The following is a 265,933-nucleotide window of genomic DNA, read 5'->3' as shown; positions in this document are numbered from 1 at the left end:
TTCAACCTGACAATGATTCAAATGTAAGCCACAACAAATTTTATAAGTGAAACGCTGTAATGACGGGCATTTCTATCTAAAGAAACTTGTATCTTTTTTTTAAATTGAAATTTCTTTATTTTTTTTTATTTAATAATCGAAAAATAATGTGATGAGTTCTCATCATCGAAATTTATTCAACCGTAACAATTCACTAGCTCTCGGAGAAAGGACCCCCCTATTTACATGTATATTTTTGTGTTGTGTGTTTTTTTAGTTAATATTTTTGAATGTTTTACATTATGTTTACTGATTTAATGCGTTTAGTTTAAACATATTTTATTTGCATAAACACAAATTGGATGAGACACAAGTCAAACAGACTTATGAAGTCTTCTCCATTTAACATATTTAACAATACAATATATAAGAGCATGCATACCGTATGATTACATATTATTTCAACATTTGTATAAATTGGACAGAAAAATTAAGTGGCACAAAAGCAGTAGAGAGAGAAAAAAATAAAATAATAGAACACAAAAAACAAGGAAAGAAATTAATAAAAAAACAAAAAACAAAAACAAAAACAAAAAACAAATAAGCAAAAACAAATAAAACGTGACCAAAAAAAAAACCAAGCTGAACTGAATTTAGATGATGATGTGTGTGTGGTCATGTTTTACTATCTAAACAATTAGGAATCTTTTCGACCCTCTAATAAACTCAAACACATGTTTAAAGATATTTTCATTTTGCTCCTAAGTAAGTAGACTACTACCCGAGGTTAATAGTTCTATATTTAATGGACAGTTATTTGGGAGCCAGCTAAGATTTTCTAAAAGCTTACTTCATATTTCTGAATATAATATACATTAAAAAAAGAAATGATGCGAATCTTCGCGATACACACCGCAGCGGCAAGGAGGATCAGAAATAATATTAACTCTAGACAGATCATAATTTAGGAAGGAAGCAGAACATCGAAGTTGAGTAAGCACAATGTTGAGTTTACGACTTCCAAACTCATATTGTTTCGGCATGTATATATTACTATTGGGATTTAAGTTTTTTAGTTTCGTTTTAAATTTTCCTATTGTTTCTGCTTCACGGGTTGAAGTATCAAGGTTATTCCATAGACGTATAATTTAATGCGTTCTTGCTCTTGTCCATAATATACTACAGTGGCAGTAGTGTATATGTGATGCTATTCTATTTTTATTTTTCACAGTGAAAATTAGGAATAGAGATGCATCATATATAAACAAATTTTATTGTAAAATCGTATGGATAAGAGCAAGAACGCATTAAATTGGTTAAAAATATTTACTTTAAAAAGATAAAACACACAAAAATTTTTTTTTTTATAGAAAATGGGTGTCCATTCTTCAAGCGCCCGTGTAACAATTGATTGAATAGTTTTCTTTGTAAATGTAATAATTGGTTAAGTCATTAATTATCTGGACAGATAAATCTCTTAGACTTCGTATTTGGTTTGAATTTCCGACTGTTTTATTTTGAGCGCCACCGGTGAGTCTAATGTAGACGAAACGCGCGTATGGCGCTCAGAATTATAAGCCTGGTATCTTCAAGGAGTTTTTACAACTACTTGGTTAATGCCACTGATGGTGGACGTTTCGTCCAGGATGATATCAGCAGCCCAGTAGTCAGAACTTTTTTATTTGTTGACATTAAATATCATATTGATATGTTTATTTTCTGTGTATACAATGTATAATTATTCGAAACAAAAGGTTTTTCTTACCTCCAGGTATAGATTACCATGGTCGTATTTGTCAAAATATTTCTGATTTTCGGTTTTCAAAGCTATACGATTTCGTATTTGATTTGGTCTTCCAACTGTTTTAGTTTGAGCGCCGCTGATGAGTATTGTGTAGACGAAACAGGCGTCTGCTGCCCAATATTATAAGCTTGGTATCTTTGATGGGTTTTACTAGGCCAGTTGGTTTTGTATTAAAATACTTATCTGCACCTCGTCAATTGCATTTTTGTTTTCCCTCCCTCCCTTATCCCTCAGAGAATGACTTATATCATAAGATCGAGATTCGTTCTGGTTGACTATTTTTTTGCTAAAGCTTATAGTCTTTGGAAATAAAATAAATCTTGGACCATGCTCTCGATCTGCACGTAAATTCGTATGATATGTTTTCCAAGTATTTGTTAGTTTAATTCATGCATTAAAGAAGAAAGTGTGTAAAACTGAGATGTCTAGGCAATTTTCGATTTTCTAGGGCCACAACTTCTCAAAAAAATCTCTCATCCGAAACGAAACTCACAATGGATTTGTAACATCTTACATGCAATATGACTATAAACTAAACAACAAAACAATAGATATCTAGAAGCATAACCAAATATCTAATTAATCGTTGAGTTATGCATTATGGGAAAAAGGTGTTGAAATTTCAAACTTTCCATGCAATTTTCTACTTTCAAAGGCCACAAATTCTGCAAAAATCTTCCAGAAATTTTAAATTACTAAAGGCCACAACTACTGTGAAAAACTCGCCCAGGCAATACGAAAACCCAAAGCCAATCTGTATAACTTCTTGTAATATGACTTTATATCAAATATCAAATTAATAGATAAAAGCATTACAGAAAAAAAACTTCCATAAATACTGAACACGCTCAAACGAAGCTGAAAACACAAACTCGGTCCTGAACTTCTTGTGGTAGGACTATATATTATCTATAAAACCAGTAATTATAGATGCATTACATGTAATAGAAAAAGTCCGTAAAACTTACCGCACGGACATGCTGCCGTGCAGATGGACGGACTCACTAATTGCCTAACTGACGGATGGACAGAAAGCAAACCTACGTGCAAGCCTCTAGACTTTGCCAGTAAGGGACTAAATAAGCCTGAATATACTGGATATCTCATGGCTTCAAGGTTCTGGTAGGTTGCTATTTGATGCTGATGAAAATATTACTATAAATAATGAAGACATAAGTGCGTCTTTATCAGGTGAATCTGCCTATTTGTCAAAAAAAAGTATTACAGACAAAAAAGCTATAGATCTTTTATATGTTAATTGTTGTGGCCTAAAACATAGACTACAATATCCAGAATTTGAAAGTTTGATCCGAAAACATGATGTCGTTTGCTTTGTTGAATCAAAAACTGACGATATGGATGATATTCATTTATCTGGTTACACATTAAAATTCAAAAATAGACGTAAAATATCAAGAGTTAAATCAGGTGGCATTGTAATCGGGTATAGAGAAAATCTGAATAACTCTATAGAAGTGATTGAAACAAATAGTAAATTTGTTCTATGGTGTAAAATTTCTAAATTTTTAAATAACGAGGATATACTTTTCGGAGTGGTCTATATCCCACCAGAATATACATCATATTCTTCCCCTGATGCATTCAATGAAATTGAAAATGAATACTTGGAATTTTCTACAACATTTGAACATATTTTTATTATTGGTGATTTTAACGCACGTACCTCAAATGAGAAAGATTATGTATTTATTGATGAAAAAGATATTAGTATTGATTTGGAAGGTGTACCTATAAATGATGTATGTAACTTAGAATTGTATAATATACCCAGAGATCGTATTAGTATGGATAAAGGGAAAACACGTTACGGTAATAATCTGCTTGACTTATGTAAATGTAACAACTTATTAATTATGAATGGTAGACTGGGAAATGATAAGACTGGGAAATTTACCTGCAGAAATGCTAGTGTTGTAGACTATTGTTTGAGTAATATTAACGTTTTAGAAAAACTTATTGATTTTGATGTACTAGAATTTTCACACTTGTATTCAGATGTTCATTGTCCATTGTATTTACGCTTAGAAAGCAACTCATTGATCACAGTTTGTAATGAACAGAACAGTCCTAATGATCAGTCAAGACAAAAGATTAATAAATGGGATCATAAAATGGTACCTAAATTTAGAGCTAATATAAATGTTGATAGATTAGACAGGTTGTTACGTAATTTGAAAAATGTGAATTTAGAAAAAGTTGATGATAAAAATGTCAACGCATTTGTAAATGAGATTAGATTAGTTGTTTTAGAGTCTGCTAAGACAACGTTTGGAACACGAACTGATAAACCAAAAAAGCGAGCCCCTAAAAAGAAGGGAGACAAGCCATGGTTTAATTATGACTGCAAATTTGCGAGGCAAAACTTTAGAAAGCTTAAGCGCAGGCTCAAATTTTCACCTTCGCTTTTATTATATAACGAAGTTAAAGATGCTGAGAGAAAATATAAAAAAGTTATGGACCAAGCCATAAAAACTCATAAACGTGATATGACTAAAAAATTAAAAAACCTCAGATCTCAAAATTCAAAAGAGTATTGGAATATTTTAAATAAGCGGGAACACACGAAACAACCGGACATAAATTTTGATAATTTACTAAATTTTTTCAGAGATCTAAATTCAGGCACCCCCGATCCTATTGAGTTACCAAATGTAGACCAATATGCTTTAAATGATTTAAATGGTACACTTAATGGTCCAATTACAAAGGACGATATTATGAATTGTATTAAGAAACTAAAAAGTAACAAAGCCTGTGGCGACGATATGATTATAAATGAATATATTAAATCTTCTAGTGATTTTTTAATTGATGTATATGTTGAATTGTTTAACTTAGTTTTTAGAACTGGGATTGTACCAGAATCTTGGGTAATTGGCACGATCAAACCATTTTATAAGAATAAGGGAAACAAATTTGATCCAAAAAACTATAGACCTATCACAATTGTCAGTTGTGTTGGGAAATTATTCACTTCGATTTTATGTCATAGATTATCAAATTTTTCCGATGAATTTTTATTAATAAATGAAAATCAGTTTGGATTTAGAAGTGGATATTCAACAGTCGATTGTATATTTATACTGCACTCTTTCTTTGAAATTTTGAAATTAAAAAAGAAAAAAATGTTTTGTGCATTTGTGGATTTTGAAAAAGCGTTTGACACAGTCAGAAGAGACGCTTTATGGTATAAGATGTTATTGAATAACATAAATGGTCATATGTATAACATAATTCATAAGATGTATGAAAATATTAAGTCATGTTTATCTTATAATGGCAATATATCAGATTATTTTTCATGCAATATTGGCCTACGTCAAGGGGAAAACTTATCTCCTTTTCTTTTCTCACTTTTCTTAAATGATTTGGAAAACTTTTTTATCAACGAGAACTTGATTGGTTTGAACACTATTGAAGATGCACTCGAAGAAAAATTAGATATTTATGTAAAACTGTTTGCAATCCTCTATGCAGATGATACTGTGCTAATGGCGGAATCGGCCAAAAATCTTCAATTATTGCTAGATAAATTCCACTCATATTGTGATGTCTGGAAAATGAAAGTTAATGTAGAAAAGACAAAAATTGTAATTTTTAGTAATGGAAGGCAACCCAAAAATCTGAGTTTTACATATGATAACTCTGTTATAGATATCGTTCAAGAATTCAACTATCTTGGGATCTATTTCTCACGAAATGGCACATTTAAACACTGTAGAAAACACTTGGCAGAAAAAGCTACAAAGGCAATGTATGAGGTGATCAAAAAGGGGAGAAAACATGGGTTATCTATTAGTTGTCAATTAGATTTATTTGACAAATTAGTGAAACCGGTCTTATTGTACGGTTGTGAAATTTGGGGGTTTGGGAATAACGACATTCTGGAGAGAGTTCAATTAAAATTCTGTAAGCTTCTTCTGCACCTAAAGTCTTCTACCCCAAATTGTGTAATATATGGTGAACTTGGACGATATCCCATCAATTTAGATATTAAAGTCCGTATGGTATCATTTTGGGTGAAATTAGTATGTGGTAAACCGACTAAATTATCAGCGACCATTTATAAACTACTGTTTAAGCTGTCAAATGAAAACGATGTAAAGTTTAGTTGGTTAAACCATGTTGAATCCATTTTTAATGAAACGGGATTATCTTTTGTGTGGTTATCTCAAACATGTATTAGTGACATTTGGTTAAAGAATGCAATCAGAACATCACTCCAAGATCAGTTTCAACAAACATGGTTTTCAAATGTGCAAGCATGTTCGAAGACATTAAATTATCGAATTTTTAAGGATACTTTTGGGTTTGAGAACTATTTTGATATTTTAGAATTTCGTGATATTTATACTTTATGCAAATTTAGAACCATCAACCATAAATTACCCATTGAGATAGGGAGATGGACAAATATTCAGAGAGATAGAAGAAATTGTAAAATATGTAACTCTAAAGATCTTGGAGATGAGTATCATTATATTATGATGTGCACAGAGATGTCAGTAAAAAGAAACGAATGTATTGATAAAAAATATGTAAATCGTCCAAATATAATCATGTTTAAGAAAATTATGAATTTAAATATAAAATCTAAATTGAGAAAGCTGTGTACTTTCATTAGATTTATAAATTGCCATGTGTGCCCTCCTGGCTAAATACTATCAGTATAATTGTAAATAGTGTACATATTTTGCTCTGTGTATTCATGTATTTATGTCTGTATTATTGATGTCATGTAGTGTCTGTATACCATTGTAATTGCAAAGGTTTGACAGAATAAAGATATATATATATAAATAGATATAGGAAGGTGTGGTATGAGTGCCAATGAGACAACTCTCCATCCAAGTTACAATTTATAAAAGTAAACCATTATAGGTCAAGGTACGGCCTTCAACACGGAGCATTGGCTTACACCGAACAGCAAGCTATAAAGGGCCCCAAAAAATTACTAGTGTAAAACCATTCAAACGGAAAAACCAACGGTCTAATCTATATAAAAACGAGAAATGAGAAACGAGAAACACGTATGAACTACATAAACCGACAACTACTGTAATCAGATTCCTGACTTAGGACAGGTGCAAACATTAGCAGCGGGATTAAACGTTTTAATGGTACCAAACCTTCTCCCTTTTCTGAAACAATAGTATAACATCACAACATAGAAAACACACTATAAAATATCAATTGGAAGGCTTAACTCAATCAAAAAACGTAAATTAACACACAATGAACGAATAAATTTGACCTGTGACACCTGAATGCAAATACACAGTTAATAAAAAATTACAAGGGATAAATAATTAAAGACAAAAGTAAATAAACAGGTTTAAACAAAGTTAAAGTATGATATCACTGTGAAATTTCAAACAATTTTTAGAAAATCATCACTTTTGAAGAAACCTGCGTCATATTATACACAGGTAAATGAAAATAATTTTGTTGTTAAGTATACTTCTTCTTCTGTGTGTATAAAATCTTCCGTTTAGGAATACCAAGAAATTTCTTTAATATCAAATTGACAATAAAACTAATCTAACACTTGGTACATATGGGGTGAATATCAACAATAAAAATATACAATTAGTGCTAGATAAAACTTCCTGTACAGGTCCAAGAACATCATCTAAGGAAAAATGAAATAATTTTGATGTCAATAGTACGAAGAAGTGAAAACTTGTAGTAAATTAAATACCAAATTATCAAAGCTGGTATATAGACAAGATCCATGTTAACATGAAACAACAAAAAAGCATTACAAATAGTATCAACAGGTCAAATTAAAAAGAAAGTACGATTTGAGAGTACTCGCAGTTACTGACAGCTAGTTAAAAGCCAAAACAATAAATAATAAAAAATCATGCATCAGAGACTAAAATCAACTAAAATACATCCCAGGGATTTAGTATTTTAACGTCATGAACAGTCAAAGAAGACATGACTTGTGCAATGCCAAAAATAAATGTATCGACAGGTAGTAGGATAGTTAGGAGTGACTTCTTTATAGATAAAAATGAACTTGTGTGTGTCTCTATACATCCCGTTTGAAAAGAAAATACAAATTTAGTTATGTTTTAATTTGCTGATCATGACAAAATCGATATTAGTGCCAAGGTAAACTATATTCAGAGATCTAATTACAACCTAGGTACGATAACCCTTACTAATAAGTTTGTTTAAAGGTTCGATGAGTTTACACGGATCACATAATGATTTCCGCGGTTTAAGTACAATATTACCATAAAATTTAGGATGTGAAATACCATTTTTAATAAGTTTTCTACAGGTACAGCCAAATTTAATAATCAAATCTTTGTATCTATGAAAGAATTTAGTAAAAGTTTTAAGTAATTTATGCGGGTAACGAAATCCCTGACTTAATAATTTACCAGTGATGCATTGATTACGTTCGTTAAAATCTATGACATCACTACACACACGGGCATACCGAACGAGTTGGGATATATAAACACCGTATGATGGAGCCAAAGGCACATCGCCGTCTGAAAAAGGAAAATTAACAATAGGGAATGAAAAATCGTGTCTTTTGTCGAAATTTTAGTATGGAGTTTCCCTTTAGAAATTGAAATGTCTAAATCTAGAAAAGGACAACTGCTGCTGTTTATGTTAAATTTAGTTAAAGTAAGTTCTTTTGGGTAAATTTCGGTAGTATATTTAGAGAACTCTGGATTATTTAACGAAAAAATATCATCCAGATAACGGTAGGTATTGTTGAATGTATCAACCAAATGTAACAATGATGTGTCTCTACTGAGTTTGGTAACATCTAGAATTTGTTTATAAAATTAGAAGTTAAGCTTTTCCATTTCACATTCTTTATTCAACAGTTCAGTCAATGTTTTACAGAAAATACTGCTTCTTCTTAAATTGTGGACGGTGAATTTAATTTAGTGTGTTTTAGTCATCTGCACATGATCGATATAATTTAAAGGATTGTTCGAGGGCTTATCTGTCGATTATGGCATGGTATTGGTTGCAAAAATTTGATATTTTTCATTTAAGTGCAATATTTCTTATTTAATTGGTATATTTCTTCATTTAAATGTAATATTTTTTTATTTGAATGGTATATTTTTTCATTTAAATGCAATATTTTTTATTCAAATGGTATAATTTTTCATTCAAATGGTATAATTTTTCATTCAAATGGTATAATTTTTCATTCAAATGCAATAGTTTTTATTCAATTGGTATAAAATGTCATTTGAATGCAATATTTTTTATTCAATTGGTATAGTAATTTTTTATTTATATGCAATAATTGCATTATGGGAAATTCTGTGACGTCATAAGGTCAAATTTGCAACAACCTTTGTGATTGGTCGGAAATTGTTTGGATTTTTCCCCTTTCTTTCTAAACATGGGTGACCAAGAATTAAAAAACGCGTCAGAATATCGCCCCTCTAACTAAATCTAACGTTCGTGCGAGTCCTGCACTGGCTGTTAAAATCTTGTGGTCATAACTAGTATTTCTATTGCAAAATTTCGATGGTCAAAACGTTCGGTCCACTTTTCAAAAACCGTTTCATTGTATATGGATTTATATGCAAGTATATCGGTTTTTTTTAAATAGACTAGACACCGTTGGTTTTCCCGTTTAAATGGTTTTACACCACTAATATTTTGGGGGCCCTTTATAGCTTGCTGTTCGGTTTGAGCCATCTTCTTATATCTATATACAACGTAAACCAGACGTTTCTCAGACTGTTTTCTTTTTTTAATAAATACTTTGCCGCGTGTTGTGTACTTATTGATAACTCAGTCTGGGAGAACAAGATTTATTTCAGTACCAGTTGTAATTAGATTTGAGCAAACTTCCAGTAATTGCAAATACTCTTATGTCGGTGCTTTGTGTCTATTGTCTTAATGTTAGTTTTTTTGTGTGTCTCGTACCGATCTTTTGAGTTAATTTGCTGATTTGTGCAGGTTGTTATTTTATTGTACTGTTACACCACTGTCCCAGCTTAGGGATTGGTTGCTCACAAACATGTTGTTGTACTGTTACACCGCTGTCCCAGATTAGGGGAGGATTGGGATCCCGCTAACATGTTTAACCCCGCCACATTCTGTATGTATGTGCTTGTCCCAAGTCAGGAGCCTGTAATTCAGTGGTTGCCGTTTGTTGCTTTGTTATACATATTTGTGCTTCGTTCATTTTTTTCGTACATTAATTCGGCCGTTAGTTTTCTCGATTGAGTTGTTTTACATTTTTGATTTCGGGGCCTTTTATATCTGACTATGCGGTGTAGGCTTTGCTTATTGTCGAAGGCCGTACGGTGACTTATACATGTAGCTGTTGATTTCTGTGTCATTTGATCTCTTGTGGAGAGTTGTCTCATTTGCAATCATACCACATCTTCGTTTTTATATCCACCCTGCCATATTCTTTATTTGCCTGTCCCAGGGATGGAGCCTGTAGTTTAGTGGTTGTCGTTGGTTCCTGTCTCGACTCATATTTGATATTTTGTAAATTGTTTTGTTATGTATAATTAGGCTGTTAGTTTTTTCGTTTGAATTGTTCACGCTTTTCATGTCGGGCCTTTTATAGACGACTTTACAGTATCAGGTTTTTGTCATTGTTGAAGGCCTTACGATTGTCTACAAAAAGCATTTGTCTACATGACGGCAAAAAGCTCTACAGAGCTTATGTTTGTAGTATTTCATGTAACCCGACTTAAAAAAAAATTCTTATCTTATCTTATCTTATCTTATCTATAATTGCTTACATCCACTTCATATTTGAACTCCGGTGGTTAGTTGCCTTATTAGCAATCATATTCCATCTCTTCATTTTTATATTATATACGTGACTTCTAAACTCGTGTTTTCCTGAACAAGCATAAAATAATTTTCAATGAGCAACAAACAATCAATCAATTTAAACTTGTGTTAAATAATAGGAAAACCATTTGATATTTATTTATTTGTTGGGGTTGGGGACAGAAGGATTTCATATATGAATATGGTTGCCTGGTAAGAGCTGAAAAATAGGCATGATTAGCGACAGATTAAAATGAATAATAATGCCCTCTCTTCCCTTCCCCATCCTTCATCTATAAATTTAAACTGACCACCACGGAATAGCCCAATAGTGTTGAAAGTAGCGTTAAACACCAATCAATCAAAATCCCTTCCCTAGAATACCAAATAATCGTCCCTTAAGGGACGACATCAAAAGTTCAATGTAGGATAAAAAACTTGATTCACATAGTTTTTTCACTGATCCCCCACCCCCCTCTTAACTTAATTTTGGAAAAATTGATTGACCAATATGGATATATGTAAAATCGATTTTGGATAACCAAAACTTGCAGCAATTTTAACCCCCCCCCCCACAACCCCCAAACTATTTGATTTAAGTTTTTTATCCTACATTGATCTTTTGATGTTATTGTCCGTGTAGTTCTTTTATTTATCCAGCTTATCGTCCTACAGGGATGTCCTACTAAGGCTGTCATACCATAAAAACGTTTATAAAACAGCTCACATTCTAATATATCTGCATTCATAAATCTATTAATTTCATTTAGACTAAACGACGCCATGTTTGTTATGTGCCTCTGTCGTCAACCTATCAAAAAAGAAGAGGTGGAAGGGAGCCAGAAGATCTTCCCAATGCAAAAAAAAACAGAAATGGACTTCTTCTGGCTCACTTCCGAAGAACAAAAAAAAAAAAAAACGCGCCCCATTGATATGTTTTCAAAACGCCTTGCCCCTACCCTTTTTTCCAAAAAATGGCATTATTAAATATATAAACATATATATAATCATCAAAATTAAAATGCTATTGTATTTTTATAAGACCTACTTTATTACATGACCTGGGACTAATGACATCTATCTATAAGTCCTAGCATACATTAATTATTATAATATGAATATGTTTCTTGTTTTAATAACCACATATGATGCTATGCATGAGTCACCATTTATCAGGACATGAATTGGGTTTACATAGAGAGGATAAGGGACGATTTCAGAAAATCAATGAAGAATAAAAAACTTAATTAAAATAGTTTTTTTTTTTGGGGGGGGGCAAAATTGCTGCAAGTTTTGTTTAATTAACATCGATTTTATATATATCCTTATTGGTCAATCAATTTTTCCCAAATTAAGTTAAGAAAAGGGGGGGGGGGGGGGGGGGGGTGGGGTGGTGGTAGGGGGTCAGTGAAAAAAACTATATGAATTAAGTTTTTTTTATCCTACATTGAACTTTTGATGTCGTCCCTAATGTGCAAAAAAATAGATAAGGGGCGGGACCAAACCTATAGATAACATAATAAAGAAATGATGAAATATACAGAATACGTTGATTGACTATTGGTTGCCTTATGTCCAGTGGCAAATATGTCACGCATGTTTAGGACAAATATAATAGAGATCAAAGGATAAAGAATAGAGTGAAATGGTAAAAACTAAAAGATATAGAATTATAGAAACGATCTTTGATCTGAAACCCCTATCCTCACACACACACCATAACCATTACTGCCAATGCCAATACTCGCATATATACATCTCTATACAAATATCTAAATTTGAACCTACTCCCGAATCCTAAATGAAAAATGATTTGCAGCATAAGACATGAGAGCACATATTATAGATAGTATTAAATATGAAGTTCACGCCTCATATAGTGAAGTCCTATATCATAGGACTATTGTTGTAACATGGGTTAGTAACTGGTTCCAATTTATCCTGAATTGTCTTTATTAAAGAATTAGTTCCGGAGTATAACAGCTTATGTCTCTACTTGTGGGTTTCTGGTTCTGCTGTCGTAACTAGGTGATTTTTTTCTACATGTAGTAGAAAAGAGGGGGCTTAGTCCAAATAATTGTAACGTCCTGGATGCTTTTTATTCTTTTTTCATGTGTGCCTTCCTGCAACGTCTCTGCGGATCAAGAAAAGTAAAAAATGATATAGCACTAAAGAACGTCATGATTACATGTATCTGGACTTAGAAGGGGGAGGGGGGCTAGCTATGTATTTTTTTTTATTTCAATGTGTAGACTGTAGGAGAGTTTCTTCAGAAAAGGTTTTCATTGGAGGTGTTTTTGCCATGCACGTAGGCATCTGTTTCTATCCATGAACAAAAGTTGTGTGTCAAATTATTTATTATTACTTGTCACTCGCATTTTTTGCTCGTCCTGGCCATTATTGGCATTAACAGCCAGTGCACGAACTCGCACAAACGCCAAATTTAGTTAGAGGGGCGATATTCTGACGCGTTTTTTAATTCTTGGTCACCCATGTTTAGAAAGAAAGGGGAGAAATCCAAACAATTACCGACCAATCACAAACGTTGTTGCAAATTTGACCTTATGACGTCAAAGAATTTCCCATAATGCAATTATTGCATATAAATAAAAAACTACTATACCCATTGAATAAAAAATATTGCATTCAAATGACATTTTATACCAATTGAATAAAAAATATTGCATTTGAACGAAAATTATACCATTTGAATGAAAAATTATACCATTTGAATATACCATTTGAATGAAAAATTATACCATCTGAATAAAAAATATTGCATTTAAATGAAAAAATATACCATTCAAATAAAAAAATATTGCATTTAAATGAAGAAATATACCAATTAAATAAGAAATATTGCATTTAAATGAAAAATATCAAATTTTTGCACCCAATACCATGCCATAGTCGATATTTTGTTATAGGACAAATAAGTCAAAGGTTTTATTTAATGTGGTATGCATGGGAATATAAACAATATCGACAATGTCGACTCTATATCGGCTCGATATCGATGATGACTTAAGCTGATCAAATAAAAATAAAACTTATCAAGGTGATCACATTAAGACCGAATAACCATCGATAACGATATCATTAACAGACGAACCAGGAGAAACTAAATTGTCTATATAGATAAATGTAGCAGAAAGAAAATTGGAACATAATTTGTCGGTACTCGTCGTCGATATCGTCGATATCGTCGATATCGACAACAGTATTAGATAAACATAAAGTAATCTCATTGAAGGAACAAATCAGTTGAGGAAACTTTTAAACTTTTTATTGGAAATCGTACAACATTTCCGTATTTTCACATCGCTAAATTGAAAAACTGAATGAAGATCGTAAACTAAACTATATGAAATTTAACCCCACTACACTCTGTATGTGCCTGTCCCAAGTCAGGAGCCTGTAATTCAGTTGTTGCCGTTTGTTGCTGTATATCATATAAGTATTTCGTTAATTGGTTTTCAAAGCAGGCCTTTAGTTTTCTCGTTTGAATTGTTTTACATTTGTCATTTCGGGGCCTATTATAGCTGACTATGCGGTAATGGTTTTGCTTATTGTTGAAGGCCGTGCGATGACCTATAGTTGTTAACTTCTATGTCATTAGGTATCTGGTGGAGAGTTGTCTCATTTGCAATTATACCATATCTTCTTATTTTTATAGAGAACATCACGAAGATTTTTTTAAATGTTGATATCGTCTACCGACAGCTTAAACAGATAAACACGGAGAAACTAAATTGTCTTTATGGACTAGTGTATAAGATTAATATGTCAGGTCATTAAAGATTGCATATTTTGGCGTTAATATTGATTCACTTATAGGGTCTTTGCATCGGCACTAAACACATTTATTTAAAAACCAGTTGTTGGCATGACACGGGTTATGTTCTTCTCATATATGTTATGATGGTATGATACTAAACCCCTAACGGGAAGGATTGTGCCTGATATTCATATGATGAAGACATAATCTTTCAATCAGTTTAATTGAAGTCTGGAGCTGGCATGTCAGTTAACTGCTAGTAGTCTGTTGTTATTTATGTATTATTGTCATTTTGTTAATTTTCTTTGGTTACATCTTCTGACATCAGACTCGGACTTCTCTTGAACTGAATTTTAATGTGCGTATTGTTATGCGTTTACTTTTCTACATTGGCTAGAGGTATAGGGGGAGGGTTGAGATCTCATAAACATGTTTAACCCCGCCGCATTTTTGCACCTGTCCCAAGTCAGGAGCCTCTAGCCTTTGTTAGTCTTGTATTATTTTTAATTTTAGTTTCTTGTGTACAATTTGGAGTTTAGTATGGCGTTCATTATCACTGAACTAGTATATATATTTGTTTAGGGGCCAGCTGAAGGACGCCTCCGGGTGCGGGAATTTCTCACTGCATTGAAGACCTGTTGGTGACCTTCTGCTGTTGTCTGTTCTATGGTCGGATTGTTGTCTCTTTGACACATTCCCCATTTCCATTCTCAATTTTATTTGAACATATAAACAGTTTAACCAGAAGAAACGCGTTGCAGGTATAAAATTTGCTGACGACATCGAATCGATATCGAACACGATTTGCCGTTCAAAGTAGTTGACAATCAGTTATATGTAATGATATCAAATGTAAATACAAGCTAGGATTCTCTTAGTAGGATTTCAAAACACTTTTGCATAAATACATATTTAGCAAAGCAGACCTTTTTATTCTGAACTTCCAGTGAGTTCGAAGTATTATTGGAAGCCACCGACTCAGCATAATATCAGACGCGGACCAAGGATTCGATGTCGGGGTAGGTGTAGGACAAAGAAGACCATATTTTGACAAAAATTTGGTTGTAATTTTACAAAATTCTTTTTTAAAAAATTTTTAATGGGGAGTGCGCGAACCCGTCTGAATATATTCAAGATTTAGAAAATAATATTTTGTAAGGAAATTCTAGTATCATTCAGGAGCGAAGGAGCAAGGAACAAGATGCATGTTTTCCATCCCTTCAAGTTTGTCAATTTTTTTTTATTGTAAATTAAAACAAATAATCGTTTGGTAAGAGCATGTCAGTCTTATATTATTTTTCATCAAAGTATCAAGAAGCATATTTCTTGTGACCCCCCCTCCCCCAGATTAAACATTTTAAAAACTTTAACTTCCGTAAAAATAGACTATAACCATAAGAAAAAATAATATACGATCATATACAATATAAAAATAAGGAGATGTGGTAATATTCATTACACAGGTAACAGATAACTCAATATCCAATACATAAAATGCATGGCCTTATGTTTGTGTTTAAAACAGATATCGGAATATTTGACATTGGAACAACGCAGAACAAAAATATTCAGATCATAGATATAAGAAGATGTGGTATGAGTGCCAATGAGACAACTCTCCATCCTACTTTCACTTTCAGATTTCGCGCTAGTTTACGTCATAGATATATATCTATTTATATCTGAAAGCGCACATGCTTATGATTTGAAAACAACAGAGAAGCCGCTAGTGAGACGGTGTGCCAGACGTGTTTTGTCTATTGGATAGCGTGGAATATGGCTAAAAGACTGCAAAATCTTGTTGGTGACACAGTGATTAGACTGTCAGGTGATAATGTAGAAGAAATAAGGGTTGAGTCATTATGTGGAAAAGACTCTGTTATTGGGATATATTTTTCTGCACATTGGTGTCCGCCGTGTAGAGGTTTTACACCAAAACTTATTGAATTCTATAATAACGAAAAACAGAAAAGGAATTCTACTAAGTTTGAAATTATTTTTGTGAGTTGGGATAGAGATGAAGCAAGTTTTAAGGAATATTTTGCTACAATGCCATGGTTGGCTTTACCTTATGACCCAGACAAAAAACACAAGGTAAGTTTACCTGTATTATGTGATAGGTATAAATGATTAAAATTCTAAGTAGCAATTTATAATGTTAGATTGCACCCCATCCTGCAAGCAAAATGGAGATAGTTTTGATACACTATATATTACATATACATTCAATTATTAATTTTATTTTATTGGAAAGAGCAGAAGAGGCATGATCCAAATACAGACATTTTTAACAATTAAATCTAATACAACCTAAATATCTGTAAAAACAAGTTTTATTAGTTTACTTATATATATATGGAATATATATATTCTTTTTTGATAATTAAATCAAATACATTTGATAACAGACACAGTGAATATACTAATACAATCCAGTAAGAAAATAGAGACATATATGGGTCACATATACATGTTTTATTTTGTACATATACTAAATACAGAATATTTACATGGTCCAGTCAGCCTAAAATTAAATAAATCCAAGCATCCAAGTAAATAATGGATAATGGATTATATATGATATATGATATATATATGCAATCTATTTTAGAGGGTTGAAAGGACCTTTCTTGCGAATTTGGGATTGTGCCTAATTTAATTCTAGGCTCTATTCAAGCACAATATTTTATTTTTCAACAGCAGTGGAATTAAATAATTCTTAGCTGCATACATGTATGTCATGTGTGTCAATTTTGTATGTCATGTATGTCATGTATGTATTGTGAAAATAATGAAGTAATGTCATGAATGTTCATGTATGTAAGCACAAAATATCATTTTATACCAAGAGAAAAATGAAATGTTTTGGTTAAAATATTGAAATCAAAATTTTTCACCATAAGATATGAAAAATCCTTTTAGGCCATCCCTTAATGATATGGATGTTTTAAAATGTTAGCTTGTAAAATGAGCAATTAAGTACTGTAAACAATGGAGATGATGTAAAATGAGCAATTAAGTACTGTAAACAATGGAGATGATGTAAAAAACAAACCAATATAGGAGCTAAACTCCACCTTTTTATCAAATAATATTAATATGAAAAGTTAAAGCATTTGAAGTCTACCTTTTATTATTTGGGGGAAGAGGGGAGGGGAGGTGTTATGAATCCTGCGCTTGATACATGTTGACTACTTGATACCAGAACATGGAATCAAATGTTTAGTGTCCTGATATTTGAACTTTTGTAAGTCTGAACAATACATTATATTTAAGTTTGAAAAATTCCTAACACAATGTATCTTTTAGTTGGTATGTTTTTTCATAAACTATTGACCACTGGGATGTTAAGCAACCTACAATCAATCAATCATCATAAACTATCGAATAGAAAATTGATCAAAATCACAAATAATGTTGGAAAACAGGGAAAATGAAGAAAACATGTGCCTACATAGTATCAGAATCAAATACATCTACCCAAGCACAGATTTTTAGAGTATTCTTGACTGTATTCTTTTTATGAATGCCATTTAGAATTTCAGGAAAGAATCACTGTTAGAGAGAATAATTTTATAGGGCATAGTATTTATGTGTTCTGAATACAGCTGTAGCAGCAAGGTACAGCTAAGTCAGTAAAAAGTAACAAGATTTGTATTTTTTACTTTTGAAAGGTCAATACTTTCCTGTTAAAAATAGCTTCTCTTAATAAATACATAAAATGTAGCTGTTTCTCAATTTGTGTATGTGCATGTTTTTATTTATTAGAGACACAGTGAGACAGATTGTTGTAATGTGTATAGGGCACTTTATGTACAAATGTACAAGGTTGTTGAGTAAAAAAAAGTCAACTAATTTGCAATCAATCTTTTGCCTTTTGTAAAATAGATGAGCGCTGATTTAAAAATATTGAAATACAAAAGAATTAGTATATTTTTGTACCCTCACATGACCTTAATATAGACCTAACAGAATATATGTTATTTTACATTAAAGAGGATACAGTTCTGATAGACTTGATGTGATGACACATTTGAATGAAGTTACCTCCCTTGATTATTAATTAGTACATGTAACTGTGCATCTGTGAGTTACATATCATGGAGATCATCAATAAAACTTTCATTAGTCAAGTTGTATTTATGTAACAAATGTTTGCAGCAATCAAAGTTACGAATTTGATGTGTGATAAATGCAGCTGTTTTTGATAGGGATACATATTTAATGAGTAGAAAATTTTTGCTTTTCTTGAAATTTTATGAACTTTTGTTTTGTAAGTTGGGAAAAGGCAGATGTACACACCATCAAACTTAATGAATTCTACACGATAAATGAACTGACAAACCAGTATACCCCAGTTAACATGACTCACAGATAAGAACATTTTACAAGTTTACTTAAAGATTTGGGTCCAAACAAAATTTGACACTCAGGACAGAAGTTGTTGATGATTTTAAACCAATCACGATCAATAAAAGATATCTTGATTTTTTAATGATGGTTTATATTTAAAGGAACTATAAGAAAAAAACCTGTCTGTTGAGGGTTACTATATCTACAATGAAATATCTAATGTTAAGGTCTACCAATTTCACTAAGATTTGTGGTCAAGTAGCAATAAACATGTAATGGTTTCATCAAGAATTATAGTTGAAAATAAAATTATTTTACTGTCTACTGATTTTCTTTTTTAAAACTAGTGTACCTTTAAACATGTCAAAGAGACATTTTTGTTATATTTTATTGTGTATGGTTATTTTTTTTTAAATATTAGGAATAATTGGTACATGTAGGTGAGAAAGTGAATAATTATAATATAATGTTGATGCATGCAACTCATGTGTTCAGATGTACATGTTCAGTGTGAGCCAAGGCTCCGTGTTGAAGGCCGTACTTTGACCTATAATTGTTAAACTTTTTATACATTGTGACCTGGATGGAAAGTTGTCTCATTGGCATGCATACCACATCTTCTTATTTATAATGTATGTTATTGTACTTAGAACTTAAAAATACCATGTCAAAGTTCTAGAGTTGTATCTACTGGCTCTGAGTTACATTTTGTACAAAGCCATAAACAAATGTTCAATGGCATTTCTAAACATGGTATAAACAATAGAATCCATTAGTTTGATGGAATATAAAATAACAGGAAAAGGAACAGAGCACTATGCAGGATGATGTGCATACAACATGCATAGTACTTTATTGATTGGCATTTTTTAATTAGAAATAGTTGCATAATGGATTGCTTATTTTTTTACCTTGATGCATGAAATGATGCACACTGTAATTTTTAACAATGCTGAACAAATACCAATTTCATCAGCTCTCTGTTTAGCAGAGAAAAGACCTTCAGGGTTTTTGTTTGATTTTATAATTGTGCAATAATGATTTTGTGAAATTTGAGAGCACATTGCATGTATTTATGTTACACTATAAAACTTTTGATGTTTTATTGAATACATTTGTAAAAGAGTATAATTGGAAGATAATCAAATAAGGTTGAGTTTTTGAATGTATTTATTGTACTGTAATATAATTAGTTCCATTTCTGCAAAACGGAATTTATTTTGTTTCCATGAGAGATTTTAAAGAAATGAAATTTTCAGCTTTAAAATTCATATAATTTTATCTTATTTTTACATTATTTGATGAATAAATACATTGAAATATGAGAAGAAACTGTTAGTGTATGTATTTAAATGAAATTGTATGAGTTGTTTGCATAATTTGTTTTAATCCAAGTATTTAATGTATTCAAAAACTTAGCTTGAAAAAGAAATTTAATGGTATTTTAATATTTGTAATTTGAAGTCTAAAAGATGTAAGATCTTTACTACAATTATAACTTGTTTGAAATCAGAAGTTGCAAAGTTTAACAGTTGTACATGTAGTTAATATTTATGACTAATGACATTTTAAAAGGTACTGATTCACACTTAACTGAAAATTAAATAATTTCTTAGTGGTGTCTTAAAAAAGTGAAATGTCAGTACTTAAATAATATGGGCGCATTGCATTTGCCCCAATTTTTACAAAATCCAATCTTTCATTTGCGCCACAAGGTTATATTTCAATTGCACCAAAAAATAAAAACTATATTTCCGCCATTTTACAGGTAATATATAACGGAAAAGTTTAAAATATTCATTGCTACATCGTCAATAAGTCTTTTTTTTTAGTGTATTCCTCCTGGGTAACTAAGTAAGTTCATCCTCATTTCTAATATAAAACTGAGAGTCACTTAGGTTTAAAACTATACAGTGTTCACATGTTTGAGGTGTCAAGATGGACATTGTCAATTCTGAGACAATAAGGCCGTTTGTTTTCTCAATTGGATTGTTTCATATTTTTCATGTCGGGGCTGTTTATAGCCGACTATACGGTATGGGTTTTTCTCATTTTTGAAGACCGTACGGTTGCCTATAATTGCTTTCATCCACTTCATTTGAACTTTGGTGGATAATTGTCTCATTGGCAATCATACCACATCTCCTTATTTTTATATAGAGGAAATAAGTTTACTTTTTTTATGACCACACATATAGGTTATCCAGTGTACATGATTACATCCAAGCCATTGCTTACAAGTCTTGTGTCGGAACAAACATTTGGTTTTACTCCAGTGTATAGTGCTTTCTTTTAGGTTTTATATCTCGTTAATTTATAACATAACAGTAACATTATTATGAAAAGTCTCTTATTAGGAACGTACTAGTGTATAGTGCTTTCATTATGGTTACGGTGACTGATTTAGGAGGAATATGTGTTATAAAATTCTTATCAAAAGTCTCTTTTGAATAAAACTACATTTTAAACTATTTACCTGTATTATTGGCGCAATTGAATTGTTTTATTTTGGCGCAAATGAAATATGGTTTGTGGCGCAAATGAAATGCCAATTGGCGCAAAAGCAAAGCACCAAATAATATACAATAATGGCCCATAGAAAAGGTGAATATCCAAAATTGTCAACACTAAAAGGTTATTTCACTGAGGGCACAATTGTTTTATTATACCGAACTAACAGTGGAAAGGCCTTTTGAACCATTGAAAAAACACTTATCTTACTGTTACAGCAAACACAAGTTAACGTTTGAAATTAAATTTGTGTCTTAGAATTTCTCATATGTCCAACAAAGGTAGAATCTTTTTGTAAATTATTGATGGCCCTGAAAAGGACTGTTTAAAGGAAATATATCCTTGGTACTAGATGCATTTCCAAGCCTTGTTTCCTCATCACTTGATGGGCTGCCTGTAACATGAATGTTGCCATTTTTTTACTTACGTCTGTGAGGTCATTTTCATGGTAGATAACTCGTGTACAAATCAAGAAAATCAAAAGGTTATTCATCATTGGGTGTAAAATTTTAGGGTTATTTGTTCCTTGCATTTAAAGGAAAATTAACTGAATTATTCCATGTCACATGAGAACGTGTTACCCAATAGAATTGTTTATGATATATGTAGGTATAATAATATAAAATATATTGGTTGATACCACTCAATCACCGGATGTTGACCTTAAATATTAACTTAGATATTAACCTGAAATCATCAGCGGTTTTTGGTGGGGTTAGTATTTTGGAATTAGCCATACTTAACTTTTTATTTCAATTTTGTATAAACCTTCATTTTCAGAAGGTCAAGAAGAGGATAATCTTACTTTATCCTTATCTTATATTCATGTGCTCTGTATTTTCTTAATTGAATGATTCAATTACTGCATTAAAAATATATAGATCTTTCTGTTGCTGCCTCATTGATTAAAACCAAACATCTCCTTTTATTTGTACAAATGTATTGACCATTGTATCTGGGATATAGAATAATTGCAAGATGAACACATCTGTCAAGTAGAGGTTATCTGACCTTGACCTGATTTTCATAGTTCACTGATCAATATCAATTTTTTTTGACATATATGTCAGTTTATCATTTACAATAAATAATAAGAGAACTAACTATATTTGGTCTGAGATAATCTTAAGACAGCATGACTGTTTGACATGGTTCATCTGACCTTGACATTATTTTCATACATTTGATCCTTGAAATGATTGTGGTCTGACAGGGTTCTTCTGACCTTGATCTCATTTTCATGGTTCACTGATCAATTTTAAGTTTTTGTGATTGGCTCAAGCACAGTTTCTTAGATATTATAAATAATAGGTCTAGTTTATTTCACATATAGGATGATTTACAGGTCTGTAATTTATGTCAGACATGCACCTTATTGTACTGGGTACCTTATTTTTTATACATGTAGTTTATAGGTCAGTGTTGTTGTTGTGATAAGGTAATTTTTCTCACTTACTTAACATTGCATAAAGAAAAAGGTCAGTTACATTTGGTCTGTAGAAGGATTGTAAGTTGTACACTGTACTTGTCTCTCTGGCAGGGTTTATCTGATGTTGACCTCATTATTATGGTTCATCTGATGTTGACCTCATTATTATGGTTCATCTGATGTTGACCTCATTATTATGGTTCATCTGATGTTGACCTCATTATTATGGTTCATCTGATGTTGACCTCATTATTATGGTTCATCTGATGTTGACCTCATTATTATGGTTCATCTGATGTTGACCTCATTATTATGGTTTATCTGATGTTGACCTCATTATTATGGTTCATCTGATGTTGACCTCATTATTATGATTCATCTAATGTCGTTATCGTGTTTTATCTGATGTTAAGATCATTATCATGGTTCATTGATCTTTAAAGTTAAGTTTTCATGATTAAGTAATTTTTATGAATTATTATGAGTAATAGGTCAACAACCCTTGGGTTATAGAATGACTGTGAAAAGTACATCTCAATGTCTGTCTGACATGGTTCATTTGACCTTGACTTCATTTCCACCTAGTTAAGTTTTCAGTTAAGATTATGTAAAGTGGTTCATTTAACTTCTTGATAAATGCACATTATCATGCACACATTGCACTGAAATAGTGCAAATGAATGAAAATAATCATCTAAAAATAATTACATGTATCTCATCATTTTTATTTAACATGGAATTCTCTGTGGTTCTAAAATTCAGTGCAAAATTATGATGCCATCAAATATTTCTGCAATTTTCTTTATTAATCATATCATATTATAATTAAGTTTGAATATTGATAATTTTTACTTTGATGTTTTGTAACAAATCAATGATAATTTGATAACAATTTGATTAAGGCAAGTAGAAAATAAACGATTGATTGCTCTGTTGAATTAGCTGCAATTAAAAGACAATACCAAGTTTTATTACGATAAATTCATGGAACTTTCAAAAGAGGGGACATTTATGGAAATACATAATTGAAAAATGAAATTATCAACCACCTTGAACTGTTTCCTGGATCCTATTTAATGTTTTATGCATTTCCTGCTTGGATAGTAATTCTAGTTTGAACAGATATTGGCCTGTTGTAATGCATTCTGTATTACCTGATTTATATCATACTTTTCCTTGTTGAATGTCAAAAGATAGCATTGCATTTTTTCACAACTTACCTATAGTGGTGGGATTTAATGCTACATGTAGCTGCTTATCTATTATTGGCTACTATATGTGGTGACCTAAAGATGTCGTTTGGTAGCTGTTGTTGTTAGGTAGCTGGCTTGTAAATGTTTACCTGGCCTTACATCTTCTTAAATCAGCTCACCTGGTTTATTGTCTTTTGTCTTTCCTTTAACATTTGAGAATAAGAGTTAGGAATAGACTATTTTGCAATTACTGATTTGATTCTGTTATTACACACTTTTAACACAAGTTGTTTCCCTTTGCCAATTGTAAACTGGTTCAATACCTATGGTCCTGTTCGCAGGACAAGATGGGCTGCTGCCCATGCAAGGTATAATAAGTTGAAATAGATATATTGACCTTTTAACTAATTTTCAATGGAAAATAGCTAGCGATATCAAAACCTTCAAGCTTAAAAAAAGATTAAATGTAAAAAAATCTTCAAGATTAAACATAATGCTTCTGCCGCTAGCTCTTAACTGTCTACGCAAATGTATATCCTTCCCTCGTCCCTCCTATGGGAAACAACAAAAAAAATGATCCCTTATTACAGGGTCAATCACCAAAATTGGTAAATAGAAAATTTGTATGATGAAAAACTAAAATCCTTTACACATTGTCATAAACCCAAAATTAAATTGCACATCTATTTGATCTAGTTATGAATCTTCTGTATACTAGTGACATGTGGATGTAAAACTTCAAGGTACATGTATTAATAAATGTATTAGTTTAGAGAACTTATGGCTTAATCACTGACATAAAAGATCTGATTCATCTGTATTATGTATGGCCTTAATCACAAAAGTAGAAAACTTATAGAGAATTTCCTCTTAGTATTACGTATACCATCATGTTTAAAACATATTTGAAATCTCAAGCATTTCCCTTAACCTCAGTCATGTAAATTATAAAGAATCTGACTCTCCATTTTTTGTACATCAGGGAGTTAATTCACATCTAGCATTATTGCATTAATAGACGTAAATCATATTTTGACTGTCATACTTATCTGCATGTAAATATTATAAAGCTGTATGGAATACATATGTTTGACTTTATTTGTTTGGGTACTCAGTAGAAACATTTAAAAGCTTTACAGTGTGTCATCTGATTTAATGTCAAAACATTGATTGAGCCTTTCTCTTATTGACTAAGCTGAATCTTTGAGATAAAAGCTCAAGAGTATACTTCATGATGTAATAATATAATTTTATATTAGATCATTTTACTTGATGGACATATAATTGACATGCAATATCAAGGAATTCCTTCAAGGACAATATTATTAATCCTCTTACAACTTGTGACTTTGTTATATCACAGTTCAAGACCATCCAGATGATAGATTGGTTGATTGATTGATGGACGTGTAATATCCAGTGGCAAATATTACAATCAAAGTCATTCCTGATAATAACATGTGATTTGTCATAAATATATAAACCCTGCTTTGTACTGGACCAACATACTGAGTCATATTTTTGATTTAGTAGCTCACATTTAGATAACAGATTACTGAAACATGTACCACATCTTTTTTTTTTATATAAATACCCTTTATAGCTTAACCCAGACACTCATTTCTGACTCTGAGCTGACAAGTTTTTGCACTTTTCTCTTAAATCTTGTGTGGTAAACAAAGGAAAGAAAATTATTTTTAATTTGTTTTAACATGATCTCAAGACATAAAAGGTTACATGCAAGCAAAATTTGTAAAGGTAAAGCACTCCACCTAAAAATAAAACAATAATTAACAATATCCTATCAAAGAATTCTTACAGTGAAAGAAAGCAAGTTAAAAGTACTTAGTATGCCAAAATTAAATCATGCCAAATTACACTCTCAATATTGGTGGATAAACTTCAGATTAAATTTAATACAGCAGCAATAAAGACACGATCATGTGGAATGCCAAGAACACACCTACAGAATTTAAATGCTAAAACAAAGGGAACATTTTAGTCTTGCTTCATCGATCTAAAAAATGATTTCAATGGCATTACCTAAACTTATTAGTTTTATCAATAATGTTATAGTAAAAGGCTAGGTTTGAAGTATTACTTTTACTTACATTCATTTATCCTGCAATCAGCCAACTATTGTACAAACAGGTACACAAATAAATTTTATATTTTCCGACAATGTACATATATTGTATATTTATGTATTTTTTTTCAGGGTAAACTGACAAAAAAATTCAGAGTTCAAGGAATTCCAAAATTAGTTCTGTTAGATGGAGAAAATGGGAAAACTATAACAGTTGATGGTTATACATGTTTAACAGATAATCCCAATGGAGAGGGATTTCCATGGAGACGAAAAAAGGTCACAGAGGTCATCAAAGGACCAATAATAACCAGTAATAAAACAGAAGTAGAAGCTTTAGAAGCTCTGAAAGGGAAATATGTTGGGCTATACTTTTCTGCACATTGGGTAAGTATTTTATTTTAACAATTTAAAATGAAACATGTGCATACTAATATTCCCTATAAATTGACCTTATATATCATATATACTGTAAATTCAGAAATTATTGCGATGTTTTTATTATTGCGAAAAATGCGACAGGGTTATAATCGCAAAAATTTAAACTTGCATTTTGAAATTTTTTATATGAATTAAACAGAATTTTTCTCAATATCGCAAAAATTTAAATCACATTTTAGTCTAAAATGACAAAATCGCAATAATAAATGCACGCAATAATTTCTAAATTTACAGTATGTAACAGAATTTTTCTCCATGGAAGCTAAAGACTATTGTTTTGTTTAAAATATAGAATAGTAGCAGCACATCTTATTGTATTTGATTGTTAATGATTTACTATAGAATGAATAGATTTCAATGAAACTTTATACAATGTTGTTTTGGTCTGACAAGTTTTCTGTTGTTATCCTGTAAATACAAAATTTTAAATGTCAGACTAAACATATTTATCCAAAACATACTATAAAGGCCTAGTTTTCTTAGTGTACATCGACATGCATCAATTACTAACAGCAGTTGTACAAAAGTAATTCTTTTGTGAAGTCATTTAGAATAATACAAAAAACTAACAGAACACATTGTTTGAGGTAGAAAATATGAAAACAATGTGAAGCTATACAGACATTACAGAACATTCTGTTTACATTGTAGTTTCATAGAGCACTTGGAGAAAATTAAGAGGCTCTTACTGTAATAAACATAGCTATTTCATGACAGATGACTTGATTTGCTGACAGATGAGAATGTTCTCTGGGAAATCATATATCCAAAACTTGATAGTAAAAATGTTATGTGTTTGCAAGTTGGTGTTAGTTGGCGGTGATTTGATTGTTAAAAAACCAATGGTGTTTTTGAGGTAATTTGAAGTCTGTTGGTTTTTTGGTAAAATTGGTGTCATTTGTAACACAAGTTGATTCATTGAAAATGTATGGGGATGTTGCTGGTAATTTTGGTAACAGTTGACAAAAGATGTTTTATTGAAAAGTTGGTTGTGTTTACTGCGGTGATTTTTGTCATGAGCATGCTTGAAATATTTGCCAATGGGCATTGAACAGCCAACAATCAATCAATCAACTTTGGTGATTTGATTGTAATTCTTTGTTGGAAGAACAACAATCGAATCACCATAGTTGATTATTTAAAAAAGCAAGATTACCACCTTCGATCCTTCTATCAATGGTACAGTAAGAGCTATAGTCTGATCTACTGGCTAACATAACCAATGAAGAGCGTCTACTTACATTTATCTACAACAGCTTAGAGAAACACTGTTTATCTATCTGAATATTTTACTAGCATAACCAATGAAGGGTAGTTACTTATCTGTACCATGCCCTAAGGAAGCACTGCTTATCTGACTTAATATTCCACTAGCATAACCAATAAAGGGTAGTTACTTATCTATACCATGGCCTAGGGAAGCACTGCTTATCAGACTGAATATTCCACTAGCATAACCAATGAAGGGTAGTTACTTATCTATACCATGGCCTAGGGAAGCACTGCTTATCTGACTGAATATTCCACTAGCATAACCAATGAATGGTAGTTACTTATCTTTACCATGGCCCTAGGGAAGCACTGCTTATCTGACTGAATATTCCACTAGCATGACCAATGAAGGGTAGTTACTTATCTATACCATGGCCTAGGGAAGCACTGCTTATCTGACTGAATATTCCACCAGCATACCAAATGAAGGGTAGTTACTTATCTATACCATGGCCTAGGGAAGCACTGCTTATCTGACTGAATATTCCACCAGCATACCAAATGAAGGGTAGTTACTTATCTATACCATGGCCCTAGGGAAGCACTGCTTATCTGACTGAATATTCCACCAGCATACCAAATGAAGGGTAGTTACTTATCTATACCATGGCCCTAGGGAAGCACTGCTTATCTGAATGAATATTCCACCAGCATACCAAATGAAGGGTAGTTACTTATCTATACCATGGCCCTAGGGAAGCACTGCTTATCTGAATGAATATTCCACCAGCATACCAAATGAAGGGTAGTTACTTATCTATACCATGGCCTAGGGAAGCACTGCTTATCTGACTGAATATTCCACCAGCATACCAAATGAAGGGTAGTTACTTATCTATACCATGGCCCTAGGGAAGCACTGCTTATCTGACTGAATATTCCACCAGCATACCAAATGAAGGGTAGTTACTTATCTATACCATGGCCGTAGGGAAGCACTGCTTATCTGAATGAATATTCCACCAGCATACCAAATGAAGGGTAGTTACTTATCTATACCATGGCCCTAGGGAAGCACTGCTTATCTGAATGAATATTCCACCAGCATACCAAATGAAGGGTAGTTACTTATCTATACCATGGCCCTAGGGAAGCACTGCTTATCTGAATGAATATTCCACCAGCATACCAAATGAAGGGTAGTTACTTATCTATACCATGGCCCTAGGGAAGCACTGCTTATCTGACTGAATATTTTACTAGCATAACCAATGAGGGGTAAGTACTTTTCTCTACCATGGCCTAGGGAAGCACTGCTTAAAGTTGGGGATGTGAAACCTTATTCATTACAATTAAAGAACTTTTTAACAATTAGCATTGCGGAATTGGTACTTAAAAATGTGAGTGTGTATGTGTGGGGGGTCTGGGTTGAAGTTAGAAATTACATAACTGATCATGAGGTCGCTTGCAGGTGCTGAGGCTTTCACTTGTGAAAACAATATATTTGAAAAAGGCTTTGTTATTAGCCCTGTATAACTTTCATTTTATGATTTGTAATTCATAGCAAGAAAGAAATGGTTCAATTTTCAAGACATTAATTCAGGAAAAAAAATGTCTGGAATCATAATAGTATTTCTGCATAGGTGCAGGGATGTCTGTTTTTTTGCATTGAATGGTGAACAATAGAACAGAGGATTGAGGATCTAGTTTTGATTAAGATATTTATCCCTGCAGGTGATTACATTCACCAGGCGCTATCACTGACTCTAGATAAACATGCTTTTATTTACAGTGTGTTAATGATTAAAATGTCTGTTTATATAATTATCTGCAAAATTGCATCTTGTAAGAAAAATTTTCACCTTAAAATTCGATCACATTCAGTTTGTTGAGATGTTGTTGCGTAAGAGTTTGTAGATTTATGGCGTAATCTGGAAAGATGCTTGTGCTTCTAAGTAATTAACTTTCTGTATTTTATGAAACTTTTATCAGCATGCATTTCTACATTATCTTTGATATTCTGCTTCTTCTCTAAATAAAATTAAAAAGTTCAATAAAAGTTATATCTGTGCATGAGAAAATGTGCAGAATTTTTGGTGTCTGTTTTTTCTGATCAAAGTAGGGTAATAAATCTAAAGTTGGAGTTTGTTATGTAAAATCAGTAACAAAACTGTTTATTCTTGATGGACTTTTTTTGTGTCCACATAAATCAAATGAGCTGCTATAAAATATTATTGTTTATCCTCCTATTCTTAATTGTCTTTTATAGCTTTATGTTGAAGGAGCATTCAAATTTCAATAAAATGTCTAAAATGAAAGATTTTGTAAATTCTGTTACAGTTATTTTGTGCTGATATTTGGATTTCTTGACAGGCTTACACCTGCTGTACAGTTGTTTTATACTTATATTAGGATTTCTTGACTGGCTTACACTTGCCAAGCAATTTTTAAAGTACTCATACACATGCATTAAGATTGTGAACAAGGAAATGGTACAAAAGTGCTTAAATGAATTATAAAATTAGAATAATAAGTATGAATAAAAGGAGACATGGGATATAGGCCAATGAGACACCAACTCAAGGACAAAAATAATCTTAAAATACACATCTCATATCTAACAAACAAAGAAATAATAAACCAAGAAATAATGCCATTTCCCCAAGCTTTATTAGTAAACAACTGTTAAATATTATATAAAAGTTCATCTGTCAATAAGGAAAAAAAATTCTTCTTCCATTGAAAAAAATTATTTATTTTCGGAAGGTCATGTAACTCCTATTATCAATCTTTGTGTAACCATACTGTTGAATATAACTATTCAATATGTGCATTTTCAAAGGATGTTTGTGTAATATGACATAATATAGCGGCTGGTAGAACTTTCATAGCTCTACCGTGTTGTAGACACTGTTTTTGAACATGTGTGTGTGGGGAATACAACAGAAGAGTATATAATTGTAAACATCTAAAACAAAACTGTAATTGTTACATCTGTCGAAAGTTAAAAAACTAAATTCTGTTTATTTTTTTTGTGTTTTTAAAAAAAAAGTAACATAAAATTGAATATGAATCATTAGAGCTAACACAACTAAAAACTATATCTAATTTCATGTCTACATATTTTTTTGACAGATAGCTAGTTTTGTTAGACAGCTAGTCACCAATTAATTAATTAATGCTGTCAGTAAAGTCACCTTAGGTTTTTACCAGGTTAGCGATTCAGGCTCTTGGGAGCTTCATGTTAAAGATCATGACTATTTTAACACAGTCAAGGTTCCTTTATGGAGTTATGGCCCTTCCTATCAGTAAAACCTGTATAGTATTAGAGGTTTGGTCTCTTATGTATAATTAAAAACATTGATTGATTGTTTGGTCCTTGCTTAATGTCCAGTGGCAATTAATTTCACGATGGACAAGAAACTATTAACTATATATCCAATAGGTAGATTATGCAAGGTGTGCCAACAGGGATGAAGGGCAAAAATTTGGACTCCCACTAGAAAATAATGGTATGTTGGACTAATCAGAAATTTGGCCTTGTAACAGGTCACATACAGACCCCTCAAAGGGTTGTTGCTAGGGTTCTTCAACATGCAAAGAGCATGGCACTCTCTTAACACAAGATATTAGATCTAAGGTACCCATTCTAAAGTGGCTGCTAATTTATACATCCCTGACAACCCACTTGGGTAAGGATTTTACTGCCAGTCCAAAGAAGGTGACCATATTTCTATACTCCAGTCACCCTTTGGGCTTTGATTAAAAGGAGATGTTGGGTATACGTCAATAAGACATTAACCCAACAACACAAATAACTCAAAGGCATCTAAGTGTATTGCACAGAAAAAGAGGAAAACACAAAATATGTTATGTAATCTATTTTTACCAAGAGTTATTTATATGAAAGATAATAAAATAATTGAGTAGAGCTTAAAATAAGTGGTTTGGTTGGGTACTGATAGTAGGTATGAATTTTCATGAATAAAGAAGTATTACATTTTCCTTGATATTTTACTGTGCGGTTTTGCCAAATCTGCATAAAAGCTTATAGAGAATTTGTACTTCATTGAACATTGAAATTCATGGTTTACATATACCCACGAAACCACGATAATTGGTATCCGAAGAATAATGATGAATTCACAATTACAAGAAGCAGTATTTTCACATTCTGGCCAGGAACTATATTCTGGAATGTTACTGGTTTGATGAACAGTGTTGTTATACATCTTTATGAGAAAAGCTAGACTTATGATAACCAACATTGACTATGAACAAGACTATAGTCTAACAGGATATGAATTATTCAGAGTTATGAAAGAGAGATATAATCTATTTTGTCATGCTATTAAGTAGTTATCAGAATAAACAGCGGACAAATCACTCAGAATATGATTGCTGCGACATGTGAATTTTCTCATTATAATGTTTTTGCTTTCATTAACGAAAGGTGCTCACTAATTTGCCATATTTTTTATGTACATTTATATAAAACATGAATTAAGCCTGGATTTGTTGATTGACTAGAGATCTAACACGTGGCAGACATATCATTTCATTCTTGTTTGTCTATTATATATACCTAACTAATGTGGGGCAAATTATCTTGATTACCTTTTTAAATATAGTTACTAGATCTTTATTGGTAATTAAGTATGTTTGCTTCATACTTTTTAACTGCCTTAATGGTCTTGTGTTTGGGAGGCCATGGTTTGAGGTTAAAGCTGGGTTTGTAAACAGGTGGCAATTAGGCAGTGGTGTCAACTTATATTTTTTCCGACTATCAGAAGTTCCCCAGAACAAATATTCTATACCCTTTATTCCGTTAGGAACAAAGGCTGTAAATTGTAATATATCTGTTCCAGTGGAAATAATATTACAGAATATTTCTTCCATTTGAAACTTATATTATGAAGGAACTTCTATTTCATGACAGTGAGATATCTAGTGACAGAAAAATACCATTGTCGTTTCAAACACTGAAAAATGGATCTTTTCAATGTTTGTCTGGTTCTCTGCAAGAGTGCTATTGATAAGTTTGCAAGAAATGCTTCTGGTAAATAGTAATAATGAAAACAAATCAAAATAAAAACAAAATATCCATATAATTATGTAATAATGTTATCATTTCCAACTAACTTGGATACATTTTCTACCTGAATGGACATAACTTATAAATGATTAAAGTCGCAGAAAGGCAATATTTTTATCTTGAATAACTATTAGCAGGTCTGCTTACTCCAAAACTTTATTAGAAAATTGGAACAATTTGTATCATGCTATGGACTATGATGAACATTCTGAGAATTGGTTGATGGAAAAAGCTTTGGATATTGTATATACATGATATTTATTCCATATTTTAAAAAATATTATGAAAATGCAACAAGGGTTTAAACATCTGAAATATCAAGAGGATGTAGTAATTTATAATGAAGATTCTAATGTTATTTTATCATGGTTACTGATGTAAACAAATTTGATTTTGTCATCTAACATGAATCAATTGAGAGTTTCTTTTCTATATTTCTCTACTCACCACTTTCCCACTGTAGGAGAGCGAGAAGCTTTTTGTATAGCTTATATGATATATCTTCTTGCAGGCAATTACTTCATGAACTAGCATGTGTAATTTTATGCAGGTTGTTGACAGAAAAAAGTTTAACTAGAATGGTGATTTTAAAAGGTCAGACTAGAAGAAAGAACTAATAATTTAAATTTTTTTGCCCAATAAAAATGAAAATGCTATGGACAGTAAAAATTCTATTTTATGGAGCCTTTCCACATTCCCATAGAAAGAATTATACAGAGTGTTTGGGATTCTTTCAATATCATAAATTAGATTTTAAAATCTTCATTCTTCTATGCAGTTGAAAATGATGATTTATTTAAGATAAGTTAATTTGTCAACAGTCCCTGTACTGATCTGTCTATGATAAATGATAATAACAAAACGTAATGTTTCCAGTTAATAGAGTTACATTCATGATTTGATAATTAATGCACATGCATCATTACTTATTGTTTGTTCTGTCTCGAAATCTCCATTTTCTGTGAGCCAAACAAAACATATCCCAGACTGTGGTTCAGGGGAAACATATGCTTTCACCAATTAAATTGTTACAAACGATATGCTGTTAATTATAAATGTAATTAAACAACAGCTTTAATTATGGAAGAGAGAATTCCATAAATCATTTCAATCAAAATATTATATGTCCCCATGACAACAAACGTCTGCTTTTCAGGGAAAAATTTGCATCTTACACCCAATCAAAGAAATTATTTATGTTATGCATGATAAGTGATATATCATCTGATGAAGAGAGGTACTTTTTTTCTGTAATCATTATTAGCATACACCTGATAGGAAAGCTGCAGGCATTGTTTAAACAAGTATATATTAGGTTGCTGTGAGCATTTAAATTAGCATACACCTGAGTGCTGGCTTTTACTGAGATCAAATATTATAATGCAGGTGTTTGAAAGGATTGTTTGTTGATATTATCTCCCATTCAAAAATAAAATTAAGATTGTTTGATGTTGCCTACCTATCCACCTAAAAAGCAGCCAACCCCAAAACATTTTATGACACAAATCGTTTCAAATTTTATTTAAAAAATTTATTTCTTGCTCTCATGTTGTTTTCTTGTCTAAAACATGTAACTTATGTTGTTGCCCCCTCAAAAAATCTACCTACCTACCCAACCCCACAAAGCACAGGTAGGCAACATCAAACGAGGAATTTGTTAAGAGTGGCCTAACCTGTGGATTCTTTTATTTTCATTGGTACCCGTTTCCCGGGACTGACTGAGTGTTGGAGAAATTAAATTGTTGCTTTCAAAGATACTTAATTTTGGGGTTTTGTCATTTGAACCAATCAAGGTAACTAAGAATTGCATTTTGTCTTGTATCTTGTATTTGAAATTTTTGTTTCACTTTACCCATGATTTTTGCCCTGTCTATCACAAAAGTTCGTGTATTCCAAATCTCCTATAGTTAACATACAGACAGATCAAAACTTGATAGAATTACAATGAGCCCATATGTAGTTGTTTATTTTCCTATTTAGATTTTGATCAGATTGCTTTTTGCATCAACTTTTGTATTGTGGGGGGTAAGGATGGTGTGGGGGGATAGGAGATTTTGTACCAAAATATGACTTGACTTCTTGTCAGATGGAGTTATTGCCCTTAAATGACAATGTTTAACCAATTTTAGCATTCCTTCTTATATGATTTTTTTGAAAACTGTTGTAGTAGACATGGAAATCTTAATGGCAAAAATGTGGAGGGAGTCTAGATTTACCTAAACATGTAAAAACTTTATCACTCAAAGTCGTCAGATAATTCTAGTAGCACTTACTGTGTGTTCATTTATTTTTGTGGGTACCAATTTTCCTAGATTGAGGAAAACTTGTATTTCTGTGGATTTTTGATTTCATGGTGCCAAAGATAAATGCATACATGCTTTAAAGAAAATGTGTACTTCCTTGAACCTAAGAAATTCATGGTTAATCTATACCAACGAGATCCATGATAATTGGTCTCCCATGAAAAATAATGAGTCCACAGTACTTGGCCTTTTTATGATGACTTTTATATAAACTTTTGTTGTTTTGAGAACAATTATGAACAGGGATCCAGGAGATTTGATAAACAATAGCTAAATAAGTGGTAATTACTAAAGCTAGTTTCTTCGGGTACAGCCTCGAGTTACATAATATCACAATAAAATTGTAGACTTGAGCACTGGAAAACTTAAAAGAGATCATCATCTTTATGAAAAAATGATTTCATGAGCTCTAAAACAGACATAAATATTGCTGAAGGTGTAAAGATATGATTATTAATTACTTTTGAAAGAGATTGCAAAATCAAAGGAATTCCTGTGAACAACAAAATAATTGTACATAATATTTATAGCTGAAACTCTCAGTGCATCTCTTTATTAAAATAACATTACTTTCACAACAGTGAAGAAATACAACTATTTCTTACATTATTCTTCAAATAATAGGAAATTAACAAGTATATTCCAGAGTGTTTGTTTCATTGCTAGCCAATCCAATGTGTTTGACTTTTTCAAGTAGTAACTTGTGTTAGTTTTAAGTTATGAAATAAACATTTTTATGTCATGCAAGGATTTGAAGAGTTTTATTTAAAACTGTTTAGCCAGCAATATTTTTGGAATTGCAAATACACAGAGAAGGTACTATAATGAGTGAAGCTTTAATCTTTTGTGGATGCTATTTCATAGTTTTCAAGGACATAAATCTTACCCAAACTTTCAACAAGGTCATTGTTATTGGCCCTGCAAACAAAGATGTTTTAGGGGTGTATATAGGAATAGTTTCTTTTCTGGTTATTTCCCATTTTATGTCTTTATGTTTTTATCCCTTTTTATACATATGAGTCAAAAGGTTGTGTATTAAGAAGTCTCACAGCTGATACCTTATTTGAAATTTTTGACTACATCTTTCTACTTCTTGCTTGAAGCCTTCTGTCCGAACACATTTTATGCCTATGACACAAGATTATGAGGTATGTGACACAAGATTATGTGGTATACTCAACCCAATAGTTACAATTTATTGCTATTGAAATGAAATTGTCTTTCGTATGGCCACTTGCTTAGATCCAGTAGTCATTTTAAGGCCACATATTATATAAATGTGTTGGAAAGGACCAGTATATTTGGTCAAATGGTTGAAGCATTATTTTTGGTTTTGTCACTGGTAGCATACCCACTTGAGTGCTGGAGGTTGTTAGATCCCAAGCCAGGTTAAGTCAAAGCTTTCTTCTTCATTTCTGTCCTACTTATATGAATTTAGAAATAGTATAAAATGTTTGCATGCTCTTATATTTTGTATTATTATATATTATGTTACTGGACTTAAAACAAAAATCCATCCATTCATCAAATCATTGAATAGCAATGCTTCAATAAGGGTAGCACTTTGTGAAATTACATTTCCATTTATAAACATTTTACATGAGTTTAATCAAAAGTCATAACAGGAAAATCAAGGTCAGACCATGAGAGCAATATTCTTCAATGGTTAAAGTCTGTTTAAGACTTCAAAAAATGTTATGTAATCATACATTGCCCATGTTGTTATCTGCCTTCTTATAGATATCACTCCTACAATTATTACATATAATACAAAGTTGTTACAGTGTTAATGAAAAGGCTTGGTTACAATACCAATTGGCTAAAATGTGTTTCCAGGTTGCAGTATGTCAATTCATATCTTCAAACAGATCAACTGGGGAAAATTGTTATCTGTTGCTAGTAAAAGATTGTTAGCTAATGTTTAATCAGTTGCACTAATATAAACAAATATTCTTACAATCCTATTCAAGTGATTTTCTTTTTTAATGTTAAGGTTAGAATTATATTGATCAACTAGATATTATGTAGGAACACAAGTTTTATAAAAAAAATATGACTCATGTAGCTCCTCATGTATATAAGCAGTTATACATCCTTGACTTGTTTTAGCATCCCTGATGAGAGTTAATCCAGAAAAATACTTTGGATGCATCAAATTTATAAACTGTTATTTGCATTTTCTAGCACTGTGTCAATATGGCTGCTGATGGACTAACTAGTCACTAAGTGGATTTGACTTTTCTTTTTAGTTCCTTTTGTTCATTTAGCTACACATGTATTCAAATAGTTTTATATCCTTTGCTTTCAAACTTTTGGGTATGAGCTTTCCAGATGAAGAAACGCACTTTGGATGCACCAAATTTATATACTGTAAATTCTGAAATTATTGCGATGTTTTTATTATTGCCAAAATTGGGACAGGGTTATAATCATAATAATTTAAACTCGCATTTTGATTTTTTTATATGAATTAAACAGGGTTTTTCTCAATATTGCAAAAATTAAAATCGCATTTTAGTCTAAAATGACAAAATCGCAATAATAAATGCACGCCATTATTTCTGAATTTACAGTAGTGTTATTTTCATTGTATATGAAAAATTTCATAAAAATGACAGTTTGTATGTACTAATTAGTTCTAAACATTGTTTTATGGTGAACAATAAAACATTGCTTTTTTCTCACAAAAAGATATTTTATAATTATAACTAGAATCTTGTTTCTATGGGAATTACTGAAGTACTGATATCAAAGGGAGATAACTCATTAGCTAAATCAATGACAGAATATTGAATATTAAGCACAAATTTTCACCAGTTGATCAGTTTAAAGCAATGAAATCAATAGGTGAAAAAACAGATTTTGGCCTATTGGTATATTGAAGGACAAGCCTTTGGAATAAGCCCAGTAAATGACCAGAAACCAAGTTCATCTATAATTGGTTGGTCAAGATAACAACCTATAAGTAACTGAAATCATGTCCAGCTGTATGGATCGAAGTTTTATTTTAGGTTCAATGAGAACATATCCTGTTTGGTGATCTGGCTTCAAAGTTGAAAAACTGTGTACAACATAAAGGTTACATAGAGGACAACTTTGGACCAATATTTACAGGATCTATGTAGTATGCATACTGACCGTGCAAAAACCTCATGGATAGTCAAGGTTGTTAAAAAAAAACTTCGTCGTACTATGCATATGCATATAAGTCACATGAAATTTCTGGTCTTGGGAATGATTTTTAGAGTCATTAGTCTAGCTGAAACAATAAAAATATTTAAGACTGTATAGGGGTACTGAAATAACTTTGCTTATAACTGTTTTATTGTATACACATTTTTTTTGTCAGAAACCAGTTAGAAGAATGGTTTATGTTTTTATAGTTGATATGATAAATTCATCAATGATTATTTCACAGACAATTATCACCCCTAGATCACTTATCATTCTCTCCTTAATGGAAAATTTATCTGTAAAACTGAGATTTAGTTGGAACGTTTTACTTTGTGATTAATTTGTTATTATTGTTAGATTATGTTGTGCCTACATATCCCCTTGTGATTAAATTCTTATTATTCTAAGATTCTTAGTAAAATGTGTTTTCATTATAGTATAGATCATAATCATAGACTGATAGAGTAGTTTTCCTTGTATAACTCAGATTTAAGATAAATGAGACTAGTAAGTTATGTTTATTTTTCTGAAAGCAATTGTCTTTATGATTACATCCTTGTATCTATTCATGGCATTGTTCATTTTTTACATCCTTAATGTAGATGTTCACTTTTAGCTCACCTGATCACTCAAAAGGTCATGTGAGCTGTCATATTGCTTTAATTCCATTCTCTTTTTTTTTTTAAATATTCTTTCCTGAAATCATAGCATAGATTTGGATCAAATGTCACTTGAATTAGCTTATGCTGGTCTACTTAAGGTTTTGTAGTTTCTGTCTCCTTTGTTATTTGAAGTGTTTACCTAAATATATAGAGAAGTGATACTTATCATTCTGTGCAATACTTGATATTAAGTTTCATAAGAAAGTTTTTTTTTCAAAAGTAGCGTTTCTTTAAGATTGACAAGATTTTTATACAACATTAAAATGTTACCATGGTTACGACTTTTTATTTTTATATGTATTTTTATTATATTTTTTTAGTGTCCACCATGTAAAGCCTTTACACCAGAGTTGATAAGAATTTATGAGATGTTAAAGTCAAATGGAAAGAATATGGAGTTCGTGTTCGTCAGTTCAGACAGAAGCCAGGATTCGTTTGATGTGTTTTTTGATTCCATGCCATGGATGGCGATTCCGTTTGGGGATTCAAGGACAGAAGCACTTAAAGGCCTTTTCGGCATAGATGGTAACACAAAATATATTTCTCAGGAAGCATGTTTCCAGAGTGTTGACAAGTTTTCTGATGTTTTAATGTCATAACAGACTGTCCAGAATAGTTTTTCATGCAAACGTAGAATATCTTTCAACACTTTTTGCTGATATTTAGCAGCTTTATATTGTATCATTCCTGTTGAAAACACATCAGTTTAGTGCTACATACTGTTGATTCATTTAATTTCATTTGTACCAATTTCATGAATTGAAAATAAATTGTATTTTCATTGATACACAATGTACTTGATTTCCTGGTTTGCATTCAAGCCTAAGAGATATTTATATTCCTTCGATCATTTGAATATTGGTTGATCTTTATGTACAAAACCAACATAAATTGGTACCCAAAGAATAATAAAGAATTCACAGTTCCTCTTTCTCTAGTAACATCATTTCATCACTATGTGAAAAAGCAATCTTGATTAAAACCTGAAACCATATTTGTAATTAGAAACTCCCACATCAGAGTCCTTTTACATCCCAACAAAGATCACTTGACTTTGGTCAGGTATTTTCTTATTTCTCATTTCTTGTTACAAATTATGTTGATTGAAATAACCTTTTCCCTTTAGGACTCAGAACATTACAGTCATGACAGTTATTAAGTATAGGGTTTGGACAGGAATAAGTTTGGAAACTCCTATGGTCAAGAAATGACAGTACATTTGCTTGATAAATTTACTTTCCAAAGTTTTCTGTTGAAAATTGATGCTTGAAAAAATGTAACAATTGAAAAATCTGAAAAACTGTTTCCTGTATTTATTAAAATTTTGCATCTGCATGCTATAATATTACACAATCCTATTTGATGAAAGACTATACTGATAAAATTTCCAGATTAAAATCTTGAAATCTTGGAACATTAAATGAAGGAAGAAATTTAGATAAATCATCATTTATAAATCTTAAATTTAGATAGCATGCGTTAATGAATGGATACATTTTATAACCAAGATTATGTAATTTGCAAATATCTATTACATCAAGTTCACAGGACCTGAAAATAATATCAACTTTTTACACATTCATTTTAAAGTACATGTATACATTTCTATGTTGAATCCTTTGATTTGAGATATTACCAACAAAGTACAGAAACTGATATTTTCCCCTAACGTGAAAAATTAAACCTTCCCCTAATAGGTCAGAATTTCAATTAATAATAGTGTTTAAACTACTTTAACTAGTTGTAATACTGTAATATTTAGTATCTTGAATAACAAATATATGTTGGAAAAGATTTTGTATAACCTGTTCTTTAACCATTGTATTTTGACCTCACTACCATGGAAAGTAGGACCCCCTGCTCTTATATACTAAAGTTTTAAATTATAATAGTGTTTAAACTTCTTTAACTAGTTACAATGCTTCAATAAGTATCTTGATTGAAAAGATATGTTGGAGAAGATTTTATGTCCCTTTTTTTTAACCATGGTATTTTGACCTCCATACAATGGAAAATTGAACTCCTGTCCTTAAAATTCAGATTTTCAATTTGTAATAGTATTTTAACTTTTTCAATTAGTTATAATGCTGCAATAAGTATCTTGAAAGAAAAATATATGTTGGAAAAGATTTTATAATAATTTTTATTAACCAGGCTACTCTACATAGAAAATTGACCCCCCCCCCCCCCCCTGTGATAGGTCAAAATTTCAAATAATCATACTGTTTAAACTCTTTTACAAATGTAACTAGTTATGATGTTTGTTATTAGTATTTTGATATGAATATATGTTGGAAAGGTTTTTGATGAATTTTCTTAACCATGGTTTTTTCAACACCCTTCTATGGAAATTAGCATGATTCTGAGAGATTGGATTCTGAGTTTCTGAACAAAGATAGCAAAGCCAAAAGCTTAAAACTAGTTTTTTAATACCATTGCTGCCACCAGTTGTTGTAAATGTCTTTCTCAATAAATGCAAATTAGTCCAAATGGGTTTACATGGGTGTTCATAATAAAGTGTGTGTTTGTTCCAGACCATATGAGTATTTGGACCATACGTGTACAGTCCGGACCATATGCGTATACTCGTATGGTCTGACCATACGCGTACGGTTGGACCGTATGAGTATTGGGGTCTAGTAGAGCTGGACCATACATGTATTTGGACCATATGGGTTAATTTTAGACAAACATTTATCTTTAATTGAGTTTTACAAATTAACAATATTACAATTAGAGGAATAAAAGTGAATAAGTGAACATTCAATCAATTGAAATCTAAATCCTGTTTTGGCACTCTCGTCCTGGGTGGAACTTGTTGCCATAAGGAACGTCAGATTTTTTACATTTACATGTTTTGTTCATGCATATTACTTTGCATTTGCATCTCTTGCTAGCAACGGAAAAGCTTGCTTGTTTTGCGTCAGCATGAATTGAAATTCCTTGTTTTCCAATGTGCAGTTTCAATTTTGCATGTCAAAAGTTCTATATCACCCATATCATAACAGGAGTTTAATATGCCAAATTCACATAAAAGTTTGTACAAACTTGCATCTTTACCAATTATATCATCAATCCTACATAATTCAATTTCATGTACATGTATTACTGACATGCTAAATACAGGAGATTAACAGATTAAATTTACGTGACTTTTTATGCTCCACCTAGGGGCATTATGTTTTTCGGTCTGTGCATCCGTTCGTTCATCGGTTTGTCCATCCGTTAGTTCGTCCATCTGTCCCGCATCAGGTTAAAGATTTTGGTCAAGTTAGTTTTTGATGAAGTTGAAGTCCATTCAGCTTGAAACTTAGTACACATGTTCCCTATGATTTGATCTTTCTAATTTTAATGCCAAGTTAGAGTTTTGACCCCAATTATACGTTCCACTGAACATAGAAAATGATAGTGCGAGTACGAATTTCCATCTGTCATATGTCCATTGTCCTTGACCTCATTTCATAATCCTGTGACTGCTTGAAAAATAATTATATTTTTTTTGTCATGTGAATTTCTCACTTATTATGAGTAATAGAATAACTATATTTGGTATATGGGTTCCTTGCAAAGTCTACATGAATGTCAGACAGGGTTCACCTGACCTCGACCTCATTTCGTAGAACAGTGATCAAGGTTAAAGTTGCGTGATTAAGTCAGTTTCTCAGATACTATAAGCAGTAGGTCAATAATATGTGGTGTATAGAATGATTGTAAGGGGTACATGTCAGTCTGGCAGGTTTCATCTGACCTTGACCTCAATTTCATGGTTCACTGGTCAATGTATAGTTTTTGTGTTATGGTCTGTTTTTCAAGCGCTATAAGCAAATCAGGTCAACTATATTTGTTGTATGACATGATTGTAAGGTGAACATGTTGTTCTAGCTGGTATCATCTGATCTTGACCTCATTTTTTTAATGGTTCATTGGTCAATGTTACGTTTGGTGTTTTGGTCTGTTTTTCAAGTACTATAAGCAATAGGTCAGCTATATTTGGTGTATGGAATGATTGTAAGGTGTACATGTTGGTCCAGCCAAAATAATCTGACCTTGACCTCATTTTTATGGTCCATTGGTCAATATTATTGTTTTATGATTTGGTCTGTTTTTCAAATACTAATAGCAATAGGTCAGCTTTATTTGGTGTATGGAATAATAGTCAGGTGTATATGTCTATCTGGCAGGTATCATCTGACCTTGACCTCATCTTCATGGTCCATTGGTCAATGTTATGTTTTTTGTGTTTTGGTCTGTTTTTCAGTTACCTTAAGGTTGATGGGGTGTCTAAATTAAAATCCATAGAATTTTTTAATAATTTGTCAAAATGTAATTTATATCATGCTTTTTCCAAAAATATAATAAAAAGTATGGGTCATGGGGCTTTTTTTACACTACAGGTTGTGCAAAATTGTCAGATTTTGTATAGATTATGTATGGAAAACCCAATTTTGTGTGATAAAAAGAAAACTGCACCATAGAATTTTAAGATAAAATAGGAGAAGATAGCTCTAATAATATGCTTTCAGATAAGAAAAAGAAAAAATGGGGTCACTGGACTCGTTTTCTTGCTACGTAATAAAATAGGTATATTCACAACACATTCTATTTTAAAAATTACTTTATCTGAGTTATCTCCCCTTATGAGGCAAAGTTGAAAAAAAATGAATCAAGCTAAAATATTTTGTTTTTTGTAAAATACAGCGCCGTAAATATGATAAAACACATAATTTTTTATTTTAGCATGAAAAGTCTCACACATGAATTACATACTACTCTAGAAATTTGCACATTTAATTAAAGATCTAGACCGATTGTTATCTGCTATTTCAAAATCCAAAATGGAGGAAGACACCCTAGCTATCGTAAGCAATAGGTCAACTATATTTGGTGTATGGAATAATTGTAAGGTATACATGTCTATCTCACAGGATTTATTTGACCTTTACCTCATAGTCACAGATCTTAGAAATGTTAAGATTTTCTGATACTTTTAGTAAAAGCTTTAACTTTAAGACTTTCAACATAAAATCAATGGTCAGTAAAGCAGGTGAGACATTTCAGCGTGTGAACTCTTGTTTGCTGAATATGTACTTTCACAACACTTCCTATTGATTTTATGTTCAATATGTTAACCATCAAGGTCACAAATCCTAAAACCAGATTCAAATCATTGCAGAACAGTCTGAACTGCAGAACTCTGGAAGTGATTTGGAATTGGAACAAGACTGATGAATTTTGATTTTATTAATATTTTACAGGTATACTTATTTTGATGATGATAACTTTGTTACACGTATACCTTAATTAATGATGATTATTTTGTTAGAAGACATATTTTGTAACTGGTACACCTAGTTTAATGATGATCATTTTGTTACAGGTATACCTAGTTTAGTGATGATAGATGATAAAGGGGAGATAATTAACTTAAATGGGAGGGCAGCTGTTGTAGAAGATATTGAAGCAAAGGTATTTAGTGTGTGATATTTTTTCATATATTATTTATTGATAGGTAATAAAATTTTATAAATAGCTGTGTCCATAAACCCAACCCATCAAAACTTGCTACTACTACCAACCTTGACTTTAGTTAAACCACAACTGTCGTCTGTATATTATTTCTATTAAGACAAATTGCTGTAGTGTATAAGAAGGGTTGTAAAGGGGGGATACATGCACGGGAATAATGTTAAATAAGAATGAATTTCTACAATAAACATAACACAGAAAATGACAGTATTTAAAATGTTTTTTTCTTCCTGCATATGTTAATTCTTGCGTTTCAGTTCTCAACTGGCAACCTTTATCATATTCAAAAAATAGCAAGCATTTAAGAAGCTCCTTGAATTTTACTTGAAATAAAAGAACAGAGTTCTAATGTCCCCTGTGTTGCACATATTTTATTTATCTAAGAGCAGTAACTTTTTTTTTGTTCTTGAAAACTTTATACAAATATCTTTGAGAAATGAAGGCTTGAGAGAAAATACAATGAAACTTCCAACATGATTAATATTTTCAAGGGGCATAACTCTTAAAAATATTTGATCCGCACTGATTTTCGAACTTGTCTAAGACATTGCTTAAACAGTCTTACATCTAAACCCTTCAGAGTGAAAATTTCATATCTTTTCTCAATTATAATACAGTCTTACATCTAAACCCTTCAGAGTGAAATTTCATATCTCTTCTCAATTATAAAATGGTTAACTAGAGCTGTAAATCTGTCATCTCATGCTGATAAAGTGACATAATATTACCTAAGGATGTACACCTCTGAGGAGCCAAAAATTGCTAGAATTAAACTTTTTTTCTTAACCTGATTTTTGGGTTTATATGACTGTAAAAAAATAATTGGTGAAGAAAAAATCTTATGGTGGTGCACTTCTTTTTTTGCTACGGCCCTTTAAAAGTACCCAATTTTGATGATTTTCCCACTTTTCATCAATTTTTACCTATTTTTGGGCTATTATCGTGAAAAAAATCACAGTTCCACAATTAAACTTTTTTTCATACTTTCAATAAAGATGAAGTGGACCAATCTGAATAAATTTAACTAAAGAAAACTATAGGTAGGTGTTAATATAAGAAAGTTTTATCATATTTTGATGCTTTTTTGTGTCAAATTTACCATGCTGTCAATTTTGTAAATTTGTGATTTTAACAAAATGCCTATTATTTCAACTTTTTTGTTATATATGATTGAAAAAATACATATCTAAGAAATTTGAAAAGAAAAAAATGATATGGGATGTACATGATTCTGGTAAAATCATTTTTTGTACCCCTCACCTATTTTCTCAAAATTTTGGCTAAAAAGACTGACTTGATTGGTCGTAAAATTTGAAAAATTGATTACTCAAAAACTACTCATTGTAAATACACAATTTTTCACAGGGTTAAGTTTAATTATAACATTTTTAAAATTCATTGATATTTTCCACTTGTATCACATGTTTTGGAAATAATTCCAGAACGAGATTTCAACGAGACTGAAACGTCAGAAGAATACATCCTTAACAAACAGATGTTTAAAACAAAATAACTGAGTTTGTTAACAGTAGAGATGATAATACACAATATGTCTGAGTTTTCTGATATTACCACTCCAGGACAGGAACATTGAATTTAATTGAAATTTTGTTTATTTTAACATTTTTATAACTAATCATGGAAATTAAATATTAAAAAGGATGAAGGAAAGTTTGTGATGTCATATTTCCCTACACATTAAAAAAAAATGAAATTTTTATTTGTCTTCTTATGATTTTTAATTTGTATTACATGTTTAAATTTGTAATTAACTAAATATTCACATTTGTATTTACTATTAATTCATTCATTCAACAATTGCCACCTATTATCAAGAAAACAAAACATGAGGGTATTCATTTACTAACAAACTTTTAATTGAAGTGACAAATTTATTTGAATATTTTGTCTTTTCTAAGTGGTATGGCTGAAAAACTGATTTTCAATCCTACATCATTTTGATGTGATTTCTTGGGCATAGATATAGGACTGTATATAAACCTTTGATATAAATTTGATAAAAATCTGGCAAAAATTGTACACGTGAGAGCGCTTACAATGCAATTTTCCATACAATTAATACTTCCAAGTGGCATAACTCTTTTAAAAATATTTGAGTGGCACTGATTTTCAAAGTTGTCCGAGACATTGCTGATAAAAACATCTGATATCAATTTGATAAAATTCTGGTAAGTATTGTACACATGAGAGTGCCAACAATGCAATTTTCCATATAATTAATATTACCAAGGGACATAACTCTTTTAAAAATAATTGATCAGCACTGATTTTCGAACTTGTCTGAGGCATTGCTGATATAAACCTATAATGTATTTTTTATAAATATCTGGCAAGAATTGTACACGTGAGAGTGCTAACAAGGCCGGACGGAAGGACAGACGGACAGACGGACTGTATTTCTTTGTCCCCATAAAATTAAATTTACTGATCAGGTTGAACAGTGCCCTGTCTAGCTCGAATGAATGTCAAATACACAAATGCAAACATGTTCATCGTTAAAAAAATTACAGCGAAAATCTGGCATGAAAATACTCATTTTCTAACCCCTATTAGTTTACCATATGAATTTTATACACATCTATACGATTTATTGTTTTATAAATACTCTTACTATTGATTAAGTTATCTCACACATTGCATTCCTAGCAACAGTTTTTACAACTATTTGACATAAGTACTTTTTAATGCTTTTTATTTATTTAATAGAGGATTGCCAACATACCACCAAGTTTGTAATGATTCTTCTCAACAAAGAAGTAATAGTTATAAAGTAAAGTTATTTATGTTGAAAAATTATTTTTTTTATTAACTTTCATTAAAGAAAAAAGAAGGAAGTAGAGAAAACGTGAACTGTGGAATAATTTTTACAGACATAACATGTGATATTAGATAGCCGAGAGTTTTAGGTTATTTAATGGATTCTATAAGTGATGTATCATATTGGATAATTGAGAGTTTTAAGTCCTTAAATAGGTTCCGTAAATAGCAGACAGAATTAATTGATCAATTTCAGAAAAACTCATAACCACTTAAAAAATAAATTAATAAAAATGCATACGCCATATTCTCTATTGTGAAACATAGTAAATTTGTTTTACTTCAATAAGAAATAAATTGAAGCAATAAATTCATATTTATTTTTGTCTGGTTAAAATCTAAAAAATAGACTTTAAATAGAAATCCTATTTGTAGTACAAAGAAATAATATGGAAATGATTGTGAAGTTATCAATACACAAATGTGATAAACAATATAAAAAAAAGGGAAAAATAGGGTAAAAGTATGCTGATTTTGTTTTCTCTCATTTACTCCACCCCCCCCCCCCCCCTCCCCCTTCCAAAAGAAAAAAAAAACAAACAAAAAGCAAACAAAAAAACCTAAGCACATTAACAAATTATAAACAAATTTTCTCCAGTTTTCAATAAAACTTGATGTTTAAGTGGTCTATTTGATACTTATACAGTGTATTGACTCTGTCTGTGAAATTATTCCTTAAAGGGATCTACCACACTTCTGGGATAAGTAACTTCACATGCAAAGGATATATTTCCATTAAATTCATCCAAAAGGGGCTTGCCTCAAAGGTAAGTTGAGTCAGTTGACACATGTAATAGCAAAACATAAGGAATAGTAGAAAGAGGCACTAGCAATAATCAATTTCCTGAGGAAGGACATTAAGCTCTATAGATTGTGTCAGCTCACTTTGAGGGGAACTGCTTTTCAATGAGTTTAATGCAGATATATCCTTGCAGGCGGTGTAATACCTAGGAGCTTAACACTGAAATGTTCCTGACATACAAGCATTTATTTTTGTGATAAGATTTTATGTGAAATACGTTACTGGACATTATCACCTCAATATTTTTTTAACATTTTGTTTAGACTGCATGTATTGATCAATTTTAGTGACTTGAAGTACCCTTTCAGTTCAAATGCAGATGTTCAATTCTGTTGTTCAAGACAAGAATAGATTTGGTTTAAAAAAATTTGGCATCCATTTGTGTGAGAATATTGCATGGTATTGATGGAATAGAAAACTTCCCCTATTAAACAAATAAATTTGAAATTGATAGGGAACAGTTATATCATGATCCATGGTCACTGTTGTTTAGTTGAATATTTTCCCATTGAAAATTTCTTTTCATGCACAAGTACAGTAATGGAAGCCACCAAATTTGGTTAAATTATTGCATTTTAGAAAGAAAGCTACAATAGGACAAAAAAGCTATCATTTAGTCTTGACAAGATCTATCAGTGAGCTAAAAGAAGAAAATTATTTTTATTCTGTTTCTTTGCATTGTAGGATTATATTATCATTGATGTGTACCACAAATCCTCTTTTAGAATAAATCTAATGAAAACACTGGCGGAACAATACTTCATCTGAACCATTCCTTTTTTTTTTTTAGAGTTATTGATAAACTCAAAATTTCATTTAATTTTTTGTTTTAAATACATCATCCTGGAATATGCATGAAATAATTACCACTGAACGTTAAAGCAAGCAAAAATTAATCAATATTTTATACAAATAAAAGAATTCATTCTATTCTAATTTTCAAAAGCAAAAATAAGAAACAAAACCAAGAAAATCAGGAATGCTGTATTGTTATCAGAAAATAAGATCTGGTTTAACAAAAAAATTAATGAAAATAACATGAATGTAAAAATTATTCGATTATCGCATCGCAAAAATAGAAAAACTGTGACAAAGTATTTAGATTTCATGTTTCCAGGCTTTGTCAGATAACCTGAAAGTGTATTTGCTTTGAACTTTCAGTTTTTGCTTTGTTTTCTAACTAAAATCATATCAATCTCTTAACAAGATTTTTCTTTCGATGGTGAGTTTTTTTAGGATATGTAATGACAGAAAGTAATACTGGCAGAATTTCAAATCAAATAGGGAATGGAAACAGGGAATATGTCTAAAAAAATAACCGCCGGCCAAAGAGCAGAAATAGCCTGAGGGCACCAATGGGTCTTCAACGCAGCAAGAAAATCACACACCCAGAGGCGAGCTTCAGCTGGGCCCTGAACAATAATGTATACTAATTCAGCGAGAATGGATGCCACACTAAACTCCGAAACATATTTATATAAATGAACTAAAATTAAAAAAACACACAAGACTAACGAAGGCTAGAGGTTCCTGACTTGGGACAGAAAATGTGGCGGGGTTAAACATGTTTTGTGAGATCTCAACCCTCCTCCTATAACTTTAACCAATGTGGAATAAACATACACACAGCAATAGTATGAGTAAATTTAGATGTGTGGTATAAGTCAATTATGAGATATTGTCATCACAAAAAAAAACAAGAAGATATTTAACTGTAATTCAATTTCATGGGGTCTCAACATTGGATTTTGGGTACAGACGTGCAGCTAGTATTTTGAATACTCCCACCATTCATATATTGAAATCTTGTGGACATCACAACCCATAAATATATTTAATTACAAAGTCATTACCCATTCATAAATATATATTTCTCAGTTATCACATATACAATTTATGACATTTTAATTTGATTTAAAAGGATGAAATAGCATATATATACAGATATTTAATTGAAAGATGAAAATTACTGACCCATTGACATTTCATGTGGTGTAATTGCAACCCTTTGATATATTTGACACATAAAAAGGGCCCATTTCGGGATCTGTATTCCTTCATATTGGAAGTAACCCCCTAAGTCCAATTCATTTTCATGGATACTTTTTTTTAGAATTTATTTTTTTCTTGCAGTCTTTTCTGTGATATTCATTTTACAATTTTATGTTGATGTTTCATAGAATAGGAGATATAATTTTTTCTTTTTCACAACAGTTTATAGTCAGGATTATGTTCAAGTGAGAAAAGTCACTTAACTAAATCACTCATGCCTAATGATATGTTTACAAAGAACAGTATTACAAATAAAATGTATAAGCTATAAAATTTGCTGGGGAATTCCCAGACTCATATCCTCACTCTTGAAATCAATAACAAAAACTAACTGCTTCTTTCCATAAATAGATTGAAAATTAGACTTTATGAATTAAGTATAATAACAGTACTTTCTCAGTTGTTGTAGTACAGTAATACTATCTGATTGCAGGATTTTCCATGGTACCCAAAGCCTCTGAATGAATTAACTGGTTCAGCATCAGTCATGTTGAATGAGTCAGCTTGTTTAGTATTGTTTACAGGTAGGTAACTGGTTCAGCATCAGTCATGTTGAATGAGTCAGCTTTTTAGTGCTGTTTACAGGTAGGTAACTGGTTCAGCTTCAGTCATGTTGAAGGAGTCAGCTTGTTTAGTGCTGTTTACAGGTAGGTAATTGGTTCAGCTGGTTCAGCCTCAGTCATGTTGAATGAGTCAGCTTGTTTAGTACTGTTTACAGATAGGTAACTGGTTCAGCTTCAGTCATGTTGAATGAGTCAGCTTTTTAGTGCTGTTTACAGGTAGGTAACTGGTTCGGCTTCAGTCATGTTGAAGGAGTCAGCTTGTTTAGTGCTGTTTACAGGTAGGTAATTGGTTCAGCTGGTTCAGCCTCAGTCATGTTGAATGAGTCAGCTTGTTTAGTACTGTTTACAGGTAGGTAACTGGTTCAGCTTCAGTAATGTTGAAGGAGTCAGCTTGTTTAGTGCTGTTTACAGGTAGGTAATTGGTTCAGCCTGTTCAGCCTCAGTCATGTTGAATGAGTCAGCTTGTTTAGTACTGTTTACAGGTAGGTAACTGGTTCAGCTTCATTCATGTTGAAGGAGTCAGCTTGTTTAGTGCTGTTTACAGGTAGGTAACTGGTTCAGCTTCAGCCATGTTGAATGAGTCAGCTTGTTTAGTGCTTTTTACAGGTAGGTAACTGGTTCAGCTTCAGTCATGTTGAATGAGTCAGCTTGTTTAGTGCTGTTTACAGGTAGGTAACTGGTTCAGCTTCAGTCATGTTGAATGAGTCAGCTTGTTTAGTGCTGTTTACAGGTAGGTAACTGGTTCAGCTTCAGTCATGTTGAATGAGTCAGCTTGTTTAGTGCTGTTTACAGGTAGGTAACTGGTTCAGCTTCAGTCATGTTGAATGAGCCAGCTTGTTTAGTGCTGTTTACAGGTAGGTAATCAATCAGGGTTTATGTGCATGGAAAAAATAAAATGAATGATTTACCAATGATTTGAATATAATGTTTAGGCATAAATGTTGCATTTTAACCTATTTGCACAAAAGACAGCGAATGACAACCATCCAGCGCAAAAACATCTGAAATACATTGTGCAAATGTTCATAATAGTTCTACCACTCTATTAAATTATTGTAAAAAAACAGGCAGCTGTTGGAAATGTGAAAAAAGCTTCTGAAATTTCTATCAAATGCTTTAGTGCAGAAATTAAATTTATAATCATTAATATGAAAAAAAAGAGATGTGGTATGATTGCCATTGAGCAAAATTTCCACCAAAGGGCAAAGGATTATGATGTTAACATCTACAGGTGAAGGAATGTCCTTCAACAATGAGCAAAACATATGCCATATGGTAAGATATTGATTAAGGCTCTGAATGACATTATGTGTAACATTTCAGAAGAGAAAAACCAACAGCCTGATTTAAACCTATAAGGTTAAATAAAAAACAAATATAGCATTTTATATATTTGAGAATATTGTTTTTAAAGAAATTAGGAAAGTAGAAACTCTGAATTCATTATTATTCGTGATATACCAATTTTTTGTGGATTTTGTGGGTATAGGTAAATCACGAATTTAAATGTACAAAGAAGTGTACACCTTTAGTTATAGGCTTGAATAAATACTTTGGTAAAACAACGAAATAAAATATAATTGAAAATAAAACATTTCCGGACTCCACAAAAATTGGTTTCCATGAAAATAACTGAATCCACAGTATATAATTTGATTTGATTGTATTACAGAAGGAGAAGATAGTGATATAGATATGGCTATAGATGTACTGAGTGAGTTAGCTCAGGAAGAGAGTGAGAAAGGAGAAGATCAAGAATTGTTTTTCTTTTTTGGCGCTGATGTATGTATTATACTAAAATAAAGGGAATAAAAATAAAAATAAGTGGATGTGGTATGATTGCTAGTGAGACAACTTTCAACCAGAGACCAAATGATGTAGAATTTAGCAACTTTAGGTCACTGATGGCCAGCATGCACTTCAGGATATGATTTCACCAAATTTTGTGGTAATTACAAACTTTTATGAATGATGAAGATTCCTATTCAGTATGAATTTTAAAGTCACTAGGTATAAGATCAAGGTCATAGCTTCTTAAAATAGACTGAAATTTGTGGAGGAAAGGCGAAGGGTTCTCAGATTATGTACTAAGATAAGGTTAGTAAATGTGTGCTTTATTTTTAATACATATATGAGACTAGATATATATTGTATTTTTTAGGATGATATATGTTATAGTGTACGAGATTTTGCCAGTTTAGATGACCAGTGCCCATTACTTGTGATATTTGACTTTCCAGAACAGAAAATATATGTATGTAAAGAGACAGACATTACTAAGGACATTGCACGAGCGTTTGTCAAAAGTTATTTTAATGAAACTTTGGAATCCCGACCATTGAAGCCATCAGTATAAATTGTTATCTTTAAAGTGGCAATTTTGTAATGCAGATGTCATCATAAATACTTCTAGGAAGTTGTATTTTTTATTCAGCCTAGTGGAACTGTTGGATAATTTGTCCATTTGAGAAATATCTCAATTTTTGATTTAACTAATGGAACTGTGAGACTTTATCATCTGATCTGGATATACTTGCTGTTATTTGAACTCGGCAAAGTAAATTGAAATATCAAGATTTAACTTTTATGATGAAAATCCAGAGTAGATTTACAATGAAAACTGATATATCAAGAGTTTATTATCAATTGATAATCAAAATATTCAGAGATGATTTGTACAATGTACTGAAATATTCAGAGTTGATTTATAATGTAAATTAAAAAATCCAAAGTTGATTTATAATGAACATTGATATATCTGGAATTGATTTATTTTGTTAATCAAAATATCCAGAGTTGATATATATAATTTACATTAGAATATCCAGAGTTGATTTATAATGTACATTGAAATATCCAGAGTTGATTTATAATGTACATTGAAATATTCAGAGTTGCTTTATAATGTAAATGGAAATATCCGGAGTTGATTTACATTGTTAATAAAAATATCTAGAGTTGATTTGTATAATTTTCATTAATATATTCAGAGTTGATTTATAATCAAGGGTCCGGAAACGGTCATATTTGCCAGTCATGACCTAAACTGAAAGCTATTTGTACTAAATGACAGACTGGGATTTAGGACAATTTTATTTTTTTTACAGAAATAATTCCAGTCATCTTACTTGAGATCAGATTTCTTAATCGCCATTTTGCACTTATTTTTGTTTTGTAATCCCTTTCCTGTAATAAGACTGCCACTCCAGTATAGTATGATAATCCTGACGGCCCTCCTAATAACAATATTAATGCCTCCAGGAAATATTGACTTATGATCGCTATTCACTTATTACTTGTGTTTTTAATTCATACCTGACAGTGATCGCAAGCTCAGAACTAATATTAGAAAGAAATTAAATTTCCATGACAACTTTCTTCACTATTTAATTACTTTTCAGCAAAGACAATCTTCAATTCTGATTTAAGTAATTTTCCACAAGTCAAACTTGTGCTTTATATACAATGTAATACGCATGTGTGAAATTGTCTTCACCAGATTAGACACTTAATCGTAAAATGCAAAATGATTTTGCTAAATAAAACGAGTGCAACTTTTATCTGTTATAATCAAACACTTTCTAAGGTAATAAAATTATAAATCTGGTGATTTCCAGTCAATTTGATAAACAGAACGAATCCCGGAAATGAATCCGGAATTACTCGTACTCCAGTATTGCTGTGAAACTTCTGGTTTAAATTTCTTCTTCTAAATCGAAAGGACACTAGCGATGTCTGAGAAATTTACCATTTTGAGTCATTAAAATCATTTCAATTCTAAACTGTTGTTTTTTTTTTTTTTTTAAAAACAGTAACAAAAGTCATGAAGTAAATGTGATGAAACAGTCAATACAAGTTAGTTGATGCTATGAAAATAAAGTGTAAATAATTTTTGATAGTTTGAAAAAACACAGAAATGGTGTGAAAAATTCCGGATCCTTGTTTATAATGTATATTGAAATATCCAGAGTTGATTTATAATAGACATTGAAATATCAAGTTAATTTTTATAATATAAATTTAAATATCCAGTAGTTTTGAAAAGAAATTTGTAATGAAATTGATACTTCCTGCTGTATTTTAAGTTTAATTCTGCTTTTGTATCACTGCTGTTATATATTTTTCTTGTTTTTAAATAATTCAGAAGAACATTTTTGGGTTTGGATCCCTAAAAAACTGTATGTTCAATTACAAAACAGTATATTCAATTACAAAAAATGGGTTTTGAAGCATTTATTTGCATAGAATACATTTTTGAACTTTTAAAGTTGATAAGATTTTATATTCTCAGTACTGTGAGAGGAGTTTTATGAAGATATTGAATTTTTGTTATTAAGAAACATGTCTTTATGGTTACCATTATATTTCATTCATTGTTTATAAAATGGTGTAGTAAATTAAAATGATTTCATATTCTGTGAAAATATAGTGGTAGATTCCTCTAAAATTGATTGTGTAGAAATCATTGGTTGAGGGTATTAGATTTGTGATTTTACACTTTGTACTTACAAAATCAATGAAAATGTGCATATCAATGTTTTTATTTTAAAATTTATGATTTGATAAACCCCAAATCCACTTGATATGGAACCTTACAATAAGGTGAAATTACTGAAAGAGAGAGCAGTATAATTTAATGGGTTTTTTAAGTGCAGTTAATTATAAAGATTAATTTAAGGTTTTCAACATCATTATAGTTTTTTGTGCATTTTATAGTATTGATATTATTGTAAAAATTCCAGGATGACAACCCTCTGCTTATTAAAGCTGGGATGTATGATAATATGTTAAAATATGTCCTTCCTACCTCATTTCCCACCTATAATTCCTACTAAACCGAATACCTAACCCTTAAGGGAGGTTAATCCTACACAGCTACTTTAAAAGTACAAGCCTTCTTTGAGATGCATATAAACTGCAAGGGCTCTGTCTTAAAGGCAGTACTTTGACCTATAATTGTTAACTATTTATACATTGTGACTTGGATGGTGAGTTGTCTGTGGACTCATACCACATCTTCTTATTTATATGTACATCTGTTGAGATGCATATGAGCTGACTGCATCTGTTAAGATGTATATAATACGTACATTTTTCATATAAACTGTATATTTTTAAAGATATATATGAATTGTGTATGTACATCTTTACATATATATAGTATATATACATTTTCACTGATGTACAGTCAATATACATCTCAAGGGATGTACATTTTATATACAGCTTAACTGGGAAACAGTCTTGGTGCATCTTACTAAATGTACATCAAGATCGCTTGTACTAAAGTAGCTGTATACAAAACAACAAAAGTTTAAAGCTATGCAAAATGAAAGCATTTCATTAACACAGACTAAATATGTCAAAGCGTACATCATCTTTAGTTATACAATTGAATTTTTTTGGGAACATATTGGGATTTGGAAACTTGTTCAGCTGAGAATTTTATATGTAGTTAACTATGTACCAAATGAAAATTTAAAACATTAAATGGTATGATAAATATTTAAAAAAAAGTTTAGGTACCCTTTAAACAGTGAATTTCAATTCCTTTCCTCATCTATTAATTTGTCTGTCACACTTTTAGTATTGAGAACATACTCCACATGATTAGAGTAGCTTGGTATAAAGTCTGCAGGACGGATTGTATAAAAGTAATCTGGTGATATTCAGTCATGATCAACTTATTAGTTGCCATAAAACACTGGTAAAATTATAAATAATTATTAACAGATGTTATCACAGTTCATTGTTACTTTATTCCTACACATACTTACTGGCTGAGAGGTGTAGGTCGCTGGCCACATTTACTTGAACAGGTCACTTCAGCCTATCATTTTAGGTGCTACTAAACAGCCATGGTTTTTGGTTGATTTACATGTCCACCCACTTCATCCTATCACTATTACGGTTGGGAGCTTTTAATAGCTGTCAGAGCAGTCTAGGAACTGATAGTTGGCTGCATTATCACATACAGATCACTTCAACCTAACACTACTGATGTAGGAGCTATAAATAGCCATACATTTTGGTGGCTGAGTAGTTGAGTATTTGATCCCATTTATATGATCAGACTCTCCAGCCTGTAACTATGACAGTAAAAGTTACAACCATGAGTTAGGAGTCTAAGTAGTTAATGTACAGACACTTCAGCCTATCGCTATTAATATAAACTTGACTGTTAAAATCAAGTCAACAGATCATTACTATCATAGAAGTTCAAGTCTTGCTCTGATCATTTAAAAAAATGGCAAACAGCATCCAGTATCAATGTTTGTCAGTGACTCTTAATAGATCTGTGGTTTACCTTACACATACTGACTTGCTCCACCTATGATATTTACCATGGAGTAGGTTGTTTTATCATACAAAGAAACATTATATAATTGGATCTTATTAAGAATCATTTGAGCGGCATTGGATAGAAATCGACCTTGTGCAAGTGCATGTATACATGTACATGTATAAGACTTTGCTTGATTTTGGAACATTCAAATATGAAATAAGATAAATTTTGGTCTGTTTTGTTTGGTTTTTATATCAACTCAATTTTTAATCAGTTACAGTCTTTGCATAGAGAATTTTTCAACCCGAAATAAGTTAACAGGTGTATTAATATTGATTTGCATAAGTCGAGTTCTATCTGATGCAGCTCATTTATTGTTACTTGATTTTATCTATGATTTATTTAAATGATAATAATTGGATTACTGAAGGAAATGATTGCACTCATTTTGTATGGACTGATAATGTTTTTATCATATTGACTGATGTGATAACTTAAATATAGTTAATTTTGTGTCATTTATGGTGCAGCAATTATAGTCTGACTCGGTTAAATGTTGTATAATTGCTGAGATGGAATTTAGGCTAAAGTAGAACTTTATTTCCTGTCACGTCAAGATGCTATAACAACAAAAAGATTCCCGGCTGGTATGTGTACGAAAAAGATATATTTTAAAACCCGATACATATAAATTATAGTTAGGAATATTTCCTTGAAAAAAACTTGAGTTTTCTGAGTTAATTCAACCCAACAGAATACCTTTAACAGTTCTCTAAGTGTTTTGATAAATTGTAAATGGACATAAAAAATATATCATTTGATTAAGACAATGATTTAGAACATGACAATATATGTGATTTATTTGTGATTAAGAATATTATAGATATGTGTTGTTGTCTATGCAATTATTTTTGTATGATGAATTGCCACAATTCATTCTTTTATTTATAGATTTAAACTGATTGTGCTTTTAATTCATATCATTAAATGATTGGATTTGTTAAGTTGTCTTTTTATCATTCTCATGCGTGAAATGTTTATTATATTTATATATAGAATAACAAGTACAAACCTGTTGAGTTAGCCGATATATTTTTGCAGAACTTTAACTTGAAAATGGACGAATGAAGCACCAAAAGCCAACAGATTTATCTCATTTTTGTGCCAAAAATATACTGTGATATAAAAATAAGGAGATGTTGTATGATTGCCAATGAGACAACTATCCACCCAAGTTCAAATGAGGTGGATGTAACCAATTATAGGCAACCATACGGCCTTCAACAATGATTGATTGATTTGATTTTTGGTGTTTTAATGCCACTTTTAAGCACCTCATTTGGTCTATTTTGTGGCAGCCAGTTTTTATTGGTGGAGGAAGCCAGAGTGCCCGCAGAAAACCACGACCTTCGATAGGAAAACTGACAATCCTAGTCAATTAAAATTGGAGTTGAGTGCACCCGCACGAGCAGGGTTCAAACTCACAACCTCAGTGTTGACCGGCTAGTGATTACAGTAGTAACTACTTAGACCACTCGGCCACCGAGGCCCCTCCTTCAACAATGAGAAAAACCAATACTGTAAAAAGCGCCAACATGAAAAATATGAAACATTCAATTAAGAAAAACTAACGGCCGAATTTATAACAAAACAGTTTACGAAAAACAAATATGACAGACATGAAACGACGACAAACAAATATGACAGACATGAAACGACGAAAAACAAATATGACAGACATGAAACGACGAAAAAACAAATATGACAGGCATGAAACGACGAAAAACAAATATGACAGACATGAAACGACGAAAAACAAATATGACAGACATGAAACGACGACAACCATGTGATGTTGATTTTTATTGGATATAGTCTAGCAGGAATTCACATAAAAAAAATATTCTACTGAGCAAAACCAGGATGACGCATTTGATCTTTTCATTACTTCTGTACCAAAGAGATATACAGTACAAAATAATACAGATCAAACACAACTGATGCTGAGAATCAGCATATCTTACTTGATAGTGATGACAAAAAACAGCATATCCATACGTTTTGCTTTTTCTATGTGTTTGTTTATTCCACATTGGCTAGAGGTATAGAGAAAGGGCTGAGATCTCACAAAACATGTTTAACCCCACTGTATTTTTGCACCTGTCCCAAGTTAGGAACCTCTAGCCTTTGTTAGTCATGTTTGTTTTTTAATTTTGGTTCATTTGTATGTGTTGGAGTTAAGTGTGGTGTCCATTTCGCTGAACTAGTATCCATTGTTGATAGACTAGCTGAAGCCCATCTCTGGGTGTGGGTTTTTTCATGGCATTGTTGACCCATTGTTGACCTTGGGCTGATTCTGCTCTTTGGTCGGGTTGATGTCTCTTTGACACATTTCCGGTTTCCATTCTCTATTCTATTTAATTATTACATTAAACGATTTCTTTACAAATGTTTTATTCAAATAGCTGTTTGATCATCTTTGATGCTCCCTTTTCATGTATGAAAAGAATATAAATGTGACTAATTGTAGCAAATATCAGCTCTAGATCTACAAGCATTGGAAAAAAGTGTGACATATACCATTTTCATAAAATTTTCTAAATCGAGGGGCCATAACTCAACAGAAAAACCGTCCAATCAGATCCAAACACAAACTTAATCAGCAGGTCATCATTATACACTTATGTACAGAACCAAAAATCAAATCAAAATATCAAGGTACAATGAAAAAAGTCTGGACAACTGACTGATGCTAGAACAGACATGGGTAACACTATATGCCCCACATACTCAGTCAACCAATGGCTATGGTAGCCATTTTTGTTATGTCAGTGTGAGCATATCTGCTTTCCATAAAGCTCCAAATAAAATTTAGAATGGAAATGGGGAATGTGTTAAAGAGACAACAACCCGACCATAGATCAGACAACAGCCGAAGGCCACCAATGGGTCTTCAATGCAGCGAGAAACTCCCGCACCCGGAGGCGTCCTTCAGCTGGCCCCTAAACAAATATGTATACTAGTTCAGTGATAATGGACGTCATACTAAACTCCAAATTATACACAAGAAACTAAAATTAAAAATGATACAAGACTAACAAAGGCCAGAGGCTCCTGACTTGGGACAGGCGCAAAAATGAGGCGGGGTTAAACATGTTTTTTTGAGATCTCAACCCTCCCCCTATACCTCTAGCCAATGTAGAAAAAACAAACGTACAACAGTACGCACAGTAAAACTCAGTTCAAGAGAAGTCCGAGTCCGATGTCAGAATAGGAAACAAAAGAAAATAAACAAAATGACAATAATACATAAATAACAACAGACTACTAGCAGTTACTGACATGCCAGCTCCAGACCTCAATTAAACTGATTGAAAGATTATGTCTTCATCATATGAATATCAGGCACAATCCCTCCTGTTAGGGGTTTAGTATTATACCGTCATAAAATATATGAGAAAAACATAACCCGTGTCATGCCAACAACTGGTTTTAGAATAAATATGTTTAATTCCGATGCAAAGACCCTATAAGTGAATCAATATTAAAGCCAAAATATGCAATCTTTAATGACCTGACAACAGTATCGTAACTATATCCCTTCTTAATAAGTCTGTTTAAAGGTTTTGTTAGCTTTTGAGGTGAATACTGACATTTTTGTGCTTTGTAAAGAATATTACCATAAAAGATTGGATGTGAAATACCCGAACGTATAAGATGTCTGCATGTTGAGTTATATTTACGAATGATGTCCTTATACCGATGATAAAATTTAGTAAATGTTTTGACTAGTTTATGATATCGAAAACCCTGGTGTAATAATTTTTCAGTAATACATAAATTTCTTTCGCTAAAATCTAATACGTTGTTACATACACGAGCGAATCGTACAAGTTGAGATATATAAACACCATAAGATGGTGACAACGGAATGTCACCATCTAAAAATGGATAATTAACGATAGGAAATGAAAAATCATCTCTTTTATCATAAATTTTTGTATTAAGCTTCCCGTTAATGATATAGATATCAAGATTGAGGAAAGGACAGTGGTCATTGTTAGTATTAGCTTTATTTAAAGTAAGTTCAACAGGATAAATTTCTTTAGTATACATACTGAAGTCGTCATTATTGAGAGCCAATATATCATCCAAATATCTAAAAGTATTGTTTAATTTTTGTATCAGATGTTGTTTCGATGGGTCTTTGCTGATTTTAGTCATAAATTGTAACTCATAACAATACAAAAACAGGTCCGCAATAAGTGGTGCACAGTTAGTCCCCATTGGAATTCCGACAACTTGACGATATACGGAATCTCCAAAGCGAACAAAAATGTTATCAAGTAAAAATTCAAGGGCAGATATAGTATCAAAGCATGTCCAATTGACATAGCTATTTTGTTTGTTGCTACTGAAAAATGACCTAAAAGAGTTTGAGCATATGTATTCACATTCCGACTTTTTAAATGCCCATTTAATTAGGTGTGTGAATTTTTTCTTAATAAGAATATGAGGCAAAGTGGTATATAGGGTAGAAAAATCAAAACTTTGAACAGATTCAAAATCACCAATATATGCATGCAATTTATCAAGTACTTCCAACGAGTTTTTGACACTCCAAAAGTAGTTAATTCCACTATTTTCAAAGGCCTTATTTGAACAATTTATTATCAGGTTTTTGATTGTACCAAGTGTACTAGTAAGTAGAATAGACAATTTAGTAGTGGAACAATGACTTGAAGACGAAATAAATCTATATTTGTAAGGTGATTTGTGTAGCTTCGGAAGCCAGTACATAGTTGGGACTTTCATTGTATTTGGTTCTGCTTGTAAAGAAGTAGCTAATAGTTTATGTTTGTTACAGATATCGTTTTCTGAAAATGAAGTCAGTTGGAATGTTGGTGAATTCGAATACCAAACTATACTTCACAAAGTACCGGTATTCTTTTGAAGATTATTACAAGCAAAGAAAATTTCAACTCAAATGTACCTTTTTGCCATGTTTATTGATTTTTATAAAATCACAAATTTGTTGATATATGTATATAAAAAAAAAGATGTACAAAAATTAAATAACCTTCTGAAAATTATAAAATATGATTCAGTACAACCTAGTTTGCAACAAACATTAATTAAAGTTACATGTAATAAATGCATTTGAAATATCCTATCACCATCAGTACGATAAAATTAGATCAATAACATTTATAATAGTATCGACTAAATATGAGTTCCATTTTGTTTTCCAAAAATTATGCAGTTTCAGAATATTCTGAATTCTGGGTAATGTTTTCAAAAGTGTACTCCAAAATGTTGTAATTAGCTTACACTGTCCTAAACAATGGGAATTCCACCAATGATGCGACGTTATTTTAATTTTGAGGTACAAACAATGAAATTACCAACAACCCTTTAGATTCTAAAATGGCAAATTAAAGACAGTTCGACTCCATAAAAATCTTGTACGGTTAATAATTTTATAAAATATAAAAGTTTTGTTAAACTTCAAAAACTATCACCTTTTCAATGTGTATTATTTGTTGTTAAAACAAATGTATATTTATTTCTCTAATTCTTCGTCAATTTATCCCTTTCTGCAACCATTGTATAAAAAAAATTTAATCAACGTGTGGTTCGTTTGATCTCAGTTCTTCATTGGTTAAAATCCGATTATGACGTCGAATTTTCTTGCTTTCCTCTGAATTTCCTATTGTGACGGCATGAAAAAAGGCGACCATGCCTGATGACGTCACATAGAAAGAACACATCTTTTTGCAGATCATTCGAAAAGAAGGAATAAATTTGCCTGCGTATTGTTTGAAAATCATTAGAGAAACAGATTCCACCACCAAATCTCGTGTGATACGATATTTATCCACTCTCGTCAGTTAAATTTTACATATTTAAAACGCTCGGCGAGCCTCGCGTTTTAAATTTTAAAATTTAACTGTCTCGAGAGGATAAATATCGTATCACACTCGATGCAGTGGTAGAATCTATATATATAGAATTACAGAGAATATACCCATTTTAAAATGTGACTTGAAAGAAAAACCTTACAGTTCAGTGGGAAACATAACGAGCACAACAAGGGGAAGCACTCTTGTTAAACATATAACAATAGCATATCAAAATAAATCTCTAATGAACAAACAAATGTGTAAATGGTTTTGTAATGGACGGCCAATTGATTAAATATCAGGATATTGAGTGAATATGCACTGGTCATTTAAAACCCTGTGTTTTTCAGATATTTTTTTAATCAGGTAAAAATCCATGAAAAATAGGCTTAAAAAATATATTTTTCATTCTTATGAAAACAATGCAGTTATTTCTAAATTGATATGTGTTCCTTGCTTATACATAATTCAAACAATTCTTTAGTGGATTGATAGAAACATTCTACTCATATCACAATTTTCATAAAAAAAAAATTCATCATAAACATATTAGAAATACAGTTCTGTTTTATTCAGTTTTGCAGTGTATAAATGCATAGTTTCATATTTGAGTATAAACTATCAAGACAAGAATATTTGTCCATAGGACACTATACCCAATTCACACTTTTACATTTCCATTTAAAAGGACCATGAAATTTGGATTAAAACTCTTAGTTTGGCATATAGTTCACTCCATAATGAACATGTGAAATAAGTTTCAAATTGATGTTATCATAAACTACCTTGAATCAAAACTTTAACCTGAAAAAGCCACAAACAAACAGACAGCCACCCAGACTAATAAAAACAAGAGGCTCTCAAGAGCCTGAATCGCTCACCTGTAATTTTTTTGCTTACATCTTTCATCAATGATTATTTTTGCTTTTCAATATATATTAATGAATGACTTAAAACTTCCATTGAAATGTTCTTTGTATCTGTCATACTTTCTTCAAAATCAAAGAAATGCATTTTACCCCTATGTTTCATTTTAGCCATAGTGGCTATGTTTCTTGACGTACAAGAAAATAAAATACAAAATTTATACTAGATACTCTGAAACTCATTCAGCCCAAGTTTGGCTGAAATTGATTCAGCAGTTTCAAAGGAGAAGATTTTTTAAAGTAAGCAAACTAAATGAACAAATTGTGAAAAATTGATTTTAAAGGGCAATAACTCCTTAAGGGGACAATTGACAATTTTGGTCATCGAACTTATTTGTAGATCTTACTTTGCTTACATTCTGTTTACAGTTTATCCTTATCATTAATAATATTCAAGATAATAACCAAAATCTGCAAAATTTCCTTAAAATTACCAATTAAGTGGCAGCAATCCAACAATTGGTTGTTAGATTCATCTGAAAATTTCAGGGCTGACAGAGCTTGGCCTAATAAACATTTTTACCTGCATCAGATTATCTCTTAATGCTTTGGTTTTTGAGATATAAGCCAAAAATTGCATTTTACCCCTACATTCTATTTTTAGCCATGGCGGCCATGTTTATTTACAAAACAGAAAATAAAACACAAGCTTTATTCTAGATACCCTTAGAATGATTCAGCTTAAGTTTGGTTGGAATTGGTTCAATAGTTTTTAGAGGAGAACATTTTTTAAAGTTAGAAAACATGATAAACAAATTGTGTAAAATTGTCCTTAAAGGGCAATAACTCCTTAAGGGGTCAATTGACAATTTTGATCATCAAACTTATTTGTAGATCTTACCTTGCTGAACATTTTTGCTGTTCACAGTTTATCTTTATCATTAATAATATTCAAGATAATAACCAAAAACTGAAAAATTTCCTTAAAATTACCAATTTAGTGGCAGCAACCCAACAATGGGTTATCAGATTCAACTGAAAATTTCAGGGCTGATAGAACTTCACCTAATGAACACTTTAACCCCAGTCAGATTTGCTCTAAATGCTTTGGTTTTTGAGATATGTCAAAAACTGCATTTTACCCCTATGTTCTATTTTTCGGCATGGCGGCCATGTTATATGACAAAACAGTAAATAAAACACAAACTTTATTCTAGATACCCTAAGCATCATTCAGCTTAAGTTTGGTAGGAATTGGTTCAGTAGTTTCAGAGGAGAAGATGTTTGAAATAGTTTACACCAGACGGATGACGACGGACGCCAAGTGATGGCAAAAGCTCACTGTTCCTTTGGAACGGTGAGCTAATAATACTACTCTTCTATTGTATGTGGAAATAAAAATTTTAAATCCTAGAAAAATGTCCTTTTTCATGTTTATGCTAAATAAATCATGTATGATATGTGGACGAAACACATCCCTGTTAAACTAGCTTATATTCAGCTGTAATTATATATTATTAGTAGATTGTTTCAATCTTGTTTAGTTTAGCTGATAACAAATATTAATAGCAACTTGACTGTTTCACCATTTCTATATGTACTTGTATTGGGGTTTCATCGGTTACCTCCCCTGTTTTATTGAACTTTTTAGCCAAAACAAAATGTCCAATAATGGGAATGCAGAAAAGACCTTTAATTTCAAATTAAAATTTATGAAAATAAAATGCCCTTTTCAGTATTAAATTTGCTATCAAATTTGGCTTTATGTAAAATGGTAACTTGTGATTCTTGCTTTTAATATAAAATATCTTGATGTCATTACTGTCAATGAATTATTAAATTTTTGGTTTTGTTTTAGGTTGCTGAAATTTTTAATATATATAGACATGTATTTGAGTTGTATTTAATTTGTACAAGTAAATACATTCAAAACAAGTTCATTTAAATTCAGTTTCGAAGTAAAATTCACACAACATTAACATTAGTTCTATGTAAATTCAAATTCTGCATTTATTTCACACATTTATTGTACCAGTTTGAATTCAGACTTATTACAGATGAAATTTTTAGGGTAAACATTTTCTTTAGTGCCCGACAGATAAATAAGAATTTTGGATACAAGTTCATTTCAGGAAAAAAAAAAGAAGCAAAGAATGTTCCAGTGGGGTGAACTATCTTTTGAGAAAATTTCATGTCATACTTGTATGAAAATCTGAGAACAAAATTGCTATAAATATAACACAATTATAGCCTCTATCTGCAGTTTTCAGTCTACCGTTGAAAATACAGTTGAACATGTGACTCTTTCTGAACAAATCAAATTAGTTAGATTATACAAAATAATAATATAATGACATATAAAGTCTTTAACATTTGTATATATACAGAGGAATACATCAATATTCTTAAAATTGTTGTATACTGATGTTAAATTGAACACATGCACCTAAGTCCTTGACTATAGTTTTCTTTCTTTGGCAGATTAACAAAATAAAAAAAATACTTCTTTTTTTGTCATACCAATAATATGACATAAAATGCAAAGAGGAAAATGCATGACGAAGACCCTGGAAAACGATTATCATTTTGATATCTGCTAAATACCAATGTTATATATTCATACCCCTCTAACAAGAAATTTTTTTGCATGCACACGTATAAAAAATTGCGGTTTTTATCCGACGCAATCATAGGTTTGAACATTGTTTTCAATTTAGACTTGTATATATATATATATATATATATATATATATATATATTAAATGATGGATCATATAAATATGATACAGTACACTACAAAATATAATATATAACCAGTCTAAAAGGGTACAACATCACCAAAAAATGACAATAAGCGAACAAATGTAATATACATACATTATTGGATCCTTAGACTTTTTTATACTGTAAATTCAGAATTTAATGTGTCTATTTATTATTGCAAACCACTGATAACTGGTAACAATGTGAGATCTAATTAATGTGATTGCAAATATTTTTCGAAAGTAAATCACTACCGAAATTATGAATGCACGTTTTATCATTGTGAACCTGATACTGTTGTATTTTTCACATTAATAAAAAGCATTGCAGTAATTTCTGAATTTACAGAAGTTACCAGAACTATCAATTAAAGTAAATCAAAATTTTAAAAATTCTACAAATTATTTAATACCATAATATGATTTCTATGTCAAAAATTATAAAATTGAGAAATATCAATAAAATTACTAAACAACTACCCAGTGTAAAAAATGCAAATTGAGAGATTCTATATCTCATAGTAATTATGACTAGTTAAAAATGGCAATTATAAACTAATTTGCACTACAGATACCATGGTACCATGTATAGTCAAAGCTTTCCTATTAAGTTAAAGACTGATATACAAATTAGAGTCAATCCATTGAAAATACTGATTCATGAAGAAAATCCATGACTTTAAGTAGACATTTAAAACTAAAAACCTATCGACCAAAAACAGTGATTGAAGATGACTAATGTAATCCAATTCCCATCAGTTAAATTGAAGAGAATCAAACCTCTATAACAAAAACAAGATCAAATGTTTATAAGTGGACACAATAATACACATACTTATTTAATGTTGACCAATATATTCAAGAAACCAAAAATAAATTCTTAACAAACAATTTAACAAAGACCAAATAAGGAATCTACCAATTAAAAATATATGTACACTGTTTGGCATTTTTCAATTAATTAAGTTAATCCTTTACAGGACATTTAATTTAGATGAACTTTATATTCCAGGCTAAAGACACTGTCTAGATAATTTTCAAAAATATGTTATGGAATAATAAGTTAAAACATTAGTTTTAGTGCATTTAATATAATTTCCTGGTGTAAAATCAGTGTTTCCTTTGCATTCACCACAACCATTTATTTTATATATCTTAATACATTAATACAGAAACCATTTATCTATTAACCCTTTTTCTTGAAAAAATCAGTTATAACTGAAGAGTTTTTAAACTGATAGCTGTTGGAAAATGGATCAGGTAAATCTATGGTAAATCTGGAGTTAAGTTTCCTTAGGTAGCTCTCTCACCAAAGCATTTATGATTTCAACATTTAACATTTGTTTAGAAAGCTTCTGCAAAAATGTAAACAAATTTGATAATTTGCAAGTAAAATGTTAACAAATGATTGAACATGTTATCTATAACAGACATTTATATGCCAAAAATATAGAATATAAGATTCTGGTGTTAACTGCAGTTGATATCTGCCTAATGTTATTGATGGCACATGGAAGACAGGGTTTTTACATATCACAGCATTTTCCTAAAGGATTCTTCTTGTTTCTTCTTTCAAATACATTTTCATTGTCAACTTCTGAAAAGAAAGAAATAATAAATAAATGAAACAAAACATTGAATAGTCCATCAAGCAATTACATTTTCAAAATCAATGAACGTATAACAGCACATATTTAAAGTTAGCTTGTCATGTAATCCTGGCCTGACTAAACCCTCTCCTATTGAATCTATGTTAAGGTGATCTCCCTTTGCTGGAAGATAATAAATATATATGTAAGACATTTTTAAGATATAAGTTTTCGGCAAAAAGGAAGTAAAACAATGAAGGAACTGAAAACGTGGCACACAATACGGCATTACCAGATGAAGCTTGGTGCGATATATGAAGAAGCAAGGACTTGTAGTCCCTTAGAACTAGAGGCTCTAAAGAGCCTGTGTCGCTCACCTTGGTCTATGTGCATATTAAACAAAGGACACAGATGGATTCATGACAAAATTGTGTTTTGGTGATGGTGATGTGTTTGTAGATCTTACTTTACTGAACATTCTTGCTGCTTACAATTATCTCTATCTATAATGAACTTGGCCCAGTAGTTACAGTGGAAAATATTTTGTAAATTGTAAAAAATTGACTATAAAGGGCAATAACTCCTTAAGGGGTCAATTGACAATTTTGGTCATGCTGACTTATTTGTAGATCTTACTTTGCTGTACATTATTGCTGTTTACAGTTTATCTCTATCTATAATGAAAGAACCTTAGTGAGCGCGCTCACATACCCCACGTCCCCACATTGTCAGTGGAGAAATAAAATAAGTGTAAGAAAAAAAAATTGTATCAGAAAAAAAAATTGAATCATAATTTCCTGTCAATATGCACATCTACATAGTATGTCCTTATTATCTACACAGTTTCATGAAATTCTGTTGTGTGGTTTGAGAGGAGTTGCGATGACAAAAGGTTGCAGTAGTATATTGGGCAAATAAGTTCAAAGGGGCGTAACTGCTGGAAAAAAAATTGAATCGTAATTTCCTGTTGATATGCACATCTACGTAGTATGTCCTTATTATCTGAAAAGGTTTCATGAAATTCTGTTGTGTGGTTTGAGAGGAGTTGCGATGACAAAAGGTTGCAGTAGTATATTGGGCAAATAAGTTCAAAGGGACTTAACTCCTGGAAAAAAAATTGAATCGTAATTTCCTGTCGATATGCACAACTACATAGTATGTCCTTATTATCTGAAAAGGTTTCATGAAATTCTGTTGTGTGGTTTGAGAGGAGTTGCGATGACAAACTGTTGCAGTAGTACATTAAAGTAAATTAGTTCAAAGGGGCGTAACTCCTAGAAAAAGAATTGAATCGTAATTTCCTGTCGATATGCACAACTACATAGTATGTCCATATTATCTAAAAAGGTTCCGTGAAATTCTGTTGTGTGGTTTGAGAGGAGTTGTGATGACAAGAAACAGGACTGACAGACTGACGGACTGACGGACTGAAGGACAAACAGACGGACGAATGGATGGACGGACGGACGGGTCAAAAACATTATTCCCTCCGCAGCTCGTTGCGTGGGGTATAATAATATTCAAGATAATAACCAAAAGCTGCAAAATTTTCTTAAAATAACCAATTCAGGGGCAGCAACCCAACAACGTGTTGCCTGATTGGTCTGAAAATTTCAGGGCAGATAGATCTTGACCTAATAAACAATTTTATCCTTGTCAAATTTGCTCTAAATGCTTTAGTTTCAGAGATATGAGCCAATAACTGCATTTTACCCTATGTACTATTTTTTAGCTATGTTGGCCATCTTGGTTCGCGGGCGGGGTCATCGGACACATTTTTTAAACTAGATACCCTAATGATGATTGTGGAAAAGTTGGATTAAATTTGTCTTAGTAGTTTCAGAGGAGAAGATTTTGGTAAAAGATTACAAAAATTTACAAAAAATGGTTAAAAATTGATTATAAAGGGCAATAACTCCTTAAGGGGTCAACTGACCATTTTAGTCAAATTGACTTATTTGTAGATCTTACTTTGCTGAACATTATTGTTGTTTACAGTTTATCTCTACCTATAATAATATTCAAGATAATAACCAAAAACGGCAAAATTTCCTTAAAATTACCAATTCAGGGGCAGCAACCCAACAACGGGTTGTCAGATTCATCTGAAAATTTCAGGGCAGATAGATCTTGACCTGATAAACAATTTTACCCCTATGTCAGATTTGCTATAAATGCTTTGGTTTCAGAGATATAAGCCAAAAGCTACATTTTACCCCTATGTTCTATTTTTAGCCATGGCGGCCATCTTGGTTGGTTGGCCGGGTCACCTGACACATTTTTCAAACTAGATACCCCAATGATGATTGTGACCAAGTTTGGTCAAATTTGGCCCAGTAGTTTCAGAGGAGAAGATTTTTGTAAAAGTTTACGGACGACAGACGCAGGACACAGGACGACGGACGCCAAGTGATCAGAAAAGCTCACTTGGCCCTTTGGGCCAGGTGAGCTAAAAATGAAATAAAAAATGTCTTTTTGTTTTTACTTATTCAATTGTTTCAGTTACAATTTTTTCCTATGGCTTTTATCCGAGAGAGTAATTTTCCAATCGATCTTAGCCTTATTTAGGTCATTTAAAGTTGACAAAATTGTTTATTCTCGGATACAAGAGATTTTAGAAAATTTAGATTTCTCTTCATTTTCTTTCATCTCACTCTTTCTTTTCAAAAGAAAATACAAGATTAAAGACTCCAATTGAGTAGTTTTTAGGTGATCACCAACGGAAGTCTTAATCCCCATTTTAAACACATCCAAGCGCATCAGTGTAAATCACCATTAATTGTTTTTGTAAACATTTTAAATACTTTTTCATGAACATTAACAATGTATCACTAATTATTTATAAAATTTTTATAAAAGATAATCTTAGGTTAACACTCGTGGGAATAGCATGTCATAAATCAATACAGTGGTCAGTGACCGGAAATTTAATTACACGTGTATTGTCAGATTAACTCTTCAATCCATTTAAATCCCGGAGGTCATGTTTTGACATATGTGTATTAGTACGAGATAAATAATGAATTTTGAATGCTTTTGTTAACCTTGGGACCGTAAATTTAGTTCGACTCAACCGAAATTTCGACTCATCCAATTTCGACTCATTAGGAGTCGAAATACATACATTTATATGGAACAAAGTTCGGGACCACTTAAAACTTCGACTCATCCGAAATTTCGAGTCAACCGAGTTCGAGAAAACGAGAGTTAACTGTATCAGTTTCTAAAATCTGGTTATAGACTGGACAATTACATGGACATTAACAGACATCAAGATTAATCCAGTAGTTTCCTCAACATGGTTGTGACAACGCATAAATCAGAGACGATAAATAAAACGTTAATGTATTTATCCGATGCTTGATTTTGATCTCTTAAACCTCAGTGATTACCCCAGTATATCATATGGTTTTTGTTATATTTAAAACCTTCCAATACTTACTGATTAAATCATTACCAATCTGTTTGGTAGGTCCAGCACCAGTAGTATCTATCTCTCGTAAAATAGCAGCTTCAAATGTTAATGCTACTGCTCGGAAGAAAAACTCTTTCACATTCTCACCTAAGTAAATAAAAGCTTCCAATTTATTCATTTGTATTTTTTTGTCATTTTATTTTTGATAATTCCCCAAAATAATTCCTAAAAAATGTTGAAAAGATAATAATTTCATTAAATGTTCTTTTTAATACATGTACATTGTACTTTGTTTCTTGGTTAAGTATCAAGTCTAAACTAGTACGTTAAATGCACGTGTCTGTGAGGCAATGAATGATAAATTTTATAACTCAAGGGAAAACTAATTGCAAATCTATTGCATGTAAATACCTGTTTTGGATGAAACAGCCCAAAACTCAGCCCCTAATGAATTAGCTATTTCTACTGCATTCTGTTCAATTGATTCCAAAGCAGCTGGCGACTAGAAAAAAAGAAACATTTATTTCGGTGAATGATTTTCATATTCAACAGAAATTAATTTTTACTATATCATGCTGTGTATTCTAAAATAATAGAACACACAGCAACATTTTGGGTCTGTGACTGAATTAATTTAGTACGTTTATTTTTGGCCTATATTTCTAGTTTTCTTATTGTCATCTGATGAAGTCACACAATAAATTATGTCAACATTTTTCTCTGTTTCTAAAGCTTTCTGTCTGAACCTGTCCTTGTTTTCCTTCTTGATTTCTTGGCACACTTTTACAGATGGATAGATGTCAGACTGGAGCAGAAATCACTTGTCCTTTTGGAGAAGATCGAACCCAAATTTTGTCTTTAGTTTTATTGGGTTACATGTTTGTCACTTGTTACCCCCTTTCTTTCGAATGAAAATGTTGAGATATTGCAATGGGTATGTCTGTCCATATAATTAATAATTCCTTGTTCATTGTAGTGTACCTTCAGCAGTAGCAGGGTTATATATTAATCACTGTGTATATCTGCCTTCATCTATTATTTGCAACTCTCCTAAGCTTCAAATAATTCTTACCATGTAACACATGATGGACCTATTTTGTTTTCAAATTATGTGTTTATCATTGTTAGACTTTTCGGTTTTTTAGTGTGTCTTGGTACCTTCCTACACTCTTGGACATAAATAACTGTTCAATATTGTGGGCAAAGGTTATAAACTAAAATCTCCTTGATAAAAGACGGCAAATTGAAAATAATTCATTCAAAACTGATAAAAGCAATTACTTGATTTAATCTTGAAGATGGAGAAGCTACAAAACAAAAAACAGGTCTCCTTATTTAGTATTATAGATATTGAGTCTTTAAGCTATAAATTTTTCACAGTTTTGTAGGTACATGTATGGTAAAAATAGTGAAAATTAGTTCCCTATCAATATAAACACTTTTACAATAGTATTTTGCCCATTTCATAAAGATATAAATTGAGTATAGATTATGTTTCCAATAGGACCAAACATCACATTGTTTCTTGTTTCTGTTAAGTGGAACAAGTACATATGGACAATATAGATGTCTTACTACTAAATCTTTCTTTGTACCAACAACAAATTTGATGGGATCAGAAGAATTCCCAGCAGCATCATCCATCCAGCGTGCTACATTGGATAATGAAGATTCATCTGACAAATCAAATACAACTATTGTCACTGAAATTATAAAACAAGTCAAAGATCAAAATAGAGAAAAGAAATATCATAACAAAGTGAAAATTATCTGTAGTGTAAACAATTTATCTTTGAACTTTGTTGGTCATTGATTGTTAAAATTATAAGGAACTTGAATATTTTACTTCTGACTTAACACCTGATTGTTAAAATTATTGGTATGAGCTGTGTGTAATTTTAATATTTTTTTCTTAGAAAGTGATTTCTAATATCTCCATTTACTTGTACTTTTAACTGGTTGTAATATCACAAATTTCAGTATAACCATATCATCTTTAAAGCTAGTATTTAAATTAACAATGTTTTTGTGTAATAGTAACCGATTGGTAAAATTATTAGTAATTTCAACATTTTATCATCAATTTTTTTTTTACAAAACATATCAAGTACTTTATTTTGTTGTTTGTTTCAAAAGTAGCATGAAAACAGGCATAATAAGTAATAATAAATTCACAGTATCAAAATGTTTCTGAGGATCCTCATTAAATGCTCAGATGGCAGCCAGATTTTATTGGTGGTGGAAGCCGGAATACCAAGAGAGAAAAACTGAGCTTTAGCAGGAAAATTGGCAATCCTAACCAATGAAAAATTGGAGTGGAAGACACCTGGCCATGACAGGGCTTCTTGATCACAACCTTAGAGTAATCACTGCAGATGAACTACTTAGACTACTCGGCTATCAACGCCCAGTAAAAAGGGAATTGATGACAACATCCCTATCTTGTATCATCTTTTACAATACCTACCATTAGCACCCCTATAATAAGATGCTGCTATACATTTAAATCGTTCTTGTCCTGCTGTGTCCCATCTAAAATAAAAGAATTGTAAATATTTAAGTTATTAAATTATTAAATCAAATTTTTTGAAGTGTAAGTTTTACAAATGTAAAATTCAAGTAAACAAATATAAAATCATCAGTACTAAAACCTATCCATTTCAATGTCTTTTCTCAATATGTAATTTTAGATTAAAGATTTGTACCTTTAAGCCTAAAAAAATTATATGCAAGAACACATGGCTAGGTAAAGTATTTATCATTAACTATTTCAAAAAGTTTAGTGCCTTGATAATGCGAACAGGTTAAAAAACATTGGGAAGCTGGTAAAGGTTACTTCTGGCTTGTTTTATATACCATACTATATGTTTATATACCATACTATATGTTTTTATACCATACTATATGTTTATATACCATACTATATGTTTATATACCATATTATATGAAACAAATTATAGGCTAAATAGCAAACATGATTTTTTTTCATCTTACACACAGTTTACTGTAATTCAGAAATTATTATTTTGCTCTCTTGATTGAAATTTTCCTTGAAAGGTTCACACTTCTATTTATACATACTTACATTTGTAAAGTGAAAGGTACATTTAACAGACTAAATTTTTCTACTTCAAAATCTACACCTATAGTGGCTTTGTAATCTCTGTCAAATACATCATGGCAAAATCTGAAATATAGAAATTTTCCATTCTATGTTTTAAATTTAGTTATTTTGGTCACTTCGTCTTCATGAATATTTCATTATAATGATATGATATACTAGTAGATAAAGTCCAAGGAAATATTTGATTAATTACCTTAGAAAGCAAAGGATTGGGTATGATTTTAACCACCCCTTTATGATCTGAGGTAGTTCAACTTTAACTGACTTACAAACCATAAAATATCCCTGCAAAAAAATTCTTCTATTATTCCATTTTCATGTTACAGCTTACTCGACGTTGTGGTTTTTCCCCTTTACTCACAGCTAGCTTGTTCAACTATATATTTACAGCAAACCTGACATGAACAATGCAGTTTTCTTACTGGATAATGTTCTTTCAACTTAAAACATATTTAAAAATACTCAAAAATATATAAAACATGTAATTAGCCACTTCAATAAGATTAAGTTTATCTAGTACTATTTAGGGCATTGTTAGTTATTGAAATCATAAACTGTTGACCCAGAGATATGTCTCGCCTGTCTGCATAAAATTCAGATAAGGACAATCTGATGGACAGCAACATTGCTAATTAATTCAAAGTCCCTGGACTAACTAGTGGGTAGGGCCTCGAAATGGTTGACAAACTGAGATGTACAGACAGCAATGTAACTTTATAGAAAATATTGTCTATTGTAAGTAGTTCCTATCAAACTAACATAATCAGAAAACTTAACATTGAAAATTGCTTATTAATTCAAAGTCACTGGACCATGACTTAGGGGGCAGGGCCTCGATATAGTCGTCAAACTGATATGTACTGATAGTAATGCAACTTCATACTAAATATCAATGATCTATCACAAGTAGTTCCTATCAAACTAACTTACGCAGAAAACTTAATAATTGTTGATGCCGGAATCAGAGCCGTCGTCATCGCCGGAAAAGCAATCCCTGTCTTGCTTTCCGCAAATTCGTCACAGGCGTGACAAAAACAGCTCAGGTGAATATTTTTTTTAAACCTAAGTCAATTTAGTGTTTATGGCAGGTCTTTGATAGTCTGTTAAATTTATTAATAACTTGTCTAGACTCTGAAGTGCTTTAATGTTAGACATACTGTGGATTCATTTATTTTCGTGGGTACCAATTTTCGTGGATTGCGGAAACCTTGCATATTTCGTGGATATGTGATTTCGTGGTTCTGCAAAAGTCTGGATACAACTTTATAGAAATTTGTATTTCGTTGAACATTTAAATTCGTGGTTCACCTGTACCCACGAAAATTGGTATCCAACGAATAATAATGAATTAACAGTATTTAATAGATAGACACTTGACTGTTGTTAAAGATCCTATGTTTACCTCTTGATTTCTTTTAGTTTTTGTTTCATTTGGTTACTAGGTTATTGATGCATACTCCATCCTTTTATTTATTTTAAGAAATTTCTGACAGTACTTTTTTCAGGTCCATGTGATTTCTATTCTCCCAAAAATTCATATTATGAATCTTGCTATCCATACTTTTATCTTTGAGGATAACTTTTGAAATTTAAAATGCATTAAATCTGTCATTTGAAACAAACAAGGTGTTTAGACTCTTGAATACTGATTTATACCTGTTCACTAGGCTAGTCTTTCCTACTGACACGTCCCCAACTAACACAGCTTTACAAATTTTTAACCTGCAAATAAGTGAAAATAATTTACATATATTCTTTCAAACTGAGACATACAACATAATGACCTATAATCGTTAACTTTTACGTCATTTGGTCTGGTGGAGAGTTGTCTCATTAGCAATCATACCACATCTCTTTCCTTATTTTCATATAAATAAATTTGTCGATGTTGTTAGCGGGAAATGAATCTGATTTTAAAATGTCTTGATAAACAGACAAATAATGAGATGATATTTGATATATTTCCCCCATTGTTTTTAATCATGTAGATTAATCATACAGAAAATATACAAGTTCAGAGTAATTCTTAGTCAATAATTTTAATAGAGTGAGTGACCTTTGTGACCTCTACAATAATTGTGATCATGACATAATTACCCAACTCTGCCTGTCTTGTTATCAGTACATGCAGCCTTGACCTTAGGGTGAAAGTTCATCTTCTGATAAGGTGTAGCATCTGGATGGAAAGCCTGAAAGGGAAGCAATACAAAATATATATATATATATATATATATATAAAACAGATTACTACTAAATTGAATGTTAACAATCAAACATCTGAACAGTACAAAGTCATTACTTTTCTCATTCAATTTTACAGCATAAAAACAGAAATACAGATGTACATATAGTTTCTACCACTTCAATGAGATATAATATTTTTCTCTTTCAAATTTGAAGTGTGGCAATTATAATATTTAAAAAAAATTCATAAAATTTATAATGAATGATAATAATATATTCCAAGTTATTCAGTAATACTGTTTGTTCTCTTGACATTTGTATGTTAAATATGACAAAATATTGATTTCCTTTCACTCTTTTATATGTGAATGTGCATAAATATGTATTATTATTGTTCAACCATCAAAAGTTATCTATTAATGATAGAGGTTGTTTTAATTGTAAAGATAATACAATTGAAGATGAGAAACATGAAATTTTGAGTTGTCCATTATATGCAGATTTACATGCTGTTTTGTCTAGTTATGCTAATTCTTTTTGTCATGATTTGTATAGTATGTCAGGTGACAATAAATTTGTAATTTTATCTAGGGATGAAAATGTTTATGCTTACCCTGCCAAGATCTGCTATGATATTTTGTTGAAAATAAAATATTTATCATTCTTAAAATGTATATTTTTATCATGTTTTATGTTTATTAGTCTCTCATAACTCTTTTTAGAGTGGCTCTTGTTTTATATGTAAATTTATAATTTGTAAATGTTTTGTAAGAGGTGAGACTTAAATAAAAGATACTTATAAAATTTTGTGATGATAAAAGAAAAGACATACCTGTGGGAATTTTGTAACGATTCTATCCTTTGCCACATTTTGTGACATCATTGTCCTTGTTGCAGACATGGTTATTTTCAACTTTAATCAAAGCTTTTTATACTGTATGTTCATCTGAAAAGCCAAATTAACATGTTAAAAGACAGCTTCTTACCCACCCTGATGGGTAATAGAGAGAAAATACGGACATAGAGGTCTCTAAACACAACAGCCTCAATGGAGCTTTTGTTAGTTGAAGCCATATTGGTGTATAAGCGGAAATAAATTTATCGATTTCCTTTAATGATTAACTATCAGACACCATATAAATAGAGTGCCACTATCAATCAATCAATCATTACATAGATATAAAGGCACTGTTATGGATAGGGATTTTATCAAATATACCATTGTGTCATATTTATTGGTAAGAAATAAAGATATGTATATAAGGTTGCTAATTTAATTCCTATTTGTAATAAAATTATCACTTCTAGACTCAGCTAATAGAATCTTGATCGTGTTGATAGTGCAACTGCCTCATTTCAATCAATAACCTCAGTTATAAACTTTATTACTGGATCACTGAGGCTGATTGTCTAAGGAAGCAAGTCGATTCGTACCACGTCAACTCGTACCACTAAAAGTCATCTTGGTCATACCATTGCAAACTCGTACCACCGCAAACTTGGACCATTAAAAATTCGTAAAGGTTCCGCGGAACCCGGTGTCCCGCCTACTTTTGCTGTTAATCGCAGGCTCAACAAAAATGAGGAAAAAAACTAATAAAAATATTCCTCTCTATACTATCTTTTGATTGTAAGTAGCTTCTGTGCAAGTCTGGTAAAAATCCAGGATAGTTTATGAATCTTATAAATGTTTTAAAAACTTAAACTGCAGACTGTATGTAATGTTAACTGGAAGAAAAACTAAGTCCATTTATAAGTAAAATACGGAAAAAATGGAACAAAATTTTAACAAAATTTCCTTCTAGATTCTAGCTTTTGATCATAAACAAGCCTCTGTCCTAGTTTGGTAGATATCCAGGATATTTTAAGAAAGCTTTTAAAATTTTTAAAAACTTTAACCACAGAGTGAATGTAAAGTTAACTGGCAGAAAAGCTAAGTCCATTTATAAGTAAAATACGGAAAAAAAGGATTTTTTTTTTACAAAATTTACTTCTGGATACTATCTTATGATCATAAACAAGCTTCTTTCCAAGTTTGGTAGAAATCCAGGATAGTTTAAGAAAGCTATTAAAATTTCAAAAACTTTAACCACAGAGTGAATGTAATGTTTCCTGGCAGAAAAACTAAGTCCATTTATAAGTAAAATACGGAAAAAATGGATTTTTTTTTTTTTACAAAATTTACTTTTGAATATTATCTTATGATCATAAACAAGCTTCTGTCCAAGTTTGTTAGAAATCCAGGACAGTTTCAGAAAGTTATTAAAATTTCAAAAACTTTAACCACAGAGTGAATATTTGTGGACGCCTCCGATGCCGACGGAATGTAGGATCGCTATGTCTCGCTTTTTTCGACAAAAGTTGAAGGCTTTACAAAAATATACAATATATATGCATTGTTTTTGCAAATCTTTATAAAATATTAGTTGATTTTCCTGAATTTTTTTGAATTTTAGATTGAAAAAATCTAAAATATACGATATACGAATGTTTTATTAATTGCTTTTGCAAATCTTTATAAAAAACTTTTTTTTAAATTTCTTAAAGGAGCATTAGCTACGAGATATAAAAAATAAAATGCTGCACCGAGTGCAGCCTGATACGACCGCAGAGGTTGAACCCTGAACAGTTGGTGCAAGTTTGGACACAATATTCTGTCGTGATACTGTCTGAATTTGGATTGTGATAAACATTTTGACATAATATAGGTTTCTGACACAAACTAAATGTGGTCAAAGATCTTAAGAATTTGAAATGGGTATTAATTTACCTAGTATGGTCTGATATCCAAAATCTAACAACATGGTTAGATTCAGCATATAAAAAAAACACCTAAAATTTTGGACCCTTTAAACCTTAATATGGACTTATTGGAAAACAGGGCCCAAAATAAAAAATCTAAATGCACAATAAGATTCAGTATATCATAGAGCCGCTATAATTTATTTTTTGATGAAATCAAACAAAGTTTAATTTTGGACCCTTTGGACCTCAATGTAGACTAATTTAAAAATGGGGCCCAATATCCAAAATAGTAATACAAGATTAGAACCCCAAAAATTAAAGACTTTTAATTAATCCCACTGAAGTTAGTTAAAAGATTTGTATTTATTTTCAAGATTTCTTGCTATTCCACAATACTGTGCTATTGTGCAATACTGTGCTGTTGCACAATACTTATATAATAATTTACACATCCTGTTTAGTGTGTATCTACTGCCATATCAGTATTTGTTGCTTATATAAATCAGAAATAATCAATGTAAAAAAGGAAATTTTTTGTCCCCCCCAAGATTTTTTTTTGAAAAATCTTGAAGAAAAAAGTATGACCCCCCTCCCAAAAAAAATTGAAAAATAAAATTTTGAAGAAAAAAAATATGAACCCCCCCCAAAAAAAATTTGAAACCCACTTTTATGCCCCTAATTCCTGAACGTTTGGGGCAATTACCCCAAAACTCAATCCCAGCCTTTCCTTTCTTGTATGGACACTTGTGGTACAATTTCAGAGAGATCCATACACTTACACACTAGTTATTGTCCAGAAATTAGAAAAATGCTTGTTTTTGGCCCCTAATTCCTAAACTGTTGGTACCATAACCCCCTTAATCAATCCCAACCTTCCTTTTGTGGTATTGAACCTTCTGGGAAAATTTCATAGAGATCCATTCACTTAAACTAAAGTTATTGTCCGGAAACCAAATGTGTCTTCAGACGACGACGACATCATAGCATTATAGGAACTCAAATTTTTTGCAGTTGTATAAAAATTAGAATATGATTTTTTTTGTTCAATCATTAATGAAAGTGAAATGATAATTCGCTTTTAGCAGCCAGTTTAGTTCAATTTTGTCAAAATAAGCTAAGAAACATCGCTGATGAATTATTCATTTGTAAGTGAATAATTCGTCCTCATTGAATCCGTATTCATGTGACTTTCAATTTAATCCATTAGCTAGAGATTGGTTATTCATGTATTAGTCGTGTTCATCCATTAAAAGGAAAAGAATGTCAAAATTGAAAGTGAAACAAAAGTAAACAATTTCGTTGACTGATTCGATCCCCAAAAAATCATTCTTATACAGGTAAAAACGATGATTAACTTATTTTTTCAACCTATAACATGAAATCAAACAGACCTAGAAAAGTCCAATTACACGAGGTCGCTACCTATTTATGTTTATGTTTATATCCGATTATGTGACCGTCTGCAGTCTTAGGAGGTCATCTCGATGGTTAATTAGATGGCGTCTAGATTAAAATACACACAAAATGTTGATATATAGTATTGAGTCTATGCATTGTTAATTGTTTATTTCAGACTTATTGTAATTTGGATATAAGTTTTAGTATGTTATAAATCAAATATGAGAATTTGAGTCAATTCGGTGAACATGAATTTGACAGCTAATGCCCTTTTAATTACTAGTATCATAGACTTGTATTGCATTTTGTATCATTACTTTATATACTTACCATTCTAATTAATAAATTAAATTCCTTTGATTGTGTGATTATACCTGTAGTCATCAATCAACTTGTTTAATCCAATTATTGAATTATGATTGGTGTTATATAATTTATTTAAGTTTTAACGTGTAACACATGCAAAGTTTATGGTAGGTGATCAAAATAGTGTTTTCCTTTTTTTTGTAAGTCATTTATCCATCTTATGATTATACATGTACATAACCATATCCAAATGACTGATCATTTAACCATAGGGGAATTTTCACCAGGACAAAACCCTGTGTGTTGTATAAAAAATCATTTCATTCCTTCATTTTGTGGTGAGGAAAAGGGAATAGACTGATGTTTATTAATTTCATTATAGAATAACCAGTTTTATCATTAATTGTCATTTGGAACAATTCTAATAATAAGCCTGGCTTCTCTTAGACAAGAATGATCACAATTTAGTTGTGGTCCTATTAATGGGTCTTATCTGGTTATTTTTGTATCTGATGCACAAATGATAAGCTGATTTGGTATTTTCGTCGTTTAAGTTATCAATTATTACATCTTTAATTAAATAATACTTCAAAATGATAAAAGAAAGTTACCTGAAGATAGCATTTCTTTGCTAATTGCTTACATTGAAATGGACTTCATTTATAAAATTTCTAACATCTAAGGACCAAAATCGGATATCTTTTCGTATAACAGTTACTTTTTCAATAGAAAATATGCTAAGAATGAATTGTTTTCATTTGGTAAAGAGGTATTTATTGTCAAGCCCTCAATCATGAGCCAATGATGAAGGGTATTTCAAAAGTTACAGATGGTTTTTAACAGGGTAGCACCTGTCTCATATTAAGGTATGTAGGTTTTTTTCAGAGACAAGTGCCTGTGTGTTGCTCAAAACAAACTCCAGTCAAGGGAATTACTGAAATAAGTGATTTATAAATCACTCATTTAAGTAGCAAAAATTAGAAATTCTGTGATTTTGTAGTTTTACCAAAATTTTAATCATACATGTACAGGTTTAGATTATATCTAATTATTAGTAAAATTGAAACAAATGAACCTTTTGCTTCTTTTAAGTAGCAAGGTTTATGCCTTTGATGCAATCATTCATCTGTTAATTCTATATTTGTTGAAAAAAATGCTATAATGAAGGCTTTACATAATGAACTGACATGACCGCTCATCCTATAAACATAGATGTTGGTTCTGATAATTTTAGCAACATAATTAGTCCCTGGATCATTTGTATTATATATTTAAAGCTACAATAAAATTGAATTATTTAGTCTAGTGATTTATTTGTACTACTTAAATAGGTAATTATTATAGAAAGACAACTCTTACTTCCAGCATTTCTGGAAAAATGTTACTTGAATCAGTGATTTAAGAAATCACTCATTTAAGTAATTCCCCTGACTGATGGACACTGCCATGTTATAAGTCATATGATTTTCTGCAAATTTGTATAACTGATTACCAAAAAGAATAATGAGGCAGTCTGCACAAAAATCTTTTCCAGCTACTAGTCTGAAGACCAATATTCTGACATTTTTCTTATGTGTTTCAACAAATTTTGCAAATACTTACTAGTCCGAATACAACTTTTTATGTCATAGTCTAGTCTAGTCTGTAGCATTAAACTATTGACTAAAGGTGCAGACTTATGAGGACAAACATTTAAATTTTTTTCCTTTCGAGGGAGTCTAGAGCTTAAACAACATACTATTTTATGGCAAACAAAATGAGTTCTCTGGGTAAACTCAACTCAGATCAATCAAGCAGATTTGTGTACATGTATCTGTACAAAGATTAGTAATAAACTGACTTTGTAAATTCATTGTTTTTAGGTATAAATTATTATGTTTTAATCACTAAAAATTATGTTGGGAATTTTTTTTTTTACAATAAATGTTTATATAGGGACAAAGTCCCGAATTACAGTAAGAAAATAAAAAAATTGAAGAAAAAAAAAAAAAAAAAAAACTTATGAACTTAAAATCAGTAACTTTTTTTGTCTAACTTTTTTAGTTCCCCGCATTTGCACATAAATCTCTTTCTTTCTTCCGGTCTCGTTTGTCACGAGACTTTGAGAAAAATATATACTGTTTCCTGCAAATTTGTTGTTTTTGATTACCGAAAGAATACTGCCAGTTAAACAATTAAAATAAATTCCTTACATTTTAAAATGAGTCTGGAGCTTATTCAACATAAGATTTTATAGCAAACAAAATGTGTTCTCTTGACATGTAAGAAACTTACCTGATCTGACAGATCAACTTCAGATTTCAGTATCTGATAAGAATAACAAGCCGACTTGGTATCTTCATTGTTTAAAGATATAAATTATAACAATTTTATTTTAAAAATTCTTTGATATGAAACATAAACTGTTAACACAGAGATATGTCTCGCCTATTTGTTATTTTAATAATGCATATGTTGAAATTAAAATAGCAATACTTTAACATGTAAGTTATGCAAATATTCAAAGTCAATGAACCATGACTGAAGGTACAGGGCTAAACAATGGAAATCAGATGTGCCAATGCTAATACAACTGCATACCAAGTACCATTGACTTATCATAAGTCATTCCCTTTAAACAAATCTAAACACAACCAATAACTTGTAAACTATGTAAAAGTTTCAAAGTCAATGAACCATAATGAGGGGGTGGGGTTATATAATTTTCATTGAAATGAAACTTGCAAATGCCAATACATTTGCATACAAAATATCATTGGCTTAACATTAGTGGTTCACCTTAAACGGACCTAATCACAAACTAATACATATGTAAACTAAGCAAAAGTTTCAAAGTCAATAGACCATGACTGATGGGGCGGAGCCAAATATTCTCCATGGAAATGAGATGTGCTAATGCTTATACAACTGCAATTAACATTGGCGTACCACTAACGGTCCCCCTTAAACTAACCTAATCACAAACTTATACATAAAAACTAAGCAAAAGTTTCAGAGTCAATAGACCATGACCAAGGGGGCCAGACTAAACAATCTCCATGGAAATGAGATATGCCAATGCTTATACAACTGCATACCAAATATCATTGACCTACCACTTGTGGTTCATCATAAACTGACATAATCACAAACTAATACATGTAAACTAAGCAAAGTTTAGAAGTAAATAGACCATGACTGAGGGGGCAGGGCCAAATAATCTCCATGGTAATGGGATGTGCCAATGCTGATACAACTGCATACCAAATATCATTGACCTACCACTAGTGGTTCACCATAAACTAGACCTAATCACAAACTAATACATTGTTGACGCCGACGCCGGAAACAGCATACCTATGTTTCGCTTTTTGACAACGTCAAGGCGAGACAAAAAAACCTTTACCTGAATGGTGATAGCGTTTCTTTGTTTACATTAAAAATGATGTCACAACTAAAATCCCTAACAACAGGACCAACATCGGAAACGTTTCAGTATTACCGTTTCTGTTTCAACAGATTCTGAAGTTAAAATATGGTTGAATTCCGAAAATAAATTATAGGGACTTCGTCCTCTTTCAAAGGTAACACCTGCCTCATATTAACTTTAAATATGTAAATCTGCTGTTAATGGGATATCGTCAAGTATTCTAAAGGTTTGCTGACTTCGACCCCTTTCACAGGTAACACATGCCTCATATTACATTTTTGTTAAGCTGTGAACCATTTGACATTTTGAAAGTGAAAGAAAAGGAATAGACGTTGTAGCTGTTTGAATGAGCGTTTACTTTGAGGTCAGCAATTTGAAAATAGAATTTCCGGGTTTTCTCACCACGAAATGAATTAAGCTTGTGTGTTCTTAAAGCGTCCTATTTGACCCTGTATAATTTGTTCATGTAGATTGTCTTCTGATTCAGTCTTTAAATTTCCGGAAGTGCAACTATGTACGCGAAAATTTTGCAATGTTTCTAGACGTTTCTTGCTCAACAATAAAAAGTCCAAAATATTCCGAACGAAAGGAAATATATTTTAATTGGCGCTTGCGCAAATGCGATATTGACCACGTGGGAACATCGTTACTTCCTTTTTAAGTTCAATATGGCACCCAAAGACAAGAAGAAGGGTGATAGTGAGCAAGAATATAGTTTTAATGATGAATAATAAAAGCTATAGCATTTACATATTTTCAGCTGACATATCATTTACATTTCTAATAGCTTACACGCATAATAAACGAAATCATCGACTCATAAATCGTGAAATACGAATCAAAATAGATGCAATAAAAGGGGGAATCTCGTACACGTGCTTATGGCTATGCATTTTTTCGACATCTGTAGGTTTGGACCAAAATCAATAATTTTCAATTTTCTCTATGGTAATTATTATGTCAAAGTGATTGAATGACAACTTTATTTCTGTATTTCAAGAGTACCAAAAAGTATTGTAGTCATTCAAACGGGTTTCAGACTTCATTAATTGCTAATTTTTAGGTTAACAGTAACAACTTTTGTCATTACCAGTAAATTACTATGGGAATAAATGACCTTCAACTATGAGGGTGTGGGGTTATGATTATTTCCTTAAAATATTTTGATCCCTATAATTTTAATAAAAAAATAATTTTTAAATTGCTTATAATCTGAAGACGTGAAGTGTATTTCTGATTGAGAGTTTTGCCTCTAATGTTCTTGAGAACATATTAGTGCATTGCAAGACAGAAAAAAAAGACAAATTGATGCTTGCATGGTAAATTTTTTTTAGAATAAAAGCTTGATAAATATACAAAATGAGCTACAATGTAATGTACTTCTAATTGGGGTTTATGCATTGGTGAATTTTTGGGGCAAAAATTGTAATCCATCAAATTGAATAATTAATTGATACACATGCATTAAATTTGTATAAAGCACTGTCACTGCAGATTATGCAATCATTTCTTTATTGAAAATAACATCTTTTTGTGCTACTAATTGTTCGTATAAAATTTAGAAAAAGTTTGATCTTTCATCTTAATCGTGTTTTGTAATTTCTAAATAAATGTACATGTAATGATAGTGTCATCATTGTGTATATAGAAAAAAATCAATCATGTTGCTTATCATATGACAAGATTGCAGTTCCTAGCATTAACTTAATCAAGTCCACCTTAAATGCAGGTTAAGAGGTGTTTTGAGACAACATGGTTTATTATGCAATATCCAGATTTTATTCTGCATGTTTGAGTGATTGAACATGTATTTTTCTTGGAAGACACTCACTTCATCATGTATAATAAAATATTTGAACTAACCTTTTATTTAATTGTAGAACCAAAAAAAGAGGGCAAAAAGGATGCCCCAGCTAAAGTGGCCCCAGCAGGCAAATCAAAGGCTAAGGATAAAGCCATGAAAACCAGAAAGAATGTGGTGAAGGGTATTCATTCAAAACGTAGTAGGAAAATTAGGACATCAGTACATTTCTACAGACCTAAGACACTGTCACTTCCTAGACAGCCAAAATATCCAAGGACGAGTATACCTAGGACTGATAGGTATTGTTCAATTTTACCATCTTAATATTTTTTAACGTTATAAAAATAAGGTTTATTTTTATGCCCTGCCTTCAAATGAAGACAAATGGAGGAGTAACGTGTACGCTTAATACAACATCAACTTTTCTTGCCACCTGATTATAAACCTGTAACCATCTCATTAATTGTTTTGTCTTTTGAAATTTAGTGCTGGTATTTGGCCAGTAGTGCCAGTGGTATAGTGAATAGAAATTTAAAGTGCTGAAGATGTATGTGTTAGGAGTACTTATGTTGTTCTCCGACTCATTGACCTCTGACTCTTCATCCTCCTTTGCTGAACAATTATTTTTCAGACTAAAGTTAAAAATCCAACTTTAAATAAATATTTTGGAGTGCTTAAAATTAATATGTATTAAACTGGCATGGTTCATGTCTGTCATATTTGTTTTTCGTAAATTATTTTGTTTTGAATTAGGCTGTTAGTTTTCTCAATTGAATTATTTCATATTTTTCATATCGTGCCCTTGCATAGCGACTATACGGTATGGGTTATTCTCATTGATGAAGGCTGTACAGTTGCCTTTAATTGCTAACATCCACTTTATTTGAACTTTAGTGGATAGTTGTCTCATTTGCAACCATACCACATCTTATTTTTATATATGCACATTTAAAAAAATTCAAAGCAAACATTTATTTATAGAATGTCAGCTTACCTTAGTTACCTGGTTGACAAAACCATACAAAATTGAAATAGGAATAAAACATAAGGTAGTTTATTGTTCCTATGCTTTGATTTTCAGAATACTATACGACAGGTAATTTTGTAGAAGATGTCTTCAAAAGATTAACTCACTTTTGCTTGTCTATAAAAGCTTGCTGTTAAGCATATATATCTGAAGCCTTAAATGTTGAATTAAGTGACTTTTGAGAAGACGTTAAAAGACATTTCCCTATTATATGCTTTCCACTTAGATTAATTTTCAACTGCTTATTTGATACCTTATCAAACATTTTCCTTCCAAATTTGGGGGGAAGGGGGGAATAGCAACTTTTAAGAAAGAAAGAAATGCAGTAACTGCACTAGAACCCAAGTCAAGTGTTTCATGCTGTGAAAAACATACCTTGTCCTTGCTTAGAATTCTTTCAGTATAATCATGTCTAAAATTTAGGATTTATCGAAAGTGCTTGTCAGCACTGAAGGGTAAAGATTTACTTTCATTTTGCAATTTATATTGAATTGCATTTTGCTAGACAAGTTAAACATTTGATTTGGAGTTATCTTCATTTGTTTATGATTGTACATTTGTGGTTGAACCTATTTTTATAACAGATTAATACACCATGCATTACTTATGTAATTTTTAATAAAAAAATGTTTTCTTGACAAGTATGGGAATTTAAATACACATTAAAATAATATGTACGACATTGACTGGATAGGATCCAAAGAATGATCATTTCAGTGCACTATTTTGTTTGAACTAGCAAAGGTAGTGATCAACCTTGGAAAATATAGATATCAAGTCAATACCATAGGATTTTTATTGCATTTGATGTAATCTTTACCCCAAAAAAATAGATAAAAATTTATTGTGTTGTTTAAAACTTTACATTTAAAACACACCTCAGTAGTAGAACATAATATCACTTCTGTTTTGGGAAAATGTTAAGTCTTACATGTAATTGTTAAATAATAATGTTTTTGGCAAATTTGCAATGAACAGGTACTGATTCTTGGGAAAGGTTTCATCCTTCGCAATATTTGAAGTAGGCATGAAAACCACAAAAATTTGAATTTCATAGGCAGAATTGAAAAATAAATTGGATCTGACATACTGTATATGTAAAGGGAAATTTAATAGACAATAGTAAGAAACTAAAAAAAAAAAGGAAAATGTATAGTCTATTACAGCTCTTTTCATAATGCTAGCAAGACAAAGATTTGTTTGGCTTGCTTGCTTTGTTTGTATCAATGTTTGCTCAAGCATTGTAAATAAGATTGACATCTGAAAACAACATAAAAAGGCAGATATAAACTTGTATACATTATATTTAAATTTGATTGGACATTGTCAAATAATCAAATTTACCTATGCACAGGTTTAACTCCGCCCTTATATTGTTTGCAGATGTCAATCTTAATTACAATGCTTGAGCAAACATTTATACAAACAAAGCAAGCAAGGCAAACAAACTTTGTCTTGCTAGCATTATGAAAAGAGCTGTAAATAATTTATTGTGTGTGATTACAAAATTTGTTATATGAACCACATAATAAGTGTATTTTGTTTTAATAGATTAGACAAATACAGAATTGTGAAATTTCCACTGACCACTGAGTCTGCCATGAAAAAGATTGAAGACAACAATACACTGGTCTTCATTGTTGACAAACGAGCAAACAAACCACAGATTAAACTAGCAGTGAAAAAATTATATGATATTGATGTAGCTAAAGTTAACACATTGATCAGGTGGGTAATGTATTTAAACATTGATCAGGTGGGTAATGTATTTAAGGCTTGTGGTCACCAAAGTAGCTTTTACCTGTCAAACTTTGTTTTCACACAGTAGCCCTAGTTGTTCTGAAGTAAAAACAAAGCAGTCACTGATATTCCTTTAATGCAAGAAGGCCGCTATTGGATAGATTTCTTACTAAGAGCTTTTGCAGACAAGTCCAGAGACTTGCAATTTTTGTCCAAGGCAAGTCCAAAGAGAGACCATTTTTGCAAAGGCGAGTCAAATAGTGAGAATAAAACAATGTTCTTGCTATAATTTATCATTTAAGTCTCCAATACATGAGTAGGGCTAAATGAAACAAACTGTAGTGAAATTTGATATGTTAAATATGGTTGAATATTGGCCATTATTGACAATGGGCATAGACTGCCGTATTAGGGATACAGACTCTTATAAAGCATGTACAGTCGAACTGGGTTGTGTCGAAAACTTGGATGAGTCAAAGTAATTTCTCGGTCCTGGTAAAATTCCAGTTTGATCAATGCATAATTACCTCTGATGAGTCGAACTCAGTTGATTCGAATACTCGGTTAAGTCAAGTAAATTTTATAGTCCCGTCGAAGTAAAATTAATGTAAATTGACCCCGATGTCTCGAAGTTCAAAAGTAAGAATTTTCAAAAGATGCAGACCTAATGATAAAAAATCAATTCGGATGTATTTCTTATGTAACCTTATCATTTTCAAAAGAGATTAAAGCTGAGTAAACATACTTGTTTGTATAACAGTTAAAATTACATGTTTATAGTGACCGATAATTAACACCTTTGTTGATCGTTCAAGCGGAATGTTAGTGTGTTGAACATTTTTCACCCGAGATAAAAACGAATCGAATTTAAATGACCCAAGCCGAGATTAAATGAATCTTTAGATTTAAAACTCATTAATTACAATACATAAAAGGATTAGGACAATTATAATAAATTCATGATAATTTAATGTAAAGCAGACGACCTCATCAGAGACCATTCAGAACTTATTTCGTACCGCGAGTGATTTCATAATTTATAGTGACTGACCTTTGTAAATATTTGTGTAGATTATTGATTATTTTTGTGCATGATTTGTATCTGTACTTTTGTGTTTAATTACTACGAAGGACCAAAAATGGAGATTGAATACACAATCCTAAAGTGTCATATCGAAAAAAGGCACACTGTTCATTGTATCTAGTTTACATAAATCTCATACCGTATTTCATGCATTCAAAATTTATGACGGCACACTTGACCTCGGATGAGTTGAATACTTTGGTCCGGTCCCTTTGACTTCGACACAACAAGGTTCGACTGTAGTTCCATTAGTTAGCTTTAGGTTATTAAGTTGGTGCACCATGTCTGAAATTGGATATATTATACATTGTACATGTATTACTGGAGAAAACCACAAATAAACTAATGCATAATATGTTCCTGTAAACAAAAATAAGGAAGAATACAGACGGCAAATAGTTTTGTAGCGAAATGTTAATGATGTTTATGTAGGCAAAGAAACAAGATCCCAAATGAAGATATACATGATTAATTTTTTATTCATCATTCAAATCTTGCCATTTCTCGGTTAGGCTTAGAAAGGTTAATTTTTATGCCTCTGATTCAGAAGTTGTGTGATACCAGATATATGTATGAAGTTAATAAAACCATTTGAATTACAACTGAACATGACTTACCTATTAAAGGAATAATTCACAAATCTTAACCTCAACATAATATGGCAATCATATATAGCAAATGTTTTAACAAACACATTTTTGTTAAGGGTTATCTCATTGGAACATAGATGGTATACAGGGAAGGCACTGACAAAATGGGGTAGCCACCTATAGAAGCAAATTTATAATTCACCTGCATTTTCACTGTATTTGACACCCATCAATAGTTTTGGAAGTTGCCTTCTGTGTTTTCAATGTATGCTTCTAAATATGCATTGATTGTTTCCTTTTCATATTGTGTTACAGTCTAATATAATGGTATTACCCTTGTTGGTGATGCTGTGACTACAGGTAATTGTCTTATAATCTTATTCAAGGAATAGCTTTCCATCTTGGTCCAAGGCAGTTAAAAGGTAAAGAAAAATACTGAATCTAAACCTAGAAAACACACTATAAAATGACGTTAAACCATACAACACACAGAAAACACACTATTAAATGACGTTAAACCATACAACACACAATCTCACAGAATTTAATAATAAATTAGATGATTTCTATTGTAGACCCGATGGAGAAAAGAAAGCTTACGTCAGACTGGCCCCAGATTATGATGCATTGGATGTTGCCAACAAGGTAAGAAGCTAATAAGTTCTGAATTATTGTAAAAATGTTTGTTGAATCTTTCTTAGTTCAAATAAAAGGCAACATACACTCAATTACATAAAAATGAAAGGATTTATACATTTTAAGTTGTTTGCATCTTGTCACTTGCTCAGAATTATTTCAACAATGATCTGCAAATCGAACATTTCACATAATTTATTATCTAAATAGAGCCATGGTGTTTACAAGGAAAAAAAATTGTGTTTTCATCAATATTCACTGATAAAAGAATATGAAAACAAATTCCCATCATCCATTGATGTCTCTGTGCTATACATCAGAAAAAGATTTCATGTGGATTAAGTATCATTGAGATAATCTAACGAAGCCAGGTGTCAAAAATAAGGTTTCTAGAAACCATTATACGGTCCTCAGTGTTGAACAAGACCCAGCATGATGTGGCAATAGATATTGTGTAGCCCACATCTTAAAGTGAATGAATTCCGTCATGCCCACTGAATAGAATATCAGTAAATGTATAACATTTAAAATTAAGATTTTTTTTTTTAACATTCTACCTGATTATTATATGAAATGTGAACAAATTTTTATACGACCGCAAAAAAATTTTTGTGGTCGTATATTGGTATGACGTTGGCGTCGTCGTCGTCCGGCGTCGTCGTCTTCGTCGTCGTCGTCCGAAGACACATTGGTTTTCGCACTCTAACTTTAGTTTAAGTGAATGGATCTTTATGAAATTTTACCACAAGGTTCAATACCACAAAAGGAAGGTTGGGATTGATTTTGGGGGTTATGGTAATAACAGTAAAGGAATTAGGGGCCAAAAAGGGGCCAAAAATAAGCATTTTTGTAACTTCCAGACATAACTTGTGTGTTAGTGTATGGATCTCTCTGACATTGTACCACAAGGTTCCATATCACTAAAGGAATGCTGGGATTGATTTTGGGGGTAATTGCCTCCAAATTTTAGGAATTAGGGGCCAAAAAAGGGGCAAAAAACAAGCATTTTTCTAGTTTCATGACAATAACTTGTGTGTAAGTGTATGGATCTTTCTGAAATTGTACTACAAGGTTCCATATCACAAAGGGAAAGCTGGGTTTGAGTTTGGGGGTAATTGCCCTAAACGTTTAGGAATTTGGGGCCAAAAAGGGGCCAAAAAACACATTTTTTTCTAGTTTCCAGACAATAACTTGTGTTCAAGTGTATGGATCTCTCTGAAATTGTACTGCAAGGTACCATACCACAAAGGGAAGACTGGGATTGAGTTTGGGGGTGATGAATCATAATGGGGGTTCAAAAAATTTTGGGGGGGGATTTATTTTTTTTTCCTTTTTTTAGCTCACCTGGCCCGAAGGGCCAAGTGAGCTTTTCTCATCACTTGGCGTCCGTCGTCCGGCGTCGTCCGTCGTAGGCGTTAACTTTTTACATTTTGAACTTCTTCTAGAGAACCACTGAATGGAATGAAACCAAACATGGCATGAATGTTCCTTATGAGGTGCTGACCAAGTGTTGTTACTTTGTAGCCGATCCATCATCCAAGATGGCCGCCAGCGGGGGACTAAGTTTAACATAGGACCCTATGGGAAATGCATACAAATGACTTCTTTTAGAGAACCACTGAATGGAATAAAACATAACATGGCATGAATGTCCCTTATGAGGTGCTCACCAAGTGTTGTTACTTTGTAGCCGATCCATCATCCAAGATGGCCGCCAGCGGGGGACTTAGTTTAACATAGGACCCTATGGGAAATGCATACAAATGACTTCTTTTAGAGAACCACTGAATGGAATAAAACCAAACATGGCATGAATGTTCCTTATGAGGTGTTGACCATGTGATGTTACTTTGTAGCCGATCCATCATCTAAGATGGCTGCCATCGGGGAACTTAGTTTAACATAGGACCCTATGGGAAATACATACAAATGTCTTCTTTTAGAGAACCACTGAATGGAATGAAACCAAACATGGCATGAATGTTCCTTATGAGGTGCTGACCAAGTGTTGTTACTTTGTAGCCGATCCATCATCCAAGATGGCCGCCAGCGGGGGACTTAGTTTAACATAGGACCCTATGGGAAATACATAAAAATGTCTTCTTTTAGAGAACCACTGAATGGAATGGAACCAAACATGGCATGAATGTTCCGTATGAGATGCTGACCAAGTGTTGTTACTTTGCAGTCGGTCCATCATCCAAGATGGCCCCCAGCGGGGGACTTAGTTTTACATAGGACCCTATGGGAAATACATACAAATGTCTTCTTTTAGAGAACCACTGAATGGAATGAAACCAAACATGGCATGAATGTTCCTTATGAGGTTCTGACCAAGTGTTGTTACTTTGTAGCCGATCCATCATCCAAGATGGCCGCCAGCGGGGGACTTAGTTGAACATAGGACCCTATGGGAAATACATACAAATGTCTTCTTTTAGTGAACCACTGAATGGAATGAAACCAAACATGGCATGAATCTTCCTTATGAGATGCTGACCAAGTGTTGTTACTTTGTAGCTGATCCATCATCCAAGATGGCCCCCAGCGGGGGACTTAGTTTTACATAGGACCCTTTGGGAAATACATAAAAATGTCTTCTTTTAGAGAACCAATAAATGGAATGGAACCAAACATGGCATGAATGTTCCTTATGAGATGTTGACCAAGTGTTGTTACTTTGTAGCCGATCCATCATCCAAGATGGCCGACAGCGGGGGACTTAGTTTAACATAGGACCCTATGGGAAATACATACAATTGTCTTCTTTTAGAGAACCACTGAATGGAATTGAACCAAACATGGCATGAATGTTCCTTATGAGTTGCTGACCAAGTGTTGTTACTTTGCAGTCGATCCATCATCCAAGATAGCCGCTAGGGGGGGGGGGGGGCTTAGTTTAACATAGGACCCTATGGGAAATACATACAAATGTCTTCTTTTAGAGTACCACTGAATGGAATGAAACCAAAACCAAACATGGCATGAATGTTCCTTATGAAGTGCTGACCAAGTGTTGCTACTTTGTTGCCGATTTACTGTTCAAGATGGCCACCAGGATATTTTATTAAATAACGGGACCAATATTAATCAAAATTTGGCCTCAATCATTATTTGGGTATCTGTTATGATTTTTATCTATCTTTACATGATTTCTAAAACCAAAGTAGAGTCAGGTGAGCGACACAGGCTCTTGAGAGCCTCTAGTTTCTTTTTTTCCTTTTTCGTTTCTTTTAAAATTTTCCATTTTAAGTTGGTTATTTCTGATTTATATTTAAAATCAAATAATAATGATATGGTAGGAGATACACACCAAACAGGATGTGTAAATTATTATATAATAAGTATTGTGCAATAGCAAGAAATTTTCAATTGCACAGTATTGCACAATAGCAAGAAATCTTCAATTGCACAGTATTGCGCAATAGCAAGAAATCTTCAATTGCACAGTATTGCGCAATAGCAAGAAATATCCAATAGCACAATATTGCGCAATAGCAAGAAATTGTCAATTGTACAGTATTGCGCAATAGCAAGAAATATTTAATAGCACAGGATTGTGCAAAAGAAGATACTTCCTATAAATTGCTTATTTCTTGACCAATTTCAATGGGGTTTTATTCTTGATTTCATGGGGTTCTTTAATATGCTGAATCTAACCGTGTATTTAGTTTTTGGATTTTAAGCCCTGTTTTTAAATTGGTCCACATTGAGGTCCAAAGGTTCCAAAATTAAACTTTGTTTGATTTCATCAAAAATTGAATTATTGGGGTTCTTTGATATGCCGAATCTAACTGTGTATTTAGATTCTTAAATTTTGGTTCCGTTTTCAAATTGGTCTACATTAAGGTCCAAAGGGTCCAAAATTAAACTTAGTTTGATTTTAACAAAAATTGAATTCTTAGGGTTCTTTGATATGCTGAATCTAAACATGTATTTAGATTTTTGATTATGGGCCCAGTTTTCAAGTTGGTCCAAATCGGGGTCCAAAATTAAACTTTGTTTGATTTCAACAAAAATTGAATATATGGGGTTCTTTGATATGCTGAATCTAACCATGTATTTAGATTTTTGATTTTTGGGCCCCGTTATCAACTTTGTCCACATTGAGGTCAAAAGGGTCCAAAATTAAACTTTGTTTGATTTCATCAAAAATTGAATTATTGGGGTTCTTTGATAAGTCGAATCTAACCGTGTATTTAGATTCTTAATTTTTGGTTCCGTTTTCAAATTGGTCTACATTAAGGTCCAAAGGGTCCAAAATTAAACTTAGTTTGATTTTAACAAAAATTGAATTCTTAGGGTTCTTTGATATGCTGAATCTAAACATGTATTTAGATTTTTGATTATGGGCCCAGTTTTCAAGTTGGTCCAAATCGGGGTCCAAAATTAAACTTTGTTTGATTTCAACAAAAATTGAATATATGGGGTTCTTTGATATGCTGAATCTAACCATGTATTTAGATTTTTGATTTTTGGGCCCCGTTATCAACTTTGTCCACATTGAGGTCAAAAGGGTCCAAAATCAAACTTTGTTTGATTTCATCAAAAATTGAATTCTTGGGGTTCTTTGATATGCTGAATCTAACCATGTATTTAGATTTTGGATATTGGACCATAATAGGTGAATGTCCAATTTAAAATTTTTAAGTTCTTAGACCACATTCAATCTGTGTTAGAAACCTATGCTGTGTCAAATATTTAATCACAATCCAAATCCAAAGCTGTATCAAGCTTGAATGTTGTGTCCATACTTCCCCCAACTGTTCAGGGTTCGACCTCTGCGGTCGTATCAAGCTGCGCCCTGCGGAGCATTTTATTACTAATTGCCCAGGGCTGTTTCAAAATTTATCCGGTAGGGGAATAGAAGGTAACTAAATTAATTAAACAGATGGGGTTTCATTTTCCTCACGATTTGTAAGAATTAATATAACTAAAATGAAAATTTTATCTGTGGTAGTGTATTTAATACTGGAACAGCCCTTACATATACTTGTGCTTTAATATATTTTCTTTCTTTTTCAGATTGGTATCATCTAAAAAGGACCTCATTTTATTTGGGACTGAAATAAAAAAAACAATCTGTATTTTTGTGTATGTTGTATTATGATACATTTGTCCTTGTTTATACTCCTGCAAACATTTTAAGAGTGCATATAAATTGCCATGTCTGTCTGTCCTTCAATTTATAATGGTGTCATATCTTGTGAGTTACTTAGTACATGGATACATCATACCTCGCACAGTTGTAGCATGTCTTGGCAGTGACTCCATGGCCATATCTTGAAGGCCAAGGTCACAAAATACACATATTAAAATGGTATACAAATATTAAAGGAGATGTGGTATACTTGCCTTTGACACAACTATCCATCAGAGTGTGATGTTTATGGTAATAAATGTATGATATAGGACATCCAGGTTTGCTAGCAATTTGTTGGTCGCTTAACATCCAGTGGCAAATATTTCATGCATGTTCAGGACGAGAACAAACGCAATAAAAACAAAAGGTAGGTCCTGTATTAAAGGCCATTTGGGATGAAGGTTAGGGTAAACTAGATTGCCACTGTAAAATAAGTATATATTGGATAGGGATAGTTATTTTGCCTTCCAAAGGCCATCTATGTACCACTAAAGAGTTGTTTGACATTAAGGTTTGCTCCATCTATGTACCACTAAAGAGTTGTTGGACATTCAGGTTTGCTAGCCATGGGTTTTGTAAAGGATGTATACGACAACCATCACTCTGCAGTTGTATCAAGCTCCGCCCCACAGAGCATTTAATTAAAGAATGGACATGAATACGAGATTACTTATTGCGATTTCAGGACGAGGTGCACACAGATATATGCATCAGATATCACAATGCAAGTTATTATTGTGATACTCGCCCAGTCACATTATTACAGTATACAACACCCAAGTTTGCTGGGCATGAATCATATGTATGGTGTACTTGATGGCAATACAAATGATATAGGATATTCAGTATTTTGTAACAGGTGCATTGTGATTGTGGATATAGAACATTTAGGTTTTCTGGTCATTAATTTTGTATGGCAATAAGTGATTGATCAAGGACACCCAGCCTTTCTAGCAATGAATTTTGTAAGGAGTACATTATGGGAATAAATATCTGCTACAGAAGACATGCAGTATAAAAATAAGATGTATGATTGCCAATGAAACAACTCTCCACCAGAAACCAAATGACAAAGGTTAGCAACTAGAGGTCACAGTACGGCAGTCAACAATGAGCAAAACCAATATGGCATAGCAAGCTGTAAAAGGCCCCAAAATGACAAATGTAAAACAGTTCAAAAAAAAACTTGCTGCCTGATTTATGTACAAAACAAACTAAAAACAATTATGATATACTGCAACAAAAATGACAATAACAGACTCTAAACTTTGGACCTGCACATACAGAGTGTGGCTGGATTTGCTAGCCATGAATATTGTGAAGGGCACAATATGGTTATAAATATATAATATAGGACATCCTGGTTTGCTAGCCATGAATTTTATAAAGGGTACAACATGGTAATACATATCTGATATAGAACATCCCGGTTTTCTAGCCATGAATTTTATAAAGGGTGCAACATGGTAATACATATCTGATATAGAACATCCAGGTTTGCAAGCCATGAACTTCATAAAGGGTGCAACATGGCAATACATATCTGATATAGAACATCCAGGTTTGCAAGCCATGAACTTTATAAAGGGTACATTATGGTAATACATATCTGATATAGAACATCCCGGTTTGCAAGCCATGAACTTCATAAAGGGTGCAACATGGTAATACATATCTGATATAGAACATCCAGGTTTGCAAGCCATGAACTTCAGAAAGGGTGCAACATGGTAATACATATCTGATATAGAACATCCCGGTTTGCTAGCCAAAAACTTTATAAAGGGTACATTATGGTAATACATATCTGATATAGAACATCCCGGTTTGCTAGCCATGAACTTTATAAAGGGTACATTATGGTAATACATATCTGATATAGAACATCCCGGTTTGCAAGCCATGAACTTCATAAAGGGTACATTATGGTAATACATATCTGATATAGAACATCCCGCTTTTCTAGCCATGAATTTTATAAAGGGTACATTATGGTAATACATATCTGATATAGAACATCCCGGTTTGCAAGCCATGAACTTTATAAAGGGTACATTATGGTAATACATATCTGATATAGAACATCCCGGTTTGCAAGCCATGAACTTCATAAAGGGTACATTATGGTAATACATATCTGATATAGAACATCCTGCTTTACTAGCCATGAATTTTATAAAGGGTACATTATGGTAATACATATCTGATATAGAACATCCCGGTTTGCAAGCCATGAACTTTATAAAGGGTACATTATGGTAATACATATCTGATATAGAACATCCCGGTTTGCAAGCCATGAACTTCATAAAGGGTGCAACATGGTAATACATATCTGATATAGAACATCCAGGTTTGCAAGCCATGAACTTCAGAAAGGGTGCAACATGGTAATACATATCTGATATAGAACATCCCGGTTTGCTAGCCAAAAACTTTATAAAGGGTACATTATGGTAATACATATCTGATATAGAACATCCCGGTTTGCTAGCCATGAACTTTATAAAGGGTACATTATGGTAATACATATCTGATATAGAACATCCCGGTTTGCTAGCCATGAACTTTATAAAGGGTACATTATGGTAATACATATCTGATATAGAACATCCTGGTTTGCTAGCCATGAACTTTATAAAGGGTACATTATGGTAATACATATCTGATATAGAACATCCCGGTTTGCAAGCCATGAACTTATAAAGGGTACATTAAGGTAATACATATCTGATATAGAACATCCTGTTTCCTAGCCATGAACTTTATAAAGGGTACATTATGGTAATACATATCTGATATAGAACATCCCGCTTTTTTAGCCATGAATTTTATAAAGGGTACATTATGGTAATACATATCTGATATAGAACATCCCGCTTTTCTAGCCATGAATTTTATAAAGGGTACATTATGGTAATGAGAAGTACCAATGCTCATACAGCTGACTATCCATTGACTTCCTCCCCTTTACTGACCTAATCACAAACTTTAATTTGTTAACTATTAAAAAATTCCAAAGTCAATGAACCATGACCAATGGGACGGGGCCATATAATCGCCATGGAAATGAGATGTGCTATTACTAATTACAACTAAATACCAAATGTCATTGACTTACTATTAGAGGTTCCCCAAAAACTGACCTAATCACACTTTAATATGTAAACTATGCAAAAGTTTCAAAGTCAATAGACCATGCATGACTGAGGATGGCTGGGCCAATTAATCTGCATGGATATGAGATGTGCTCATGCAGGTGAACTTAATCATACTGTACTATACATTGACTGACATTAGTGGTTCCCCTCAAACACACCTATTCACACACACTAACATTTAAAATAAGCAAAAGGTTCAAGTCAATAGCCCATGACTGAGGGTATGGGCCAAGTTATCTTCATTGAAATGAGATGTGCCAATGCTAATACAATAGTTTCCAAATATCATTGACTTACCATGAGTTGTTTCCCTTAAGCTGACCTGATCACAAAGTTTAACAAATTGATGAGGCAGACAGAAACAGAACACCTCACTAAGTCTCGCCTAAGCCACTTCGTCGAGGTAACACAAGTCTGTAATATGAAGATCTTACTACAAGTATCACATAAACTAAACATCATTGTTCTATGAAAATGAAGTCACTGTAAGATGAACCATGCCAGACCGACATGTACACCTGACAATCATTCCCTTCACCAAATATTGTGATCCTATCACTAATAGTACCTGAGGCACAGAATAAACCACAAATCTTAATATTGACCAATGAACCATGGAAATGAGGTCAAGGTCATATGAACCTTGCCAGACAGACATGTACACCTTACAATCATTCCATACACCGAATAAAGTTGACCAAATGCTTATAGTATCTGAGATATGGACTTGACCATTAACTTTAACCCTGATCACAGATCCATAAGATGAGGTTGAGGTAAGGTGAACCCTACCTGACGAATATGTAGATGTTGCAAGGAAGCCATATACAAAATATAGTTATCCTATTACTCTTAATTAATATTACACCTGACAAAAAAACTAATTAATTTTCAAGCAGTCACTTAAGGGGACGACCATTTGATATTCTGGGGGGGGGGGGGGGCCAGGAGGATTTGTTTTGGATCGGTTATTTATTTTTGTAACCTAAGAGGACAGATTATCTATTTTCTGCACTATTGAAGCAAGATTTTTCATTTTCATTAAAGCAAGGGACTGATTATTTATTTTCACAACTATATTTATAATATTCGAAAACATACAATTTTTAAATTATTTGTTTATTATAAATAATTCATGTATAGTCAAGTCATTATGTACCATTTAATCAGAATTAATTATTATCCTCTGCAGAAATGAATCTTCTATATTCCCCAATGCATATACATGTATTGCATACATACACAGTATTAAAGTTTGGTTGTAACTAAGGCTCTTTTAAAAGTATTGGCACACATGTTTTGCCGAGCAGAACGAGGTAAAAAAATTTTTGTAGGGTTTTTGAACAGCTGAAGGCCCAAGAAGCTATAGAACAAATGATGCAAAATCATGCCTTCTGGGTGTTCCCCAGACCCTTTCTTAAACTGAAAATGCAAGTTCTGTTTTAATAATTTTATGACAATATTTTGGTCTCAAAGCAAAATCACGTTATAGATTCAGTGTTAGACTTAAGTTTCTAGGGACAACATCAAAAGACAAATATGCATGATAAAGCAAAAATGTAATTCACATAGTTAAGTCTGTGGCTGCTGTGTTTTTTTAAACTCATGATCAAGTTAATAATAAAATTACTAAATTACAAAATGAATGCAACACTAACAGAATACAGAAGGGCAATCAATGAACAAAAGACAAATAAATAAGAAACATTGATCCCGAAAAATCAGGGGCTACATCTGAGGGAGAACAGAACTTGCTTCTTGCAAGGCACTCACGGTGAACACAATTTGATATGGAGACAAGCGTTTGGTTTTGAAATTTCCTACATGAGGCATTTGTCTCAATGTAGTTACGGCCCTGATTTAATAAAAGTGAGGTAAGTGTTCCTGAGACAATTAACCTCAAGTTAAATGAAACCAATTTTCTGACATTTCAAGTATATTTAAATAATATTTATACTTTTATTATTAAAAGATATGGGAAGTGTTTCCCGATTTTTTTTTTGGAAAAAAGATGAATTTATGAAGAATCTGGTGCCATCTCATACTTTCGATTAGACCTGCTGAGTTATTTATTTTCAATACATTGCAAGTCAGGTAATTTATTTTCAAACTACCACAGAACAAACCATTTATTTTTGTGATTATCAAGGCTGAGTTATTTATTTTCAAAATCCTCCTGGCCCCCCCCCCCCCAGAATATCAAATGGTCGTCCCCTAACCATGAAAATGAGGTCAAGGACAATGGACATATATGACAGATGGAAACATAAGGTATCTGTATATAAGGTATGAAGAAGGTATGAAGCATCCTGTCTTCTACCTTCTGAAATAAAAAGCTAAATACAAATAGATTATAATGCAGCCAGATTGTAATCCCTATGTCTCGCATTCTGAGACTTTCTTTGCAGGCGAGACAAAAATTGTACAAAAAATATTCTTGCATAACTAAGCTTGATGTCCTGTTACATAAAACCAGTGATTTATGTACTTGTTTTCAAATTAACTATTAAAATCAGTGAAAGATACATCTTTTCCCAGAATGTTGTATTTTGACTTTGATGTTATAACCTTCCCTGTATCAGTATTATATGCCCTTATTAATAGGGATTGTCATAGAATTTTTTTTTTTGTCTCATCTACTAATACTGATGAATCAGTTGAAGTTTGAACCCAATTGGAACAGCAGTTTCAGAGTTTTAAGTTTTTAAAAAAAATATTTTCCTATGGACAATAGATACCAAGCAACAAGAAGGCTAACATGATCCTGTGATTCAGGTTGTTTAAAAACAAATCAAGTAAGTTTTTTTCAAATATTTTTATTTTGTACATGATATTTTATCACAGATGAATTGCACTTGACATTTTTAGCATAAATACACATATCTCATAACTCATTCCTCAAGTACCTGTCATACCAGTCAGACTATCAAATAAAACAGTATGCAATGAAGGTCTGTTGTTGTTTTCTTAAAGTTGAATGTTTGATTGTTGTTTGTTTAACATTTTCTTAAGTGAAATGAAATGTATTCTGCTGATTCATGTTATTAAAAGCAGTTAACTTATGAGGTTGAACATGAAAGAACATTTTTCAGAGGCAGATCCAGCCTTACAGTCAAAAACATTTCCAGCATGATTATCGTACTCAGATTCAAAAATCAACCAATCAAAATGCTGGATTTCGTGTTTCAAGCACAAGTTTTATGACAGAGATCCCATGAATTTTTAAATATTGTGCCTGAAGTGACCCCAAAGAAAAATAAAGGTGGGCACTCGGAGTCAAAAATAAAAAAGAACTATTAAAAGAACACAATTTTTTGGCTATAAAGGAAGAGAAAATTCAGGTTGCACTGGCTGTCAAAAAATAAAACTACAAAATTTTTTTTTTTGCCAGATGGGTGAGCCCCCCTCTCTGTTTTTCCTTTGATTTTAACGCATTTAAATTTTAGATGGTGAGCCCCTCTCTGTTTTTCCTTTGATTTTAATGCATTTAGATTTTAAAACTTGACAGTGCTTAGGTTGAATAAGTCACATAAGTTAAACATCATTTAAATTCTGATAATAATATGCAACAAACTTTGGTTTTGCATTAAATTAATCAAAATTAAAGAATTTTCTGATCATATTAGTAACTAGTTGTGTTTCATTCTGGTTATAATGGTCAAATATTGTATACATAACATACACAGAGTAGAGCAACAAATATGGTAACAATAATTCTAAATCTGTTTTGATAACCTGTACAAACTAATTCTATCTTTTAACAATAAGCTTTACAGATTTACAAAGGAACAGATTAACCCTCTTGCAAAAAATTATACTGTATCACAACAATTGCCATAACTTGTACATAGCCATTTTTTTTTCAAATTTTCAAATGTGTTATTAAATCCATATTGATGCTAAAATACAGCAAGATACTGGAAATTGTAGACAATTCAGGCTTGAGAAAAATCCAATGTTTACATGTTGTATGATAAAAAGGTCAGCTTCATTGAAAACAGTAGGCATGAATTGATATTAAATTAAAAAGTAGACATTTTAACATAGCATTACAAAAAATTCTACTGATTAAAAATATGATGACGACTAATGTTCTGTGTACAAAATTAATAATACTATTTACATTTTCAAAGCTCTAAAGACAGGAAAATAATAAAATTATACCATTAAAGTTTCTGATATTTTGATATCACAATATAATAATTGGACTGTTTTGGCACGTATTTTAAAAACAAATTATCAAAAATCATATTTATTATGTTTCAAAATGTATGATAGTGAATAATGCAACAGCTTAATTTAAGCTATAAAGCATGAATTGCAATCAACAATTTAGAATACAAATAACTGTCAATAGAAAATCAATATTTCTAGTGCATTTTCTGAAAATGCGATAATGATAGTCTACAATTAATTAATTTCCTGCTTATTTATCTACTACACAGTTGCATTAATGTGAACAATGACAGATATTGGAAAATATCTTTTTATTGCATCTTTGTACAATGGTTGATTATTGGATCAGTAAAATATTCATAAGCAAGAAATAGACAAAGAGTCTGTAAAGAATTCCATTGTGATTTATAATTAGATTTAGTCTGTAAAATGTGTAAAGAATAAAAGCAATTGTTCTAATACTTAAATACTAAGTAATTATTATGCTCTCAGTGTAATACCAGAACTTTCACCTTCATCCTAACAAGTTTCACCTTTCACCTGACGTCTTTGTTTTAAAATATAGAAATTTAACAATTTACAACAAGCAATTACTATTCCAATGCTCCCTTATTACAACAAATATAAATAAACAATAAAAAACAAGGTAAAATTAACAATTATCTATCTTTTTTCCTTCCTCGTCTAGATATGGGTGATGGTGTATTACCAGAAGCACCAACTATTACTTTACCGTCTTGTATTTCTTCTTGTGATATTTCTGTAGCACTAGATAATTTTTGTTGAGCTTCTAAGTAAAACATGACATCTCGTAACTGTTCTCTCAACTCATTTATTTCCTGTAATATAATTACAATTAAATCAGTCATAAACATATGTGCTTTAATTAGTGATTTTTCTCAATAAAGAAGACACTATCTATAAATATGAATAAAGGAAAATGTGGATAATCTGCCACTAAGGCAGCAAACTGATTTTAGAAAAAAAAATTATTGGTACAATACCCTTTCATTTCACTTTAGCTTAACCCTAACTGTCAATGTATACGTACAAATGTATGTTTGTTCATAAAGATGATTTATGTCATATTTTTTTGTATTTGCAGATCATATCTATGGTCTACCTATGTAATGCACAGGTATTATGAGATATGTCTATTCTGTTTTTAAAAGTGATGTTTGCTTGATTTACTGTTAATTTATTTATTAATTTTTTTCTTAATAGCGACGTCCAGAAAAGTGACCCAAGTCATGCTGAACTAACCTATCAGACTTACTTATAATGCATTTATAATTGGAGATGGAAGATACTTTGCCAATCCATCATGGAACATAAAAAAATACATTTGATTAAATTCTATTCTGGTACATGGGATATAATCTACTTTGAAAATCTTCCATAGCCACAACAAATTTACTATAATTCAGACACTAACGTTATGTATAAATAAGGTTATGTCATATGACATCTCAAATAAGCCATTTTTAACCAGTGATATATTTAAGAATTGAAGGCTTCTTTTTGTAAATTTATTGGGGTGTAAAAGTGTTGACTGAAGTACATTTTGTATGAAGTGCTGAAGCGCAATTCAATATTTATAATTACATTTTTATGCAAGGATCACGAAATCTATCAAATGCAAGTTTTTCTTTATTAACCTGTGCACTTTATTGTGGAAGCTCGAAATTTTGAAATGAAGGTTAATTTCAGAATGTCGCAAGATTGCTGTTAGCCAATCAAAATAAAGTATTATAAAAAAACATACATGTAATGTAATTATTTAGTTTTAAAGAATTTTGTTATAATCATAAATATCATTTCCTTAAGTAAATTTTTTTTTTTTGCATATGCTGAAAGTTAAAAATAGCAGACATACATTTTTGTTTCCTTTCATTCATTTTTTTTTGAACATCTTTTTAAACATCTTTTAAATGTCTCAATTCTAAAACTCACAGGTTATTAATGCAGACCCCACTATAATTTTTTGCCAAAAAAATGAACAGTAATATATCTGATGTTCTTCAATTAAAACGGAACATTTAGATAACATTATAATATAAATATTTGTTTTTAACTGCAAATTTGTACCTTTTCCTTTGTACATGTTAGATCTTTGACTTGAGATTCTAGATTCTGAACTTTTTTCTGCCACACTTGTTGGTTTTCCAGTAAACATTTATTCATCTGTTTTTCCTCTTGTAACTCTGATAAAACTTTTGTAAGCCTTGAATGCAGCTAAAGGAGAAAACAGAAATATTTGAATACATTACAAAATTCTGCTGTTAATAATAACTGCTACATATGCTAATTGAATCAAGGACCACATAAAAAAAGCTGTAAGCTCATATAAGAGTGCGTATGTGTATTTTGTGTAGTAATCAGATGCTTATTTTTTGACATGAAGGAAAATAACTAACTTTTTTGTATTCATGAGGAAAGAATTCATATTTTGAATACATGTAGTTAAAAATCTTGTGTACATGATATAAATATTTATTGATTATCCATGCTTCTTCAAACAAGAGGGAGTTTCTCTGCCATAATCTCATCAAAGGGCGATAGCCCTCAGATGAGATGTAGCCTAGAAACATCCCTGAGTTTGTCAGACCACTGATAATTGATTTATTGTTATTATCCTAGGCAACACCAATGACGTAGGCTTAGAAATCATATATATTCTCTTTCTACATGGCTGAGAAAAATCGAGTTACATGATATGGAAAATTATCATACAGAAAGATCAAAGAAAAATTTGCCATAAGAGTGAATAAACTGTTATCACAGAGATATGTCTCGCCTTTTTGTTATTTTGATAATGCAAATGTTGAAATTAAAATAGCAATACTTTAACATGTAAGTTATGCAAATATTCAAAGTCGATGAACCATGACTGAAGGTACATGGCTAAACAATCTCCATGGAATGAGATGTGCCAATGCTAATACAACTGCACACCAAATAGCATTGACTTATCATAAGTTGTTCCCTTTAAACAAACCTAAACACAAACATTAACTTGTAAACTATGTAAAAGTTTCAAAGTCAATGAACCATGATCAGGGGTGGTGCTATATAATCTCCATGGAAACGATACTTGCAAATACCAATAAATTTGCATACCGAATATCATTGACTTAACATTAGCAGTTCATCTTAAACTGATCTAATCACAAACTAATACATGTAAACTAAGCAAAAGTTTCAAAGTAAATAGACCATGACTGAGGGGGCGGGGCCAAATATTCTCCATGGAAATGAGATGTGCTAATGCTTATACAACTGAACACCAATTAACATTGGCCTACCACTAATGGTTCCCCTTGAACTGACCTAATCACAAACTAATACATGTTAACTTAGCAAAATTTTCAAAGTCTTTAGACCATGACTAAGGGGGCGGAGCCAAATAATCTCCATGGAAATGAGATATGCCCATGCTTATACAACTGCATACCAAATATCATTGACCTACCACTAGTGGTTCCCCATAAATTGACCTAATCACAAACTAATACATGTAAACTATGAAAAGTTTCAAAGTCAATAGACCTTGACTGAGGGGGCGGGGCCAAATAATCTCCATGGTAATGAGATGTGCCAATGCTAATACAACTGCATACCAAATATCATTGACCTACCACTAGTGGTTCACCATGAACTAGACCTAATCACAAACTAATACATTGTTGACACCGCCGCCGCCGGAAACAGCATACCTATGTCTCGCTTTTTGACTCCGTCAAGGCGAGACAAAAACTACAGTATTATCAAGAATTATTATTAAATCGGCAACATTGACTTGAACAATCACTCTGATAACTTGGGCAAGCCTATAGTAATGCAGCATTTTTGACCTATGGGCCGATTTTGAAGAAAGATGTCCAATAATAAGTCAAGAAAATGCTGTTCCACTGCCTTATAAAGAGGTGATAATAAAGTGCCACATATACCAAAGATTACTTCTTACAGATCTCATTTAAATAAAAGTACATGAACACTGTTTTGAAAATTCTGATTAGAACACTAAGTAAATTAGTTCTATTCTATACATTTATACAATGTCATGGTAGCCCTTTTTGTTGGTAGAAGATATTTGGAATACCTAGGATAATGTAACGATTTAACAAAAATATCCTTAATATGCTGGAATGATCTGTTACAGATTAGAAAATACATTATACACGATTTGTACCTGCAAATTCTCCAACTAATATACATGACTTAACATGAAATGAAAACCAAGTTTTCAAGACAAAAATGCTGAAATCAAGCATTTTGCCTCACTCAGAGGGTGACAAAAAATCTCTTTCAAGTTATTTAAAGCTTATGAAGTGTAACCATATCACAATGCTTAGACATCTTAAAAAATCTTTGTCTATAGTTAGAAACAAGTAAAAATATAATTTGACCTACATGATTACATTTCTTGTCCATGCTGTGTTTATCTTTTTCTGTTTCCCGAAGTTTTAATTGTATATCCTCATTAACTTCCCTTTCCTTCTGTAATCTGTGATCTAACTCTTGTGCCTGTAAAATTTATATTAAATAAAATCTTCATTAAAAATTTAAACAAGAAATGAGCTGTCAAATTGAAAGCAAACCAGGTTTTCTGTATTTTGAAGGTAACCATTGGTGGTCAGTAGGAATGAAATTGATGTATGATGGTTTCAGGCTTGTTTGATCTGCAATGTTCTGGGCCTATTTTCCATTCTATCAAGGACCATAGCTCCTGAATGGTAAAAGTAAAAATTGTCAATATTAAACTTGACCTACATTTTGTCTACAGTAACAAAATATTTAAATTTGAAAAGCATTGGCGTAATAGTTCATAAGTTATTGCACAGAAAGGAAATGGTGCTATTTTTCAAATCCATCAAGGACCATAACTCCTGAACACCAAAAGTGAAAATAGTCAATATTGAACTTGATCTCTATTTTGTCATGAGTAACAACATATCAAAAATTGAAAAAAAAATTGCTGCTGGTTAATAAGTTACAGCATAAAAACAACAGAAAATGCCATTTTCCAATCTATCATGGACCATAACTACTGTAAAAGTGAAAATCTTTGATATCAAACTTTACCTCAGCTTAAATGTCCATTTATACTGTATTAAATTAATTTTTTTTTATATTATAGTCAGTGAATTTGCTTACACTCAAATTTAACTGACTGTATTACGTCAAAAATATGGCATTCAAAGATTTCTATCTTATTCAATTATTTCCCAATTACTAAAACTTTTTAATTATGATACATCATTGAGTTATTCCTTCTCTGACATATATCCTCACCGTCAGTTTTCCATTTTCTTCTATCTGATTCATTTTTTCTTCAAAGTAAAGTCGTTGTGATTCTAGCTGACTTGTCAGCAGGTAGGTGTACTGAAATCATCATCAAAGTAATTTTTGACCAAAAAATACAGACATAAAAATTTAAGTAAATAAAGAAGAAATTTTTAATCATAAAACATAAAAACACTGCAGACAACTTCTAAACCCATTATGGTAATTAGGTTTTTGGCTTTATAAACCTTCCCTTTGGAGATTTTTAATCTTTCAGTTCATTCTGTTTAAAATTTAGAATATTTTCTTAAATCAGTTTATCTGGAGTTATTTCACTTTTAACATGTTTAAAAAAAGATTTGACCATGAAAAATAGTTTATCCTTCATTTGCTAAATTATATGATTGTTTGCCAAATAGTAACTGAACCTGAACAGGGATGTTAAACTTAACCTAATTCAATGAAGTATGAAATGTAGGTCAGATTAACTTAACTTAGGGGAAACGCTTTTGATCTCCACTAGAAACAGCCTTAATGTCATTTTTATGATTGTAGGCCACTTAGTTCACCTGAATTAGACCAACTTTACCCAGTTATCTTAATTAACGAAAGTAAATAATTCACCCACATATTTTTCATATCTTGCTTTTAAATTTATTTGAAAACACCTGAGTTACATATGATTGTAGACCATTCAATATCTGAGCATTTTACTTGTATGTACTTTCATGAAGTGTTAAATGAGTCAGAATGGCATATTATTGAGAGGGAAGTGGCCAGACATACTTGTATACATTCATACATTAAATTATTGACCATTTGTCACTCTGTGTTAAAGTACTGAACATTGAACATCACAGGAATATTGACCATGAAATATAGGTTATGTAGGCCTAATCATTTTAAATTCTCCTAATATTTATATTTGTACAGTTTATATAATTGTATCAAATCAAGATATAGCTGTGGTTACACAAGCACTCTGTAAATACATTTGTTTTTTACTCTATTTAATCAATTTCAAAACAAAATGCCATTTGGCAAGTATGGGATTTCAATCTCTGATTGTGTATGTAAGCTCACTTAAATTTACCTCTAAAGCTAGAGAATCTATTTTCTCTTCATGTACTACCCGCCCTCCTTCATCTACCTCGACAAGTTTACCATCTCCTTTGTTTTGTACTAATCTATGGACATAGTTATCTCCAGCATAATCCCACACACGATTGTTACCAAGCTGCATGGAATAAGTATGCTGTGTTTCTACGAAATGACTGCAACAAGAATTTTGAGTGTGTGAAAATACAGTAATCCCATCTCCCTTCCATATCAAGAAATGTGGCATAGTTATAGGGATAACCTCTATTATAATGAAAATTGGGCTGTTTTATTAAATAAGACGCAAAATAAGAGAAATGGCACCTGTTTTAACATTTTTTTTTAATCTCATTTAGGTAGGTTTATTGTATTTATAGAACTATTCGTATGTTACAAGCCTCCATATAAAAAGAGTTTTACCTGTGTGCATGTTGTCCAGTATATCTACCACAGCCAATATTTCCACAAATCAAACATATCCATAAACTCTTAAAAAAAAATAACCTTGAACTGTAAAAACAAACTCTTACAATAATTATCAAACTAAACAGAAACACTATTAAATACTGTCGATTCATTTATTTTCCTCTATTGAGGAAAAATTGTATTTTTTGTGGAAATTTCATTTTATGGTTTTGCCAAAATATGCATTCAAGTCTATTGAAAATTTATATTTCTTTCAGCATTTAAATTTAAGTTTTACCTTTATCCACAGAATCGAAAGAAATTGGCACAACATGTTTATATTATAAGCAATCCACTGTACGTATTTTTTAGAATAAAGCCTGTTTTTCTGTCTACTTAAGTTCATTTGACATCTGTATACATCAATTAGTATTATTTTTAGCAAGCGAAAAATTTGACCATGTGATTTTATGTGTCATTCGTCCCAAACATGCAGAACCCTCTGGACTTTGTGTGCAGAGCTTAAAATGCTTTCCCTTCTGCTGCACCTGGGTCATTTAAGGTTTTTATATGAGGAATAAAATTTGTAATCAAATTTTCAAGAGAATAATACTTAATACTATATTTTCCTTTAAAATTAAGAAGGATATCATGTATACCATTATACATGTGGTGATTACAGATATACAAAAAGCACAAGGACTATTCACATTGATTAAATTATTATATAAGCCTTGTACTTAAGACATTTCTTAAAGTCATATGAAACTTCAAATTAAAAAACTAGAGGCTCTAAGGAGCCTGTGTCGCTCACCTTGGTCTATGTGCATATTAAACAAAGGACATAGATGGATTCATGACAAAATTGTGTTTTGGTGATGGTGATGTGTTTGTAGATCTTACTTTACTGAACTTTCTTGCTGCTTACAATTATCTCTATCTATAATGAACTTGGCCCAGTAGTTACAGTGGAAAATATTTTGTAAAAATTTACAAAAATTTACAAAATTTATGAAAATTGTAAAAAATTGACTATAAAGGGCTATAACTCCTTAAAGGGTCAATTGACAATTTTGGTCATGTTGACTTATTTGTAGATCTTACTTCGCTGTACATTATTGCTGTTTACAGTTTATCTCTATCTATAATAATATTCAAGATAATAACCAAAAGCTGCAAAATTTTCTTAAAATTACCAATTCAGGCGCAGCAACCCAACAACGTGTTGCCTGATTGGTCTGAAAATTTCAGGGCAGATAGATCTTGACCTAATGAACAATTTTATCCTGTCAGATTTGCTCTAAATGCTTTGGTTTCAGAGATATGAGCCAAAAACTGCATTTTACCCTATGTACTATTTTTAGCCATGTCGGGGTCATTGGACACATATTTTATACTAGATACCCTAATGATGATTGTGGACAAGTTTGGTTAAATTTGTCTTAGTAGTTTCAGAGGAGAAGATTTTTGTAAAAGATTACAAAAATTTACGAAAAATGGTTAAAAATTGACTATAAAGGGCAATAACTCCTTAAGGGGTCAACTGACCATTTTGGTCAAGTTGACTTATTTGTAGATCTTACTTTGCTGAACATTATTGCTGCTTACAGTTTATCTCTATCTATAATAATATTCAGATAATAACCAAAAACGGCAAAATTTCCTTAAAATTACCAATTCAGGGGCAGCAACCCAACAACAGGTTGTCAGATTCATCTTCAAATTTCAGGGCAGATAGATCTTGACCTGATAAACAATTTTACCCCATGTCAGATTTGCTCTAAATGCTTTGGTTTCAGAGATATAAGCCAAAATCTACATTTTACCCCTATGTTCTATTTTTAGCCATGGCGGCCATCTTGGTTGGTTGGCCAGGTCACCGGACACATTTTTTAAACTAGATACCCCAATGATGATTATGGCCAAGTTTGGTCAAATTTGGCCCAGTAGTTTCAGAGGAGAAGATTTTTGTAAAAGTTTACGGACGACGGACGCAGGACGACGGATGACGGACGCCAAGTGAGCTAAAAAAGTTGAAAATGTTTTATATACTTGAATGGCTAAGTTTTACAATAAAACTAGTGTATGTGAACTTTCTTGTAAAAGCCAATCATTCATTGATTAATTTACCAGAACATATAATTTATATTTCCAGTGATGATTCCGAGGAAAAGTTTCATTCCTTTCACAATAAATGTTACAATTTGTCAAACTGTTGCCTAAAGATTGCAAACGATAGATTTCAACTACCAGTATTTTATCAAATAAACCAGACCTCTTGTGATCCACAAGTCATACATCTGTTGTCTACTACTTCTTCAGGTGTCTGTAGATATCTACATACAGGACAACTAAAACAGAACAAAGACCACATTAAAATGGTGCCTTCAGAGCTACATAGATTCACAAGCTATTTATACAGTGTATGGTACATCTGCTACTGTCTGTAGAAATGAACATAAAATAGCAACTTAAACAGAAACAAGATATAGTATAATAGCACTATCAGACCTCCAGAGAACCACAGGTCATATATCTGTTAATATAACAACAATGCACATGTATACAGCAACGTTGTGTAAGAAATCTTTAAGTAAAAGGTAAATAATATAAATTCTACAGATAATTCATTTTAAAAAGTAAAATTCTTAAAGACATCACCATACTGGTCTTTGCATTGTTTTTTCATGTCATCAGAGCATTTTAAGACCAAAAGAAAAGACAGGAAAATCCTGCTCTCAGAAAAACTGTGCACTGCAGTAAAATATAAAGGTAACCCCGATAAATATCATATTTTGAATCTAAAAAGTCACTTATATAAAATCTAGTGTATAACCTCACTGTGCCAGACATCTCAAATCATTACAATAAAATCTTACCTGGTATCACCCCATTTGGCCAAACATTTGATATGGAGTTCATCACTATAATGAAATCTTACCTTGTATCACCCCACTGTGCCAAACATTTCATATGGAAAGCATGGTTACACAGGATTGTTAATATTCCATCCACAGATTCATCCTGTTTATAGATAAATAAAAGTGTTATTTTTTTTTGTGCCTCGGTAAAGAATCTGAAAAGTTTTTCTTACTTTTATGAATACATGTATATATCATTAGCATACATAAATACAAAAAGCCAATAAAGCAACATTATTTACATCTTATCTATATCTTTTTGTAAGATTGCAATAGTGAAAATTGAGCTTTGTATTTATAAAACTCTTAAATTCTTGCTCATTCATAAGGGCAAACATTTGGAAAAGAAAAAGATCATATTTGTGTATTAATAAACTAAAGAATTCAAGTTTACATTTTTGCCAAATACTGAAGAAACCTGTAATTTTTTATAGGGTTAAAATTTGTTTTTTTGTTGTTGATAAAATTGATTTCATAAGGACTAATTTTCTAGGTTTCCAATTGAAAAAATATTCTGTATGGGTAAATTTGTCATTGGGGTTTTGATTTGTAGATATGCAACTATGAAATAAACCAAATAAAAAATGTCTGCTATTACAGTATATCCTAATTAATCAACTGTTATATTTACCATTCTTTCTAAGCATACAGGACAGTTGGGTAATTCTGTTAGCCCTGGCACAGGTAAGCTAACATCCTAAAACAGTCAACTCATTAATTTAATTATCTTGCTTTGCTAACTTTTCCTGTAAAAATTGCCTTGCAACATTTTCAAACACTTTGACTCTGAAGCATTACACAATAAATGGAGAATGTGTCCATGGGACACAGATTATTACCCCGCTAGCATATAATGGTATAAGGAGCCATAACTCAAGAACGGTAAAAGTGACGCCACCCAAATTCTTACTTGATCTGAGTTTTGTGGTAATAAGCATTGTGTATAAGTTTCATAACATTTGGTTGAGGCAAACTTATGTTAAGAACGGAAACGAAAAATTCAGCAATTTTTCCATTTGTAAATGGGCACAACTCTAGAAAGGTAAATGTGACGTCACCCAAATTCAAAAGTGATCTGTGTTTTGTGGTAATAAGCATTGTGTATAAGTTTCAGAACGGAAACCAATTTCGGGACTTACGAATGTATGGACGTACAGACAAACAAGGGTAACACTTAATGCCCCCTCCGCTGCGGAGTATAAGCCATAAGATAGAGTAGTATTAACCAATCAAAATCTGGCATTTTAACTTGAAGTATAATAAATTTTATAATCTCAAGGCTTTTGCATATGGCATATTTTTACCTAAGATTTTTAAATAGCTGACTTACAATAGAACATGGGTTTTATGATGACCATAAAGTGACCTGTAGTAATTAAGTGGTCATTGGTGGATATTTGTCTCAAAGGCAATCATACCACATATCCTCATTTCTATAATAACCACCAGCAAAACTAGAATGAGGATACATTTGTTAAGTCTTAAACTTATAGCTTAAATAATAATTCTATATTTACCTCTTCTTCTTTTAAAGTTTCCATTTTAGCAACATAAGTCAATAAACAAATATCTGGTTCTATTGAGTTGTATGTTACATTGTTATAGGTGTTGAAGAATTCATCTGCTAGTTTCTGGAAGATGCAAAAGATAAAATAACTTACAAAGAAATAACATTAAATCACAAAGAAATATCATTAAATCACAAAGAAATAATACAAACATAGGTAGTGTTTGAATAAATCAAAAGCTAAATAGCATGATTCTGGCTATTCCTTTCACCTCCTTATAGGTTATAAACCTCCCAATGTTCTTTTCCTCTTTGGGTGTCTCAAAGTTTGGCGAGTGGCCCTGATATAGTTTAATCCAGACTATTGCAATGGATGCGGAAAATTATTCCACTGTTTATAAATATTGATAGTTTAATCAATATTTGATTGGTTGAGACTATCCCACGTGTCATTGAACATATCTTCATATTCCCCTCTGAAATTTCTGGACTACATCGTGCGACGTTACGGGCGGTTAATGTACATAATGTTTTGAATTTCTTTTTTTTAAATTGCAATAGCAAAAAACGTTATCATGTTCAAATTTATTTCAGACGTTAAAACAAAAAGACTAATAATTAACTTTTGATCCGTATTGTTTATCAATGTGTTTGTCGTGTTTAGTTATAAAAACAAGGGGATAAGAAAACAAATGTATGCAAACTAATATTTTATGTTCAGATAGTAAACAAAGCATAGGCAGTGGAATAAAACATTCATTTCCCTTAGCTTTGGGAGATATGAAGATTTGCTCACCCTCTAAAAAACATATTTCCTTGGGCAAAGCCCTCGTGAAATATGAATATTCTTGGGTGAACAAATCTTCATATCTCCCTCAGGCACGGGAAATAAATGTATAATATTGTTTTATTTTGATATATCAGATTTATCTTCTGTAACATAAATGCATTTCCCAGCATTAATATTTGATTGTAATCTGCTGCAAAGAAAGAGGAATTGAAGCATAAAAAGGTAAAATTGAGAATGGAAACGGGGAATGTGTCAAAGAGACAACAACCCGACCAAAGAGCAGAAAACAGCCAAAATTGCATTTCAATGTGAGTTATTAACATTCTCAATGCTACATTACCAAAGATATAACCCCAGTGTTAAGTTTGACAAAAGTAAGTAAAAAATGATAAAAAAAGATGAAACTGACCAAGTTAGTGATTCACTCCATTACTCTTTCATATATTTTTCTAGATATCAAGTTTTTACAAAATATGAAATACATATAATTCCACTTGACAAATCACTTGTGATTAGTTTGCAAATTTATCTTAGTCCATTTACAAATAATTAGTTTGATCTATAAAATAGGTCAATATTTAGTTACCTGTGTCCTGAATTTCACTAACACCATATACTGATTTGGAGTACTGTCTCTGACTATTCTTAGGTATTCTATTCCTTCACTGAAAAAGGTGTTTTTAAAAACTAAATAGCTCATTTAAATTGTAAAACAAGAGTAAACAGTGCACAGACTCAAAATTAGCAGAAATTAAAACACTCGTGAACATTTGTCACCTTACAGTATACAAAAATATTGTACACCAAGCACTTTAGAGTATTGTATGGTAAAACATAGTCCCCTACCAGTTGAAAATTCATTGTACTGGAACAAAATGCTAACTTGATCTATAACTTGTCATGGTTAAATCATATAACAAATATCAAATCAATATCTTCAAGCATGACGAAAAAAAGTGTGAAAAACTGACTATTTGCATGCATTTTTTAAGTCAGAGGACCATAACTCTGCAAAAAAATCTTGTAAACCGAACAAAATTCAAAATTGATTGGTAATTTGTCATGATAAAACTATATACCAAATATCAAACCAATACTTTCAAAATCGAAGAAAAAAGTGTGGTAAACTGATTTGCCGTGACAGACCGATGGACAGACGGACAGAGTGCAAACCTAAAGTCCCCTTCCACTTTGCCGGTATGGGACTTAAAATACTTACTGAACTGCTGCTGTGAAGTTGAGTAAATCATGAATGGTATAAGCAGCTGGGACAGCTACCATGCAAATCAACTCACTTCTTGGTACTCCAGACTTCAGGGATGTAATCTGACTATAAAATAAATAAAACATTTATCTCTTAATGTGTCAGTACAGCTACCATGAAGATCAACTCACTTCTTAGTACTCCAGACTTCAGGGATGTTATTTGACTATAAAATAAATAAAACATTAATCCCTTAATGTGCTAGTTCAAGCAACATACATGATAAGTCCGTTAATCCATTTCTTTCTAATAATGCCTTTTGATGCCTTCCACTTTCCTTCATTATGAAGCCCCTTGATACCTCTCCCTTTCCTCCATAATAATCCCTTTAGATGCCTACCACTTTTATCCATAATGACACCTTTTGACTCCTCCCCGTAACTCCATAATATCAACTTTTGATTGAAAAATCATGATGGACTGGTTTTGCAAAAATAAAAACTCAAATTTTAGGTGTTGAAAGTATTATTTTTCAACTGTTCAACATTTGCAATAATAAATGCAAAGAAGTTTATTCTATTTTACAGAGTCATTATTCACATGGACAAAAATCAATGGAAGTTTTACATATCTGCACTGAAATAGGAGGAATTAGACATAAATATTTACCAAAGCCAAGTCAAGTCAAGTCAAGTATGCAACATTACATATGGTCTATTTCTTAGATATGAAATCTTCTCATGCAGTTTAGATAATCCTTATTCTTAGAATAGAGAATAAATGAATCCATGACAAATCGCCCCACTGGCAAATCGGCCCACACATAATCGCCCCACCTTTTCACCAACTCGCCCCACTTTTGTTTACCAACTCGCCCCACTTATGAAAAGGATAAAATCCCATTGAAAATAGGTTGGATATATTGCTCCATTTATGAAAAGGGGAAAAAATCCCTCTGATATAAGGTCTGCCAACTCGCCCCACTTGTGAAAAATAGATAAATCCTGATGAATTAGTAATGCCAACTCGCCCCACTTATGAAAGATGCAATCCCGTTGTATATATATGTTCCTGCCCCACTTATAAATAAAATCAATACCTATTAAAACCTTAGATACACATGTTTTTCCCGTTTGAATGGTTCTACACTAGTCATTTTTGGGGCCCTTTAGAGCTTACTGTTCGATGAGAGCCAAGCTAGGCTCCGTGTTGAAGACAGTACTTTGACCTATACATAATGGTTTTTCTTTAACAAATTGTGACTTGGATGGAGAGTTGTCTCATTGGCACTCATACCACATCTTCTTTTATCTATTTTTTAGTTCTTTTCTTTTTGTTGAAATAAAGCATAAAGAAGTGAGTATCAGTATTTTCTGTGACGTGAATGCCAACTAGCCCAACCAGTGAAAAATAGAAAAATCCTGATGAATTGAGTAATGCCAACTCGACCCACTTATGAAAAATAGAAAATACCTGATGAATCAAGTTGAGTCATGCCAACTCAATGTCAATAATAATGATTTAGTAAATTTTCGTTTTTTTTGTATTCTGTGTAAAAGATTTTTTTGGTTAAGTTGGGCGAGTTGGCAGACCTGAAATTATATATTCATCTAGGTTTACATTATTTCATTAAGTGGGGCGAGTTGGCAGGAGAAAAATTAACGGGATTTAACCCTTTTCAGAAGTGGGGCGATTTTTTTAAAAGTGGGGCGAGTTGGTAAACCAGTTTGGGGCGATTTTTTAAAAGTGGGGCGAGTTGGTGAAAAAGTGGGGCGATTTGGTGTGGGGCGATTTGCCAGTGGGGCGATTTGTCCTGCTTCCGAATAAATGAACTTTGATGTAAATTTGACCAAAATGAATTAATAAGAAACAGGTTACCTATCCCCTTGAGAACTGTTGAAAATATCTATTGATGTTGTTTTGTAATATGGGCATTGCTTCTTTTCTATAAAATATACTACAGACTAAAACTTTGAACTGGACTTTTAACATGATAGTTCAAACGGTAACAAAAGTCCACAGGAAGACATGACAACCTAGCCAAACACATTATTCTGACTTCAAGCTGCCCATCTTTGCTCTTACTCCTAAATGCAGGGCCCTTAGCAGAGAAGCAGCAAATGCCACTTTCAAAGTTTTTGGTTTGACCTGACTCAATGGTTCGAACCAATGACCTCCTGCACCCAAGGAGAGCATGATACCATGAAACTACAAAGGTGATTGTTATGGTGAATGACTATAATAAATAATCTGAACCTTATTTAAACAAGAAACTTGCACTAGTGGATCTTCTAACCGCCTCTGTACAGCTTCTAATTCTATACTATAATTTTTTCGCGTTTTAGGGAGCACATGTCAAGTGCACCCCACCTCGAATCTACCTCAGCAGACAAACTATAGGCAAACTGTAAAGGTACCTGTTATACATTAAAATGATGTAAACCTTATGCTAGTGAAAATTAAAATAAAACATTTACTCGTCTTTATAAAGATGAAGTATTCCCCTGGTCTTTTCCACCATTGGATTTCCAGAATAAAAGTGTATCATATGTGGGGATTTCAGTGGTGGTGTATGACTCTTAGGCCTTGTACTCTGACTGCTGCCAGGTCTGTGGTCATCTGATGATGGACCAGGAGACTGGCCATCTTTAATTGGTTTAAAGTCTTCAGTATGCCTGTCGGTCTTGTCTTCAGCTGCTTTCATTTCAGATTTGGTTTCAAAATTTACTACAATGTAGAAATGATTGGTAAGTGATAATTGCTGGTTTAAAAAGAAAGGTGAAAGATACCAAAGGGATAGCCAAACTCAAAGGTCGAAAACAAACTGACAATGCCCTGGTAAATAAATGAAAAATGACGAAAAGACAAACAACAGTCCACAGAACACAACCTAGAAAACTAAAGACTGAGCAACATGAACCTTACCAAAAACTGGTGGTGAATTCAGATGCTCTTTAAGGGTAGGCAAATCTTGCTCCCCATGTGGCACCTGTTGTGTTGCTCATGTTAGTACAAACCCAGTAATAAGTCTAATTCAGTAGGTCACATTCAAGCAAAAGAGGACAGGACTTTGGTTATGACAATTGGAGCATATCCATCATCATCTGTTAAAGAGATATTCCTACGGTCAACTAACACATGATGTTGTCTGTTAAGATCTTCTTCACATATTGCAGTAAATCTATAGGTCTGTAAAACATTAGTTAGTCAGGTACTGTGGATTCATTTATTTTCGTGGGTACCAATTTTCGTGGATTGAGGAAAACTTGCATTTACCTGGATATTAAAATTCTGTGGCTTTGTCAAAGTCTGCATACATTCCTTTAGAAAATATGTCATTCGTTGAGCATTTAAATTCCTGGTTCCCCTGTTCCAACGAAAATTGGTATCCAACGAATATTAATGAATCCACAGTATATGATACAAGAATCTGGAATGGCATGGGTAAACCACATGTGTATTTTAGATAAACATTGACAGACAAATTATGATAGTACTTGTTAGATAACAGCAACCTAACAACATTTGTTGAAAACAAAAAATACATATAAAGGTTATAAGTATTCCCTTAAAATTGTCCAAGTACAATAATGAGCTTATTAGGAACTATATGAATAAATTTCATCCAAATAAGATTTAAAAATATATGTACATTGTACATGTACCTGTTTGTAATAATCCCATTTTCAACCACTCTTACCATTTATAGCTCGGAAACAAAGAGCTACCACTAACCTGATTAAAACTTAAAGACAAGTTTTTATAAGGAATTCAAAGAAAATGGTGAATCATAATCTACACTGAAAATAATCAGAAAATTTTGGGACGTGACTAATATAGGGCTCCTTAGCTTATTACTGGGGAACTGAATCTGTTAATTTACAAAAAAAGGGATTTTTTTAAAGCGGATTAAACATTATTAATGGTAAATATAAACTAGTAAAAACTCTTTAAACCTCTTTTGCCCTTTTTCCAAGAAACAGGTAGAGCCACAATTCTAAACATCAATATCAATTGTCATAAATGGTAGACATAGCAGATAACTTTACAATGAAGATGACAACAAACAATAAACCATTTCCATTATATGTCCTTACAAATTTGTGGTTGTGTAAAAATGTATTACATTAATTTTGGTCTTATTTGAGAAACAAAATACTACTAAATAAATAATATATCATGAAATTTCATGTGAAATCTATTTCTAATCACATCATTTATGGTAACTAACACTGTTCCCTGCACAATAAAATACATTTAAAAATTTGTAATTTACAAGTATCCGATAAAATAGAATTTAATGTGACTTCTCAGAACAGTCAATTTTCCCTACAACTATGCAAGTAAAATTCATTTTATACTTACCCGAGAAATAAGATTCTATTGTGAAGTCACCAAACCCACGCTGTCCTCTGCAAGTGAGGTTCAACTCTACAGGAGACTTTTCTACACTAGAATTTGGTCCGGATGTATTAACAACTGAAGCATACGATGCTCTATCCCTAGATTCTATGTTAGCAGTATGGAGGTCTGATGCTGAAATACAAATATCAGATTGAATTCTAACCCTAGATTCTATGTTAGCAGTATGGAGGTCTGATGCTGAAATAAAAATATCAGAATGAATTCTATCCCTAGATTCTATGTGAGCAGTATGGAGGTCTGATGCTGAAATAAAAATATCAGAATGAATTCTATCCCTAGATTGTATGTTAGCAGGATGGAGGTCTGATGCTGAAATACAAATATCAGATTGAATTCTATCCCTAGATTGTATGTTAGCAGTATGGAGGTCTGATGCTGAAATACAAATATCAGAATGAATTCTATCTCTAGATTCTATGTTAGCAGTATGGAGGTCTGATGCTGAAATACAAATATCAGATTGAATTCTATCCCTAGATTCTATATTACATGTAGCAGTATGGAGGTCTGATGCTGAAATACAAATATCAGATTGAATTCTATCCCTAGATTGTATGTTAGTAGTATGGAGGTCTGATGCTGAAATACAAATATCAGAATGAATTCTATCCCTAGATTCTATGTTAGCAGTATGGAGGTCTGATGCTGAAATACAAATATCAGATTGAATTCTAACCCTAGATTCTATGTTAGCAGTATGGAGGTCTGATGCTGAAATACAAATATCAGATTAAGTTCTATCCCTAGATTGTATGTTAGCAGTATGGAGGTCTGATGCTGAAATACAAATATCAGATTGAATTCTATCCCTAGATTGTATGTTAGCAGTATGGAGGTCTGATGCTGAAATATAAATATCAGATTCTGTATCTACTATATGGAAATCCTGTGCTTAAATACAAATACTATAAAAACAATATAAAACTACCTTGACCAAAAACTTTAACCTGAAGCAGGACAGACAGACGCACAGACCGAAAAACATAATGCCCCTCTACTATCGTAGGTGGGGCATAAAAACAATTTATAAATATCTATCTCCAACAAGCATGACAAGGGAATTAGGTGATATATAAAACATTGACAACTAAGAAACAAATAAAAAATGTTCACTAAAAACCAAAATTTATATTAATGGTAAAGAATTAACTCATTAGGCAGATCTTATTGAAACAAGGAATTAATTGAATCTGGAGTAATTTTGAATTCTGGGAAAATGTTTAAGAAATGTATGATAAAACTAAACCAATTAAGGAGGGTTAGCCATGTATGCATGCCTAAAGTTCATGTTACATTCACTGATATTTCAGCATGAACTAACTAAAATAACCACCCTTCTATCAGGTAATTTGTTTAACGAAACTAGAAATAAAGTTGTTACATGAATACAATTCTTCAAAAGGAAATTTTTATGGGGTACGACCCAACCCCCTTAAAAAAAATAGCAATAACAAATCAAGGATCTTCTTTAGCGACTCACATCAAAGATCATTCAGGTAAAGGTACATTTTTCACCATATGGAGGAATACTGTGATATGTTTGAGTTAATACTATTTCCTCTGGAAGTCTTTGAGTGTTGCTGGAAGTTAAACATAATTGAAACTATCTGTCTTCCAGGAATCTATGTTCACTTGAATGAAAATTTGGAAGACTTTCTGGAAATCATATATTTTCCCACAATTACATAAATATAGATATACATGTCTTACAACCAATAAACATAAGTTAGTTTCTCATCAGAAAATGAATTTTTGATAACAATCGACAAATAGGTAAAGTTCTCCTACTACATATGCATGTACATATTTAATTGTCAAAAATCTTTCATTAACATGTTCACAGCCCAAAATGCCTGTCTGTGAGCCCTTATATTCTAGCTAGAACTCTCCTACATTATTATTAAATGTGATAAGGGGCAAACTCACATGGGGGTGGAGGTGTAATTTCATTCTGGTCTGAAGAACTTCCAACTACTTACATAAAGAGCACTCACATATTGCTTCTTTTCACTAGTGTGTTTATGTCATCGGAAATGAAACCCGTAAGAATATATGCCAGAGAAGTTTTACACAGGTGTATTTCTTTCAAAAGGAAAGAGAGCAGATGAATAGGCTACTTCACGGTTAGTTTGGCCATATTGAATAGGGGGCAGATTTTTTGGATAGAGGTGAAAATAGTATGATAGTACATGTAGTACGGGAAATCCTTTGCATGTTTTAAGCAACTGTCGTCTTTTAATGATGTTTTCCCGTATTTTTCAAACCATTTTTACTTCCATTATGAAAATCTGCCCCCTATTCAACATGGCTGCACTAACTGTGAAGGGGCCTATAATTTGCTGGAAAAGATTCAATATTGACGACATAAATACATTGCCATTGGACAGAAAGACATGGAAACCTACAGTCAATTTCATATCAAATTTGGAACTGATTTGTGGACTTCTTTAAATATTGAGTTATTCTATGAACATAACAGCATAAGCCATAACATACCACAGTAATTGAAAGATTTTGGGATTTCGTGATCATTCTCTATTTCTAGCCTCAGAATACACAAAGAGATTGATTCAGACATGTGAAATTCATCAGAGTCTAAATGTTAGAAACATGGATTTTTATAGTAGGACTAACAAAATCCTTGCCAGAACGAATCCAATTTTTTTCCTTCTTATTTTTTCCAGTTTTTTCCAAGAATATTACATTTCTATCTTCAAAAAAAAGAGCTCCCTAAAGAAAATCAATGACGGAAAATATATTTCCGGATATTTAATACATATGGTTGTAAAGTTTTTTGGTCATACTTGATCATATATGGGACTAGAAATTTTAATTCATACACCTATAAATGTTTGTATCTCTATGATACCAATAACCAAGACGTAACATTTGTGTATACGATAAATCAACTTGATTTTGACCAAAACAAGGATTTGAAAACGTCACTTCCTGTTGGCGGAACTTTCAAAAACGAAAAATAATATCAGAAATGTAAAGTTCAGTCTGGGCGCAAAGACTTTTGCTAAAACTTGTTTTAATTAACCAGACATATTAATCCTTAAACTTAACGCAACATCTATAGAGTAAGCACCTTTATGACTGTTGTCATTCACCCATTTGTCTAAAAAAGTTAATATTAATAATAATAAAACAGATAAAATGAGTTGAGAGACATTTTACTAAATGGGGAATTACATCTTTTTGACTTATTTCCTTATTAAAATGACCCAGAACATTAGTTCATTTATTCACTATTTGTGCATATGAGAGAATGATTCACCAAAATAGTTATGCCCCAATACGGGCAATAGACATGTCAGATAGACGACTTTTTCGAATTTGTGCACTTTCCTGTAAATTTTCTGCGTCAAAATGCTTGTGATATTATGTCAAAGTAAGAACCTATGTTCAATGATGTTGTTTACGCCAATTGACCTTCGGGTAAAGCTGTGTAACTCATTCATGAAAAAAAACACTCCCTATCTGCCTATGGGAATGGCTGTTATATAAAAATAAGGAGATGTAGTAATAAACTAGTATAATTGCAATGCCCATGACTCATGAGACAACTATCATCCAAAGTTCAAATGAATTGGAAGTAAACTATTATAGACAACTGTACGGCCTTCAACAATGAGAAAAACCCATACCGTTTTGTCGGCTATAAAAGGCTCTGACTTGAAAAGTATGAAACAATTCAATTGAGAAAACTAAAGGCCTACTTTATAACAAAACAATTTATGAAAAACAAACATGACAGACCTGAACAAACAACAACCACTGAACTATAGGCTCCTGACTTGGGACAGGCACATTAAGAATGCAGAAAAACGTCAAACAAAAATACAGACTGGACATGGCAGGGTATTTATCCATCCCTCATCCCTAACAACAAAAAAGACATTAAGTACAGATCTTAGAGTACTCACAGTTTCTGACAGCTAGTCAAAGCAATAACAATAACAAAAAAAATTATGTATCTAAGACTATGTCCATTAATGGTGGACAAATGGTGATAAGGTTTATTATCTAGATATGCCAGAAAAAAGAAAAAAAATTGCACTACAAATTAATGTGAAATTATATTATAAAAGAGTGTATTAAATGTGTTCATGTTATCCACTTCACAGTTAAAGCCTTGCCAGAGTTAAAGTTTGCTTTTACATGATCAACCTATATTAAAATTTCTAGTGTTCAATACTGTCATTTGCCTGTATTTTCCTGAAAAGTTGAAAACTAAAATAAATGATTTATTTAAGACTATAATAACCATATTACATAACCTTTATTCATCATACCACATGTGTACTAAACAAATGTCTCAACATTAAACGTGAATCTTTGATATTTTAGAATAATGGACAAGGATGTACAAGAAACTGGGGATGGCTTATCAAGAGTATCAATATCACATGAAACTAAAGGTAGTTTAACATGTATTCTCTGTCTGTACATGATTAGCCAGGTCAGGATTTAAAATTGTTTCATCTTTGTTTTCCACATAAATGTAACCCTACCCTCTATGTTTTTGAAAGGTAAGTAGTTAAATGTTTTTCTAAAAATCAAGTATTTTCAGAATTGGCTTTCAATACTTCCAAACTGCTCATTTCAGCAATACATACTATAATTTAACCCTATAACACTAACATGTCTGTGTTCAGATAATAAGCATGAACAAAACCACATTTACCATTTTATATGTTTTATGTACTATTTCTCAAATATTCCCCCAACAGATTATATATTTTTATAATCAGTGTGTGAAGAACAGATGCAGGGTTTATCACAATAAGACAACAACCCAGAAACACAAAAAAACAAAAAGATATCTAGAGGTCAACTAGGTTCATCAGCAATACACAATTGTCTATACCAAGAGTGGTGAAGGATACAAAAGAGACATTCAAACTCATAAGTGGAAAATAAACTGACAACGCCATGGCTAAAAAAGAAAAAGACAAACAAACAATAGTACACAAAACACAACATGGAAAACTAAAGACTGAGCAACACAAACACCACCAAAAACTGGGGATAATCTCAGGTGCTCCGGAAGGGTAAGCAGATCCTGCTCCACATGTGGCACCTGTTTGTCAAGCTCTAAATCACTTCAGTCTTGACAGGTTGTGAATACATTTAAGAAAGACTACCAAAGGTTTACTATAAACACAAAATTTCTTGAAGGACAGAAAAACCAAAAAGAATCCGCTGACAAGGTTCCTGACTAAGGAAAGGCACATTAATATGTGTCCTGGTTAACCTTGCTTTTTATCGACTCAACTCTCCCCTTTAGTAAATTCACTTGAATAACAAGAGGTTCATAAAAGAACATACATTTACAAAAATAAGTCCCAAAAAAGCACTAAACTCTATACTTGTCAAAATCATGGGAACAAATGAAATCCAGGTTTTTTCATTTTCCAGAAATGACTGAAGAAGAACAGGAAATATTTACTGAGTTGATCACAAATGCTAAACAATTAACAACAGAAGGGAAAATAAAGGATGCATTAGATTTGTACAGACAGGCACTAAAGATGCATTACCATGAAAAACTAGCCAAAAAGATAGGAAAGATGGAGGTATGTGTTGAACAGATTTGTGTTTCTGAGAAGTTATACGAAGCTGGAAGTAATTCTGATTTACATTCCTTGAAAATAGTAAATTATTTATCAGCTAAAAACTTTGATATGTTATTTTTCTTTGATGTTATTTCTGGTTCTGGGAATAGAATCAATTATATCTGAAAGTGCAAATTGATACATTTTGAGCCTTCCTAAAGTAAATAACATTAACACTTGTGTTACATATAACCCTGATAGGTTATTAGGAGCCAATGATAGTTGTATGTTTAGCTATGTCTAAGCTTTAAGATATATCCTTCAATAAAATTAAAAAACACCATACTATTAGTGTTGTTTGATATGTATAATCTAGAGACAAGGCAAAATAGTTTTCAGATTTATAGAAAATTTTGATTTGCACAAGCCAAGGTATTACTAAATGTATCATGAAGCCAAAATAAATATGCAGAATGATTTAATCTTACCAGTTTGGTGGGTTCTTTCATCATATTCATTCTAGTTCAAATGGAAAAAGGGAATATTTTCCATGCATGGTTAAACCTGTCTTTTATCGTATTTAATGAAGTGGAATAGATGGAAAATTAATAAAAAAAAAATCACTTACTTGGCAGATATCCTGATCCTTAGTTTTGGAGGAATGTCAGAACCTTTTGTTCCATTAAAGCTAACTTGTATACTTCAAATGCATAAAAATTACCAGAAAACCATGATTTTTGGAGGTACAAAAATATGATATTGCATATTTATTATGATTACAACTTTATTGTCAGAGAATTTTTTATGTGTAACTGAATGTTAACCAATCAGACATCACATTTGCCTGACCTTAGATTCTGGTAGTTATCTCCCTCTATGAAAGTAACCTTTGCCCTCAAACTTTGCTACCAGATCAATTTTCTGTATGTCAGCAGCCGGTTGTACAAAGGTGTCATCATTCTAATGAGTCATTAAGTCTTCATTAGCCTAATGCATCATAAAGGCTTAATGAAGACTTAATGACTCATTAGGCTAATGCCACGTTCGTACAACCGGCTGCAGAAATCTTCTTACAAATGTATAATGAAGAGCAAAAGATAATTGAATAATACGTTTTTTTTTTCAGGCATACCTTAAAGAAACAGGTGAAGATGGAGATACTGGTAACTATAATATAAGAAAAACCTTCTACCTATGTGCACCTTGACCTTTAAAATAAATTATTGGTTTCAGAAAAATCTACCACTTGCCCACATTTATTATAAGCAATATCTGTATCTGAAATTCTTCCAGTTCATTATGAATTTAAAACAACAATCATGAGTAATTAAAGAGGAAACAATATTATTATTTTGTCAGATTATTTATGAATATAACCAAATAATAAAGTTATGAATGCATTGCTGTTGTCCATTTATTTGTCCATTAATTTAGACCATGATGTTTTGATGAATCTAATAATATAAAAATAAGAAGATGTGGTATGATTGCCAATGAGACAACTCTCCACCAGAGACCAAATGATATAGAAGTTAACAACTACAGGTCACTGTATGGCCTTCAACAATGAGCAAAACCCATACCTCATAGTCAGCTATAAGTTTGCATTTACAAAGTTGAGGCAAAAATACTATAGCATGGCTGCTACTATGAATTAAGCAAGATTAAAACCAAAAAAAATCACAACACTTAATAATTTTTATTAAACAATGGTGTATTTAAATAAAGCTTAAATAGAATGCAAATGTATACAACATCTTCATGCAATAAACATAGTACACAGTTACAATTAGTTTTGCTCTGACATTGATTGACTTGTTAATTGTATTTGAAGGAGACAGATCTGGGTCAAGTTCTACGGACCCGCTAGATGAGAACCTTTCTGAAGAGGACCAGGAGATCTACAATCAGATGATATCTGGTGCTAGAAATCTGGTGGAGCAGGGCAACATTAAAGAGGCTTTGGACTTAAACAAGGAAGCTTTAAAGATATATCACAGTGAAAAACTTGCCAGGAAAATTACTAAAATGGAGGTATTTTTATAAAGTCCTATCAGATGTTATTAGATGTATCACTTTTAGCCCCCAAAAAAATGAAATTAGAACAGAAGTCCTTGTGAGTCATTCAAATTGCATTAAGTAACTAATGAGTTACACAGAAATGGTAACACACATTTTGGGCTTAATAAAGGATCCTGAAAATTATTTTCTGGGAATGACCCATTGTAGTTGTTTGAAGTATAGAAATACGTTTCTTTTGGTCAGGTAAATTTAGTTATTTTCAACCAAGAATAATATCTGTTTAACATGTTAAATGATGTCTTATGTTGAAACTGTAGTATAAGGTTATTCAAATGTACCACAAATTGAAATAATATTGTCCCAAATGACAGCACTCAAGATCACATGCAGTTACTCACTATATTGTATGACAAAATTTTGACAAGACAAGACAAAGTTGTTTTACTTTATGATAGGATCATGATTTTAAGGGATACATGCAATACTACTGATTATCACATATTTTGTACTGATATGTACGTTTTTGCATGGCCAATAATAGCCGGAAGTCAAGGTTGGTTATCAGCCCTCGGGGCCAATATCGATATCAGCCCTTGAAATCCATATCGAGCCCCCGAGTTTAACTTCCGGTAACCTGTCAATCAAAAACTATTTGTAAACAAGTTGTCATCCAAAGCAGTTAGACGATCAAGAGAGATCAAATGACGATGTATGTAAATTCATACAAGAAATGAAAAATGAGAACACAATGAAAAGAAATTTAGAAATTTACGAATCTGCTGTAGTAGAAAAAATGTAAAAAATCAACAGTGGAAATCACAAAAGTTCCCGTAAAATTTGGACGTCATAAAGAATTTAGAAAATATATGACGTCACAATGAAAAAGCGATTGTTGTATGACATCGAAAGTTCAAGCGGAACATATTTCCAAATCATAGTAGCGATATGGTGTATTCTTCGTCAGCATTAATTGGAAATGTAACACTTTTTAAAGTCGTTTAATAATTACAATTCTGGGAATTAATATATTTATTGTTAATTATTTGTTAAACTTTTCACAAAACTTTGTTTACTCACTGGGATTCGAACTTTGTTAACTCACTGTGATACATTTTTTAAATTTTTTTCGTTAAATGTTTTTTTGAATTTTTGTTGAAAATATCAAACATAATTTGGTATATGCTATCTTTTTTCTCTTGCTTGAAAATATGTGATAAATAGATTATTACATGTCATTTTTCATATGGTCCGTGGTATCAGCCCACGACCCATATCAAGCCCTCGGGCTAAAGCCCTCTGGCTTGATATGGGAGTCTAGGGCTGATACCAGGGCCAATATGGAAAATGCCATGTAATAATCTATAAATATCATTAATCTTTTTTTTCTCAATATTGTCTGATACATTTGTACTAAATCGTTTGCTTTATGACATTACATGTCCCTGAAAATAGATTTTGAATACTGTAAATTTAGAAATTATTTGCGAGGTTTTTATTAATGCGACTGGGTGGATTTCGCAATAATAAGAACTCGCATTCTGACATCTGATACATTTATCTGTATGCCGAATTTCCTGAAATCGCAATAATTGATCTCGCATTTTTATACAGTCTTCAAAAATCACAAAAATAAATGCACGCAATAATATCTGAATTTACAGTAGCCTATTGTTTGATCATAAAGTCTTTACATACTGACTTTCAGTGAAGTTTATAGACTATTAATGATAAAGTTTCTTCCATACAATACAAGTGAGAACGATATTTTTTAATGAATCATTTTATCTTGAGATTTTTGTTTGTTTTTAGATGTTTTTAAAGACCAGTGGTAATCAAGGTACAGGGAATATTAAGAGTCAAGGTCAGTCTGGATATACTGTTCAGGTTATAAAGAGTTGTTGTTATAAATCTTATATGTAGAATGGAAATATAGATAAATATTCATTAGTTTCATGTTTGATCTTCAGAAGTATTAAACATAATGCATGTTCAGGAAGTTTCGCTGTGAAAGATTTCTATTAATGTCCAATCAAAGTCAGCTCATCTGAAAATAGGATTCGTACGACTTTTCAAGTTTATCTTTATGGAACAACAGTTGGAATTTGAAAGTAAGGTATGGATTGAATATACATGTATAAGTGATCAATGATTAACTTAAAAGTTTATTAATTTTGAGTTTTGAAAAGTTTAAGTAAAATTTTTGTAATAACCATGTATTGTGTAATTGATTTTAGTACATATTGATTACTAGTTTTAAACACAGGTACACCAAAGGCAGAAACTGCTCAGAAAGAGAGCATTTCAGATGGAAATAATGAAATATTCAGCCAGCTTATTCAAACAGCCAAGCAATACACTGAAGAAGGCAAAATAAAAGCGGCATTAGAACTTTATAGAGAAGCTTTAAAGATTAATCCCGATCATGACAAACTTGCTAAGAGAATAGCCAAGATAGAGGTTATTTATATTTTAAGTTTAATTTGATAATATTTTTTTTTATGTGAATTTAGGATTTTTTTTATGTGAATTTAGGATTTTGTTTTAAACTCAATCTATTGATTATTCAATGAAAATAATTTATTGGAGATTGGAATTTTCTAAAGGTTCTGAAATGAATAAACATGATTGATGAGAACTATATTAAAAATAATAATCTATAAACGTAAATAAAAAAATCAGGAAACAATGTTTTTCATTATAAAATAAAAAATAAAAACTTTATGGCTGACTTTAAAAAATTAAGAAAATAAAATTAACTGTGTTAAAATCTAAAGAAAACTTATTGCCAAACAGATGATGACCAGAGAATTTATTTCATTAAATTAATATGTTGAAGCCCTTTCAATTGACAAGCATTTTGATTTGACACAATCGGTTTATAAATGAAAAGCTATCAAAAATATACTAAAATAAATGTGGGAACTTTCCCAAATTTTTTTTTCACATTTTAAAGAATTAGAAACTCTTATGGAAGTGACAGTTTGCTTGTAAAGCCAGCTTATCTAGGGATGTTGCAGATAATTCCATGGTAATTTCGACTGTTTTTAAGATCATACTACTAAATAATAATTTAAGTCATCTGTTCACAAATAGCTAGCAGCATGTGTGTTAAAATGTTTGTCAAGATTTCTTGTGAAGCACTCTTATTGGTTAACTTTTAATGATTTTGTTTTTAATATTCCAGGTATATTTAAAACAAAATGAGGAGCAAACAAATCATAGAACTGATGATGATGTTGATGCAACAAAAGAAGGTAAGAATAATAGATTTAAGTGGTGTATTACATTGACATGCATTACAATTACATTTTCACACATCTTTTTGTTACATTGGCCACAATCATTCAGTCAAAAAAGCACCAAATCCTGGAAATATAAAAACTAGTCATATGAAACCTTAAATCTTACAGGTTTCCTTATTACTTTGTAATATTAAATGACTGGGATTTATGTCCTCATTATGAAAAATATTAAACATAATTCATTCAATATTCAAAATTTTAAAAATTGACTTATTTGTTATGAATAATCTATATACCTGTATTTACCTGTGTTACCTGTAAAATGGATATGCACAAATGTGATAAAATACTACGCACAATCTTAATTTTTTTATCACCAAATATGCACAAATATAATTTACGGCTGTTTAAGAATCTGACATAACAAAATTTAATTGAGTAATTAAATATTGTTATAAATCAAGTTCAGTTTTTATGGCTGCTGTGATAACTATTTTTAGCAATACTTTTTTAGAATTTAATATGCATTAAAAATGTGTACATAGATTGGTTTACCAAATAGATTATTTTTTTATATTTTTAGAAACAAAACCAGAGTCAATAGGAGGAACTCCATTTAAAGAAAACATTTCAGAAGATAATAAAGAAATATTCGACCAGCTTGTTCAGACTGCCAAGCTGTACACAGATGAGGGCAAAATAAAAGATGCTTTAGAACTGTATAGAGAAGCTTTGAAAATAAACCCAAACCATGACAAACTGGCTAAGAAAATAGCCAAGATTGAAGTAATTTAGTTAACAAACTGTTAAAATTCTTTTACTTTACTATCATTCTTTAACTTGTTATCAGGATGAAAATAGAGACAATGGGCTTCTGTTTAACTCATTTAGATAATTTTAAAAATGTGGAATTTCATGGGAACTTGAAGTTTGAGAACAGTTTTTTGAAAGAATTAAAACCACCTTTATGGATTTTGCATAGGGACATCAGAATGGACATCACTTTTATAAAATAACCATCTGTCATGGCCAGCAGTAAGTGAAAATGTCAGTAAGTGATTTTTATCCCACCTCAACAAAATTGAAAGAGCGAGACTTAGGCATGCTGTTTCCAGAGGTGTCGTTGGAGGCTGTGGAGTCAACAATGTATTAGTTTGTGATAAGGTCAATGATATTTGATATGCCTTTGTATTTGCATTGGCACATCTTACTGTATTTCCATTAAGATATTTTGGTCCAGCTGCCTCATCATGGTTCATTGACTTTGAAATTTTTGCATAGTTTATTGTTAGTTTGTGTTAAGGTCTGTTTAAATGGAACCTCTTATGATAAGTCAATGTTATTTGGTATGTAGTTATATAAACATTCAATTTGGCATTTCTCATTTTCACAGAGTTTTTTTTGCCTTGCCCATTCAGTCATGGTGCATTGACTTGGAATGTTTTGCAAAGTTTACATGTTCAAGTGTTTGTACTTTAATTTCAATTATTGCATTATATTATCAAAATCACATAAAGGTGAGACATAGAATTGAGAATGGAAATGGGGAATATTTATTTACTTCAGATTTCTTTTTGTAAAATGGAAACTTGAAAAACACCACCTGGATAAAGCTGGAAAGATGGAAAGAATGGATAAATACTTTATATGCATATATTCTTTATCACTTACATGTACCTTAAATATATTATACTCTTAAACTTCATCTGTGTTTTTAACTTTCATATCCAGATGACTTTCAGATTTATGTTTGTCAAAAGTGTTTCTCTTATTTTCTGTCTGAAGTACATTGACACATATGTTCTCTATTACAGATTTATTTAAAGGAAACAGAAGGAGAGACATTTTTAAGTGAACAAAAGGTTACTGAAGGTATTGTACACATTTACACTTTAATATAATATACTTCATGGAATATGAAATCAATATATAGGTTTTTATGATGTTGGTCCAAATTTTTAGTGTGACAGTAAGTCTATATTTTTTTTCCATTTTTCACCAGAAGTTTTATATGTGCAATTTATTCATGAAAGGACTGCTTTTTGCAATATCCTGATTAACAAAAACAATACCCCAAAACTGGACAATGACACAGCAGTCAAAAATAAACATTTTTCTGCTTTATAAAAACACATTTAGTCTTAGACATGTTAATAATAGCAAATTTAGATTTATATTCATTTTCAGATTTACGGGGGGCACAGGGGGCATGCATGTCGGGGCAATAAATTTTTTTAATGTAAATTTATTATTTTTTAAAATTACTAAATACACTGAATTACAAGTTGTTTATTTTGTTTCAGAACACAAGCCATCAAATAAAGAAAAATCCAATGTTCCTTCAGAGACACCAAAGAAAAAATCTGTTTCCCAGGAGGATCAAGAGAATTTCAATCAACTTGTTCAAACAGCAAAACTATACACTGACGAAGGCAACTTAAAAGGTGCTCTAGAATTATATCGAGAGGCAGTAAAAATCTATAGCAGTGAAAAGTTGACAAAGAAAATATCAAAGATTGAGGTACTGATTTAAAAGTGGTTGGAAGTGATATCACTGTATTATTTTGTAAATTAGTCTATTTGTGTATCTGTGTGTTGCAGATAAATAAAATACTAAAAGCCCAACACCATGAAACTTTAATGTGAGGTACCCAATTGCACCCATTTTGACAGTTTTTCTCCTTCATTTATTTAAGAAACAGACAAAAGTTTACATCCTGTGTATTTTGGTAGATGTATCCTCATTTTCTATTTTGTTTCACAAATTTAGTTTTGAATCCATACTGCATCATAGAAAAATTGGTTTGAACTGACCTTCATAAGATCCAAAATTGTCTAATTAGGAATACCTAAATTGAACCCATGCTTAACTACAAACCTGTAAAAATCGAAAAAGTGATGTTTTGTTTTATTTCTCCGCATATTTTGAACAATTTGACAATAGTCCATGCTTGTTATGCATTTTATAGAGATGGATGTCTCTGTCATATTTTGATTTCTTATTTTTAATAGTCTACTTTTTTCACATTCTTTTTTCTGTAATTTTTTTTTTCACTCGAGACTTCATCTTGATATATAGTGTGACCGTTTTGTGTATCTTTAGAATATTTAGCTGTGTATAATGATAAATAATAAAAATATGAAATGTTTATTCTCTAAGAAAACCAATAAAACATCTGAAACTTTTTATGGAAAATGGATACTGTTAAGTTACACTTACAGGCATACTGCCTAAATGAAATAAAGAAATGATATAATTTGTGGCTCCAGAGGTGAGTATCATTGGATATCTGGTTTTGAAATATTTACAGTTTGATACACTGATAAGGATTTGAGCAAGTATTTGCATATGATCACAATAAAACACCTATCATATTCGTATTATGGCTGATTTATTCATATCATTTAATAAATAATTATATATACTTTTTATTTCCTAGTTTTTTAGATTACTACATGTACATAGGATCTATCTAGAACAAGGAAAATACACATTTTGATTATTTTTTTATTTTATATACATGTATTGTAGAAGTGTGAATTCTTATTGTCACATGTATGTAATACATATATAAAATTTTTCTTTTGGTGAAGGGTCTAAAAATTACAAGTGTTTCTCAATAAATGTAAATGGAAAGCAGTTTTAAATAGAATAAAGAATGGAAATGCTGAATGTATCAAAGAGACAACAACCCGACCAAAGAACAGTAAAAAGCCCAAGGCCACCAGTAGGTCTTCAACGCATGGAGAAAATCCTGCACCCATAGACTGGCTTCAGCTGGCCCCTAAACAATAATGTATATTGATATGTAGAGTAAATGGGCTATTGGATGTAAAACAATAAATTTAATAATACTTTCTAAAAACACCAGTATACATATACATTTTAAAATCATTAACATACTTTAATTTCCAGGCATATATCAAAGAAAACTATGAAAATGAAGCAGAAGTAAATAACACAGGTAAGCCATTAAGTGATAAATAAAATGAATAAAAGATCACATGATCTTGTTAGAGATACATCACATGATCTTGTTAGAGATACATCACATGATCTTGTTTGAGATACATCCCATGATCTTGTTTGAAATACATCACATGATCTTGTTTGAGATACATCACATGATCTTTTTGATATACATCACATGATCTTGTTTGAAATACTGTTATGGATCAAACTTATTGACTGCTATTTCTACTTTGTATCGATCTGATAAGTTAAGCCCTTTTCAACTGATTTTTATAGTTTGTTCTTATGTTGTACTGTTACACCACTGTCCCAGGTTAGAGGGAGGGTTAGCACGCCTTCAAACTAGTTTAACCCCGCCACATTCTGTATGTGCCTGTCCTAAGTCAGGAGCCTGTAATTCAGTGGTTGTCGTTTGTTTTTTGTGTCATGTTTGTTTTTCATTCATTATTTTGTACATAAATCAGGCCGTTAGTTTTCACGTTTGAATTGTTTTACATTTGTCATTTCGGGGCCTTTTATAGCTGACTATGTGGTATGGGTTTTACTCATTGTCGAAGGCAGTACAGTGACCTATAGTTGTTAATTTTTGTGTCATTTGGTCTCTTGTGGAGAGTTGTCTCATTGGCAATCATACCACACATCTTCTTATTTTTATATATCTTTTATGAACATGCATGCACATTGTCATAAAAGGATTTATTATAGCCCCCACTTTTTATATTCCTACTCTAAAAGTGGGGCTATAATGCAATCACCTTGTTCATCCCTCTTTTTATCCTACACCTATTTCTGTCACACTTTTCATAGGAAATGCTATACAAATACTTTCATATTTGGTCACCATCTTGACAATGTTGAGTTATAAAGTGTGAACACTTTTGGGATCTGTCAGACACAAACTTTTTATTTGTCAATACTTTATATATTTCAATATGTTGAATGAACTTAAAAATTTAGGTTACACATTTCTCCAGTATTACTGAACAGAATGACTTATCAGCTTGCCAATGACGTGTAGTAATATGTGAGAGTATTTTGGATCTGTGGGACACCTACTTATTGTTTGTAGATATTTTGATTTAACATGACTTGAATGAAAACAAATATTTTTCTCACAATTTTTTTAAAAATTACCAAAGAAAATGACTGACTTCATATTAGGGTCAGTAGCTTGATAGTAATGAGTTGTAATGTGTAGGTGCTTTTATCAGACACCTACTTCCTGTTTCCAATACTTAGAATTACGAGTGGATGTACATGTATGCTTATCATGACAACATGTGCATTCTTGTCGCATTTAGAATTTTGGGGAAAATTATGATATATTGTTGATTTACATAAGATAGAAGGTTTACAAGATATAGTGGGAATTATTAATCCATTCTCAAGATAATAATGTCTGATTGTAGAACAAAGTTCAAATGGAGACATCAAACCAAGTGTCACAAAGACACCAGGAAAATCACAGAATAATCAGAATGAACAGGACAAATTTAACAAGCTTGTTCTGGAGGCCAAACAGCTCATTGGTGACGGAAAAGTCAAAGCTGCTCTGGATTTAAATAGACAAGCATTAACCATCTGCCACAGTGAAAAATTAGCAAAGAAAGTTGCTAAAATGGAAGTAAGATTGAATTAAGAAATTTTCGTAAGAGTTAAGTAAATATGTCATGCCTAAAAATTCACCATATTATAAGATTGATAATGCTGAAGTTTTCAGACAGGCTATGACAGGATTTTAAGAAAATAAACAACTGAAAACATGATTTGTTCGAATTATAACTTCTAATATAATTTTTCTCAGAACTACAATATAAAAATTAGACAATGCAGTATGATTGCCAATGAAACAACTATCCACCAGAGACCAAATGACATAGATGAATGCAACTATAGGTCACAGTACAACCTTCAACAAATAGTAAAACCCATACTGTATAGTAAGCTTTTAAATGCCCTGCCATTTACAAGACAACAAACGAAAAAACAAATGTGATACACAGTAACCAACAGCACCTACCAAATTACAGGTTCCTGACTATGGACAGGCATATACTAAATGTGGTAGGTTTTGTGAGCTCTGAATGCCTATATAAATACACATATGAGTAATAAGCATTGAACTTGTTAAAATTTTCTTAACCCATTTTAGAAATCATGATGATTACACAAGGGATTTTAAATTTCCTTGCAATAAACATGATAAACAAAGATCTTTTTCTGCAAGAAAAAGCTGTGAAGACAACACTTTTTACATCATATTTTTTTTCGTAAAATTGGAACTGTTTGGTGATTGAAAAAAGTAGAGAAAAGTAATTATATTGGTAAATACATGATTGTTAAATATTGCAATAAGTCAGTTAATAGTTTTTTTACACTGACCAAAAATTTGATAAGTTGAAACACATTTTTTTTTCTTTCAGCAATACCTGAAAGAACATGGAAATGAAGAAGAAGGCAATGACGAGGAGAATAATGGAATGGTGCATGTTGGGAATGGTTATTTCATGTACAAAGAGTTGTTTGAAAAGTTATATGATCATCAGAAAGAGGCTGTTTTATGGATGTGGGGTTTACACAAGAAGCGAAAGGGAGGAATTCTTGGTGATGATATGGGGTAAATTTGTTTTGAGATTATTCATATAGAAAATAGTTTCTAATAGAATGAGATTATTACTCTGGAGCAGGCAATTAGAGTTACTGGTAAAACAATATCTTGTTCCTTTTCTGAGGAGATATTTTTTTTATTATTTATAGCACCACTGGGTTATTCACTTTGTCTGTCAGTTCATTTATCCATTCTTCCAAAAAATGGAATGAATGATTTCTTCTTTGGTCAGGAGATTGACAGTGATATGGTCATCAATCTTTACTGCCCCTGTAGTTGTGTGTTAATCTCAAGTGTAGGAATTAGTGGGTCAAACCAAAGACTTCAAATTGGTATTTAACTTCTCATCAATCAAGCTAACAGTATTTAGAGGAAAACAAAGTTGGTCAGCTCAGAGCTTGGTTAAATTGTTCAAAAATATCTTCCTGTATACCATTTCCTTGTAATCTATCACTTTAAAAAAACTGACTCAGCATGTAGATCTAAAGATGCATGTTATATTTACCACTGGACATTTAAAATCAACCAATTTATTAATCTCATCAACTATTCATAAAAGATAGGGCTCACCTTCATTAATTTTATTTGTTATGTTTTAAGAATTTCATGTATTGCTTAGAATGAACTTATTTAAATGTTGACTCTATTCTTTGATTTTAGCTGAGATTATTTGTTGAATAGCTACTTATAATCATGACTATGTAAAGCAACAATTTTTCACTGTTTTGATAAACTAATGTAATGGGAAGCAATGCAGATTTTTTTCAAATAGATAACAGTAAAAGAGATGTGGTTAAACTACAAATTAACATATTAAGGCTTAATATTTGATGTGTTTTGCAGAAAAATAAGTTTTTGTCTGGATTTAGAAAAATGCCTTATGACAGTATTACCATGATTACCAGATAGATTTGAAAATTGTACAAATGTGAGGAGTATTTTCAGCAATGTTTGCAACACAGAGTCTTCATGCAGTATTTAATATTGTGAAAGATATTTTATTTGCCTATTCCAATGTTATAAAAATCATTGGTTCAATGAAAATTATTTCATTTGGAACTAACCAACAACCGAATATATACATAGGGTTAACCGTTACGACACACTATCCACTAATTGATATTCCACTGATAGACATACTTTCACAGTGTAAAGAATGATTGTTGGTTTATTTTTTAGACTTGGTAAGCCTTTACAGGTATTATCATTCCTGTCAGGATTGTGAGTTTATTTTTCAGACTTGGTAAGACTATAAGGTAATATCATTCCTGTCAGGATTGTTGGTTTAATTTTTCAGACTTGGTAAGCCTTTACAGGTAATATCATTCCTGTCAGGATTGTTGATTTATTTTTCAGACTTGGTAAGACTATACAGGTAATATCATTCCTGTCAGGATTGTTGGTTTATTTTTCAGACTTGGTAAGACAATACAGGTAATATCATTCCTGTCAGGTTTGTTGGTTTATTTTTCAGACTTGGTAAGACTATACAGGTAATAATATCATTCCTGTCAGGATTGTTGGTTTATTTTTCAGACTTGGTAAGACTATACAGGTAATATCATTCCTGTCAGGATTGTTGGTTTATTTTTCAGACTTGGTAAGACAATACAGGTAATAATATCATTCCTGTCAGGATTGTTGGTTTATTTTTCAGACTTGGTAAGACTATAAGGTAATATTATTCCTGTGAGGATTGTTGGTTTATTTTTCAGACTTGGTAAGACTATACAGGTAATATCATTCCTGTCAGGATTGTTTGATATGGACAAAGTCAAGTCGGTACTCATTGTTATGCCAGTCTCTCTTATTGTTAACTGGGAAAAAGAATTCCAAAAATGGTAATATTTTATTTATTGTATGCATACCCTTAAAGAACAGTTCACTATTTACACTTATAATCAAATTGTATGGAAAAACAAAACTATTTTCAATATTTTTAAACAAATAAAATTTTACTCACTTATATATATGTTATGCAGAACATGGGAACTATAAAAATAAGAAAATGTGTTATGGTTGCCATTGAGACAACTCTCCACCAGCAACCAAATGATGTAGAAGGTCAGCAACTATAGGTCACCATATGGTCTATTGTAATGAGCAAAACCTATACTGCATAGCAAGCTGTGTTCTTTTATGAATATGGAATCAAGTAGAATTTATTGCTTTGTTAGGGGCAATTTATTTAAGAATGTCTCACCCTTTACACATCATCCTTGCTACATATATGTTTTTCCTTCAACATTTAGAAAAAAAAATGTGCCTCATACATGCATGGTTAAACCAGGTACATAAATAACATGTCAAAATTTTGCCTGAATGATTGATTTAGTGATTTTCCCCCTTAAACTTGGAAAAAACATTCTGTGAACCTTTTTGTGTAGTATTTACAGAAATTTTAAACTATAAAGCACCTCACACAAATGAGAATTAGTGCTCATAAATTAGCTATTGACATGGTTGTTATATAGAAAGATTGACAAAGATAAAAAAAAATTGTAAATTTTGTTCTTGAAATTCAATTGAAGATGAAATCCTTTTCTGATGCAATGTCCTGTATTCGAACAACAATGACAAGTTATGATAAATTCTGCTTTAAAAATGTGTAATGATTTCAAAATCTAAATACAGAAAACAGATTTATTTGGCTTCTTTCTTGTGAACATGAAGGAATATTCAGCACTGTGGCTTTGATTTGTTATAAATGTTTTACAATAAGAAAACAACTGCAATATTTAAATCCCTATTATCATAAGCCACATCATTGTTGTTTCTTTACTTATGTCTATTTGTAATCATTATATGTAACATACCCTTTATGGGAGACAATTGGTTTGATAAAGTATTCATATTGGTATTCGTACTTCAAAGCCCTTTTAACTGCCAATATATGATGACTTTTGTAATCTATGAAAAGCCCTAATATTATGAATAAATGGCAGATAGTTGATAGAAAGTTATTGAAGCCTTTTGTTCCATCAATATGTATATTCATTTTCTACACTTTGGACGACTTAAGAGGTGGACATATTGTTGAAGATATTATGTTGACTTCTAGATGTCTATTGATTTTTCTGTTGTTGGGTTTCTGGCTATGACATTTATATCTCCTTTTATTCTTGTAATAACTGTTTTAGGGCACCAGGTATAAGAGTAGAAGCTTACCATGGTAGTAGTAAGAAGGAAAAGGAAAGAGCTCTTGGTAAAGTACAAAGACGGGGAGGAGTTCTCCTGACATCTTATGGACTGGTAGTCACTAGCTCAGAAGTTATTGGAAAACAAGATGGAAGAGAGTTTGTATGGGTAAATATTGATCTTTTGTTGATATTCTAAGACATTTTGTCTTGTCATCTGAAGGTGATTTAATCAAAATTCAGATAGCTTTGAACTCTTGTTTAGGTACACTTATGACCACCATTGTTTACAACTTATAACTAGAATTTTGGATTGTCAGTTATCAGGATATTTAGATATTTTTTTTATTACTAATTTGAAAAATATAAAGCATAAGAAAAACAAATTAGTCAGCTACATCTGTGAAATATGAGTTGATTGTAGTTGAAGAATAGGATAAAAAACTAATGTAATGAAACCTCATGGTAGTATCAAAATGTCATAGTTAAAAATCACTTATAACAACAGAAAACAAACTTATTACCGACTAACCTGTATGTTAACCTCTATAATAAAATTGAGAATGGAAACGGGGAATGTGTCAAAGAGACAACAACCCAACCAAAGAGCAGAAAACATCCGAAGGCCACCAATGGGTCTTCAACACAGAGAGAATACCCGCACCCGGTAGGCAGGCTTCAATCGCCCCTAAATAAAAATGTGTACTAGTTCAGAGAAAATGGACGTCACACTAAACTCCGAAACAAATAGATGAACCAACATTAAAAAACTTACAAGACTAACAAAGGCCATAGGTTCCTGACTTGGGACAGGCGCAAACATGCAGCTGGGTTAAACATGTTTTGTGAGATCTCAACCCTTCCCCTATACCTCTAGCCAATGTAGAATAAACAAAAAATTTTTTTTTTTGCTGTTGGTGAAATTAGGTTACTGTTTCCTTTTATTTATTGTCCTGATAATGCATGAAATATTTGCAAGTGGACTTTAAGCAAGGAACAATCAATTAGATGTGTTATTTATTATCAAACAAATGAAGAAATTTCAGGATTTTTAGCTGATTTTATATAATGTAGCCTGTTCATATTTATAATTTTAATACAGGTAAGTAGAAACATGTGTCATCATCAACCAGTGGTTGTTTTAAGCAGCCAGTCCAGTTTTGATGTTAAAAAAATATTTCTGATTGGCAGTAGAAATTTGAACATCTGAGGGTTTTTTTTTCAGGACTATGTGGCCCTTGATGAAGGACACAAAATAAAGAATCCAACAAAAACTACAAAAGGTGTCCATGCAATTCCTGCCAAGAATAGAATTATACTAACAGGGACACCGATACAAAATAATTTGAAGGTGAGTTTACCTTTTAAGTAGTGGTTCATTTGATTTCAGTTCCTCATTAGTCAAAATTCAATTATGATGTAAAATGTTCATGTTTTCCTCTGAATTTCTCATTGTGAAGTAACGAAAATAGGCGAACATGCCTGATGATGTCACATATAAAGGGCACATCTTTAAGTCAATAATTAAAAAAGAAAGGGAGAAATCTATTTTTGTAGAATTTTTTTTTAAAGTTATATCTTTCCAGTATAAAATCAAATCAAATAGAAAATGAATTAAATGTAACCTAAACATGTTCGTCAATGTGATAAAAAGGAAGTTTATTTTCAGGAACTATGGGCATTGTTTGACTTTGTACACCAAGGCTCATTGTTAGGAACAGCCAGAACGTTTAAAATGGAGTATGAAAACCCCATTACCAGGGTAAGATTAACATTTGATCAATTTAAACAGAAATACAACTTATTGTTAAGAACTTCAGGTAAGAAACCATGTGATAAGGGCAAGAGTAACATTTACAAAAAACATTGCACACTGGTATAACCAGCCAGAGTAAATTGAATGGAGTCATATAAAAATAAGGAGATGTGGTATGATTGCCAATGAGACAACTATCCACCAAAGTTAAAATGAAGTGGACATAATCTGTTTGAATTTTATCCCCTCTTCAACTTTGTAACAGGGAAAGATCAGCTAAGAAATTATTGGTTGGCAGATTTTATTCTATGATACTTGCTGTAATGCTAGGATATATACTGAAATAAATAAATATGTATAAAGTTGTTGTGTTTTACAGAATTTTGTATTGCATTGATCATAAATTTTAGAATTTGCTACATATCTAGTGTTAGAATATGGGATGGGATTATTAGGATTTATTAAGTAGCTACCCTAAAATTATATTCTGTTTGTTGACTTTTCAGTAATACTGAATAGTTTAAATCTCAGTCCACTGATGCTTCAAATGAGGACAGAAATTAATTTTCAATCATCAACACAAATTTTGCATACATTGATATAAAATAAAATCACAAGTTTTAAGGCTATAGTAAAAACTTTACAATAGTTTGCTGATTTTTATAAGATAAAACTTAGTGCAGTATTTCCTAAAGTGATCAAGTGAGCTGATTTGCACTATCAGAACTTTATCAAAGGGAGCTGACCCAAATGAAAACTGGATGCTAAAAAGCACAATGCTAAAGCAATATTTTTCTACAGTAAAGTTTACTCTAAAAAAAATGACATTTAATGACATTGACCAAGTTTATAATTTGTTAAGATGTAGATTTGTACCAAGGCTTCCAAAACGGTCATATATTCCGGACATTTGTATAATGTCCGGTAAAAGTCCGGCTGGGCAAAGCATGAAACGGTCATCTACTTTTTAGTTTACAAGGCTTTCTTAAGAGACGGTCATATTAACATAATTCACGATCTTTTTGACCCAACCTTTTGCCTTTAACAGCCACACATTTCCGGTCATAAAAGTGACATGATCATTAAGTACTATCAAAACAACCCCTACTTTAATACCTTCTCATTTTAATCAAGGCTAATTAGTTGTCGAACAGCTGAAATTTACCTGTTCAGGTGACAGGAAAACTATTTTGAACCGGACATTGATCGGTCTATTCAAAGTTATCTTCTTACATTTCAGCGGTTTGCATCTAATTAATTTAGTCAAAAAGATTAAAATTATCAGAAATACGTTTACAAATATGATTTGATGAAAAAATTAAAAAGGTGAAAATGAAAAATCGTCATAACCACGTTGTTTGAACCAGAGACATGTCTCTGTTTGAACTAGTACACGTGTGCGCAGGTGTGAAATTTAATTATGCATCCTAATTTCTTAAAAAAAATGCTTAAATTGTCATTGATACCTTTATCTCACTTTTATTTCGAATATTTTCTTGAAGAAATAACGTAGAAAGAGCTACGTACACTCATTCATGCTTTGCAAACGTACACGGAATTTACGTATCCGTCTCTGATCCATGTTTTACCATTGTCAAGATAACATCCGGTAAAAGATTTTAACGAATGTAAAGTTTTTATACGCCCGTTTACGGGACGTATTATGGTATACCTCTGTCCGTCCGTCCGTCTGTCCGTCGTCAACATGTCGGACATTAACTCAAAAATGCTTTAACCAATTTGCATAAAACTTTGGTGAATTGCTTATATCTATTGACGTGAGCTCCCTTTCTTTTTTTATAAAATTTAGATATTTACGTTTCCGAGTTATGGGGTTTTATTCATTAAAAAAAGGGGGATTTTCCAGTTTTCGGACAATAAGTCAGGAATGCTTTCACCAACTTGCAAGAAATTGTGGTGAATTGTTTATATCTATTGACATGAGCTCCCTTTTGATTTTTATAAATTTTAGATTTTACGTTTCCGAGTTACAGGGTTTTATTCATAAAAAAGGGGGGATTTTCCAGTTTTCGGACAAAAACTCAAAAATACTTTCAGCAATTCTTATGAAACTTTGGTGAATTGTTTGTATGTATTGATGTAAGCTCCCCTTAGAATTTTATAAATTTTACACTTTACATTTCTGAGTTATGGGGTTTTATTCATTAAAAAAAGGGGTGATTTTCCAGTTTTCGGACTCAAAAATGCTGTCAGCAATTCTCATGAAACTTTGGTGAATTGTTTATATCTATTGATGTAAGCTCCCTTTTTATTTTCATAAATTTCTAATATGACATTGAGAATTAATTGAACTTTAATTGTTTATAGTCTGGCAACAGATTTACTAAGTATTGCACAACAGCAAGAAATCTTTAATTGAATATAAATTCAATTCATATAACCAATTTCAAGTTCTTAGACTACATTTATTCAGAAACCTATAATATGTCAAATATTTAATTACAATCCAAATTCAGACCTGAATCAAGCTTGAATATTGTGTCCATTTTTGCCCCAACTGTTCAGGGTTGGACCTCAGTGGGCGTATCTAGCTGCGCTCAGCGAAGCAGTTTATTGACAACGTTATTTTGCACAAATAAAGAGTCTAAGGCAGATATAAGTACGCTGATGTTGCACACTTCGAATGATGCACTGCCAATTTAACAGTTAACGTCAGAACTTTGAATTTGAATCAAAGAAAGTTTAATATCGTTTTTTTTTTTAATGGCAATCATTGGGATGGCCAACTCAGCAACTGAATACGATAATTGCCTTTTGTTTATTTAGTCTTAAGGGATTAAAATCGGGATAATATATAAAATGTCCGGCTGGCTAAAAATAATTTTGGAAGCCCTGATTTGTACTTACAATTTTGTTGTCTATGATTAGGCCAGAGAAAGGGATGCTACAGTTGGAGAGAGAAAATTGGGACAGGAAATGGCAACTAGTTTAAAGAAGATTATTGCTCCTTATTTTTTACGGAGAACTAAGGCTGAAGTGACAGAGACCAAAGATGGCGTAAAAGTAGATAACTCTGACGAAGGCGTTGGAAAGTAAGTATTATTCATAATATCTATAGAGGACAATAGGTTGAGGTTAATAGATGTTACAGAGACCAAAGATGGTGTAAAAGTAGATAACTCGGAAGAAGACATTGGAAAGTAAGTATGATTCATAGTATCTACAGAGGACAATAGGATGAGGGGTGACAGAGACCAAAGATGGTGTAAAAGAAGAGAGTTCTGAAGAAGGCGTTGGAAAGTAAGTATGATTCATAGTATCTACAGAGGACAATAGGATGAGGGGTGACAGAGACCAAAGATGGTGTAAAAGTAGAGAGTTCTGAAGAAGGCGTTGGAAAGTAAGTATGATTCATAGTATCTACAGAGGACAATAGGATGAGGGGTGACAGAGACCAAAGATTTGTGTAAAAGTAAGGATTTCCGAAGAAGTTGTTGGAAAGTAAGTATGATCATAATATCTACAGAGGACAATTGGATGATCTGTGACAGAGACCAAAGATGGTGTTAAAGTAGAGAGTTCTGAAGAAGGTGTTGGAAAGTAAGTATGATTCATAGTATCTACAGAGGACAGTAGGCTGAGGTTAATAGATGTGACAGAGACCAAAGATGGTGTAAAAGTAGAGAGTTCCGAAGAAGGTGTTTGAAAGTAAGTATAATTCATAGTATCTATGGAGGACAATAGGATGAGGTCAGATGTTACTGAGACCAAAGATGGTGTAAAAGTAGAGAATTCTGAAGAAGGTGTTGGAAATAAAGTGTTGTTCATAATATCTATGGAGGACAATAGGATGAGATCAGATGTTACTGAGACCAAAGACGGTGTAAAAAGTTGAGAATTCTGAAGAAAGCGTTGAAAAGTAAGTGTTATTTATAATATCTATGGAGGACATTAGGATGAGGTCAGATGTTAATGAGACCAAAGATGGTGTAAAAATTAGAGAGTTCTGAAAAAGGTGTTGGAAAGTAAGTGTTGTTCATAATATCTATGGAGGACAATAGGATGAGGTCAGATGTTACTGAGACCAAAGACGGTGTAAAAAGTTGAGAATTCTGAAGAAAGCGTTGGAAAGTAAGTGTTATTCATAATATCTATGGAGGACATTAGGATGAGGTCAGATGTTACTGAGACTAAAGATGGTGTATAAGAAGAGAATTCTGAAGAAAGTGCAGGAAAGTAAGTGTAGTTCATAATATCTATGGAGGACAATAGGATGAGGTCAGATGTTACTGAGACCAAAGATGGTGTAAAAATTAGAGAGTTCTGAAGAAGGTGTTGGAAAGTAAGTGTTGTTCATAATATCTATGGAGGACAATAGGATGAGGTCAGATGTTAATGAAGGATGTCATTTAAATGGTTTACATTATAGTTTTATCATTATGCTCAGTATAAAAGTCTGGTATTAACATTTTGGTCTTGATGAAAAAGATTTATATCAATCACATAAGGGACCATCTCTGTTTGACTTAAACATTGTCTATACCCCAAAAGAAAAAAAAAACAGCTGTGTCATTTTCTTAGGTACAAATTTTATGAACTAAGATTGATTTAAAACTGTTTTTTTTAATGTTCTTCTGAAAATCATTGTATTAATGGGTATATTGCTGCAATGTCATCTTTTACTTGAAAATAGCTTTTAATCCAAAAAAAACCCAGTTTGTTATATAATTTCTTTATGCAAGTTTTTAATGCTATTAACTGTTGAATTATCTCTGTATGCTGGATTTATATTATATTTAGGTACAAGAACAGGTAATGCATCATTTCTTGTTTTGCTTTGGAATTTATTCAATGTTTTATTATAGCTTTTTTCTATTTTTTTATGCTTGTGTATATAGAATCCTATGTATAATATGAATAACTATAACCAACTCTAAAAGGAGACTATATTGCAATTATCAAGATCTTGTACGTCCATTCACATCTGTTGATCCAACAAATATTTTCATCACAATTTTCTTAGGAATCACTGAACAGATTGACTCCCTGTTAGGTGATCAACTTGACAGTAAACAGTTGTAATGTGTGAGGACTTTTTGGATCTGTCAGACATCTGCTTTCTGTTTGCTTATACATGTACTATGATTTTTTCAACTTGTTGAATGAAAACAAATATTTTCATTACACTTTTCTCAAAAACTACTGAAAAGAATGACCAGCTTGACAAGAGTTGCAACTTTGAGAGCTCTTTTGGCTCTGTGGGAAACCTACTTTCTGTTTGCTGGTTCTTTGAATTTTTAACATGTTGAAAACACAGTTTTCTTTAACTCTTACTGTACAGGGCCGTTATATTTTGATCTTTACCCAAAATATTTAAAAAATTTTGACTCCTATTACTCTCCATACTTTTAGAGGTCAACTGTATGATATGTATTTCCAAATTTATTCATGTTCCCTCAACTTAAGACTATTTATTGTCATGTTTCTCAGGTTTAAGGTGCAGTTTGAGCCCAAACACAAACTTTGAAAATAGAAAATCAGACAAAACTGTTTCTTTTCTTCTGTGTTTGTGAAGGCAGTATAGAGTCCTAAAACTTTCCAAAATAGTGTAAATCTGAGGGCTTATAACTTTTGATTGTGCTTATTATTGAAATACACTTAGCGAATGACTACTTCCAGTTGCAGGTCCAGGTGAAGTAAAAATCTGGAAAAATCAAATAATTCCTGATTTTGGATGTAAATGACCTTCTTTAGACTACCATACTTATCCAGGTTCACTCCAAAATCAGCACTTTTGTGGTCAATGTGTCCACTATGGTCTACTCTTCATGCAGAGTGAGATGCAGCTATCAGCATCCCTTGGTCTTCAAGGTCAAGAATAGGACAAAAAATTATCAAACTTGACATGTTTTGCACCTGAAGACCCACTTTGGGGCCTTTCCCCCCCCCCCCCCCCCCCTAACTTTTACCTATTATAGTTATCTCTCAAACAGGGCAAAGTTAATAGTAACTTAGTTAGTAAGTAAGTTAATACACGTTTTTGTCGAGCCTGCGACTTTTGTCGCAAAAGTGAGACATAGCGATCCTACATTCCGTCGGCGGCGTCCACAAATATTCACTCTGTGGTTAAAGTTTTTGAAATTTTAATTACTTTCTTAAACTATCCTGCATTTCAACCAAACTTGGACAGAAGCTTGTTTATGATCATAAGATAGTATCCAGAAGTAAATTTTGTAAAAAAAAATCCTGTTTATCCCTATTTTACTCATAAATGGACTTAGTTTTTGTGCCAGTTAACATTACATTCACTCTGTGGTTAAAGTTTTTCAAATTTTAATAACTTTCTTAAGCTGTCCTAAATTTGTACCAAACTTGGACAGAAGCTTGTTTATAATCATAAGATAGAATCCAGAAGAAAATTTTGAAAAAAAAAAAATCCTGTTTATCCGTATTTTACTCATATATGGAGTTAGTTTTTCTGCCAGTTAACATAACATTCACTCTGTGGTTAGTTTTTCAAATTTTAATAACTTTCTTAAACTATCCTGGATTTGTACCACACTTGGACAGAAGCTTGTTTATGATCATTAGATAGTATTCAAAAGTAAATTTTGTTAAAAAAAAAATCCTGTTTATCCGTATATTACTTATAAATGGACTTAGTTTTATTCCAGTTAACATTACGTACAGTCTGCAGTTACAAGTTTTTAAAACATTTATTAGATTCATAAACCTTCTTGGATTTTTACCAAACTTGAACAGAACTTCTTACAATCAAAAGATAATATCTAGAGGAAAATTTTTAATAATTTTTTCCCCATTTTTGTTGAGCTGGAGACTAACAGCAAAAGAAGGCGAGACACTGGGTTCCGGGGAACCCTTACGAAATTTTCATTATAAGAGGGTACCGCAGTAAGTAACAATATTAACTAACCTACTTTGAGACTCTCAAACAATAACAAATCTAAAATTTATAAATATAGTTTGGAACTGTTAGGGAGCTTTGTAACAATAAAAAATAGAAATAAACATGCATGTTAGGGCATTTTATGGCTTGCTTTGCGCTTTGGGTTACACTCATTGTTGGAGGCCATACGGTGACCTATAGTTTGCTAACATCTAAGTTATTGGCTATCATACCACATATTCTTATTTTAATATTGTACAAATCTACACTATTATAGGTGGTAATGTAATGTGTGTTAATTTACAACTTTTAGTTTATAGTGATACCAAAAGATATAAATCATAGATCTCTTGTATTGTATACATCAATGAGATAGCAACCCTAATAAGACTAAAAGCCAGAAAGACATTTTAAAAATTTGCTTGAGATATTTTGATGCAAAAATACATAAAATCACAGACAACATGGTAATTTCTTTTTCATGTTCTCATGAACTTGATTCATAGAGTATACATTGCATTGTTATATAGTTTGAAAATGCAAGAAACATGTTTTATTCATCAATAAAAAGATAATTGAATTGTTTGTATTCTGGTCAATAGACCATCTTGATACCAGAAAAATATTTCAGCTTTGATTAGATTTTATACAAATGAAAGTGGTGTTAAGATAAAGACTGTTATATTTTATTACTTGAATAATTGTTTTTTGATTCAGAATATTCCATGATGGATTAAATTTAGAAAGTTAAACACCATCACCTACCACAAAATAAAAAAAAATAGTGCTAACGATTTGTTATTTGCCAAGATTGAAACAATACATCTGATATCAATGACTTTTCCACAATATTACAAAACCTGACATCTTTAAGTTGTACTTCATTTGCTTTATTCCTCAGTTCATTCTACAATGTTAATGTTTTTATTTGTATTTATATATTTGACAAAAAGGAATGATTTGAGGTGATGAGTATTCCCACTTTCACCTCCTGGAAAAGATTAAAGGATACATTTTATCTGCATTGTTTTTACATGATGTCATCATTATCTAGTCTGATATGCTCTATTTTTGTCGAGCCTGCAACTTTTGTCGCAAAAGCGAGACATAGCGATCCTACATTCCGTCGTCGGTGGCATCGGTGTCCACAAATATTCACTCTGTGGTTAAAGTTTTTGAAATTTTAATAACTTTCTTAAACTATCCTGGATTTCTACAAAACTTGGACAGAAGCTTGTTTATGATCATAAGATAGTATCCAGAAATAAATTTTGTAAAAAAAATCCTGTTTATCCGTATTTTACTTATAAATGGACTTAGTTTTTGTGCCAGTTAACAGTACATTCACTCTGTGGTAAAGTTTTTAAAATTTAAATAACTTTCTTAAACTATCCTGGATTTGTACCAAACTTGAACAGAAGCTTGTTTATGATCAAAAGCTAGTATCTAGAAGGAAATTTTGTAAAAATTTATTTCCTGTTTTTCCATATATTACTTATAAATGGACTTAGTTTTTCTTCCAGTTAACATTACATACAGTATGCAGTTAAAGTTTTTAAAACATTTATTAGATTCATAACATCCTGGATTTTTACCAAACTTGGACAGAAGCTTCTTACAATCAATAGATTACATAGACAACACCAAAAGTAGGCAAGACACTGGGTTCTGCAGAACTCTTAAGAATTTTTACAGAATTCCATCTTTATCCAGTCTGATATGCTCTATTTTTACAGAATGCCATCTTTAACAAGAAAGAATGATTTGATATTATGGGTATTCCTTACTCAGACACAACAGAAAATTTACCATGATTTCTTGTCTTTGGACACTGTAAAAGAGGTAAAACTATGAAGCCTATGAATCAAACGAATACTGTGGATTCATTTATTTTCGTGGGTACCAATTTTAGTGGATTGAGGAAAACTTGCATGTTCGTTGATATCTAATTTCGTGGTTTTGACGAAGTCTGCATACAAGCCTATGGAAAAGTTGTTATTTGTTGAACATTTAATTTCGTGGTTCACCTTTACCCACAAAATCCACAAAAATTGGTAACGTACGAATAATAATGAATCCACAGCATTTGAATGTCATAAATATAAAAATAAGGAGATGAGGTATGATTGTCAATGAGACAACTATCCACCATAGTTCAAATAAAGTGGATGTAAGCAATTATAGGCAACCATACAGCTTTCAACAATGAGAAAAACCCATACTGTAAAGTCAGCTATAAAAGGCCCCAACATGAAAAATATGAAACAATCCAATTGAGAAAACTAACGACCTAATTTATAACAAAATAATTAATGAAAAACAAATATGACAGACATAAACCAACAACAACCACTGAACTACAGGCTACTGACTTGGACTCAAATCATAAAGTTACCTGTGATTGTTCAGACTTTTTTTTATACATGTGTATTTCAAAAAGGACAGATATAAAAACAGTAATGTCTCCACTAATATGTCATACTTTTAAAAATACTTCTTTTATAAAGTTCCTTTTCTCTTTCAAATGCTATGTAAGTTTTAATCAGAATGATTCCTTGGCTGATCATGATAAAAATTGCTCAAGTAGATCTATCAATTCATGTTCTGTGAGAATGTTACAATGATTTATATTTTTTCAGTTACTGATGACAAAGAAATCACCATTGGTAGCATTAACTGTTCTGAAGAAAATAACAGACCACCCCAGATTACTATCTACAAGGGCTGTAGCTCAGCTAGGTCTAGAGGATCATGGGTAAGATTTTTGCATTTTTTGCAAGTAGATAAATAACGTGAATATAAATCATTGCAATTATGTAAAACTTGGAAATTTTCTTATTACATGTCAAGTATATATGAAAATAGTAAAGTTTAATGGAAGCGAAGTGGGCTAGAAAGGGCAAAAAGCGAAATAAAGTATCCCTGAAAATTAGTTGATTTACAGTAATAGTAATCACTGTATAAATTCTTTTCTTTACAGTCTTGATGAGGACCAGTTAGAATCTGAGGAGGCGTACCTTAGTGCTGTCAATCAAATTAAAAATGTTGATGATCAGATACTCATTAACGAGTCAGGGAAACTCATAGTTCTGGTGGAGTTACTTGACAAATTAAAAGAAGAAGGACATAGGACATTAGTGTTCTCCCAGTCCAGGAAACTTTTAGATATCATTTATAAAGTCATTTCCAATAGAGTATGTATAATGAGAAAGAACTTTTACAGCCAATTTCAATGAGTGTGTAGCTAAAGGTTATATCTTTGGTTAGCTTGCAAAGCTGAACCGTGAAGTCATTGTTAGGTAAGGTATACTACCCTCCTTTTGAAGTAGCCTAGTCCTACAGACAGATAGGTTGGTTTTCTGTTGGACTAGTCTACTCTTAAAAGAGGGTAGTTTACCTAACCTAACAATGACTTCAAGGTTCAGCTAGCAAGCAAGCTAACCAAAGATATTACCTTTGCCTACACACTGAAATCGGCTGTAATATTTTGTAGATTAAGATGTTTTTCAAATTATGCCATTAGAATTAATCTTTATAGATTTTGCTGCATAAAGACATCTCTATGTATTCTGAATTAAATTTTTATGCTCCACCTAGGATAATAGTAGGGGCATTATGTATCTGGTCTGTTTGCTGTTCGTTCGTCCGTCCATTTGTCCGTCCGTCTGTCTGTTCCGCTTCAGGTTAAAGTTTTTGGTCAAGGTATTTTTTGATGAAGTTGAAGTCCAATCAACTTGAAATTTAGTACATAGGATATGATCTTTCTAATTTTAATGCCAAATTAGAATTTGAACCCCAATTTCACAGTCCACTGAACATAGAAAATGATATTGGGAGTGGGGCATGCATGTACTAGGGACACATTTGATGTGCAAAATCTGGGTTACAAGAACTATGATTGATTGATTAATTGATTGATTGTTGATTGCTTGAGGTCCAGTGAAAATTAAATAATGAATATTCAGGATGATAGGTTCTGCAAGATGGGACAGGCCACCTATTGACCTCTCAGAGAGTTGTTGGCAAATATTACATGCATATTCAGGATGCCCTCCAAGGATTCCCAAGGGTATACAAATTGGTTCCAGTTCCTTTAGTTTTTAAGAGGTATGACTCCCCCATAAATGATGTTTATTTGGCTATTTGGGATGTATAAGTACTCTGGTAAGTAAGTTTGAATGGGTATGTTAAATCAGATGCCTTGTGTAAGGAAAGTGTGACACCCTTCACATTAAAGAACCATTGCAACAACATTTTGAGGAGTTTGTAAGATAAGTTTCTGCCCCATCCAACATACCCTCATTTTGCATGAAATGTTTGCAGCTGGATATTAACCAAACAACAATCAATCATATTCAGGATAAGAACATGTTAATGTGATATGAAATGATAAATACAGTAAAACCTGTATAAACCAGTCGGCTATGGGACTATGAAAAAGGGCCAGTTTGGACAGTGGGTCAGTTTATTCAGGTTTCTGTTTTGACCGGAAGTTAATGACTTGTGACGTCAGATATTTTGCACGTAAAAGTTCTTTCTGATTGTAAATTGTAAACTGATAAATACAAACTGTAATACATGAATATACGCACGATCGTTGTTTTGAGTCTTCGTATTCATTGGCTTTAGAAATTTAAGAAATTGGTTGTTCCCCCAATTCAAAAAATTAATGTTTCGACCTTTTTTACATATCCTCGTATGTCAAATCGACCTCGGTAGCATCAGTCTCCGACTTGTCAGTTTAACTTTCACTTTGAGTGTTTTTTTTATTTGCATTAGAATCCTCGTGTTGTTTGAATTGTTACACGAGAGTTTCGTTTTACTTCAAATTCTTCCATCGTTCATTTCCTATGTTGGTATAGTCGATTAAAAAGCCAGAATTTTATCAAATGAAATTTCATCAAGATCAAAACATTGTCGTACAGTGTAAGATTCCCATGGATTGTCGTCACCTGGGTCTTCTTCATTATGAGGGTCATTGATTTCGGGATTCACAACAAGGAACCCAGCATTTCGAAAACACGATGTAAATTTCTTACTTCGTGATTTAAAAAAAATATCAAAGTTACAACATAAGTTCTATCCGAGATATATTTGGCGTTTCTTTTAGTTTATTTTAATTAAAACTTTTATAGTGTTTCAACAATACAGCTCACTACTGTAAGTTCACGGTTTAACACCTTGCTCATTGATTATCATAAAAACAACATCTTGTATAAACGATTATGTTTTGATTGCATATCGATCAATACAGTTATCATTTTAAATTAATTAAACAAACTGGTTTTGAAGGTAATAATTGATGTAATTAAGAGTATTGGGACTGCATAATTAGACCGGAATTAGGAATACACAGGGTCCAGTTTACAAAGGGTGTTTTTACAAAGACTTTGAAGGGAAAAAAATGGGACTTCAATTTTCGGCCGGAATGGACAGGAAACCGGTTTATTCAGGGTCCGGTTTACTCAGGGTTGACTGTATATAAACCCTTCTATGACATGGACTGCCACACTGGCCCAGATTGTTAACATGTTAGTTCATAATGTAACAGTCACAAGAAGACAGAATAACTACCTTAACATATCATTCTGAGTCTGAGCCACCCTGTCTTTAGAGAAGCAGCAAATACCAATATCAAAATCTTTGAAATGACTTCAACAGCAATCCCACACTCTTTCTCATTGTTTGCAGCATCAACATTTATGTCAAGTCAGTCGGTGGTTAAAGTTTTTTTAAACATCAATAACTTAATCTAACCTTTATGGAATTGTATAAAACTGTGAAAGAAACTTTTGTTAGGCTACTTCCTGTTTCTTGGTAGTTTGCAGTTTTACAACAATCATTGTACACAGAACATTTTTGTCAAAATTATCTTGGCTTCTATGGAAAGAAATATTGTTATATTTATTTTGGAAATTGATTATGTTTTTTTTTTATTGAGTTGTAGCATGTATGCAATATTTACATCTGCCATGCAGCCACTTTCTGTTTCTCGGAAGTTTGAAATTTCACAACACTCATTGTACAAGGAAAATTTTTTATGAAACTACTTTACTTATTAAAAAGTCCAATTGAAAAAAGTTTTGTAAATCTTGTAGGGACACATGGTGTTGACATAACATGGACAGTAACACATGTGTAATCTTTATTCATTGTAGGGACACATGGTGTTGAGATAACATGGGACACACTAACACATTTGTAATTTTTGTTCAATGTAGGGACACATGGTGTTGAGATTGGAGGGGACAGTAACACATGTGTAATCTTTATTTATTGTAGGGACATATGGTGTTGAGATTGGATGGGACAGTAACACATGTGTAATCTTTATTCATTGTAGGGACACATGGTGTTGAGATAACATGGGACACACTAACACATTTGTAATTTTTGTTCAATGTAGGGACACATGGTGTTGAGATTGGAGGGGACAGAAACACATGTGTAATCTTTGTTTATTGTAGAGACACATGGTGTTGAGATTGGACGGGACAGTAACACATGTGTAATCTTTATTCATTGTAGGGACACATGGTGTTGAGATTGGATGGGACAGTAACACATGTGTAATCTTTATTTATTGTAGGGACACATGGTGTTTAGATTGAATGGGACAGTAACACATGTGTAATCTTTGTTCATTGTAGGGACACATGGTGTTGAGATTGGATGGGACAGTTACACATGTGTAATCTTTATTCATTGTAGGGACACATGGTGTTGAGATTGGATGGGACAGTAACACATGTGTAATCTTTATTCATTGTAGGGACACATGGTGTTGAGATTGGATGGGACAGTAACACATGTGTAATCTTTATTTATTGTAGGGACACATGGTGTTGAGATTGGATGGGACAGTAACACATGTGTAATCTTTATTTATTGTAGGGACACATGGTGTTGAGATTAGATGGGACAGTAACACATTTGTCTGAGAGAGATCAAAGAATGCAGAAGTTTCAGACAGATGAAAGATACTCTGTATTTCTATTGACAACACAAGTAAGATTTAGTGGACTCTGTATTTCTATTGACAACACAAGTAAGATTTAGTGAACTCTGTATTTCTATTGACAACACAAGTAAGATTTAGTGAACTCTGTATTTCTATTGACAACACAAGTAAGATTTAGTGAACTCTGTATTTCTATTGACAACACAAGTAAGATTTAGTGGACTCTGTATTTCTATGGACAACACAAGTAAGATTTAGTGAACTCTGTATTTCTATTGACAACACAAGTAAGATTTAGTGGACTCTGTATTTCTATTGACAGCACAAGTAAGATTTAGTGGACTCTGTTTTTCTATTGACAACACAAGTAAGATTTAGTGAACTCTGTATTTCTATTGACAACACAAGTAAGATTTAGTGAACTCTGTATTTCTATTGACAACACAAGTAAGATTTAGTGGACTCTGTATTTCTATTGACAACACTAGTAAGATTTAGTGAACTCTGTATTTCTATTGACAACACAAGTAAGATGTAGTGGACTCTGTATTTCTATTGACAACACAAGTAAGATTTAGTGGACTCTGTATTTCTATTGACAACACAAGTAAGATTTAGTGGTTACGGTTGCTTCAAACTTAGAAAACAAAGTTGTCAGATCTTTTACCAGAAAGTGTTATATTCATCTAATTCCATTGTAACCACTTTTATAGAGTACACTATATATATAAAAAAATGTTGAAAATGCAATTGGGTTCTGATTCAATCATTTAAAACCACATTTTTATTCTGATAAGGCAAATTTCATAAGAGTTGGGTCTTTAATCACATTAGATTTTTTGCCATCGTTTCACTATGTACCAGGATTAATATTTTTTCTAACTGACAAATTTCAGTTTGCAAGAATTACCATATGAATTTAAAAACTTTTTTCTAGGTTGGAGGTGTTGGATTGACTCTAACGGCAGCAGACAGGGTGGTTATTTGTGAGTAAATAGTACATTTTGGTGTTTTAATGTTTCTGAAGTTCATAAATTGTCTCCCTTTTATTCAAAATAGATACACATTCTGTTGAGAAAAGAAATACAAGACAGCACTATGACTAAATTAATAATTAGAATTGGGGGAAAAATAGATGGTTACTTTGTGTTCTATCAATACTGTAACCACCAATTTATATATATTTTTTTTTATATAAATTTTAGATATAAAATAGGGAAGTGTGGTAGGATTGCCAATGAGACAATAGGATGCAGATGTTAGTCAATAATGAACAAAACCGTATGGCAAGACATGACAAAATGTTAAACAATTCAAATGAGAAAACGAAAGGCCTGATTCATGTACAAAACAGTTAACAAATAAGACCAACACCAACCAATGACATCCATTATATTACAGTGTCCTGATTTGGGACAGGCATATACAGAATGTGGCAAGGTTTAACATGTTTGCGGGCGCCCAACCCTCCCCTAACCTGGGAATATTTTGAAAAGGTATTGACTCATCACATTGATACAAAACACATAAACAAATTACAAAATCACTAAATCCACAAAGTACTAATCTGAGAGTCATCAAAGTTACTGAAAACTAGTGTAAAGTCAATAAAAGCTAATAAAAAATTTAAAAGTCCATTATTTTTAGATGATCCAAGTTGGAACCCTGCGACAGATAACCAAGCTGTAGACCGAGCCTTTAGGATAGGACAGGAGAAGAATGTTGTCATCTACAGGTTGATTACTTGTGGAACTGTTGAGGAAAAGATCTATAGAAGGCAGATATTCAAAGATTCTATCACAAGACAGACAACAGGAAACAGTACAAACCCCTACAGGTATTAAAAACCCCTACTGCCCTACTGATATATTAAATACCAATACTGGTATTAAATTCATTTTGGTACAGCTTTTCATAGAGAAAGCTGTTATAAGGGGCATTAATAGCTTGTTTTATAGTAAGGGTTGTTTGCTCCTTGTTGAGGGCCATACACAAGGTTGGAAAAAAAGCGGTCAATACTAGTATTGACCATGCCGGCAGTAAATACCAGGAAATACTGGCAAATACTGGTTGTTTGAAATTTAGAGTGGGCATTACTATAAAAACCACTCTCTACCTGGTCAATTACTGTTAGTAATGAAATAATGCAAGTGTTAAAGTCATTTTAAATGTACTCATTTTTGTTTTAATTGTAAATTCTTAATAAACAGTGGTTTACATTAATGCATTAGTACAAAATATTAAAGAAAAAGATAAAAATGAAGTCTTGGTGCTTTTGCACTGACCATTGCATTGCAATCATTACATTTGCACTGGTTTTGCTGTTGTCTTCTAACATAGTAAAGAAGTTCAAGGGTCTTTATGTTTCTTTTTCATTTATGTTTGAAACCATAAATTACAGAAGCCATAAGAGTAAAGGTCCTTCAAACTTTCCATTTCCTGCATGAAGAAGATTTTTGTCTCACAACCCAACCTTGGCCATACAGTAACCTATAGTTGTTATTCTTTGGTCTCTGGTGTGTAGTTGTCTTATAGGAAATTATACCCCATCAGTTTGTTTTAAAGTAAGGGTTGTTTGCTCATTGTTGAGGGCCATACAGTAACCTATAGTTGTTAACGTATTATCCTTTGGTCTCTGGTGGGTAGTTGTCTTATAGGAAATTATACCCCATCAGTTTGTTTTAAAGTAAGGGTTGTTTGCTCATTGTTGAGGGCCATACAGTAACCTATAGTTGTTAACGTATTATCCTTTGGTCTCTGGTGGGTAGTTGTCTTATAGGAAATTATACCCCATCATTTAAAGTAAGGGTTGTTTGCTCATTGTTGAGGGCCATACAGTAACCTATAGTTGTTAACGTCCTCATCCTTTGGTCTCTGGTGGGTAGATGTCTGATAGGAAATTATACCCCATCAGTTTGTTTTAAAGTAAGGGTTGTTTGCTCATTGTTGAGGGCCATACAGTAACCTATAGTTGTTAACGTATTATCCTTTGGTCTCTGGTGGGTAGTTGTCTTATAGGAAATTATACCCCATCAGTTTGTTTTAAAGTAAGGGTTGTTTGCTCATTGTTGAGGGCCATACAGTAACCTATAGTTGTTAACATCCTCATCCTTTGGTCTCTGGTGGATAGTTGTCTTATAGGAAATTATACCCCATTAGTTTGTTTTAAAGAAAGGGTTGTTTGCTCATTGTTGAGGGCCATACAGTAACCTATAATTGTAAACGTCCTCATCCTTTGGTCTCTGGTGGATAGTTGTCTTATAGGAAATTATACCCCCATCAGTTTGTTTTAAAGTAAGGGTTGTTTGCTCATTGTTGAGGGCCATACAGAACCCTATAGTTGTTAACGTATTATCCTTTGGTCTCTGGTGGGTAGTTGTCTTATAGGAAATTATACCCCATCAGTTTGTTTTAAAGTAAGGGTTGTTTGCTCATTGTTCAGGGCCATACAGTAACCTATAGTTGTTAACGTATTATCCTTTGGTCTCTGGTGGGTAGTTGTCTTATAGGAAATTATACCCCATCAGTTTGTTTTAAAGTAAGGGTTGTTTGCTCATTGTTGAGGGCCATACAGTAACCTATAATTGTTAACGTCCTCATCCTTTGGTTTCTGGTGGATAGTTGTCTTATAGGAAATTATACCCCATCAGTTTGTTTTAAAGTTAGGGTTGTTTGCTCATTGTTGAGGGCCATACAGTAACCTATAGTTGTTAACGTCCTCATCCTTTGGTCTCTGGTGGGTAGATGTCTGATAGGAAATTATACCCCATCAGTTTGTTTTAAAGTAAGGGTTGTTTGCTCATTGTTGAGGGCCATACAGTAACCTATAGTTGTTAACGTCCTCATCCTTTGGTCTCTGGTGGATAGTTGTCTTATAGGAAATCATACCCCATCAGTTTGTTTTAAAGTAAGGGTTGTTTGCTCATTGTTGAGGGCCATACAGTAACCTATAGTTGTTAATGTCCTTATCATTTTGTCACTTGTATATAGTTGTCTTATAGGAAATTATACCCCATCAGTTTTTTTACTGATAGAAGAGAGTCTTGGATTAAAATATTTTGACATGATAAATTTGTAAACCTTCTTAGATTGTAACTAAACTTGGACAGAAGCTATTCTTCAAATTAGAAATAACATCTGAAGAAAGAAGTTTGATCTTTATTTAATTTTTTTTTCTTTCTTATAAATGGACTTACTTAAATTTTTTAGAAGCTCTTGAAAGCATGAAAGTTACCCTGTAAAATTTACCTTATAAAAGTGGCTATGACATGGTCAAAAGATTCAGACTTTTCAGAACACTTTTGTTTTTATTTTAAAAATGAAGTCTTTGCTCTGACAGTAATTTCATTTAGCAAATCTAAATATATGTAAATTGTATCAAGTAACATCAAACCTAGAAACTATAATCTGTCAAATATTTAACAGCAATATCAAACATTGTAACACAACAGACCATATTTCTGTCACAGTTAACGGCTGTAAGGATGTTATGTTGTTTTCACAGAATCTTCAGTGCCTAACAATATTGTATACATACCTTTTTTGTCGAGCCTCCCAAATTTATTTTGCGAAAGCGACCCTAGATTCCGTCGTCAGCAATGTCAACATTTAGGTTCAGTCTGTGGTTAAAGTTTTTTAAGACATAAATAACTTTGTCAAACCTACAAAAAAATTCGGACAGAAGCTTGTTTATGACCAAAATACAGTATCAAGAGCAAAATTTTGAAATATCAAATTTCTTTTTTCCATATTTTACTGATAAATGGACTTTTTTTTTGTCAAGTCTGCGACTTTTGTTACAGAAAGCTCGACATAGGGATAGTGATCTGGCGGCTGCGGTGGCCTTAACTAACTACTTAAATATTTTAGAAGTTGGAAGACCTGGATGCTTCATTCTTTGTATATAGATGCATTATGTTATGAAGTTTCCGTCTGTCATATGATCTCATTTTCATGGTTCAGTGACTACTTGAAAAAAAAGTTAATATTTTTTGTAATGTTAAATTCTCTGTAGTTATGAGTAAAGGATAACTATATTTAGTATGTGCATACCTTGCAAGGTCCTCATGTCTGTCAGACAGTTTTCATCTGACTTCAACCTCATTTCATGGTCAAGTTTTCGTGGTCCAGTCCATAAATCAGAGACTATAAGCCATAGATCTACTATATTTGGTGTATGGAATGATTGTAAGGTGTATAGGTCTGTCTGACAGGTATCACCTGACCTTGACCTCATATAAATGGTTCATTGGTCAATGTTAAGTTTTCATGGTTAAGTTTATTTCTTAGATACTATAAGCAAAAGGTCAACTATATTCAATGCATAGATTGATTGTAAGGTGTACATAAAATTGAGAATGGAAATGGGGAATGTGTCAAAGAGACAACAACCCGACCATAGAACAGACAACAGCAGAAGGTCACCAACAGGTCTTCAATGCAGCGAGAAATTCCCGCACCCGGAGGCGTCCTTCAGCTGGCCCCTAAACAAATATATATACTAGTTCAGTGATAATGAACGCCATACTAAACTCCAAATTGTACACAAGAAACTAAAATTAAAAATAATACAAGACTAACAAAGGCTAGAGGCTCCTGACTTAGGACAGGCGCAAAAATGTCTGGCATGGTTCATTTTACCTTGACCTCGTTTTCATGTTTCATTTGGTCAATGTTAAGTTTTCCTGGTTAAGTTTGATTCTTAGAAACTATAAGCAATAGTTCAGCTATATTAGGTGTATGGAATGATTGTACATGTATTTCCAGTTTAGTTTATCTAACCTTGACCTCATTTTCTTGGATCATTTTAAGTTTATGTGATACTCGTAGTAAAGCTTTATATTTAGGAATAACATAAATTCAATGGTCAGTAAAGCAGGCGAGACATTTCATCGTGTGCACTCTTATTATAGTTATTTTGAGGCCCTGTCCCTTGGACATGGTCCAGTGACTTTGAATTAATTAGCAATTTTCAATGTTAAGTTTTCTGCTTAAGTTAGTCTGATAGGATCTACTGGTGAAAGATCATTGATATGTTGTATGAAGTCGCATGACTATCAGTACATATCAGTTTGATGACTATTTTGAGGCCCTGACTCCTAGGACATGGTCCTGTGACTTTGAATTAATTAACAATTTTCAATATAAAGTTTTCTGCTTAAGTAAGATTGATAGGATCTACTGGTGATAGATCAACAATATTTTGTATGAAGTCGCATTACTATCAGTTCATATCAGTTTGACAACTATTTTGAGGCCCTGCCACCTAGGACATGGTCCAGTGACTTTGAATTAATTAGCAATTTTCAATGTTAAGTATTCTGCTTTATTTAGTTTGATAGGATCTACTTGTGATAGATCAATGATATTTTATAAGAAGTTGCATTACTATCAGTTCATATCAGTTTGATGACTATTTCAAGGCCCTGCCCCCTTTGTCTTGGTCCAGTGACTTTGAATTAATTAGCAATGTTCAATGTTAAGTTTTTCTGCTTAAGTTATATTGATAGGAACTATTTATAATACACAACAATATTTTCTATAAAGTTATATTACTTTCTGTACATCTCAGTTTGTCGACCATTTCCAGTCCCTGCCCATTAGATCAAGGTCCAGTGACTGAATTAATAAGCAATGTTTATGTCCATCAGATTGTCTTTTTCTGAGTTTTATGTCGATAGACGATACATATCTCTGTGTCAACAGTTTATTCAGTCATCAATAACATTGTCAAACCTACATGGATTTTTAGAAAATGACGCAGTCAATTTTCTTTTACCATTGACCAGACTTCCAACCCGCATTCCGAACTCGGTTCCGTATTTTACATACTTATTACTTAATGTACTATACAGAATTTCATTCTTTAATTTCTTAACCTGTCATACCTGCCAACTTTCACAATTCAGGCATGAAATATTGATCCCTTGTCACGATTGCAAGATTCTGATCGTGCAAAAACCTATAAAACACGATTTTGTTAAATTCTACACAAAAATAATGATTGTTCCCAAATTTGAACTTTCCTCAAACTTTTCTAGCCTGGAATCCTGGCCAACTGCTTGACAGTAGAGCCAGGCGGAATACAACAACATGGTTCTGTCTATTGGATGTTAGAATGATGCATCTTGGGATAGCGTCATTTCTTGACACATGTCGGGAAATATTTATATTGCCACAAATTTATTGAAAACTATTTTTATTTTCATATGAAATGCAAATTTCGAAAACTTTAACAAATATAATCCAAGCGTTTGTTGATTAACATCGTGAATCAACAGTTAATTAACAATCTGATCAATATATAATTCCTTGATTATAAAATACGCACATGCGCAGTAATTCAGTCCTGTTCAGCGCTGATATTTGGTCACGTGGATTGTATTACGCCTGGCCCTATCGACGAAGTATTAGATTGGGTCAGGATGCCAGGCTACAAACTTTTCCCAAAGGAGACAACCGTGATCAGCCAATCAAAATCGTTGTTTCTCCTGATCTTTGGGTATTGTGAACTGCAAATGTGCTAAATTTTGAACTTGTTTGGAACTTAGAAATGTAGAAATTGTGATCATGGCAGACCAATGTTCAATTACAAGAAAGTTCTTACACAGCTTAAGAAGTAAATCATGACTGATTGACAAAGTTCAAAGATACAGTTCAACCATAAACATAATAAACAGTAGCCAATGGACAATACACTTAAATGGTAACAGAGCATACATGTTGTCATTCTTGAAATTAAATTACCAAATCAATTAAAGGACAATGTTCTATCTTTCATTTTTCACAAGGAATCAGATACATTTCCTTCTTTGTGCATATTTTTATATTTGAAAAGTCAACAATCACTTTAATATTCCTGTGGCCAATAATCTGATAATCAACCTTTAATAAATAAAAAAAGACTTCTTAAAACAAAGATTTCTATCATATTCATCTTGGAAAATGATCAAATATGTTAACCTATTTTCAACATATCTTCAATAACATTTCAGTACTTATGGAAAGAGTTATTCCCTTTCTTCCTTTGATATTAAAGGATATACCAATTTTAATTGCAAAATTGTAGTATGATGGATGTTAATAAAAGTTATAAATAAAATTCCAATATTGTCATTGAAAACTTTCTTTAAATATGTGTCAATAATCATGAAGTTGCAAAGGATATATAACTATTTTATAAGTCGAACAACTAAAAGTGAGAAAAAAAATGCACCCACTGTGCTGCATTTTGGGACGGGTGGTAATGAAATCCAATTATTAACGTTATCTAAGCATTTAAAGTTTGATAATAAAAATGTCACTTATTTGCATTTCTGTTAATGCACATGCAAATGTAAAAAAAAATGCAGGTCTTTGTCTATTTAATATAAAGTATGACAAACATAGTAGTTGTAAATAAATGTAACTGCATCAAATCGCAAACACAACACTTAAGGTGATATGGAATCAATCTAATATCGTGCGCTTACCACAGCGCTATAAAAAAATCCTGGGGAGAATACTGGATTGAATTGCTTTCAGAGTTATGTAATACACCTTGCCTAAGAAATATATCCTAACTAGGTTCTTATAAAAATTGAGGCGATAATGATATAAAATTACCATATTTACATTAGAGAGCAACCATCTAACTTCCAGGGGGGTTATGGGTTTTTCTTTAAAAATATATTTTGATCCTCAATTTGATGAAAAAAATATTCTGGTCAAGCAGATGACAAAAAAAAATTATTCTGAATGCTAATTCCCTTTATACATTATAGTGTCAAATTTTGAGAAAAATAATCTAATTGATCGTGTCGAAAAACTAAATAAATAATTTTCTGACTAAGAAAAAAAACCATAACCCCCTTCCCCTTTTGAAGTCTGAAAGTGATAACTGCCAACAGCCACATTATTTGGACTCTGGTGGATAGTAATCAGACTGTTATCTCATTGGCAATCACACCCCATCTCCTTATTTTATTATGGGTTAATTATTTGAAATAAATGACTATGGTACTAGACAGTACAACAATACTATTGTCTAAATCTACAGAAATTGATCATCTTTAGGTAACAGAAATAACAATGTGATTATGTCAATAGGTCACCTGTAACTTATCTCTTGAACAAGGACTATGTGGGGTATAAGAGCTTGGTTACTACAGGCTCTTCATAATCATTTTGTTAAATAATTCTACAAAGAAGGGAAACAAATTCACATATTACTTTGAATATTGTAGATTGTTCAGGTAGTCTTATATCTTGACAAACAAATAAGAATGCTAAAGATTTTGAAAACAATTCATATCTATTCTATCAGTCACCCTACCTACCATGAACTGAAACGTCTCCTAAGATTCAGTAGGTAAATTATGTAAAAATCAAGACTTGCATCAAAAATATCCTAATATAAGAGACAATGGCGTCATTTTTCCTTAGAGCTTTCAGCTCTTTGATTATGAAATTTGGACAGAAGCTTGTTTATGACCAAAATACAGTATCCAGAGAATAGTTTTCCGTATGTAACTCATAAATGGACTTAGTTTATTTTACAGTTAACAAATAGATACAGTATGGAGTTAAAGTTTGTTACACATCAAATACTTTGTGAAACCTTCTTAGAATTTTATGAAATTTTGGCAGAAGCTTTTTTATGATTAAGAGATAATGTCTGAAGCAAACTTTTAAAAAAACATTTTTATTTTCAGTATTTTTCTGATAGATGGACTTAGTTTTTTACGGTTAACATTTACAGACAGTCTGGGATTCAATTATTTTGACATTTTAAGTTTATAAACTTTCATAGATAGTGAAACTTGGACAGAAGCTAATCTTCAAGACCAAGAAATAGTATCTAAAAAAAGTTTTTATTTTACTGATAAATGAACTCACTTTTAAAGTCAAAATTACACTTTTAAACTGACAGCAGCAATTGTAGGCAAGACACAGGGTTCCCTGGAACCCCTTACGAATTTTTAAAGTAAAAATCTAGAAAATTAGACAAAATAAGGAATATTAATGTAGCATGGGGGGTACATGTTTTTGACAGAAAAATAAATTTATAGGTCACTAATTTTTAAGGATCATACAGGGAAAAGGCATTATCATGGGACAAGAAAGAAAAGTTATTGAAATGATTTTTAAATAAAATATGAGAAAACAGCTCTTATAATAAACTTTTAGAAAATTAAAAAAGAAAAAATGGTGTCACCATTACTTTTTTTTTTATATAAAAAAATACAACTTTTACTGTACATTCCTTTTAATATGTAAAATGTCTGAGTTATCTCAACTTATGTGGCTTAGTTTAAAAAATTTGAAATCAATGAAAAATATATGCTGTGTTTGTAATAAAGTTGTTTCATCATATTCTTCATTCACATGAAAAGTTTTAAAAATGAATTGCATTCCTGCCTCAAAATTTTTATGTCCTTAAAATTCTAGCAGTGTTTTCCCTAAAGGATTTTTGCATAATTTCCATTGATATAGGCCCCATCCTTAAAATAAAAATAATCCCTATATACAAACCCCATCTTCGAATTCATGACCACCAGCCTTTTAGCCTTTTGACAATACTCGCCATAAGAAGAAACTAAGGATCGCAGTTATATTCGTTCTTTAGAACCAATCTGCATAAATTCTTGATTGATGTAAAGTCCAGTCTGTCCCCAGCATTTGTAAGTGCTAGTTGATATTAAACACCAGCACATTATAAATACTAGGAAAATAAGGACAACTCTTCTGAACACCGTCCTATTACAATGAGTGAGTTGTGTTGCTCTGCATAAATCCACCATAAGCTCATTGAAACAGAACACTGGCACATTAAATAACCAAAAGATTAAAGACATTTCCACAGAACACAAGCATGTCATAAATATGAGGAAGGAAATCAACATTTGAGAATTAAATGTTAGAACTATACCTCAGTGTAGGCATCATAATCTTCCAGAATTCTATGGTGTAAATGTTATAGATCTCTCTTCCCCAGCATCAACAAGTGCTAATTATTACATTGCACACCAGCACTGTATTGATACAGGTAAGAAAGATAACTCTTATTCGGGAAAGACAACTCACACAGGCAAGGTAGACATTTCACACTAGAATTGTAAACTCAATACTTGCATCTTAACTATAAGACAATTTTATTATGATAAGTTACAAATATTATTAAACAAAGTGTTCAAAAACAATGAAGATAATGGAATTTATTCAAGTACAAAATCAAAATCATAGAATAATCGAAATTGTCTTACCCTTGTTAAATCTACCTGTGTGTAAATGCTTAAATATATTTTTTTACTCTTTTTTGTTTTGATAAAATATTCTTTGAAAGATGTCTACTACTTTCTTTAACTTTCCAGAAAATGAATGCTAGGATTTTCCTAACATATAAGCATTAAAAAAAATTAACTAACAGGTATTGATTTGTCTCTTTCCAAGAAACCACTATCTAAATAGAATTCTTATTTTGCAGGTGTCAGAGTTAATCCTGGATTACAATGTGATAATCTCTTAGCAAAAGAAATGCCACTGTAATTTTATCTTAATTAGCTCCCTTTATATCTATATCCTGCTGTTGTATAAGTCTTATCTAAAGCTAATTGTGTTTCACAATCTTTTCTTAATTGCTAAAAAACCCTAATGGAATTTCTCAAGTTTTTTTTATTCTTTTCAAGGTATAAGAAGATCAATGGTGAGATAAAAGGGATCAAATAAAGTGGTTTTTTGGTATCAATGGGAGTTTGCCTCCAGGTGTTAATTCATACCTTTGTTACAAACCTAAGATCAAGGGAGACAACTTAACACATTTGTTTGAATTGATTACAAAGCAAACATGTCAGATATATTGTACAAACGACAATGTTTTTATCAAGAAAAATTATTCCCCAGGGCATTACAAGAAAGTAATTATTACATAAAAATAATCAATATTTTTATTCACATGATCTCTTTGAAGTGTTTTGATTAAATAAAAGATTAAATTCTTCAAATTTTTAAGTTTAAAAATTACTTTTATTGCATTATAATATTATTGTATATCTTCTTTTTACCATATTTGCTTTATTTTAAAATAAAAATCAATAATTTTAGCTGTAAATATTTCTGCTATCATGAAATTTTACTCAAAGACATGAATTTGAATTTTAGCATTTTTTTGTTTGTTTAAATCCCATAAATATTCCTTTGGATGTGCAGTTTGAATTAAACAATTTTCAGAGCTTTGCTGAGAATTATTGTCAATTTGAAAGATTTTTTTAATGTTTATTGCAATGGAAAGTTACAAAAATACTAAAAAAGCAATCAAATTGAGGCAATATTAGTTTTTCTCATTAAAAAAATTGAAACTTTATAATTATACAAACTCTATTGGTATTTTGTAAAAAAAAACCTGGTAAAAATGAACCTATCATTAAATGAAAAATCTGTAGATGTTAAGTGATACCCCTTAGTACCTGGCATCAAATTGGTGCAGAATGTTATATATCTCAGCACCGAACTTAATGTCAGGACCAATAGATATCTGTAGAATCTTACAGGTCACAGTAAGAAATATATAGAGAGAAAAATCACTAGAAAAATGGAGATAAAGGTGAAAAAAGAATAATATTGTTCAACTGATTCCTCAATAAGTCATGATAAAACAACTCCAAAAGAACAAAATCTAATTTAAGCTCTTTCATGTATAACAATTTTAGATGTTTGTTCACAAGAAACATAAGTAAAAATCCAAGATAGCAAAGCATAAGAAAAATTCAAGATAGCATAGTATAAAACAAATCTAAAATTGCAAAACATTAGAAAAATCCATAATAGCATAGTATTAGAAAAATCTATGATAGCATAGAATAAGAAAAAATCAAAGATACTAAAGCATAAGAAGAATCAAGATAGCATAACATAAGAAAAATCCATGATAGCATTAAAACTTTGGATTTATGTAAACATAACATGATTAAACTGAAACAAAAGCAACTTTTTGCATTGTCGAAACATGTAATTTTAACAAAAAAAAACTCTTGTGAATGAACTCCAGAAACAAATGTGTCCTGCTGTGTGATGATTATCTCAAACTGTCCATCCCTCTGGCATCATATTGGTGCAGGCAGTAATTAGACCCTTCACACAACATGATACCAGGGAGGGTACCAGCTGGATTTACTCTGCCATCTAGTCCAAAACAAAGGACTGACAAATGTTAAAAAAATGATAACAAATCATGCTTTAGATGTATATACATGTTTTCCCCAGCATCAGTAAGTGCTTGTTGTCATGGTTACACATGCACACAACTGTTACTAGGAAATTAATGTACTTTTTTTATATAAGTTGTTTCTTTTCATATTTATATTGCAAACAAAAAAATTACTAACTCACCAAACCTTGTAGCTGTTATCAACACAAGTGTCCATGTCTAAATGAGTGTGTAATACAGTGACCAATAACTGGCCATTTAGTGGACACTTGTTAATTGTAATAACAACTGTGACATATGTCAGTCTGGTTACATGTTAATTACTGAATAAACATTGTCATGCCAAACATTTTAATTGTCAAAAAATTCAATGCATTTAAAAAAAATTTAAAATGTTTTTTATTTTAATAAAAATTTCCACAATTTTAACAAATTATACTTTTTAAGTAAAAAAATTGTTTTCAATTTACATATTTTAGTAATAGTTTTTAAGATATGAGCTCACTGGATAGTCAGAGAAAATTTTCTGCATTTTCATGAAATAAAACATAATGGAAGTATATAAATTTTGTATTCCATTTAAGATTTGTAAAACCTTTGAATATATAACATTTTACTGTTACACAATTAGATGTTAGATTTAAAAAAATTTGAAATAAGACATACAAGAGAATGCTTAGATTATTTTAGAATAAATTTATAAATTAATAAATACTGTTTTGAATAATTTTGTAAAGTAAAAGAAATTTAGAAGAGTATACATGTATCTTTAAAGAATGACTAAAGTCCACTTACCTTTTGAGCTTCTATTCTGTTTGACTGTTTACCTTTCAACTGACCAATACATGTTTACCAACAAGTATGACCACTGGAACACCCTAGGGTGGGCTTTTTGTTATTACATAAATTTGCATGTCCAAACAACTGAGCCTCTTATCTTCTTATCTGAACAATACATCTAAATTGTTGTGGTCACCTCAGAACAAAGGGAAACAAATTAGTCACATAGCCCTGCAAGCCACATTCCTGCACACACATGCTAACATTGAAAAATATAAATTGATTGAATTAACTTACTTGTTGTGGCCAAATTAAGAAGAAAAACCTAATTAACTTACTATGTGGATAGAGAAGAAATTTATTACCCTAGAGCATGTGGATTTTTGTTGTTTACAAACAAACTAACTGGGTCACCATAAGGAGAAATTAAAAATTTCATGCTGGTTTTCAATGAATATAAGATTTCATTGCAAATTATTAATTCAGAAATAAAGTTTATATAATTGAAAATTGTCATTTGAGCCACTGGAAGCTGAAACCAGATGCAAAATTTGCATAATTTATTAGCATTTATTCTTTGTTATCCTTGTTGGATGTAAGCTCCACCCACATCCCTGGCCAGTTTGTCACATGTTTGCTATAATATCTTGTCATGTGACAATAAAGATGTCAGTATCAGTACATTGTCCAACTACACTGGAAAATTCAATTTCATCTCCTGTAGTGACAATACATATGTCAATTATCTGGTTATTTACTTGTTTACTGTCATGAATAATTCTTAATTTGTTATTTAAAAATGTATTTAATTCTAAAATTAAAATTTTCAGGAATTGAAAAGGTTTTGCCTTGAGGAGACATGATAAACTTTTTAAAACAAGATATACTAGTGTTACTATCAAGCATTTTTAGGACTACACTTGCAGTTCAAAATAACTTTTGGGGATAATAATTGTTTATTTAAATTTGCAATAAAAATTCACTAGAAACTAAACAAACTGTCTGTGTAACAATCTTTTTACACACACAAATAGGCTCATAAAACAAGGGTATTAAATGAAATTAGTTTCTTGGAATTGACATTTTGATTTCTATGGTAATGACAGAGAGTTTTATCACTTGTTTTTTTTGCCTCAATTTAGATACTTCATGTTTCTGGTCCCAAATCATGTGTTAGTCCTTGAAACTGTAAACAAATCATTGTTAATGAAAGGCTTTTGTCTCTATCAGAAAAAAAATTCACACAGAATTATTTCCATCAGATGCAAAAGATTAGTTATGTAAAGAATATTTTAGCCATAGTATTGTAAGGTCTATTCCTAAGATAACAGTTTACTACAATGAACCTATCAGACTCTGTTTTAGAAGGAAAATGGACAGAAAGTCATAAGACAAAAATTTACAAAATTAAACGAACAAAAATTAGAATTTGATAAATTTTATATAAAAATGATAATGAACGATTGGTAATCATTATTTTTACATTAAGTTTCTTCAAAATTTTTATTGTTTCAAAATTAAATTATCAAAATTGTTGACTACAAAGTTTGTCTGAAAGTTGATTAATGTATGAAAGTTTACGCAAAAATACAAAAATGATTTATAAAATGTAAAAATAAGGAGATGTGGCATGATTGCCAATCAGACAAATATCCACCAAAGTTCAGATGATGTGGATGTAATCAATTAAAGGTAATTGTACGGCCTTCAACAATGAGAAAAACCCATACCATATATTGCGCTATAAAAGGCCCCGACATAAGTGGATGTAATCAATTATAGGCAATTGTACGGCCTTCAACAATGAGAAAATCCCATACTGTATATTGCGCTATAAAAGACCCCAACATACAAAATATGAGACAATTCAATCCAGAAAACTTAACGGCCTAATTTATAACAAAACAATTTATGAAAACAAAAATGTGGCAGACATGAACCAACAACAACCACTGCACTACAGGCTCCTGACTTGGGACAGACACATATAGAATATGGCGGGGTGAAACATGTTTGAAGGGGCCAACCCTCCCCTAATCTGGGACAGTGGTGATACAGTACAACATAAGAAAAGGGCTTAACTCATCAGATCTACACAAAGCAGAAAAACATCTAACAAAAACACAGACCAGACATGGCAGGTTATTTATACATTCCTAAAAACAAAAAAGACACTAAGTACAAATCTTAGAGTACTCACAGTTACTGACAGCTATTTCAGAGCTAACAAGTAATGAAAAAATCTTGTATCTAAGACTAAAAATGTTATTTTGAATTTTTTTTCTTGTGACTTTCTGTGCTTCATCTGTTTTAGGGTTTGCCAGATATTACCCAAAGTTTTAGAAATCAAGAGCTCTATTATTGTACTGTTGTACAAAGGAAATTTCTGTTATATTTTAATTTGTTTTCTAAAAGAAAAGATTCATAACATAATATGTTAAATTATTTCCAAGATATTAATTTTTGTTTTATTTGGGGATTTTTAATTTACAATGATAAACAAAAGACCTATATATATAAATTCTTTGGAAAAATAACCCAGGCCACATGATGTCATAAAAAAAGTCAATATCTGTTTAAATTAAAACGGTTTCAAGAAAAGCTGAAATTCACACCCTCTCTATTTCAAATAAGAGTATAAGATCAATGCAGTAACACACAGACCTTTTGATATATTATTTATAGTTTTTGATATAAACATTCAATGAAATTGAAAGGCAAGAGTCACTTTAAATATGTTTTACATGAAAGTAAGGCAAAATATTTGCAGATTTGATTTAAAAAAAACATATCCTCACAATATCTAAACATTGTGAAAAATATTCAAAGTTTTTAGACGTTGTAAGCTGCATTTTTTCATATTCGAAACAGATTATTTTAAACTTTAATTCATTTATTTGCTGTTTGATACTTAATGAAAAGATATAAATGATTATTATTTTAGAACTGGAATGTTATAGAATAATTTCAGACAGACTATGTAATTGATTGTAGAATTTTGTCCTATAAAGTCGAACAGGGGGTGGTATTTGTCTGTAGAAACATATTTTTATTTAATCTTATTAATATATAAGTATTTTATCTTAATTAGCATCATTGTATACAGGTAATTATCTAGGAATGTGGGGGATTTTTACAAAGATTATACCTGTATTCATTACATAACAGATTAGCACCCAGTAATCTTATTAATGGGGGTCTAGGTTAAACTAAAAAATGTACGCTTTATTTGTTGAGTGGAACATCCACTTTTATTCGTATTTACTTAGTTTGGTCTTTTTTATATGGATTTGATATGGGATTTTGAGTTAAAATCTGAGTAACAGCAACCAACAATGCAATCACACCTAATATAGACATCTAGAGGTTATGATACAGATGTGCATACAATAAAGCTAGCCCTATATGTCCTAAGTCTAGCCAAATTGTAAATGAGACCAATCTATACATCTATATAAAGCTTTTCCCTAAATGATTCCAGATATGCTACATAGAATTCATATTTTTTGTTCTGCAAATTTGTTTTGAAAAACAGAAAACTGCTTTTCCTTTAATAATAAATTATATTTGAATAAGTTTCAAGATACTTTTTTTTAACTAATCTGATGTTTCCATAACTATGGAGAAAATAAAGAGAATAGTAAATAGTAATATTGATAAATCTACTTTTTGCCAAACAATTGTCTAGTGTTTTACTTGTTTAATTCAAAGCAATAATCTTATCTATAATCTTATCTAACAGATATTGCAAACTTTTTTTTTCAAAATTGGCTGTCCATCTTAGAACATATCTGTTACACACTGTTAATAATTATTAAAAAAATCCTATAAATAATTATCAGCTTCTGGTAGTAGTATCAGGTATATGTGTCTGTAAAAATAATGAACTTGGTCTCAGTAGCAAATTTTTTAAGGTAAATTAATTATTTGTGTCACCAAAATGCTATGAGAACAGAAAATACTTGCTGGTTTTCAAGATTTTGACTTTCTTCACAACAGGGTTACATGACTTTATTTATTTTCCCCATTTGTATGTATAAATCAACATTTCATTGACTAGGCAATGTCAAATTTTTCTCTGTATAAGGGTTGAATGCAGAAAAGCTTCTTTTTCACTTTAGCCAATACAGAGTTATTGAAATTTAATTATTAGAACTCTATGGAACAAAAATTACCTCAAATTTTTTCCTGAAGTAAGCTGTTGAATGAATGGCTGTGGCAATAGAAACACATTTTCCTTTATAGACCTATAATGGTTTACTTTTATAAATTTTGACTTGGATGGAGATTTGTCTCATTGGCACTCATACCACATCTTCTTATATCTATTCACATTAAAAATCAGCTATTATAGTTTTCAGCTCACCTTACCCAAAGGGTCAAGTGAGCTATTCTCATCACTTGTGTCTGTCGTCCCTCATCCATTGTTGTCCATTAACCTTTACTAATTGAATAGAACAAGGGGTTAAATGCAAGTTTTGTCTGTTTTCTTGGACATTGCTATAGATAGAGATTAAAAGTTATTGCCCTTGAATGGCAATTATTACACATTATTTGTATTTTGTACAAACACTATAGTAGATCGAGAAAAACTGAAAACAGAAAAAAATTATCAGCAATACAAGATCAACAATAAAGAGATCTTAGTCATGAACTATATTCTAGTCTTTAATGTTGGAGAGTGGCTATTGTTGAAAATGCACATTGATCCAGGAGACCAACACAGGCTCTGAAAAGTCCCCAGTTTAAGTTTTTTATCTAAGTTGTAAAACGTATTGCTGAGTGGTGATTATTTACATTTTTAGAAAAGGTTAAACGTGTATACAGAATTGTAATCTATTACAATTAATTATATTTGTAGCCAAAATTATCCATATGTCAAATGAAAGCCAACAATTAAGTATGTTTTTTTATTCATAGGTATTTTACCAAACAAGAATTAAAGGAGCTGTTCGAGCTTAATAATTCACGGGTATCATCTACACAACAACAGTTAGAAGAAATGCATAGTGGCTTCAGGAAGACAGATCAGTCATTGGATGCTCATATAGCATATCTATACTCTCTAGGTAAATATTATGGTACATTGTGGGTTTAGATAAACACACCAGTTGTTGGATGCTCATATAGCATATCTATACTCTTTAGGTAAATATTATGGTACATTATGGGTTAAGATAGACCCACCAGTCATTGGATGCTCATATAGCATATCTTATACACTCTAGGTAAATATTATGGTACATCATGTACATGGTGGGTTTAGATAGACACACCAGTTGTTGGATGCTCCCTTTGTAAACATTTCAGTCTTCGATACATTATTTTTTGTTTCGCTTTGATGTGGTCATGGTCTCTTGATTTTGAAAGTTTTGCTTAGTTTACATGTAATAGTTTGTGATTTGGTCAGTTTATGGGGAACCATTAGTGGTAGGTCAATGATATTCGGTAGGCAGATGTATTAGCATTGGCACTTCTCATTTCCATGGAGATAATTTTGCTCCCCCCTTCAGTGGTGGTCTATTGACAATATTTTGCATAGTTTACATGATAAAGTTTGTGATTAGACCAGTTAAAGATAAACCACTAATGTTAAGTCAGTTACATTTGGTATGAAGTTATATAAGCATTTGCAAGTCTCATTTCCATGGATATTATATGGCCCCACCCTATCATCATGGTTCATTGTGTCTTACTTTTAAAAGTTAAAGTTTGTGTTTAAGTTAGTTTAAAGGGAACCGCTTATGATAAGTCAATTTTATAATTTTATACGGTTTAATAAGCATTGGCATTTCTCATTTCCATAGAGGTTATTTGGCATGGCACCTTCAGTCATGGTTCATTGACTTTGAATGTTTTGTATAGTTTATATGTTTGAATATTGCCATTTTAATTTCAACATTGCTTTCTACTATCAAAATTATAAAAAGCTAGACATATTTCTGTTTAAACTGTTTATTATAGTTTGTTCTTATGTTGTGCTGTTCAGGGGAGGGTTGGGTGCCCACAAACATGTTTAACCCCATCACATTTTGTATGTGCCTGTCCCTAGCCAGGAGTCTGTAATTCAGTTGTTGTCATTTGTTGCTGTATATCATATTAGTTTTTCGTTAATTATTTTGTACATAAATCAGGCAGTTAGTTTTCTTGTTTGAATTGTTTTACATTTGTTATTCTGTTTTCACAGGAAGATAGCACATGTGTGGAAGTTGTGCCCCTGTTTCTCATTTTTCCAGACTTAAGACTTAGTAATTTTTCAGCAAAATCTATGCAAGAGGTTACAAGTTTTGTGTGATTAACTCCTCCTACAGTTTCCACCCAGATCCCTGAAACATTACAGGATATTGCACTTATGTTGAAGTTGTGCACCTGCTATTATTGAAGTGTTTGAGGAATTTTTCTCATTTTTGCAAACTTGGGAAATTTTTCCATTTTCAAATATTTATATGTTCAGTATAGAACATTCTCTATTGTTTAAGAAAAATTCTGCTTAACCCTGCCATTTGAATTTTTAATCTGTTTTCATATTATATAGCAATAGAAAATAGTACCGTAAGTTAAGGTAACCTTGTATAATTGTAGGTTTTTAAATATATACCAAAATAATGACTTATAATCAAATATTAAATGTAAAAATGTTCCTTCATTGGATATCTTTAAATGCTAAAAAATACTGTATAATTTATATAAATATAACCTTTTTGTCTTGCTTGACGGAGTCAAAAAGCGAGACATAGGTATGCTGTTTCCGGTGTCAGTGACGACGGCGTCAAAAATGTATTAGTTTGTGATTAGGTCTAGTTCGTGGTGAACCACAAGTTGTTGGTCAATGATATTTGGAATACAGTTGTATTAGCATTGGCACATCTCATTTCCATGGAGATTATTTGGCCCTGCCCCCTCAGTCATGGTCTATTGACTTTGAAACTTTTGCTTATTTTACATGTATTAGTTTGTGATAAATTCAGTTTATGGGGAACCATTAGGGTAGGTCAATGATATTTGGTATTCAGTTGTATTAGCATTGGCACATCTCATTTCCATGGAGATTATTTGGCCCTGCCCCCTCAGTCATGGTCTATTGACTTTGAAACTTTTGCTTAGTTTACATGTATTAGTTTGTGATTAGGTCAGTTTATGGGGAACCATTAGGGTAGGTCAATGATATTTGGTGTACAGTTGTATAAGCGTTGGCATATCTCATTTCCATGGAGAATATTTGGCTCAGCCCCCTTTGTCATGGTCTATTGACTTTGAAAATTTTGCTAAGTTAACATGTATTAGTTTGTGATTAGGTCAGTTCAAGGGGAACCATTATCAGTAGGCCAATGTTAATTGGTATGCAGTTGTATAAGCATTAGCACATCTCATTTCAATGGAGAATATTTGGCCCCATCCCCTCAGTCATGGCATATTGACTTTGAAACTTTTGCTTAGTTTACATGTATTAGTTTGTGATAAGATCTCAATGATATTTGGTATGCAAATTTATTGGCATTTGTAAGTATCGTTTCCACTGAGATTATAAAGCTCCAACCCCTCTTCATGGTTCATTGACTTTGCAACTTTTACATAGTTTACAAGTTAATGTTTGTGTTTAGGTTTGTTTAAGGGAACAACTCATAATAAGTCAATGATATTTGGTATGCAGTTGTATTAGCATTGGCGCATCTCATTTACATGGAGATGGTTTAGCCATGTACATCAGTCATGGTTCATTGACTTTGAATATTAGCCTAACTTGTTAAGTATTGCCATTTTAATTTCAACATTTGCATAATCAAAATTACAAAAAAGCGAGACATATCTCTGTGATAACAGTTTATAATTTATTTAAATTATTTATTCCCAAGATATATTTGGTATATCTGACCATGACCTCATGTTTGGTAAGGTCAAGGACAATGTGGATGATATTGATGAGGACAATCAAGAAGAATGCCAAGGCAATGACTATATTCAGGCCAGGGTAAGATTAGTATAATTGTGTTGTATAGGGTGAAAAATCTTACATAAGAAGAAAGTTAAATTAGGAAAATTCTAAAGCCTAAGGCCAAACACACCTAAAGTGTATTTGGTGTTTATGTAAGCAAGGCCCATTTAACTTTTGCTTGTCATAAAAAGACAATGATAACCGTATGTCCAATACAAGTTTTGCCAAACCTGCTTGTAATATTGCAATACATACTGATAATTTGTGTCAATTATCCTGTAACTTCAAATATTTATTTACATGCTAAATCAGGACAAAGGGAACGTGAAATTAGCTTTCATCGGTGAGGGGAACGGCATCCAGGCAATAAAAAGTCAGGCGTTACACTTTCTATTCTCTATCAAAACTATAAATAGTTAGTTGGTCCACTTTCTATGCCCTATTGACATTGTTTCTGTTAACTCGTAATTGAAAATATCTCTCTTCAGGGTAACGATCCAATCCCCTCCTCTCCACCCTTGGCAGATTAAGCCATCATTTGTGATTACAATGCTGTACCATCTACCGGTAGATAAAAGTCACGTCCATTCCGACTACATTATTCTTGACCAATGACAGCACTTGAACTCTCTTCAATGTGGTGGTGTAAAATGGTTGTGTCTAGTGTTTAAAAATTTTGTAAAGCAGGAACCGAAAAAACACGTTGAACTTCCAACATTTATGCAAGAAACATATCCAGGAACTTTAATTCCTTGATTAAGAACTTTAGAATTGTTACTAAATATCGTCCTATGTTTTGGGGGTAAAGACTTGTTGCAAAATCAGCATGTGCAATTGTTTATTTACATTTTCTACATTTGCATGTGATCATCTTAAAGGCGCTTTTTGATTGGATGCAGCCAGTTACAACTGCAACCAATGGAAATAATTAACCTGTGGATCCGAAATTCTATCTCAATCCGCCAAGGGTGGAGAGGAGGGGACTGGATCGTGACCCTTGGTAGCGAAGATGATATCTCTTAAAACAAGATGTACAATCTTAATTTGCATGAGAATGCTATTTATTTAGCAGGATAACATCCAAGCAAAATTAGCTCAGTTTGAGATCAAGATTTCACAAAACCTTTATTTTTATTTAGACTAGTTTTCATTAAGAATAACCAAACAGAAATATCAACTCTCCAGATATGTAAAAAATTGTGTGTGGCTTAGACATTTTTCATTGTTTATTGAAAACTTGTTCTTCTTTGTTACATTTGTTTCATTTTACTTCTAGTATCAAATTCTTAAAAACTAATTCAAGGACTACCAATCATTTAATAGAAAAACACTGGATATGGGGTATCCATCCATGACACAAAATCAGTACATGCACAGCAAAAAAGACACAAAAAGCAAAGGAACAGCGCTTTTATTGCTGTTCTTCATCTCAAAGTCACAGTGAGGCCTTCAACACGGAGCAAAAAAGCAAATTTAAGACAGCCCCTAGCACCGGCGGAATTCTTTGCAAAAATAATTTGGATAGACTTTGTAAGACATTACATAACCAAATCGGCCCCAGTTAAAATAAGAACATACTGGAAAGTAGTACATATTTAAAACAAAATAGTTCATAAGCATAGGTGTAAATATAAAACTATGTAGAATATATTTCAGTAATTAAGGTATCAGATGAAAGGTGAAGGACTGGTGATCCTTGTAGAACACATATTGACTGATAATTTTTAATAATACAAAAATGTACAATTGGATGCTAAAATTGAGGGCATATCTTGCCTGTTTCTATGTTTAGTATCTTTTCCCAAATATTCTTCTATGGAGAAAGCTATCACTTATTGTAATTGCAGGTACAAAAAGCTCAGGAGCTTTTGCAGATGGAATCTAATCTGTCTCAGCCAATGTCACAATATCCATCAGAGGGCCAATCAAACAGACCCAGAGGACCATCTGAGTGGAATATGCCTACAGGTTTGTACATAAGAGAGTCAATTTATCAGACTCAGAGGACCATCTGAATGGAATATGCCTACAGGTTAGTTCATAAGATGGTCAATCTAAAGGACACAGCACCAAAGAAGTTGACAATACATGTAGGTTTTTTAATGAATTGGCAAATCTAACAGACCAAAAGTAGAATATATCTACTTGTTTGAAGTGTCAATCAAAGATACTTTTAGGATGGTAAATGTAAAAACTCCTTCTTGTTTATAAATCAAAGATGGAATCAAAAAGCACACAAACAACACAAGAGAGGAATATGTCCACAGATTTGAAATTCATGAAATGGACACATAGTTCTAAAACATTCATTTGTGTGTACATCAAAGGACTATGTAGACAGAGAGGACAAGTTGAATATGTCAACAGGTTTGTACATAAGAGGGCAAATTGAGCAAACTCAGAGGACAATGGAAGGTCAATCAGTAAGCTTAAGCTTTCAGGTTTGTACATATATTTATAATTAAGGGAAACATCAAGTTGAATAATTGAATTGTAGGGCTAGGATTTTTCTTTAGGATTTATATTATCATTTTCCCAAGTATATCAATCAAACAGTACCTAAGATTCATAAGAGTAGAGGTAGGCTGCTTTCTTTAATCTCTCAGTTTTTGCATGTTTGCATATCACACATACAAAAAAGGCATATCAAAACTAAACATATGATTTAATATTTTGATTTATCAAAATAACGTAACTTTTTTATCTGTTTCTTCCAGTAACATCTGTTCCAGATGGAGGTCCAGATGACGTTATTGACCTTAATAAAGATGATGACAATGTTGATGAAGATTCTGATGATGATTCTGATACAGAAATGGTTGATCTGACAGAAACACCACAGAAAAAGGTGAAAAAAATTCATTGTTGATTAAGAAAGCAGAAAACAATATATTATGGGGAAGATGGTCCCAAAACAAATACTGTATTGCTTTATAAAGTCCCTCAATCAATATTTTCATTTATTTTTTTCTTTATTCTTTTTCGTTAAGTCTCTTTAACAATTTTGGATTCTTTTTATTCTTCTTCTTCACTGCAACTGAACTTGGCCACCTCAGTTCTCAGAATCTACAAGTGAGATGTAATCTTTCACTAAAGAAATCTATGAAATTTAGTGCCTCAATAATGAATCCAAAGTATGTCAACCACTGAATAAACACAGTGCATTCTATATCAGTTATCATCCCTGTAGATTTTAACAACCATACCCTATTGCTGTAGAAGGGTAAGTATATCTTGATCTGGATACAAATGGTATCGTCCCATTGCTGTGGTAACAACAAAAAATGTTTCAAAGACATTTCCATTTGACACACATCTAAACAAAATCAACCAATTTTATTGGTGACCATAAATTTTCTGTCCCCATAACAGTTATTTAGACTAGATAATGTAAAAGTTTAAAATTATGCAAGTTGTTACAAAAAGAAAATAACTCTTTATGAATTAGTTGCGTCTAAAGTGCTTTTCTGGCATCATGGTCATCAGGAACACTTAAAGCTAAAATTGAAAGCCAAGGATGTATAAGTACTTGAAAACATAAAGAGCTTTTAATATGATAAAAAAGAACATAAAAGAATAGGCAAAAATCAATCATCAATCTAAGGTCAACTTTGTCTGAGGCAGTTTGAACCTTAGTTTCTTAACAACTTCTACATTTAAGAATGGAGAATCTTTAAACAGGTATGTTATAAATCATGTCAGTACCAAAGTACTGACTACTGAGCTGATGATATCCTCACAGACTAGCAGTCCACCAGCAGTAGTATCAAGCCAGCGTTAGTAAATGTTTATTATGTTCTGCATTGTAGACTTCTGAAGACGAAAGACAGAGAGTGCCACCTATTGGTCATATCAAACAAGAAATATTTCAGGAGATCGATGATGATTTACCAAGTTTAAGTTCTAGAAACATAAAACGAGAAGAATCAAGCCCTAGGATTAAATTAGAACCATCTGATCCGGCAGTAAAAAAGGAACCAGAAAGTCCGGGAATAAATTCAGAAAATTCTCACTCAGAGTTTATTGATGTAGAAATTAAGTCCGAACCCAAAAGTCACATACAGCAATCTGAACCTATTTGTTTGGACTCCGATGAAGAAATACAAGACAGTAATGAAACTAATGAAAGTTTTTCAAAGGGAAATGACAAAACAGAAGAAATTCTAATTGAAAATAATCAAGAAAATAGTGTACATGGAAACCATGATAATAAAAATATAAATATGGAAAATGAAGATGATATTCAGAATTTAGAAACCAGTTTGTCAAATATTCATTGTGATGATGATGTCATGATGACATCACCATCAAAAACACCAATGAAAAAGCAGACTGTAGAAATGATGATGGACTCACCTATGAAGGTCGATTCAAATGAGATTAAGAATTTGTCTATACTCAAATCACCTTTGAGAAGTATTGAAAATTTGCAAGTGGATTCTGAAGAGGATATGAATACCTCTATACAAAAAACACCATTGAAAAGTAGGGGAAATTTAAATACTGAATCAGAGGATGCAGAAATGGCATCTCCTGCATTGAAATCTCCTGTGAAAACAATAGAAACTATGGCTAAAGGGTTAGGGTCAGCCGTAAAATTGTTTGGAAATCAAATTTCAAATACTGTTTCAAGCATTGTTAATATGGTGACTCCAGAGAAACAGAAAACTCCTGCAAAGAATAAAAGGAGGAGTGTATGTGCAAGTCCATGGTTGGCCAAAACACCCAAAGCTGGAAAATCAAACGTTGTTAATGAAGAATTGCTTATCTCCCCTGATGCCAATCGCCCATTGATGTCAGTTGGTAAAAAATTTAATATCCCTTTGACATCACAAGCGTTAACTGAAGCTAGAATGAACTCCACAATAATGTCAGCATTTGCTGATAGTCCTGCTCTGGACAGTAGATCTGCCGACAGCTCGCATAGTAGTGGGGGGTCTCTTGGGGAAAATTTTGTGGAGGAGTCACCATCACCAAAGAAACGATTACATGGAGCCTTGGTTCAAGATTCTCCTTTGAACAGCTGTGATACTTCAAGGGCAGAAGAATCTGCTAGTGTTGTCATAGATTCTCAACAAAATACACCAGCTGTGATCAGTAACAAATCTGTGATAAGTGACCTTGACATTGACAGTACCCCTAAACGTCTTTCACACTCTAAACAAAGTACAAACTGTATTGATGATTCCATGAATTACGAATCAGATGAAAGTGGTAAGTCACCTGAAATTAAATCAATGGTTGATGAATCTGTAAATAATAATTCAGATGAAAATGAGAACTCCCTTCAATCTAATCAAACTGTTGAAAGTCCTCTCAATGATATGTCTGATGATAACATTAATGAAAGTCCTATAGCTACTGTCAACAGGAAAAAGAGGAAAGCTGTCATTGACAGTTCTGATGAGGATGATAGTGAGGAGGAAATTGTAGATGAAGAAGAGGAAGTTTTAGAAAAAGGCGGGAAAGTTCAAAAACCTTCAAGGTCACGACACAATGTAGTAAGTGATGACAGTGACAATGATTCCATAAATGGTGCTAAACAAACTTCTAAAGTAAACAAAAAGAACTTGATTGAAGATGAAAGTGAATCTGATGATGAGTATGATGAAGATGACAGCTTTATTGATGATGATGAGGATGATGAAATGTCAGATGAAGAAGTTTCTGAAAGTGAGGAAGATGAATCTGAGGAAGAAGGTAGGTTATTTCTATGTATGGGAATAAGTGAAAAAATCATGGTCAGTCCACATTGTAAATATAGAATAGTATACATAGGTATTGATTGGCACAATTTGAGCAAGAGTTACTTCCCTTTCATTGCCCTGTATGAGGTCTACATGCACAAATTCCTTTTTAAATTGACAAAATTCAACTTGTTATACTGACCGCTAGACTTTTGAAAAAGTTGTTTTCTGAACAATTTTTATTGTCTCGCCTGCGACGAAAGTCGCAGAAAGTGAGACATAGGTATTACTATCTGGCGGCGGCGGCGGCGGCGACAGCGGCGTAAACTATTTGTATAAAGCTTTATATTTCAGAAGGTAGAAGACCTGGATGCTTCATACTTTGTATGCAGATACCTTATGTTACGAACTTTCCGTCTGTCATATGTCCAATGTCCTTGACCTTATTTTCATGGTTCAGCGACTGCTTGAAAAAAAAGTTTAGTTTTTTTGTTATGTAAATTTCTCACTTATTATGAGTAATAGGATAACTATATTTGGTATATGGGTTCCTTGCAACGTCTACATGTCCATCAGACAGGGTTCACCTGACCTCAGCCTCATTTCATGGATCAGTGATCAAGGTTAAAGTTACGTGATTAGGTCCGTTTCTCAGATACTACAAGCAGTAGGTCAGCTATATGTGGTGTATGGAATGATTATAAGGGATACATGTCAGTCTGGCAGGTTTCATCTGACCTTGACCTCATTTTCACGGTTCATTGGTCAATGTTAAGTTTTTGTGTTTTGGTCTGTTTTTCTAATACTATAAGCCATTGGTCAACTATATTTGGTGTATGGAATGATTGTAAGGTGTACATGTCTGTCTGGCAGGTGTCATTTGTCCTTGACCTATTTTCATGGTTCATTGGTCAATGTTAAGTTTTTGTGTTTTGGTCTGTTTTTCTAATACTATAAGCAATAGGTCAACTATATTTGGTGTATGGAATGATTGTAAGGTGTACATGTCTGACTGGCAGGTGTCATTTGTCCTTGACCTCATTTTCATGGTTCATTGGTCAATGTTAAGTTTTTGTGTTTTGGTCTGTTTTTCTAATACTATAAGCAATAGGTCAACTATATTTTTTTAACCGTCAGTCACATGTCCAATGTCCTTGACCTCATTTTCATGGTTCAGTGACTACTTGAAAAAAAAGTTAAGATTTTTTGTAATGTTAAATTCTCTCTTATTATAAGTAGTAGGATAACTATATTTGGTATGTGCGTACCTTGCAAGGTCCTCATGCCCGTCAGACAGTTTTCACTTGACCTTTACCTCATTTCATGGATCAGTGGAGAAGGTTAAGTTTTGGTGGTCAAGTCCATATCTCAGATACTATAAGCAATAGGTCTAGTTTATTTAGGTGTATGGAATGACTGTAAAGTGTACATGTCCAACTGGCAGGTGTCATCTGACCTTGATCTCATTTTCATGGTTCAGTGGTTATAGTTAAGTTTTTGTGTTTTGGTCTGTTTTTCTTATACTGTATGCAATAGGTCTACTATATTTGGTGTCTGGAATGATTGTAAGGTGTACATGTCTAGCTGGCAGGTGTCATCTGGCCTTGACCTCATTTTCATGGTTCAGTGGTCAAAGTTATGTTTTTGAGTTTTGGTCTTTTTTTCTAATACTATATGCAATAGTTCAACTATATTTGGTGTATGGAAATATTTTATGATCTATATGTCATTCACGCAGGTTTTATTTGACCTTGATCTCATTTTCAAGGTTCATTGCTCAGTGTTAAGTTTTTGTGTTTTGGTCTGTTTTTCTTAAACTATAAGCAATAGGTCAACTATATTTGTTGTATGGAAGAATTGTTAGCTGTACATGCCTGCCTAGCATGGTTGATCTGACCTTGACCTCATTTTCATGGTTCATTGGTCAATGTTTAGTTTACTTGGTTAATGTTAAGTTTATTTGACAGTTGTAATAAAAGGACTATCAACATAATATCAATGATTAGTAAAGAAGGCGAGACATTTCAGCGTGTGCACTCTTGTTTCTTTTAGCATTGCTTGCTTAATTCATCAATACAATCTAGAAAGGAGATGCTTAATTCATCAATACAATCTAGAAAGGATCTCCTATTAGACTTGTTTATACCAAATGTTTCAATTTGCTTAGTCAAATAAGAAAATTTACCACTTACCCCTCCAAAATAGTGATCAAGGGAAATAACTCTATCTCAAAATACATCATTTTGATACCTATCTATTGAAGCTTGCACTGGTCTGTGTTTTATAATTTAATTACAGGTAGTCAGTGTTATTCAGATTGATATTTCAGAATTAAGAATAAGGAGATGTGGTGTGAACATCAATGAGACAATAACCCAGTGACACAAATAACCAAAAGAGGTCAACAATTACAACTTTTGTTAATTTTTATAAATGTACTGCAATTGAGAAAACCAAAATAGAACTTTATGTATAATTTTAAGATATGATTACTTATATATACGTGTATTATCACCTTGCCAATTGAGTGTAATGGCATTAAAATAAAATATAACATGGTTATGCCAAGCTTCTAGAATGATCATTTTCACACATCTAGTATGTACAACATAAGAATAAGAATATATAATTCAAACATAAAAATTGGTAGGGTCTATTTGATTCATTGATTACTATCACTGAAGCAGGAAATACAAGGAATCATTTAGAAGATCCTCTTTCTGTTTCTGTTTTTGTAGATCTGCTTTTTTAATTTTTGATCTGAGTAATTTGGGGCTTACCATACCAAAACATGGACTCTGTCATTTCTGTTAAATAATATGAAGACTATAGGCTACAAGCATCTTCCTGGGCAAACTCACACATTTTATTGTAATAGAAAAGTGTGGTTGAGTGATGCAAACAGATGATGTATTTTTCATATTTTATACAACTTCTGTTTTAGATTTTGACAGTCTTTCAGATGATCAAAAGAAAAAGTTTAGCAGATATGTAAAGACAGGAAGGTAATACTGTGTATAACAATAGGAATATGTAGGGGCAGTCATCATCTTGCGTTCAATATCATGTGCGAACGAAAAAGTCTAAAACACAGCAGTCTACAAGCACTGCCATAAAAACTATAGATTTGGCCAAAATTAAAATTTAGTTTGTTTCCCCTTACCCGACCGACCCTCTAAAAATCCGCCGACTGAAATAATTTTTTTCGATAATCACGTTGTTGCTTTTTTTTTTTTTTCGTTTCGCTCAAAAGTTCCATTTTTAATTTCGTTTCCTTGAATGGTCCGTATTTTCAACATTCCGCGAAATCATTGTCGCCCGTGTGTTTGCTGGAAAGGGTAAACAACGTGTGCAAGGATACTGAAATTGGAATGGAATAATGTTTTAAATAAATGCATCCGAGCAATCTAAACTACTCTTCCATTCTAGCTACACCTCCAATAACAAGATGGGTAGCGAGAATGGCCGAGTAGTTACGATTGCGCATCCGAGCTCACCCTTGAGCTTAAATGTTAGGCCCGGTGTTTCTGCCGTGTTTGTGGTAAATCCCTGAGTTCGCCTTTATCAGTGGTTGACTCAATAAGTTGTATATTGGCGTGCTATTTATGCTATTTTGTTTCATTTCGTATGTGATATTGGACCATACACTAGTTGTCTTTGGATAAAATAGTAGTTGATTTTTTACGAGCTCAGTATCATATTGTGTTGTGAAAAGTCGAGATGACTATACCAGCTAATGCTTTGATAAAAGTTCTTGTAAGTTCTTATGTTTTTTATAAGCTATAATGGGCTGATGATTAAATATGGTCACACATTCAGGGTTTTGTGAAATAAGATGCCAGTGTTTCATTATTATATTTTTAGTTTCTGTATAGATGGGTTGAATTTTGTTAACTTTACTAGCGGTTGCTCCCGTTTCGCTGGTAGATGTGTTAGCAAGTTTTCCCTTTCTGTATTTTGTGTTTGATAAAAAAAATCGTTGATTTCAGATATTTGATAATCTCGTTTGAGCTTCTTACTGTTTTTTTAAGATCAGTTTTGCTGCTTGTGTTTCTGAGCAGGGCTCGACAATAACGCTTGTCCGATTGTCCGGTTACAGAGGAAAAAAAGGTCGGACAAGTAAAAGCTATATCAAGCTTGTCCGACGGGACAAGTAAAATTATTCTACAGAAAATAAATTAAATCCAACTTTGACGAACAAAGTAATCATTATTATAAACAAAAAACAAGAAAAGAAGATAAAAACAAGTTTTAATTTGACATGTTTACTTGCAATCGATAATTTAAAACTTGTTCTTTGTCAGGTACTTTTTAACAGGTAAAGGCATACTATTCTCGGAAACCAGTGTTACTGATCCGAATCAGTGATGCCTTTGTAGATAAGGTAACTTTACAAGACATTGTGTCACCAGCTCGGAAACAATTCAGCTTCAAGTTTAATAGACAGTTTGGCACCATAGGAGACACATTTAATAGACATGATTAATAGACAGTTTGGCAGTTTGGCACCTTGGAGACACATTTAATAGACATGATTAATAGACAGTTTGGCAACGCAGGAGACATTTTGGACCAAAAAAATCAGTACCTCGTTTTCCTACCTTATTCTGTTGCTTTATAATAAATACCATACTGGTAATTTTTTTAACAAAAATATTTTTTAAATAAAAATTAAATTATTTACCATAAAATTTACAAAATCATATTTGATCATATGTAGAAAATAAATAATACTTGCAATACGGTGACCTATAATTGTTAATTTCTGTGTCATATGAACTCTTGTAGAGAGTTGTCTCATTGGCAATCATACCTCATCTAATTTTTTATTGCATTTGAATAAACTTTTTTCAACTTAAAAAACCAGGATACAAATCCAATGAGTGTACATTGACAGGCCTATCAGACGGTGCCTCATGTGCAGAGTCTGATGAGACTTTGGCATTGATGAAAACTAGAACCTAAGTCCTGTGACATGACTAGATTCAGTTGTTCTCTACTCATATTTTTGAAAAGTATTTCAAAAGATATAAATCAAATTCTGTTCTATTGTTTTAATTCATTTTGTTCCTTGCGTCAACTAAAAATTCAAAAAAAGTTATTATTGAAATTTATTTTGGACAAGTAACAATTTCATTCGGACAAGTAAGTTTTGGTATGTAGTTGTCCTACTGGACAAGTTGAAAAAAAAGTTATTGTAGAGGCCTGCTAAGATACCTCAATACTTCACCCTTGATAAATCCTTTCAATGAAAACACTTTTTGGGTGTGAGCAGTGTCTGTGCAGATATTGATATGTTTCAGTTGGTTTGATATTGGTTTTAATGTCTTGTATCATACTATGCCTTCGTTAAAGAATCTTTCTCCTTTGTATAATTATGACAGTGTCTAAGAATATTGTTTCATTACAGGAAAATTCGTAGGTGAACTTCAATTATCATTATCATTTTGTTTCTCTGTGTTGAAAGCGTTGTAAAATGTGTTCAAGAATTTACAAACATTGTAAGGACTGCTAACTCAGCGAATGCTGATCCGCACATAGGCACGCCCAAGGTTTCATGGTAAAGTTTATTGTTAAAAATAAATTCATAGTTTTCTAGAATAAGCCTTAATAGGCGTAGTCATACTCGCTTGGATCACGGTTTGTGGCTTCTAGTATTTCCTTAAATGAAAAACAAGTGTACATATTTTTTGCATCGAATGTTACTAGGTAGCAGTCTCGTTGGGGTTTTATATTTTCAATTGAATTAATAAAACTATAAGAAAAATATATCAATTTATATGTGGTCTACTCTAAGTCACAAAGACATTGATATTTACAAACATTTTCTAGTCTGAAATTGTAAGGTCTTCTAGTCATGCATAAAACGTTATACAGTATGTTGTTTTAGTATCAATAAAGTTCAATTTGTTGTTTTTCTGTGTTTTCCTGTGTGTTAGATATATTTCAGGGATTTTCTCTAAAAAAAAAAAAAAAACCTACCTACCTACCTACCACTTCCGAAATGGTGGGTAGGGTAAGGGGGAAACAAAGATATTTTTAATTGCGGCCTTGATTACGAATGAACCCATAAAAAATCAGGGGTAAAAAAAGTTCAGGACAAGTAGAATTTGTAAGAAATTTCTGAGTTCATACAATTCTACATGTCAATTGATGGTTTACTTTAGAAAATCAAAGAACGAGATTTGGTCTTCCAATTAGAATAGCAAGATACATGTATTTCATATCTTTTAATTTCCTTCATCATTGATCAAAACAATTATAATTTATTAAGCCTGACAACTATATATTATATGTATATCTTTTTTAACACTAAAGTATTGGTGCCACAACTGTAAACCTATCAACACAGTGTTGCCAATGTATTGTCCATTGTAAAACCTCATTTCTAATATGACGTTCTTCAAACGCTTTGAGTACACACCCGTGATAAAATATGAATATAGTGTATGTCAGCTGATCGGCAACGTCATGATTTGTTTGGGCTGTTCCGATAATACTCCCACGTCATATGATTTTTTATGAATGAGCTACCCTACTTTGAACGATGATGTAAGAATCTAAGCATTTTACGGGAAAATGCATGGTTGTGAAACTGAAAGTCACATCAAAACAAGGAAACATAAACAAACGATGATAAAATTTGTTAAAAGCCAATTTTTTTTACCTATGATTAAGATTATCATTTAAATTCATCCAAACCTATCTAAGTATGTTATTGTAAATAGTTTAATCATGTCACTAGTTCAGTTTTCTCTGTTCTTTTACGTCAATATTAATAGTGTGTTTAATTGCAGGAATGGCAAATGTTTGCCTTCACCTAAAGCGCTTCGATCCAAAAGAATTGCTGTATTTGTCTTATTAGAATAGAAATAATTCATGTGGGCTTGGAATTATTTCTAAAATGAATTCGTGGAAATATACATTTAACAATTCAGCTGCAGGCAGGATTTTCCCGTACCCTCCCAGTTGATAGTAGATTTTATCAGTTGTTTTTGTCGAGCCTGCTTCTTTTGTCGCAAAAGCGAGACATAGCGATCCTACATTCCGTCGGCCGTGGCGGCGTCCACAAAAAATCACTCTGTGGTTAAAGTTTTGCAAATTTTAATAACTTTCTTAAACTATCCTAGATTTGTACCATACTTGGACAGAAGCTTGTTTATGATCATAAGATAGTTTTCAAAAGTAAATTTTGTTAAAAAAAAAATCCTGTTTATCGATATTTTACTTATAAATGGACTTAGTTTTTCTGCCAGTTAACATTACATTCACTCTGTGGTTAAAGTTTTTCAAATTTTAATAACTTTCTAAAACTATCCTGGATTTGTACCATACTTGGACAGAAGCTTGTTTATGATCATAAGATAGTATTCAAAAGTAAATTTTGTAAAAAAAAAATCCTGTTTTTCCGTATTATACTTATAAATGGACTTAGTTTTTCTGCCAGTTAACATTACATTCACTCTGTGGTTAAAGTTTTCAAAATTTTAATAACTTTCTTAAACTATCCTGGATTTGTACCAAACTTGGACAGAAGCTTGTTTATGATCGAAAGCTAGTATCTAGAAGGAAATTTTGTATAAAAAAATTTCATGTTTTTCCGTATATTACTTATAAATGGACTTAGTTTTTCTTCCAGTTAACATTACATACAGTCTGCAGTTAAAGTTTTTAAAACATTTATTAGATTCATAAACCATCCTGGATTCTTACCAAACTTGAACAGAAGCTTATTACATTCAAAAGATAGTATCTAGAGGAAAATTTTTGATAATTATTTCCCCAGTTCTGTTGAGCCTGCAACTAACAGCAAAAGTAGGCGAGACACTGGGATCAGCGGAACCCTTACGAATTTTTTGTATGCTGGTTGAATATTTTGTATGTAACATGTGTAAAGGAGGTGAACTCTCAGTATATTCTTATTTTTCTCTTTTTATTTATAGGTCAATGTACAAGAATGGTAATTATAATGAGGCTCTAGTGAACATTCTACAAGCTCTAGAAATCTTCCCACACAATGAAGTCCAAGCTCTGGCTATCAAGATCAATAAGAAAATTGAAGAATCTTAAATTCTAGTCAGTGTATTTATTACATGTTGTAAAGGCTTTCATTTGAATGTGGGAGTACTTGCTTGTGCAAATAAAACCCTATTGAGTCTTATTATTATCTCTTTTAAGAACTTATATTCTTGAAATTTCCTAATCTCTATAATGAAAGTAATTTCAAAAGTAAAAAAGATCTGACAGACATGATATGTGTATAACTTTTCTTTGTTGCTGCTACAAATGTTATGAATAAATGATTATTTTGAGGAAATTCTGTAGATATTTTATACAGTATCAATTGTTTGTAAGGTTAGAATTTAATTTTTTCGTTAAATTTTCATATTTTTGTGATATCATGAGAATATTGTGTTCAATAATGGCCGCTTTTGGACTATGTTTCCACAGTGCTATATTTTTCAACATAGTGTTATATATGAATTTTGTTACCTTGTTACTATATGTTCTGTGTATGTTTGACATTAAAACAAGCAAGGGAAGAATCTGAAATATTTTATCCACAATGTATATTTCAAGTCTTTTCAATCACAAAAGACATAATGTGCTTTACATCTAGAGAAACAATTTTTGATAATGTTGCTGCAATGGTTTTAGAGAACACAAAGACTTGATTAAGGGCATATGATACACTTTTGATCCCACAGTGATTTTTTTACGAAAATTTACATACAAGCTATTTTTCACCTAGTCAAATCAAATATGTAATAAAAAATATACCTTCATGTGCTACTTTAAGAGATAAATGGGGTCGAAATTTTAGACATTTACTAAAAATTTTGTTTTTTTTGGACATTTCTATCCTTTGGATAGACATACCTAACTTTTTTGTTCCAAAAGATAAACACTAGCAGATTTTTGTAAAAACATTGGGAAAATCTTCTTAACATAAGTATGCTCTAAATTCGTATAACAATTCTTTGGAAATAATTAATTTTTATCAAAGTTTCATGATTTTAGAGTAAAAAGCATTTTTTGCTGTATATTTATCTAATTTTTAAAAAAATCATCTGTGACTTTTTTATAAAAATTGGCACAAATAATCTTCATATGTTATAAAATCTAATGTCATTTTAAATAAAAAAGAGGGGTCCATGAACTCATTTTCAAGTTAAATCAGTCTGAATGATAAAAATCAGTTGAAAAATGCATCTTTTCCCACTATGTCACAGTTTGACGTCGCGAAAATAACAATTTACGTTAGCAACGTCATTACCTCCCCTATAACTGTATCGTATGCCCTTAAACTTTTAAATAGATAAATGTCATAAATGTTTTCTTGTTTTTTTTGGGGGGGTACTTTTCAAGAAATGTGTGAATCACAAAATAATGTTTGGTTTATATGGGGTGGACTGTTGTATGAATTTTTATGAGACATAAATAAAGAGACTGAAATCTGAACTGTATATGCTGTAAGTGATAGTTTATTTTCTACTGGAATAATAATTCCTACTGTTAAGTCTGTGACATGCTAAATTCTGAGGGAATCCAGCATCATGCTAGTTCTCATAAAAGAGGATAATATCTAGATATCTTTTGATTATATGTGTCATTTAGTTGCTTTCTCCTGGATGTATACCTCATATATCCTTTTATTCAATTTATAACTTTAGTCAACATTTCATGAACAATCATTAGTTATACATAAAAATAAAACTTTCATATTGTTTTTTTTTCACATAAAAACATTGTTTGTTGTATATATTTTACAAATGGTGATCTATTTCAATATTGAAAAAGCCTAAATTGAAACTGATTTCATTAATTTAGAGGTTCACTCATATGATAACTACCTCTAATAGGCTCTGTGATACTGCTACACTAGATTAGGTTTGAAAACATATCTAAATATTCAGATGTATAAGTCATGCTAATTCTTTGATGTGATGTGATTTCATACACTTGTGTAATTCAGGCAATCTTATATAACAAAACAGGTCAGTGATGTATTTGTGAGTTTATATCATTAAAACGTATTGTAGTAATTGGAAATTTGACATTAGTATAGTGGCCAATAATGTTGTTAAAATTACAAAATAATTTCGTCAGAAAGAACTTTTACAGTAAAACCTGTATAAACCAGTTGGCTATGGGACTATGAAAAAGGGCGAGTTTGGACAGTGGGTTGGTTTATTCAGGTTTCCGTTTTGACAGGAAGTTATTGACTTGTGATGTCAGATATTTTGCATGTAAAAGTTCTGTCTCGTTGTTAATTGGAAACTAATAAATACAAATACCGTAATAATCTATTTATTAAAATGTAGAAAGTCTTGTAACAACAACACTGGAGAGACTGCTGCAGAAAATTTATTGAATGATCAACATGTTTCGGTGCCTAGGGCACCGTCATCAGGATACAAATATTACAGAAAGGTTAGCTAAGGTACAAAATCGGGTTGTATAAATATAATGTCATAGTAAGGCTACAGTCTTGAAAATGAAAGTGAAAGTGAAGTAAGTATATAGATAGAGAAAATACATAAATAGATTGTCAATATGAAAATGAAAGTAAAATAAAATTGTTCAAATCAATAGTCTTTGTTAATTATGCCTGGTTATTATTTGCTGAAAATGTTGTAAATAGAGTGTACAAATACATGTCTATCCCATAACTGTTCTGGTAATTCATCTAGACAAATAGTTTCGTCGCTGCTACTGGTGGTGAGATCAATAAAAATATCTTCTGTTAAGTCCATAATGTAACCGTATTCATTGGTTATGTATTTTAATAGGTGTTGGTGTATCGGTGCACGAAGTGTCAGATTCGGAGAGATGAAGGTCTTGTTCTAGGATGTTGATAGGTGATCTTTGTAGTCCTGATGTGGAGGGTCTTTGGTTGTCATATGGTGAATTATTGCCTGGCACTATTTTGAATGTAGGTGTTCTGTCATTCCAATTTTTCTTTTGTAGGGCCTCAAATGGTGGCCTCCATTTTTGCACGGGTTTTGCCATTTCTCTTTGTTCATGCTTAAAGCTTATGTAATCTTCTATTGCTTTTTCCGGGTGTTTGGTTTTTAGATGGCTGATAGCGTTCGATTTCCTGGTGATGGTTGCTGTACAGTGCTTGCATTCAAGCATAGTAGATACTGGTCCATGAATTTCTTTATGATGACGTCTGAGTGTTGAAATGCTGCAAAATGTTTTTGGGCACTTTTGGCATTTGAATCTTGGTGTGAATTTACCCTTTGTTTCTTTTCTCTTGGTTATTTTGGTGTTAGCCATATCTTTTATTGAGTCCCCACGGTTCGGTGCTACCAAATCTATAAATCAGAGCTTCATCTCTCTGAATCTGACACTTCGTGCACCGATACACCTCAATCAACACCTAAATACATAACCAACAAATACGGTTACGTTATGGACTTAACAGAAGATATTTTTATTGATCTCACCACCAGTAGCAGCGACGAAACTATTTGTCTAGATGAATTACCAGAACAGTTATGGGATAGACATGTATTTGTACACTCTATTTACAACATTTTCAGCAAATAATAACCAGGCATAATTAACAAAGACTATTGATTTGAACAATTTTATTTTACTTTCATTTTCATATTGACAATCTATCTATATATTTTCTCTATCTATATACTTACTTCACTTTCACTTTCATTTTCAAGACTGTAGCCTTACTATGATGTTGTATTTATACAACCCGATTTTGTACCTTAGCTAACCTTTCTGTAATATTTGTATCCTGATGACGGTGCCCTAGGCACTGAAACATGTTGATCATTCAATAAATTTTCTGCAGCAGTCTCTCCAGTGTTGTTGTTACAAGACTTTCTACATTTTATGTGTTTTATCGTAACGACCCTGCATACACGAGGTATCCACTTCAGTGACTCTAACTTACTACAGATTTACCATGCGTTGGTTCACTCTTGTGTTTAATTTCTATTAATTAAAAGTCATGTCATGATTTGTGCGAAAATATTGTGACATGAGCATTACAAGTGTTCCATGCCTTTTCGCCATTAAACTATGCACGATCATTGTTTTGAGTCTTTGTATTCATTGGCTTTAGAAATTTCAGAAATTGGTTGTCCCCCGAATTAAAAAAATACTATCTGAACTTTTTTGTACATATCCTCGTATGTCAAATCGCCCTCGGTAGCATCAGTCTCCGACTCGTCAGTTTCAGTTTCACTTTGAGATCATTGTTTTCATGTGCAACAGAATACTCACGATGTTTGAATTGTTCAACGAGAGTTTTGTTATACTTCCATCGTTCATTTTCTATGTTGGTATAGCCTATAAAAAAGCAAGAATTTTATCAAAGGAAATGTCATCATGATCGTAACTTTGTCGTACAATGTATGATACCCATAAACTCGACAATAGAATGTCGTCATCCAGGTCTTCTTCATTATCAGGATCATTGGTTTTGGGGTTCAAAACAGGAAACCAAACATTTCGAAAACACATGTAAATTTTTTACTCCGTGATTTGAAAAATTTATCAAAGTTAAAACGTAAGCTCTATCCGATATATATTTGGCGTTTCTTTTAGTTTAATTAAAACTTAATAGTGTTTCTATAATAAAGCTCACTAATGTAAAGTTCACAGTTTAACTCCTTGCTAATTGATTATCCTTGAAAACCATCATGTATAAACAATTATGTTTTGATTGCATATCGATCAATACTGTTATCATGTTAAATTAATTAAACAAACCGGTTTTGACAATGTAATAATAAGTGTAATTAAGAGTATTTGGACTGCATAATTAGACTGGAATTCAGTATACACAGGGTCCGGTTTACAAGGGATATTTTTACAAAGACTGAAGGGGAAAAAATGGGACTTCAATTTTCAGTCGGAATGGACAGGAAACCAGTTTATTCAGGGTTCGGTTAACCTAGGTTTGACTCTATTACCTTATCAGTTTTTGTTCTGTCTGTTTAATAGAACACATCTTTTTTTTTATGTGTAGATTTTTGATGAATGACATTCAAGATTAATTGTGATGATGATGAGTGCTTATGACCAGTTGTTGCCATGTCAATGAAAACCTATTTTTTTCTATGCCATCATTTGTTTTTTGTATAAAAAGTGTATCCAATAACTATTGGTTATATGTAATAAAAGAGATACAAACTTGAAGCTTGACTTTTCTTATAAAATTATGTTATGTAATTAAAGGAGGAAAATATTTCAAATGGTAAGTTACTTTGTCTTGTATTAGTAGGTGCTGAAGGTTTGTAAATAGTTTACATATCAGATTGAAGAAGAGCTGGATTATCCGTATCATGTATACAGATAAAATTGAGAATGGAAATGGGGAATGTGTCTAAAAGACAACAACCCGACCGAAGAGCAGAAAACATGCCTAATAGTTTTAAGTTTCTGTCTGGCATGTCTGTTGTCCTTTACCTCATTTTTATTGCCGTGAGTGCAAGACATAGAGCTTCTTAACAGCCACTTGTGAATGATTTGTTCATGTATAAAGCTTTATATTTCAGAAGGTAGGAGACCTGGATACTTCCTACCTTGTATGCAGATGCCTTATGTTACAAAGTTTCTGTCTGTCATATGTCCATTATCTTTAGCCTCATTTTCATGGTTCAGGGACGGATTGAACATTTTTTTTTCTATCACATGAATTTCTCACTTATTGTAATAGGATAACTATATTTGGTATACTAGATCCTTGGTGGTCTCATGGTAGCATGTTTGCCTTGAGTATGAGAGGTTGTAGGTTTGAATCCCCTGCCAGTCAAACCAAAGACTCTAAAATGGTTATTTACTGCTTCTCTGCTAAGCATGCGACAATAAGAAGTAAGAGCAAAGACTGGTCTGCTTCGGAATCAGAATAATGTGTCCAGATTGGGTGACATATCCTCCTACAGGCTGTTACCATGTGAACTATCACGTTAAAAATCTAGCTCAGCATATCAGTCTAGTACAAAGCAGGTTAGTATTCATATGGAATTAACAAGTTCTTATTCTGAATATACCTTTAATTTGCAACTGGACGTTTAGCCATCCATTATCATCATTGGATAGGGTTCACATGACCTTGACCTCTTCATTTCATGGTTCAGTGATCAAGGTAAAGTCCATATCTCAGATACTAAACAGCAAAAAATCAACTATATTTGTTGATTGGACTGATTGTAAGGTTTACATGTTGGTCATCTGGTGTGCAAAAATTATCTATTTTTCATCCTATTTCTTGACCTGGAAGACAGGGATTCTGATAGATGTATCCCAATGTAGTCTGCATGCAGTGAAGACCCTAATGAACACATTGACTACAATAGTGCTCAGGTTGAGGTAAAACTGATCTGGGTATAGCAGTCTAGGGAAGGTCATTTCCACCAAAAAATCTAGAATTTTCAGATTTTCCGTGATGTTTGGCTTTTCCTGGGGCTGCAATCGAAAGTAGTCCTTCCAAAAGTATTTCAATAATAAACACAGTCAGTAGTTGTATAAATGCTTGTTTACACTGTTTTGGGAAGTTTTAGGCTTCTGTACTGCGTGTGTCAGACACCGAAAGGGAAGCCCACCCCTCCAGAAAAAACAAATTTAATCATTTTCAATTTAATTGGGCTCAAACGGCACCTTAAACCTGAGAAACATGTCAATAAATAGCCTTAAGTGGAGAACATGCATCAATTTTGAAATACATATCAGTTCACCTTAAAAGTACACAGAGCCATTGGAGCAACATCAGAAACCTCGGTGTTGACTTGCTAGTGATACAGTAGATTGACTACTTAAAACTACTGTAAATTCAGAAATTATTGCGCGCATTTATTATTGCGATATTTGAAAAATTAACAAAAATGCGAGTTTAACTATTGCGAATTTTGGAAAAGCAACATTCAGATATATGTATTTGATATCAGAATGCGAGTTTTTATTATTGCGATACTCAAGTAGTCGCGTTATTCGCATTAATAAAAACTTCGCAATAATTTCTGAATTTACAGTACTGGGCCCCTCCTAGTGAGGGAAGGTTCAATCTTAATGCCTTGAGAGACTTTTATGGTAAATCTTCTTTAGAACTAATATCATACCAAGCAGACCAAGAAAATGAATGTTCTGTTGTAGTTATCGGATTTTGTTAACATCCTGGTTATTTGGTCTCTGATGGATAATTATCTCATTTGCAATCTTACCACATCTTGTTTTTATATTAATATTTATTTTTTGTTGTCAGCATTCAATGCTAATATTATATAATGAGGAACTACAGATAATATTTAAACAGCTCAAAGTAAAATTAAAATTAAAAATTGAATAATTGGGTTTCATCTGATTGATATATTAGTGGTGTTTATTGCCACTTTTAGCACTCTTTGCTATATGGTGGCGGTCAGTTTTTATTGGGGGAGGAAACCAGAGTGATCAGATAGAACCACCTACCTTCGGCAGGAAACCTAATTATGATTGGAGTTGAATACACTTGCCACATACTTGGTTCGAAACCTAAGAGTTATCTGAATAATTTTGGACATAATGACGTATTAAATATTTTAAACATATATGGATGTCTTCTTAGTAAAAATCATATGGCCAATAATATATTTTTTTAATATGAGCCTGCATATTGGTATAACATGTTTAAAATAGATTTTATTTTTATTTGTTTCAATGTTAACAGTACAGTTTGATAAGTTCATCACTGACAGCTGATGGTGTTAACACACCTAAGTCTGTAAACAACAAGGTGATGTATGCTGGGGGTGTGTAGTCTACCAATGGATGTTCTCTAAATAAATCTGTTGTAGTTTTCAGGGTACTGGCTTTGTACTGAAATAAATATGTATAGATATATATTAATTTTGCTTATAAAGGTGAAATGGTTCAGTGTTAGCAATATGCTAACATGTCAAGATCATGTAAATTGTTTTTCTCAGACTGTTAATAACGTCTTTAAACTAAATCAATAGGACGTTGGATGTGTACTGATTGATATTTTAGTCTTAGATGCATGATTTTTTTGTTAGTTTTTATTGGATTTGAACTAGTTTTCAGTAGCTACGGGTACTCTCAGATCTGTACTGCATGGCTTTTGTGTTTTTGTTAGGGTATTTTGTGCCTTGATTCAATCTGATGAGTTAAGTCCTTTTCAACTTATTTTTTTTATAATTTGTTCTGATGTACTGTTACACCATGTTAGGTGCCAGGAGACATGTTTAACCCAGCCACATTCTGTATGTGCCTGTCCCAAGTCAGCAGCCTGTAATTCAGTGGTTGTCATTTGTTGGTGAGTATCATATTTTTTTTTTTGGTTTATTTTGTACATAAATCAGGCCATTAGTTTTCTCGTTTAAATTGTTGTACAATTGTCATTTCGGTGTCTTTTATAGCTTGTTGTGCGGTATGGGTTTTGTTCATTGTTGAAGGCCCTATGGTGACTTACAGTTGTTAACTTCTACGTCATTTCTTCTCTGGTGGAGAGTTGTCGCATTTGCAATCATACCATATTTTCTTATTTTCATATTTATTTAATATTAAATATTAAATAATCATGTTCTTTAAGAAATTGAATGAAATCTACTATCAAATCCTCTGTATTCTGTTTACAAACAATGCTCCCTTATCTGATGCCAATTTAATTTCATCATAAGTTGTTCCCTTAGAAGTTGATATGAATGATCTTGATAACAACAAAATATATCTGCTGTTTGATGATGTTCTAGGTCATTTCCTAGTGGTTGAGGGTACCAGGTACATGGTTAACCGCCAAGCTTTGACAAGTGACTGAAAAACACCATTAATTTTAGCTATGTACGCATTTATAATCTTTGGCTTTCCTACTTTGTGGCTCTTAGTGATCTTAAAGACAATGTAGATAGTGAGAGACTTCCAAATTACTCGACAACCAATATACTTTCTAACAGTATTTTTTCATACATTTAAAAACTTAAATTTGTATTATTACAAACCTTGAAATCATCAGGAAGGTCATGCTGGTTCAGGGGATATAATCTTGTAAACTTGAAGCTTTCTGCCACTACATAAAATGGCTTATTCATTGCTTTAGCTGATAATCCTATGGAAAATGTACCAATCTGAAAAAAACCAGACAACTTGTAACAATCTATGTAATTTAATAGACTATTTTTATATTACCAACTTTTGACTCTGAAGTACATTATTTTTCAACAAGTAACCTTATATGTGGTATAAAATTCTAGTACTTGGTCAAGTAAGAGCACTTAAAAGAGAAATATCAAGCTGACAATGGGTGCAATTTGGAGAAAAAAATCAACTGGTTTCAAATGATTTTGATGTGTAAAGAAAACATAAAACAGTTTATTCCCCAACTGAAATATAATGCTTTATGTGCTGATTTAACTAGCCACACCCAGATCAGAATCCCTATGTCCAACAGTCTACGACCTTCATCGCAACCAAGACAAAAATCAATTTTCCTCATTTTTTTTTTTTTAATCCAAACACAGTTAAATGAATTTAAAGTAACTTACCTTGTTAATGATGCCACTCTTGACCACACCTCAGCCCCTTCTAATACAAGACAAAGTAACTTACCTTGTTAATGATGCCACCACTCTCGACCACACCTTCAGCACCTAATAATACAAGACAAAGTAACTTACCTTGTTAATGATGCTACTCTTGACCACACCTCAGCCCCTTCTAATACAAGACAAAGTAACTTACTTTGTTAATGATGCCACCATTCTCGACCACACCTTCAGCACCTACTAATACAAGACAAAGTAACTTACCTTGTTAATGATGCCACCACTCTCGACCACACCTTCCCTTTTCACGAATGTGACATACCGAATTAGACTATTTACCGGATTTGTAATAACATAAGCAACACAACGGGTGCCACATGTGGAGCAGGATCTGCTTACCCTTCCGGAGCACCTGAAATCACCCCCAGTTTTTAGTGGGGTTCGTGTTGCTTAGTCTTTAGTTTTCTATGTTGTGTCATCTGTACTATTATTTGTCTGTTTGTCCTTTTATTTTTGGCCATGGCGTTGTCAGTTTGTTTTCGATCTATGAGTTTGACTGTCCCTCTGGTATCTTTAGTCCCTCTTTTCTCAGCCCCTACTAATACCAGACAAAGTAACTTACCTTATTATTCAGCACCTACTAATACAAGACAAAGTAACTTACCTTGTTAATGATGCCACCACTCTCGACCACATCTTCAGCACCTATTAATACAAGACAAAGTAACTTACCTTGTTAATGATGCCACCACACTCAACCACACCTCAGCCCTACTAATACAAGACAAAGTAACTTACCTTATTATTTAGCACCTACTAATACAAGACAAAGTAACTTACCTTGTTAATGATGCCACCACTCTCAACAACACCTTCAGCACCTACTAATACAAGACAAAGTAACTTACCTTGTTAATGATGCCACCACACCTTCAGCACTTACTTATACAAGACAAAGTAACTTACCTTGTTAATGATGCCACCACTCTCAACAACACCTTCAGCACCTACTAATACAAGACAAAGTAACTTACCTTGTTAATGATGCCACCACTCTCGACCACACCTTCAGCACCTACTAATACAAGACAAAGTAACTTACCTTGTTAATGATGCCACCACTCTCGACCACACCTTCAGCACCTACTAATACAAGACAAAGTAACTTACCTTGTTAATGATGCCACCACTCTCGACCACACCTTCAGCACCTACTAATACAAGATCTATTTTCTCCATCACATACCTACAAAATGTTCAATACATCTTTAGTAATAAATTAGTGTGACCTGCCGATCAATCTTAAAACATATCTCATATTTTAATTATTGCATTACATGTATGTTCATACTTTTGATTGGCTTAAAACATAAACGAGGCATTCCAAAATCAAATTGTATTTCTAAATAAAATTCAACATTCAGGGTTGCACTTGCTTCCCATAAGAACGTCACTGCAATGCATAGGGAAAATAAATGTGGATAGTGGACACATGTGGACACAGATGATGCCCCCGCTTGCATATCATATAGTTATAAAGGGACATAACTGAAGAACGGCAAAAGTGACGCCACCCTTATTTGAACTTGATCTGAGTTTTGTGGTAATAAGCATTGTGTGTAAGTCTCATAACATTTGGTTGAGGCTTACTTAAGAAGAGAACAGAAACTAAAAATTCAGCAATTTTTCTATTTGTAAACACGCATAACTCTAGAACGGTTGTGTATAAGTTTTATAACATTTGGTTGAGACAAACTAAAGTTAGAGAACGGAAACTAAAAATTCAGCAATTTTTATGTTTATAAAGGGACATAACTCAAGAATAGTAAAAGTGTTGCCACCAAATTTCGTACTTAATCTGTATTATGTAGTAATAAGCACTGTGTATAAGTTTCATAACATTTGGTTGAGGCAAACTAAAGTTTTTAAACGGAAACAAAAAATTTGTACTTGATCTTAGTTTTGTGGTAATGAATATTGTGTATAGGTTTCATAATGTTTGGTTGGGGCAAACTTAAGTTACAGAATGGAAACTAAAAATTTTGCAATCTTTTGATTTATAAAGGGGCATAACTCAATAATGGTTAAAGTGACACTATCCAAATTCAACTTGATCTGTGTTTTATCAGTGGAAGTCAAAATTAAACATTGCATTGTATAAAGCATTGATTGTAGTTGATTCAATTATAATCATGGACAAAGGAAGATAACTCCAATTTTAAAAATAACTTGATATTTAGAAGAAAATAAAAATTTTGCAATTTTTCCATTTATAAAGGGGCATAACTCTAGAATGGTTAAAGTGATGCCACCAAAATTCAAAATGAGCTGTGTTTTGTGGTAATAAGCATTGTGTATAAGTTTCATAACATTTGGTTGATGCAAACTTAAGTAAGAGAACGGAAACTAAAAATTTTGCAATTTTTCCATTTATAAAGGACATAACTCTAGAACGATTAAAGTGAAGCCACCAAAATTCAAACTTGATCTGTGTTTTGTAGTAACAAGCATTGTGTATAAGTTTCATACTACTTGGTTGAGGCAAACTTAAGTTAGAGAACGGAAACTAAAAATTTTGCAATTTTTCCATTTATAAAGGGCATATCTCTAGAACGATTAAAGTGACGCCACCAAAATTCAAACTTGATCTGTGTTTTGTGGTAATAAGCATTGTGTATAAGTTTCATAACATTTGGTTGAGGCAAACTCAAGTTAGAGAACGGAAACCAATTTTGGGACGTAAGTACAGATGTACGTATGTACGTACGTACAGACGGACAAGGTTAAAACTTAATGCCCCAACCGCTACGGTGGGGGCATAAAAATGAAAATCTTGATATTACTCATAATTTCATAGTTGTGATTCTTCTCAATCTTTTAGTAAAAAATGTGTAAGTGGTTCCGCCGAACCCTTTGTCTCGCCTGCGATTGCTGCTGTCAGTGTAAAAGTGAAATCTTGACTCAAAAAGTGAGTCCATTTATCAGTAAAATACAGAATTTAAAAAAAATTAGCTTATGTCTAAGTTTCATAACAATCCATGAAGGTTTACAAATTTATTATGTTTAAAAAATTTAATCCCAGACTGTCTGAAAATGTTAACTGTAAAAAAACTAAGTTTATCTATCAGAAAAAAATTGAAAATGAAAAAAATATATTTTCAAAAGTTTGCTTCAGACATTATCTCTTAATCATAAAAAAGCTCCTGCTAAAGTTTCATAAAATTCTATGAAGGTTTGACAAAGTAATTGATGTGTTACAAACTATAACCCCAGACTGTATCCACTTGTTAACTGTAAAAAAAACTACGTCCATTTATCAGTAAAATACAGGAAAATGAATATAAATATTTTCAAAATTTTGCTCTGGATACTGTATTTTGGTCATAAACAAGCTTCTGTCAAAATTTCATAAAATTCCATGAAGGTTTGTCAAATTTACTGATGACTGAAAAACTTTAACCTCAGACTGAATCTGAATGTTAACTGTAAAATAAAACTAAGTCCATTTATTAGTAAAAATACAGAAAAATGTATTATTTCATACAGCTGAAAAAAAATATTTTCAAAATTTTGCTTTGGCTACTGTATTTTGATTTTATATATATAAACAAGCTTCAGTCAAAATTTCATAAAATTCCATGAAGGTTTGAAAAAGTTAAAGATGAATGAAAAACTTTAACCTCAGACTGAATCTGAATGTTAACTGTAAAGAAAAACTAAGTCCATTTATCAGTAAAATACGGAAAAATGAAAATAAATATTTTCAAAATTTTGCTTGCATTACTGTATTTTAGTCATAAACAAGTTTCTGTCCTAATTTCTTTAATTCCATGAAGGTTTGACAAAGTAATTTATGTTTCTGGTTTGTTTTTGACCAAAGGTTGAAAAGCCCAAAAATATGAAAAGTTGGACAGCACATATACCAAAAGGACCTAAACAGAACAGCCAAAACCATCAATGGTCAATTCAGTTAAAGTAGGATTGACTAAATTCAGAAATGAACTGATGATTAAAAGTTTAAAATTGAAATTAGTAGTGTTTTAAATGCTGATAGGGTACAGCAATGTACAACTTTAAATTTTAAATTGAAAGCAAAAACAAATAGACCAGCAAAACAGCAAGAATAAACATTTTCAGAAAATTATAAGGCTCTTATCTTTCTTGTGTACAGGATTTCATTAAAATATAAAAACAATTACCCTACTGATAAAACTCAAAGATAAAATGAATTTACACATGTGTATAGAGTCAATTTATAAAATTTAGTCTTTTAGTCTTTTAGTCTAAAATACATGATTTTTTTATTAGTTGTTATTGGCTTTGAATAAGCTGTCAGTAACTGAGAGTACTCTCAGATCTTTACTTAGTGCTTTTTTTGTTGTGGAATATATAAATACTCTGCCACGTCCAGTCTGTGTTTTCGTTAGATCTTTTCTGCTTTGTATCAGTCTGATGAGTTTAGCCCTTTTCAACTGATTTTTATAGTTTGTTCTTATGTTGTACTGTTACACAACTGTCCCAGGTTTAGGGAAAGGTTTGGGGCCAGCAAACTAGTTATATCCCGCCACATTCTGTATGCACCTGTCCCAAGTCAGGAGCCTGTAGTTCAGTGGTTGTCCTTGGTTCATGTCTGTCATATTTGTTTTTCACAAATTGTTTTGATATAAATTAGGCTATTAGTTTTCTCAATTGAATTGTTTCACATTTTTCATGTCGGGGCCTTTTATAGCTGACTATACGGTATGGGTTTTTCTCATTGTTGAAGGCCATATATACGGTTTCCTATAATTGCTTACATCCATTTCATTTGAACTTTGATTGATAGTTATCTCATTGGCAATCATACCACATCTCCTTATTTTTATATTTACAACTGAATCAAGTTTGAAGATATTCACCCCAATTATTCAGTGCATACAAACACTTACCCGACAGCTGAATCAAGTATAATAGTAGAAGGTATTCCAAGTTTTTGTAATTCTTCATGTGTTTTGTGTCTGAAAAATGAATTTAGGTGAGTATTGCAATAATACGAACTCGCATTCTAATGTTTAATATATATATGATTTTTTTGAAATCGCAATAGTTAATCTCTCATTTTTGTCCATTCTTCAAAAATAGAAATAATAAATGCACGCAATTATGAATAATTTCTGAATTCACAGTAAAAGTGACTTTATGACTTGTTAATAATACTTATACTTAGAATTTCTCATTTTTATTAAGCCAGTGTGACATTTTTCTGCAACATTTTTTTATCCCTTTAATAATGCAGACACTGTTTGCAAAAATTCCTGTTCTTTTTAAATAATCCATCACAATACTTCTCTTATACTATTATCTACCTTTAAATGATGATGAAGCATTCAAAACCTTTTCCTTCAAATAGTTCCAAAGAATTAATAGCTTATTTTCTAGGCCTTTCATTTTTTCTTATGTTCATCAGTATTTATTTTTGTGGTTTTTATCATATAATAAAACATATTTTTTTTACCTTACAATTTTGATACAGGAATCTGAATATATAAAAGTATTGTACATTGAAAGTAAATAAATATATGATTTAGAATTCAATAAATCAAGTAAAGCACAATCCATATTACGCCCATATTACGCCACTCCAATATAATCATAGATTATCACATGACATTTTCCATATCTGCCCTGGTATCAGCCCAAGACTCCCATATAGGACCAGTAGCTTAAGCAATTATAGTTATCCTATTGCTCTTTAATAATAAGTGAGAATTCACATGACAAAAAAACTCCAATTTTTTTAAAACAGTCGCTGAACCATGAAAATGAGGTCAAGGACAATGGACATATAAAATATAAAGCTTTACACAAATATGTTGCAGACACCAGATTGTAATCCCTATGTCTCACATTCTGCAAGTTTTGTTGCAGGCAAGACAAAAATGGAGAGAGCAAAAAATTGTTTTATATTTTACGAACATTTGAGCAAGCAATTCCTGGAATCTGGTGAGAGGAAGGCAAATTTTAATTTAATTTTACAAAACTTTGGTTTTTAGGTACAAAAAAAGATTTTTTTTTTAACCTCAAAACAAATTCAATTTTCTGCAAATTGTGGGGTGAGCGATGACATATTCAAAATGCAATTGTCAATTTCATTTATTTGGAGTGAGTGAATCCGAAGATCTATGGATCAATTTGGAGTGGCCATATGGAGTTTACAATATATAGATACCCAGACTTGTTTGGTTGTGATTCAGCTACAAAGACATTAAATCTTTTCTTGGCTTCTGCTGCCTCCTTTAATACTTGTAACACAACTCTCGACTTGGAATTTGTTAAAATTGTCTACAACATAAAACAAGTAATACAGCAATCAAAATCTTTCCTGTAAAGTTTTCAGCAAACCAAAGGATAAAATAATACTTTTAATCTTGTTCCTTTCAAACTCTAGTTTAAGCTGAAAAATTTGTTTTCAGATATTTTTTTTTCTCTCTGGATTTTCTACTTTTAATGCAACTTGTGATCATGTCTGATGTTGGTCTTCACCAACCTTAATTCTGAAAGGAAATCAACAATGCAATTGTTTCTTTGATTTTTTTTTAAACTAATTTTGCCGTAAAATTTGCATTATTTAGATTTTCCTGCAATATCACCATAATAGAAATAGGGTATTTGTCAATGAAACAGAAACTGGACAAAATTATAAAATTTAACATGCATTCTTTAACAATAGACTAGTTTGTATACCATATGTGAACTCTAAATCTCCATAGGACAGATAAGTTAGACTTTCAAAGATCTGTCATCAACACCAAATTCATAATGGACAAATGTAGGGGAGATAGTAACTATGTTCTATTTATAATGTAATAGTTCTAGGGGAGATAGTAACTATGTTCTATTTATAATGTAATAGTTCTAGGGGAGAAAGTAACTATGTTCTATTTATAATGTAATAGTTCTAGGGGAGATAGTAACTATGTTCTATTTATAATGTAATAGTTTTAGGGGAGATAATAATTATGTTCTATTTATAATGTAAAAGTTCATGGGGAGATAGTAACTATTTTCTATTTATAATGTAACAGTTCTAGGGGAGATAATAACTATGTTCTATTTATAATCATAGTTCTAGGGGAGATAGTAACTATGTTCTATCTATAATGTGATAGTTCTAGGGGAGATAGTACCTATGTTCTATTTATAAAGTAATAGTTCTAGGGGAGATTGTAACTATGTTCTATTTATAATGTAATAGTTCTAGGGGAGAAAGTAACTATGTTCTATTTATAATGTAATAGTTCTAGGGGAGATAATAACTATGTTCTATTTATAATGTAATAGTTCTAGGGGAGATTGTAACTATGTTCTATTTATAATGTAATAGTTCTAGGGGAGATAGTAACTATGTTCTATTTATAATGTAATAGTTTTAGGGGAGATAATAATTATGTTCTATTTATAATGTAAAAGTTCTAGGGGAGATAGTAACTATGTTCTATTTATAATGTAACAGTTCTAGGGGAGATAGTAACTATGTTCTATTTATAATGTAATAGTTCTAGGGGAGATAGTAACTATGTTCTATTTATAATGTAATAGTTCTAGGGGAGAAAGTAACTATGTTCTATTTATAATCATAGTTCTAGGGGAGATAATAACTATGTTCTATTTATAATCATAGTTCTAGGGGAGATAGTAACTATGTTCTATCTATAATGTAATAGTTCTAGGGGAGATAGTACCTATGTTCTATTTATAAAGTAATAGTTCTAGGGGAGATTGTAACTATGTTCTATTTATAATGTAATAGTTCTAGGGGAGATAGTAACTATGTTCTATTTATAATGTAATAGTTCTAGGGGAGATAATAACTATGTTCTATTTATAATGTAAAAGTTCTAGGGAAGATAGTAACTATGTTCTATTTATAATGTAACAGTTCTAGGGGAGAAAATAACTATGTTCTATTTATAATGTAATAGTTCTAGGGGAGATAGTAACTATGTTCTATTTATAATGTAATAGATCTAGGGGAGATAATAACTATGTTCTATTTATAATCATAGTTCTAGGGGAGATAATAACTATGTTCTATTTATAACCAGTTATGAAGCAAACTCCTGGACTTTTAATGCATTGATTTTCTCTGCCAGATTTACATTGTATATGGAACATTAAGTACTTGTAGTGTAACTCTTAAATGTATGAAAACTGTCTGCAATATGAAACCCTGTCATATAACTTGTCAGGAATTAAGTGTTACCCTTGACTGTCCGTCCATCCGTCTTTTTGTCTTTCTGTCCGTCCGTGTGTCCCATTTTCATTTGTTTGAAGCTTGAGTTGGGGCATTTATGTCCTCAGACACATTCTTCTTTTAATTTTATAAATAAGTTAACCTGTTATTTTTTATTTTGTTTGTTTAAAAAGATTGAGAGGTGATATAGCATTTTGTCCATTCATTTCGTGTGTTAAGGATCAAGAATAAAGCACATAAAAGTCATATATACATGATGTTTTCTCTTGGACATGTCATGGACCAAAACAAAGTCTACATGAAAATTTATCTATTTTGATCTACATATTATATATTAATGCCTGCATGACTCTGGTTTAGGTTTTAGTTTGTGTCCACATCTAACAGTGTTCCAGCTAGGATTTCAAAAGGGCAGGGTACCAATCCTGAAAAAGGGCATTTAATGCGTGACATGATAATATGAAAAGGGCATGTTTTAATAAAGATATTAATCAAACATTGTGTTTATTCATTGAATCACTTGTTATATATATATATATATATATATACAAGAACAACATCATAAGCCATATAAAACTCTATCTCTCTACTTTTTAGGCTGAAAAACTTGTCAAACACCTTGTCACACAAGTTTTCAAAGCATGCATTGCTTGACACAGTTAAGCTTTATATGCAGTGTGTTTTGAAAGGTGTCCTGGTTCATTCTGTTTCAATGGTCACACTTTACAAGTTTTACCTTGGAAAGACCCTTTCTACCTCTGCTGTGCTTAAAGGCAATACAGCACAAAACAGCTGTGCTCAGTAAATGCACAATGTTTGGAATTAGTAAACAGTGAAAATTTGTATTAAAAATAAAGAATACAGAAAAGATGACCAAGGCACCCTATCAACCCTGCTACTAAGACCTCTTTAACAATTCCCATAACTCAAAAGACCTTAACATATAAATTCTAAGGCCAGAAGTATGTAGACATATTTTAGAATATCTTTAGTAACTCAATGCTAGGAAAAAACGTTTCTTTATTCGGGTGTGCTCCTTCTTTGGAGGATTATAAACAGTACGTATAAAATGGTAAATACGATCAACAATGGCGGTTGATTTTGTTATTTTCGTATAAAAAATGAGGGCAGTCAAAGACAAATACGTCTGAATTGCTATTTTTTTACGGAAAACAAGTAAAACACAGTTTTTAGCAAGTTGATTATGGTTTTCGACTTTCCTGTCAATTACGTTTTCTCCATGAAACTACGATAAACATTGCAAATTGTGCCGAAGTTGTCGTATGAACATTTCTTCAAAGACAAATGCAGACTTACCGATTCTCTTTGAATGAATTAATGTTGATGATCATCAATGACCCATCCGATAAACGGATTAGCTGTAACAACAAATTATGACACCTGTTGTAACTGTTGATTAGTTTGGGGTTGTAAACAAAGTCATAAACTTGTCGCCAGGTAAAATTTCGTAATTGGCGGTTCACAACGAACAAAATCAAAGCACTGTAAGCGCTGTAGGCAGTTAACCAAAAACAAAGGCAAACGTAATTATGAAAACTGTGGCAGTGTTGCTTCAATTTTTTTTTCAAGATTTGAAAGAACAAACATTAAACATTCGTACATTGTACATTAATGTTCATTTAATGAATTGATTATTCAGGCAAATTAATTAATATTTCATCAAGGTTTTCAAAAGCAACTCATATATCAATGTAAATGACCCCCATCTTCACTCCCAAATGTATGATGTTACTTCATACCAAGTTTGGAATAAAATGACAGGTGATTATAAAACAGTTGGTCAAACATTCTCGGGCTTTACACTGCTTAAAAGATTTATATGTTTTCTTTAAAATGAGCCATAAATGAAAATTATTATAGGCCCAGAAATAATTTATTAATAGTTAAAGTAAATTCACCTAGACTCATTTTTTGCATCAATAAAACTTTATAATAAACAAGAAATAATTGTAACAGGATGCCGTTACGAAGTCTCCCAAACAAAGCCCCCATAATTCATCATTCCCATGGTCTCCTGACATTGGGCAAAGTCCAGTTCATATTGGTTTGGTCTAGTAAAGTGATATGCATATGTGACACCAAGGAGATTGACCCTGTATGTCATTCAAATCTTTTTGAAATGATGAACAGGAATAAATATGGTTTAGGTGTGGGTATCTCGACCGTTTACAAGTTCTCAAACAGGAGGGGTGGGGTGACCCCAGGGACTCCCCCTATATTTCATTTGATTTTTTATATTGTCCCATACATGAATACATATGGTTTAGGGGTGGGGATCTCGACCATTTCCAAGTTCTCAAACAGGAGGGGGTGGGGTGACCCCAGGGACTCCCCAAATATTTCATTTGATTTGTTATATTGTCCCATACATGAATATATATGCTTTAGGGGTGGGGATCTTGACTGTTTACAAGTTCTCAAACAAGAGGGGGGGTGGGGTGTCCCCATGGACTCCCCCTATATTTCATTTGATTTGTTTTATTGTCCAATACATGACAAGAAATAATTGTAACAGGATGCTGTTACGAAGTCTCCCAAACAAAGCTCCAATAATTCGTCATTCCCATGGTCGCCTGACATTGGGCATAATCCAGTACAAATTGGTTTGTGATATGCATAAGTGACGCCTATGGATTAACCCTGTATGTCATTCAAATCTTCTTGAAATGACGAACAGGAATATATATGGTTTAGGGGTGGTGATCTCGACCGTTTACAAGATAAAAGCACATTCTCAAATTGAAGGGGGGTGGGGTAAGAATATAAGGGGGGGTGTGTGATCCCCAGGGGACTCGCCCTTTATTTCATATGATTTTTTTTTGTCCCATACAAGAATATATATATGGTTTAGGGGTGGGGATCTCGACCGTTTACAAGTTCTTAAACAGGAGGGGGTGGGGTGACCCCAGGGGACTCGCCTTTTATTTCATTTGATTTGTTTTATTGTCCCATACAAGAATATATATGGTTTAGGTGTGGGGATCTCAACCGTTTACAAGTTCTCAAACAGGAGAGGGTGGGGGTGACCCCAGGGGGCTCGCCTTTTATTTCATTTGATTTGTTTTATTGTCCCATACAAGAAAATATATGGTTTCGGGGTGGGTATCTTGACCGTTTACAAGTTGTCAAAAAGAAGGGGGGTGCGGGTGACCCCCCTGGACTCCCCTATATTTCATTTGATTTGTTTTATTGTCCCATACAAGAATATATATGGTTTAGGGGTGGGGATCTCGACCGTTTACAAGTTTTCAAGAAAAAGAAAAAGTAGAAGAATAATAATAAAAGTAATAAGAACTGAGCAAAAACAATGTCTCCAAACTTTGTTTGGGAGACTTAAATATATATGGTTTAGGGGTGGGGATCTCGACCATTTCCAAGTTCTCAAACAGGAGGGGGTGGGGTGACCCGAGGAACTCCCCATATATTTGATTTGATTTGTTATATTGTCCCATACATGAATATATATGGTTTAGGGGTGGGGATATTGACTGTTTACAAGTTCTTAAACAGGAGGGGGTGGGTGTCCCCAGGGACTCCCCCTATATTTTATTTGATTTGTTTTATTGTCCCATACATGAATGTATATGGTTTAGGGGTGGGGATCTCAACCATTTCCAAGTTCTCAAACAGGAGGGGTTGGGGTGACCCCAGGGACTCCCCCCATATTTCATTTGATTTGTTTTATTGTCCCATACATGAATATATATGGTTTAGGGGTGGGGATCTGGACCATTTCCAAGTTCTCCAATAGGAGGGGTAAGGACGACACCCGGGACTCCTCCAAATTATTTTCATTTGATTTCTTTTATTGTCCCATACAAGTATATATATTGTTTAGGGGTGGGGATGTCGACGGTTTACAAGATAAAAGTACATTTTCAAATTGAAGGGGGTTGGGATGACCCCCAGGGACTCACCCTATATTTTGGTTGATTTTTTTTATTGTCCTGTTCTCATTACTGAAGACTGCATGTGTCTATCACTTACTGTTTTTGAGAAATATTCATTTGAAAATTTAAATTTTAAAAAATAAAATCCCATAGGGTTCTATAGTAAATCCCTACCTTCTTCAGGCCCCTCCAAATACCCCTAAATATACCCCAATGCACAAACAAAAGATTAATGGCTCTGCTAGACATGTTAGTCTAATATTTTATGAAACCCTAAGTAAATCTGACAAACGGTCAAAGTTGTCTTCTTAGACGGTTTGAGTGGATTCGGTCCGACTTGTCTTGGGGACGAGTTGTCCACATTACTTAAAACATCCCATCAACGTCGATTTCCGCATCCGTTTCATTCATAAAATATCAACAACCTTATTTGGCAAGATAAGTTAAAAATTACCGCCCACTTATATTACTTTATTTCCTCTATTATAGAGATTTGTTGTACATGAATAATATTCCTGCGCATTTTGCCATTTGGGAAATATAAACGACTTGTAATTACCGATTTTTGGCGATGAAATATTTCATACAATTGTTCTTTGACATCGTAGCCAAAAGCACAGAGGATAATAAACTACATACGGATTTCTATTGAGCACTACTTCCTATGTGCAACTTCAAAAGTTTTGGGTAGTTGGACGATCATTTAAGGTTTTTCTGGTCATATTTTTTGTATTCCAGAAATAAAAGTATTAAAAAATTTTCCAATTAGTTATAAATAACATAATAGCCAGCTAGATAATAACAATGGCACGTATTTCAGCATTTATTGGGTAGAACACAAATCTAGGGTGCTCGCATAAGGCAGCTTAACTGCCTAAAAATATTGCAATCGATCTTCAAAAAGGCAGGGCGCCCTGGAAACTGTAAAAAGGGCACAGGGCGGCACTCGGGAAAGGGCGGGCGGACCGCCCTGTGAAAACGGCCTAGCTGGAGCACTGTCTAAGCATCTACAAACTAAAGGTAAATGATATTTTTTTAGTGAACAAATCTTCAGTAATAATATCAAAGGTCTTTACAGAATATGTGTCATCTTAACCATTTGTATGTAATTCAAAAGGGTAAGTGGGGTATATGTCAATGAGACAGCAACCCTATGACAAAAGGTTCAAAGCAATTTTAATATCTTTAATTATCAAAATTTTGTCATGTGACCGTGACGTCATCCAACGTTTTTTCGTGATTTACCCCTTAAAAATGGAAAGTAGAATTACATGATGCAGAATTATTGTAATATTTTTTCTGTCTATTCATAATAACCTCAAAAGTGTGGTACACACTTTTAGATAACTCGCTACGTGGGTTATTCAGTGTGCACCACATTTTTTATGTTATTTCTTCATAGACAGAAAAAATATTACAGTCATTCCATAAATAAAGTAAGACTTATTCAGCCATGGGAGACAAAAACCTTTATTGGAAGTAAAAATTACTTTGGGGAGGGCACAATAAAGTGAAACAGTAAACCTACAGTTCCATCTCTGATAAATGGATGTGTCAGTTTGCCAATCTTTTGTCGTGATCCTGCTACTTTATCCAAGAACAAATTTCCTCTTTCAACCAGCAACTTCTTTAATTCTTGAATATTCTGGAAAAAATCATATCAATTGAGAAGAAACAAAAACAAAATACAGTTAACCAACTGATTTTTGTCAGAGATTTATTTTGTGACTATAAAAATACAAATGTAGTGTGAATATATGTATTTCAACGCAAAAAAATCAAACTAGGGTCATTTCTTAATACATCAAGAAAATAAGAGAGCTGTCTCATTGGCAATCATACCATATATATATATTTTTATATAGAAATTATTTTCAATTTTCTGTATGTAAAATATCAAAGGAATGGGAAAGAAGTAATTGCAAAGTTTTAGTTAAAGCATTAAAAAAAATTACTAGTTACCTTTGGAGAACAACAATTTTGCTCATTTTTTAATTTTACAAGGCCATAACTTCTATATTTTTTCTTAAAAAGATGAGAAACTGTGTAAACACATACTGAATATTCTAATGATGTTAGTTTGAGTGATATAAATCTAAGGAAGAGTTCTCCAGCTGATGATATAGAGGTTGTACTACTGTCAGTCTCAGTTAATATATTTATAGCTTCCTTTAAACTTTCTCTCATTTCCTGCACAGTTTCAACTACAAAAGAATACAAGAAGATAGTGCAAATGTGTAATTACAGTAAAACATTATGTCATTTTTTTTTTAATTTAATGAAACGATATTAAGTAAAATGTTTTAAAGAAACACTTTTTTTAAATCAAATTTAACAGTGAAGCTTCTCTACCATGCTCATACATATGCATATTTAATCTGAAATGAGACCCAAAGAACTTTCAAAGCAATTTTCAAAATCTTCAAGAGAACATTTCTGGCAAATAATATTGTTTTGCATTAATAATCATTTTCATATCTTGATGGTAAAGGTTTTAGTATAAATTAGATTCAATAAAAGTATTACCAGATTACAACACATATATACTAGGCCAATTTCCAAATTGTAAATGTCTGTTTGTAGATTATTATTCGTGGCAAATCTTGAAATAGAAATGTGACACATTATCTGCATATAATTATGGTATGTCCATGTTTCATCAAATCTGAACACACTATCAATTGACATCTAGAGAAAATCAGGTGATTTCTTTAAGTTTGTATGAAAAAGACTATGTTCTGTTTACATGGTACGACTAAAACTTACCTTTACTGATTTCCAGGAGGTGAATTAATGTTTTTATTGCTGCAACAGCTGCTGCCAAATCTGGTTCATTATTAGTAAGATTTGTGAAATAAGTCAGTATCTCTGTAATATAACATATAAAAATACAGGTAAATCTTATATAGTGTTACTTGGGTTGGTACATACTGAAAGTAAAAATGTAGTCCATGACCAGTTTCCCTTGAAAGAAATTATAAGGGTTGTTCCAGCCCCAAGTAGATCCGACACCGCAATATTATATTGAATAAATACTGTAAAAGTTGGAGAGTTTTCTGAAGTAATTGATTCAGGGTAAGTGGCAATTTGCGAAAGAAAAAAACTTGAAAATTTCAGTGATGATTGGGAATATTTTTAGGAAACAGTATTGATGATGAATTAAAACAGGTAAAAAACCTTTTTATGGAAGAGATTCAGAAATCAAACAATAATTCACAATTTGAGTAGTGAAAAAAGAAAGTATGTGTGCATGAGCTTGGTGATCAGCTGGTGTGTTACCAATTGCTATTCCACCAGAATAAAAATTATTAAATGCTGATTAATGTTGACTAATGATTGTACTTACTTCTGTAATAAATGTTACGTATAACTTCTAATAAAATCTTAATCAACATGAATGCTACATGTATATACTGCAGAATAATCCCTTATCATTAAAGGTCATAAAATGATTTGAATATAAATATTTTACAATAAAACAATAATATATTTCGATAAGTGTCATAGCAAACTGAATTTAAGAAATCGAAATATTGATATTTAAAAAAATATTGGAATATATATCTCATCTAATGAAAATATAATATTTAAATATATGCGTCAAATACACACTTTTGCTGTAATTTATAAAATTCATTAACCTTTATTTACTACAACATGCACAAGTCATACATGTATATATATATAAATATAAACAAAGTCTAAATTGAAAACAATGTTCAAACCTATGATTGCGCAATTTTTACAGGTGTGCATGTAAAACAAATTTCTTGGTAGAGGGGTGTAAATACAGCACAAACAACATTTTCCAAAAGACCAAAAAAGTGAAAAGTATATTTTAAAAAAACGCATTTGACTAACAGGTCGAACAACGGATGTTTTTAAACCCTGCTGACTGCCATTGGCGATTGCCAAATAAATTGATCACCAGATGAAATATGGATCTTTAAATTATTAATTTAATACCAAACAGAAAACAATAAATATATATATCACTTTTATCCCTAATAGGTATTTTTCATATAGGGGCTGAATAGTCTTTAAATATGGGCCAGATGAGATCAACTAGGGCCATAACGACTTGGAACAACTCAAAACCATTATAACCATCCACTAATACTTGCACTAACCATGCTAACTATGCAAACTTATGCAGTCAAGGTAAAAATTTTGGTACTGTTGACATGTCATATCTTTAGTGTACCAGGTGCTTTGTTGTTGCTTATATATTTGTAATTCATTTCTCATTAAATTGGTTTTCCATGTGCCTTCCTGACAGGTGATCATTAATTTATGACCATTTCTGATAATGATAATCTTCATTTTTATTTGGATACCATATGCAATTCAAACTGGTAACAGTGGGTAGTAAAATAAGAAAAATATGACTTCTGATACTTTAACTATGATGGGATAAGCACAATTAAATCTTTTTCTAATGTCTATATATTAAAGAGGGTTTCGTCACAACCTTGTTTTTCCATCTTTTTCTGTTGCAATGATCTGTTCGGTACAAACGATTTTTTTCAATCCGATAAAGATGAGTCTAGAAATATTCCGAACGCTCACCTTCGTCGTTTTCATAATACCTCCTTTCATTGGTCAATTTTCTACTTTCATTTTGTTTTCACCAAATCAAAATTATCGTTATATTGGTATCTTGGAATCTTACTCAATATGGAGACATATCATTGCTTTCTTTCCCCCTTACTTATATTCCCCTGAATTAACGCGCAACATGTGACTATATCTTTGTCTGTGTGTATTTGAAATGGCAGGTAAATGTCTCATTGTCATCCCACACAATAAAGCTTGTTATATAAACGTATTTACACTTTTAGTATTTAGCTATATTTTGCCTCCGAATGACCTTAGATCTACTCCGAATCACCTTTTGACGTCAGGCAACAATCACTTTTTAATTGTGACGTCAAATGTTTTGAATTATGATGTCAAAGTTTACGGGAACCTGTGTGATTTTACGTAATGTCGGACAAATTTGCATACAAGTGTAAATACGTCTATTATATAGACGTAGACATAGACATCTTTTATTACTTCCAGTCATGCCTTCGTGGTGCCCTTAACTGCTAAATGAACAGTACAATAATTCATAACTAAATTTAGTAAATAAACAGATTCATAGATAAACAAGAAAACAGTTTGAATTATACGAGCAGATAAAAAACCAAACTAACTACAAATACAGTACGATAATATGAGGCAGGTGTTACCTGTAACGGATTGAAGTCAGCAAACCTTTAGAATACTTTACATATCCCATTAACAGCAGATTTATATATAATATGAGGCAGGTGTTACCTGTGAAAGGGAATGAAGTCTGAATAAATAATTTTTTTGGATTCAAGCATATTTTAACTTCATAATCTGTTGAAAAAAAAGGAAATACCGAGAATGTTTCCGATGTTGGTTCTGCTGTTAGGGATTTTAGTTGTGATGTCATTTTCAATGTAAACAAACAAATGCTATCATCAGGAAACATTATTTCCATATCAAAGAATTATTAAAATAAAATTGTTACTATTTATATCTTTAAACGACGAAGATACCAAGTCGGTTTGTTATGCTGTTCAAGATTCTGAAATTTGACTGATTGATCAGGGGAGTTCCCCAAGTGAGCACATTTTGTTTGCTATAAAACCGTATGTTGAATACGCTCCAGACTCATTTTGAAATGTAAGGAATTTATTTTAATTGTTTAACTGGCAGTATTCCCTTCGGTAATCAAAAAACGTAAATTTGCAGGAAACAATATGATGCTCCTTCCTATATTTTACTCAAAGTCCCGTGACCAAGAAGACCGGAAGAAAGAAAGAGATTTCTGCGAAAATGCGTTAAATAAAATTCCAAGCATAATTTCTGGTGAAAAAATAACTACAAATACATGACAATAATATGAGGCAGGTGTTACCTGTGAAAGGGTGCAAAGTGAGCAAACCTTTAGAATACTTTACAGTATCCCATTAACAACAGATTTATATATATATAAAGATAGAAACAAGCACAGGTGGATCCAGGGGGGGGGGGGGGGCCCAGTCCCCCCTTTTTTGGGAAAAAATAGGTTGATAATATACATTGTAGGGAATCACTGAAGCATGACTGGAGCGGGCCCCCTCTTAGGGCAGTCAGTGGGCCCCCCTTATGAAAATTTTTGGATCTGCCACTGACAAGTCTAAATTGAAAACAACGTTCAAACCTATGATTGCTATATATAAAGATATATATATGATGCCATTTTCAATATAAACAGAAATTCTATCATCAGGTAGCATTTTGTTTTGTTTTAAAATATAGTTTTATTAAGAACATAATAATCTATACCTAAAAACAACAAATATACAAGGTCGGCTTACTACTGATCTTTGTACAGATACAAAAATCTGCTTGATTGATCTGAGTTGAGTTTCCCCAGACTCATGCTATTGTTTGCTGTAAAATCGTATATTGAATAAGTTCTAGACTTATTTTATTACGAACTCAAACAGAATGAATTCTAAATGTTCGGCCTCATTATTCTTTGTGGTAATCAGTTATACAAATTTGCAGGAAATGTATGACTTACAACATGGCAGCGTGCGTCAACAGAACACGAACAGGGTAATGTGCAAGCTCAACTGTTAAAAAAGTTAGAGAAAAGAAGTTAGCGATTTTGAGTTTATTTGTATATTGATTTTTTCGTTTTATTGATTTTCTTACTGTTATTGGGGACTTTATCCACATATCATGCATATAATTAATTGTCTAGTTTCCAGGCATCTCTACCTGGGGAAGGGGGACAACTCCTACTCCAAAGTAGCACTAGCATTAGCTACTAATCTGCTAATTGTAAAAAATAAATCCCCTTTGCACATGACTAATTTGATAATATTTCTTCTCTTTTATCAAACAAGGTTTGCAACATGCAACTTAATATTAATGTACTATTTTACCTTCATTACTGAATAACCAAATTAATTTATTATCAGAGGACAAATGAGAAAAGTTTTTACAATTTGCTAAAAGTCATTTCTCACATTATGGAGACATACACTCAAATAAGAAGTGAACCTCATCTTCTTTATTATGACAAAGATTACATATTCTACATTGTGTATCTTTAATATATATATATCCAGATTCTTATATCTTCCCTTTTCAATATTTAAGCTATGTGCACTAAGTCTAAATTTTCTAACCACTCTCCTCTGGATTTCATTGCCATCCCTCAGATATGTTTCAAGCTGAAAGCAAGACTTAAACTTCCTGTACGTTCTAAGCTTACTTCCAACTTTAGCATTATGTTTATTATCATTTAATATATATACATATTATTATTATATATGAGGTAGATGTTACTTGTGAAAGATGATAAAATCTGAATTTGCACCTATTTAACAAAAATATTACGCATTTTCTAAATTTTGAATTATTAAATGATTTTGAAACTTCTTAGGACTATTCAAACATGTTCCAATATGACTTCCTTGTTTCGCTAAATGTAACCAAATTATTTGTGTATGTAAAAGACTACTTTCACATTCATTGTTCAATGTGGTCATTGGGCATGTTAGGGTTAACTGATGTAAATTCATCAATAAAAAAACTTGAAGTTGGTCTGTACAGTTGACTGTCATTGTTTTTTTTTTAAAGTTTTATGTTGACATCAGGTGTTTCAGCACAGTTTTTTTGAGGAATTTTGCTGCATGTCACATTGTCAATTTAAAAAAACAAAGTAAAAATGTAAGTCAAGTAAAAGACCATTGAGGTGTAGAGCACTTAGCAGTAGCTGAAAACCATATTATTACTCTTGATTATCTTGATCAGTGTAATAATGAAAGTGCAGAGAAAAAAATGAAATCGGTCCAGAAAAAACACATACACATAATCGGTGATATATGTATTACTGACATGAAAAACATACATGACATATATAGCTACATTGTACAAGTAAAACAATAATAGCTATTTACAGCTTGATATATTTTATAGTCACATTATTATTTAGACTTTATTAACCCCTTAATTAAGCAAATGTCCTCTTTGGTTGTATTGTGTTGTCAGGTTGCTGTCTCATTGACATTTACTTAAATTTATTGGGTTTTCCTATGGAATAATAAGGTATGAAAGAATACATTGCAACATAATGGTTTTGTAAAGTTTAGAGAGTATGGGTAACTAAATTTATATTTTATGTTCTTATAAAGATTGATCTCCAGATCTCATAAATTTATGTTTCAACCACTTGTTTTTTTTTTAGGAGAAAATGGAGTGTCCATAAGTAGTCAGTTGGTTATTATTTTGGACACTAATCCAGTATGGTGGGGCAAAAGTGGATCTCTTGGAGATGGACAAGGTGTAAGTAAAACCTAAGAATATAGTCAAGAGCATGTTTAAACTTCTGCCATATTGTCGAGAGCATGTATAAACTTCTGCCATATAGTCAAGAGCATGTATAAACTTATGCCTTACAGTGGAGAGCATATATAAACTTATGCCATATAGTCAAGAGCATTATAAACTTATGCCATATAGTCGAGAGCATATATAAACTTATGCCATATAGTCAAGAGCATGTATAAACTTATGCCATATAGTCGAGAGCATGTATAAACTTATGCCATATCATATAGTGGAGAGCATGTATAAACTTATACCATATAGTCAAGTGCATGTTTAAACTTATGCCATATAGTCGAGAACATATATAAACTTATGCCATATAGTCGAGAGCATGTATTAACTTATGCCCTATAGTCGAGAGCATGTACAAACTTATAATAGAAAAACAAAGGGTATGGGATATCCATGACAAAAAATCAGTACATGCACAGCAAAAAACACACAAAAAGCAAAGGAATAGCACTTTTATTGCTGTTCTTCATCTCAAAGTCACTATGAGGCCTTCAACACACAGCAAAAAAAATATGCCATAGTCAAGAGCATGTATAAACTAATGCCATATAGTCAAGACCATGTATTAACTTATATCATATAGTGGAGAGCATGTATAAAGTAATGCCATATAGTCAAGAGCATGTATAAACTTATGCCATATAGTCGAGAGCATGTATTAACTTATGCCATATAATGGAGAGCATGTATAAAGTTATGCCATATAGTAAAGAGCATGTATTAACTTATGCCATATAGATTTTATATCTATAATGGTAAGTAAACAGGATATTGACCTCAGTTAAAAGTATTTTGTTCAGGGTTTCAAATAGAACATTATGGTGAATGTTGGGTGGTTGAGCTTGTAGATAGACTGTGTCACTGTCAGTGTGTGGAAAACAAGAGTGCACTGTTTCGCGTAATCAAATTCTTCTACAGTTTTCTAACTAGAGGTGTTAGATTGTCTGTTCTAGGTAATACTTCTTGAAGACTGTAAATTTCTTTAGCTTTGATAATTTGCAGAAATCAGTATCACCTTTCCTTATTTTACTTCTAGTAGATGTATTCTGAAGAATACAGAATATAAGTGTAATTAATAACATTGATATAAATATATTCAATTGACAATTCTTAGTTGTTTTGAGTCTTTGATCAACATTCACATGAATGCAGAGCTGTTAGTTTTATGCATTTTTAGTACAAATGCAGTTTTTATCCCACCAGACACAGGGTTCTCACTAAGGCAAGGCCATGAGTCCTGGACTCATCATTTTCAAAACTGGTGAATTCAAAGATGCATCAAGATTGTAAAATGTTGTATCCACTGAGAGCATATATATCATCATTTTATATCAAAATCTTAAAAATCATCTAAATTTAATGTCATTTCCTTGCTCTTTGTTTGACATGGAGACTGAAATAATGAATTATATAGCAATAAAGTTTCATCTTCTCACTGTTGGACTAGCCACAGCCAAAATTGATGAGTCCCTGGACTTGCCTTTAAAACTGCTTAGTTAAAACCCTGAGGCCCTTAAATGAGCTATTTTTATACGCCCGTTTACGGGACGTATTATGGTATACCGTTGTCCGTCTGTCCGTCCGTCGTCAACATGTCGGACAATAACTTAAAAATGCTTTAACCAATTTGCATAAAACTTTGGTGAATTGTTTATATCTATTGACGTGAGCTCCCTTTCGTTTTTTATAAATTTTAGATTTTACTTTTCTGAGTTACAGGGTTTTATTCATTAAAAAAAGGGGGAATTTCCAGTTTTCGGACAATAACTCAAGAATGCTTTCACCAACTTGCAAGAAATTGGGGTGAATTGTTGATATCTATTGACATGAGCTCCCTTTCGATTTTTATATATTTTAGATTTTACGTTTCAGAGTTACAGGGTTTTATTCATAAAAAAAGGGGGATTTTCCAGTTTTCAGACAAAAAATCAAAAATGCTTTCAGCAGTTCTTATGAAACTTTGGTGAATTGTTTATATCTATTGATGTAAGCTCCGTTTAGAATTTTATAAATTTTACATTTTACATTTCTGAGTTATGGGGTTTTATTCATTAAAAAAGGGGGGATTTTCCAGTTTTCGGACAATAACTCAAAAATGCTGTCAGCAATTCTCATGAAACTTTGGTGAATTGTTTATATCTATTGATGTAAGCTCCCTTTACATTTTCTTAAATTTCTAATATGACATTGAGAATTAATTGAACTTTATTGGTTTATAGTCTGACAACAGATTTACTAAGTATTGCGCAACAGCACAGTGTATCGCACAACAGCAAGACATCTTTAATTGAATATAAATTCAATTTATATAGATATAGAAAGATGTGGTATGAGTGCCAATGAGACAACTCTCCATCCAAGTTACAATTTATAAAAGTAAACCATTATAGGTCAAGGTACAGCCTTCAACATGGAGCATTGGCTCACACCGAACAGCAAGCTATAAAGGGCCCCAAAAATTTACTAGTGTAAAACCATTCACACGGAAAAACCAACGGTCTAATCTATATAAAAATGAGAAACGAGAAACACCTATGAACTACATATACAGACGACAACTACTGTAATCAGATTCCTGACTTAGGACAGGTGCAAACATTTGCAGCAGTCTTCACAATAAACCAGTAGTCCGAAGCCCGAGGCTTGTAAACTTCCTGGTGGGCCTGTGAAAATTAGTTGTACAGGCCTATAAAATTTAAACAAAAAATTCTGAAAAATGGGGTGTGGGCCTGTGGTCCAAAAAGTTTACTGTGAAGACTGTTGCAGCGGGATTAAATATAACCAATTTCAAGTTCTTTGACTACATTTATTCAGAAACCTATAATATGTCAAATATTTAATTACAATCCAAATTCAGACCTGTATCAAGTTTGAATATTGTGTCCATTTTTGTCCCAACTGCTCAGGGTTGGACCTCTGCGGGCGTATCCAGCTGCGCTCAGCGAAGCAGTTTATTATCACTTGTCGTCTGTTGTCATTGTCCATAAACGTTTACAAAAATCTTTTTCTCTGAAACTACTGGGCAATTATAATTCGGGTATCTAGTTTAAAAAATACATCCAATGATCCTACCTGCCAACCAACATGGCCGACATAGATAAAATTAGAACATAGGAGTAACATGCACATTTTGTCTATTATCTCATGTATCTTGAAAAACACTATAGATAAGGAAAATATAAAGGTGCAGAAATGTTCAAAATGTTGAGATCTACAGTTCTGAGCATTTACATCAACACTGTCAGACCACTTCTTATAGGAGTTATTGCCCTTGAATGAAGACTTTAACAATTTACATTTTTTCACAGTATGGGTGCAAAAAAGATATTTTAAAGGAGTTAAAAAAATCTTCCTTTGGAACAACATTGTTTAACTCAGAAATAATACATATTCACAAATTTATTTGTTATACTTCATTTGTGTACCGAAAGATAAAAAACATTCATTGAATTTCTTACCTGTTTTGATATCAAAATTAATATCTTTATTTTAGATAAGTCTCACTAAGTGTTTGGAAAGTGTGATGGTATTTGCCAACTCACATTTGATGATGAGCAGCTTGAATGATTTATCAGTTATTGCAGCACATACAAATAAAAGGTTGGAAATTTTATCAGACAGAATCATGTGTGGATATATCTCCTTGTTGTTATAAATATACCTAATTCCAAATAAAATGTTATTGTAACAAGAATAAAGACACCAATGCATGAATGAGAATATTTCCACTTGGTCTATCTGATTCACCATTGATGTTTCATAACGAGAAGCACTGTAAATTTCCAAATTAAAGTAACATTTTACGACTGGTGCCACTAGATGAGAAGACCATTCCAAAGTACCTGAGTCCCCCCACCCTGGCTTTTGGTGGGGTTTCTCAATCTTTAGCTTTCTGTTGAGTGTTTTGTATACTGTTTTTATAAGATCGCAAAAAAAGCGGTCGTATATTGGTATGACGTTGACGTCGTCGTCCGAAGACACATTGGTTTTCACACTCTAACTTTAGTTTAAATGAATGGATCTCTATGAAATTTTACCATAAGGTTCAATACCACAAAAGGAAGGTTGGGATTGGGGGTTATGGTACCAACAGTTGAGGAATTAGGGGCCAAAAAGGGGCCAAAAATAAGCATTTTTGTAACTTCCAGACATAACTTGTGTGTTAGTGTATGGATCTCTCTGACATTGTACCACAAGGTTCCATATCACAAAGGGAATGCTGGGATTGATTTTGGGGGGTAATTGCCTCAAAATTTTAGGAATTAGGGGGCAAAAAAGGGGCAAAAAACAAGAATTTTTCTAGTTTCATGACAATAACTTGTGTGTAAGTGTATGGATCTTTCTGAAATTGTACTACAAGGTTCCATATCACAAAGAAAAAGCTGGAATTGAGTTTGGGGGTAATTGCCTAAAACGTTTAGGAATAAGGGGCCAAAAAGGGGCCAAAAATAAGCATTTTTCTAGTTTCAAGACAATAACTTGTGTTCAAGTGTATGGATCTCTCTGAAATTGTACTGCAAGGTACCATACCACAAAGGGAAGGCTGGGATTGATTTTTGGGTGTAATTGCTTCAAAATTTTAGGAATGAGGGTCCAAAAAAGGGCAAAAAACAAGCATTTTTCTAGTTTCAGGACAATAACTTGTGTGTAAGTGTATGGATCTTTATGAAATTATACTACAAGGTTCCATGTCACAAAGGGAAAGCTGGGTTTGAGTTTGGGGAGTAATTGCCCTAAACGTTTAGGAATTTGGGGCCAAAAAGGGGCCAAAAAACGAGCATTTTTCTAGTTTCCAGACAATAACTTGTGTTCAAGTGTATGGATCTCTCTGAAATTGTACTGCAAGGTACCATACCACAAAGGGAAGGCTGGGATTGAGTTTGGGGGTGATGAATCATAAGGGGGTTCAAAAAATTGGGGGGGGGATTTTTTTTCCTGATTTATATATAAAAGCAAATAATAATGATATGGTTTGAATAGGTAAATTAAAATTTTTTAAGTTCTTAGACCACATTCATTCTGTGTCAGAAACCTATGCTGTGTCAAATATTTAATCACAATCCAAATTCAGTGCTGTATCAAGCTTGAATGTTGTGTCCATACTTGCCCCACCTGTTCAGGGTTCGACCTCTGCGGTCGTATCAAGCTGCACCCAACGGAGCATTTTATTATGTTATTTTTCTTTGGTTCACTTTTGGCCATGGTGTTGATGCCATTGACAGTATTTCTTCCAATTATGATTTTTGGTACACGCTTGATAACTTTTCTCTTTATTTAGGTAATGTGGAAAATGCAAAGGGGTTCTTATTACTTCTTATAACAGTGGCATTTTGATTTTTATAATAGAAGAGCTATCTAAGTCACATTTATGTGTGCAAGATTTCACCTTTCCGTTAACCTTTTGACGATTTCCATTAACAATTGTTCACATTTATTTCTGAATTAAAAAGAAGATTAAAAGAAATGTACCGAAGACAGTTATCATGTAAAAAAATGCATAAACACCAAATAAAGTACCTGACTAAGAATATTCACAGAAAATTATGAAGAACAGTAATACAAGCGGTGTTCTTTTGCTTTTAGTTTTTTCAAGTGCGTATATGGATTTTGTGTCATAAAAAGTACACCTTGTCTCTTTTCCATCTCTGTTATTGGATCCTAGTTGTTAATTCAATATAAAAATAAGAATGTTTGGTATGTATACCTAGAGAAAACTATCCACCAGAGACCAAAGGATAATACGTTAACAACTATAGATTACTGTATGGCCCTTAACAATGAGCAAACAACCCTTACTTTAAAACAAACTGATGGGGTATAATTTCCTATAAGACAACTATCCACCAGAGACCAAAGGATAATATGTCCACAACTATAGGTTATTGTATGGCCCTCAACAATGAGCAAACAACCCTTACTTTAAAACAAACTGATGGGATATAATTTCCTATAAGACAACTATCCACCAGAGACCAAAGGATAACATGTTAACTACTATAGGTTACTGTATGGCCCTCAACAATGAGCAAACAACCCTTACTTTAAAACAAACTGATGGGGTATAATTTCCTATAAGATCACTATCCACCAGAGACCACATGATAAGGATGTTAACAACTATAGGTTACTGAATGACCCTCAACAATGAGCAAACAACCCTTACTTTAAAACAAACTGATGGGGTATAATTTCCTATAAGTCAACTACCCACCAGAGACCAAATGATAATACGTTAACAACTATAGGTTACTGTATGGCCCTCAACAATGAGCAAACAACCCTCACTTTAAAACAAACTGATGGGGTATAATTTCCTATCAGACAACTACCCACCAGAGACCAAAGGATGAGGACATTAACAACTATAGGTTACTGTATGGCCCTCAACAATGAGCAAACAACCCTTACTTTAAAACAAACTGATGTGGTATAATTTCCTATAAGACAACTATACACCAGAGACCAAAGGATAATACGTTAACAACTATATGTTACTGTATGGCCCTCAACAATGAGCAAACAACCCTAACTTTAAAACAAACTGATGGGGTATAATTTCCTATAAGACAACTATCCACCAGAGACCAAAGGATAACAACTATAGGTTACTGAATGGCCCTCATCAATGAGCAAACAACCCTTACTTTAAAACAAACTGATGGGGTATGATTTCCTATAAGACAACTATCCACCAGAGACCAAAGGATGAGGATGTTAACAACTATAGGTTACTGTATGGCCCTCAACAATGAGCAAACAACCCTTACTTTAAAACAAACTGATGGGGTATAATTTTCTATAAGACAACTATCCACCAGAGACCAAAGGATAATACGTTAACAACTACAGGTTACTGTATGGCCCTCAACAATGAGCAAACAACCCTTACTTTAAAACAAACTGATGGGGTATAATTTCCTATAACATGTATAAGACATCTATCCACCAGAAACCAAAGGATTAGGATATTAACAACTACAGGTCACGGTATGGACTTCAATAATGAGCAAAACCCATACTGTATAGGGACTATAAAAGGCTACAGGATTGCAAAATGTGAAACAATGTAAAAGAGAAAATCAAAAGTCTAATTCATACCAAAATAATAACTGAAGATTCATTATAAAATAGCCCATTTCTCTCTTTGAAAATGATATTATTCAAAGCACCTCCAAAATGATTGTATGTGAATATATTATTAATAGTTTAAAAAGGAAGATATGACACAATTTTGGAGAAATATGTTAAAAGTGAAGATATGAATCTTATTTGATGTTTCAGTGTTGTGTTGTACCCTAACAGAACACATACATCAACAGAGTCATCATCAAACGATGGAAGATATGAATTATTCTGTCGTATGAATGACCAAATAAAAGACGAAGTGAAAACAATTGTATTACAAAATTTGGAAGGAGCCTTTCATTCAGACTCATTAATAGCAGGTGCTATGGCTATAGGTCTTTGCTATTTGAACAGAATTGAAAGAGAAAATGAACTGAGAGAAGGGACTTTATCATCAAGGATATTGGTCATAAAAGGATCAGAAGATAATCCTGAACAGTATATGAATTTTATGAATGCTGTATTTACAGCACAGAAACAAAATGTAGTTATCGATGCCTGTATTTTAGACAATGACTCAGGACTATTACAACAGGCTTGTGATATTACTGGTGGTATATATCTCAAAATTCCACAAGTTACAGGATTACTGCAATATTTACTGGTAAGGTCAGATTTTAGAAAAAGGTGTAACAGCTAAATTTTTAAATTTAAATTTCTGCACATTAATAGTACATACCTTAGAGTTCTTTAATTCACTACATTGCTACAATATTTATTGTTCAGGGTCATTGAGGCAATCTTCCTAAATGTCAACTTAAAGACAATTTAACTAAACTAATATAAAAATAAGAAGATGTGGTATGATTGCCAATGAGACAACTCTCCACCAGAGACCACATGACATAGAAGTTAACAACTATAGGTCACTGTACGGCCTTCAACAAAGAGCAAAACCCATACAGCATAGTCATCTATAAAAGGCCACAAAATAACAAATGTAAAACAATTCAAACTAGAAAACTAACGGCCTGATTTATGTACGAAATATTGAACATGAATTTAAGAAAGAGCATACCTGTTTGTATCTAGAAAAACTTTATGTGTTTACTCAGTCAAACATTACTTAGCAACTGTTTCTTTTATAAATCAGATTAAAGGATCAAAAGCTTATACATGTATATTTTTTTTGAAATTTACTTATCAATCAAATTAAATTCATTTGTTTATGTATATTTTGAGAATTACATTTGATACTGAAAAAGGATTATTTCAATTAACCCCAGAAAACAGAGTAAATGAATAGAAAATGAAAGTAGAATGAATAATTGATCGTTAAGTATAAAATGTATATTCAGAACTATAATACATTAGTCAACAAGGTTCAGCAATACAACTCTTTTGAACTTCTTTTAAAGGAAACTGAACTTGCATTTGAAAGATTTTTTGGAATTTTTTTCAGTGGGTATTTTTACCAGACCCTCTAGAAAGGCCTAAACTGACATTACCACCTAAAGTGCAAGTGGACTACAGAGCGGCTTGTTTCTGTCATAGGAATCTCATTGATATAGGCTATGTCTGCTCTGTCTGCCTATCAAGTATGTAAAGTGTTATCTATTTCCTCAATGAACAGATATTAGTCTTATACATTGAACACAGTGTGATATGAAAGGGTGAAATGAAAACACATTAATTTGGTTTTGCGAGCATGCAGTGTGTTACAAAATTGGGACATTTCTATCAGCTATTTATTAGGTCAATGATGACTTTCAAAGGTCACAACAGACTACTTTTCTGCCAAGGCAACAGAAATGCGATTCCTTCAATAGTATACAAAACACTGACATATTTCACCAGAAAATATTCATTTTTGCTTAATTGAATACTGTAGCATACAAAAAGCCTGAAAATGTCTGATGTTAATGTTTGACACGGCCAGTAAGTGATTTATAGTGTCAGATTGTTTGGATGCGAAAGTCAAGCACAATGTTTCACAGAATTTTCTTATTATTTAAAGATGATATATTCACCATCAAAGATTAATGAGTGAAACAAACTCGTCTGAATTGGATATTGCTTGATATCAACAGCAAGAAGCTCACTAATTATTATATGGAAATTCGAGTTGATATCAAGCGATAGGAAACTCTCACTGGTTATAAAACCTTTTAAAACTTACATTTGAGGATACAGACCTGTTACAATTCAAACACTATCACTGATTTTATTTGATTGAAATGATAGAAATACCTAGTAATTACCATATTGAAATTTTATTTTACATATACCTATAGTAATAACATTAAATTTATTGTATTATATTGCAGTATTCTGTACCTTTAGTCCAATCTGTCCTACATGCCAGTAAGTATCAGTATTCTGTACTTTTAGTCCAATCTGTCCTACATGCCAGTAAGTATCAGTATTCTGTACCTTTAGTCCAATCTGTCCTACATGCCAGTAAGTATCAGTATTCTGTACCTTTAGTCCAATCTGTCCTACATGCCAGTAAGTATCAGTATTCTGTACTTTTAGTCCAATCTGTCCTACATGCCAGTAAGTATCAGTATTCTGTACCTTTAGTCCAATCTGTCCTACATGCCAGTAAGTATCAATATTCTGTACCTTTAGTCCGATCTGTCCTACATGCCAGTAAGTATCAGTATTCTGTACCTTTAGTCCGATCTGTCCTACATGCCAGTAAGTATCAATATTCTGTACCTTTAGTCCAATCTGTCCTACATGCCAGTAAGTATCAGTATTCTGTACCTTTAGTCCAATCTGTCCTACATGCCAGTAAGTATCAGTATTCTGTACCTTTAGTCCAATCTGTCCTACATGCCAGTAAGTATCAGTATTCTGTACCTTTAGTCCAATCTGTCCTACATGCCAGTAAGTATCAGTATTCTGTACCTTTAATCCAATCTGTCCTACATGCCAGTAAGTATCAATATTCTGTACCTTTAGTGCAATCTGTCCTACATGCCAGTAAGTATCAGTATTCTGTACCTTTAGTCCAATCTGTCCTACATGCCAGTAAGTATCAGTATTTTGTACCTTTAGTCCAATCTGTCCTACATGCCAGTAAGTATCAGTATTCTGTACCTTTAGTGCAATCTGTCCTACATGCCAGTAAGTATCAGTATTCTGTACCTTGAGTCCAATCTGTCCTACATGCCAGTAAGTATCAATATTCTGTACCTTTAGTGCAATCTGTCCTACATGCCAGTAAGTATCAGTATTTTGTACCTTTAGTCCAATCTGTCCTACATGCCAGTAAGTATCAGTATGCTGTACCTTTAGTCCAATCTGTCCTCTATGCCAGTAAGTATCAGTATTCTGTACCTTTAGTCCAATCTGTCCTACATGCCAGAAGTATCAATATTCTGTACCTTTAGTCCAATCTGTCCTACATGCCAGTAAGTATCAGTATTCTGTACCTTTAGTCCAATCTGTCCTACATGCCAGTAAGAATCAGTATTCTGTACCTTTAGTGCAATCTGTCCTACATGCCAGTAAGTATCAGTATTCTGTACCTTTAGTGCAATCTGTCCTACATGCCAGTAAGTATCAGTATTCTGTACCTTTAGTCCAATCTGTCCTACATGCCAGTAAGTATCAGTATTCTGTACCTTTAGTGCAATCTGTCCTACATGCCAGTAAGTATCAATATTCTGTACCTTTAGTGCAATCTGTCCTACATGCCAGTAAGTATCAGTATTCTGTACCTTTAGTCCAATCTGTCCTACATGCCAGTAAGTATCAGTATTCTGTACCTTTAGTCCAATCTGTCCTACATGCCAGTAAGTATCAGTATTTTGTACCTTTAGTCCAATCTGTCCTACATGCCAGTAAGTATCAGTATTCTGTACCTTTAGTCCAATCTGTCCTACATGCCAGTAAGTATCAGTATTTTGTACCTTTAGTCCAATCTGTCCTACATGCCAGTAAGTATCAGTATTCTGTACCTTTAGTGCAATCTGTCCTACATGCCAGTAAGTATCAGTATTCTGTACCTTTAGTCCAATCTGTCCTACATGCCAGTAAGTATCAATATTCTGTACCTTTAGTGCAATCTGTCCTACATGCCAGTAAGTATCAGTATTCTGTACCTTTAGTCCAATCTGTCCTACATACCAGTAAGTATCAGTATTCTGTAGCTTTAGTCCAATCTGTCCTACATGCCAGTAAGTATCAGTATTCTGTACCTTTAGTCCAATCTGTCCTACATGCCAGTAAGTATCAGTATTCTGTACCTTTAATCCAATCTGTCCTACATGCCAGTAAGTATCAATATTCTGTACCTTTAGTCCAATCTGTCCTACATGCCAGTAAGTATCAGTATTCTGTACCTTGAGTCCAATCTGTCCTACATGCCAGTAAGTATCAGTATGCTGTACCTTTAGTGCAATCTGTCCTACATGCCAGTAAGTATCAGTATTCTGTACCTTTAGTCCAATCTGTCCTACATGCCAGTAAGTATCAGTATTCTGTACCTTTAGTCCAATCTGTCCTACATGCCAGTAAGTATCAGTATTCTGTACCTTTAGTGCAATCTGTCCTACATGCCAGTAAGTATCAGTATTCTGTACCTTTAGTCCAATCTGTCCTACATGCCAGTAAGTATCAGTATTTTGTACCTTTAGTCCAATCTGTCCTACATGCCAGTAAGTATCAGTATTCTGTACCTTTAGTGCAATCTGTCCTACATGCCAGTAAGTATCAGTATTCTGTACCTTGAGTCCAATCTGTCCTACATGCCAGTAAGTATCAATATTCTGTACCTTTAGTGCAATCTGTCCTACATGCCAGTAAGTATCAGTATTTTGTACCTTTAGTCCAATCTGTCCTACATGCCAGTAAGTATCAGTATGCTGTACCTTTAGTCCAATCTGTCCTCTATGCCAGTAAGTATCAGTATTCTGTACCTTTAGTCCAATCTGTCCTACATGCCAGTAAGTATCAGTATTCTGTACCTTTAGTCCAATCTGTCCTACATGCCAGAAGTATCAATATTCTGTACCTTTAGTCCAATCTGTCCTACATGCCAGTAAGTATCAGTATTCTGTACCTTTAGTCCAATCTGTCCTACATGCCAGTAAGAATCAGTATTCTGTACCTTTAGTCCAATCTGTCCTACATGCCAGTAAGTATCAGTATTCTGTACCTTTAGTGCAATCTGTCCTACATGCCAGTAAGTATCAGTATTTTGTACCTTTAGTCCAATCTGTCCTACATGCCAGTAAGTATCAGTATGCTGTACCTTTAGTCCAATCTGTCCTCTATGCCAGTAAGTATCAGTATTCTGTACCTTAAGTCCAATCTGTCCTACATGCCAGTAAGTATCAGTATTCTGTACCTTTAGTCCAATCTGTCCTTCATGCCAGAAGTATCAATATTCTGTACCTTTAGTCCAATCTGTCCTACATGCCAGTAAGTATCAGTATTCTGTACCTTTAGTCCAATCTGTCCTACATGCCAGTAAGTATCAGTATTCTGTACCTTTAGTCCAATCTGTCCTACATGCCAGTAAGTATCAGTATTCTGTACCTTTAGTCCAATCTGTCCTACATGCCAGTAAGAATCAAGATGCTGTACCTTTAGTCCAATCTGTCCTACATGCCAGTAAGTATCAGTATTCTGTACCTTTAGTCCAATCTGTCCTACATGCCAGAAGTATCAATATTCTGTACCTTTAGTCCGATCTGTCCTACATGCCAGTAAGTATCAGTATTCTGTACCTTTAGTCCAATCTGTCCTACATGCCAGAAGTATCAATATTCTGTACCTTTAGTCCAATCTGTCCTACATGCCAGTAAGTATCAATATTCTGTACCTTTAGTCCAATCTGTCCTACATGCCAGTAAGTATCAGTATTCTGTACCTTTAGTCCAATCTGTCCTACATGCCAGTAAGAATCAAGATGCTGTACCTTTAGTCCAATCTGTCCTACATGCCAGTAAGTATCAGTATTTTGTGGCTTTTAGTTTAGATTCCTGATATAAGTGTGCCAGTAGAGATCACACCCTAGATTTTATCTCTATAATTTTAATAATAACCAAATACAGAGGCACCATGTGTGACAGTGCATAAGCAAATTAGCAAACTTTATAGATTTGTAGTAGAAGATAAAGCTTTTGTCAGGGCTCGACATTACCGTTTGTCTGATTGTCTAGGACAAGTGGACATAGGCGCCGAACAAGTAGAATCGACATAATAGTTGTCCGATGGGACATGTAAAAAATTCATGATATAAAACATATCAAACTTTCAAGACTTACAAATGCCTAAAATATGAACGATTCTTTTATTGATCTAACGAAATCTAAATTCAATTTTAATTCTGGTATTTATGATGAGTTTATTCATTGATTGACATGCTTGCTAATGGAAGCCTTCATATCAAAGGAGATAAATGATTTGTATCCATACTGTTTATTTTATTAGTGTCTTTTTCTTTACAAGGACAAGTTTGGTATTGATTGGTATCAGGTTTAAAAGATCTTATCAAATGCCAAACAATTCAGACGAATTTCAGACCTTTGACCCAGAAACCTAAAAATCTGTAGGGGTGTTTCACCTTAACCTCCTCATTTGAATCTGAAACATTTGAATAACAAATGGTATATAGAAAGCTGTACAATGATAATCAGTTCAATTAAAGCACTTAACTCTTTATTTATGGTAAAATTTACAACAGAATCAATGGTACAACGAAAACAATACTGCATCAAAAATGCTCCAAGTTACTGAAAGTAAGCCTAAGGGAAATAACCTGGTGATATAAAAATCATTATTATACTTCTAGTTAAAATGCCAGATTTTGATTGGGTAATAAGTGGGAGACATTCTACTCTATCCAATGGCTTATAATCTATTACCCTTCATGGAGATGCTTGATCATTTTTGCACTTTATTAAATATGGATGGTTATGTACATGACATGATAGTTTTATACGTTCAATTTGAAATTTAAATAGAGAATATCATTTGGCTTTTTCAATATCACATCCGTATCAACTCGAGACACCAATATAATCCCAAGAACTCTGCTCTAGGGATTATATTGGTTGAGGGTTGATACGGCGTGTGATATTGAAAAAGCCATATCATATACACTTTATTATATACCTCAAGTAGATGTTTTTTTATGTGACATGACGTTATACAGATTAGGGGTTTGATAAAGCCTTTGCAACACTGACTGATATCAATGACGTGATGTCATACAGATTAAAGGTGTGATAAAGCCTTTGCAACCGTGACTGATATCGATATCATCACGGATGGCTGATACAGCATGATTGCTGTTGACCGTATTACACATACAACTTATTTGTATTTACTGCTAAGTATATAATGAAAGACAATAATAACAACATTGAGTACTATAAATTAAATAACACATAGCTGAGAGGGTGATAGTGCAGATTGTTAGCATTCAAAAAAACATTGTCAACCATGGCTTTGCTCAGTCTCAGGGTAACAATCTGCTCAATCCTCTTCTCAGGTATGTGTTATTTATTAACTGTCCTACATTCTAATATTGGTGACTGTTATTCAGTTTAGATATTACACAGTAATGTCAATAACAGTTTAAGAATACAAAATCTTGTACAGTGCCGAAAGTTTAAAATTTGTACAGAATAGGAATAATTTGTTCCTACATTATTTTACCAAAATTTTTGATGAATTTCCAAGACTACTATATCTCAAAAAATTAAACTGATGTAAAAAAAATATGTCTGTATTTTGAATGAGTTAAAAAAATATGTGCTTACTGTATATTGCATTGACCATATGTATTTTTGTGATATAGTCACTGACTATATTGCATTGACCATATGTTTTTTTGTGATATAGTCACTGACTGTATATTGCATTGACCATATGTATTTTTGTGATATAGTCACTGACTGTATATTGCCTTGTTTGTGACATTGATAATGTGTTTCTATAGCGTTTTAATTATTACATATTATAAGATTTTTCAGCTGCAAATACAAATGAAAAACACAAATTTAGACAACAAAGTGTTAGCTGTTAACTTCCCAGTTTTGTTTAAAGTTGAACAATTCCATTGATTTATTTAAATTGATTCAAATTTATTTTATAAATTAAGATTTCTTCACTTTTAAATTGATTGATATAATTGTTTTTTTTTTCAGAACATCATTTAAATTCCTTGGACCACCAAAGATGTTAAAGAAAAGAAGTAAGAAACTACAAACCTAAGAAATCAGGATTAGGGAATTTAAAGCAGGACATAACCTCTTATGAAAACCAGATCTGTAGTGAATCAATGAATGGTACTGATATGTTCTTGCCAAATAAAATTAGAATTACTCTTTATCAATGTTTTTATTTTACATACGACTTATTTCCATTACCATATTATTGAATATCTCATGGCCCAATATCACTAGAAAGTACTTTTTATCACTTTTGTTTTCGTTGAAAGTATAAAATGCTTTTTAAAAAACAAAAACAAAATACCAAGGGGACAATCTTAAATGTAGTCAGTCAGAGGACAATCTTAAATGTAGTCAGAGGACAATCTAAAATGTAGTCAGAGGACAATCTTAAATGTAGTCAAGACAGAAACAAATGCTTCATTTCCATTAACCTTCCATTTTCAGCACTGTACTTTCACTTTGTCTAATTTATAGTGATCTACTGTTTTTTCTCTCAAAGTATAAGAAACCATAACAGTTAATTAATGCAAATGGCTTGGCATGCCCTAGGTTTGCTTAAAAGAAAGAGTAAATTTGAATAAAAATACAAAACAGGTTTTTTGCAATACTAATTATTTGAATCTTTCATTGAAATCCAGTCAGTAGTTGAAGAGAATTTGTGAAACAAAATCTACTTTTTGTTCTTTTGTAGACATGATAAAAGTTTTATATAAAATCAGATGTGGTATGATTGCCAATGAGACAACTATCCATTATAGTCCAAATGATATGGGTTTAAACAACTATAAGTCACAGCACAGCCTTAAAAAATGAGCAAAACCCATACTGTCATGTGTATAGATACAAGAAGATGTGGTATGAGTGCCAATGAGACAACTCTCCATCCAAGTCAAAATTTATAAAAGTAAACCATTATAGGTCAAAGTACGGTCTTCAACATGGAGCCTTTGCTCACACCGAACAGCAAGCTATAAAGGGCCCCAAAAAATACTAGTGTAAACCCATTCAAATGGGAAAACCAACAGTCTAATCTATATAAAAAACTAGAAACACTTATGAACCACATCAACAAACGACAACTACTGAACATCAGATTCCTATAGTCATCTATAAAAGGCCTGGACATAGCAAATATTAAAAAATTCCATTGAAAAAAATAAGTCTGATTTATGAAAAAATTGTATGTATTTCTTTAGGGGATGGGTCAAATAACAAGACATTTTCCCATATATATGTAAGGGGGAAGTTTTTTTGTAACATAATATAACAATTCAACCAACTTAAAGGTACACATATAGCTACTTGAAAATCAAAAATCAGTTGTAGATTCACATTGCAGTTATATAAGAAATATTCTGAGAAAGTTTCATTCAAATCTAATCTCCGGTTTAGGAGAATGTTTCAAAGGAATAACATACACTTGATATTACTCCAGTCCTCTTTTAGATATGGCAAAGTCCCTAGAACACAAAAATCCTTTGGACCAAGACATAGAGTGAGAGTTGCAAGGTCCAAAAAGGCAATAGTTACCCAATTTTCCATACAACTTTTATTGAACCCAGTTGATGGTTGAAAAGGACTTCTGTTTAATATGAGATGCCTTATCCTTTTCACAGGTACAGCGAAATCCATGTCATTATTTGATATCCCAACCCCCACCCACCCACCCACCCCAAAAAAAAACAAAAAAGAAAACTCAACCAGTCACTGATTTAAGAGACAATGCAGATACAGTGTGTACAGAAAAAAAACCCAAACTAATAGATGGTCCAGTGGTTGTCCAGGGTCACTATATGTCATAATTATTCCCCCCCTTTAATTTGAAACTAGGGTCAGATACTGGTTATTACTTTTGATTTGCTTCTCTTTTTTTTTTGTCTTTGGTGTTGTTTTAATATAAATAAGAAGATGTGGTATGAGTGCTAATGAGGCAACTCTCCATCCAAGTCACAATGTATAAAAAGTATAATATAAAAATAAGGAGATGTGGTATGATTGCCAATGAGACAACTTTCCACCAAAGTTCAAATAAAGTGGATGTAAGCAATTATAGGCAACTGTATGGCCTTCAACAATGAGAAAAACCCATACCGTATGGTCGGCTATAAAAGGCCCCCACATGAAAAATATGAAATAATTCAATTGAGAAAACTAACGGCCTAATTTATAACAAAACAATTTACGAAAAACAAATATGACAGACATGAACCAATGACAACAACTGAACTACTGAACTACAGGCTCCAGACAGGCACATAAAGTATGTGGTGGGGTTAAACATGTTTGTGAGCTCTGAACCATCCCCCTAACCTTGGACAGTGGTGTAACAGTACAACATAAGAACAACATAAGCATGTTTTATGGCAGGGGGTTTGCTCATCATTAGTGTTGATGTATTTGTTTACAACTTTGTTCTTTGTCCTGTGGTGGATAGTAATTTCATTGACAATCATAATTATAAACAGACGTAATGCTTTACTACATGAGAGACATAAACTTTTACAAGAATCTTCCCCTCTGAAACTACTGAGGAAAATTTAACCAGACTTGGCCACAACAAACATTAGGGTATCCCCTAAATGTTTCCAATGACCCTGCCTGCCATCTAAGATGACCGACATGGCTAAAAATAGAATTTAAAGGGTGAAATGCAAGTTTTGTCTTTTATCTTAAAAACCGCTATAAATAGAGAAAAAAGTGGGGCAAAAATGGTCAGAATGAAGAAATTGTCCTACTTTAAATTTACATCAAAAGTGGCAGACGACATCCTGTAGGAGCTATTGCCGTTTAATGATGACTTTTTCTATTTTTGCCTATCTTCTTGAAAAATTATAATAGATAGAGTGAAACTTCAAACAACAAAAATGATCATCAAGACAAGATCTACCAATAAGTCAACATGGCTGAAACTATCAGACAACTCCTTATTGGAGTTGTTACCCTTTAATGACGATTTTTAACAATAATTACACCTTATATAAGAAAGCCAGATTTTGATTGGTTGATAGCCAGTGTATTTTCGCATATTCTAATATTTTTCCTCATTTCAAACGAATTTGCCTGTTCTTCACCACTGCCGGTGAATTTGCCTCAAATACCATGGTATTTGCCATTTTGGATATTCCTTTTTTACCCTCTCGAGCATTTTCCCGCCAATTTTTTTTTCGGATATGACGTTATGTAAGCGTACTTTCATTCCGCCGTGTATTTATTCCAGGTAACTGTTTTTCACTAGAGAATATTGGATGTAAATAGTGTGAAAGCGTCGATCTTGATATCGTTGTTTTGTTTATATTAGATCGGTTTATTGTTTACATAAATAAATGGGTTAAAATTAAAATGATTTTCAAGGAACCAGTTTAATTAATCTGAGTCAATCCAGTAAATAATATTGATGATGAGGAGGAGGATATTTTTATAACTCAAAATACTCAATGATCAGGACATTGAACTTGATATAAACCAAATTTAAAGAGTAGATTTGTTTTACATAAAGTTTCAATTATAGAAGCATCCTTTGATATTGACATAGAAGATATGATTTTATATCCAAGTCGACCGAAAAGCAAATACAGTAAAACTTCGGCAATCCAATAAATATAAATATTACAATAAAGTGACAATTTAAAAGCATATGATTTTATAGATTTGCATAGAAAAATTATTTAAATCTTATTCGTTAATAAGCATTATTGTGTTATCGTGTGTTCAAAATGAGTATTAATCACTTCATCAATGTATGGATCTAAACTGCGGCACTAGTGTAATTAATCCCTGTATAAAATAACTAGTGCAATCATTCCGGTACAAAAACACTAGTGTGAACATTCCTTGGATGAAAACTCTCCACTTTTTACATAAATCAACTATGCAAGTTTCAAATACACTAAAAATTATTAAGCCATATTTTATATATATTTCCCCTTCAAAAAAACTTTTTTTTAGAACCTTCAGTATAATGACTGGTGGATGTTTTACACTGGACCCGCATAGAAAAACCTGGTGAATTTTTGTTGGTGGATAAAAATCACTGGAGATTTTCTTCCTCCGGATAAAGTACACTGGCGGAATCAAACCACTGTTACAATGTAAAAAAAAGCGAGCTAACGCGTATTAGTACATGTATAATTCCCGCGGTTCTATGATAATATCCTCTTATCCTCAAATTATGCATAAACATGTTAATGAATTAGTTTCAATCCAAATCTATTCGGTGTAATTAAACAGATATATCATGTTATGGAGGGGTATTTGCGAAAAATACCAGTCTTGGGATCGAATTTCCCTCGCCTAGCAGCTCGGGAAATTTTACAGTCCCTTGACTGGTATTTTTCGCAAATACCCCTCCATAACATGATATATCTGTTCATTATTTGCAGTTTTGCCTAATATCATAAAAACTATAAGAGATAGATAGCAAAAATGATCAGCAAGACCTGGGACTATAATACTAGTATAATAGTCCCAGGTAAGACAAGATCTAGAAAGAAGTGAAATTTTCGTTTATAGACTCTTTATAGGAGTGATTGCCCTTCAATGCCGATTTTTCTTTACCCTTGTATATGCTTTGGGCAAAAATTAAAAAAGATAGAGAGAAACTGTCAACAGAAAAAATATCAGCAATACAATATCAGAGACATATAATACAATTATATGTTTCTGGCAATATCAACAAAATTGATTTTTCTCATGAATGCTATTCTAGTCTACAATGTTGGAAAGTGTCTATTATTGAAATGTACATATGTCTAGGTGAGCGACACGGGCTCTGTAGAGCCTCTATTTTCATATAACTTTTGATTTTTATATTAATTATAAAAAAAAAACGAAAATATAGATTGAGCAAATATTTAAAAAATGATACTAAATGAATTTAATATTGGGCATTTTTTTCATTTTTATTATTCAGTTAAAGAGAAATATTTTCAATTTTATTCATTGAAGATTATTTTAAGAATTCAAGAGAGTTAAGTGAAATGTGACATATGAATAATCTCGAAAATTGATCAATTGATTACTCAGTATACGAAAGTCATTGCTATATTTAATTAAAAGTTAAAAGCATATACAATCTGACATTAAATTACAGTTTTGCTGGCTGATCTTTCATACTCGCAAACATATTACGTACTCCATATATAATTTTGTGTGCTTCGTCAAACTGGGGCTGTAGCCTACTTTTTACTCTTTCCATCCAAGTTTTTACAACCGGACTGTCTTCGTATAGTTTTTCTTCATGCACAGCAGACAGTTGAATTAATTCACAAACTCCAAGTATATCAGCAACAGAAAGCTCTCTTCCACAGAGAAAAGGTCGGTCTTTTAGCCAAACCTGCTCCAAAAAATTGATTGTCTTTTCTACTTCTGCTCTCAATAGGTCTACTTTATCAGTATCTTCTGATTTATTTTTCATCTTTCTAAATAACTATAAAACAAAACATAATAATTGTAAGTACAACTGGAATATTTTAACAATTTCTACAAAACTGAACTTCTTGTTAGGTCTGTTACCCCACAGTATCATCATTAAGTAGCTTATCATCTTAATATCAAATGAATCTATAAACACAAATAAAAATAACACTTTATAAGTTTGGTGTGGCAGATGCCCTTTTCAGTATTAACTTTCACTAGAAACATCAAATACCAAACATTTCAACGCAAAGGATGTTTGAATACTTGAGAAGCTATATGACCATAAGTGACTGTAAATGGCTTTTACTTATACTCATGTAAGAGTGTGTGAATGGGGTTTACAGAATAGAGAATAATGGGCAAAAAGTGCAGAATAAAGGGCAAAAAGTATAAAGAATAGAGAATAATAGTCAAAAAAATAAAGAATAGAGAATAATGCGCAAAATTAATAAAGAATAGAGAAAAACGGCTTAGAAAAAGAATACAGAATTGAAGGACCCCCCATCCAGACCCGTTTGTAAAAGTATATTAAGTTTGTATGCTAGCTTATACTAAATTTAATGTAATATTATTATCATATTGTACACAGGAGAAGACTACATAAGTAAGTGTCTGATCCTATTTGAATCATTAATTGAAAGAAAATTATCATAAACTTAACTAAGCATTATTTAAAAACTATATATATATGTCCTATAAAAATGGCATTACCATGAAAATCCAATGGTATTGTCAGATTGACAAAGTGAACATGTGGAATCCACGACAGAGTTAAACTAACGCTAGTGAGCTGAGCAAGTGAGAAAATGCCTGTAACGATTAACCAATTCATTATGTAAGAATGTGAATTGATAATTCCAGTCGTTCTTCCTCATAACCTTGCTTGGTAGCTGTTGAGTTGAAAGTATACCTCTGTGAACCAGCACATCAAAACATATATAAACTGAGGTACATAAACGTAACAGGAACTTACAACGGAGACAGTCTTTTATAAGAATGGGAATTTAACAATCTGAAAACTGAAACCCTCGAGTTTTAATTTGTTTATGAGAATCAAATAAATATTATCTAGATATGAAGCAGATGTTGTCTTAGATGAGATATTATACGATATTTATTTCAATGGGCCCGTTTGTACAATCTCAGTCATTATGATATTCCTTAAGCAGAGTAAAAACCCTCTTGCAATTTACAAATTTTAGATAGTACTGGCCTCTATTCTATATGTGTGTTTCTATTGGCTAAACACTTCATGAAAACCATTACCAGTTTGAAGCACTAGCAGAAGGCATTACATGATAAATAGCAAGTACAGCTATTGAAATTCATCAGTTACATTAGTCTTTCGTCAATTATCAGAAGTATGTTTTGTAGATTTTATACTAATTCATATTTACTGTACGTTTTGTATATTTTAAGTGATACAAAAGAAAGGGAAAGGGCATTGTTTAAAGTATAGAGTGTTTCTGTGATGTCTGTAACATATTGGATTATCCAACGTCACTGCGTTCAAACCACTTAACATATATCTGTGTTCATCTTGAAAAAAAAAACAGTATAACAAAAATACAGAACTCCAAGGTAAATTTCAAAAGGGGGAAGTCCATAAAACTGACAAAATCAAACGTTATCAACCAACGGAACGAGTGCCAAAAAACTGTCATATCCCTGACTAGGTACAGGCACTTTTGCAGCGCCACTAACGATTTGTATCAACTATTGTCACATTAAAGTTTATCAAAATAACACTAAAATTGTTTAAAACTTGATATAATGCTGAAAAGACATATACACTCACAAAAGACAGCAGGCATGTTTTTCCAGAAGAGCGTTTAGGGTTAAAAAAATCCCAGTGTTTCGAATAAATAAATATTCTATTAACAGAAAATTTACCAAAAATCATATCAATTACTTTTCCTGTCAACACGAAACGCTGACTACTGGGCTTATGAAACCCTCGGGAACGAAACTCTGCCAACAGGGGCATAAATCGGTTGAGAAAATGTTTTTAAAAAAATCATGGCAAAAAGGGTTATACCAAACTCTGGAAAAGATTTGCTGACTTCATTCTTGTGTTCCAATGCTGCCAGTTCATGTATTCGTCTACTCTTGCTTGAGCTTGTATGTCAGCCCTTGGGTACCAGTTTTCAGGCGTGTTATACTTTTCTGCCAAATATTTCAATATCGCAACGCTGAAAAAAGCATCAGAGCATCAACACTGACAATTTTGTATCCGTAAACAGAATTATACGACTTACGTTTTTGCTGATTGATCTTGAAATGGTTTTCAAGCGTCCTTGTGACATTTTATTTGGAGGGGGGAGTAAACACATAAATCATTTTAAATTAAAGAAAGCTTATTGTTCGTGTGTGTTCTGAGCAGATGAAAAAATGTGAACTGAGGTCAAAGTTCAATGATACAAACACTTAATGAGAAAGCGTATTTGTTTGGGTATATTCGAATGTTTGTGTTTAGTTTGTTATGTGTGGTGTAAGAATCATTTGTTGAAGACATACCAGAGACTAAAGACGTTGAGGCAATTTTTCAAGCTACTTCTATCAAGTTCGAGATTTTCTCAGTATTTAATGTTGTTGAATAATCATAGGTTTCCCAACTCCACATTCCATATTTTGTTATATATATTTATTTACAATTAGAGAATGTCATATCAAGTTCCAGAAGAATTAAATATGATTTGACGACTGGAATCTTATTTATTTAAACTTACTTATAAATTGAAAAATTGTCCAACGAAATTTGGAAACCTTGATTAATGTTTTAATATATCATAATAGTTACCTTTCTGTTAAAATGAATCCATCATCATCCAGAACGGGTACCAGACCGAAGGGATTTACTTTTTTGTATTCATCTGATCGATGTTCTCCTGTAAAGTAAATTTTATTTCTGGACATGATCTATTTGTTTAGGTTTTCAAAAAGTTTTTGATTTTTCAGAATCTACTTTTTATTAATGCCAATAGTTGAATTTACCTTTTCTCGCAGTATATTTATAGATCTTGTTAGACTGGAAAAATATTTCAGGTTATATGATTGCCAATCTTTAGTAAATCAAGAAAATGAATCGTCAATACACCATGTTTTATATATACTTAATGCGCGCCTGACGTACTAAATTGTAAGCATTATAATTCGATATTTAATTGCAACCACTGCATGGGTAAATATACTACTAGCTGTTGAACGATTCGTTTTAGAAGGTATCACAAGTCTGTTGTTAGCACGCATGTGCTGTATCTCTAATACCTCTACGGTTTGTTTAACATGTATCCAACACTACCTTTCCACACCTTTGAACATTTTTTTAGGGTGTCTCCTGGATTTTTTTTATTTCATTGCTTAACTTTTAAGTCATATGATACTTCTTCAAATTTAATAAAACAGTTGAAAATGTTTTATAAACTTAAAAGTCTAAATTATACAATAAAAACACTTGTTATAGACTTTCCTATAAAAGAAATCCTCTATTTCATCGAAATCTTCAGAAATGTTTGCTATTGAATTATTGTCTTAACGTACTCTAATTGGCGGACGGATTTTCCGTATGCCGTGACCTTAACAATGCCACCTTTCGTTAGTAAACAAACGTGGAAAGAAGATAGTAATAACCGATTTTGAAATAAAAAAAAAATAATACACCAAATCATTCCACAACTGTAATGACAAAGTTTAATTAACAAATTGGTACGCATGTAAAACACAAAAAATCATTGATCACAAGTTGAAATATTTTTTGTCGATTATACTTATTGGATTCGTAATAAAAGTAACAACAAAAAACGTTTACAGAGGACTAATTTTGATATACATGCATGTATTGGTTTAATAACTCCCTCAACATAAACATACCAGTAACTCAATTCATATGACTTTAAGCGGCATTAAAAATTGATACTTAAATACTGCAGTCCCCCTCGTTTCTATGATGTACAACCATGCAACTTATTAGCAAAGGACATTCAATATTTGATTTTTTCCATATCTTGTATTCTTATTTCTCTAATTCTTTGGCAATTTAACCCTTTCTGAACCCATTGTATAAAACTTTTTAATCATCGTGTGGTTGCCGATGATCTCAGAAGATGATTGGCTGAGTTTAAAGGTCATAACCTTTATCAGCTCACTGGATGAATCGAAATGTGCTAACAGATGTTTTAGAAATTGACAACTTTGTGGAATGTGGCACTCGAAGGGGATTTTCGTTTATTAAAAATGAAAATTTATTTGATAATCATTAGAGAAACAAATTCTTACATAGTTACTCGTGGATTATCGGATTTATCCAATCTCGATAGTTAAATAATCAATGTTAAAGTCCTTGGCGAGGCTCGGACTTTAACATTCGATAATTTAACTATCTCGATTGGATAAATCCGATAATCCACTGGTACCAACGTAAGAATCTATTATAATATATATCAATTTATTTTCAATAAGAAAGATACACAGGTTTGCAATTATGTAACTATAATAAATAAAATTGAGAATGGAAATGGGGAATGTGTCAAAGAGACAACAACCCGACCATAGAGCAGACAACAGCCGAAGGCCACCATTGGGTCTTCAATGCAGCGAGAAACTCCCGCACACGGAGGCGTCCTTCAGCTGGCCCCTAAACAAATATGTATACTAGTTCAGTGATAATGGACGTCATACTAAACTCCGAATTATACACAAGCAACTAAAATTAAAAATGATACAAGACTAACAAAGGCCAGAGGCTCCTGACTTGGGACAGGCGCAAACATGCGGCGGGGTTAAACATGTTTTTTGAGATCTCAACCCTCCCCCTATACCTCTAGCCAATGTAGAAAAAAAAACGTACAACAGTACGCACAGTAAAACTCAGTTTAAGAGAAGTCCGAGTCCGATGTCAGAATAGGAAACAAAAGAAAATAAACAAAATGACAAAACTTGATACATAAATAACAACAGACTACTAGCAGTTACTGACATGCCAGCTCCAGACCTCAATTAAACTGATTGAAAGATTATGTCTTCATCATATGAATATCAGGCACAATCCCTCCTGTTAGGGGTTTAGTATAATACCATCATAAAATATATGAGAAGAACATAACCCGTGTCATGCCAACAACTGGTTTTAGAATAAATATGTTTAATTCCGATGCAAAGACACTATAAGTGAATCAATATCAAAGCCAAAATAAGCAATCTTTAATGACCTGACAACAGTATCGTAAGTATACATACTTATAAAGTTCTATCTAATGAAAATAATGTTCATTAAAACCTTAAAATATAAACTGTACTGACCTTTTCTAAGTGCAATCGGTTTCGGTTCAAATGAAATTTTATTTATTTTTAGAAATATATAGATTGCCCTACACGGCTGTGACATCAAATCGTAGTAATATCTCAAAACCATGTTGCAGTGATTATAAACACAACACCAGTCTGGTCCGCTAGCAAACCTAAGCAAGCTAGATATTGTGGAGATTGAATAAGTGTTTAAATATGCATTTCTGTTTGATTAAGATACAAAATATGTGAATAGTTTATGATACATTGGAGATTGCCATACACGGTGAAGATGTAGAACGTTGTTGGTAAATCAAAATACGTTCTACATTTTGACCTTCGTGTAAATTAAACTTATTAAAACAGGGGGCATTAAATAGGAGTGTACAGGGCTGATATGCATAAAACTACTTAAGTTAAGATTTGTTCCGAATGGACGGTTTTTTCTACATGTCCTACGACAAATTAATACTACGGTTAGATATCTTAACTTAAGTGGTTTTATGCATATCAGCCCTGATTCTCAAATGTTACGGTTACTACAATGTGTTAACGCTGACTAATTAGTAAGAGGAAGAAATGATTTGTTAACTCTGACTTATTAGTAAGAGTAAACAATGATTTGTTAACTCTGACTAATTAGTAAGTGGAAGAAATGATTTGTTAACTCTGACTGATTAGTAAGAGGAAAAAAATGATTTGTTAACTCTGACTAATTAGTAAGTGGGACTAATTAGTAAGTGGAAGAAATGATTTGTTAACTCTGACTAATTAGTAAGAGGAAAAAAATGATTTGTTAACTCTGACTGATTAGTAAGAGGAAGACATGATTTGTTAACTCTGACTAATTAGTAAGAGGAAAAAAATGATTTGTTAACTCTGACTAATTAGTAAGAGGAAAAAAAATGATTTGTTAACTCTGACTAATTAGTAAGAGGAAAAAAATGATTTGTTAACTCTGACAAATTAGTATAAGAGGAAGAAATGATTTCTTCTGTTTGTTATCTAATAGTAATACACAATGTGTTATCGCTGACTAATTAGTAAGAGGAACATGATTTCTTCTGCTTGTAATCTAATAGTAATACACAATGTGTTAACGCTGACTAATTAGTAAGAGGAAGACATGATTTTTTCTGCTTGTAATCTTCTCGTTTTACAAATGACATGAACCCAACGTTTCATATAATATTATAGTCTTTAAGTACCACTACTGGAGCAGGGAACTGCTTACTTGCAAGTCCGGAGGTCATGCGTACACCCTATCTTTTCAAGTTAAAAATGGTTCAATCCTGTTGCTTTAGAATACATGTTTGATTGTCCCCCTAGAAGCTACTACCTCTTATTTGTTTTGGATTTGTGCTATTTCATTTTTCAATGTCTGTTTTCTTTTTATCTATTCTTTGTCCAGAAAAACCCTTTCCATTTCAAACTTTTTATATTTGGTCATGTATTGGAGACTTCAGGGCTAAATATACATGTTTATTCCATATTGAGTGACCTTAAGTAGGTTTTTCTATATGAATCGGATTTTGAATAAAACAGCATATTCACCTGAAGAAAACTGATATTCACCTAGCTAAACGTCACTGTGACGCGCTTTTACATGTAACGTTTTGGTAAAATGATTGATGTACAATTGGTTTTGGTAATTATTTGTCATTAAATACATTGTTTTGTCGCGGAATATGGAATAAAACAATTACTGTCTTTTGTTTCGGTAAATATGTGGTTTAATTGACTTTTGAAAAACTGATACTCACTTCGGCCTTCGGCCTCAGTGAATATCAGTTTTTCAAAAGTCAATAAAACCACATATTTACCTCATCAAAAGACAGTAGTTTTATATCATTCCATATTGAGTGACCTTTAGTAGGTTTTTCTATATGAATCGGATTTTGAATAAAATAGCATATTCACCTGCGGAAAAAAACATATTCATCGCGTAAAACGTCGCGTGCTTTTTATTTACGTTTATTATTATGGTAAAATCGTTTGATGAACAATTTCGCATGCATTTCTCTCTCAGAATACGGAATAAAACAATAACTGTCCTTTGATTCAGTAAATATTTGATTGAATTGACTTTTGAAAAACTGATATTCACTTCGGCCGTTGGCCTCAAAGAATATCAGTTTTCAAAAGTCAATAAAATCAAATATGTACCTCATCAAAAGACAGTTATTGTATAGTATATGGTTAATGTATTTGAAATATTGTCTATATTTTAAGACAAATATACAAGATTAGGTCTATGTTAGAAAAGTATAATTTTATTTATGAGGCTTAGAAAATGGGGAAGGGCGATGTTCTACTGTTTCGTGCCGAATACAAAAAGTCGATATTTTTCAGACATTGACCTAATATTGTTTATATACTGCAGCTAAAATTGGCTACCATAAGTTATGCAAATATCAACACAAACACTGAAACGTAATTTACATCCCTAAACGAACCTCAAATTGTGAAGTAAAGTGACGTGATATGAAATCGGCATTGCACGAACTATCACTTTATTACTATGTTTGATAGATAAAGATAACAGGAAGTGTTCTAGATAGTGGAAATGGGGATTGCAGACCCTTCCGGAGCGCTTTAGTGCAGCTCGCTTTTTTGTGGGTTCGTGTTATATTGCACTTGGTTTTCTTTTATGTGTTAAAGAGAGACGAAAGATACCAAATGATCATTCAAACTCATAAGTCGAAAATAAACTGACAACGCCATGACTAAAAAAGTAAAAAGATATAATTATTTGTTTGAACGTAGTTTTTATTATGTTCAATGGCCGGTGCTTTATCGAAACTTTTAGTTCGTTAAATAATTCTATTGTCTCTTCATGATACAAATAGATACCTGTCAGGTACTTGAGATAGGGAGATGAGATACCAAGGATGCAATCAAAAAGTCCAATAAAACAGACAACACTATGGCCAAAAATAAAAGTGACGAAAAGATAAACATCAGTAAAAAAAAACCAATAAAACAGAAACAAACAAACCCCACTACAATGGGGCCCGGAAGGGTATATAGTTCGTGCTCCACATGTGGCACCCGTCGTGTTGCTCGTTCAAGTCAAAATCCGATGAATGACGAATTCGGTAATGTCCCAATCGAGGAAAATTTCGGAAAACGTATATCTGAAGCTATGTAAAATATAACATTCTTATTGAAACTATTCACCTACTTGGATACAAGGGTAGGAAAAGAAATGTTTAACGTATTGGTATGAAAGAAAAAAAAACTAATAAAGGACATGCTCCCTCTATAGCTATCGGGATAAAACTTTATGATTTTAGTCTACTTAACACTTCGGAGTTCTGGATAAAAATGGATCAGATGATATTATTAATTGGTCTATTGATTTGTTGTGTATTTGGGTTGCTGTCACATTGACGTATACCCCGCATTTCATTTTGTCCATATCAACAAGACTTCAAAGATTTGAAGCAGAAAAAAATGATAACAATGAATGCTTTAATTTGAAATCACATCTGCATCCAAAGTTTCAGGCTGATATTGCTTTAAACAGATCAACCTGGAATACAAAGGAAATCATTTAAAAATTTAACACACTTTTTATATCACATTTATACAACAATGCAAGATATTTTTTCTTCAGTTTTTCAGATAGTTTAAAATGGTAAAGAAAGAGTAGATTTTATATTAGTTTCAGAACGATTTGAGGCTAAGTAAAGTGCTTCAGCAAACATAGAATAACTATTCACTATACACACGTGAACATATAATATGAAAAAATAACTGAATATTGTCAACATTGTTTTCATTTAAGAAACAAACGATTTTACACAAAATAAAATCTGGTTTCATGATGTCTCTCTTTTTAAATATCGAAAATACACGAAAGGAAACATTTGTTTTATGTTAGTTTAAAATAAAGTACCATACTTCTGTAAAAACGCATGTTCTTTTAAGGTTTTCGTCTGTATACACAAGAACCACAATCCGATATTTTTTATCCTTTTTCCCAAATAAAGGATTTAACCTTCACATTAAAATGTTATAACAGTCACATTTTAGTACAGATATAATACATTTTGGAATGCTTTTCATTTTATAGAAGGATTTATGTATTGACTATTTCTTCTTTAATAATCTCATAATTTTTAGTTCATTTATATAGCAAAAATGATAAATAAAAACAATATAAATAAAATTAAGAAGGCCTTTTACAAATTTGCTGGACCTTGTCTATTATTGGTTATAATTTTGAGGTGTTGTCAGAATGGTTACATAGATACTGAAAATAGACTTACACTTTGTGCATTTGCACTTTTTCTGCCCACAGTCACCACGTTGACATCCTGCTTGACGACAACATTTATTGCAGTTTTTATCAGCTTTGTTACTTGGACAGTTTGGAACATTTTTATTGCAATACTTTTCGTTTTTTCTTGTCGTTTGACGAATAAACTTGTCCTCACTAGGATCTGCAGTAGTCTTTTCGGAGATAACTGTTAAAAAAAGATTACAAATCTAAAGCACTAACAATGTCAAGAGACTAAGTAAATAACTTCCATTGATGTTAATGTAGATTTCTATAAAACACACATACTCCAAGTAAGTTTATTTTAAATACAAATATTACGTTGTATAAAACGAACGTTTGTCATGTCGAGGCCGATTAGCTGACTAAATTTTGCATTATGGGTTTGCTCAAAGTTGAAGTCCGTACGGTGACCTATAGTTGATTAAATCCGTTTCATTTGGACTCTGTTGGAAAGTTGTCTCATTGGCATTTACACCACATCTTCTTCTTTTTGCAGAAATCATCAGTACAATATTTCAAAATGTCGTTAAATATATTTGTATAATAATATAATAACTTTTTTGTTCTTTTCAAATATTTTCGTTTTCACACCAGTTGAAAGTATTTCCAAAGAATCATTGTGATCATTAACTGATGTTTAATAGATATTCTGAATTATCATATTTCACGTTACAATACCAGAGTTTGATTGGTTAATACAAGGGAAACAATTTATTCTATCCAATGGCTCAGCGAGAGACAATTTTTTTAATGTCACCACTCGTGCAGACCTATCAAAAATCAACAATTAAAAAAAAAATGGATTAATTACATCAATATTTGATAATCTTAAACTCGATGTCAAAGTTTTACATTTCGGTCTCATGCCTTTTTCATAGACTTTCAGGATTAAAAAATACATCTCTCTACTATTTCTAAAATGTAAAGTAACAAAAATACCGAACTCTAAGGAAAATTCAAAACAGAAAGTCCCTTATCAAAAATCAAAAGCTCAAACACATCAAACGAACGGAAAACAACTGTCATATTCCTGACTTAGTACAGGCATTTCCGTAATAATTACATGCTATGATGTAAAAAATGGTGGATTAAACCTGGTTTTATAGCTAGCTAAACCTCTCACTTGTATGACAGTCGCATATAATTCCTTTATATTGACAACAATTTGTGAGCAAAACAAACAGACATAATAATTAAAAATGACAAACATTGGGGTACAGCAGTCAACATTATAATCTTAATCATTATACAATCAAACAGCTATGTCAACAAAGAAAAACAAAAAGTCATCTAGACACTCTATAGACAAAGCACATAAACAAAAAAGAAAGATGCAAGAATTCAAAAAATGACACAAAAAATGGACTAAACAGTAAAGGTTTGAAATATACAAAGACAAATAAAAACACTATAACACGTAATTAAGATGATAAACAACGTCAGTAGCTAGAATCTGTACATCAAGACCATCATATATTATTTGTGAAGTTTATATGGAATATTTATCAACAAGGTCTTGGTATCTTCTGATGAACTTTTCTTAAAAAAAACGACGAGACTTTATTTGACATAAGTCTGGTTCTGGTTCATCAACTTTCTGCTCAGACACTGGTAACGTGATAATGTTATTCTAAAAATAATACATACATAATTTTAGAATTGTTGTCTTACAGGGGGTAAAAAAAGAACAGCCACACACACGGCACACTTACTTAAAAAACGTTTACTAGAAAATGAAAACAGCACTTCATCAGTTTCATCCGTCCGAAGCGTTTTTCTGGATTTAGATTCATTAGGAACGCTTAAGGCCGAATATTTGAAAGCCATGGATGTACAAGAACAGGTACAGTGGAGGAGTTATCTGACCGAAAGGGACCTAAATAATAGCCATATCCAGCTAATGCCAACTTTGCTTGAAGGAGTTAACATCTTAGTTTTTTTTAATAATTTTTAAATTTATATTCGGACATTTTTAGAAAGGTTTGTTATAAATGATGTCAGTACCGAAGTGCTGACTGCTGAGCCGATGAAAACCTCGGGGACTGATACTTGAAATCTAATTTACACATATACAAGGTTACTGACGTGTGTGTAAACTGATGATTACGTTTGTTCGTCCGTACGTCCATTCTCACTATCCGAAAATCCTCTTAAATAAGATAATTATGAAAGACATCTTAATAGGTAAAACATTATGTGCCGTCAATTTTATTTTGATCCATGGGATAAGGTAAACCATGCATTGAGATTGTCATATTTACAAAGAGAAGTAGGTATTTTGTAACCGCTACTCTCATTAACCAATGACTAGACTTCAATCAAATTTTATAGCTTCTTCCTTATATGTTGCACTTCTGTAAATATAGACAATGCAATTTCCCATAGGAACTCCAATTACGGCCAAAACTGTGTCACTTTTACTATGAAGTTTCTTAAAAAATTAAATCCTGGAATGGAAAGTTCAAATGCACCCCTTTTTTTGCAAAGGTCAAAACATAAGGTTTTGCAGCATATTTTCAACATTTATATGCTTCGAATTTGTATGAGTTTGAACTTATACTTACATTCTGTACTACCCCTCCCTTTACTTTGAGTCTTCCAGAGAAGTCAATTTGACCGCTATCCAACTGTATTTATACTGGTAAAATTCCCAAGTTGTGTCTCTATGAGATGACAAATGGAGATCATATCTGGGAACCAGTAGGTAAAAAACCCAAAATTTATGAATATTAAAGATATCCCCAAAAGAGGCGTGGTTTGTGAATCAGTTGTATATACAAAGTGCAACCTTTTATCCTGTAATTAGTCAACTATTGTACAAATAACAGGTATAAAGTCTCCTGTTACCCCGCTTCCATGTTGAGCAAACGCTAATGTGGATATTTCTTTTTGCGTAATAGTTCATTTTGGGGTCCTCGCGGTCCAAATATATGTACATTGTCGGAAATATAAGATGTAATTTTACTCGCTACGAAACAGGAGAAAAACTCGGCGAGCCTCGTTTTTCGTCTGTTTCTTAAGCTCATACAAATAAATTTGATATTTTCCGACAATGTACATATATTGTATATATATGGTACAATTGCGAACCTGCTGGTTTTTTTTACTTGAATCATTTTTTTGGGGGGTGTTTCCCATAGCAAAATATATAACCTTTGCTATATTTGTATACGAAGGTGGAGTGTGGTATAAATTTGTTCATATTTTTGTAGTCGCGTCAGTTTTTAATTATACTTACTCAAGACACCGAGAACTACGACCAATGCAATCACTGCGTACTTCATCTTTGAATTCTAAAAGTCTTGAAAAAAAAAATAAGAGAAACTACTGAGTAAATACGGAAAGAAAAACATTTGTTTTCCATTTGCTTTTTATATTTTTTGGGGTTTTTGTTTTTTTCGTTTTAAAAAAATAAATAAAGAGTAAGTGCTAGAAAACACTAGTTTTAAATGTGTTTGTTCTTAAGGGGTTTTGTTGTTGATGAAAGACATTTGATTGATTCCGTATTTATAACTTTCTAGATTCGGGGCGATTAAGAGCTTGATATATGAAAACTTGTCTCATGTTGACTACCGTAAGACGACCTAGATGGGTTGCTCTCTCATTGACATAAACCCTGCATTTCGTTTCTGATTATTTAGTGAGTTTTTAAGCAAAATGAGAAATTTGTTACAAGATGCTACACCCCAATACCATGTTGGGACATTTAAATAAAAACAACAATATATCGTTCTCTGAATGAGGAATGTTATTCGTCAAAAAAATGAAAATAAAAAAAAATGAAAATAAAAAAAATCCCTCTCCCTATAACAATAATACTCTACTTACTTGTTAAAACAAATGTGTTCTTCTAAAAGCAATGGATGAATTTCATCGTATTTCAGATTCTTTATATATTCGTCCAGTTATGACAGCTGCTGGAGAATATTAATTGCCTTTTTTTAATATCCGTTATCTAAATTACTATAGGGAGACTTTTTGCAACTTATTTTGATATACGCTGAATAAATTTGGTTTAATTATAAACAATACTTTAAAATCATGCAAATGTGTTGACACATTTCACGATATATTCCTTTTTCAAGGACTAATTTCGATAATATAGGAGTCTATATAGAGGCCTTTTTTTTAATAGCAAACTGTTTGAGCTTTTTTATTGTTAAATGCCATACGATGACATATTCAGTTATTTAAAACCCTACTTTTGGCTTTAATAAATTTTGTGCAACACGCGTATTTTACATGAATACTTTGATAGATTTACCCTTCCAAACCCTCTGATTGAACTTCGGTTTTATGGGAGTTGGTGTTGCCCTAAGCTTTAGTTTTGAGCGATCTATGTTTTAAAACTCTTTTTCAATTATATTGTTAAAGTGAAACATATTAATAAATTGTTTTATCATTACTTAATTACTTACCTTAATCTCAAACTTAGACAGCTACAACACATCAATTGGAACCATAACTTTAAAATAATAATGTAGTTTGTTGAGAATTACGCCAGAGCATGGACAAAATGAGAAAAAGGTTGAAATATATCCTCTGTCAGATTGAGTTAAAGCAATTCGGTCGTTGATCCAACTTAGAATCCATAAGTGGAAAAAACTGTGTTAATGTTCGACCTAAGTCTGCACTTAGAGACACAGAGGTTGTAAAATGTCTGAAGTCCTTTTTTTTGCTCACACATGGTTGTCAATATAATGGAATTTTATGCGACTGTCATACAAGTGAGAGGTTTAGCTAGCTTTATAACCAGGTTTAATTCACCATTTTCTAAATAAAGAAATGCCTGTACCAAGTCAGGAATATGACAGTTGTTTTCCATTCTTTTAATGTGTTAGCTTTTGATTTTGCCATTTGATAAATGACTTTTCATTTTGAAATTTACTTGGAGTTCGGTATTTTTGTTATTTTACATTTGAATACCAAAAAGAATCACCCAGACAATTTGTTGGCCCACATAGTTTCCACTATGAAACAGATATATTCGTAAAGCACTGTATAAATTTTTATGCTAAAATACCAGCAATACAGGCTTGTCGGGGTCCACTTTTTTATTTTTATTTTTCTAAGTTAAATAGTATCATTTTAAGGGATGAACATATTTTCGAATTAGTTCGCACTAGTAATAAACACATATTTCATATGTAAATACAGATCCTATGAATACCGAATTATAGCCAGTAGCTGGACTTTTCCAAATAGCTATTGGCCTAAAACATTATATTCACTTGTTGATGTTTTTCATGTTTTTGTAATTAAATGTATATACATTGACAGAATTAAATATAATAAAGAAAGACAAAATAAATGTCAACAGAAAAACCGTATAAAGTTTACACTATCTTTATAAAGAACAAATTAAGAAAAATATAAATACTAGGGTAAACAAAATGGAAACAATACTGTAAAAACCTCTTGCGTCCAAATCGCACATCAGGATCTGCACCAGGAACGCTCAAAGTCAAAAACACGATAGCAGGATGCATAAATACCGTGACACGTCATACGACCAAAAGAATCACAATAGCACAAAGACAAATAAAGGGAACACTTTAAAGTGAAAAAAAAGATACACATCTTCGACACCTAGATTCTATAACTTAAAACCTTAAATCTAGTATTATGTATGAAGTCGACACGAAGTGAATATTTATCTTTTAAGGCTTGGTACTTCTGATGAAATTTTTGAGAAAAATTAGAAAAGTTATTTCACAAAACCCTGCCTCATTATCTTTTTTAACTCGGAAACCGATGACGTTTTACAAAGTTTGAGCGGCAGCTGCTATCTCTTGAATATCTTATGAGCTGAGAAATGTATACTCCATACGGATGAAGTTGGTAAGGTGAGGAAAATTTATAATTTCAAAATTGATATCGTCTTGTATGTCATGGATTCTGGTACTGAGATGACCGCTGTTATCAAATAAGGGATAAAGGTAGCAATACACAGTAAGGCAAAAAAACTTAAAATTGACACTCATTATTTTTAACCACCATCTTTCCCTTGCTTTCTACCAAATTAGGCTTGTATGTGTCATGTATGTGCATATGGATTTGATTTCAAATATTTCAGATGGTAAAATATAATCTCTTTTTGGTGTTACCAAGGCAACAATCTGCATTTACAAAATATTGCAAAAAGGGAGGTGAAAATGTCACAATAGTCCCCAAAATTTAGTCCAAAGAAGAATTTCAATTGAATGATACCTTTTCTTAAACCATTGTCATTTATCTATCAAGAGGTCAAATAAAATCATCTGCATTTCACCTGATTTTTTATAAAATTGAATTGAAAAGTTCGAGCTTAAAATAATTGTTGAAAAACACTACAACCACCTATGGGCTATACGAGTGTGAAAATACGGACTGTCAAACAGAAAATGGCCTTTAAAATGCAAAACAAAAATATTAATGTTCATATAAACCCACTTTTTAGGCAATAATTATAGGCTATAATATATATTTATTGCAGAATAACTTTCATATATGCAAAATTTACGACGGTCAAAATGCGAAACCAATTTCCCAACTGTGTATTGCTACCAAATGTCTAGAAATGAGGTGGAGGAAGTTGTTTCTGTGGTTTCTTTAATCTCTAGTTCAAGAGGATATATTAATGAGACCCAATCAGAAAAAAATTGGATTGTTAATGGAAAGAACATTATCAATATACCTGTATGTGCAATTAAATGACGTAGCTTTTTTTTTTTATCTTCTTGGTTTTTACAAGTGCCTGAAGGAACTCTGACTCGCATGAAAAGAAGAAAAGGTCGGCTAGGAGAGGTGCACAGCAGGTTCCAATAGGAATGCCGACAATCTGATGGGAAATTCTACCTCCAAATACAACAAATATGTTGTCAATGAGAAACTCCGGCATACTGATCAATTGTGCTCTGGTATAAAATGTTATATTTTCGGGCTAATTAAAAAAAAATATGCCTAATTACATCCCAAGATAATAAATTTGTAACGTATGGTACCATTTTTACTACAATCCCGTCCCCTTTTCCCCGAATGTGACCTACTGAATTAGACTTATCACCAGCTTTATACTAGCATGAGCAAAACGATGGGTGCCACATGTGGAGCAGGATCTGGTTACCCTTCCGGAGCACCTGAGATCACCCCAAGTTTTTTGTTTTCTATGTTGTGTTTTGTGTACTGTTGTTTGTCTGTTTTTCCTTGTCAGTTTATTTTTGACTTATGAGTTTGAGTGTCCCTTTGGTATCCTTCGATTACTTTTTTAAGACGTTTTTTTAAATTTTTTCATGTAGTATGGTATGTAAAAGGGTGGGAACATTTGGAGGTTTTGATCCAATACAAACAAGGTAAGTCCTCAGGTTTGTTGTATATTGGAATATTCAATGAGAACATGAAGGATTTGTGGTTTGCCAAAATCTCATCCTTATTAAGGGTTACGATTTTGTACGTGGGATTGACCGAGCGTTCATTTATTCTTAATTCAGTGATAAGACATTCGTAATAATAAGATTTAAAGACAAAAAGACTAAAACAACATTGTTTGTTGATTTGACTACAGGAACAACAACATATTTGTCGTGAAGGACTTCAGACATTTCACAGTCTCTTTGTCTCTAAATACAGATTAAGTTCGATCATTTACACAGCTTTTCAACTTGTGGATTCTACTTTGTATCAACGACCGAATTGCTTTAACTCATTCTGACAGAGGGTCTAATTCAACCTTTTCTCATTTTGTTCATGCTCTGTTGTAATCCTTATCGGAATACATTATTATTTAAAAGTTATGGTTTCAGTTGATGTGTTGTAGCTGTCTAAATTTGAAATAAGGGTAAGTAATTTAATAATGGTAAAGCAATTTATAAATATTTATTACTTAAAAAATATAAATAAAAAATAATTTTAGATCACAGATCGCTCAAAAATAAAGCTAAGGGCAACATCAACTCCCAAAAAACCGAAGTTATATCAGATGGCTTGGAAAGGGTAAATATATCAAGGTATGCATGTAAAATACGCGTGTTTCAGAAAATTTATCAAGGCTAAAATATTAAATAATTAGGGTTTTAAATAATTGAATAGGTCATCGTACTGCATTCAACAATGAGAACACACAAACAGTTTGCTATAAAAAAGGCCTCTATATAGACTCTTATATCATCGAAATTAGTCCTTAAAAAAAGAATATATTGTGAAATGTGTCAACACTTTTGCATAATTTTTAAGTATGTTTTATAATTAAACCAAATTTATTCAGCGTTTATCAAAGTAATTTGCAAAAAGTCTCCCTAAAGGAATTCTGATAACGGATATTAGAAAAAGGCAATTAATATTCTCTAGCAGCTGTCATAACTGGAAAAATATAAAAGGGATCTGAAATACGATGAAAATCATCCATTGCTTTTAGAAGAACACATTTGTTATTAACAAGTAAGTATAGTATTATTGTTATAGGGAGATATTTATTCTTTTCTAATTTACATTTATTTGACGAATATAATTCCTCAATCAGAGAACGATATATTGTTGTTTTTTTCTTCAAATAACCCAACATGTTATGGGGGTGTGAACATCTTGTAACACATTTTTCATCTTCCGTAAAAACTCACTAAATAATCACAAACGAAATGCAGGGTGTATGTCAATGAGAGAGCAAATCAACGAGTCAATACACATCTAGAGGTCATCTTACGGTCGTCTACATGAAACAAGTTTGCCTATATCAAGCTCTAAATCGCCCCGAAATTAGAAAACTGTGAATACAGAGTCAATCAAAAGTCTTTTACATAAGACAAAACCCCGTAAAGATAAAAACATTGAGAGACAACTATGACGATGCTCCAGACTTTATGCGTGCACGTGAGGCGGGGTTGAAATATTGTTCTAGCACCTACTCTTTATATTTTCCGAAACTGAAAACCAAAAACCATAAAAAAAAACTTTAATAGCAAATTGAAAACTAATGTTTTAATTATTTATTTATTCAGTAGTTTCTCTCGTTTTTTTTCAGATCTTTAGAATTAAAAGATGAAGTACGCAGTGATTGCATTGATCGTAATTCTCGGTGTCTTTAGTAAGTATAGTTAAATACTGAGGGGACCACAAAAATAAAACAAATTTATATTCCAATCCACGAAGCTAAGGATATACCTCCCTGAGGCAAAGTTGACCTTAGATGGACTTGGCTATTATTTTTAGGTCCTTTTCGGTCATATAGATCTTCAAATGTTTCGGTTCTTATACATCAATGGCTTTCAAATATTCGACTTTGATCGTTTCTGATGAAGTTAAATCAAGAATTATGCTTCGGACACATGAAATTTATAAAGTGCTTTCTTTTTTCATATTTTAACAAAGCATTTATGTCTCTAGTGCGGCCTATCGACAAGAGACATATTTGTCCTTAGCGCGGTCAAAGTATTACGTAAATTTTAACTTCTTGCCAAATGTGTGCTTTGATTCAGTGTATCCTTTTCATTTGTATTGGGAATCCTATATGTACTTTTTCTCGATGTTTATTTTCACGAATTTCGCGGTATTCTTTTATTTAAGAAACAATTGATGCAAGCCATAGATTGGTTGGCAATTATCATATGACATTTGAAGGTATATTGGAATTTTGTTCCGATAATTATTCAGGAATAAATTATTTGAAATATAATTGTCCTGTCCATATAAAATATGATAACATGGCTTGCGTGAATAATTTCGATTAGAATAGGACAAAATTAAAGCTATGGCGTGCATGAACTATTTCGAAAAAAATGTTTTTATAATCCTCATAATTACCAACCCACACTTTTGCAATTTAAGTTAACTTTTTTTTATTTAAAAAATCGGATTTTCGGAACCTCGTTTAAAAGATCATCTCTCTTGAGCTAATACTTTTGATGCTTCCCATGAGTGACTGCTTAATACAGGCTTGACTGTACTGTACTGCTGATTTCCGAAAACACATTCATTACTTTGTTGTTGCTATAAAAAAGTCAATATCAAAATAAAACAATGGCCGCTGTAAAGCAAGGATGTGATATGATTGTCAATCAATTATCCAACAGAATCCAAATAAAACGAATTTAAGCAACTATAGATCACCGTACGGCCTTCAACATTGAGCAAAACCCATCACACAAAGTCAGTTTATCCGCTTCGACATGACAAACCTTCGTTTTATACAACATAAAATATATGCTCATAAAATAAACTTACGTGTAGTATGTGTGTTTTTATAGATATCTACATACAAGTTATTTACTTAGTCTCTTGACATTGTTAGTACTTTAAATTTGTAATGTTTTTTTAACAGTTATCTCCGAAAAGACTACTGCAGATCCTAGTGTGGACAAGTTTATTCGTCAGTCGACAAGAAAAAACGAAAGCTATTGCAATAAAAATGTTGCAAACTGTCCAAGTAACAAAGCTGATAAAAACTGCAATAAATGTTGTCGTCAAGCAGGATGTCAACGTGGTGACTGTGGGCAGAAAAAGTGCAAATGCACAAAGTGTAAGTCTATTTTTAGTATCTATTTTACCATTCTGACAATACCTCAAAATTATAACCAATAATAGGCAAGGTACAACACAATTGTATAAGGCTTCTTTTTATTTATATTGCTTTTATCTATCATGTTTGCTATATAAATGAACCAAAAATTATGAGATTGTTAAAAAAACAAATAGTCAGTACATAAATCCTTCCATATGACGAAAAGCATTCCAAAATGTATTATATATGTACTAAAATATGACTGTTATAACATGTTAAACACTTTATTTGAGAAAAAGGATAACAAAATAACGGATTGTGCTTCTTGTGTATAAAGACGAAAACCTAAAAAGAACATCCGGGTTTTTTTTCAGAAGTATGGTACACTTTTCGAAAGTAACATAAAACAATTGTTTTCCTTTCGCGTGTTATCGATTATTAAATAGAGAGAGATCATGAAACCAGATTTAATTTCGTTTAAAATCATTTGTTTTCTAAGTAAAAATAATGTTGACAATATTCAGTTGCCATGATTACTTAGTATTTTTTTTCTTCATATTATATATTCACCTTTGTATAGTGACTAGTTATTCTATGTTTGTTGAAGCACTTTATTAAGCCTCAAATTGGTCTGAAACTAATATTAAATCTTTTCTGTCTTTATTATTTTAAATTATCTGAAAAATTGAAAAAAAAGTTATTTTGAAAAATATCTTGCAATGTTGTATGAATGTGATATAAAAAGTGTGTTAAATATTTAAAGGATTTCCTTTGTATTCCAGGTTGACCTGTTTAAAGCAATATCAGCCTATAACTGTGTGTGGAGATTTGATTTCAAATAAAAACATGCATTGCTATGATTGTTTCTGCTGGCAATCTTTTAAACTGTGTTGGTATTGAAAAAATGAAATGCAAGGTATACGTTTGTATATGTATAGGTGACAGCAACCTAACGACACATAAAGTGAAAAGACCAAAACAGTACCAAATTTTCATCCGTTTAGGGCCATAAAGAAGTTGCCTCACAATTTCAGCACTATTGACATATTTGTAGATCTGGTGTTGTTGAACATTTTTGCTGTTTACAGTTACTCCTTATCTTCTGTACTTTAAACACCAACACCTGAGATCACCCCCAGTTTTTGGTGGGGTTCGTGTTGCTTAGTCTTTAGTTTTCTATGTTGTGTCATCTGTACTATTATTTGTCTGTTTGTCTTTTTATTTTTGGCCATGGCGTTGTCAGTTTGTTTTCGATCTATGAGTTTGACTTCCCTCTGGTATCTTTCGTCCCTCTTTTAAAAGGGTAAAAATCGTCATTTAACGACACAAACTCCTATTGTGAGTCAACTGACAATTTCGTCACTGTTGACTTATTTGTAGAGCTTGTCCTGTACACCATTGTCGCTGTTTACAGCGTGTCGTTATCTACTATAATAGTATTTGCATTATATGCCAGAAATGGGTCAAGATCATCATCAAAATGTCAATAACTCCTATAAAGAGCCAACTGACGATTTCACCCATGTTTGGTCGATTTGTATATCTTGTCTGATTGATCATTTTTGTTATTTAGAGTTTCTTTTTCTTTGTCATAAAGCAACTAGTAAAAACGCCAAAAAAATTATCAACATTTAGGGGCAATTACTCCTTTAAGGTGTCTACGAATGATTTCGGCCATGTCGACTTATTTGTAGATGTTGTCTGGCCAATTATTCCTGCTGTTACAATTTTTCTTTATCTGTTATAGTTTTAGCCAAATAGCTTAGAATTGGTAACAATCATCATCAAAGGGCAATAAGTTATATAGAAATATATGGAGAATTTCTGCCATCTATACAATTTTGTATAA

General features: G+C 32.2%; 8 protein-coding genes and 2 long non-coding RNA genes across 39 annotated transcripts; 5 read left to right on the top strand and 5 right to left on the bottom strand.

Moving 5' to 3' along the window:
• The first annotated feature begins 16,043 nt into the window (after positions 1-16,043).
• On the top strand, positions 16,044-57,899 carry LOC127713021 (nucleoredoxin-like). The gene is made up of 7 exons (XM_052219621.1): positions 16,044-16,463; positions 26,074-26,328; positions 39,149-39,353; positions 44,206-44,294; positions 50,480-50,570; positions 52,282-52,391; positions 52,771-57,899. Exons 1-7 carry the CDS (start codon positions 16,146-16,148, stop codon positions 52,963-52,965), a joined length of 1,263 nt encoding a protein of 420 aa, XP_052075581.1. The 5' UTR covers positions 16,044-16,145; the 3' UTR covers positions 52,966-57,899.
• A 9,249-nt stretch (positions 57,900-67,148) lies between these two features.
• Positions 67,149-85,133, bottom strand: LOC127711181 (ras-related protein Rab-34-like). The gene is made up of 10 exons (XM_052217148.1): positions 84,999-85,133; positions 77,571-77,684; positions 76,652-76,743; positions 76,211-76,276; positions 74,516-74,617; positions 73,898-73,962; positions 73,006-73,133; positions 71,842-71,932; positions 71,458-71,577; positions 67,149-68,023 (listed from the first exon to the last, which is right to left on the bottom strand). Exons 2-10 carry the CDS (start codon positions 77,637-77,639, stop codon positions 67,953-67,955), a joined length of 804 nt encoding a protein of 267 aa, XP_052073108.1. The 5' UTR covers positions 77,640-77,684; positions 84,999-85,133; the 3' UTR covers positions 67,149-67,952.
• LOC127711182 (uncharacterized) lies at positions 68,693-69,342 on the bottom strand. The gene is made up of 2 exons (XR_007986539.1): positions 69,114-69,342; positions 68,693-68,949 (listed from the first exon to the last, which is right to left on the bottom strand). It is a non-coding gene; the product is annotated as an uncharacterized LOC127711182 (long non-coding RNA).
• Positions 85,134-85,222: 89 nt separating the features above from the next.
• Positions 85,223-96,564, top strand: LOC127710696 (60S ribosomal protein L23a-like). The gene is made up of 5 exons (XM_052216633.1): positions 85,223-85,295; positions 86,477-86,699; positions 88,979-89,155; positions 91,417-91,486; positions 96,503-96,564. Exons 1-5 carry the CDS (start codon positions 85,265-85,267, stop codon positions 96,515-96,517), a joined length of 516 nt encoding a protein of 171 aa, XP_052072593.1. The 5' UTR covers positions 85,223-85,264; the 3' UTR covers positions 96,518-96,564.
• A 7,448-nt stretch (positions 96,565-104,012) lies between these two features.
• Positions 104,013-124,290, bottom strand: LOC127710710 (BRCA1-associated protein-like). Its single transcript, XM_052216647.1, has 15 exons — positions 124,090-124,290; positions 121,534-121,704; positions 119,646-119,895; positions 117,184-117,294; positions 116,551-116,629; positions 115,185-115,298; positions 114,299-114,364; positions 113,688-113,770; positions 113,022-113,097; positions 110,762-110,829; positions 110,337-110,517; positions 109,253-109,342; positions 108,371-108,484; positions 106,046-106,192; positions 104,013-104,796 (listed from the first exon to the last, which is right to left on the bottom strand). The coding sequence occupies exons 1-15, from the start codon at positions 124,169-124,171 to the stop codon at positions 104,617-104,619; spliced, it is 1,812 nt and encodes a 603-aa protein (XP_052072607.1). The 5' UTR covers positions 124,172-124,290; the 3' UTR covers positions 104,013-104,616.
• A 2,729-nt stretch (positions 124,291-127,019) lies between these two features.
• LOC127711901 (DNA excision repair protein ERCC-6-like) lies at positions 127,020-194,766 on the top strand. The gene is made up of 30 exons (XM_052218056.1): positions 127,020-127,175; positions 128,281-128,317; positions 128,989-129,188; positions 130,986-131,037; positions 131,440-131,633; positions 132,361-132,430; positions 133,002-133,204; positions 134,233-134,290; positions 134,722-134,939; positions 136,335-136,383; positions 137,801-138,015; positions 138,815-139,008; positions 140,715-140,840; positions 142,140-142,305; positions 143,362-143,487; positions 143,806-143,898; positions 146,782-146,945; positions 152,497-152,602; positions 153,400-153,515; positions 153,741-153,954; positions 157,655-157,768; positions 158,659-158,707; positions 159,369-159,558; positions 176,605-176,753; positions 179,538-179,653; positions 181,465-181,585; positions 182,335-182,465; positions 183,427-185,317; positions 188,249-188,309; positions 193,248-194,766. Exons 1-30 carry the CDS (start codon positions 127,020-127,022, stop codon positions 193,372-193,374), a joined length of 5,706 nt encoding a protein of 1,901 aa, XP_052074016.1. The 3' UTR covers positions 193,375-194,766.
• A 225-nt stretch (positions 194,767-194,991) lies between these two features.
• LOC127710724 (uncharacterized) lies at positions 194,992-198,474 on the top strand. Its single transcript, XR_007986297.1, has 2 exons — positions 194,992-195,748; positions 196,802-198,474. It is a non-coding gene; the product is annotated as an uncharacterized LOC127710724 (long non-coding RNA).
• A 2,472-nt stretch (positions 198,475-200,946) lies between these two features.
• LOC127710825 (translation initiation factor eIF-2B subunit alpha-like) lies at positions 200,947-219,505 on the bottom strand. 4 transcript variants are annotated; one of them, XM_052216785.1, is made up of 10 exons: positions 219,427-219,476; positions 217,722-217,823; positions 217,014-217,159; positions 216,484-216,600; positions 209,020-209,132; positions 207,740-207,808; positions 204,023-204,057; positions 203,778-203,818; positions 202,269-202,394; positions 200,947-201,129 (listed from the first exon to the last, which is right to left on the bottom strand). In XM_052216785.1, exons 1-10 carry the CDS (start codon positions 219,437-219,439, stop codon positions 200,974-200,976), a joined length of 918 nt encoding a protein of 305 aa, XP_052072745.1. In that variant the 5' UTR covers positions 219,440-219,476; the 3' UTR covers positions 200,947-200,973. The 4 variants fall into 4 exon arrangements, with proteins under 4 accessions (XP_052072745.1, XP_052072746.1, XP_052072747.1 ...); XM_052216786.1 differs by lacking the exon at positions 203,778-203,818 and adding an exon at positions 203,652-203,692; XM_052216787.1 differs by lacking the exon at positions 203,778-203,818 and adding an exon at positions 203,008-203,048.
• Positions 219,506-219,622: 117 nt separating this feature from the next.
• Positions 219,623-238,782, top strand: LOC127710716 (general transcription factor IIH subunit 3-like). 27 transcript variants are annotated; one of them, XM_052216661.1, is made up of 7 exons: positions 219,623-219,733; positions 223,213-223,310; positions 226,861-226,967; positions 230,649-231,096; positions 231,895-232,030; positions 236,307-236,343; positions 238,601-238,782. In XM_052216661.1, exons 1-7 carry the CDS (start codon positions 219,727-219,729, stop codon positions 238,665-238,667), a joined length of 900 nt encoding a protein of 299 aa, XP_052072621.1. In that variant the 5' UTR covers positions 219,623-219,726; the 3' UTR covers positions 238,668-238,782. The 27 variants fall into 27 exon arrangements, with proteins under 27 accessions (XP_052072621.1, XP_052072620.1, XP_052072627.1 ...); XM_052216660.1 differs by lacking the exon at positions 236,307-236,343 and adding an exon at positions 235,973-236,009; XM_052216667.1 differs by lacking the exon at positions 236,307-236,343 and adding an exon at positions 235,925-235,961.
• Positions 238,783-243,655: 4,873 nt separating this feature from the next.
• LOC127710988 (glutathione S-transferase theta-1-like) lies at positions 243,656-249,552 on the bottom strand. The gene is made up of 4 exons (XM_052216934.1): positions 249,341-249,552; positions 246,843-246,930; positions 246,081-246,234; positions 243,656-244,052 (listed from the first exon to the last, which is right to left on the bottom strand). The coding sequence occupies exons 1-4, from the start codon at positions 249,450-249,452 to the stop codon at positions 243,711-243,713; spliced, it is 696 nt and encodes a 231-aa protein (XP_052072894.1). The 5' UTR covers positions 249,453-249,552; the 3' UTR covers positions 243,656-243,710.
• Positions 249,553-265,933: the final 16,381 nt, after the last annotated feature.

Source organism: Mytilus californianus, unplaced genomic scaffold (genome assembly GCF_021869535.1).
Source record: "Mytilus californianus isolate M0D057914Y unplaced genomic scaffold, xbMytCali1.0.p SCAF_8, whole genome shotgun sequence".
In the NCBI taxonomy this organism is placed as follows: domain Eukaryota; kingdom Metazoa; phylum Mollusca; class Bivalvia; order Mytilida; family Mytilidae; genus Mytilus; species Mytilus californianus.
The sequence above is the reverse complement of the archived record's forward strand: the minus strand, read 5'-3'. Positions and strand labels throughout refer to the sequence as shown.

What these genes read in the sequence shown, in the direction of transcription:
- LOC127710825 (XM_052216784.1), bottom strand. An exon ending in TAACATCATTAGAATATTCA is followed by an intron (nt 216,601 to 217,013) that starts GTATGTGTTTAC and finishes GATTTTTTCCAG; the next exon opens with AATATTCAAGAATTAAAGAA. An exon ending in ATACTTGATTCAGCTGTCGG is followed by an intron (nt 204,058 to 207,739) that starts GTAAGTGTTTGT and finishes AACATTTTGTAG; the next exon opens with GTATGTGATGGAGAAAATAG.
- LOC127711901 (XM_052218056.1), top strand. Translation starts at nt 127,020, where the DNA reads ATGACTGAAGAAGAACAGGAAATATTTACTGAGTTGATCACAAATGCT. An exon ending in AACAGTACAAACCCCTACAG is followed by an intron (nt 159,559 to 176,604) that starts GTATTAAAAACC and finishes TTTTATTCATAG; the next exon opens with GTATTTTACCAAACAAGAAT. An exon ending in AGCATATCTATACTCTCTAG is followed by an intron (nt 176,754 to 179,537) that starts GTAAATATTATG and finishes TTTATTCCCAAG; the next exon opens with ATATATTTGGTATATCTGAC.
- LOC127710696 (XM_052216633.1), top strand. Translation starts at nt 85,265, where the DNA reads ATGGCACCCAAAGACAAGAAGAAGGGTGATA. An exon ending in AGACAAGAAGAAGGGTGATA is followed by an intron (nt 85,296 to 86,476) that starts GTGAGCAAGAAT and finishes ATTTAATTGTAG; the next exon opens with AACCAAAAAAAGAGGGCAAA. An exon ending in AGTATACCTAGGACTGATAG is followed by an intron (nt 86,700 to 88,978) that starts GTATTGTTCAAT and finishes TTGTTTTAATAG; the next exon opens with ATTAGACAAATACAGAATTG.
- LOC127710988 (XM_052216934.1), bottom strand. Translation starts at nt 249,452, where the DNA reads ATGGTTTTGAGATATTACTACGATTTGATGTCACAGCCGTGTAGGGCA. An exon ending in GGATTCATTTTAACAGAAAG is followed by an intron (nt 246,235 to 246,842) that starts GTAACTATTATG and finishes TGCTTTTTTCAG; the next exon opens with CGTTGCGATATTGAAATATT. An exon ending in CAAATCTTTTCCAGAGTTTG is followed by an intron (nt 244,053 to 246,080) that starts GTATAACCCTTT and finishes TTTGTTTTATAG; the next exon opens with TTATTTAGAAAGATGAAAAA.
- LOC127710716 (XM_052216653.1), top strand. An exon ending in GCAGCACATACAAATAAAAG is followed by an intron (nt 226,968 to 230,648) that starts GTTGGAAATTTT and finishes TTGATGTTTCAG; the next exon opens with TGTTGTGTTGTACCCTAACA. An exon ending in GATTACTGCAATATTTACTG is followed by an intron (nt 231,097 to 231,894) that starts GTAAGGTCAGAT and finishes AATTTTTTTCAG; the next exon opens with TGGGTATTTTTACCAGACCC.
- LOC127713021 (XM_052219621.1), top strand. Translation starts at nt 16,146, where the DNA reads ATGGCTAAAAGACTGCAAAATCTTGTTGGTGACACAGTGATTAGACTG. An exon ending in TAGAAGATATTGAAGCAAAG is followed by an intron (nt 44,295 to 50,479) that starts GTATTTAGTGTG and finishes ATCTGATTGCAG; the next exon opens with GATTTTCCATGGTACCCAAA. An exon ending in TTTTCTTTTTTGGCGCTGAT is followed by an intron (nt 52,392 to 52,770) that starts GTATGTATTATA and finishes TGTATTTTTTAG; the next exon opens with GATGATATATGTTATAGTGT.
- LOC127711181 (XM_052217148.1), bottom strand. Translation starts at nt 77,639, where the DNA reads ATGTCTGCAACAAGGACAATGATGTCACAAAATGTGGCAAAGGATAGA. An exon ending in AACAAGACAGGCAGAGTTGG is followed by an intron (nt 76,277 to 76,651) that starts GTAATTATGTCA and finishes ACTTATTTGCAG; the next exon opens with GTTAAAAATTTGTAAAGCTG. An exon ending in GTACCTTTCACTTTACAAAT is followed by an intron (nt 73,963 to 74,515) that starts GTAAGTATGTAT and finishes CTTTTATTTTAG; the next exon opens with ATGGGACACAGCAGGACAAG.
- LOC127710710 (XM_052216647.1), bottom strand. Translation starts at nt 124,171, where the DNA reads ATGTCTGAATCAATCTCTTTGTGTATTCTGAGGCTAGAAATAGAGAAT. An exon ending in CTGTATGCTTAGAAAGAATG is followed by an intron (nt 113,771 to 114,298) that starts GTAAATATAACA and finishes ATCTATAAACAG; the next exon opens with GATGAATCTGTGGATGGAAT. An exon ending in TAACATGTACAAAGGAAAAG is followed by an intron (nt 104,797 to 106,045) that starts GTACAAATTTGC and finishes ATTATATTACAG; the next exon opens with GAAATAAATGAGTTGAGAGA.